The sequence below is a fragment of the Plectropomus leopardus genome, chromosome 7, assembly GCF_008729295.1.
Source record: "Plectropomus leopardus isolate mb chromosome 7, YSFRI_Pleo_2.0, whole genome shotgun sequence".
NCBI classification, from domain to species: Eukaryota; Metazoa; Chordata; class Actinopteri; order Perciformes; family Serranidae; genus Plectropomus; species Plectropomus leopardus.
In genome coordinates this window covers 11,903,282-12,156,060 of record NC_056469.1, presented here as the reverse complement: position 1 = coordinate 12,156,060, position 252,779 = coordinate 11,903,282, and the positions used below count along the sequence as shown (strand labels likewise).

The 252,779-nt window shown below is 39.1% G+C and overlaps 1 protein-coding gene across 1 annotated transcript; it reads right to left on the bottom strand.

The window, feature by feature from the left end:
- Nucleotides 1-11,162: 11,162 nt before the first annotated feature.
- LOC121945336 (CUB and sushi domain-containing protein 3-like) lies at nt 11,163-243,649 on the bottom strand. The gene is made up of 71 exons (XM_042489465.1): nt 243,584-243,649; nt 226,271-226,493; nt 206,968-207,080; nt 196,440-196,634; nt 185,164-185,410; nt 173,392-173,504; nt 172,715-172,717; nt 172,057-172,134; nt 170,443-170,530; nt 169,374-169,498; nt 168,806-168,927; nt 165,880-165,983; nt 164,956-165,068; nt 164,428-164,610; nt 163,400-163,726; nt 162,542-162,736; nt 162,042-162,180; nt 160,863-161,050; nt 155,806-155,994; nt 152,140-152,256; nt 147,140-147,355; nt 145,507-145,695; nt 144,668-144,837; nt 143,199-143,355; nt 141,044-141,235; nt 139,428-139,554; nt 138,018-138,220; nt 136,211-136,402; nt 134,494-134,632; nt 132,212-132,399; nt 131,639-131,833; nt 127,103-127,219; nt 110,469-110,582; nt 109,762-109,857; nt 109,201-109,404; nt 103,330-103,454; nt 103,040-103,136; nt 101,267-101,371; nt 93,637-93,755; nt 91,955-92,024; nt 89,505-89,621; nt 88,994-89,203; nt 87,884-88,072; nt 86,635-86,812; nt 81,518-81,663; nt 80,851-80,931; nt 79,850-79,963; nt 73,632-73,820; nt 72,480-72,638; nt 70,969-71,157; nt 67,250-67,435; nt 66,174-66,368; nt 65,270-65,443; nt 62,717-62,890; nt 61,871-62,044; nt 58,341-58,526; nt 56,912-57,085; nt 50,279-50,461; nt 46,941-47,117; nt 40,814-40,996; nt 34,451-34,624; nt 29,034-29,207; nt 28,189-28,262; nt 26,868-26,979; nt 19,643-19,822; nt 19,047-19,112; nt 16,689-16,847; nt 16,165-16,277; nt 15,277-15,364; nt 12,662-12,803; nt 11,163-11,480 (listed from the first exon to the last, which is right to left on the bottom strand). The coding sequence occupies exons 1-71, from the start codon at nt 243,600-243,602 to the stop codon at nt 11,321-11,323; spliced, it is 10,716 nt and encodes a 3,571-aa protein (XP_042345399.1). The 5' UTR covers nt 243,603-243,649; the 3' UTR covers nt 11,163-11,320.
- Between the last annotated feature and the right edge of the window lie 9,130 nt (nt 243,650-252,779).

Here is a 252,779-nt window from a genome sequence, read left to right as displayed (position 1 = left end):
GGTGCAGAGTCCGCATTACTGCAGACGCTGCACCGATCCGCCTGTCGATCTCCTGTTCCATCCTTCCCTCACTCGTGAACAAGACCCCGAGGTACTTAAACTCCTCCACTTGGGGCAGGACTTCATCCCCGATCCGGTAGGGGCACGCCACCCTTTTCCGGCTGAGAACCATGGTCTCGGATTTGGAGGCGCTGATTCTCATTCCAGCCGCTTCACACTCGGCTGCGAGTGTGGCTGAGGTTACCGAGGTGGTCAAAAAGCCCCTCGGTGGCAGGGCCCCGGGGGTGGACGAGGTCCGCCCGGAGTTCCTCAAGGCCCTGGATGTTGTGGGGCTGTCGTGGCTGACACGACTCTGCAACATTGCGTGGACATCGGGGGCAGTGCCCTTGGACTGGCAGACTGGGGTGGTGGTCCCTCTTTTCAAGAAGGGGGACCGGAGGGTGTGTTCCAACTACAGGGGGATCACACTCCTCAGCCTCCCTGGTAAGGTCTATTCGGGGGTACTAGAGAGGAGGGTCCGCCGGATAGTCGAACCCCGGATTCAGGAGGAGCAATGCGGCAACCTGGCCAAATGAGATATTTTGACGAGACTAAAAGTGTTTTTATATGTACGCAAAAGACAACCATACATATATTGTCATAACAAACGGCCAACAAGCTTTTCTTTGGTTGGATTTGAGTGCAGCATCCAGACAGGACAGAGTATAAGGATAAATAAATGGATGACAAAAGAAAACATTGGTCTGTAGCAGAGCAAAGGATGAAGGCCAGTGCAGCTACAAAACAACTTCTGCTTTTAGATATTCCTTTGTACCAACAGCTATGTGCCAACTGTGAGGGAACAAAAGGACGACACCTGCAGTGTCCGAGTGAAAAATACTGGACTGCATTTTAGATTTCTGCCCTTGGAAATATTATGTTTTTTTTCTGTATTACAATACACTACCTCCAGTTTTCTACAGAGAATAAAACTGCATGTGTTCACACATTTATATTCTAGTAATCTAAATGGCACCTTCTATTAATTACTATATTTTTCAAAGCATTTTTAACAATAACAATACTTTTGGTGTCACACTGTATATTTTGTATCGTTTTGAAACGTGCTGCGTTATGCAATGCTTTCTTTATCTCAGTATGTGTTTTGCAGTTATTTTGCACACAATTCTAGGATTTTTAACTAGAAAAAATACCTTCCTCCGTGTGCTATAGTTGCTGTTTTCATCCAACAGAAAAAAAGGCATTTAGATGGCAGCTGTTCAAAGCTGTACTATATTAAAATTCAGCAGCAGAAAGAAACTGTGGATTCTGATTATGACTTTGACTTTAAAATCATTTTCAAGTGACCTTCATTATATGGCTTCAATTGTGCGAATCGATAGTAAATGGTGCAAAACCAGACAATGGCAAAAAGCTCAGGAGTGACCTCTCACTCTTGGAAATTTTGTGTCCAGATGTCACACGCTTAGGAATCTGGAATAGACAATAATAGGACAAACGACAGTCGCAGCCAACCAAATTATTCTTCCCTTTATAAACCAGTGAGCTTTGATAATTTGGTTGTGCAAGTCTGTAGCAGAAGGAGACAAAAGTGAAAGCCAAGAGGAATCCAATGTCCTTGTGTAGGATTTAGAGGACTGCTACAAGTCAATAGATGGCACCTACAATGAAATTAGTTTGGGAGAAGATAACGCATGTTGTTACAGTGTTGGTCTGGTCCAAAGAGACTGTTCAACACAATTTAGCAAAAAGCCAAAGAGAATAATCAGCAGACTGTAGGGACAGTTTGGGTCATCCATCAAACAGTCGACGACATGTGACAAAACCTAACCGCCTCCATACTCCCCACTTCATGCATTATGTTGCACACAAGCACCATAATCCAGAGCCAGTACGCACAGTCAATAACTAGAGTGACTAGAATTACCACCTTGCGGTTGTATGCCTCCACACACCAGTCGAGTTGCACTTACACTTGCATTCATGTCTGTGAAAACATTGATGCTTCACACACACATTTTCCCCCCAGTAGCACAGAAGATCGATATCATCAGCATGTTGAATAATAACCAAAAAACATAATGATGTCACAGTGAAGTTGACCTTTGACCTTTTGTATGTATGATGCAATCACTTCATAATTTTATCCTATCAGCCATTTGTGTGAAATTGTGTTGTATTATATTACATTAGTGTAAGAATTCTTGAGTTAAGGCCAAAAACATGTTTTATGAAGTCACAGTGACCTTTGACCTTCGACCACCAAATTCTAATCAGTTACATCAAAGTTTTTCAATAAAAAAAAAACCCCAACAGTTGCTGGTTTGACACTTGACAAGTTTGATGCTTTTTGATGTCCTTCATGATAGTAAAATGAATATCTTTGGATTTTTGCTTGGACTGTTGCTTGGGTAAAACAACCTATTTGAAGACATCACTGTGGCTATATAAAATTACATGTTACATGTTTCGCTGTTATCTGATATTATATTGCTGAAAAGAATAATTGAGAATATAATGGGTATAATAACTGATAATGAAAATAGTCGTTAGTTGCAGCCCTGAAGTCTGTTTTACCGCATGAGTGATGTGGATTTATTTACTAACAAATAAAATCTGCCAAATTATATTTTTTTAAAAAAAGAAGATGGTTAGCTGATGTGCTGATCTTGAATACCAGGATGCAGCTGTGCCTTTGTGTTTTTGTGCTTTTGACCTAGCCTGAGCAGGGGGGCATTCAAAATACACATATCCAGTGATCCTTGACACCAAAATTGCACGTCACCCTTTAATAGCTACTCAAACACCACATTGTGCCTTTCCTCCCACTGAGACAAAGTGAAATTCACAGTTAGTCACCAGAACACTGAATGGAGCTAAATAAGGGAAAAAAAATGTATACTTAAATAAATGACCTGTGCTTGGACTTGCTACTTAGCTGACACAAATCCCTGCCATGCACAGCCACAAGTTCTCTCTGTGTGCTGTTTAATAGACGACTTAAGCTGTCCTCTTTCAAAAGGCGCTGCAGGCACCTCTATGGCACATTAACATCAGCAGAACACCATGCGATTATTCCTCGCAGGACAAATGTGCTCAATCATATGCTTAGATAGCATCATATGTGGCACACTTTCCCCTCCTCTTCAGTTTTATGCTGAAACGACTTCCACTTCCTGCAGAGCATGCATGATAACAAATCCAAAATGTCAACGTCCTATGATTTATAATGCAGTCCTTAACTGAGAGGTTGTACATCATGCCCACACATTCAATGACAAGATGAAATGTCACATATTAATTCATGCCTCATAACTGCAAATTTTTCCCGCCCTCCAAAATGTTGCAGTATAAATGGTCCGATCAGTGACCATTTTTTTTCAAAATGCGTCCTTGTATGCCAGGTCCTTTACGCAGATGGACTCTAAAGCGCATATTATCTGATATTCAAAGACAGGGGACCATTTGTTGTGTTCATCCATAACACAGACAAAAGAGACGGAAGAGTGAATCATGGTTCAGCACATCAAGTGAGTGATTCAGTTAATCTGGAAGGCTTTTTGATCACATTTGCTGTGATGTTCTTGGTGGTTTCGAAACACAAAGTGAAGGACTGTAAACACTGTACAAACGTAGCACTTTACACCACAATGAAGACAAGTTCCCTGTAATATTTTATGCAAAGTAAAAATCTTGGTCTTACAGTTGAGCTGCATTTCAATTTGACTGTTGCACACAAAGTCAGTGTGATGTGTTTTTGGCTTGTTTTTGCTGCTGTATTAACAGAATGTAAGTCAAAGAAAACAAAGGGAGTGCAGAAATGCTGTTCAGTAGTTTTGGTTCCCTGAATAAAATATTACATGTGCAGTTTCAATTATGAAGCCCGATTACTCACTCACAAGCCGGAGTGATCAAAAGCAAGCTGCTCTGTTCTGTTGTGGGGTTTCTTTTCTCTGGATTTTCCTCAGGGGGAGCGTAGGAGTTTTTTATGACTGCCATGATTGAGGCTTTGAGAGCTGATGAAATTACAATAATGCGCCGTGTGTTTTTAAAACCGCACTCATGTCCTTCGTAAGACTCATCCTCCATACAGCAGAGCACATTACCGGCTTCAATTTGATGTCTTAAGGCTTTGCCTTGTGGGGGAAATGATTTTCTGCAAGTGAAAAATGTCACATGTGACAGATGCGATTGGCTGGTCAAAAGCATTTTTTTTTCATAGAACAAAAAAAAAATCTGTTGTGTACAGCTTCTTATTTCACATCAAACTTCCTTCAGGAGCGTGTCACATGGCATTAGAACCTAATTTAGAAAATCTCCACAATTAATTGCTGAAGACAGGGGGGCTATTAAATTGGACACCCTGTGAGCAATTAGATCAAAGATGTCATGTGCTGAGAAGATCTTTAGTGTTCACACTGTGTTTGTACAATATATCAAGGTCATATGGACCTGGCTCTAGGCTGGGCTTTGTAATTTCCTCCTAGCTATTTCTTTCTTCTGATGGTTTTACATTGGGTTCTACACAGGAATCTTACATGTGTTATTATGTAATTGCGCCCTGAGCCATCAACCTCTTTATATTTTTATATTATTTATAGAAGGGTGTAATGTGCATGTATGATGATGTCAATATCACTCAAGATCACTATAAATGAATCTATAATTATAAATATATACATAGTTAGTGAGGTATGTTATTTTTGATTGAGGCTGATTCTGAAGTGCTCATGGCAAGTGTCAGAAATGATGTTGAGATGTAACAGTTGATGCACGCAGCCCATTCAAAGTTTTGCATTCAGAGCATTAATACAGCAGCAAAACACTATTTGAAATGTTGTAATTGAAGTTTCTCTGTGGTTTGCTGTGGTAGATGGTCCAGCTGCATGTTAGTATATGTGTGTATCCCACTGGGTGCTTCAGTACTCCAATGATCTATCTACCTGTCACTTATTTTGTTTCTAGCATGGCACTGTTTTTATTTACCTTAGTTAGCTGACGCTATGCTAGCTCTATGTTTATTGAGGTGGCAAAATGTGATGTTAAAATGGCACTTCAGATGACATTCAGTTGAGGTGCTTTTTGGCAATAAGCAGACACACAAATCTGTAAAGATGCAAATACTGTAACAACCGCTTGAGCAGCCCTTCAATGGGGCTTTGGCGATACTTTAGCTAGTAAAGCTGTTGTGTTGTTTAAGTGTGAAGTTTTCTTTACTATTTACTATTTCTTGGATTGGTACAGTAACTCTTGCTGTCTCTCCTGGTTGCCCAGCCCTTGGTTACCCCTGTGACAACAGAAATAAATACGTGACAAAACAATTGAAGAAAGTGAATCTTGAGTGAATCTTGAGTAAATAAGCGTATTTCCAAAACGGTCAAACTATTCCTTTAAGGGTCTGTTGGAAAACCTTTACTTTTTCATGAGGTTAGAAAGAAATCTAGCAACACATATGCATCTAAGAACAAATCAAAATCATTACCCTAATTAAATATATGATTTCCCAGTAGTAGGGAGATCTTGTTAAATTTTGGATCCCTTCATGATTTATGTTGAGAACTGTCTGACAATCACACACATAGGACTCACAAAAGCCTCTTTGTGCTCAGGGTCAACAACAGAGATCGCCCCCCACCCACGCACACACACCCACACCTCTGACCCCTCAGCTGCTGACATGATAGATAGTGCTGATCGTGCTTATTGACCTCAGTTTAACATCCTTCAGTTCACATCAACCAGAGACTTCCTCAATCTACTGCAGGATATTTCCCTATGCCCATGTGATTTAGCTGTGGGTTAAAAATTTATTTTGCTGAAATGGTTATGGAGGAATTTACATTATTCATCCACTTTAAGATTAAAAAGGGTATATTAAACTATATAACTCTTCTAGGTCTTGCTTTTGGAAACTGTTCCACAGAATATTAAATCCTGGTCTATTTTCCAAGACATGAATTTCATTGTTATGAGCGGTGAAAATGCTGCTACTTAGTGCACGAATCATTAGGAATTTGTGCTCTTAAAAGTCTGCCAGATCAAAATGGATTAAGTTCTGATTCCCTTAGTGAAATGTGCACAGATGAAAATGCTGAGCAAAATGAAAAAATAAGGATTCTTCTTTTTTTTTTTAAGCCTAAGACTATTAAGACATGACATTCAGACAGCTTTACCTGCATTGAAGTATGTCTGGTATTTCTTCGGGGTTTTTCCTTTCTGAATAGCTTTCCATCTGCATCAAGAACAGTCCACCACCCTGAGGACATCTGGCCAATGAGAGCAGAGTTGTAGAAAATGGCTCATTAGTGGAAGACTGAAATATGCAGCGAGAGAGAAGCTAGTTAGTCAACTGACAACCCAGCATATAAGAGCCAAAATATCCATGGAAGCACACACGACTCATTACGCTTTGACACGTGTGAGGAGGAAAAAAACCCCAACAACTTTACAACTTCTGCTTCTCAGAGTAAACACATTGTACAACACAGGATAAGGAGTGAAAAACTCCACCTGTTGGAGGATTCTATCAACAATACCCATTCAGGTCAATAAGACACCCTGCTGTTTTATGTTGGTGAGAATTATTGTTATGTACAGAAACGCAAGAGCTTCCATCTATCATGCAATGTGTCAATATTGCTGGCTGCCGATGCTGTGTGGTGTGATTTCATGGCACACATTCAGCCCTGTGATGAAAGTGGAGGAACGCCACGGGGTATCTGAACATCAGAGGCAGCCAGGAACATCCCTTCATTGTACCCGCACATGCACCTCTGCAAATTGATTTTCTACAGCAGGCACATGCCCACGCCAACAGACCACGAATGCCTCCACAAACAGGACAGTGAAATCAGCTTACTGCACTAACCTGCTCAGTCACCAGATCGCAATTGAGCATTTGTTGGATGACATGGTACAAACGGCGGCACTGCTTAACACCAGAGAGCTTTCTCAAGGGATTTTCCAACACAGAAACCAGAGCTCTGATGAAGCTATGTGTCGCTCCAAGAGCAAACAGGGGGTCAAATCACTGTTTAGAGGGTGTTACTATTAGTGCATTACACTGAGCAAACATCCATACTGAACAAACACTGTGAGCCTATTTGACATATTGGACTAGCACCAGCTTATATTACATCATCACCCAAAGGGTGATGAAGCTTCAGAGTAACTTCAATGGAAAATCCTTCTGGCAAATATTTCTAATCCATACACAAATCCCAGGCTTAGACTTTAAAGTATATGCTTAACCCTAGTCTGAAATCAAACCTGTTCCTGCCAGTCAAGAGCATGTTATTAGATTTTTTTATGGGGCCTCTTCATACTTTCTGTATTGAGCGTTCTGTGATCTTGGTCACGCTCCCATGCTGTTCGTCTCTACTTTGATTGCAGCAATTAGCTTCATCTTAGTCAGTTACAAAATGTCCTGACAAACTGTCACCTTGTCATGTAGACTCTGTAGAATGCATCCACATATTTCAATCCAGACTGTCACTCAGTTCTCTATGCAAGTATTTTTTCACTTTCTACAACAGCTGATTCTTCGATTTGTTGGAACATTAAACTTTAATAAAGATAACTTTGACAAACTTTTCTCAGACATACAGCTGTTCTCTGGAATTGTACAGCTTCAGTTACAAATGCATATATTGTAGATACCATGTCATGGTAAAAACTGTTATTTGTGCAAAAAAATAAAAGCCTATTTTTCCCTTAAATGCTCCAGTGGGCCTCAAGCAAGAAATGATAAACTAACAAATTTTCTATTATTTTTGTTTGTATCACGATTTGTTCTTATTTTGGTAGTACCCACTGATTACTGGGATTCACCAGGGTTTTCAAATTTTTTGCTGTTCTCTGAGGTAAGAGTCAATTTTATGAGTGGTCAAGAGCAGTCTTATCAAGATAACAGAAAAACATCTTGTTTTCACAGGCCACAAATTGTTGCCTTGTCCAAGAACAAGTAGGTTTTACATTTCAGGAACATTTTAAAAAATGCACGAAAATCATTATCATGTTTTAGAGTAACTGGATTATTAAATTCCAGGACTAAAAAAATAGACTATATTTGATGCATTGATCCAAATTACTGTAAATTTAGTTACTCTGCATCCCTCTGCTGACCAGTGCTGGAATGTAAATTAGGACATTTATTCAAGTTTTGTACCTAAATACAAATCTGAGGACGTTTTACATTATTTAGGTATTTTAGTCTCATGTCAATTTCCAGATTTACTCCACTACACTTCAGAGGGAAATATTCTACCTTTTAAACCACTAATATTATTAGATAACTATGTTATAGATTAAGACTTTTGTGGACAAACAATATAAAAGTATGCAAGACTATACAATACAATTTACAAAACTGCAATTCATGTCACATGCAAAGTAAAGTACATTCAAATGTCATTTTGTACCTTTTCTGTAGTAAATTAAAGCATTTTTTTTTTTTTACCACTGACAGTGACACAAAGAAGGTTAAATGACACTCGGAAAATGTTGAGATAGGGAAAACTCAGAGGAGCTAATGCTGCAGTTTGACTGCTCTTGAATGCAGGGAGATGAGAATGATGAGAAGTCAAATTATACAACCATTTCAACTTGAGATTCTGCTCACACCAGGTGTCAATGTTAACAAGGATTATTGGCCACAATGCAATGCGACTGGCATTGCCTTAGGACAGAGATGATACATGTGCTTATTTTGGCTAAACCAAGCAGTGGTCAGCAAATAGAAAATTCATAAAAACATGTGTAAAGGTGTAACGGAGAGAAGCAGCAGACTGAATGATAAAAGCTTACTGCAACATCTTTGTTTACACTGTGAATACTGTTGCTGAGTTTCATAACACCGGCATCTCTATTAATAAAAGAGAGTAGCAACATCGAACTTCATTATTTTATATTTTATATATAAATTAAGGATTTATACATTGCTGATAGAAAGAAAAAATACAAAACATTTTTTGATCTTACATGACATTTACATGTGAAATTTTACACAACATATTCAATAACTTACAAATGCTTTATTTGCATAAAAAATATATCTCTTTACAAAACTTTTGTAATATGTACATATTCATATACACAGGTTTCTGAATGGGATAACAATTTGTGTGGTACATTTAAAAGCATTCTACTCTACTCCAGAGTCTGATGTGAGACTGACTTGCCATATACTGTTTTTACCAGGTGCATTTCTTTCCTCATCCATAAGAAATATGAACTCGCAAAATATATTACATATCGATAACACAAGACATCTTGCCAAAGAATGCCATCAAGTATCAAAACTGTATAAATGTACAAAATGTAACAGCAATGACAGGAATCAACATAGTGGTACAAAGTACTATAGCAGCAATTGCTATACTGGTTCACTTTTTGCCAACATGCACAGGTATGAAACTATGAGCTGCTTTTCAAACACACCTCCTCTTAGATAAACCACCAGAGCTGACATCGCTCAGCCAAATCATTGCAAACTGTGCAGATAAATTACACTGATGTACAGTTTCACTAATGCAATAAATGTTATGTCTTCCTTAAAAACATATGCCCATACAGTATTCAAGGCACTGCAATGATGTAGATGATGTCAAATTCATTTTTCATTTTAAAACGTGGATGGACTTGGATGGACATACAATACTGATGGTGGCTCGTGTTAAAGTGTGCAAATTTTTTTCATGTATACTGTACATTTGTTGGCAGAAGCTGATGGTTCAGTAAGACATTGAAATAACCATTTGTATCAGTGGGTGTCAATAAAATAGGCCAAGGCCATGTATTTATCAAGTGTCTCAGAGTAGGAGTGCGGATCAAGTATTTACTGACTAAGGCACGGTTTCCCAAAAGAATTATGCAAACACAAACACTGCTTAGTTTATGAAAAGCCAGACATGGTGTGGAGGTTGCACTTGTTCTGTCTTGGAATTACTCTAAAGTAAGGCAGATGCATGTCAAACTTTTTCTTTTCAACATAAAACAAGTCGGCAAGATTCATTCGACCTTGGACTGACACATCTTTGCACTTTGATTTACCAACATCCAGGCTTAAATAAACTTCTGGGAAACCTGGCCAGCTGTAGGTACTGTGCACTGCAGGTAATCTCGACTTTGTCATTCTATAAAACCTGAAATATCTAATCAAGGAACTTCTACTTTGAGATTCTTGATATATACAGGCTCAAGGCTGGGGTTAATTCACACCAAATTTGGTTTATTTGGCACACTCAGAGCTGGAATATCCTAAACTAAAATTACCCAAACTAAATCAGTTTTCAGATCAGTTTCAATAACTTAAGATCTGGTTAAATAGATGGATGAATCCCACATGACCATTATACCGAAAGGTACACTTTGCCTAAACTAGACTCTCAGACTAGTCAGCAATTTAAACTCTCATACCTGATCATTTCTGTCAAAAACTAATTCATCGCACACAACTTGATAATAAACAGTAATATGGACTATATCTCTTGTGAAGAAAATGCACTCCATTGTTGTCACAGAACCTGCACTGTAACAATAAAAGCCCTAGCATTCCCAGTGGCACTCGAAAAATTGTACTGCACTTCAGTAATTAAATCCCTGGCCATATATTTCTTCAATAGGAGGTACCATCCAATTAAGAGGTATAATTGAGCATATAACTTTGAACAGACTACAGCACAGACACTATTCAAAGAGAGGCAGTTTCTTCTCCACTTCCTCATCTCCTCTCACACACCCCACTGCTCGGAAAATAGACTCTAAAGATTACATTGATCAACTCACAGTTGAGAGGCTCTTTACCTCTATACGAGAAAATAACTTTCATCAGGATGAATACAAGACTAAGACAAGAAAAATAAAAAAAAGGGTCTAGATGTGGGCTGTTTTCTTCAAAAGAAAAAGTTTAAATTTTTCATTTGGCATTGTGAAGTAACCCCTCTATATTTATACTACAGAGCATAAAATACTCTATTTTATCTATATGCCAGAGGCTCTTTTATTCATAAAGCCAACACTCACAGAGTGTAAAGAACACCCCTCTTCTCCGAACTACGGGAAGATCCGGAAAGGTGTGGGACCTCCCCTTCCTCTCTCTCAAATCTTTGATCTTTTGTATACGATCGATTGCAACTGACGTAAGCGTTGCTGAAAGTGTGCTTTATGTTTCTGAGCAATTCTGTGTCTTTGTTCTAAGTCATCAGAAACAGGGAAAAATATAAATATGTCGATATATATTCATGTTAAGCAAACAAGGAGAAGTGGTATTCCCCCTTATGTGTGTGTCTCTCCCTCCTGTTATTCTCATACTCAGCAGACATCAAACCATGGTGCAGATGGTGTTGAGATTGGGGTCAAAGCGGACAACTTTCCCCTCAGCGGCTTTTGTGTTTGTGTTGTACATTGGATTCTCAAACGTGGCCTGTCCATTGTTGTTCTCATGGACAGAACATCCTGTGTACTGCGCTTTATCTGTTTTCCTGGGGAAAAAAAGGAGGTTTCATATTAGTTGAGAGACAGTGGCCCAATTATCTCCCCTCCTTCCAATCCGATAAACATGTCTCCATTATCTTGGTGTGGACAGCTGCAGTAGGTAAATGAGGCTGAATTGTAATTATTGTTGAAAATATCAGTCAGAGGAGCCCTATGCCAGTTCACTGGTAACTAACATAATGAGTGCAAAATTTGCATGTCATAGTTCTGCAGAGGCTCTTCTCAGTCACTGTTCATACTTAAACCTACGAAAAGTAATGCGCTATAATTCGTACATAACCCATGTAATCCCTCTCTGCCTTTATTTTCTCATTTTCTTCTGAGCCGGAAGGATGTGATCTTGTGACCAACGGATTATACTACCGTATATATATAAGCAAAGCAGGCAGTCAGACAACATAGCAAAAAAATGGTTAAGTCAGAGTAGGGAGGAAGGTCAGGTGGTGGACATGTCAAACAAAAATGAAGGGCGCACATTCTACCAGGCGAGCCCCCAAATTATAACTTAAGGTGCATAACATGACAGGGCACAACCATAATTCTTTTCCTAAACCTAACCAATAGAGGCACTATTTTGTAAGATGTCATACAAACTTTTTGAATTACTTTTCCATAGATAGCACACAAATTGTTGCATGAGGATATGTTGTTCTACATTTATGTACTGTTCTGAGAGATAATATTTTAAATTAAGATAAAAATCCACCCATCTACACACTGTACACATTCATATAGCGCATATGTATATACAGGGCACAGAATATACTGCATATCATATTGAAGTTGCTCTCATTAAAAATGCCTGACGTTGCTGCTTTGTAATGCGGTTTGGACGGTAACACGTTGACTAATATTGCATCATGCTTTGAAGCCTCTCACAAAAAAGCTTCTGTATCCAGTGAGGAACCTTGCTGCAGTAAAACAGGCCGTGGAAGTGGGCCACAGTGTACTATCTACCTCATCTTGATGTATATTTCCTTTGGCTGCAACTCTTAAAACATCTACATGAATCTGGGTTCCTGAAACTTTTTCAACATCAGGTCTGTAGTGAGTAACTTTTAAACTCAACATGGGACACAGACTCATGAAAACTTACTACTTTCTTTCTCATGTGGAAACAAAACCAATACAGAATGCAATATAGAAGACACCAGGATACACTACATACCGCTGTTTGTAGAGATAAAATCCAAGGCCTGCAAAGATGAGGGCAAAGAAAGGCACAAGGATAGCGACAGCAACAGAGCTGCTGTTGGTGGAGGCGTTGGTTTCAGGGTCAGGGAGTGTAACATTCTCTCTCACACTCAAACCTGAAAGAAAAACATTACATTTAGCAAAAGAATGTGGTAAATGTAAAAGAAGAAGATCTAAAATATTCAGACAAAATGGTGCAAACAAAAACAATGAAGACAGAAAATGGAAAAATAGAAAAGTACGTATCATCTGTTGGTGACGATAATGATGATGGTGATGATAATGAAGTGGAGGATGATCACAATGATGACGAGTTGCAGATGCAGCAGCCAGTTGATAAAGACGCTAGCCATAATGATGACGCCGATAATGATCACTGCGACTGTGATAATCTTGTTGAAGACAATCATGAGATGAGATGACAACAGGAACGTTGAGCGCAAAGAAATGAGGGACGACAGTGTGGAAGGAAATGATCCACTCTGTGCTCTATGAGTGTGGCAAAAGGCAGCGGTGGAAGAACTGTGATCCTTTACTAAAGTAGAAGTAGAAATACCTGAGTCTAAAAATACTAAATAACAAGAGGTACTGAGATCCTTTACTTAAGTAGAAGTAGAAATACCATGGTCTAAAAATTCTCAACTACAAAGAGTACTGAGATCTTTTGCTAAGTAAAAGTAGAAATACCATAGTCTAAAAATACTCAATTACAAGACCTACTGAGATACTTTAAGTAAAGCTAGAAATACCATGGTCTAAAAATATCCAATTACAAGAAGTACTGAGATACTTTACGTAAATAAAAGTAGAAATACCAAAGTCCAAAAATACTAAATTACAAGAAGTACTGACATCCTTTTTTAAGTAAAAGTTGAAATACCATAGTCTAAAAATGCTCTGCTGCATATAAAAGTCTTGAATTCCTGTTACTTACAGTAAGCAAAACACCTAGGTATTAATAGCAAAATTAATTTAAAGTATCAAAGGTAAAACTACACATTTTGTACTCCTCTCAAAGGGTTATGTCATTATAAAATATTATTAAATTAATTTTATATAACTGGTGAATACATATCAAATAATGTAGTTTGTCATGTTGTGTTTGGAGCTAATTTTACATACTTCTGATACTATTGGGTAACAGTTGTATATCACTGCAAAAGTAACTAGTGAAGTCTCAATAAATTTATGTAAGTATAAAGTGATGTATTTCCCTCTGAAATGTACTTGAGTAAGTAGAAAGTAGCATAACATGGAAATACTCAAGTAAAGTACAAGTACCTGAAAGTTGTACTTTCCTACAGTATTTAAGTAAATACACTAAGTTACATTCCTCAACTGACGATAGACATGGTGACACACTATTCATGAAGGTACATGGTCAGTAGAAAGCAAATGTTATGTAGCTTTACTTTTCAAAAAGGAGGTGGCACAAATCTTTGAGTGAGCCGTTTAACCTAGACTTATTAAAACATACTTTTCCCATAGTAACAGTAGGTGTGACTAGAACGAAATCTAAGACATGTTCAGCATTTCAGTTTTAAGTTCATCACAATTATATAGATTGCAAAGTGGAACCGACTGTTATTTCACAAAACATGCTTTCAGGGTTTCTGTTATCCATTAATTCCCTAATTTTTTAACCAGAAAAATCTGTTGAAGTCTGTCATGTTTAAATTGCTCCGGCCACAGTGTCCGATGAAAATAATTCCCTCTGACCCATTTACCAAACTAAATGCAATGCAGGTGTTAGCTACAAAATCAGTTTATGTGCGTTGTTTTCTGTCGGAATGTCCTGACTAGATGCTAGCTATGCAGCGCTGCTGTTTTGAGCTAAACTTTTGTTGGATACCCTGCTTTTATTTCCTCTCCTCCTGTTGCACGCTTTGAATGCGCAACAATCATTGATTCATGGAATTTAAAGTTATTGAAACAATTCCTCCTGATTTAACAACAAAAACCTAAATAAGGTGGCAGCTAGTTGAAGGGAGATCATCGGGGACATGAACGTTTTTGGTATGTAATTGCTAATAATAACCCACTTGCTGTTGGCTATATTGTATGTCACATCCAGTAAATGTCACAACATAAAACATGTGTTTTCACTTTAAAAAAACAAATGTCGGAAGACAACAAGTACTTATTTTTTCAGTAGTTGTTCACCAGTATGACCTCAAGTGCATAGTTGATAGGCATGTAGCATGTGTTTTCATTGCATAATAATATTATAACTTTAAACACATTACATAAAAGTACTGTCAATTGTTTTCAAGCTCAGTAAACACAATCAGATTTGACTGGAAATTTACTGGAATTTGTCAAGGACATTGAAATCTTCCACAACAACTGGACCAGCACTGGAAACCCTGGCTTGTATACAAACATCTTAAACTCAGATTTATGTTGAGAACAGAGAAACTCTCTTAGTGCCAATTTCTGCCACTGAATTATTCATTTATAACAATCAAAACACATTTTTTGGGTGGAGTAGGGCTTCATATATCATTGCTTTCTCTATTTTTATTGTGAAAATGAAAGATGAAGAGTGAACAATGGCAATGTGACTCAGTGTTCTGAAAAGACACTTACCAAGTCTCTGTAGTCCAAATTGTCCATAGTCTTTACCCTGTATGAAGCCTTGGAACACATAGCTGCCACCCTCAGGCTCAGCTGATACCTAGAAGAAAAAAAAACCCACAAAGCTTAAAAACAAAAACATTGTATGTTTTCTTTTCACAGCATGAATATTATCAGATTTTTCTTGGCACCTAAGAGAGTGTCGCATTTATTCCACTAAACATCAAAAACTGCATACAGTATACTGTATTTAGTATGACAGTCAACACACTCTGTCATGCTACATTCAAAAATAAAGCCTTTGTTTCTCTGAACCTCTCTTTAGAAGCTGTGCAATATGCTATCAATAGCTCAGTGGTGTGCAGTCAACTGTCACACGTTGTTATTAAGTGGACCTTGAAGTTTATTTTAGAAGAGGAACTTCAATTCCACCAACGAAAATTGTTCTGCAGTCATTCCAGGTCCCTTAGATGTCAGGTGTGTGTCTGAGCTTATTCAGCAAATTGTCAATGCGGGAATGCTGAAGTGACTCATACTGAGCCACTGGTGCATCTGATGTACAGCCAATGTAAATATATGTAAACAAAAAACAGACAATAAGCCAGGAAATTACTATTCAGCTTGTTGTCAGTTTCTTCTCATGTATTGTGTTTTTTTTTCTTAGCTGGCAAGTTAAGTAGGATGAGAAAAAAATGAATAATGAGGAAACATTGGCTTGATTCAGTCCAAGAAAGGCTTGTTTTGGCTCCCGAGGAGTTGCAGCCCCATTGCCTGCAATATTATACTTGTCTGTCAGACTGAACAAACAAAATAAATGAAATAAAATAAAAGACAGTCACAGCTCTCAGTTATTTCCAAGACATCACTGGCCAGCTGCGTCAAATTCCTGTGTATACTCACAAATCCATCCATTGCCCAGGTCTCATCAGTAATCCTGCTCAAGGAGCTGTGGGCCAGCGCTCTCATCTGGTACAGCAAGAGCATTAACCGTGCCTCCTGGCGCTTGTACACTCCTACAAGGTAGAGGACAAGAGGCAGTACGAGGAATGATGTGTATAAAGAGATGAGGATATACAATTGTGAGGGAATCATAACAGAAGAAACAAGACGCAGGAAGGGGAATGAATTCAGAAACGAAGTAGAGAATAGAAGCAGTGAGAAAAGATGAGAACAGATGAGAAAACAGCAGGGGAGGGGGGGCGAGTGACTTTTGAGTGGGCAGTTAGTCAGTCAGTGCAGACTAATACATCCGTCTTTACAGCCAATAGTTAATTTCCACTCTCATGCATGAGATCATTTGGTGATTGACTGATTGACATGAGGCACCCTCAAAATAAATGGAAGTGACACACAGAGGTAGTGAGAGGAGGAGAGGCGAGGCAGAGGGGAGGAAGTAGGTGACAGATGATTTATAGATGACTCACCAGAGAGCAGAAACTCTATGCTACTGTCGGTTAAAGTTACATTGACTTTCCCAGTTGTGGCATTAAAGCTTGTGACTGTCAAAGTCATTGGCTGTTTCTGGCCTTTGTAATCGTAGGAGCCCTTCCACACAAAATCAGGAGCAAAGACGTCGTCAGGAACTTCGGAAAAAAAAAAGAAAAGTGCTTATTAAATAATACCATTAAAATAATAGCATAAATCAACTGTTATATACCATACAATTATATATGTAAAAGTTATCATTCTATATCATGTCTAACATGTCTTTTTCTTTTCTTTTTTTTCTGAAACATCAAATTAATACTATGATTTTAATATGAGCTAAATACTTGCACCCACGCTGTAAAATGGTAATTACACATGCATTGGAATCAACATATCAAACAGCTGATAACGGTCTTTTCATTCAGTTTGAATAATATCAAGTTCCTTATAAGCTTTGACAATCTCAGTTAATGATAATTAAATACATTCTGAAAGAGATAACTCTGGACTCACTCTGTGAACTCGGCAAAACTTTTTTAATAGTTTTGCACTGATTAAACTTTTTGTAGAACTTTTACAGCACAGTCATTATCTACCCATAATTATTTACTTGGGAATTATGAGTCAATTATCCTCGCAAAAAGGTGAGTGCTTGTAGTTAACAACAGGCACTAAAGCTAATAATAGCCAGAATAATTATCGCTGGCACAACAAGTTAGGGTTTAGGAGGTGGAGAGGGGATGTAGATGCCAGGTAACATTTTTTTGCAGCAACCAATGCTGCTAATAGCGTCTCACTTTGTATGACACAGATGAAGCAAAAGTAAATGTAATTCTATGGCATAAATACAGGCTGACTCTCTTTCACATTACAGTTCCACCTTTCTGGGAAAATCTGAATATTTTACCTGAGACACTAGCAAATTTCACTTTACATTGTTGGTCTAATTGAATGTTTCAACAAAATACAAAATTGTGTTGGAACAACCACCCCACATGCCAACACTGCCATTTGCAGCATGGCTGGTGTGGTTAAAAACAGCCCTTGGTAAATCAGGGTTTTTGTCCATTATCCACTGTGGTTGGTGGATTCCAAAATCTACCATCCATTTAATTCATCCCTTTTTTTGGCTGGTAAATGGAACAAACCTAGCAACCACTTGCAAATTTAACCAACATTTGACTAGTGGCTGCTTATTTCAAACCCTGGATACATTTTGGTAACTTATGGCAAAGATCAAACCTGCCCTAAAAAAAAAAATTCTGGAGGAAAATAAGGGTTATTTTTCTACGTATTTCTTTTTGCATTACTCATTTTGACCACAAGAGGCTGCATCACACCACCAGTGGACTTTTCATTTCTCTCTGCACTCTAAACACAACATGCATGTTTTATTATTCAAGTTCTGATATACGACCATTTTCATGTTACATAAAAGTTATGGTCGCAGTGGTCACTGTCACTTGTTATAGTACACTGTGTTTGTGTTTTCTCATGGTTTATCTTCAAAATGCAAAATGCGAAATCTAACATCAACAGAAGTAGTTACCAGCAGCCTCCAGCAGGGGGCACTGTCAAAAGTTTGATGCTAGACTGTATGGGCCAAGTCTAGCATCAAACTTCCCTGTGAAATATGAAGCAATCAAAAATGAGCTGACGGGCCTGAGTGGTGATTTAGATTTGGTCATTCAATAAACAGTGTCCATGCATGTTGTGTTTAGAGTGCAGAGAGAAATGAAAAGTCCCCTGGCGGGGTGCTTCAGCCTCTTGTGGTCAAAATGAGTATTACAAAGAGAAACACGTAGAAAAATAACGCTTATTTTCCTCCTGAACTTTTTTTTCTGCCCACCCCCCCCAAAAAATGTTTTTTTCTTGCCCCTCAGGTATCTTAAGCATGTGCATGCATATATTAGTTGTTACCTTGTTGCACCACTGCATCATTTTTAATAGTTATGAATAGACAAATTACGCTGTATGTACTACAAACTTATTGCACATGTTTATGCCCTGGTGTTAATTATAGATAAGTATATTTTTATACCAATGATCCACTCTTAGTCGCTTACAAAGTGCTGCATATGTGACTGCAAAAGAGCAATGACAGAACATGTTGTGGTCATAATACAAAAAATAAACATCAGGGTATATGCTATTTTTTTCCCCACACAGTATGGTAACTACTTTTCCTTACTGTAAGAAATGCTGACTTTGAGGTATGGTACTGAATACTTATGGCCTATGAAGATGCTTAAACCTAAATGATTTTGATGACGACTAACACAGATTTAGCCACTGAATGGGACTGCTGATCTCTGTGGTTACCAGTTAAACAGCTTTAGCAATTCAAAACTCACCATTTATTTTCGGGCTTGGTGTCCCTGACACGGGTTTGACAGTTTTCTCATGTGATTTGGAACCGACTGCAGAAGAACATAAATATGTATGTCACAAAGATGTAGTGATACACAGCGTGGCTTGACAACTAGAGGATGCTGAAAAAGTTAACACTGTTCAATTGTAACATACCGCCTACATTATACTCTTCTCACTTTGGTGAGATCTCTGGCAGCTCAGTTCATACAAACATTTACAAATCAATACACTGTTGAAACTTCAAGTTTAAAAAGAACCTTGAGATGCTTATTGCAATTAGCTGACAGTACAGCAACACAGTGGGTTTACAGAAAACACAGAAACCAAAATGTCTCATTATATTAGTGACTTATTTGACTAAACTATCAGTGAGCAGCAGAGTAAATGTCACTTTCGATAAATTTAGAAGCATATAAAACAAGTACAGTACAGTACAGTACAGTATACACTGCCATACTGTCCACCTCCATGCAAATGCACAACGTTTCCCTCAACCTTTTAAACTTTTACTGCATCCCCCCTCCTCCCTGCCATTTTCTCAATCATCTGCCCTTGAAGACCTCCACCAACCACGTACCTCTGCACACAGGCACCTTGCCAGTCCAGCTGCCGTCGGAGCGGCAGACGCGGTGCTCTGAACCCCCGGAGAGGAAATAACCTGGCTGACAGGTGTACACCAGGGTATAACCGTAGGAGGGCAGGTCTAGACCCACAACGTCAGCGTTGGCCGGGCTCCGCGGCTGCTTGCAAGAGTGAGCTGGAGAGCAACAGAGGGCAGATGTGTTAGTATACACAAAATGGAGCCAGATGCACGCACGCACGCACGCACACACACACACACACACACACACACACGCGCGCGCACACAGATAGGCACAGTTGGCCTTAGGCAGATTCTTTAGACTAAAGTCTTCATTCTGGGTGGCAAGATTCACACACACACACACACACACACACGCAAACACACACAAACACGCAAACGCACACACACGCACGCACGCACACACACACACACACACACACACACACACACACACACACATATATAGACACATGCACAGACAGGCACACAGATCAACAGGAAGATAATTAAGCACTAGCTGGGGAGAAAGAGACAGAAAGAGAGAGAAACAGATATGGAGGATTGTTAGAAAAGAGGATAAAAAATGAAGTACAGACATTTTACAATTGAATTGAGCTATTAGAAAACATATTGATATTTTAATTTGTCTGTGTTTCTTTTCTGATATGAATATGGACACTTGTGGCTCAGCGGCTACACTGTCTAATTTTAGGCTGATTAGCCTTCAAAATGTAGTGAGCTTAAATTAAGTCAAAACAATAACTGTTAATTGTTATGAGTCTCCCGCAAACTCTATCATTCAGCAAAAAAATGGAAAAAAAGAAAACATTTGGAGTTGTTTTTGTATTTCTTGAACTAATCAAAATTTTCAAGGGCGAGAACAAAACAGACTAAGGTGATTGGTGTCCTTGCAAAACAGTGCTGAAGTGAATGTTATTGTGAAACTTGCGAGAGTGTTTTTCATTACGGGGAAGTGAATATAGGTTGCAAGGTCACACACTTATGGAAACTGAGAGGAAAAAGAATGCTGAATGAAACAATGGGCTCAGACGTCCAGCCTAAGTTCGATGTCAGACTTATGTGAACCAAAAACTAAAAAACCACAAACCACTAAAATGTATCTAATACTTGTTTTTTAATACCACAATTCAGTTTTGACTTTCCTGACTGTGACTTTCTTAGCTTATTTAATAATTCTGTGTAGAAAAGCAGGACAATGCTGATTATGGATAGTGCTGAAAAGATTTGCTAATTCAGAAACTGGGTAATAAAACTGTGACTGCCGTGTTGCAAAAACGCCAGCTTCTTATAGACAATATTACATATTTTCATTCTCTCATGAGTGGGTTGAGTGTTCGTGGTTTAATTTTTCACATCAACAAACTCTAGAAAACAAAAAGTTATGCTAATCACATCACACCACCAAAACACTGAGGGGTTGAACATTCAGGCTCAACAATAACATGAAAATAGTGAAATAATTTTGCAACTTGTGAGCGAAAGAATATGTTGCCAGCTGTCGAATGGGAGACAGATGCAAGTGAGTCACAGTACCAAATTGGTCCTTCATGGCGTCTTAATGACATTAGTGGCTACTGGGTGTGAAAGGGATGCCAGGACGAAAGTTTCTGGGTTTTATGAAAGATGAGAAGACTGCAGGAAACTCCTTGTGCTGGATATTACTTTTGCTGGCGTTTAAGCAGGTAAAATTTTGTGTGTATGCAAGTCTGAGGACATACGTTTCTCACTGCTCTTGAAAATTAAAACAGGTGCATCAAGGTGAAAGTTATGTGCCGAAATCCAGGAGGATACTTCTCTTATTCATCATAAACTCAGCTGTAGAGGGGCTGTAACGATTTAGTATACATTAAGAAAGACTGATGAAGAAAGCACAAGGACACTGTGTAAGTCACCCGTTTGTGCCACCCAGAGCGTTCTCAACGAGCTGATAAATCTGCCTTGAGGAAATCTAATGCGGTATCTATTTGCACTGCAAGAAAGAAGAAAAAGTGCCTCATACTGTAAGTTGAAGATATAAAGTCTGGAGACCTAAATAAATAAAGACATTCATAATTAAATAAACACTCTTCTTACTGCCTGAGCACAAGTCTATGTAACCCATTTAAAATTACAAACTGTCAGCACATGTCCAGGGTGATTGTAGAGTTTGTAGACCATGAATTCGGAAGACACTTACAAGGCCGATGAATTGTTGTATCAAAGACACGTCACATCCCTCATCAAGTCCTGTTGACAGTGCCATGTTTATTTACACTTCAAACAACACAGCAAGCTTTACTCCCGAGATTACACGAGGCCTCAAAAGACATTTTTGCTTTTTCTGTCACACAACACCGTGTAATTTTCTTAGTTCAAAGTTGGTATCTCTGATAGGGACTAAGTGCATTAGTTAGAGACACAGACAGACAGAGACCGATAGAGTCTGACGCACAGAGACAGCCCTGCTGATGAATCTCTTCTCGAGCCAAGGAGGCTGGCCAGCTACAGACAGCAACAGCAGGACACGGTCAAGAGGACAAAGTGAACTTTTAAATTACAATGTTTTCTTATAGCTTCCTCTCCCCAGTATTGTTTGCATGTCTCATTGTACAAAGAGAGAAACTCCTAAAAATTATCACCAGCTGGTCAGAGGCTGGCATGTAGGTTTTAACATCAGATCAAAGTTCGGTCTGCTATAGCACCAGTGTCTGCTGAATATATTTTGAGAATATTGCTGGTTTGTCCTTCAGGTACACTTTCTGTACTTGTTTAATGGCAAGCTCAAATGTAAAAATGTCAATACTTTACGTATTGTTGTTTTTCAAGACATCAAAGTGGGACGGGAAGAAATAGGGGGATTTAGATTGTATACCTATAAGCAAAAAAATATTAATCCCATGAAAAGGTAATATGATTAAGATCCGGTGATGTTAAACTCTGACTTGTGTCCATTGCATCTATTACATCTATTGTGTTGATAATCCCTCCGAGTTTTTGCTTTCGCCAGCAGAACACGATTGGTTGGCTTCACTTTTAAATCCATTTAAGTGGCTTCACAGTAACAGAAGACCATTTAATCACAGAGAAAGGTATTTTAGAGGATTTATGACTGTTTTGACTGAGGGTCAACACAGCGTGTCGGACCCATACAAGAGCACTCATACTCAAATACATATACATAACTGCAGCTTTCCCCCCAATGTATTATGGGCAAGACAGCCCTCTGGGTCTGAATGTCCACCCTCAGGGCTGCATGCTTGAAAAATGAAGAAAAAGAATGTTTTACATCGATGGACTGAAAATGAATTCATAGTTTTATTTTATAGCTGAAATTCACAGTGACCTTTTGGTTTGTGTTTCCTCCACAGATGTAATAACTCCAATCTAAAATCAATTCACAACAACCAAAAAATAATAATACAGGTACATGAACGGGGGTTTCAATGATGCATTACAGCGCAGCTTTACAAATTTAGCACTTATGCCGCCAATGTCGAATACCAGAGTAACATAATGTTACATGATAAATAAGCAGACCTATACAATAAAGATAGTTACTTCATTGCATAAATGTGATATATGCATATGACAGACCATGGATCTTAAAATTAGCAAGGTCTTTTAATGACAGCTCTCTAAAAACAGAGCCTACAGGATGATGTGAATGTAAAAACATCTACTGATGTTTTTACCACTTGCTTGTTGGGATGAAACAGTTACCTGTTTCAAAATAAAACATTTCCAAAATTTCCAACTGATAGTATTGCCATTTTAAATTATGTTTGTTATTATTAAAAAGCATCTTTGATGACTCCACTTGAAAAACTCATAGGAAATACAGCATCAGCCAAAGTTTGAAAGTGTATACCAGACTCACGGCCACACATATGCTAGTTGAAGAGCTAAGGTGCTGCAAAGTTTGAGAGCAAGATAAGATATCTGTAGAATAAAAATCAAGAAATTAGGCAGGTTTAACTTAACATCACCTGTATTTATAAAATGACGGATTAAAGATTTTTTTTTAAAAGTATAGGGAGCTAAAATGTTGTGACCGTCACACATACATTTTTCTATTTTAATTCCAGAGGTATCAATGACAGGATGAGTGCAAAAGAGGAAAATCAATACATTTTCAAGCCACCATAGGCAACAGACCAGAGCCAGAGAGAAGCTCCTGAAAGGGTGCAACCTCAGCAGAGACAGACAAACCTGGCTAAGAAACTGCACCTGCTGAACAGAGTAAGTCTGGAAAGTTAAGTCTCAAAACATTATGTCTCTGAACAAAATCTGAAATGGCTGTCAGACTCCCATTTCAGCAGTTTCAGCAGTTCACTACATCATGGTTACACAAAAAAGGGTGTAAATGTTATTTTATGTTTACCACTTTGAGAGTTCAGTAAATGTGGCTTCTGGGATGTTCAGTACACAAATCCAAAAAGGTTAAAGAGAGGAACCGCCAAGTGGCCATTCACGGGTTCAATATATTACTTACAGTGTAAGAAGGACATTAACAGTGACCATATGTAATTACATATGAAGTATGCACCAGCATCTCAAATTTCAGCTCTTCATCTAAAATGTTTTATACGGTATGAATTTAAAGTCTAAAGTATAAAGTTAACTGACAAAGTAAATAATATAATAATAATCGTTGCATAAGTTGTAAAACGTAATCAACTAAATGTTATGTGTAGATAATTTCACTGTTTGTTTGTTTTATTAAATTGCCTGATGTTTATGCCTGATGATTGTGTTTATGTTAAACATATCAGTTTATGGATTATGTGGTATCTATGTACCCTATTTCAATCACTGAAATCATAATATTTAATCATAAGTTAAGTATGAACCATTGCCAATCTGGAGAAATAAATAAAGCAACTGACTCCTGACCTCAGCTTTTGCCTGTGCGTTGCTAAGCAGTAGTATGCCCAGATATTGCTGATAAAGTGCCTTATGTTGAGATAATTAAATATATTATGTACTGTTATGTATTACTTATATTATTATTTTTATTATTTTGTATTTTTTCTCATTATTTGCCCAGTCTCCCCTCTGTCTTTTGTTGCAACTTCATCAATTACAAACACACACATATACATACACGAACACGTGCCCTATAACACCACCCTTAGAAACAGCAAGTGGTTTGCATATTTGTAACAGCAAGACTATTGTCATACCTGATTTGATTATAATTTTTGTTTTGTTTGTCTTGTTTTGTCTATATTCCTGTTTCTGTATATCCCTATGTATGCATACTATCCTTTGCACCAATAAAATAAAAAAAGTAATAATAATAAATAAGATATTTTCAACAGCACTAGTAGAATTCTGTATTCCCATATTAATGAAAATAAGTATATTTTATTTATTAGGTTAACTTGAAAGTGACTTTAAGAACATTTAATTTCACAGATTAGACATTTATCTTCTTGTTTCCTACTGAATAATCATGTATATTGGTATTTAGAGGCCCAAAGACAAAGTGTGTGTCCCACAAGACCATGCCATCTCAACCGTTTCAAAAATTTTGACAGTCGAGCATTCAGCCCTTGAGAGGAAGAGACTGTCTATGATCCACTTTGTATCAGCCATTTATCTGCATGCAGATATTCCTCCTCACCTGACACAGCTGTCAAAACCTTTCCAGAGAGACGGTGTCAATTTCCTGGTTACAACAAAATTTGTAAGTGCCAGTTTGAGAAGTTTGCTGGAGCTTTAACCTGTAATTCTATTGACTTAAACTCACTCTGACTGCTCTTTTATTTTAAGGGACCCGTCACAGTGCTGGCAATAAATGCCATTAAGGAGCCAAGGGATGCGCGCCCTCCTGAATCATTCTTTAGTCAGCGGTATGATGGGGTCAGCAGTTTGAAGATATAGCTGGAGCAGGAAAGGCTGAGGAGCTGTCTGGTGACACAAGTCTAGAAGGGAGTGTGTCTTGGATTCTTTTCTGCTGTCAGCTGTTCAAATTAACTTTTCAGGAAATTTAAATTAGAAAACAAACACCATGAATGATAATAAGGCCATTAAAAAACTCACATTGTGAGTTTTTAATGGCTTTGTTCAATTGGAAAATATTGTATGTAACTTGAAATATTTGTAGTAAATGTTAACATTTATTGACAGAGTGCAGATTTTAATGTTGTAGTTGTATATATTATATTTATATGTATATATTATAGCTCATAACATAAAGCATTTTAAACCTTTATTACAAAAACTGCCTGTGTTTGGACATAATCTCATGCATACATCTTATTTGTTTTGATGAAGGGAGGTTATTTAGATACACTCTCATAATGCAATTTAACAGCAGCACGAACTGCAGCCTCCAAAATGACCACAGAGTCAAGTCAACATCTCTTTGTAACAGTTAACAAAGACTGAACATGATAATCTGATGACAATACAGTGACCTTATGAGACTACCTCAGTTTAAACTAGGTGTATCTAATGAACTGGCAACTGAGTAAAGAGACACCATGGACAGATTCAAGGAATCACAAGCCCTCTAAAACGTCCCCTCCTCCTACTAAAACACACACATACACACACAAACACACGCAGACACACCGCGCTGCAGAGTAGATCAGGCAGAGAATGAAGGGTAGGTATTACAATGTTTCTGCTCCCCTCAGCACAAATGTCTCCGGAAAATTCAAGTGGGTGTTACATCTTGGGGTAGTTATGAAATCAAGATTACAAAATATCATTTCAATCCCCTTATCAACACACAGCTCAAGTGTTTACACTGTAAGTTGCATAGTAAAATGCAGACTATAGTACGATTTGAACTGGCAATATTTCCATGAAAAATGCTGTGGCTGAAAGGGATTCCACTGAGATATTGGATTACATCACAACTCAGAAAAGCGCCTGGCTTGGCAAGGCAACTGGGCTAAACTGTACAGCCCTACTTTGGTGTTGGTCGACAGTTCATGTGGTTCAAACAAGAATGACAGTAATCACGATCAACACCTCAGTCTCAGAATGACTGGGAAGACAGGTTGATTGAAGCTGGAGCTGCAATCTACAGGGAGGTCAAAGGTTATGGCAGAATTGAACGAATCAACAGATGAGAAAAAGAAAAGAGTGCCTGAGTAGCCAGCAATGCAGATAAACAGTGACAGGGACCCAGAAGGGGAAGGGAAAAACAAAGACAGGCAGAGTGAAATAAAGATATTGCGAGTGAGCATGAGGAACAAGCACTCACGGATACAGCTAGGCTGGCTGCCGGTCCAGGTGAGATCTGGCAAACAGAGCCGGGTGGTGGAGCCCTGCAGTAGGTGTCCCTGTTGGCACTGGAAGTCAACTCTGCTGCCCACCTGGCCACAAACAGACAGCATGTAAAGTGGAGAGAGTCAATACACTGATGCAAATGCCAATAGGCTCCCAGCATCAGATCTAAAGAGCTTGGAAAAAATACAGCACACTAAAGTTTTTTCCTTTCTTAATGATTATCTGTAGTGTGTGGAGGCAGATGGAGACTATTCCTAGAGGCGATGGCCCATGTTTGTGTTCTCAATTGATGCACAGACATTAGAAAGTTAGCAAGCTGACTTTGTGGTAAAAATATAGAGACAAACTGTTTTCTGTTATCATAATAAATGACTTTTACTTTCAGCCACCATCCCAGTCGACTGTTAAAAGACAGCATCGACAGAACATTCTCATTCGGTGGTGTCAAGATTTTGGTAAAGTTGTTCAGTAATGCAGAAAAATGCAAGAGCACAGCCATTACAAGCAGTGATCCAAATAATAAGCTGCTTCTGCTTTCATTTGGGACAAATTTCATATCTGATATTCTGCTGAATGTTGTGGAGAAATTGTTTGCACTTAACTTGTAAGTGACACTCCAAGAGCAACATAGAGGAAATAAAATGAAATACACTGGCTGAAAGCATCTCAAGGGAGCTACTGAGCACACACCAATGGTCATGATATCAGTTTTTTTGACTATGATGCATTCTAGCATTGCCTGTTTTACACATACAGTCAAACTGCATAAAGTGTGCATTATTATAGATGTAGATATGCGCCATGCCTTTACAAATTCAAGTGGTAGAAAAATCTAGTTGGATTTCTTCAGTGCACCCACCTGGGATGGATACATACATGCATGACTATTTCATCCTTGCACCCACATAACATCATCCAAAGGAATAAATGATGATCCTACATGGAACATCCATTGGAAACTGATAACTTGAAGGAGGACTAAGCCCAGGTAACACAGTATAGCTGCAAGCTTTGAATGATACTTTGATTAGGTGCTTCTTGTTCATCTACCTCCACCTGGCTGCCTAAAATATTGATCACATGGGATTTGTAGTCAAGCTGAATTAAGTGTATAGTATCGTATCCATATGAAATCAAATGTGCTAGTCAAGTAGCCAACATATTTTTTAAGTACACAGCTTTTGCATAAACCTGTCTCCAACTAGACATTTATTTTTCTGGTATAAATTAAAAGAGTTATAGAACATACTAACACCATCTATTTATAAAATGTATCCAACTTCAGCTCATTTTACCTTAAAGCCTGTTGTGTAATTCATGAAGCCATGCTCAGGTGTCCCTGGATTTTCACAGGTGGTTCTCGTGGGCTCTGGAAAAAGAAATCATTGTCATGATGAGCGGGTAAATTGAAGGAGAGCAAATATGAAAATATGATAGAGAAGCAATCATTGATAATGATGAAGCAATTTCTCTCTGGTGTAGCATGTACCAGAGGACAATCACTGAAGTGGCGTGGTAACAAAAAAAGAATTACCCCGCCATCTATAGTCTCTTTAACTATGAATTCTTCGGCTTTTACAAGTCTTAGGAATATGGGCTTTTGAGATGTTTAATCATTGGTGAGACTAAATTCAAATTAAGACATGTCCATGTGGTGAAGCATTTCTTCAGCACTTAATAATTTCAGCAACACTGGGCTGCAAATATAAAGCATTGCCCCATAGATAACAATATAAATAATGTAATTTAGTCTCATGATTTAGTTTTACATTAGTGCCAGATGGCAACACACTTATTCTAGTTCACCTTCAAGTGCATTTGATATTTATGTTAACTGCTTCAAGAGGAACAACAGAGGATGATCATTTGGGATGGTGGGATGCTACCTGGCAGGCATCTAGTTCATTTAATTTTACTACATTTGTTATTGCACTGTGCAAATTAAATGCTTATCTCTTGCATGTAGGAAAGTCAAACCCTTGTATAACATAATTTAGTGATCAATAATTTAACAGCATGGCAAATTACACACACAAAAAAATAAATAAATTTGACTGTTTGAAACCAAAGAATTACACCCATCTGAAACCTTGTAAATTTGTGGATTAGCTAATTAACATACAGGGTAATAATTGAGTACCTATACATCGAGGCTGGGATCCACTCCAGGTGCCGTCCTCCTGGCACATACGTGTTGTTGATCCCACCAGCACATAGGGGGCAGTGCAGCTAAAGATCACCTCAGACTTGAAGATGAAACTGCGCCCTTCTCTCCGTCCTTTGGCAGGCATACCAGGGTCTCCACAGAACTTGGCTGTGGAGGCAGAAATGTGGAATATTGCTGATGTGATAAGCTGGCGGCCAACAAATCCAACACAGATGTTAAGCATTTTCCTGCAAGCATTCATCCAGCAGCATACCACACTGCACTGTTGCACCTTCCCTTCATTTCATGTCAATATTTATGCCCTATTCCTCTGCCCTATTTTTACTATTCAAACATTCATCTTTTTTAACCTCATTACACATAATGAATACTGCAGCAGCTAGTCAATTGAATGCAGCATTGCGTACACTATTTAGCATTTAATTCAGATATAATAAGCTGTGTGGGCTGTTGTTGCACCCATGCAAGATCAGACCATGATGCGGAGTGCCTACGGTGGTTTCCACTGCTGCTGTGAGCTTTGCTGTTTGATGAGCTTTTAATTATATCCGATTTATTTGACTACCTGACTGTAAAAATGATTGGCTTTCTATATGATTTTGGAGAGTCTCCATGGAATGACTTATTCAAATTGCATTGACATTATGCTTGTTGCACAATTTCCTTTGGCCATTTTTTATTGCATGTGGGCAGATGCATTGACATCCTTGTCTCAGGATGAATTGCTCTGTCGCGTTTTGTTTTTTGCTTCCAACAATCAACCTTTCTGTTGAGTGGTTACAGTGAGTATGTGAATATTCATCTTGGCAGCAAAGAGGGAGTGAGGGAGGTCATGGCACTCAATTTTAGATCAAAATAATTAGCAAGTGAAATATTAATTTCTCTGACAGGGCCTTGAGGTTAACACAACTAGAGCCATCTGCTGCCGCTGTTGCTCCCCAAGCCTCTGGTATGATATCGCCTTTTTAATGGGACTCTCACCACAGCCTCAGCAGATGAAGCCCGTTGGATTATCACTGCTGCTCCTTCAATTTATTGCTTATAGACATCTAATCAAATTGACTGGAATAATTTAGGTTGAGTGGGTTTGATGGGGAGAGAAGTCAGCCATTTTACAGTCCGCCGAAGTATCTTTCTCTCCATCCCTTACTGTATATGCACAACCATCAGTCCACTATAAGCACACTGATCAGTAAGTCACTTGTTAGCCGTAGGAGGTGAAGAAATTCTCAGTGTGTGAGAGAGCAGAGGCGAGGACGAGAGTCAAAGCATTCAGTCACGCAGCCAGAGCACTGTGGGATCAAGCCAATAATAAGGCGGGCTGCTTCTCCAGACCTGACATGTGCTGCTGCGTGGAGGTCTGGAGACAGAGATAAGTTCTCGCTTGCTCTCTTCCTAGAAGTCAGGAACCAACAGGGGCTTCTCACAGCCAATCCCTGACATAACAGATATCTAGTAAAAGAGGAGATTAGAATCCAGCTCATGCAGGAATGGCTGAATAAAGCCATTACTGCAAATATTGTTATCTCAGAAACAAATCCTTGTTTTCTGAGACATATCTTCTACTAGGAAATATGTTTGCTGCCATACTGCAGGTCCCACCTGAAAACCACACATTGTTAGTTTTAACACAGCATCACCCAATAGTTTGTTTGACAGTATTTGATATGTCAACAAGCAAATATGCAAATGATGTCAGCCTGGATGTGAAAAGGATTCTTGTCAGTTTTCAAATCACATTGTAAGACTTCGTATTCAGATGGTATTTTTTTTAGGGTTGACAGTACAGGCCAAACAGGTGACATGCACATCAGTTATAAGCTTCAAGCTGCAGGGAAATAATGTACTTTTTTATGGATATATAAGAGAAATGGCCGCAGGCCAAACCAAGCTCAGCATATTTAATGGGCCTGTGTGTGTGTGTGTGTGTGTGTGTGTGTGTGTGTGTGTGTGTGTGTGTGTGTGTGCAACGATGGATGAGTGAGAGAGACAGAAGGAGAGTGAGACTAGTCAAACTTTTCCTTTCTCTCTCTCTCTCTCTCAGAGCCTCTCCCCTTCCTTGATGAATTATCAATGCTTTGAAGTAATCAGTATGCAGAGGCCAGATTCAAAGTTGGGATCACAGTCGCATCCCTGCAGACACATGAACTAGCATTCTCAGACACTGAATTTTGCTGCTTGCTCTCTGTTTCCCCTATGTGCTGTGAGAGGGAACATGAATATGCATCTTAATCCTGTTTGGCTGCAAGTGCTTGCAGAAGTACAGGTTTTAAGAAATGCTCAGATGGATTTCCTTTTGCAGATGCATGGCATCTCCTGCAGTATTGCTGAGCTGTAATTCAACTAAAAGTGCTGAGTATGAATTGCAATCATATTTCTAAAGTTTACAGCAGTGCAAGCCTACTATAGGTCTAATAATCAGCATGACTGTGGCTTTAAAATGATAATGCACCAAAATAAATTTAAGAAACATATCAGGTCACATTTGCAGCAGATGTGTGCGATAAAGGAATATGATTTTTCCTCCTGCTCAGCTTATGATTTTATTGGTAAATGGGGAATATTCTCAGTCTAGGTAATGTACTGGCTTATCCTTCTTCCTAATAGTTGCAAAAACATTGCAGGCCTGTGTGCATTTGTTGCCATTTAATGATAAATGTATGTGTTTAACAAGTAAAACTGAGTATGTACAGTAATGGTCAGTACTGTGACTGCATCGTGAACACTGTTATTAATTTAGTATTTACCTATTAAGAATGACTTCCCAATTTATAGGCACAAGCGGCTGAGATTGCTGTAGATAGTGCTGTGCTGACATTTTAATGCATAGATAATGGCTTTTTCTACACCAAATATGATCAGCACTTTCTTCGCCGTTGTCCTCATTTTCCAGACTCATTTATTTGCCTTAGTAAACCTCCGTGATTTATCACAGACTTGCTTCCACTTCCAGTACTGTTGCAGGAGGCTTGCTATAACAACATGTTTAGGAGAGCCAGGTTCTTTACAGAAGCTGGTTATCGATCACACTGAATGATTCTATGGTGTATGGCTCTCAATTTGTGTCAATTTTGCACCAGCAACAGAACCTGCATTCTAGATTGTAAGTAATGGAGCTCTTAAATATAATTACGACATCAAAAACAATTCTATGTTGAGACACATTAAACTCTAACATTGCATCATGGAACATAAAGGTTACTCGCTTAGATAGCTGCAAGAGGTTGTTTTGGGTGTGCTGATGTGGAAAGATGATTGTAGTGTGTTGAGAGATGACACTGCTTATCATAATTGTAGTAGACAACAAGTAGACATGGTACATTTACCAAGTGGAACCCTTATCCATTTTATGTCCGGGTGACATCATTTCATCTATTACAACAGTTCAGGAAAAGAACACAGATATACTGGTACACCTTGATAAAACAGGCTGTAGGTCACTTAGTAGTGCTAAAGCACATATCTGGTCATAACAGACAAATTCAATCCTTTACAGTTAAGAGGGATATATATCAGACAGCAGTGTGCACATTGACTCAAGAATTACAATGAACGGCTGCAATGTGGCCATTTAGAAGAGCAAATGGCTGCAGAGTTACTGTGCTTCTAGTTGCATGGTCACAAACACTAGCAGTCTGTCAGCTGGATCTCCAATGCTAAATACCCAAATGGGACTGTGTCCGCCTGAATGAATACGGCCACAAGCACTAAATTCTGTCATTAGCATAAATTACAAAAGAATACAGAAGTGAGTGTAGTTTTGTTTAAGTAGGCTCAGGGGTCTCAGGCTGTTTTTTTTTGTCATCATCCACTATGACAAAAAAAACACTAAACCATCTCATTTCTCCCCAATTCATAAACTCTTATGTAATGTCAGCAATCAACACAGTGTAGTTACAGTCTGCACAATTAATGCATGCAGCCATACAACAGCGGAGATTTCCTGCGAAAGAAGGCTGCAATAATCAATTAACATAATGCAAAATGCAGCACTTCAGCAGTCAAAAGGACTACCTACATTCACCAGTTTAAGTGGAGATGTTTTTATTGCAGCATAGCTGTAAAAAAAAACAAAAAAAAACAATAACACATCTTCTAGCGCTTGGAGTGAGTGTTATGCATGAATATTTTTTAGTGGCATTTGTTTTTATTCCACTTAAAACCCAACTCACACTCAGAGAGAAAAACAAACACATGTAAGTCCTTTGCCCTTCTCGATATTTGATTTCTGACTAACAGATATAATGCAAGAATGACTCTGATGACAGATAGATGCTCTTGAGCAGTCATGCATCCCAGGGGTTATTATTATGCTTGCAAAGATGATTCTGAAAAGGTCTTAATGTAGTAAAGAGCATCACACACACAACTTGTGGTTCGTCATAGATCATCATCAACATTGTAGCTTTGACTCTAGGGCTGGAGGTCAATTCACTTTTCATTTGATCAAAATGTAAACTGGGAGTTTCCATTTCATGTATGAATGATGAAATATTAATTTGCCTTTTTTATGAACAGGTAGGACACAATATCCTTCTCATGCCTGGCCTTTTTCAGTATTTGATATTTGAATAAGAAAAATCTTTGTGCTAACACTAAGGGTGGTTTTTGGATCAAATATAACTCGCTGCTTATGAAAAAAGACCTTGATGTTGCAACTAGGCACAACACTAATAATCACTGTTCTGCATCTCTTCAAGACTGCCTTATTATATTTGTATCGTTATTCAGCTTTCCCACCTAGGCCCTGATGTTAAATTCCATGACTTATTCATAACTTTCATTAATTTCATTAACTTGAGATAACCTCTAAAGGAGCAAGCAGCAAAGTGATAGAAGAGACTTACCTCAGAGAACAAACATAATACTGATGCACTGACTGTATGAAACATGTTTTAAAACAGCATGCAGGTATATTGATGTTAAGAGACGTGTTATCCATTATTTTATCAATTCCCCCGAACACATTAGTTCAATGTTAGGACTTTGTCTGACTAGATTATTATACCCCTAAAAATTCCACGTTTTACACGAATTCCATGCACAGTGGGAATCCTGGTAATTTCACAGTCAAATAGGTGAGATAGGGCAGAATCTTTCATTTTTACTTCCAAATGATTTCATATGAATTCATGATCAATAGATGAGAAAGAGAGAAAGCAACAGGATGCCAGATTTTAATTATGAGTTCAACATTTCACATGCTTGATCATGTTTAAAAAGGGGCATCCAGAGACAAGGTCCAATTTAGCTCACTGTGCAAATAACCATGTTTCAGACAGCGACAGAAATGTCACTGCGACCATTTCAGTCGAGAGGTAAGGAGACTTCCTTTATAGACCTCTATAATCATCATAATAATTATCAAGGAAGACAAAATAGTGACTCACGCAAGCACTGAGGCAGGTCGCCGCTCCATGTCCCATTCCCTGTGCAGGTGAGCACAGCGGGGAAGGACAGCTCGTAGCCAGGTAGACAGCTGTAGCTCACGCTGGTACCCCACTCCAGGACTGAGCCCTCCAGGAGGCCGTTGGGTATAGGTGAGGGTGTAGCACATGTCACCACTGTGGGGAAAATGAGGACACAAACACATTCAAGACAAGTTCATCATAGTACAGTCGATGCACAAAATAGCTTCACTCAACTTTGAGTCAAGACCAGGATCTAAAGGACTGTTGGGCTGAAACCAAAATAAGACACACATGAGAGCAAGTCAGCACCTAATCGAGAAGAAGACAAAATTTCAAAGTTTAGAAATAACACACACACAAAAAGAAAGCCAGTTGAATATGGCTCTAGTCACATCTAAAATATTGCATCTCTATAATAAGTAGAAATAGTCAACTGACAGCACATAGAAGTTTCTAATGTAAAAGGGTGAATCTATAATTGCAGAAGACAAGCAGCAACCTCCAGGGCTGAAAAATGAAGCCAATGCCAACTGCCAGAAACTGCAGCTCCTCAAATGGCCACTTGAGGCTGGCTCCAAAAGTGAATCATTCAAAATAGACACTCGTGCAAAAATACGCAACTTAACAGCAGAAATAAACATGTTTACAGACTGGTTTTGGCATGACTGCTGCCATGTGGGGGGAGTTTGGTGTGGTGGCTGTCGTTATTTCAATTAATGCCCAAAGTTACAAATGTTTAAGTGGGGAGGGGCAGGGGCACAGTTTACAAGTAAGTGTAAGATCCACCCCACGCTGCTCTACACCTTGGGTCACCTCTGGCTCCAAAATCTGAGCTAGTGATGGCTAAAGTGCCAAACTCATGGAAGTCTAAAAAAACCAAAGGATGACGTCACTGTGGCTCTACAGACCTGGACACAAGCATGAAGGATTAAATAAAATATCTGTAAGAAACACTGTTGCTTTTTTCCCCATCTGTGTACAATTGAAACAAAACAGCTTGGGTGTAAATCAAAGGAACACACAATGTTCAAGCTTGGAGATAATTACTAGGATTTATGTGGATTTACAGGGATATGGCTATATCCTAGGTCTTTCCATTTCTAATCAAAATTTTGATAAATGGAGGTGGCGGTGATGGTGAGAGGGAGTAGTGGTGTAAAAATGTATTAACATTGTAATGAACCCACTTTCTATCCAATAAATTGTCATTCTTGCAGGTTTTATCTTCCTATTCATATAAAGACTGATCCAATGTCCCAGAGGGCTGAAGTGCTACTTCTTTATAAGACACAACAGGATTGAAGTTGGCTCTTAATGCAGTTTAAACATGAACATGTTTTGTCAAATATATTATTGCACTGCATGCTTCAAATTATAGTGCTATTCTACAGATATCAAAAGGCAATAGAGGTGGCACAAATTCACCATTTGAGCTAATGTGGATTATGACAGAGTGAAAAGTAGGTCTTTAGCCCAGAGAAATGGTCTGTGTTTGACTGTGACTGTGAGTGATTTTTCTGCCGTTTCTGTTTGGAGTATACTGAATAATTTCTGCAAGAAATGAGGGGACATCTTGTGTCTGTGTAAGCCATAAACTTTCTGTTCAACAAATGTAATAAATGAATGCATAATAAAGCTCAGAGTTTGTTCTGACACACTTGGAGATGAACCCGTGGGGACACAGATGGGATATGGGTTTTAGGGATGTGAATAAATTATAGCAGTTGTTTTATACCATTACTATCCTCCCTCAACACCCATCATTTCCCCAAGTCTCTCTTTCTTTTAGACGTACTCACGCATGCCGAAACACTTGAACAAAGTCAGGCAACATCCAAGACGCGCAACTGTCTGGAAAGATCAGATGTTTAGTTCAAAATCCAGTTACTTAAACTGTCATGTTAACACCATGGCCCTCAAGTTAAGGTTTAGTGTTTTGGCAGAACAACATCATAGTCATTTTGACTTACCAAATACATGACAAAAATACACAGACTCATGTGAAGGCTGAGTCTGTGGACATCTTGGCTCCAGGCAGGACCATGAATAGACAGACACACGCACGCACACACACGCACACGCACGCAAACACACAGCATTTGTGGGCATAATTAGAAAGACAAAGGCAGATCGGACTAGTTGCTACCTAGGACACAGACTTGATAGCAAGTGCTTCAAGTGTTTTATTTTCATTTTCAGAGCACCACTCCAAACTAGCACTGTTCCTACTGTACATGCTAAGAGCACAGTTACACACTATATTTAAGCCACGTGGCACTGTATACAAAAAGACATCGTGCTGATTTTAAGTACGAAACACTTCGGCAGGTGTTTTCACCTATTAGTACCTATAGGAGAGATCATTAGAATACGATAATAGTTGCTAAACTGTGTTGTATAGAGAGACACATAAACACGGATAACTCTTTCCCAGATCAAAAAATTAGGTGGGTTACACCAAATCAAATATCAAATCAAATCAATATATTCAAACATAGCTGATAAACTAATACACTATTGCTGATGACCAGAAAATGACATGGAACAGTTGTTTGTAGTCAAATTAAAATTGACTAAAAACATAATTCATATAGAGAATAATGCAACTAATTTGGATATTACATTTCAATATCAAATATAAAATAGCTGGCAAAATTAACACTAATACATTGATGCATGGTGGTTTCATTTTGTACAAAATAGATGTTAGTTCTATTTATTTTATTAACATGATTCAAAAAGCCTTTGGTCAGCTGTTTAAAGGTAGTTTTTAAACTATACCGTGGTAAAATTTGAAAATGAGTGTTTTTTTATGATAGTGTTAAAATAAAGGAAGCATATCATGATGGACAACTCTCTTACCTAAAAAGTTAAGATTGATTTTATTTTTCTGAACAACAACTTACAGTAAATGTAGGGCAAGCCACTGTGGGATATTCACACACTCTCTCCAAGGTGGAACCATCTTTTGTTCTTGGTTGGCAGCGGATGCAAACAGATTTCCATATGGACATGTTGCAGCCATATACAGTGTATATGCTTTAGATGTATACTATATTTGGAAAGATATTTAGGCCATGATAAATAGTGAATAAAAGTTAAAAGGAAAAAACACTCTGATGTTGCAATCTGTTTTTTAATGTTTTGTTTGGTCATATAATTTTCTTTCTCAAGTTCTCAAGGAGAAACAAGTTCACTTGAAATTGTTTCTCTTTGATGTTAATGAATTAGTAAAGAGCGCATTCAGTTTGGGATTTTCATGTTGTTGCTCTGGAGCCCTAGAAAAAAAGGCTCTTCATTCTGAAATACCTCTCTAAAATGCCCAGCTGGATGCTGTAAAGTAGAAAGTTGATTTGGATGTGTATGTGTGTCCCCCTGCAGTGTGTCTGTGTAAGAGAAAGAAAGAGAGGAAGACAGATGGAGCGAGTATGTGTGAGAGCACATGTGCAAGTAGGCAAATTACACTGATTAGAAGAGTAGGCCTACTAATCTCATAAGCACTGCATCAGAAATTACTTGAAATAAATGAAAAAATAAAAATAAAAAGGCATGGGTGGCAGGCAGAACCGAATGGGAAGCGGAGAGTGTCCCCATTTTCCTAAGTAGTTCTAAGCAGCATTAGTGCCTCTTAGCTGAACACGCCAAACCTGGGATTCAAACAGAATCCTTGCCGGGCGAGGCTTAGGATGTGTCATTGGTAGTGTGTGTTTGCACACCACACACAAATGGTGTGGCTAGCACTGACGCACACACTATGTTTAAAATTATGCACAGAGTCGGCACACGTGAAACCTCTTTGTCTGTTTTAGTTCCAGACTCGCTCTCTCTCTCTCTCTCTCCCCTTCTCTCTCTCTCTTCAACCCCCCACCCCCACCCCCTTCCTGGAATACAGCTCATATCCCTGCGGCACTTCATCCAAATCTATGACAAGATGACAGATGCCTCGCATCATGACAATTTCAAACAGCTCACCCCGCATGAACTGCTGCACCTTTAACTTGAACTCAATCATGCAAAAGAAAAAGGCAACTGATCTTATTGGAGGAGGCATTGTTTTCAGTTTCAGATACAAGAACAGAAAATTCAAAATTTGCTCAGTCCTTTTCTAAGACCTCTTGCTGCGTAGGCTGTCAGCGAAAGAGATGATAAAAAAGCTGTGATTACCAGCGAGCTGTTCTATTGCCTGTCCTAGATAGTCTTAGAAAGAGACCAAAGGAGAGGAAGCAAGCAAAGACAAGGAGGAAAAAAAAGCATGAAACATCTGCACTCTTTCTTAATAACCAATCCACACTGAGGAATCACAAAAATTAATATAAGGCACACAGTTAGCAATCAAACCCCTCTGTCTTGCCTTTCTTTTATTCATTTACCCCATGAGAGAAATAGGTACTATTGGCAAAGTGAGAGCAGCGGTGAGAGAGGAGGCAGGAAGGACGCCTTGACTTGCTGACTAATGCATACTGGTCAGTATGATCTGACAGCACACAGGCAGCGGCAGCAGTGGTGGGAACAAACGTGAAGGTGTGGAAGCATCTGTGTCTATGTATGCATAAGAGAGATGCTTGTGTAATTGAATGCCCCGTGTGATTGTGTGCATGCATGGTGGTGTGTGAGTGTGATGAGGATGGCTAAGCTCTAGGGTTTCGCTCCCTTCCACACCACCCCCATCAAGCATAGCGGCACAGGGGCTGAGTGCCTGAGCTGTTGCGGTAGCTGTCAAGGATTAGAGCTTGGAGGTTAGGAGCTTCACACATTTTTACACACACATGCGTGCACATACACATCCACGCCCCCCTTCTCTCTCTCTTCGTTTAAACTGCCTTGGGCAACAGTTGTGCGACCATCGATTCATCAAACAGCTTCAACGTAGCACAGAGCAAGGAGCGTAAATAATGAAACACACCCATGAAATATTACAAATCAATGTCAGTTTGGATGTTGTTAACTTCTAGGCAAGGTCCTACAGGGAGCCTGAGGAGGGCAAGAAGTGTGTGGCTTAAAACTACAGCTCCCTAAGAGTGGAGCTAAGAAGACGCAAAGGCTGACTATGTCTAGTCAATAACAGCATAAAGTACACTACATCTTTATACCATGTATCCAAAAACAAAAACAGCAATTACGTGACAAGAAAAGAGCAACAGGCATCATGCTTCTACATTCTCTCATAGTCATTCCCCTTGAATCTGTGTGAATTTGATTTCTTATAAATGTTTGCTTTTCTGTAACTTATCCTGCATAGTTTTCCCACCTGTTGTCATGTTTGTCTCTGTGCATGTCTGTCTCTCACACTCTGCCTCTTTTTCTCTCACAGTTCATGTGTCCTTTCTGATTTCTCAAGAGGCGAATACAACACCAGCTCTTTTCTCTGTAACTGAGAACCTGGGAACAGTTCCTTAGCAACAATAAGCCACCATTTGCCTTGTGGGCTCTTCCCTTTCCCGGTGTACTTTTGAACTGTTTGCTGCACAAGTTAATCTTCCCTGCAATACTTACTTTTGGATGTCGATGGCAGACATGCTAATCTATGCCTCCGCATAAGCATCATAAATCATGGACTGATGTAGTGCTGATGGGCGTACAACAACTAAGTCCTCTTAGTAGATTTTCTAACTTTGATGTTCATCACGCCCATAGAGTACGCACAAACTTTTAGAGAGAGGATGCCAGTGATTAACTGCTAGAGTACAATTAGAGGGATCCTTGTTGTGATGAAGAAGACTTGTTGGCCATCCATCATCAGTCGTCGGAGGAACTTTTAGCCTTGGCTCTGTGCCAACACAGGTGCAACTTTAGATGCAGGTGTGGGTGAAATCACTGTGCCCTACATGAAGGGCTCTAAAAATGCATCTTTTTCTCTTACTTCCCCTGTAAGCCAGCTGAGCGATACTGTCTTTTATCTGGGGACTCATTAAAATATAGTGCTACTTTTGAAATGTAGTGATGCAATGGACATCATTTACAAAAAACAGATTCAAAATTGCTTGTAGTGTTTTTTGGGTGTGTGTTATTTCAACTCCCCAGGGAAAATATATGCGCCTGCATACATGGGGGGGGGGTCTGTCTCACAGACACTTCATCTAATGTATTGTTGGTGTTTCCGTTATCAGCACATTGAACTGAATAATATGACACTATCTGACCACACAGGAAGTTCTGTGTCACCTTGCGTGCTAATCTCATTAGATCTCTGGGTGTAAGCATGTACTTTATATTGTACATGACAGTGTGCTAGCGTGCCAAGGTTGTTACAGCACGGTCTGATGGTTATCAAGGTTGACTGTCTAATGCAGCACGTGTTCGATGCAGTGTATGTGAGTGGGTGCATTTGCGGGTGGCACTTACCTTGGCATGCTGGCATGGTGCCACTCCAGGTGCCATTGTTAGTGCAGGTCCTTGTGACAGCATTGTCCCCTCCTATCATCACATACCCCGGCTGACACGTGAACGTCACGTTCTGGCCCACTGTGATGTCATCACCAAATCTGAGTCCATTTGCTGGAATACCAGGGTCGCCACAGGTGATCACTGTCATCAGTGGTCAAACATAAGGAATAGTGAATAGTGATTACAACATACTGAATGTGAAATATGCTGTATATTAAAAATAAAACATCAAATGTGTCTGATGTAACTGACCCACATATAAAGCATTCTGGAGAAAGAGTAAAGAGGGATTATCAAGTAAGCACAGGGGAGGAAATGCTTTCCCCCCCCCCCTAGATTTTCTATTTTTAGCTTCCCCTTGTTAAGTTGGTGGTTTCTTAATCTTGCATTTGTTCATTTGCGCCATCAAGGCATAACGTGGCCCTGGGCACTCGTTATCTTTGTTCATACAGTATGGACAAAAAGGGTGGGTGGTGATTAATAATTATCCTCTCAGCCACATATTTGGTTTAAAAGTTTTAAAGAGCTGTGCCAAATACAGTTGTGTGTAATGAAAACAGCTCATCAAATAGAGCAGTAAAGAATCTGAGGGACCCACACTCCTTTCCCAGCAGCTCATAATTATTACCCTGATGATTTGCTGAACAGAAGCATGTTGTACAGCATAATGAAGTTAAAGCTACATGAAACTCAACATTGTAAGTTTCTCATCAAAATTAATTCTATGGCTTTGATCGGTAACTGTTAACTTCCTTTTTCATTTTGGTTCAAACAGTTCTCAATGGTTAAATATAGTGCTCAATTGTTAAAGTTATACTACGCAGGATCTTCCAAAAAAACATCACCCCTCACGCCCCACCCCACACACACAAACACACATATACGGCAAACCTGGATTTGGTTTTCAGTTTCAATATCGCTTGTGATGCCGTTTAAAATAGTAGCTGACGATTCTTGCAAAGTATACCTTTAATGAACCATACAGTATTTCATGTAATCATACTTCTTGAGCTGTTGTATGACAGGTTATTGCATTGCAACCTTGTGTCGGTTGTGCATAATTTATCAAGGGAACCACAATAAATATTCTTCTACAATGGCTCCATGTTTCCATGCTGCATTTTGTCAACTCACATTGCCTCTGCATATGCCCATGCCGGGCATTACAAATAACTAAACAATGATTTTCAAGGCCTTTATTATGATGTTCAATTATGTGAAGCTAAGAAATATTGACAGACCTTGATGATACAGCAGCCATATTAGTCTACGACCAAACATTCAAGGCATCATCACTCACCATCTGCTGTGCTGCACTGCAGAAGTGTGAATTGTGTCTGTATCATAATCCTAATAGTATTAATCATGTTTTAGTTACGAGCTATAATGCACCACCATGATTATGATATCATTTTGAAATTTTGGTTGATTTTTGTCTTAATCTAGGAGAGCACCAAGAAAATAACAATATTGCTGGGGAGCTTCTCTCCCCCAGTCATTCTTGTTTAGTCTCTTCTTTTCATATGCCTATTCTTGGCTTCTTCTCATGGAATGATTTCTCCAAAGTAAACAGATGGCTGAGTGTTGGCCCACTACATTGTCAGGTCTTAACCTAGTGCTATCTTTGATGGAATTGTAAGTTGCCAGCCTCTATTAGATTGCCTTTTCATAGCTCTTGTTTAATCTTACAGGCCTAATTTGTGCCTACTTATTACAAAATCATTCCTGACTTGTTCACCTTAACGCAAGAAGCCAGTTTGATGCACATGGCTGTCCCTGCTAACGCCTCCTCCCTTCAATTAATTTCTGTTTGTTTATCTTCAGTTGCTGCCAAGGACCTCAACACTTGGACATATTTATCATCACTGGGTGAGACAAACTTTGTATCCCAACACGATATATCAAAGCGCTGCTTCTTGTGAGCACAGAAAGGAAGTGGAGTCTTCACTTTGCTACCAACTACAATTTTGAGTTGATGATAGAATGTTGCAGCTTGATTCAATAAATAATCCTAAAAGTTTTCTGAATTAGCACAAAACTAAAACACTGACAGGTAAGGCAGTGATTTGCCTTGATTGTGTGATGGATGGCACAGGTTATGTGGCTATTTGTTGTTTTATCTGTTTAATAATTCCATACTACATCCTCCTTTAGAGGTATCTGCACCATGCGTCCTGTGATGTATGTCCGATAATTAAATTGCAGTACAAAAGCCATTGATGTATTTGGTGTTTACTGCACAGTGTCTCATGAAGAGTCCATTATTTTTTATTTTCTTTAATAAATATGTACTGCTGCCTGCCTTTGATGGAAATTGTTTGTGTAGTGGATAAACTAACCTGTCAGCCTTCTCAAATTTTGACTCTGGGTCTTGTGGGTAGAGAGCTCCTTTTTTTGGGTCAGTTCACTCAAATCATACAAGAACATGTTTTCCCACTCACACCTAAAGTGGAATCTATCCATGCAGATACTAATTTACAAAAAAAACAGCCACATCCTTGTATAATCCCCATTTCCAGTTAAGGTCTGATACTTTACACAACCATCACTCCATCCCGACATCAGGTAACAATACGAGAACATAAATTGATCGTTGCTTTGCAAATTCATGTAAATGTAAAATGTTAGGCTACGTAATCACCTGAGAAATAATGTTTTAAAGTTTTTCTAAACAGTAAAGTCATTAAATATTTCAAATCAAGTGTTTCTGTTTTGTTTGTTTCTTTCTTTGTTTTTTATATCATGCATGAAAAAATAACTCACTCAAGTCAGGTCCCACCAATATAGTCTGCTGTTGCAGACTAAAATACCATAAATAGAAATAAAAACAAAATGGGAAAGATCTATGTGAGAATTAAATGAACCCTGAATTACTTAAAATTTTTAGGACTACCATATATTGGGCATACGAACCCATAAGTGTATGTATGTAAAGTATATGTGTATGCACATTTCTGGATGACTGTATATAGGTGCTTTGTTTGCTGCATTGTAATTTATCAGTTAACTTTGACTCAAAAATTACACTGAAACACATTATTTGAATCAGGGCTTGGTAATGTGGCTTATAAATAATATTTCAATATTTTAAGACTATATGGTATATATCTCCATAATTCCATATTTTCCTTAAATAGCCCAACTGCCTGATTTAATCCTTTGATGTGTATGATCAAACCTGCATCAAATCCAAATGTATAGGTAATATCCCTGATATTGTCTGAGTGACAGTGAGGTCATTTTGAAGTCAACTGGTCTTCGGAAATATATTCCTCATTATGAATTTTGATTAATTATTCACACAACTGGAATACTTAGCATTTTTTAAAGAATCATTTGTTGTTTTTATTATCTAATATGTATTCATGTTTTATTCTTATATTTATTTACTTATTTATTATTGACACACTGACTTGTTGAATTAATGTGTAAATGTATTCACATCACTTCACCCAAAAGGTGCTTTTATTTTGCAGTGAGTTCTTAGATAGTCTTTCTGTAATGCCTAGTGTTTATTTAGTTTGTCCGTCTTTTTCAAAGTGGAGGTTGGCTTGACAGTGTTCTGCACTGGGTAACTGATGGAACAGATTAGGGGTACTGTTCCCTTCAGCAGCAGTCGTTATGTAGCATATTTTGCAGAGGTAGCAGTTTGTTCCACGTCTGGCCTCCTTCAGAACCTCCTTGAACCACCTTCAGATGATAGACCAGCGAGATCTTTCTCCATTCTGATTTGACATAAACTGGATATATTTAAACTTAACCTGGTGCGCATGGTTGGTTGGTTTGAGGTGTCTGTATGGGTGTGAGAGTGAGAGCTAGTCTCCTGCACAAAAACACAGCCTGCTTTTAATGCGTATGTAAATTATTAAATGTGTAAGGAATATCTGAATAGGATGATACAGTCATCTGCCACATCCCCATAAAATCAGAATTTAGTATATTAAATACATATTTGATACATCGCCCATCCCTCTTTTGAATAAAGCATGATATGTCTCTCCAAACATAAGCCGGAAGAAGCTGGCATGAATTGAACAACTGATATTAATTTGAACTGGTATCAACAAGAAACATCTCACGAGGAAGTGGAAAAGTGCCCTCAGAAGATAGACGGAGAGATACAGAAAAAAAGTATGTGTGTACATAAATGTAAATGTTTACGTGTGCCTGTCTATCTGACGGAAGGAAAAAACCCAGTCAGTCAGCACAATGCAGAAGAGCTGCAGGCTGTTGACTTCAACAGCTCAACTCTACCGCTTTTTCATTTTGTTTTGCATTTACTTGCTTGGAGAAGTCAAGTTAAGGCAGAAAATCAGAGGAGTTCACATGCACTGCAGGGACCTGCTCCCATTATAACCTGCATTTACATGCATTTGGTCAAAAATCAGATATCTGTGTGAAATGTCGTAGTGACCTAAGGTGCTGCATCATAAAAGAGCTTTTTCCTTATTTGTCATAGCACTGCAGCACTTACAGCTCAACCAGAGGACAGGATATGTCGGGTAGAAACAGACGCCGACTTATTTCATTTTCAGTTTTAGTCAGACTTGGATTTTAGTTATTGTTGATTCAAGGGCACACCACTATGATTTAGAATACTACTGTCTTCACTTAAATGATGTTCAAGAATCAGATTACAGCAGAAATTCGATTCTTAATTGCACTAATAGGCATTTTGCTCTGATGTCTTCATTTTATCATATCTTCCAACCCTACATCCCCATTTCCCACATCCACAAGGACTGTTTTGGCATTTGAAAGAGGAGAGAGGGGGAAGAAATGGAAAGGAGAACAGTGCTAAAAACTAAAAAAGTAGATATACATTAACAGGATCGCAGCATGTTACAAGGCAAATAGTCTTCCTGAATAATCAGTGTTTACTGTTTATTTTATAAAGTGCTCAACGGCTTTACTTCACAGTTCACTGAGCAAGTCTCTTCCCCAGCGCACTTTGAGCTAATTCGCCAATTCCTTAACCCTATAAATTTCATATATCAAACATCAAGAGTGTTAAGGAAAAATTAAAAGAAGAACTTTTCTCTCTCCCCTTGAGAATGTTGTGTGACTTTGATCTGGTAACCTACTTGATCAATTCCCCATGAACCGTGAAAATGATTGCCTTCTTAATGAAGGCACACTGAGCCAATCTTGGCGTCTTGTTGATGTTGATGGCGTTTTGATGTCCCTGAACTGACCACTAAACTGTAATGTGAAGTGATAGCATACAGGAGGATAACAATAATGAGCAGACTTAACAGTGGGAAAAAGATGCAAAGAAAGCTTTTCAGCCTTTCTGCGTGTTTGATCATTATTTTTCAATCCAATTTTCAATCTTTCTTTCATACTCCCTCTTTCCCTATGTATATTTCTCCAGAGACTCATTTCATTCCAAAATTGAAAATTATGCCCAAACCATTTATCTTTTCTTGTGATTCAATAACAAGCAAAAAGAATGAGGAAGACGGAATATGGTGATTTTCAGAGAGAAGAACAATGTGTAATTTTGTTTGATAGTCACCCTGGTGCAAATTGAATATAGATTGGCATACTTCTTAATTACTGCAAGGCTCATTTGCTGAGATCCAGACAATAAAAAACTGCCTGACAGCTCTGATGCTTTGCAGGGAGAGAGGGCTCAAAGAGATTTATGTGCTATTTGAAATCTTATACCCCATATTAGCATTGTTGTTGATCATTCAGAGCGCCTCCTTTCGGCAGAAATAGAGAGCGAAACCATCTTCAGTGCTGTCTATCCTTATTCTTTTTAGAAGAGGTTATACACTTTACACTATGAATTACATGTTTTAGTTCAAGAACACAGAGCACAAGAGCAGTGGCCAATTCAGTCTAATAGACAAATATTGTGAGTGTCATTCGTTGACGTGCAGTTGGTCAGCAGTGTTGCACCATGGTCTACTCTGCCTTGTCATATCTTTGGTTATTTTTCCTTTCATTTTCTGAAAGCTACGATAACTAATTCTGTGACTCCAAATGTAGGTGCAAGTGTGACTGAGTTAAATGTGATCAACCGAGAAACACTAAATTGTGCTCTGTTGCATTTCTGGTATTCCATGCATAAACTCACTTGTGCAGTTTGGAGCCGTTCCAGACCATGTGCCATTTGCCAGGCACTGGCGTGTGGGTGAGCCAGTGAGGAAATAGCCCTCCATACAAGAATACACAATGGAGTGGGAGAAGGTTGTGCCATCCACACGGGAAATACGGCCATGAGCAGGTGTGGCTGGGTTCCCACACTGTACAGCTGCAATACAGGGAAGAAAAGTAAGAAGGTGAAGGTCAGAGATGTAAAATAGTAATGGGTTTTCTATTTTCCATATCAGTGATTTACAATTCGAGGGCTTAGACCTCCCAAGGTGGCTGCAAGATGACTTCTGAAGGTCTCAAGGTGATTAAAGGGCTGTGAAAAATATACTTCTTCCATATTGTGTCAATACTAATATTTATTTATTAAATAATGGCTGTTTTGCTTTTGACCTGATATGATATTTGTGGTTTCTTGACTCAGTCCGATTAGCACTCAGGTGGAACATTCTGAAAAGGGCAGATAGAAATCGTTGGCTTGGGTCAGTGTTCCCCATTATGTGTTTGTGCCTCATGTCAGGGGATAGGAGGAGGCATTGTTTTTCTTTTTGAGAAGCTGTGAAACAAACCAGTAAAGAACCACTAATCCATACAGCAGCACGGCTTTAGTAAGAGAGGCTAATGAGCAGAGTTGGTGCAGTGGTACACAAATCCCCATCACACTATTAATGAGTCATCAGTATATAAAGTGCAGTTTGTGTATTGTTAAGTCTCATAGTACATCCATGGTAATGACATTTAGTGCTGTCTAAAAACCAGAGGAGGATCGTGGGAGTAATGTGAAATTTTGCAGCTGTGGTCTAATAATAACTGAAGTTTTAGTTATTGCATTTTACTAAATATTCAACAGATGTAGTACTTATTTGAAATATGAAATGTCACTCCTGACAATTTAAAGCGCAAATTGAACTCAGACAGGAGGCTCAATTTCATGCACAGTGTTACTTTAGAGTGTACAATCACTGGGGAGGAAAAAATAGACTTTCTGAAGCAAACTGAACCGTTGGGCTTTTCACACTAAGGTATCCTTTACAGCATTTCCAGAATACACCAACCAAAATGTATCCCTGAAGAGGAGAAGGGACAGAGTTTGTTTCATGTGTTTTTCTTCTGCTCCAAATCATGTCTAATTACAAAACTGCTTTGCTCTCTCAATCACCTAATAGCCTGGAAAATCTGAAATAGTGATTCTTTGAGGAGACAGACGTGTTGTAGGTGCTGTGGTGATTTCTCAATTACCACACGTGCAGGCACACACATGCTTATACACACAAAATCATCGAAGTGCATAGACATCACTCATGCACATACACAAATACACCATGTGCCACTGTGCTTGCGTTACTATACTGTAAATTCAACACACTCCAAAAATAAAACAGGGGCGGATCGACCACGAGGTAGGGTGGCAGCTAAATGTGATTATTAAGAAATAATCACACACATATATATATATGTATATATATATATATATATATGCATTTCTTCCACCTCTTCAAGTCATCATGCCATCCTCTTGCCACTCCATAAATATTTTTCGAGATCTGCCTCAGAAATAAAGTATGGCTGTCCTCTTTGGTTCCTCTCTTAAAAATTCAATACAAACATGATGACAAACACACAAACAGACCTTGATGGTTTTGTGAGATGGATATTAAGCTGAATATCCACAGTGACCGTTTTCCAGAGACTGTAAAGGGTTGTGGATAACGGATAGATGGGCTTTAACAGTAGACAGGGCTTTAGATCACAGACAGACAGCACTGAAACTCATTCAGGCTCCAGTGAGTTCCTGTCCCCTCCCTCCTGAGGTGGAGGGATGGCTAAAACAATCTTTAAATCAGGAGTTCAGTGGGGAGATGGAGAGATAAAAAGGTAGTTGAAGAGAGATGTGGGGTAAAAGGAGGGGAGGAAGGGCAAGGCTGAGCAATAAAGAGAGAGAGCGACAGAGGAAGGACAGATGGAGGAGTGGACAGGGACGGAGAGACAGCCAGACAACGAGATTAAGACAGAAAGAAATCAGGAGAGAAGAAAGAGAAAAAGGCTGATAACAGGGGAAACAAAGGATAGACACAGAGAGAAGAGGGAGACAGAAAGTAAAAGAGAAACAAGAGAGTTGAAATAAAAGGCTGATGTACAGAGAGTAGTTCAGAGAGCCTGTGCATTGGTCTATCATATTAAAATGACACTAGTGCTGTGCCAACCTGGCGGACAGTGAGTGAAAGAGAACAGAAGCAGTCAAACATTTGCCTCAATATCCGGTTGACCCCTGGGGGTAATTTATGCAAGATGTAGAGCTGCCGTTCTGTGAACTAATATCTTCAAAATCCACAATGATTCATTTATCACAATCCAAAAAGAACTTGGCTTTAGGTGTCTAGAATTAATGAATTTTTTGGTTGCAATCTGGAAGCTAGTCACAGCACCATGTGCTGGCAAGAAATATCAGACTGCAGCAGAGAGATACTTATCCATCTGGTGCAGTGCTGTGTTTGTGAGCTTTTGCAATCATTTGTGTGTGTAGGTGTGGATGCACATGAGCACCTATCTGTGCACTCCATGCACATTCATGCTTGCATGCTGCCCATGTGTTGCATACAGTGTTTGTCTGTGTATGCCATGGCTGGTTTCTGTCCCAAATCGTTCGATACCGCAGCTGATGCAGATTTTGGTACATACAGTGACCAAAGCAATACTTTTTTGATAACCTATTTTGAGGAGTATATTGAAGTTAAACTAAATAAGACAACTCATCAAATTCACCAGTGTGCAATTTTAAAGGGGCATTCCAGCGATATGAAAATTTAGGTGACTTATAAGAGAGCGATTAAAAAAAAAAATCATCAAAATTGGTAGAGGGCCAGAAGTATCCTATCCTTATCTCTCATGTATATAATACCCTTCTTAGAACCTAGATCCAACCTTCTCATTATACAACTTACTAGCATCTTTTGTTTCCGGCGTCTCGTGTTTCTACCAAAGTAGTTGTACAAGCACTTTGCCTAAATAATATCTAAAAAAAAATAGAAATTATGGTTTAAAACAGTAAATATCTGACCAAAGAATAAACAAAACTAGGAATCTGACCAACTTTTCCATGTCAGCTTTTGTAATTTGACAGTTTTTTTATATTCTGCACTTTTGAGACAGTCCATAAAACCCTGGTGTAACCATGCATCTCTTTGTGTAACTGTAAGAGTTTCACTGTGTATGTGGGTCTGTGTGTAAAAAAAGGTATGTGTGTATTATGTAACTTCTATGCACTCCTCTCCCACTTCTTCATATGTAAAATCACAAAGATATTTGAAATATTCGCCTTACGTTTGCAGAATGGCTGTCTTCCTGACCAGGTCCCATTGGGGAAGCAGATCCTCTCTGCCGATCCGTACAGTGTATGTCCCACCGCGCAGGTGAAGCGCACCTTACTGCGCACTTTGAAGTTTCCTGCCTCCCTGCTGGCATGGGCAGGTGTGCCAGGATCCCCACAGGTACCTGCCGAGTCGCCTGCAATGAGAGATAACCAGACAAGGAGCAATGAAAACAAGAAACTGAAGATGCCTTTCACTTTAACTGTCTGTGTGTTTACAGACAAGCCTTTTTAAGTCTGTATGTCAGTGAATTACAACGCGGTGTTCCTGTCTGTCAAGCAGAGGGACAATACAGAGAGGACTTAGACTCAAACTGTAGATCTTTTGAGTCCTCCAGGAAGTAGCTATAAAAACACACAATGCACCAATGAGCAGTTGTCACTGCGCCAACAACCGGCAGGACCAATACCTTTCACTGCTTTGACACCAGGAGCTTTCTGTCCATAAAAACAGCGGGGCCAGCATTAAAAGGCAACCAGCTGTGGTTATGAGAAATGATGAATACAGTTTGACCTCTGGAGCTAAATGCGTTTTCATTATCCTGAATTATCTCTCCTGTCTTTTCTTCTGTGGAGGAACATACAGTACTTTGAGTGTCTTGCACTGCCTGTCTTGCACATCTATAAATTAAGTCATATAAAAAGATGCTTTGTCTCTTGTTAATTCTATTCTCATGTCCCCACTAGGGCTGTCAATGATGGGTGAATAAAATGGGACATGTTCTCTATCTGAGCCATAGGAAATGATAGAGAGATGACAGCTATGGAGTCAGGAGTCTTGGGGTAGGGTGGTTCTTAGTTTTGTATTACTGGGGATGTCCTCAGAGAAAAAGAAAAAAAAAACACATAAAACCACTGCTGCTTCTGTTTGCTCACAGAAAAAAAACAGCTGAGGGAAAAAAAAGAAAAAAATGTTTGGCATCAGAAGAAAGTGAGATATAGATGGGCAGACACAGCAGAGATGCAGATATTCAGATAGACAGACAGACAGACAGTTCAGCACTTGTTGTCTTTTTTGTGAAGGATCTGTGCTTTATTGGCTTTGAGATCCTGTTCTTTGAGCTGCACACACACCCTGTGCATCATTTGTTGGCTGTTGCTCTCTGTCTACAGAGCAGCAAACAGCTGCAGCAATACTGGACTTGTTGACAAAGCCTTACTGCACAAACACCAAGCTCATATCTTCTACACGCATCCCACTGCTCACATGTGCACAAACTGGATTTGTCAGGTCAGGGGCTCACAGCTGGAGATGATTAGTTTGTGTGTGGCTCTGGTTAGCAATGAGTGTGTGTGCAAATATGTGTACCCTTGCTTACCTTCGTACTGGATATACCTGTGTGTGTGTGTGTGTGTTTGAGAGAGACAGAGAGAGAGAGAGAGAGAGAGAGAGAGAGAGAGAGAGAAAAGAGATGGTGCATTTGAGTGTTTATGCGCTTCCCTGTTTGTCTGTGCATAGACTTGCATACACTCGTTTTTGCAAATACATGTAAAGTATGTATAATTATTGTTGCCCTTGTGTGTGTATGACCACTTGTTGTGTGCATTTATTTGTGTGTATGTCTCGCAGCAGCTGTCGGTACTTCATTAGTCTCCTTCGGCTAGGTGAGGCAGCCCGGCTCGGCATGCACTGTGACAGCTATAATCTCTCTAATTGGGATGGTGGTGGATTTGGTTTGAATCTGAGTTAATGTCCGTTCACCAGGCTCTCTTTGTGAGGAAATAATAAGGCCTTCAACTCAGCCGTGCAACAGACGAGGACAAAAGGGGAATGGCTTCGCAAGCAGTTTTAAGCCCCCTCTTACTAATTAACAAAGGAGGACACATGAGAGGAAGGATAGATGCATGAATGGATACACGGATGAGAACTGTTGCTGATGCTGGGCTGGACTTCTGAGGAATTCATAGCCCAAATTATGTTGTTGCTATTGGTGATGAACACTCTCTGAGAATACAAATGTGCCATTTAAATAATTTCTAGTACTGCAGATAAAGCTCTCTATAGACTACGCAGCAACCTTTCTGCAAATAAAGTTTGAGATCATTAACACACAGAAACATTTAGACATACATTAACACTTTCAAGATAGCTCATTTATTGTGCTAACACTGCAGTACTAATTGCATCACCTCAAAAGGTTTTGCTAATGTGCCTGTGAAAACTAGGTGTTAAAATGTACACTCACACTAATTTAAAACTCTCCAGGCATTTGCTTCATCACAACTTTGGTTTCTGTAAGCGACAACTCAGCTCCAGCTGTGTTGTGGTTCTAATTTCTGTCACACAGCTGTAACAGATGTTTACTGCCATGGATCTGAATGAACAAGTGATCTACAAAGGTGCCGTATTTCCATTATAAATCGCTCATTTTATAGGTAATTAGAAGCACTGATGCAGTATAATCCTGTGTGACAATGTGATGACAATGGTTTTACACTTTAATCCCATCATCTATAACCAACTCCAATATCAAAATAATTTTAGTCCTAGCTGTCACATAAATATAAAAGTACTGATTGGGCCTCAGGTCACAAAATAAGATCAAAACAAAGCTGCATTTAATCCCATAATTGTGTCAAAAAAAATCTAACTCCATGTATTTTCCTAGTATCTGTTATGGGAGTGCTGTTGCATCACTATAAAATACACTGAAGCTGCATTTTTGTGATCTGATTACATGTAATAAAACGTTGTATTATGTGCTATAGCTCACCTCAGCACATCCTTTTCTTTAGCTTGGTAAGTCACAGTGTCATTTATTATGATTAAATCCTCTGGTCACTGACCCAAGACTCCTATTCTGGTGCACAAATTCCTCCGCAGGGGTTTACTCTCTAAACAGCCATCGCTGTTTGACAATTTAAATACTTGGCAACAGATTCATGTTGGCTTTACTTGTCTCACTTTTCAAGTGATGAGTTGATGCAGATTAGGTTTTGGACAAGTTAAATTACAGGCACTGCATCTTGTTTGATAATATATATATATTTTTGCCCAGATTAAAGTAGAGTTTATTGGTTGGGTTTCTTCAGACAAACAAAGGCAGTACAGCTCACGATACACAGCTCAGAGTGAGTGATGAAATGAAATATAAGACAAAATTGAAAATCATCACTTTCTGAGAGGCTCGTTTGTCAAAACAGCAGGGTTCTGATCAAATCATCTCAATAATAGATGGCAAATTGCTATTAAAGACTAGGCTGAAAAAGAAAAAAATACCTTGCAGCGCTCATTCTTTCGACCACAGGCATTAAAATGACATGCTTTATTGGATTCTATGGCTATAATTTCAGGTCTAAAAACAGCTATTAGGCTAGCAAATAATTATAAAGACGCAAACAATGAAAAATACTCAATTTGCAGAGCTAGGAACAACATGCACTTAGTAGAGTGCAGAACTAAGCCAGGTAGCTGCCGGGGTTGATCACACCACTCTAGACAATTCTTGGAATTTTAGCAGATGCGCCACAGGAAGTTTCAGAGGCATACCAGAAACGAATGAAAATACACGTCTCATCTATTTTTGACACAGCATATTGCACAGAACAGATCATGTTTTACTGCTAACAGGGTCTTTGTTTAAAATATAGATACAAAATAATTAAATAATAAAATAATTAAAATAGACAAAAAAAAAAGAGAAACTATTTAACTACATAGCCTATTTACTTACTCATAGTATAAGCACAAACATCAAGGAAAGAATGACCAAAAACAACAAAATCTGCAAGTCAAAACAGAACTGGGTTGCACATTGATGTCCTGACAGTTATGATGGTGGTGAAGATAACAAAAATGGGGATTTATTTGTCTTGTATCATGCCTAACTTTGGTGGATCATAACATATCAGGCATGGAATTAATCTGCACATGCTACGGTTCAGACCAAACATTTCTATGAGTATCCATTTTTGAGCCTCAACAAGGCCAAAATGTCTCCTGCAACAGACTAGAAGGCTTTTTTTATTTTATTTTATTTTTTTTTAGCGAAGACGATTTCTAGTAACCTTAAAACAGGTTTTTCAACAATGGTGAATCACTGCATACATGAAAGGTCCTTGAGAATACAGTCATAAATGTGTGCACAAAATATGAGACTGATTCAATAGTTCAGTAGCAATCATCTGCAAACAGACAGATAGATACACTTCATGCCAGACAGAAATGAAACAAACAAACAAACAAACAAACAAAAAAAAATGTTATGAAAACTCTTGAGTGGGAAACAGATCTGAGCCTCTGCAACCATCTGTATCTTCTTACCATCTTAAACTTCACTACTGCCTTACTACCTTCCAACTGTTTCAATACAAAACCACTGAAGGTGAGTAGAGAGCTTTTACCCCCATTTAAAGAAGAAGAAAAAAAACAGTCATACAAGTCTGCTTACAAACATTACTTCTGGGTCAGTGAGTTGAACAAACCAAGTGAACATTCAGTAAAGAGAATCCACTTAAATGGTCAGGAATGCTTAAGTGTGATGGGAGGGAAGAGCAAAGAGGTGATTAAGGGGGGAAGTTTGTAGTTCTGTGGACATACACTATAAGACACACTTTCTCTCAGGTTTTCAGAAACTGTCAATAAAAGAGTCTACAGCTAAATGCACTAAACACAGTTAAACTTTACTTTGCTAAAGTCTGCATTTAGGTTATTTCAGAGGTGATATCTCTAACTCGATTGATTGTTTATGCATGAAGCAAAATTTGCTTCTACACACTCTTTGGCTGAGGTGTGAAGTCATAACTCTCTGTCACTGAATCGAAGAGGATTGATGGGTAAAGGTTATCTGGTACTGATCCGCCATCAATGTACTTTTTCAAACATTCATCAGCCAAATGCAGATCCATCAGAGAAACCACAAGAGAGCCTGTTCTGAAAAGTGAAAATGCTGAAAATGCTTTTAGGGGGAATTTGTGAAAAATAATGGTCAAATATTTTGGCACATAGGTACAATTTAAAAAATCCTGTGAGAGCTCCACAGGGCTCTAGTTTGAGGGCAGTAAATTGGCTCAGTCTGCTGATAACAATCATGTGCATGTTTGCTCTGAACTTCACACAGGCTCTAACCAAATATCTCATTAATGCCAAGACTCCCTGGTACTACACTATTGTGCTGTGGTTATCTCCATCTTACCATGCAGATAGTTTTAATTTAATTTGCTGAGGTTTTCAGATATATTTTCAAAAACATTTCTGGCACTAATACAGTTCTGGCTGGCTCTAATACAGTAGAGTTAGATTGTTTTTTTGTGTGATGCTTACAGCATTGAAAGATGATATATTCAGAGGCTGTATATGACTTTCTGAGCATATATATGATTCAGAGTCTGAGAAAGGATTGTCTGCACACATGGTTCTCAATATGGAGGTGGCTGAGCCACCTAGCAGCTAAATATGCTGACAACCAATCACAATGACAATCATAATCATTGACCTTCTCTATTATATTGCAGCTGATCTCATCCTCTGCTTGGAGGGTAAGGGGCTCCCAATTCATTCTTTTTCCCATTTTGTGGACATTTCTGACAACCGTTCTTCTTCTTTGAGTTAGCCACTAATTGCCATCAGCTGCTTTCTAAATCTTCTGCGGTGTGGTCACCCACATAATACGTACTCAAAACGTCGTATCTCCCCAACCACGGTCACGTCTTTCCGGCATGACACATGCTTCCACTTTTACACAGACCTCATTTCAGGGCTGTTACTACCTCAGTGGCGAGACCACTCTGTCCTGCCTTTCTGCAATCCCACCGCATATACAAAGCAATAGTGGCGTGATGTTGCCGCCTTGAATAGCTTTGTATGAGCAGTGGCGATTAGCTAGCCAGTGAAATAAAAACACAGGACTTACATGCCACCAAACCATCTGCTACAATAAAAACTACCGAGAAGCTCAGATTACAACATATACAGAGGGATCTTGCTCTACTCAGGACTACTTTACTCCACTGTATCTTTACATAGCAAATAGTGTTTACTGCTGCATTAATCTTCTGACTGTCATATACAAAACCTTTGAACAATTTAGCAGGAATGTGTGTTTTCCTGATTAGTCATATAGTCCAAAGACATTGCTGTCAATTGTTTTCATTGGAACTACTTACTACCAAAGAAAAAGTCCTTATGGAAACTGTTGACAGGGTTTTCTGTGGAGTACTAGAGGTATTGTTTCTAGAAAAAACGATCCTGCTGCTGAATTTTTTTAAAGTCAATTTTTAATGCTATGAGCACCACAAACAGAATTCCATTAAACTCTACTGTATTGGGGTGATAGCAGTAATCATGGACACAGATATCTCAAAGCCTGGGCAAAAGAACTAAAACATTTTGTGTGGCCTGATATCACCAGAGGTAAGTGAAAAAAAATGTTTTAATATGTTTGGGTAAAAACAACTCTTGCCATCCATTTTGAGATGTTCTCAGTGGGAAACACAGACTAAGTTAAAATGAGAGGATACTCTACAAATTAAACAACTACCAATCTGTAATATGACAACGATTGAGTGAAAGATAGACTTTGGTTTCGTAGTGTAAATGTGCACAGGAATGATCGTGTATGTGCATGACTACATTCGTGTTGTTGTACCTGAGCAGTGGGGCAGTGGACCACTCCAGTGTCCGTTCAGTTGACAGGTGAGTGATGAGTCTCCGATGAGCTGGCGGTCTCCAGAGCAAGAATAGCGCACTGTGGAGCCAAAGGTAAACTTCTCCCCACTCATCACTCCGTGGGGAGGTGAGCCTGGGTGGCTGCAGTCCACCTCTGCATGACAGAGAGTGAGGAGAGGACATCAGATCATCAGTGGATGGGCAAAGGGATGGACGCATTAGTGTTGCATGCTTCAGCAAAATCACATCTCACACTGATACTGGCGAGACATTGTTTTCTACTGTTTTCTACTAAATGGTTTGGTGAAACAGTAGCACGCATAACATCACATGGCTCACTGCTTCTTCAAGTAACTCTTCCAAAACAAACCAGCAGCATGTTGATCTAAACTGCTGTGAACTTTAAATCTATAGCATTTAAAGATAAAACTGGTCAACAAGACTACTGTCCCTTATAACTTTAAACAATAATCAATTTTTCCACTCAGATCAACATTGTTATAATGATTTCACACACTAAAAAAAAGATCTTTTGATGTAAAATGGCATAGATACTTCATAAAATGTTCACTGGATTATTTTTCTTCACACTTTCCTTGCTACTTTATTATTTGTTTGACCTTTACATATGTCTGTGGGTGCTGTCATTTAATCAGCTTAGTCTCATAGCGCAGAGTAAGTTTCTGTAATTTCGCAAAGCTAATTTCTTAACAAAGAGTCAGTGACGCCTGGAGACGTGAATAAACATTTGAGACAGACACTCCTGTGTATCTCTTTAATTACAGCTCCGTTTGATAAAATAAGCGTTGTGTGTCATCTCTCTTCCATGAAATGAAGTGCTTTCTGAGCCTGTGTGCAAAATGTGGAGGTTTACTTTAGGTAATTTCACTAGAAATAGGTCATTACTGTTGGCGGCCTCACACAGAAGTAGAGTGCCCGATGAGCCAGGTGTTTGGGAGTAACATTACAACCTCAGACAACCCCTACAGTTCAGAGATGGTTGTTGTTAGAATTGGAGCACTTGGTTTGAGGGAACATTAGCAATAGCCTGAACAACTGGCCCTATGACAGTTTTCCCATTTCTCAATTAGGCACAGCGCAACATAACCATAAGCCACTGGGGCATCGAACATTACACAGATGCTCTCAGCCACAGCATTTAGCAACTTGTACCATTTAAACTCTAAAAGCAAATGAGGACACAAACAAGGTTGTGGACACTCAATCGAGAGTGAAACTTCTCTTAATTTTTTATTTGCGTCTCTTGTTAAGTGTATCAATTAATTAACTTTTGTACGAATGCACTAGTTGCATAGAAAGGCTGATTCACTGAAGAGGAGACAGGGAATAGACAGATAAACACTGTTAATGATTACATGATGACATAGTATTTATAGTAGATACTGTACCAATGCATTCTGGTAGAGGTTTGTCCCAGTGGCCCACTGGCTGGCAGGTGAGCACCGATGAGCCGAAGAGGTAATATCCTGGATTACAGTCGTAGAAGACTACGCTGCCAAATGTAAAGTTACCGTGCTCGATCTTACTCTCCCGGATGGAATTGGCAGGAATACCCGGATCTGTGCAGTTCACCACTAAATTAAATATAGACAGAAAAAAAGGTAAAGTTACAGCATCATGAATCATTCAATTAGTTTAATCATAATGGGAGAATACAGACAGCAGTTTAATCAGCGTTTATTGCTACAAGGATATTTCAGGCTAGACAGAAGTTTTAGCTGTAATTTCAGGCAATTTACTGTTGAAAAGCAGTCACATGATTACTTGTTGAAAGAAAGAACTGTGTTCCTGTAGCTTTGAGTGGAGTCTAATAATATCTATTTATAGATTTGGTATATCATCTTATTGCTCTTATTTCTCTAGTGTGCTGTTATACTGAAGTAATAGTTAGCAGCACTGTTCCTTGCAACTTTTCATGCACATCATTTTATTGTAGTTTTTATAGATAATGTAAATTCATTATTGATGTACAGCACAGGATAGAAATGTTTACTTAAACCAAAGTGAATATTTCCTGTCAGAGTTTCCACACCCATCTTAAGAAAACTGTGTGTACGATCATCTCTGTCCATAAGGTTGCTATGGCACTAGATGTTCATCAGTGCAAATAATACTACGCATAGCAGAGGATAAAATTATCAACTGATCTATAGCACCATACATATGTTGTAGTATTAGTGCTGTAAAGGTTTCATTACATTTGGATGTTATATGAGTTTCTATAATTGCCTTTGACCAATTATCTACTGAAGTCACGTATACTGTATGTGACAAGTTAACAGCATCTGGACAAGTTATATTCTGTCATAAATAGTTTTACTACAACTTGAAAGAAAGTAAAAAAACAATGTCTGAAAACATTTCAGGAGCCATTATATAACTGTTTGTGTAGACTATAAAATTGCAGAAATCCCCCTTAGCATTATATGTGATAAATATGTTAAAGTGCCAGATGGACAAGACTATAATGTATGGTCATTCAAAGAAGAATGTATGTTTATTAAGAATTGCTATTTATTTGTATGTAGAAGAAAAAAAATTAAATTTGCTATGAACTGTTGGGAACTCCGGTTGATTTCTTATTTTGTGTTTGTCTTTATGCCTGTTTAAAGAATGACAATTTGGTTTCTCCTCCTTACTTGATTGTTCATCAATGAGATGAGCTATTTTGTTTGCTGTGTTTATTTTGTTATAGTAGGTTTAAGTGTGTATGACAATATATGTTTGGACACCAGGAAGAATAGCCAGTGCTTATGTTGGTGCTAATGGGCATTAGAATAAAACAAAGACAATACATACACACATATATTTACATATAGTACCAGTCATGTGACAATCTGCTTAATTAACTCGACACAGCATCGTTGCTCAGGATCTGACTTTTCTCTCCCAGAAGCTGCTCAGTCTCCTTAGTTTGGAGCCTCATTTGCATTAATGCTCTTTGTCAGCATGTTCACTTGTGAGTTAATAATAGAAGTGTTGATATGACCTGATCAGTGGCTTTTTCTGTTTATTCTACAAACAGAGGAGACAAGTAAGTCCTGGCTATATTTAAGCATTGTCAATAATAATTTCACCTGACGCTTCCTCCTGAAAACAAAAGGCAAGTTTAAAAGAACCAAAGGCACATCTATTGTCACAAATCCACAAGCATCCATTAAAGCAGCAGTTGAAAACCACACTGCTGACAAGGTGGTTTAGACAGCTGAAAGTAGACGGGGGTGAAATTAAGTTCAGCACAACATCAAATTAAATCAATAATGCAAATGTGTGAAAAAGCTGGCTTACTGTGAGAAAAATTTTAGCGGGAACAAACAGACATATTTTGACAAAGGGAGTCATGACAGTTTAATATGGTTTTACTTTTTTGATCTTTTACCAGGTTTGTCTCTACGGTGCTATTCACAATAATGAAAACTGTGTCTCTTCACATCTGACTGCCAACAAAACTCATGCCAAGAGGAGACACATTTTTAAATGGGCAAAGTCTGGCAAATCTAGCCTTGGCCGACTAGATCCAGAGGTAGCAGACCAATTAAAGCCACAATGGATATAATACATTTCTATAGTTGTCTTTTAATGATTGATCTGCTACCTCATTTTAAAGGACAGTTTAGCGAGTTAAGATCATCTATATGTACCTATATGTACCTATATGTACCTATATGTACCACACTGCAACAAAGGTAGGCATTTTCAAAGACAAATATGAAAATGCTCCTTTTTTGAAAGAGCTTCCATCATTCTGTGCAATACATCTCTGTCTGTTACCTTGATGATCTTAACTCGCTAAACTGTCCTTTAAAATGAGGTAGCAGATCAATCATTAAAAGACAACTATAGAAAGGGGGGGGGGGGGGGGGGGGCAAATAGTAGAAAATATTTCCAGAGAAAAATTCTATCAAACTGTCAAAATTATTTTGGGCAAACAAGTAAACATTTCTCTGGTGTGGTCACAGACAAAAGTGTCTGGATTGCTGCTGAGTGTAAACACACCACTAATGAGCCTAACCTGAGCAAACAAAAATTGGACACAACTAAAACACAGCCGCCATCTGACACTCCCAGTAAGATGTCTCCCACTAAACGTACTCTGAGCTTCAAAGTAATCGCTCCCTGCAGCAAGACTCATGGTAAAAACTGGCTGTAAAATGTAGACAACAATTCCCCGTTTACTCTCCCCTTTCTATACATTTTGCTGTAAGCTCGTTACTGCTGTTTCCCTGCTTTTGCTCTGAGGCAAGGGCTCCAGATGTTGCTGCCTAATGCTTTACTCTCAAACAGACTTGTCTCATTCAAGTCAAGTGATATGTGGACACTACCTCTATCTATTTTGCTTCTGTGTCCATGCCTGTGCTTGCTGGCGGCCACTGGCTGCTGATTCCTGAATGATCACAATACATTTGTTGGCTGCTGAATTCTTGCGGTCATCCTAGCCTCTGATTCCTGAACCATCACAAAGCACTTGCAAAAGCCATTTCATTCAGTTCCAACACTTTGGCTGGATCCTACCTCTGCTCGGTGGCAGCTACCTGCTCCGCTGATGGCTAGCCTGATTCATGGGGGCAGAATTAAATACAATGTAGAAGTGGCTTCTGTTATCAAACATTAGAACACCTTTAGTTGGAGTTATACACTAAGAGCTACCCTCTTCAGAAATGAAAGCATTGCAGATGGGTAATGAGATGCATGTAAATATGATGGATCTGTTGGGTCCAAATTCTTATAATTCTCACTTTTCATTCCTGTCTGCCTTGCCTCTTTAGGAAATGTCTGTGCTTTGAGCCTCAGCTGAACATGCTGGCAGAGACAAGCAGCTTTTTAGTTCAACTGTCAACATACATCTGCATCCTTGTGATACTTTAAGTCAGTCCAGCTGCCAATCATTTATCCATTCAGCTCTGTAGCAGGACCTTACCTCTGCATGTCGGTGGCTGCCGGCTCCACTGGCGGTTGGCCTGGCACTGGGCTGTGGAGGGTCCTTCCAGGGTGTAGCCTTTGTTGCAGGAGAAGCGCACCACATCATTGTAGTTGAAGCCATCCCCTGTGGTGCGGCCATAGATAGGACTGCCGGGGTGGCCACATGTGACAGCTGAAGTTGACACGCATCACCCAGGGACATGTCAGACAGGTGGAGGAAGAGAGGAGGCAGGAAGATAAAAGGCAGCATAGGATGGATACCCAGAAAGGTGAAGGGGAGGAGGGTGAGAAAGAGTGTGTGGAAAGAGAGAATAAAAGAGAGAAAAAATTCAATAACAATGATCGATAGGTGACGTACAGTGACACCTATCATAGGAATATCATTATCATATAATTAACCTCAAAGGACAATGGGGTAATTAGGAATCAAGACATGATCTCGATTGGGAAAGGGTAAACAGCACATTTCTCATTGCATCAATAGGTGAACAGGAGATAGAGAATCTCATTATGAGGATATGTATCAACTATTGACTTCAGTGCTTCTAAAGCTAAAGAAGCAGGAAGCTCTGGGGATTGCAGGATTTTTTTTTTTTTTACAGTAATTTACATTTTTCAGAATGCTAAAAATATTTTTATTGATTGATTCATCAGTTAATCAAATCATAATGTTGTTGACAGATTTACATATTCAAGACTTCCTTTAGTAAATATGGAATTAAAATGCAGGAATGAAAAACACAACAGTATCTGCTCTGAACAGCAGTGTCTATGGTGAGAAACTCAGACATAACACGTACACCATGTTCCTTCTTGCAGTACGAAGTGGTGTTAAAGTACTTACAGATACAAACTGGGAGCTGTCCAGACCAGTTGTGGTCCTGCTGGCAAATCCGCACTGAAGAGCCAATGAGCCTGAATCCGGGGTTACACTGGTAAACCACTGTGTCTCTATAACCAAAGTTTTCCCCGATCACCTGCCCATTTACGATCTGCTCTGGAACGCCACAGTGACCAGCTGTAGAAAAGACATATGGTATTGTAAACATGTTTTACTGTTTCTTTTTGGTAAATGTTTATCTTTCTTTCGCAACAAGACTGTGATTCTTTTTTTAGTAACGGAGTAAGACAGTACATCCTAAAAAACTTGTAATGTGTGATAGTAAAGAAATACTTTACCCCCAAAACAATCATTTGTATTTCAGTTACTCACTCAGTTACCTTGAATTTGTAAAGAAAACTTTGTTTTTCTTGCATGCCTGCCAGTTAACAAAGAATCCAAAAATAGAGAAGTTTTTTGACGAATTAAAGGCAGCTGTCCACGTATAACAGTAAAATTATAACAAAACATCTGGTTACAAACTGACACAACTTGTGCAGTTTCATCCAAGTCTAATTTATTCAGTCGTACACTCAGTGCTTCCAAAGTACATGCATTTTCACTGAAAACCTTCCTATTTAAAACATTTCCGTATATGAGTAGTGTGCCTGAGCAAGTGCGTGCATTTGAACTCTGTGCACTCCATTGGGCAAAATTTGAAAGCACGCTCTTGCCAAGGCGCACAACTCGTCCATGCGTGAGACTGTTTATGTGGACGTGTTTTACATACAACTGAATAAATAAGGCTTAGTTTATACTGAAAGAGCTGTGTGAGACTTAGTAAACTGATGTTTTGATATCATTTTGCAGTTGTGAAATGCGGTCTCCTTTCAATCTAATACATCAAGAACTCCCTATGTTTTTAGATTCTTTGTTCACCGTGGAGGCATGTGAAAAAAATAGTTTTCTTCACAAATTCAGCAAAGCATGGTGTGAATAATTGATGGACAAATAATCATTTTGTGGGTGAAGTTTTCCTTCAATAACGCTCTGCTGTCCAAATAATATTCAGTTATATCTAGTGTGGAGGTCCATTTTTTGCACTAGATGCACTTTGCATAACAAATCACCAGCCAATCATTTATGTGGTGCAACACTTGGGTTAAGCTTTCTGGTGTTTGAGAATAATAGCCTGCAGTGACGTCCACTGAACAAATGGGTGATAGTTGCAGGGTAAAAACACAATTTTGATTGTGTTATCACATTGGAATAACTTTACATTTTGAAAACTGTATTATAAAATGAAATGAGTGAACTGGTGATTTAAAAGGTCTTGGAATTATAACACTGGCAAACAAAATTAGTTAGTGTGTTAACACATTGGATTAAGACAGCATTTTTTCAGCTCATTATCTCAGAATTATTATTCCTTAATTCATAATGGCTTCGGCTTCTCTTATAGTGATAATTCAGCTTTTTTTCATTTACAGTAGATAGAGGGGCGCATGTGAAACTCCTCAAAATCTGTGCAATACGCTCATGCACGTAATCGTATTACTTTCAGCTACAATAAATCCCTTTCAGAGAGGAGGGATCTTGCTGAGATTTCCACTGCCACTTAAAACCTGGGAAATTGCCACTGACTGTGAGTCTGATTTCCCTAATTCACTCGTGCACCCAGAAACTCAGTCGAGCATTTTATTATCACACTTCAGTTGAGAGCAGCCAGATTCTATGAAGATAGTGCTGAAGTAGGCAACTACAGTGAGAGGTCCCAGGCTATGTTAACCCTGACAGTCATATTACTAAACAAGAGAGAGGTGCCCTTCTTTTAATGAACTGAACCAATCTTGATCCGAGCTTGGGAGTGCTGTTGCCACAGGGCTGATAAACGGACTACAGCATCTGCCAGATAAACCGTCACAGTCTGCTGCTGTGTGGGTTTAAATGCGGCTCAAGTAATTACGTATGTCTCATTTTCTTCCACAGTACCGAGCTGAGATGAGCTGTGGTAAGCTATGCTGTAGCATATTTTCTTGTTTATATATCTTAACAACAGCTGAAATCGTGCTGGTACAGCTTGGCAAGTGTCTCATAGTTTCAGGCCAGCTGTAGCTCTCTAGCTGCTCTCTCACATTTAACATCTCAGAAACACCACATCACACTGACTTGGAGGCTTCACTGTATAGCACCATGCTCCAATCAACTAGGGTAGTTGCCAAAAGTGATTGCACATTTGCAAAACAATTTCTACCTCATGATCTCTACAATGTGTGAAACAGTCTGACATGTGCCAGCCCAGAGGAAAATATAAAGCGGCCACGTTGAGCACCAGCATAATGTCAGAACCAGACGACAAAAAACTGTACATCTTTCTAAATGTTTATAGTAATTGACCATACACACTTGGCAACAGAACCAATTAAAGCCACCCTCTGCTTCCCCATCTGGATCTATTCTGGGCATGTTGGCCCAACCAAAAAAAGCATATCCTGTCTGAACAGATTGCCAGCAGTGTTTGACCCATGTCAAGGCTGTCCTTTGTAAAGTTAAAGAGGACATTTAGACCCTGCTTACCCAGGCAATGAGTTTCCGCCCCACTCCAAAGGCCGGACAGGAGACACTCTCTTACTGTGGATCCAGTTAAAACATAGCCAAGGTTACAGCTGAAAATGGCTGATGCTCCAAAGGTAGTTTGGGTCCCAATTTTCTTCCCATTAGGAGGAGTAGGCAGATCCCCGCAGGAAATGACTGCAACAAGATGAAGAAGATTGTAAAAAAAAAAGAGGAAGGAGATGGAGAAGGCATGGAATAAAAGAATGAGACACCGAGAGAAAGAGTGAGATGGGAAGAAAGAAGAGACAGAAGTTGGCTTACATCTTCAGAGTCAATGGGAGAGCACAGTCATTTACACCCATCTTACCGACCTTAATGCGATAAAAAAGTGACCTGTACTATTTCATGCGGAGGATAATGATAGTGTTTGCCTTTGTACCAACATCTTTCATCATGCTGGCTGGCATCTCCTTTTGCCATTACACAGGCTATTCAGCTCTTTTGCTCCTCAAAAAGTAGCTCCCATGGCAGCATAGAAAAGCCTTTATTTCCCATTCCTGCAATAAACAATATCTAACCTAGACTGAGGTGGTAATAGGTAAAAAGTACAAAAGTGCATCATCGAACTGCTGATTAAGTGAGCAGTGAATACGGTATTCATTCTTTAAGTCATGCAATGTAACAATCTTTGAATCTAGAAGTGCCCAAGGCAAGGCAGGACATAGATATTTCATTTATGCCAGATAAAAATGTTCAATTAATTTCTTTTCTATCTTCCAGAGTGTTTGTGAGACAGTATGCAACATACGTGCATGCTCATGTTTTATTTTTCCTAATAATGCCATGACAAAATGAAGATAAAGGAGATTTTAGTTCTTGGAGCATGGACTTTTCAGTTCAAGTGTTAATTTTATGCATCACTCACTTCTACAACGAGGCCTTTCGTTTCTCCAGCTCCACACCCCATTGGACAGGCACTGAATGTGGGCGGGGCCAACTCTGTAGTATCCAGGGCTGCAGGTGAAGATTATTTTAGTTCCATACTCATAGTGCGAACCGTTGACGATCCTCCATTTCCCGTGGTCCAGAGAGAAAGAGCTTAGACTAGGGCACATTATGACTGTGCCAAGAAATAAAGAAAAAAACAAGAGGGGATTCGGTGGGGAGTGGACATTGTTAGTTTTGGTTTATCCAAATGGACTGGCTTCAGTTTCAATTTTTTCTCTTATCGCTTGTACACACACTGCTAAGTCAAAAACCATAAACATATGTAACAAGCCTGCTGTGTAGAATAAATAAAAATAGCTGCAAAGGAAAATTTCAATCAGACGAATAGACTAATCCATGTAAAATGTAAACAGCAACTTTTCTTCAGTTACCATATACAAACATACTTCCACAAAAAAGCTGTTGATGAATTATCACTCTCTAAAATCAAATGAGTTTCAAAACAAACACTTTTCCCCCTTTTGCTGTGAGACACATATGCAGCAGGGAATAAACACTGGTCTCAACAGTAAACAATGTTGTCAATCACTCATTACATTGACTTGCAAACTTGGAGGAGTTGCACTGGCATGTAAAACACTTACCCGAGCGCCAGCTACAGATTTCCTTACAACTATTTTTCTGCCTTTTATCCATGTGTCTTATCACTACCCAACATGTTAGTTGCTTATGTGATGAAACCACAACTCAGTTCTGTTGGGACTGCAGTCCACATTCCATGACACCTCCCACTACAGTACAGCGTTTTGTTAAAAATGTTTGATATTCCACAACTTCTCCAGAGGATTTTTCAAACTCTGACTTTTTCTGTCTCTGGCACAACTGTCAAAATTCCAAAATCAGTGCCGTCTTCCACAACTCTTTTCTGTCCTCATCTCTCAACTTTCAAAGCTCAACTGCGCAACGGGTTCTTGTGGTTACCCCGTCTCTCTAAATCACTCTCCCTCCTCCTCTGCATTCCCCTGCCTCCTCCCACCAACATCGTCAACTCACCGATGCAACGGGGTATCTTGTTGTGGTTGCTCCAGGTGCCGTCTGGCTGGCAGACTGTGGTCGTCAGCTCTTTGGAGGAGAGCCGGTAGCCGCTGTTGCAGAAGTAGGTCACCCGTGTGCCGACGGAGTAATCAGCAGCAAGCACACCTCCGTTCACTGGCGCACTGGGCACACCGCATGACACAGCTGCAGGCAGCAAGAGGACGGTTGTCAACACATGTGTTTATGCACAGTACAAGATACATACTAGAGAGATTTGCAGAGAGACACCTGGTAAACACAGGCAAGGTAGGCAGACACATATTCACTTAACAGTCCCATTTTTGAGCGCAAGTGTTAAATACACATGTATATGTGCTTCCACCAGTGTTGGGAGTGCAAATGCACTGTGGTACACAAGCAATGTCAAGTGTTTTTTCAATTTAGGCAAGAAGGTATGTGTTACTTTGTTATTTTCCTTTCAAATGGGTCCAATTTAGTTAGTAAAAAAATTCAAAACGGGATAATTTGTCAACATTGTCATTGAACGCCCCAGTAGAACTATGACAACAGATCTCACTAATGGCAGACACTTTGATATGTCACAGCAGGGAAAGCACAGGTATAATTAATAACATTAATCATGACTGTATTCAGTTTAGTTGAACCAGTGCCACATCTTTTACATTGTGCATGCTAGCTGACTGAAATGGCTTACTGAAGCACTGAATAGAGCTAAGCCACAATAAACGAAATATGGTGCACCTATGCTTTTCCGGCGATGACAAGTCCAAAAGTCTCTTACAGGGTCACTGCAATAGTGCAACATTTCCGGAATTACAAAACAACATGCATATTATTGCAATCAACATTTTAGGTAAACCAAAGTATTTACATCCATCCAATGCGTTTATAATATGATAATGAGAGAGGCTAGAACGCCTGTGTCGTGTCAACATTTAACCAAGTCATATGCTTAAACTGTATATATTATAGGCACCTGAATCCATAAAACAGCTCTTGACATCTCTCTAGCGAGAGAGAAATCCATGAAAGTATTATATATAGGACTGGCCCCTTGAGGAATAATGTATCCAGTCACCTCAGATTGGAAGTAGTCCAACACACTGCAGAGAGGGATGTTATCTCAGAGTCCTCATAAATCTTCTAAGGTTTTAAAATGTTTTCATAAAAGAAAGTTACCCTACTGACTTTACAAGTAGCTATTCAACCAAGTCAATGAAATTCCAAGATACATAAGGGATGATATTTTATCCCTTTTTTTGTCATTTTTCAGTGGGTAATAGGATTGTCACACTATATCAGTACTGATGATAATCAACTATCATCACCACATGTGCAATATTATCGTATCTCGTGTATGCTCAACTTTATATGCATATACAGACATGTATAAAGCCTTCTATCCATATTCTGCACTAAATTCATCCGTAAATGTTCACATTTTCTGAGAGTTTACGGATATGGATGGAACAGATCAGTACCATAGGAGATTGCGAGGGCAGCATAGTGTAGGTCAAGCGAGACAAGACCATAGAAAAAAAGACAGAAAACACAAACACCCCTCGCACACAAACACAATCACATACAAAAAAACAGGTGACATATTTGACAGATCTTCCCAAAATATTATTATTAGAATTATTCGGTCATAATTGTATAATTTTCTTTTTGTTGTTGTTATTTCTGCTGTTGTTTGTTATGTCTCCTTGTTTTTCTTTGTATGTCCTTGATGTTGATGATTTTTCCCAATTCATACCATGGTTGCACCGGTAAATACACCACTATTTTACACTTTCAGTTTTGTCTTTTTGCATAAATAAAAATACATAATAGATTAAAGTAGTAGTATTATAATAATAATAACAATAACAATAACAATAATAAATCAATAAAAAATAATCAATAGCGGAACCAACAAATCAATAATAAAGTGAAAAAATTCATTGTGACATGTCCAAATGTCACAATCTATTTAATGCCCTAAAAGACCATCGCCGACAACATCGCTGCCTCCATTTAAAGGTCCATTATTACGACCTCCTTCACCGTTGGCTCGTTTTTTGTTGTGTAAAACTCTTACTCTGCCCTATAGTACCATCTATTGGCTGTATCTGTGCCATTATAAAGGACGCCTGGAAGTATGAGGGCAGTGATGTTTGCAATGTTTGGGATGGACACGTCTATTTTCATACATAAAGGGGGTATAAATGAGCCTTAAAAGAGATAAAAAGCACAATAAATAGAGTTGAGTAGCTTTGACGGAAATTTTTTTTTTCTTATTTTACATTTTCTAAAGATATTGCGATATTATTATTGCGATTTCTTTTGGCCATAAAACATGTGTACTGAAAATCTGATATCAAGCCAGCCCCACTTAAAAACACTAATGAGTTACTAATTACGAAGACCAACTGATTAAGGCCACTCGCACATGTTAATGGTTTAAACTCTTTCTGTGAAGCACTCACACATAGAAAAACTCCCACACAGCTCTGCGCCCTTGCCCCTAAACAGAGTGAATCTGGGTTACTGTGGCCTCAGAGCTTAAACCAGACAGAAAGCTCAAGCTAGTAGGTTTCAAGGTGTTTATCATCAGAGCCAAGTCAGAGGGAGTGAGTCGAGCGGGGAAACCAACATCTGCAGGGCCAGACTAAATGGGAACAGTTATGCAAACACACATATGATAAAATGAAGCAGCAATGGTAGATGCACACTGTGAGAAACATCAAAGGTAGGAATCTGCCAACATGGCCTGGAGCCATTATGTTGCCCCTCACCACCACATGAGAGAATCAATCAACATTCATTTGCGAGTACTGCTAAGTCACAATCTAACAGATGTTAATCACAAGCACTAAGCACTTTTCTACACTGCAGATGGAAAGTAACAGCGTTAAAAAGGCGGATTCTTTATCAAAGCTTAAAAAGAATAGTGAGCCTTATAGTAGATCGTTGCCCTTTCTCTGAAGTGCATGACCAACACTGATGTATTAATATACTGTCCATTCTCAACATATCATACAATATTGATTTGAAAGAATGAAGGATTGAACATAATGTAATGTAATCTTCACCATCTAGCAGATAGCAGATGGACAGCATCTGTATGGATATATTAGCTAATTTGTAGCCACGGTTGGCTTTATGTGCTTTGGAAAAGCTATGTGCAATTACCAAACTGACGGAATTAATTACAGGTGTGAAGTGTTTTTAAATCATTTTTAAGTACATGACATACATATTTTGATTTCACTGCATCATGATAAAATGCAACTGAGCTCACCATCTGTTGCTGTTTGCTGCTCTGTGAGTGTGTGCGTGTCTGTGGAAGTGCATGCAATCATGCGCACGTAAAATCACACATTTCATGTGTGCGCATCAAAGAACCCAATTAGTTGAGTGAGACCCAACAGCAGCAGACACTGCATGCTAATGGCGAGTTAGCCAAAGTAATTTGAAGAAGTGGAAATTGACAGAAGAAGGGAGGATTGATTTCTGTTTCCTTTCCACCTGACAGGGTGCTGGCTCTCAATCAGGCTGGATACAGTTCAACTGCTAACAACACAGGAATAGCAGCTTGGGCTGAGACACTCGGGTGCCTTAAAGGGCTGACTGTCTGCCTGCTGAGTATAGGGGTGAAGAGGCAGTGACCAGAAGAACAGGGAAAAGGTAGGCTGAAGTTGGGAATAAAAGGCTGCCATGGCCAATGTGCTCACCTTGACATGCAGGAACTGGTGCGTCCCAGGCGTAGTAGCCATAGGTGGTCTTCTTGCACACAGCTGTGCCCTTTCCGATCAGTTTGTACCCCCTGTCGCAGGCCCAGCGCACCATACTGTTAAGATGACCCCCGGTCTGGCTTACTACAAAGCCGTGCTGTGGGGAATCTGGGGTACTGCAGTACATTGCTACAAGAGATGGAGGAATAAAGGGAACAGGGGAGAGGAGCGGGATGAATGGCACGGCAAGGGAGAGGAGAAAGAAACAGGAGAAGGTGAGAATGAAGTCAAGGAAAGGGAATAAAGAACAGATAAGCAGATGTTAACAGGAAATAAAGAGACATAAAGCAGAGGAAAGGGGAAAAGGATGAGAGGCAATAACAAAGCTCCTGTAGAAAAAGACTCAGGTGAACATTTTAGTCACAGTAAGGCTCCATTTTAAATGCAGAAAGATAATGAGGGAAAATGCCTGAGGAGTGTCACATCTATTTAGCACTCGGGCTGTGTGCCACATGGCAAAGGAAGTCTTCAAAATCACATTATTACTATTCCTCTCCTGGCCGATGGCACACACATATTCAATTTGATTTAACACATGCAATACTGGTGCATCCCCAAGTTATTTGTTCCGTAGCCTTTCTTTCCCTCATCTTACAGCCCATCGCATGCAAAAAAGGTAAATTTCATTTCCAGAATACAAGCACAGCATAGCCGATGGGACAGAAAATCCAAGGGAGGGCTGTGTGCTTCAGAAATGTTGTCAAACATTCCTTCAAATCAGCATGACTGGGAGATAGCCGGGATTTAAGACGAAAAGACACACACTGGGGTTTAAGTCAGTTCCTGTTCAAGTCAATCAAGTCAAGGAGGAGCTTTCTTTACAAAATTCATCACACCGGCTTGCTTTCATAGTAACACTCTCGTGTATTAAATATAATGGAGAGACACAACATGAAAAATGAATGTCTTTTGTGCTTTTTTCATTATTATTGATGCATTTCAAATGGAAGAAGATTTCCTATGCTGCTCTTGCTTAGCACCACTTGCTTTATTAAAGAGCCAATTAAGAATTTAAAACCTTTTTAAATTAAGGAGTGCAAAACAGCATGGAAGCCTTCCAGTGACTTTCTTCCTGCTTCGTGGTTTTTGTGTGTGAAAACATCTCCCATTGTGAGACATTATCATTTCTGAGAAAGTTGAAAGTATTTTTGTAAATTAACTGATATTACGAACTCAATAAATAATACCCCGAAGCAATCACAGCACACTGTGATAAAAATCATGGGGTCACATTGCATCCACAATAATATGCAGTAGCTGCAGCAGAGAAGTTCAATGAATATTTGCCCCTACGCCGTGTTATCACTCGTTCAATTGAAGTGTCTCCGCACGATGCCTACAATATAACTGCCTGAGTGGTAAACCCATGACTTTTATCACTTTTTCTGTAGTTTAGAGACAAAAAATAGCACTAATAAAGAAGAGAATATGATTATAAACTGGATACATACTTTGATACTCACCCACGTATCTGATGTGGTAACCCCGTCTGTTGGTGCCGTGATCAGAGGACCAGCGCAGCAGGAGCTGGTGGCCTGTGGTGGTCAGGCTGAAGGGTGTTTCAATGTCACCGCTAAGTGATGCTAGGCTCTGACTGTAGATGTTGGGACCTGAACACAGATAAGACAGAAACACACAAACAAAGTTTCCCAGAAAAAAGATCCATGTCAAAAATAAGCATTACTGTTGACAGACATGAACATGCATCTTCATTTAAAAAAACAAACAAACATTAATTTCAAGGACTTTTCAAGGGCTTTTAAGGCCCAGTTCCCTCATTTTCAAGGACCCTTCACATCATAGATTTAGACACAGGTCGGGTTAATTACTTGTGCAACACTGAGAAGTGTTAAAATGAGAGGTAGCATTAGCCGAAGCAGCAAATTTTGAAGATGCTTAAAAGATGTGACTACGGGGCTTTCAAAATCTTTAGTGACATATTACATTGTATATAGTCATATATTTTAAGTCAGCTTTTGTTTGTGCAACACCAGCTAATTAGCTAGCTATTGCTTCATCAAGAGGAATTAGCCTAATATCAGAGCAAGTCTTAAGCTTCCTCCTAATTTATATGGTAACATTTAAGAAATTCGTAAAAGGACAGATCAGTTGGTTGCTGACATATTTTTAAGATGATGTGAATCATTGTTTGCCAGTACAGATCAAGGCCAAGTTTAGTCAAAATTAAAGGAACTTTAATTTCTATTCTTACACAAAAGTTGTCAATTCATATCTTTTCTCAGAAACTTTCAAGGCCTTGATGTTCCCCTTGAATTCACAAAAATTTCAAGGAGGAACCATGGGAACCCTGATGGCCTATTATGGCATTATTGATAGTGTTGCATTTATTTTACTGAACATGTGACTGGAACCCATAATCAGACTTTCATCTCTTAGATGCCACATTCACAACATGAATGAACATGAAGTAGTGGTGCAAAGAAAAAAAGGAATAAAGAAGTATGAATGTTTTACTGAGAAGCACTAAAATTCATAACACAAAAAAGAACACATCAATAATTTCAGTTAAGTAACATTTTTTGTTTCTTGCTTACTAAATTTTTATCAAAGAACAAAAACACCAAAACTCCAGTGCAACCTACCATCAAATATTTCCAAGATGTCAAACTCCTTCTCTGTCTGAAAGAGTTCAAAGTGCAGAGTCATGTTGTAGCCCTTCTCCACATTGATAAGCCAGGAGCACATCTGAAGATTGGGGTAGTTATCAGGATAGCCCGGACTCAGGATCACCCCAGTTGAGTCAAAACGCACCTCATGGGCTGGACATTGGACTGGGAGAAGAGAAACATAAGGTCGAGTTAGCATTAAGACAGTAAATAGAAAGAGGAGTAATAACAGAGAAAAAGAAAGAGGAGAAGAAGTGGCAGCGGTTAGATGAGGTAAGAGGTGAAAGTAGGAGATTAAAACCCAGTAGAAGCAGAAAACAGGAGAAACGGAGGTACAGGAGAGGGTATGGAAGGCACAATTAGAGATAAGGCAAGATGAGGTGAGGAAGGGAAAGACAGGAATGCTCTGCTGTGACAGAAGAAATTACATTGAAAAAATAACTAGTCCTGAAACAATTATATTTTAGCAAGACTGATATTGCACCTAAGGGCTGAGCTGGTGAGTCTGCTGTTGTTACCAGCCTCCCCGATATCAATCTATCAAATAATAATACTCAGTAAGTGAGACAGCTAACTTTGTATGGAAAAATGCTCAGTGTGTGTGTGTGTGTGTGTGTGTGTGTGTGTGTGTGTGTGTGTGTGTGTGTGTGTGAGGCCCCAAGCATTCCCTTCATTTCCTGTAGGCTGGCAAGTCTGAAATAATGACAGTTCTGTTTCTTTCCTTCCCTTTTCTGTTGCTAACAGAAGTTTCTCTTCTGGGCCACTAGTGAAGAAACATGACGCATATAAAAGGTTAATGCGAACAACTGTTCCAGATAAAAAGGTCACTGCAAACAATCGGACATATATCAAGAAAAAAAGACAGAGGGAAAGAATTGTAACACAAAGCAGTATGAATATTCCCGCCAGCGAGCCACCACAGAAGTTTCAGCTCAAACAGCCAAATGGCTCAAAGATAACAGGCAGATATAATCTCCAAAAAGTCAAAAGTCGGTGATTTTCTAAATAACAAAGCATTTTGCAAATCACACAATACACCAAAGGCCCTATTTGGGAACCGAGGTCAAGACAGTGTCTCATTACATTATCTCGGCAACAAAGAAAATGCTTGAATCAAAGAAAAAAAAAAAAACATGTAAATAATACAACAAAACCATAGAAGGGTTTGTACATGACAGAATCAATATTTACAGGAGCACTGTACAGTATTCATTAGGGAGGCAACAACTCCCTACCTGATCTGTTCAGAAAATACGTTTACACAGCTATTTAATATAAAACAGTAATACTTCTTCACTACCGTGGCTGGGCAGTTTGTGAGAGATATGATCAATACAGTTCCTGTGCATACTGAATAAAGAATTTTTGCTGCATATTCATGTTTTACAGGCCACACAGGTAAAACACACAAAGGACCAAGATGGAATCTCAAGTCATGCCACCCAAAACAAATGACAGACACTGATGGCACGGGTGCATACCGCACAGTGGTGAGTGGCAGTGAGTCAGGTCAGTAAGTCAGTCTGTGATTTCAGTTTTTTTATTGTTTCTTAAATGCCACGTCCTGATTTAATTTTATGTTTATTTAAAAACTAACATGTATCCAAAAATACTCATAACCTGAATCCATCTGATTTTTAGCTAGAGATAGATAGAGAGAAGATAGATTGGCCTAATCACTGTGAAGGACCTGTCCATAACAGTGAGATGAACATGTATGCTAATACTTTTGTACTATTAAAACATATTGGCCATTTAGCTGTTTTATTATTTAGGCGTACTGACATTCTTGTGAGCCACAATGAATCATTGTGGGGGTCCCTGCTCTGTCTCTCTCAGCAAAGGGGTCCTTGGCCTGAAAAATTCTGAAGACCCCTGCACTAAGTTATTCAAAAACTTTGCTTTCTAAAGTTCAAACTTTTCCATAAAGAAGTCTGAGTGCTTTTTTACGCAGTCAAGAGACTTGATTTTGCATTTGAGATGAATGAGAAGGTCTGTAGCGCTGAATTTTAGCAAGAGAGTTGGTACTCTCACTAGCGATATGATGGAGTTCAGAAAGGGGTCTTCAGCTGGTGCAGTTACATCAATTCACATGGCTGCTCCCTCAGTTCTGTCTTCAGCAGGAGCCTCTGCTTCTACTGATGCCGATGGGAGGATAAAGCCAGCACAAATTCAGCTTAAAGGAAATATGCAAAATGTGCCAGTAATTGCGACTAACAATTGCTGATTTTAATTTTCCATAATTTTCAGACATAACATTACACTGGGGTTAGCAACTCAAAAACTGTTCATACGCTTTACAGATTCCCTGCAGCACTTTACCATATTGGATGGCTTTAAGACGTACATGAAATTGACTCACTCGATAAGATCTAACGCACACAGAACCATCTATCTGGCAAGAGTTTGTTATTGAAATAATTGAGCCCCCAATACTTGTTAAATAAGCCAACGTTGCCAGGCAACAAACACAAGTCTATCCAGTAAGCACAGTCGTGGCTTAAAATGCTTTGCCTCAAACTTTCAGTGCAGGGATTAAAAAAATGAATCATGAGAGGCTTAAAACTGTTTCAGACACCTCAATACCGCTGCTTTATGAGATGGGTTTTTAGAGGGCCATGATAAGGATAGGACGCTACCCTAAAAGCACACTGAAGCTTACAGTGTATTCATATGGTGATTTGGCTATTATACAAATGTAGACCTCTGTACCTTAGTGTCAAAAATGCAAGGTAGCAGAAGTGCTGGCACAAATACTATGATATTATCAATACCATAGCTTAAATATAAGGATGATAAATATAATAAATTACAAAAAAAAAATCTTTAAAAAAAACACACATTTTAACGACAACTGTTTACTGTTTACAACTGTTTTTTTGTTGGTATTTTATAGTTTAATTTAATCTTGTAAATACAGTCAGCATTAAGCAGCAGTGAATTAGTGTATGAACCAACCACTCTTAAGCAAATATAAAATGAGGTAACTACAGAACAACTGATATCATGCACTGTCTTTCAAGACCAATACATATAGTATTGCACTGTTATTTGCAGTGCCAAAATGATGTGTTTAAGAAGAACTGGCACTGGCATTTGTTCAATCTTGCAAACATGGCAAGACGTGTCTCTCTCTAATTCTCTGTGCAAACCACCAATTGTTTACTCTTTTACTCAGCACACTGTGTGCATGGAATGACAATGCCATGGCAAAGACTGTTGCATATTGCTGGCTACAGATTCATCATACAATAAAGCTTACATAAGTGCAGAGAAGATAAATTGAGAGCAGAAATTGGTTTTCATTAGATTTTCTGACATGAAAATCAATGGGAACGTGAAGACCAATATGACAACATTTAATGGGTTACCCTCAACCTCAATGTGGCAGATGGTTTACCAAGCAAACACAGCAGTCAACTCAATTGTGGCTCTATCCTTGATCAAAGCTACTGCATAACCTTCCTCATAGGCTTTCATAAAGACAGAGCCTGGGGAAATATCTTAAAAACCAGGGGTATTTGGTACGGGGGTGAAATTGCATAGCCATGCAAGGACATTTCAGTGTTATCTTATAAGCATAAAATGACAATTAACGGAAGGGTTGACAGCAAACAAAAGCAGAATCAGGAAACACAGGAGAATTCTTTTTCCTGCCCTGTCTGCAAGCTGCCGACAGGAAATGGCCCTTTTACAAGCTTACTGTAGCAGTATCTTGGATGTGAATAGCAGGTCAACTCAAATTAAGTTCAATTTTACATGTCCCAAGGAGAGCAATTAGTTTCGTGCTAGAGGTGGCACAAGGACGTAACATATCCAACACAAGAAAATGTAATGAATTCTTGAGTACAATAATGAGGTGATCCGTGAAAATGTCAAACAACGAATTACTAACCCAGACTTTCTAAAATAGTACTAACTATGCCAATTTAATGCTCAAGGCAGGTTTTAAGGAGCTGCACTATCAAGATATATATGATTCCTAATCATCTGACACATTTGGTTGCACACTTTAAATATGCCTATCACTCTGCTACTTTTTAGTGCGGATTTTAACAAGTGCAACCTCTTTATTATATTATATATTAAATTATATTACATCATATCTTTTATCATAAGCCTCATATGTTTTTATATAAAATATTTAATCTGCTTTGTTATCCATATCCAGTATAACTTGACTGAGGGGACCCGTTGTCTTGGCAGTGCACAACACAATTTACCGTGATGTATGAGAGACTGTGCTGTCCAACATCAAAATAGTTTAAAACATCTCAAACTGTGGCATTGATCGATGTACCTTGCAGGGGAAACCAACCGAAAAGCAATGTTGTGTTCTCCCAGAATAGTCCAAACACGCTTTGCCCATCTGGATTCAGCAGTTTAATTTAGTCGCTCAAATAAAAGCCTGTGAAATTATTTCAAGTACAGTATGTGAGTTTTAGCTGATAGGAGCTAGTTGGTCTTGGCAGAGCTCTGTGTAACAGTAACACATGAGAAGGTGAGCTGGCAAGACCAACATAACAAAAGGGCTTGAAATATCTCCCAGCACTCTCAAGTGAATGACTGCCCTCACTTGGCACGAAAGAAACAGATCAAATTATTCCAAACTAGTCCAGTTGTTGCTGATCTGCTCAGTTGGTCACTTTCAAACAATCAATGAAATAAAGCAACAGAAAACACTGCAATTCCACTGATGTCAGGCTTAATATGACTGTACATCTGTAAACCAGACAGGTACGATGCAGTCTGCAAGTACGCAATGGAGCTGTTCTCCTCTTTGTTTCCCATCTCTCTTTATTCGGCAATGTCTAACAAGCTAATAAAATGCTGCAGGACTTTATACCCTCTCATGCTTAAATAAATTTTTAATTTTAAGAAAATGCTCAGTGCAGCACAAGTAAAGATAGGCCCTGTTGTTTCCAGAACTCCCACACGCACCTACATCAATGCAAATTTGATCAAATTACCGCGGTTTTGCTCTCTTTGACCTTTGCGCATACACTAATAGAGCTATTCATTGGCAGAGCAACATGTAGCCTTTATGAATAAAGTATAAGAATGTGAGTAGTTTCCACAGCTTGGATCACCAGTCAGGTCAAGCAAATTAAGCTTTGCCATTACTATTTGTTGCTTTACTTGTGGCACTTTTCATACACTAAAATGGAATCAGCCAAATTCTTACTTGTAAGAGCAAAACAATGTCAGCTGCAAAAATGCTACAGGGGAAGAACCAAGATATCAAGTCAGACATCAAATAATAACAGCCAGGGATGAGCAAATAGGTTCCAAATCACTAGTCCTATTCTAAGATGCTTTATGAATGCAGGCTCTGGGTCTGTCTTGTAGCTGTCATGCCTTGATCAAGTCCAATGCGATTACATACTCATAGTTTCTAGAAATAAAAAGACAGAAATGCTCATCAACTCAAGACTACACAAAGGACTTCAGGGCCCTTCAAAAGATGCCTATCCACAGGGAATAGGAGGTTTCAGAGTGCTCTGTTGTCTGCGGCAGAGATGTATTGGCACGACAGGCAGGCTGATGGCATTTGTTTTTTGGTCTAAACAAAATCTCTGATGCAGACAACACAGACATTTCTTCTTTTGCTTCATGTTTGAAAATCCATCTTCTGAAAAAACATGTCCTGGAAGACATTTTACATCAGTCAAACCCGTGGGGCCATTTGAGCAGGGATTAAGGGGTAAAATATAAGCTCCCATCTTTCGATGGTAAAACACAGCTAGGACCGGCCTACATCTACCTTGTTACATTGCAAAAAAACACTTGTCGATGAAACCTGCTGATCTGTAATCTGTTTCACACTGATTCTTCACAGTCAAGTGCTGGTTCCAGGGGAGCACAGGTCTGTGATCTTGGGTCAGTACTATTCCTACTCTGTGAGTCTTGACAAATTAGAATAGAGATGCTGTTTGCCACCAGGAGCCTGCTGGAAGGGGCCCTGCTGACAGTCTGTTAAATGATGCATCAACAGTGGGTGCTGCTGACTGCAACCAACCTTGGCAGAGCAGTCAAAGAACACACAAAGCCGTGCATGGATACACATACACATAAATGCGGGAGCATGTGCACACACAAACGTTTGAATACACATTGAGCGGAATATTATACACACAACATTCATAAAACAATACAAAAACATGCAATAGACTCACACACTGAATAAAACCAACCTTGACAGACCGGTGTGGGGCCATCCATCTGCAGCCTCTCTCCAAGTCGACAGGTCAGGATCTCACTGCCCACCAAGGTGAATCCCGGCAGGCACGAGTACCGAATTATGTCCCCTGTGAGGTCATTTAAACCCACAATCACACAAACACACACACACATGCCCAGTCAGGAGTGGATATGAAAAACATATCCATCCATTCATTCGCCCACCCAACCACAACCACAAACACACACATCCCCACAGAGCTGTTGGTAAAAGCCTCCTCAGTACCAGCACTTGAAACAGTAATCAACAACACATTTTCTAATGAAGATTGACATCCCCTTAGCTAACTGGAGTACTGAAAGGCACTTCATTATATTACAGCCGCAAAATTGTACACAAACTCACACACACACACACACACGCACACACACACTTACGTATGAAATCTAAATTAAACTCAATTTCAAAGACAAAGTAAGACAGCCACCAGCCATATGATTTCCATTTCTGATTCACTTCTGAACACTGAAAATACAAACAGTTTTTGTGGAAAGCTAATTAGCCCTTCCCTCAAACTAATATTTAACTGCAGGGATAATTGAAAAAACTCAAAGGGAAGTTAAGAAATAGAAAAAAGGGAGAGTGAAGGGCAAGAAAGAGCACCTTGTAAATAAAATGATATGGTGAGAATTGCAAAAAACAGTGGTGGTATTATAGAAAAATGTCTATGTCCAAATGAATTGCCAATTTGTTTCAAATTGTTTAAATATTCACAAAAAAAGGTATAAAAACAAAGGCAGAACACATCCAAACAGTCGTTTTAATGAAAAATAAGGGACTCAGGTTAAAGGGGTATGAATGAATTAATTAATGGCTAAAACAATTTGATACGTCTATTCCTATTTTTTTCCTTTATCCAGGGCTGTCCAAGCAAATTACCTTGCATCTGGTGCAAATTTATTTTATTACGCATTGTCCACGGCCAGTAAACAAGCAAAATAAAATAAGACAAACCTATTTCAAACTCGTCATCATCGGTTAGGACTGTGGCGTTGGCGACAGGAGGGGGTGGCTGACATGTTCTCAGCTGGTAAGCTGTTGGAGAGAGGACAAATGCTGAAATCTGCAACAGTGTATGTGTGCACTCAAGTGAGAAAGAGATGGGGAGAGAGAGAGAGGGTAAGAGAAAGGGAGAGAGAGGGAAAGAGAGCGTGTGTGTGTGTATGTATTTTCTATTCAAGTGCAGCACAATCTTTACTCTCTCATCATGCTGAAACTTGATTAGATCATAAATTGCCACCTATCACTATTCATGATCATCAAAAACCAATCACTTATTTAGCTGAGATTTTATTATTAATCAACTTCTTTTGGAAGGGGCGTTTTTAATAGTGCAGGCGAAAAAATAGGCATAAGAAGGCATTCATCATTTATCATTACACAGAACTGGAAGCAATACCATGTAGCAAAATGAGAAATGCCAAATAATGACTCATAAAGGGGCGAAAATTAAATGCGTTCTAATACAGAAACGCAGGGACAATATTCCTCTGTTTTTTTGTGATCTTCATTACTACAGCAGGGACCCAGTAATGTGGAGATGTGAACATCAAATGAATAGGGGTCATTACAGCAGTGTGGAACAAGGTCTTTACTTAGCTGGTATCAAAGGGGAGGTTACCGTAATAATGCAGCACAAAGAAGCCGCTGGTGCTGAAGTCGCTGTGGAATTTGATGAGGATCTGATTGGCGGTGGTGGACACGCCCTCCTGTACGGAGTTGCCGCTGAACTGACCGATTTGAGGGGAGGCCTGGTCAGGTCCATCCCTGACACAGAAATACAGAGAAGTGGAGGGAGTGGAAGTTGTGATGGAGAGAGGGAAAGAGAGAGATTAAAAAAGTGAAGGGAGGAGGAGATGAGAGAGAGAGAAAAAGAGAGAGAGAGAGAGAGAGAGAGAGAGAGAGAGAGAGAGAGAGAGAGAGAGAGAGAGCAAATGATTTATGAATAAACACCAGTAATAACTTGCAGGGATCAAAGAGCAGGTCTAGTTATCCCCGAGCAGTCTTGTAGACCTAGCAGTCATTCTGACGACCTGAGAAAAAGTTTCACATTAATCAACAGTGTCAAAGTAGAGGTTGAGTATATGTTAACAGATGAGGCAGTAAAGTACTGAAACTTTTGCCTCCTCCAGTCATGTTGCATATTGATGGGGAATAAAGTTTTTGGGGAGAAAAAATAAATGATTCAGAATTCTGAAAAAAAAAAACAAATATAAAAAAAATTGCAAAACCTCTTTTTCTTTGCAAAATATTCCGTTAAATTTAGTTGAGACTGTTGATATTCTATATGTGAATTTTATCTACAGAATGAGGGTGTATGGTTATCATGAGGTTTAAGTCCCTGTGACCCTGAAGAATAGACGTGTTTTGAAAATGTATGGATGTAATCCTAAAGCCCTTGACTGAATAACATGCTGCATAAGGAGCCGTAGCCCTGGGAATGAAAAAATTAATTGAATCATAATGACCCTTTTGATTTTCTCTCTTTATGGGGACTAGGTTATCTGTGAAGGGTGGATATGTCCATGGGAGTGTAAACCCATATCTACATTACTGTAGCTACAGCGCATGGCAGCTCATCTCCAGTTCAATGACATGTCTACATTCAAAATTCAACCCTGATTTACACTAAATGTCATCAACATGTGGCAAAGATGTGACAATAATATGTTTCAAGTGATGGAAACTACTCTACCAGCTCCTTAAGGCGCCTATAAATTACAAAACAGATGGAAAGATTAGTGGCTAGGGCAGTAACAGTCACTGAAAGAGTTATTGGCATGATGCCACTGGTGGATGAGATTCACCCTGAGATGCTTTAGGCCCTGAATGTTGTCAGCCTGTCGTGTCTGTCGCATCTCTTGGACAGCATCCACCATTGACAGTTGGGGCTACAGCCCCAAGTGAAGAAGCTTAACTATCTGTGGGCCTTGTTCCCGAATGAGGGTACAATGTAGTGTGAAACTGACAAGTGGCATAGTACTGAAATGTCATGTTGAAAATGAAGCTAAATCTGAAGGTGAAGTTCCCAATTTACAGATTCAAAGAGCTTAAATGTGCTGTCTGTGCAGGTTGAGGTCATAGAGGGAGAAGCCAGATATTTGGGAGGAGCTCAAAGTAGACCTGCTGCTCAACTGCTCCTCCTGAACACAGCCAGCTGAGGTAGTTCAGACACCTAATTAGGATGCCTCTGGGACAGCTCCCCACAGCGCTACATCAGGCACGTCCGACTGGGAGGAGACCCCAGGGGCAGAGCCGAAATGTGCTTATATATTCCAGCAGGCTCGCGTGGACTTTAGGATCCCCCAGGTGGAGCTGGAGAGAAGTGGCTGAAAATAGATGGACAAATAGATGTAGGGATGGCCAAAATATACCATGAGATGACTGAGATTTGGCAACATCAAGTAGGGCTGGGTTATAAAACGCACTTAATAGGGAATTGTGGTAAAATGTATATAACGATGATAAACTCTGGACAATTTAACTCAATAGATCTAACAGTGTATCACAAATCAGAGATAAACGTGAAAACAGTCAGTTGGTCTGCTGTTGAACAAGCAAAACACAAACTTATATGACGTCTTTGGCCACTCTGACTGCAGTAACTTGCTACCTCCTCTTTAGCCACACTCGGCTTGTTTACACAGCCATGGAGCTCACAGTGCTGATAGTAAACTTGCTCCAAAGCTAACGAAATTGTTGCCCAAAAAAACACAATGTCAATTATATGAAAGTAGTTTGGATGCCATTGGTTGGCGCCAACCAATGGCATATAAAGCATGTTAGCAAAGTTATTTACATTTAGATATCATCCAATGTATGAAATATATTATTTCATCATTAAATATATTCAAAACCAATCCATGTTGGCCCGGTTCAATGTTTTTACTCTTTTATTTTTATGTTAATAAACTGTGTTCTAAAGTATCACTTATAAACCTAGAGGTTTCTTTTGGCCTCTGTCATTATCAAGGTACTCTTCAAACTGGCAGCACTATCAAAGTATCTATTGTGATTAATACTGAGATAGATAAATATGAAAAAAAATATCTTGATCACATTTTTGCACAGCCCCAACCTCTAGAGATTTGCTATACTGTTTCTGCTTATGTACCTAAACTTATCATCATATTTTGCTCCGTTGGGTGATTGCGAGCAATGATGCAATTCAATGAGCAGGACTGCCTTATGGCTATACAGGATTTTTGCATCTATAAGACGATGTGCCTTGATTTGTTAGCTATATCATTTGCCAAATTAGCCAAAAACAGACATTCCCACCTGATTATTTTACTTTACATATAAAGCATTTCTAATTGAAATTTTCCGCTTCTTTCTATAGTATGACATGTATCCCTATTGCAATGTCAAAGTACACTCACCATGAACATTTCTCCATATCCCCCTACCCAAAGCTGTGGCTTTTGGGTGATAATAGATCTTATCATTTGCAGTGAAGTCATTTATGAGGCATGCATTAGCTGCTGACAGCACAGAACACAGAAGCACCTCTGCTAATGAGAGCAGGAGAGAACTTTCAAACCCTTGTAAAAAATATTCCTGTGATTTGTATTCTGAAATGCGCAGCCTAAAAAAGTTGGATAACAATATTTGGATGGAGCATGTGGGGACAAACCACATGCTACTTTTCTCCAAGGATAAAAGAAAGATTCATGCAAGAAGACAGTACTTTTCTATTATATATATTTATAAATGCCATTTCTGTACAAGAGAAAAGTATTTCATTACTGGCATTTTCGGGTAGCTCCAGGCCTATTCAAGTAAATGATGTGCACTAAATGCTTTTTTGTACGTGTGTGTACCTTTAATATCTTATATATTAAAGAAGTCTTATTACAGTTTCATTTCATAGTGATCAGCAAAATGGGAGACGGCAGTCAGGCAGAGAAATGAAATGCTACCATCAGGGAACAGATTGTTTATGCGCTATTTCATTTGAAAACAGTGGTGCCAGTAGCTCCCTATACTGTGAATGGTAGCCCCAGATGCTGGAAGGCATTTCCCTCCTCTATCACCCATGAGGACAGCTCCATGGCTGCCTGAGGCTTACCATACTACAGAGAGGCTACTGAAAGGTAGAGAGAGAAGCAGAGATGGGAAGAGAGGGGGGGGGGGGGGAGAGAGAGAGAGAGAGAGAGAGAGCGAGCGAGCGAGCTGCAGGACAGATAACTGGCAGGTAGTGTAAAGTAGTTAACTGCCTCACAATTACCTGACAGAAGTTAAAAGTTTCTTCTTACTAACTAACATCCAAGGTAACTCAGAGCTGATGTGTTCACACTTGTGCACATTTCTGTCTTTTTACATAACACTCACTGGGGAAGAGGGACACAGAGTGCCTCAGACTTTACTTCAGTTTCTCTTATTTCATCACGTACCAGAATCTATTTTGTTTCAGCAAGGGGCTGTAAGGAAAAAAAAAAGTTGTCAGGAAAAGAAAAATGAATCCACAGATGTCCCGACAAAGGTCAACATATTTGGATGGCTGTTGGCTCATCTAATACTAGTGTCACATCAAAAGCTGTGAACAAAACTTGTCCAACTGGCCCATGGCCTTCACATTTCATAAACTGTTAAATCCATTGTGTGCAGCTTTTGAGTTTGCTTTTGCAATGGGTAAGGGAAATGCTCACCCCAATATGTTTTACTATTCTGAAAATCTTATATACTCTTCTGTTTTATCTTGAGTGAAAAAAAACAAACTTCAGTTGTCAAACCTTTTGGGAGCTGCTCTATTAGCAATGCACTCTATGTGGTACAAACTTAGCAGAAACTTTAACAAGGGTATATTTGTGGCTCACTTTTGGCTTTCACATCTTTGTGGGTGAATTCAGTCCATTATTGAAAATACATATTTTACCTGTAGTGCTATTTGTCAGTCTAAATTGTTTTGGTGTATGATGCAGTGTTGGAGATATCCGCAGAAATGTCCTGAATATACTGGAACTACATAGCACTCGGCTTGTGGTGCGCAAAGTGCAAAAAGAAACATTTCAATAAACTTAAAAGCAATGTCTCTTTCCAAAATCATGACCCGATAGATAGATAGATAATCCACAGACCTCTATGTAAGCAGGTCCATGTAGGAACTATGTTTTTTTCTGAACAACACCCAGCAAATACATCACAATGCAGTGGGAAGCAGGCATCTTCTGATGAGCAAGAGGCTTGTGCTGGTGATGGTGCCAGATGTACACATTAATGGCGTCCTCCTTGGCTGAGCTGAACTGAACTGTTGGCTAGTGCAGAAAGTACAGTTGGTGGGTGTAGCTCAGTAGAAAGAAAATAGTTCCTACATGAAACTGCTCATAACTAAGTGATATGATTCTTGGAAAGAAATATTGCAGTTGAGTTTTTCAAATATGTTTTTGGGTGCTTTGAGCACCACAAGCTGAGTGCCATCTAGTTTTATTATATTTGGGAACAGGCAGTTTTCTCTTGCCAATATCTCCAACATTCAGCAACTCACACTAAAACAATGTAGACTGATGAAATTGTACTACAGGTAAGAGGAAGAGGAAAAAAAATCTATTTTTGATTTGGAGCCGAACTGTCCCTTCAAATAAATATCACTATTAATTGAGAAAGACTGTCTCCCAATAATTGTTGACAGAACTTTGTATACAGCTCTGCATACGAAAGAAAGTGTGTGTTTGATGTGTGTGCCATCGGAGGATGATTGATGAATAATGTCATACTGAGAGAGAAATGACAACTTACCACACAGTGATGTAGTCATAGATTGGCTCTGTATTGATGACAGAGAAGTTGATGTAGATGCCATACCCAGGAGGCACTCTGACAGTCCACATGCAATCTTGGAAGTGTGGGTACTCGGCTGGGTGTCCAGGAGAATAAATTGTGCCATTCATGGATGTTACATTCCCACCACACAGAGCTGGAGGGAGGGGAAAAAAATCAGAGAGGTTGGATAAAAATAAAAAGCCACTCTTTGATTTACCTTAAGTCATAAAACTTGCTTTTATGACTGTATCGCCACTAACTGTTGATAAAACAAACCATAACTGCATGTTATTGGGTTATCACTGAGATACTGAGGGGGGAGGAATGCACCTGTTAGATACAACTGCAGGGGATGCTTACTGGGTGCCGTGAACTTGATGACACTAAGTAGTTCAGACACTAAAACTCCCCCGTCATACTCCTTCAGAGAAAATGTGTTAAAAATTGACTTTGAACTGGGAGTCAAAGCCAAAATGCTGCCCTCAGGATCCAAAGCGGACTGTAAACCTCAACAAGAACAATACTTGGTCTATGGAGCGAAACAAAACTATTTACCACTTTCTCAGACAAATACCAAACTCTGTTGTTGACTTGAAACATATGTAAATACTTCACTTAACTGATGAGAAGCAAGCCATAATTTATCATACCTGAGAAACATCTGACGAGTCTCCTTGAAATTTACAGCAGAGACAGGAGTAATCAGCTTTGTAATAAAGACTTGAAAATGCTCCACATATCATTGTAACGGGCTGTGTCAGTTTATAGTTCAGTAAAGTGGTGCTACATTGGTGGTAAAAGTGAGTCTGATGCTTTAATGTGCTGGAATAAAGGACGAGACTACAAGCAGACTGAAGAACCTTCATTCTTCTATTCAAAATAACTTCAAAGATCTTATTTTTAGTGGGTAATGGCGATGGAAAAGCATCACCGTCTTTACTTTAGTCGGCATCTCAGAAAGTAGCATGCATGACTTTCTCAAGGATTTTCTGCACACATTTATTTAAATATTTCCCCACTGAGTTCTGGGAAATAAAAGGCATTACAGGACTGGTGGGTATAATGTGTTAGTACTGTAAATGCAGCCCATTAGGGAGAATATTTTAGGTCTTGGTAGTGCAAGAGCAAAGGGATTTCAATGCTGCTTTTTGGAATTTTTTTCTGCATATTAACAACACCGGCTTGAAAACACCTGTTGTGTTCATTAGAGGCAGTGGCCAGTCACCTTCGCAGCGAGGTATAGGGTGATTCCAGTTTCTGCTGACTCCATGCAGACATGTAAGAGAGGGCTCTCCGAGCAGAGTGTAACCCGGAAGGCACTCAAAGGAAATGGTCATCCCCACACTGTATTCCTGACCGATCACTATGCCGTTACGAAATGGTCGTGGGTCCGGACATCTCTGTAGCTCATATGCTGGGAAAAAACAAACCCACACACAGTACAAGTGGTTTATAAAACACTGACTCCTGGAAGCAAATAATAAAACACTGCTGCCATAATGCTATATAATAGAGGTCGACCAATTTATTGGCGAGGGGCTGAAGAGGGAAGGGTTGTGTTAAATCAAGCAAAAAGGAGCTGATTGGTGGGTACAGGTCCAGAGAAAGCAGGTCCCTTCTGCTGCGTGACCGTGTCCAAATGTATTTTTCTTATTTAGAAGTATTTAAATTTATTTTGTGGCTGAATGGCAACAGTGGGTCCAGCACTGGAGCACTAAAGCGAAAGTCTATGAGTCCGTGACTGAGTGAACACCATTGAGTGTTTCAAATTAAAAGCCCTCTAACATTTCACACACGGTCCAGCCATATAATAGGGTTTTGGCCTAGTCTTGGTTAGGTTTTATAAATCAATAAGACCTCAAAGAACCAAAGCCTGGCTAGTGAGCTGCCTGGAGCAGCTTCTCTTACATCAAATGCAAGTCTGGTGTTTTTCAAATCATGAAAAGGTAAGATTTTGAAAATAAAAGGTTTTGTCCAAAAAATATTAAAAATCAAAGTGCTGTTGTATTATTCTTTTCCACATGAGCTCTAGCACATGAATACCCTGCTGACATAGCCAACTCTATTACTATTCAAGGATATGTGCTTTTGAATGTCTCAGCGCAGGTCAGCATTGATTTCTTTTGCTTTATTCTTTAACCTTTTGTAATCTTACAACCTCAGTCAAAGTGTCTCCTTTGCATGACAAATCTTTTTTCCTGGTCTGTATCCAACCTGACCGATGGTCTTTAAGTGCTCTATTAGCAAACTCTTCAACCCCCCCTCACCTTTTCAGCTGCTGCAATGATAACAACCCATTTTAACTTAATTATAAAGACCAATCTTTGCTCCTCACCCTGGTAGACAATGTGGAAGCCAGGCTTGTTCTGGGAGTAGTCGCTGTGGAAGAAGAGAGTTGTCTCGTGGGTGGTGCTGAACAGAGAGTTGGGCACCACGGGGCCACTAAACCGATCAATCACTGTTCCTGTCTCCAGGTTCCCAGAGCGCACCTCCAGATAGTCATGAACAGGCTCTGTGGAGAAGTTCAGAAACTGCAGATGGATCCCTAAAAAGCAGGAAGAAAGGGTTGGCATAAGAGAAAAACTCGAGAAGATATGGATAAAGTAAAAGTGTGTGAATGTGTATGTTCTTTTAAAGTACTGTAGCAGTAGGGGGTTACTTTAAATTTAATGTTAAAAGCATGCATAAAAACTGACAGCTTCTCTTTCAATTCAACAAAAAGTGAAGTGGAGAGGGGTTAACAGAACAACGCAGAAGAAAGCCGCAGAGTAGACATTAGAACTAGCAGATCAAAAAAAGAAAAAGAGAGAGGAGAGGAAAGGGAAGGCAGAGGAGGGATGACAGACCGAAGCCAATAGGGAGTTGAACTCTCCAGCTGCAGTCCAGGCTGCTCTGGTAATTCCCTGGGAAGCCTGGGCTGAGGATGACGCCGCTGAAGTCTGTCATAGAGCCGCCACACTGAGCTGAGGGAGACCAACCAAGGAGAAAGAACATGTCACTTCTCCGCAGAACGGCTCAATGGGAAAACAAAGAAAAACAATGACTAGAGGGGGTGAGTGTGGTGGGAGGGCAAAGAGCATTGTGTCTTTGTGTTTGTGTGGGTTTCAGTACATGCACAATTATTGTGTATGTGTACAAAGAAGAAGGAAAAGTAGCAGTATTGGTAATGTCTATGTTTGCTTTATGTGCTTATAAGCATGTGTGTTATATACTTGTGTTTGGAAGCAGATTGTAAAAGAGGGTAACTTGCGTGGGCGAAATAGAAAATGAAGTGCTGGGAGTGTGCTTTATGAGCTTATGAGCTTGAGCTTGAGCTTGATTGTGGCAGGAAGAGGAGGAGGGGTGGGGGAGAGTGAGGGGGCGCTGCTGCTTATGTCTCTCGTGTTTGAGAATGTTTGTAATTTTTGCATGTACATCTCTGTTTGACTGTGTAGATTATGCTCTTTAAGGACATCCGCGGAAAGATAACAGACTCAGGCACATTCCTTGTTTGGTTGTGCTTTAAATTAAAAGAAATGAGGGAGTCAATTTTCAATACAGCACCACAGTTTTTCTCAGTGGTGGCTGTGATTACTACAACCCTACTCCGCAACACCCTACCTCTCTTCTTTGATTGTGTGTTAGAAAACACATCAGCTTTCTGTGAAGGTTACACTCAAGCCCTCTCCTGTGGCGCACACCAAGCGTGGTGTAAAAAAAAAAAAAAAATCAATTCTTAGATGCATCGTGATGCTGTCTGGAAAGATTCTGTCTTGATGGGGAAAAGTCAATAATCAGAAATTTAAAGCCCAAGTCTCAACATTACGATCTTCTGTAACAATTTTGTAAGACTGGGCTGTAAATTCCTTTCACCTGAGCCAATTGAATGGTGAAACGTAACAGATGTGAACATGTTTGCTTATGTTGAAACTGCAGACTATTGTATGAATAAAATATAAATGGATGTCAGTCCACTTCTTTAATTTTAATTAATATGGATCATTATAACTATGCTATGTTTTAGGCATCGATAATTGCTTTTTAATTGCAACGTGGCCCTTTGAATCGGAGTAGAATCACAAGGTGCCTTCAAATTTCCACTCCTAACACATACCCTCGTCTTACACTACACAAACACCCAGGTGGAAGGCCATCAGAGCCAACAGAGGCTCCAATGTAAACTTGCAGTTAAATCATTCCTCTTTTCTTATTCCAAACCTAACAGGCCTATTTATGTGGCAAATGGTTAGAAACACAAGGGGTACTGCTGCCATTTCTTTGGAGACTATCAACCAAGGCCAGAATGAGGATAAAACTATCCTGGGAATTAATTGTGCTGCTGGTGGGGGAAACCTGCTTGACCTGTTTGTGTATGAAATGAAAGAGAAGATGAGAGGAGAGGCACTTAAGAGGATGTTATACTGTTTGTGCAGGGGCATGCAACCACTTTGATGTGAGTTTATCAGCTACAGAGAGGATACAGATCCTGGGGTGTTGGGGTGAGCGTATGTACTGTAAACGAGCGAGGAGTTGAGCTAACGAGCGAACACGCGTCCAAGAACAGGCCTGTCAACAGTAAAGCCGGGATTTATGTCTGCAGTGAACTGTGAAAACTACAGGGACGTAACATTTACATGAAGAGTGCAGTGAGTGTGTGTTCGCGTTTGCAAGCGTCTCACACACACACACACACACACACACACACACCCTTACAGTGCACACAAACACGTGCACTGTAAGGGTATGTGTGTATGTGTGTGTGAGTGTGTTTGTGTACGTGTGTAATTGGGGGCAGCATAACAGTGAGGTGTCAAAAGGGAAAGTGGTGCGCTTCATTAGTAATCTCTGGAATCTGTCACTGTGGCAATCAACTTCAGAGGAAGTGTCGGGGGAGAGTAGAGACTCTCATCAGGGCTATCAGAAATCAAACAACACCCTGAGATGGTGCAAAGCCTTATTGATTTTCAACTGAAGGGGAAAGCAGAAAATTCATAATCCCCACCCCTCAAGCCCTCCACGCCCACCCATCATCCCCTCCCCTGATCTTACAATGAAATTGTTGCTTTCCCTAATACAATAACAAGTCCTCTGTGAGGCCATTGATCTATTGTTTGGCTGTGTATGAGTAAAGTATTGCTATGGGAGGAATAATAAAAGATAAACTGTGAAAAAGTCAGCGAGAAAAGGGGAATGGCAAAAGACAAAAGAAAGACTGAATCTGTGTTTGATGCAACAAATATTGTTTTGTCGTCTGTAATATCAACTCCTTGAAACCTTGTACGCTGGCAATGTCAGACTGTATAAAATAATACATTACCTAAACACAGAGGTACGGGGTAATTCCACCTTCTGACGGGGCCAGGCATGCAGGTAATATATGCATTACCCTGTTCAGGAAAACAAACAAAAACAATATATTCACCACCTTCAAAATAGGATGCAATAAAAAAGGAACACCTAGAAATCAACAAACAGACAAGTGCTTGCAGCAGATTTTTATCTCTGCCCTGTGGATCTTTGGAATTGGTTAACAGTCAGATTTTTGGGATTTCTCAAAACCCTCTTCTCAAGGTCTTGTGTGTGAATATTTGATGGTATCAAAAGTAGGAGAGGGACCTCTTGCTGCTTGTTGGGCAGCAAGAGTACTACCTGGGGGCTGACTACAGAGAGATGTTAAAGACTGAGAGAACAAGAAAAGACAAACATCCTAGTTTCCAGACTTGTTTACCGTTTAGATACAAAAATAATCATTCTGTGATGGATATTACAGGTTAATCTTCTGTAAAATATTCATAGCACTGGTGTTGTTTTTATCCTCTAAAAATTTGGTGCAGTCGATAACTTTCCTGCAAACAAGATGCTTGTAAAATGCATTTATACATGTACAATCTTCAGCCAGCAAATACACTTATGATGAGATGTTATCATGGATTGCAATAAAAACACAATCCTAATAACTTGACCGAGGTGAATTTCAATTATCGAGATAATTATGAATATATCCTGCAGCACACATAGAGACTGACGGGTTACAAACAATAACAGACTCAACAAAAACAGATTACATATGCATCAACCTCAAAAAAAACAAAAAGATATCAAATAAACACTGTTATATTTCATATTATAACATATGATGACATTCAACTAGTTATAAAGTTTAGCTTTATATGACTGTTTGTTTTTTACTTAAAAAAGATGTGTGTGCTATCTGTAATGGAATAAAAAGGCAAAGTGACTCCAGTATGTTTTAGTGCCATTTTGAGAGTAAATTATCAGGATAACATCGTAACTAGGATAACTGCGACATTAAATTTTCATATTGTCACATTTCAACTGACATTTACTAAAGCATAGGTGTGTATGCACAGTTGTACTACACACATACACCTGAACTCAAAAGACTCGGCCATTCTTGTGTTCTTGTTTCTACAATGGCCTCTGGTCTATTTCTGGTGTTCAGACACTCAGCCTGAAGATGTGTGTAAGACGTTGCCGGTTGGTCCAGAGAGAATGTGAAAAGAAGTGAATGCCCGGGCCCAGGAAGAAAAATCGGTGTGGGATTAGTGAGGCGACTGTTAACACAATCCATCGCCCGTGGCGTTGGAGGGTTCTACAGCTCAAAACGCCACAACTACAGTATCTGCTTGAGGAGGATTGGAAGAGTCTAAAGCTGCTTTGTAACAGACACACAAACACACATTCACACACAAGCTGAGAGGCACGCAAGCAAAGTACACACAATAAAGATGCAAGCTTAAATATGTGGACAGTTACTCTACACTTGTGAATCCACACATTTATTTCCTGCACACACTCTTCTGCTAACACACACACATAAATGTCATAGTAAAAGTACTTAGTAACGCTGCCTTGACAGACTCATCCTTTGGGGTATTCCCTTGAAATTGTCACTCCAGGCAGGTAGATATGATTCACTTATCATAACCATAAGAGAGCTGGATATCTGCTTCACCCACCCTGTGTGCTCTTACCCACCTGTAACGAGAAGCCCTGATCGCACTGGAAGGACACCATGTCACCCACAGTGTAGCGGTCCCCCACTTTCTGGCCGTTACTAGGAGGCAGCGGCTCTGGGCAAGAATCCAAACCTATTGCTTAGGACAGAGTCACAACACACAAGTGTGGACAGCAATCATTCTTCTGCACAATGTGAGTACAAACAAACCATTGTACCATTGCTAGACACATTTAATATTGTTTCATTGTTGAACATCCATTGTACAATTAATGGCAACATTTACATTTATTCACCCGATACCTATAGAGAAAAGGGAGTCATTTAATTAAAACCAAAGGTTTAAACATGTAATTACACAGTGCCTCATTTTAATGTGCTTGTAATTGCATAATAATTGACTAAGTGTTTTTTCTCTCTCTTTCCCCTCATCATAACGTTTAGAAACTGGGACACGTTACAAAGCTATTCTACTGGTGGCTGTAATCGCAAAATCCTTCTGACTGTGATCAGAAGCAATCACTGTGAAATTACAAAGCAATCCCTGAAGTATAACTTGACAGAGGCATTGAGCTCCATTGGAACAAAGTGAAAACAGTGTCACTCGCCAGGTACTGAGAGGCCGAATATTGTGTTTTAATGGCTTAAAAGCAACGGTGATGCCAGCTATGGGTTCTATTTATGGAAGGAATCTAAGGTAAATTAAAGCTACAGTCACTTTAAGGGACAGAAATTTTAGTCAATTTTCAGTTTCATTTGTACTAGAGGTGACTTCACAAATTAACAAAAATCACCTGCAGCCTGAGAAGCACACATCTCACTATTGTTTAATTATTGATACTCATTACACGCTATAATAAAAAATAGCATTGGACAAAAATGCTTCTTTTGTAAGTTTTTATCTGACATAAGTCATCTGTCAATAGGTTGTTTAAATCTTGTATTAAAATTGGCTGCTGTGCTGCTGCAGCAGTAATACATAAGAACTGACAGAAAGGGGACCTTTGTAATAACTCTGAAAAGCACATACACAGTATTCTCCTTGACGCATAATTAGTAAGCAGGCCGTAGGGTGAGAGGTAGTGGGAAGGAGGATATACAAACCCAGCAACAAAAAAAAAGACCAATGCATCTCAACCTATGTGTAGGTGCGGATGACACATACACACACCACTCAAAGGAGAAAATACACACGAATGTACAAACACTCACACACAAGCCCACTCAAAGAAATAACAGGTCCAAGCAAGTAGGTGGGTGGATGGATGTAAACATGCCAGCAGAAATGGCCACAAAAGAATCTGAACAATTTATAGGAAACTCTTCAGAGCACTGGATAGCGGGAATGGCCACTCCAGCAAGTGTCTAGTGTAAGTTAAAGAGGATATTTGGGTGGGAAGAGACAATAACCCAAGAGGCGCAGAGCAGGAAGCAATATGACAGACATTCACAGATACATCTACTGAGGAAGAGCTACTGTACACGGGGAGTGGGTGGATTTTTTGAAGTTCTGTCAGATGTGGGTTTAAATGAAAGTATTACTTTGACAACGTCCAATGACTTTGAAATTGAGATTTGATGACGCAATTGATGAAAGCAGTGTTTGCTGCTATAGCAAAAGGCTGCCATAAGGTTAGTTTGACATCAAAGCATAATGCTACTATAAACTGGCCTGTTTCATCGTGTGTCCTAACTGTAGGCAACAATCAGTCTTTTTTTCATTGTAGTGTTTTGTAAAACAGTTTCCTAAAGCAGTGCATTCTTACTTCAATAGTGGATCAAAGAATGAAAATAAATGAATATTGGACTGGTAAAATATCATAATACAGGCTGCTCTGAAAACTGCTCGCATTACAAACAGGAACAGAATGAATGTTTAAATGTTTATCCATAAATTCATGTCTCACAGAAGTCAACTTAATCATATAGAAACCTTCATAGATTGTCCGCAAGGGTTCAAACAAATCTGAATTCAGTGAAAGGCTTTCTTGATAAGCATATATTTAAACCTGCATCTATCAGTTATATCAAACAGGCAAAGTAAAGCTTCTTTTTAGGCAGCCAGAGGCAGTGTGCCAGATAATAACTGGGCACACAGGCCTTTGTGCTCTGGTCAGGTTAAGAGTGGGTGCCCACTAACAGACGGCACTGGTTCCCATCGAGCTCCAGATGGTTTCCAGTCAAGTTGTCAGAATACACATTTTGGCAAGGACTGTTGTAACCCTGCTGTGAGAAGGTCGACACCTACTGTTCCCAAGTGCGCAAGCGTGTCTGTTATTATCAAACTAGCTTCATATTTTCAATAGGATACCTTTGTATTTGTACTTGGCCAATGAAATTTCAGTAGTGCGTGTCACAGATTAATAGTTTAGTGTAGCTGAGAGTTTTACCTACTACTGTTTTCAGTTTATTAAAGGAATTTACAAGCATGTATCTATTTTAATAATTGCAGCAAGTGTTTGGTATTCAGAAAAGTAGGAGAAAGTTGGTTGCAAAAAATATATATATATACCAAAAGACTGAAAGCTACTTGGCAGATGCAGAAGAAAAACATGCAGGTCACACAACAGAGAAGTTTACTGAGTGGAAAAAAAGTTCTCTTTGTGAGGATACACACAAATGCAACAGCAAACTGAAGGTTCAAGTTTACAAAGCACAGAACTGAGGATATATACAGTCAACAGCACAGGCAACTGAGAGCTAAACATAAGGCAGAGACACTTTAGGTGGGTGGTGGCATGCGCAGTAGGGAGGAGTGAAGGAGAGCAGAGCATTTAAGGTACATCAAATACATGTTTTTGAATGAGTCATTTTACCCTTTGTGTCTTGCACAGTTAAAGTGAGGCCTGTTAACAACCCGGTTGGTTTATCTTACAAGTATCTACAGCTCTGGTCCTTACAAGTAAAATACACTATTTCGCTTGCTTGTACCCCTTCCCTACATGTTGCTGTAATGATCCAAACATTTGAGCAACAATGTTTGGTTGCGTCCCAACCAACAACTAATGGGAGAAGAGGCTAAATTATTGCCCCTGTTAAGTACTGATATGATGCTTTTTTAAGCTATTCTGTCGCAGAGTTAACCCTTGATCCTTGTGAAGTCAGAAAGGTCAATGACCGGATTTGATTGAATTCAATCTGAGTAAAAGTTACTTTGTTGTTTTATTTGATCTCTTTTTACTTTTTTTAAAAATGTATTGGTTGTGAGGATGTTGTAATTCTATATGTTTTTGTATATTTCTATAAAAACCTCACAGGAGTATGTCTGTCTCTAGGAGGAAAGATCCCTCCTCAGTTACTCTTTCTCAAGTTTCTTCCATTTATTTCCTGTTAACTGTTTTTTGGGGGGAATTTTTTCCTTATCTGATTCCAGGGTCTAAGTACAGAGGGCGCTGTGTGCTGTTTAGATTGTAAAAATTGTATAATAACTCTGTGACTTAAGTCAATGTTATATATACATAGTCCAAGAACTTTTTTCATATAGCCCAATATTACATATCATAAATTCGCCTCCAGGGGCTTTACAATCTAATCAGCACACGGCAACCTTTGTACTTAGACCCTGGATTCAGATAAGGAAAAAACTTTGAATGCAACTATTCACATCACATCAAATAAATCTTACTTTTGGAACAAGCAAATGAGCAATACATCTGTATTTGAAGGAAATGGAAGACTTTGAGAGGCTGATTAATATAAGTAGTACATGGCAATTTTGGATTTTGTTATCTCTATCAATTATCCAAATATGAAATGTGATGATTATCAACACAGACATTACATTATTATTATCTTCCTCTGAAGGCTAATTATCATCAGTCATCATCATCATCTTTTTCATCATCATCATCATTTACCAGCAAAATAACTACACCCTTGCTACCATCGAAATAAAGTGACAGTATCAAATCAGGATCATAATCAGTATTCTTGATCTTACCGTCATGACATTTGTATATTGGTCATAATACCAAACTGACACAGAACTAATATTTCATGAAACTGGGCACAAAAGTTGTTTGTGGGGTGCAAGTGCACGTAAGCAAACAAATAATATTTTGAGACTTTGATAACCGAAGGCAAAAAGAAATGCTGTCGGGGTGCAGTACAACTTGTGCTGCAGCACAAAAAAAGAGGCCGGAGCAGGATAAATACACTAATCGTAGGAATTTTAGCATTTGCAGATACAGTCAGCATGTGCCCCAATGATCAATCACATCAGCTCATTTCATTACTTTTAAAAGTAGTGGGTTAGGACGAGAGATATCTCTGAATTAAGTATGTATCATGAAGGTGCCTGCTGTGCACCTCACTTACAGTATGGTGTTTAGTGTGTACGGAAATTCATTGGCTGAGGCTGTTTCTGGGTTTTTTAACCCATTAATAGATCAAAAGGTTGAATTTTACAAATACTATATTCTATTAACCTAATTATTTAGGCTACTCTTTCAAAGCAATGTGACGAAAGACAAAGTGTACTCAATGTGAACGCCGTCATCTATCATTTAAGCCATCTGCATGTAAACTTTACACACCCATCCAAGAACTGTCGCAATAACTACAATTGGAAAGTAAAAAAAAGCCAACAAAGTATCACTAAAAAAAACATAAATATATTTGTGTTTGTGCATTTGTGAAGAATTTGTCTAAGCCCCAACCACAATGAAACTCGGACGGAGAGCAGATGAAACAACAGAAGCAGCAGCATGAGAAATTACAGTAAAACATGTCTCAGCATACTTTCTTTTTGTTCATTCAGCTCAGGCACTGCATCCAAGCCTTATAATGGTCAGGAAAACCCTGCTGGCATTATGCTGGTTTAAATGATGATGGTGACATTCTTATGTAAACAAATACATATAAACATGAGGCCAATACTGTACGATACATGGACATGACCTTCATAGTTTCTGCTAACCTCCACAAGTCAATAACTTAATTACTGTGACAGGCCTAAGAATGACATTTCCAACAGCTCTCAAAGACATCCTGTTAATGGAGAACTCGGCTTGTGCCAGGAACCTAAAAAATTACAACAGCAGCGAGGGCAAATAAGGAGACTTACATCCAGATGAAAGTGACTCTTCGGGTGGCTTTGCACTAACATGAAATTCAAGGCCTAAGACCAGCGTAGTACTGACACATGAGAGAGAAACCTTAGCATAGTTCTTTTACATTTAATATCAGAGTAAATTCCTGCAGCACAGCTTACAGTATGATTCACTACTTGAGAAGCAAGTGTAGTGAGAATATGTGAAACCTGATTTCAAGTTTGATTGCATTAATCAAGTATGACTATACACCAGGGGACATCTGCTCTTGATCTCTAATAAGTGTGTAAAGTTCACCCGTGACACATATGATAATAATTTACTTGAAAAGTGTAAAAGTGTAGGTAATTATAAAGAAGATGATCTGTAGTATGCTTAGCTTTTACAGAAAACTGCAATTACCATATGCAGTGCTGTGATGTCATGTGAGTGGTTTGACTGGAATTAGATATGTAGAAAAAATGCACTGACAGATTTTGGGGCTGATTCAGAGGATGAATTTCTTTCCAAGTTGTCCAGAATCGATTCATTTCGTTTTAACAGTCACTCCATGTAGCTCATGTGGAAATAATATAGGCCTCTGCAGACTGCAGCAATTGGAGCCCAGGGTGGGACTTTATTTAGGATGCAAACCGCCATTTTGCCTGTGAGAAGATGCCAGTTTTGTTTTCAACTATAGCATACTGTCTGCTGTAGGAGAGCTGGTTAAACGCTTGGCTCTTAAGAAGTTGTAGTGACGGGTGGTATACAAGATTTCTATAACTGGTCTCAATGGACTGCAACAATCACCCAAAGGAAACATTTTAAAACAGATGGTTGACTGGCTGGGTGTGTGCCAATCCCTCTTGCCTTTTTCTTCCCACTGTACTGCGCATTCAGAGCATTAATTTGTAGCTAAAAACTGGAGTGTGAAAAAAATAAATGGGTGGTTCAAGCCAACTACAGGCTGGAAATAAGATACAAACATACAACCAACTGGAGGACCAAAGAGAGGATTTCTGTCATATGGCCAAATAGATCTGAATATGAACTCAGCTATAAGCAGCAGGCTAGAACATCGCACAATGGAAAATAACAGACAACAAAAACAGAAATTCTTAATAAGTAGTTTCATGGAGAAGCAACATGACTCGATCACACGTACATAAATGTTTGCTAATAGGCAGACAGAAGAACCATATGGCAGGGAGTCTCACAAACGGAAAACGAGAAAGGAGTCTGACTGGGGCTGAGGTTTACGCAAAGCGTCAGGGAATGCACTTTACAAGGGCAGCAGTGGCAAAGTGTAAGACAGACATAGAGGAAGGAGCTGACTGTGAGACATGGTTCTGAAGTGATTCTCAGCAGTAGGTAGCGGCGGTGGGGGAGGGGGTTAGTGCAGAGAGGAAAGAGCCCACAGAGAGACACAGCAACGGAGTGCTTCCAGGAAAGAGGAGGGTGTTATGGAAGCGAAGCGCCGACTGTGAGAGACATGACTGTGAAGTCGTTCTCAGCAGTGGTATGATGCTCGTGGACTGACACGACTGACAGCGAGGACAGACTCAGTGACAGCTATGTTTTTTCATGCTTCTTTTGTTTTGCAACACATTTGTGGGAACTGACTGTTAGTTTGCATGGGAACTGATTTTACTCAAAACCGTGTTATTCTTTAGTCATGTGTGAGACCTCAAAATTGGTTATGTTAGCAGGGCTCTCATCACGCACTTTCTTTCCTGCCTTTGTGCCAATTTATCCTCCCATTTTATCTTGACATTATGTCTTCTCCACTCTTTCCCTGCGGTTGCACTTTTTCATTGCCCTCAGTGTACTTCCTTGAAAATGAGTGACAATTGGGTCTCCCATAGCCAGACATTTTAGCAAGAAAATTGCCTTGATGTGCAGGTGAGCAGTAAGCAACAAGATAGAAGGAAGACAGATTTGAGGAGTAGACCGAAAAAGGACCAACTTAAAATTCATCTAACCTCAGAGAGACAAATAATGAAAAGGAAAATTACCCTGACATTCAAAGAGACAAAGGAAAGTGTCTGAGATGTAAATAACAGAGGGGAAATTGGTCACAAAGGACTGTATTATTAAATATCTGCAGAGGAGTTCCATGCATCACCTGCACATCAGCACCCCTATTTTCATTTACACATTTTTTGAATGGGAGGACTTAGTAAATCAGTCGCTCCACCGGGGCCAGCTACACTCCTTAAATTTTAGTGCACGGTAAATGTTCAGTATGCTCCTTTGCAAATATGCCCCTAAGTGAATAGCCCACTGAGAGATGAGTAAATTTAGTCCCGAAATGAAAAAAGATATGGGTCCAGTAGCTTGTAGCAATGGAGGGACTTAATAAAGACCACTGGGGAATACAATGCCAGAGAAGCAGATACAAAGGCTGAAAATTTGAAGATACAGAGGATAAAGAAACTTTGCCCACTCACTAACCTTACTCTTTTTCTTTCTATGTCCAACTGTGCCACCCAGCCCAGCTGTCTCTCTCATTCCTTATACCACTGTGCAGCAGCTGGGAGCTGGTGGCAGATGGACACATGGAAACAAACTGACAGCAGACAAAGTGACAGGCAGGCAGACAAGCCGTCTCTCCTCATACCTGTGTACTCCAAGTGAAAGCCAGCGGCGGACACACTGATGTCAGACTGGAAGGTCAAGTACAGGTTGTTGGACGTGCTGTTCAGCAGTTGGGGAATTGTTGTACCTGTGTTATTTGATATACAGAAGACAGTTAAGACCATGTCTAGTCCATATTCCGGATTTAACACCAAAAAAAATCAACATGGACATATATTGCACTTCAGTTATCTGCAGTACACATATTAATATATATTCAGGAATAATTCTGCTGTAATTGTGTTAAATACTTCTCTGGATTTATTTTAGCCAGAGCCAATCTGTAATATGGGTGTGGACTCTGTGGCTTTCAGCAGCAGCCATTTCACCTCCGTAACCTCGCTAGATTGGAGTTGCTGAGTGTGTCAGCAGGTACAAATGAAATGATGGTGAAAAGTCCCACCACAGCACAATAAATATCAGTCAATTATTCAAATCAAGAAATAAAATAACAGAGTAGAGTCTATTTAGAGAAAAAAATATAAACGGTAGGTAGGATGTAAATTGTGCCATTCTTAGTCAGAAAACATACTACATTTTGGATAATGTACTGACTTTGCTCTGACCTCTCCCAGATCAAAACACTTATCAGAACCCACCGTTTTAACTGCTTTTAATGTGTAACTAATGTCATATAATTTTATTGTTGTGTGTATTTTATTATTTGTCTTTATGTATTCTACTTTATGATCTTTTGAAAAGTTCCCCATAAATAAAATGTATTATTATTATTATTATTTGCAACATACTATGTAAGGGCCTTTTGGGTCAACCAGAAAAAAAAGCATTACAATAGTCCATGATATGCAGTGAAATATATATTATAAGTACACTCTCCAAATTTGTGAGGATACAGTAACATGATATAGACCCCAACTACATTCTAATTACTAATGTCTCTACTTTAATATTTTTCATCAGCAATGTTGTTTAACTACAAAGATCAAACATGTTGTGTCTTTTTCACATCTTATGGTGTTCAACACTTTTCATGGACCTTCAGTCACACCAACAAAATGAAACCAAGAACATAATCTGTAATCAAACTCTGATTTTGCACTGCAGAATATTCAGTATGTGTGGCACCACTGAGGTCTGGAATCACATTCGCTATTCCAGGCGTACGTCTTCGGCAATTTGCAGGGAGACTTTTACATATATTCATAATCACCTTCATCAATTTAGCCCTAGATAAAATTGATTGCTAGCCATTTAAAATGGCTTAGCCTTTTCAAACCGCATGCTGTCCTGCACAGTGAGAGCTGTGCTGTGAAGCCATTACAATATGTAAAGAGTTTTGTTCCAAAATGAGATATCCACCACTTGAGGAATTTGACACCTAGTCTCATAAACCTGATAGCTGATATAGAAGCAGAAGTCATTATGCCACACCAGTCCCTCTGATACCAGGATCCAGCATCTAAAATGATGTGATGGCCTGTTTCTAGTAGGTTACCATGTGGCAAGAGCACCATTTTCATTAGTCTGAGCCCTAAGGCAACACTACATTTGTAAAAGACTGAAAAGGGAGTTTCATTATGAAGACCTCTAATGCAGAGACAGGAATATTTTGTGAAGGAGGATGAACATTTTTTCCTTTTTTGACTTCTTTAACAGGTTTTTAGACAGCATTCTCAAAGGACAAGCCAAATGTCATCAGCTCCATCACAACATCTGTCTGCTGCTGGCACCCTGTGACATCTGATTAAAATTCAAGAGGGAGCTGACAACTGAAATCCAGTTGTATCTGTTTTACCTGAGTAGCTACCGAGCCTTGGAGCATTGCCATCAACCCCGTCAAAAAAATCCAGCGAGTCCCAGTTATGCTCTGTGGCGAAGGTCACAACTTGAATCTGTAAGAGAGCAATACCTTAATAAAAATGCTGAGGAAGGATGAAAAATGCGAAAAATACAAAACATAGAAAAAAAAATTAAGAAGCTGGGTGTTAAATAATTCAACCATGTATAAAAATGAATCCACCCAAAACATGTTGAAATCTCTCATTAAACATTATTCTATTAAGATCTGCATCTGTGCCCTCTCACTTGGATGCCGGCTCCCTCGGGGACAGAGATTTTCCAGGCACAGTTCAGATAGTTGGCGTACGGCTCTGGGTAACCAGGAGAGAGGATAGTGCCTCTGCGGTCAGTTAACACTCCGCCGCAGGGAACTAGACAAAGGAGAACAGAATGAGTAACAGAGAGAAAAAAAAAGACAGAGAGAGTCAGTCACGACAACGTTAAGGTCTACACACGCACACCTGCCGAGCCAGGAGTGGGCAGGGGTCAGAGTCACGCATTTAAAAGCATAATTTTACCTGCTAATACATGGACTTTAAATGAGCATTACAGTATAAACTGACTTTAAATGATGTACTTCTATGGACTCCAAGGAAAGTGGGATATGATTTAAAAGAGCTTTATTTTACATCCTTGTCCACCTGATATTATAGTCCTTTAATACGTCAGTGGAGTTTTGCATGGCAGCACACTCGCCTCTTGCTATAAGCAGACATAAACTGTTCGACCCTGATGTTATTTCATCTCTCACAGGCCACACAAATCTCATCTTTCAATTGTGAAAGCTATTCCTCTCAAAGCGCACCTTGTTTCTAACCAGTGCCACAAGTAACATATTTATCAAGCCTCTCTGCTCTCAGATGAATGTTGAATTGGAGTCACTGGCCAGGTTGAGCTGACATTTTCCGCCACTGTGATATATATGAGCATGGGTAGAAATCAAAATGAAAAAAAAAGGTCCATTATAGTTATAATTTCTTTATTGCTTTTCAGACGGTGCCAATTGGCCTCATATCCGGCCAGCTACCTTCTACACAGTGTTTGGCTCCACTTTTTGTCCATTAAGGATTGTGGTAACCCAGCCCTGCACACTAGAATCCTCTGGATTATTACACACAAACCAAAAAAAACACAAATGCATTTCCTCTCTATTGAAATGTAGTTTGCTTGCTAATACCAAAACAAGCAACCAATTAGCCTGATGAAATTTTGCTTTTTTCACTGTTGCTTTGTTTTTCTGAGACATGTTGTTCTTCTGTCAACAGCTGAAATAATGTGTTTGCCTCAAACTATCCCATGTATTCTTATATTAATGTCAGATACTGTATATTACAAAAAAAAAAGGATGTTTGGAAGTCTATATCCAAGCCTAGGGACTTAATTTTAACAACTTTTTTATTCATTTCCTTTCTACTACTGATGTGGAAACAAGTGTTTGTTGGATAGGAGAAACCCAGGTACCTAACATTTGTTTTTCACAGTTTTCAAGCTGGACTATGAGCGAAGCTGTCACTCAGGGTGAATGACGTTATTCAGGTGTGCATCAGATTAGCACAATATGTTCTCACAATGAAGAACCTTTTGTCAAGGACAAGGGTTTACCCTGTACAGTTCAAGGTGATCACTGTTTGTGATATCCAACAGCCACTGGAGGGTTAGAAAATATGCTACTTATCACAAAGAGAAAAAAAGCCGCTGTCAGAAAAAGGTGAAAAAACTCACTTCAGCTATCAGCTTGCTATGATTTCAAGCTCATCAATATTTTACAGGTGATATCTACCCTCCTACACATGCTTGGAGAGTCGTGCCAAAGTGACTACAGCACTCGTTTCCTTTCAAACCGAGTGACACATTCGACAGAAAATTGCTTCTATACTGTACCTCACAGCAATCTCACTTTCATATAATCGCCGCCAGTGATGTCGTCTTCAGCTAACACGTGTCACATGAAGAGCATTCAGCATTGATTACCTCTTGTCAAGACTGAAGGAGAACAGGTTGTGTAATTGTTTTGAATTCTGCTGTTCAAATGAAACATGAAGGTCAATGCCTATAAAATCTGGAGTCCTGTAGTCAGAAGGTGATAACCTACAGACACTGGTTTAAGGCTCCTTGAAGGTATGAAGTGCCTGTACACTAAATGACATAGTGAGTGATGCAGAGTCCAGACTATCATTACCAGTAACCTTGTTTTCTATTTAATCATCTCCTGCTGGCCGGCTGTCCAAAATCTCTATTATAGAAAATTAAATTAGATTTTTATTAGTTGCAACATTCAATACCTGAATAGAGGGTTGAAAAAATAAATAAAACCATTTCAGGAATAACCAAATATGGGCCTGATCGGTTTTGCTTTGGTTTATAGAACTTAGACTCTCTTTACGTTTCTGACAACAAGCAACAGAGCATTGCTGGAGAAAGATCCAGTATTTCAGTATAATTTAACAACTCCTTTGAGTCCCCTGAGCTGTCAGTTAATGTAATTGGTCGAGCAAGATTAGAAATCATGACACTCGTAAAAGCATGAATGCTCCACACCCATCTCAATCTGTGGCAGGCTCATATGTCAGAGTTACTGCAGGTAGACAAGCGTGGGGACTTCACACATTATGAGACACCATTTAACACAATCTGATATGCAGGGAATTTGTGGCAACTTTTAATTAGTGTTTTGATCAAGATATCAAAAACCTATCTGCATATATTGTGTGAGCAAGATTACTTGCATTACTTACAGTATATATCGACAATATATTCCTTTATGACTTGTTTGTTTTTAGGATACATAAAGCTTTCAAATGTTATATTCATGTTACATTAAAGTCACATGTAAATGATGTTGTCAAATACTGTCTTTTGTCAATCATCTTCAACTTATTTTCATCCAACCAACAACAACCATATCCTCTATTGTCTCTGTTATCTCCCCTTTCTCCTCATTATATGCTACAGAGTTTAACTCCTCACCCTATATTCAAACTTAAAGCTTTCTTTGAATAAAAAGAACCGAAATAGACGCCCCTGCCATTTTTTAAGGTTGCTTTGCTTCGAGCAAGACAGTGAAAACATCTATGACAAACTAAGCTCTCCAAGAACTGTGCACGGCAGTTGGCAGTCAGCAATTGGAATCCAAGGTGGAGAAAATGTTGCTGCTCCGGCTCTAAGGGCAAAATTGTGATTTTTAGGGGGCTAAAAGCAATAACCAATATTATCAAGTTGGTCAAAGTCATTATGGATAGTATGCAAAATAGAACACTATCATAGTGTAATGACCAAAAATTATATATTACATGCAAATAGCTTTTTGTGCATGCTCTTTAAATTTTGGAGGGGTGGCATTTTTATTTTTTATTTTAAATTCAGTATGTTTTTCTAGAATTATTAATGCTTATTTTCTTGATAAAAAAATTAAAAGACAGGCTATACCAGTTAGTCAAACTGGCAGCGATTTCCACTTGCATTACAAAAACTTAAGTAAACTCACAAAAGTATCACGACCTCAAGGATAGCTCATCCTGCTCCAGAGAAGCACTCTGGCCTGGCCTTACCGCACACCCACAGACTGAGACACTTTAATTGGTCTTGGGAGGCTATTTCAAAACAAGAATCCAGTGTTTAAAAACAAGCTCAGTGCGACACTGTTTACTTGTTGACACCTTTGAAAAAGTGTTTAAACCAACAGTGAATTCCATCATGTGGGCATGCTGAGTATGAATCATGGCAATCTGTGAGCTTATGTAATATTGGGCAGTCGTGATTTTCTACAATCAGTCATGATTTAGTTCGTGTGTGAGATTCAGCTGCCTTACTCTCAGCTGTGCATGGAACAAATGGTGCTCATTTAGCAATATTTAACCTTAATTTAATTCTAGCTTGTAAAAGACCCTTGTTCATTTACATAAACTACTGGTGACATAAGAAGATGTTTAAAGGAACTCTATTTACAGATTGTGTATTTTGAGAGATCATCTGCTTTATTTTAATTCATTATGGCTCACTGTAAAGGACTTTGAGCCAAACTCCACCAGGAAAGAAACAAAAACATCTATTTATTCATGTCAACTATTCGCCATAAAATTTAACAGAGGCCACCCAAACATTATGCATCCATTCAGGCGAGGCTAATTAAATCACAGTAGAACGTTGTGCTAGCACAACTCAGCAGCAAAGCCTTAATTCATCAGCTTTTGTATCTGTGAAATTGAAAGCAAGCCAAGTGTTGCCTGACGAGCCAGGTCAATCACAGCTGGACAAGGAGTGCATCTTCAAAAACACAGGTACCTCACAGGAGAACGGTGTCAAATGCCGTCATATCCCATAAAGAGGGCTTGAGTAATTGAGCATAGTGTTTTTGTTGAAGCTTTCATGAAACTATATCCATTATTCTGGACGAGTACACTGCCGCTGGGGGAGATGCGGCAGCCAGATTCAATCTCCAGATAAAAATCACTGTGTTTAAAATGGAATTGCGCGTGCCACTGCTATTCCCTTACCACTTGGCAGTAAACTTGGATGAACCCTGGCTTGAAATCTTCCGTACTCACCGGCTGGGACTATTTGCTGGCTGGCACAAGGCCTGACTTCAATAGATTTCCCACTACTTCATCTGCAGTTCTTTATCTTCCCAAGGTAGACATGTGGGTGGCTTTGCTAGACTGAGTGCATGTCCCTCTGCATGTGCTTGGGTTAACAGCATGTGCAGACAAAGCATGTGAATCTGTTCATGTGTATGAATGTGGGATGTGTTCATGTCTATGCATATTTATGCAGGTACATTTATCTGTGCATGACTCAGTGTATGCTAGCCAAAGAGCCATGTAGAGAGAGATGCTAGTCCCTTCAGTAGATGGTCCACATGTAGCAAAGACCTATAAATGCTGCTGTACTTAAAGGGCTACTGGATCAGTTCCTTGTATTTTTTGTTCATGTCAAAAAAAACATTCAAATTTCTGAATACCATCTACCTGTCATTTTCACTTAACATCATTTTTTATGTGGATATCACCTGGCAATTTTTAAGAACCATTTTCATCATCCAGCAGAATATCTTAGATAAATGTTGCACACTCTATGCCAGATAGCATACGATGACTAGCACTCAGGAAGTTTATTCATTCATTAACTTTGTTAGTTTTTTTTAGTAGTGTCAAAGTTTGTCTGAAACCAGCTCTGCAAATTAAAAAGATGGATAACGCATTCTATAAAGACCTTATGTACAACATGTTATTTACTTTGCTTAAAATGGACGATGCACAGAATGAATTAAAGACATTTTACGCCAAAACCTACACTACATCCATTATTGTGACAGAAATAGTAGGTCACCACCAACAACCCCATCCACATTATCATTTGATACACCGGTATTATAAAACTGCTGACTATAGCCACTTTAACCTTGTCAAATATATAAAGTATCAAGTATTATGCTTAGCTTCACAAAGCTAAGCTTTATTGCAGGGTACTGTATTGCACACTTAAATCTCTTGTCATTGGATTCTATGGTGTACCTAATAAACTAGTAACTCAGTGTATAAATATATAAAATAAACCATTATGATGCCTACATAATGCATCAAGAGAGTAAACCTTTGTTTTGTATTTTAATGCCTTACGACATCTATATATCATTTTAATGTTTTGTCCACCTCTATCAACACACAGTTTACTTTGAGTTAGAAACATCATATATTCTGTTGTACTGATTTGCATTAGATAATAAACTGTTAATTCAGTGTATAAAGCACATTAGAAATGCAGGCTGTGTCGAAAAAGTTACCTCAAACTGGGTGTTGGTGTTGAACATATTTACTTTATGCTATTTATTTTCCCATTTGTCTGGTGAGGCACAGGAACTGAAATCCCTTGTCTGGGGAGAAAATTTATGTGACACTTTGTTGTTTTGTTTGTCCTTGCCTCTTTCTTCCTGTCTGAACTATCAAGACCAGAGATAGGTGGCTGCTTTGCAATGGGTGACAGACATTAGGATAAGTAATGACTAGGAAAAACAGACACCAGCCGTTTTTGTGCACCTGCTCCATCTTTTTGGATCTGCGTGTGTGTGTGTTTGTGTGCATGCAGGGGGTGAGGCAAGGGCAGGAGGATAAGGGCGCTTACCAACACATGTGGGCACAGTGCCGTTCCACTGGGCCAGGGCATTGGGCACGGCCTCACACCTGATGGCGTTGGAGCCGTGCAGCGTGTAGCCTGGATTGCACTCAAACAGTACCGCCATACCGATGCCAAAGTCGTTCCCTATCCGCTTCCCAAACCGAGGCTCAGGGACCGAGCTACACTGAGTGGCGCTTGTCCGGGGGACAGCTAGGGATAAGAGGGGAGGAAGCGAGCATGAGAGGGAGAAAGACAAAGACAAAGAGTGGTGGGTGGGTGTGGTAGAGAGAAACACAACAGGGAGAAGGAGAGATGGCAAGACAAAGAAGGCAGAGAGGAATGGTGAAGCCCTTGTGAATCTCCTCGCACGTCATTAGTCACTCTTGTCTGCTGTGCCAGGATAGGCTGTCTGACTCCACATCATCCTGCTCTGCTCATTCATGCCCAGACACAGCTAACTGGCTAAAGTTTTTTTTTTTTTTTTTTTAAAGCAAACAAACACACTAAATGCACCAAATGAGTTTCCGCATCAAAATTCAGGTAACATGTCAGAAAAAGCTGCCTTACCTTGGTAAACAAAGTGAAATCCTTTGGCTGTTTCCGTTCCATTTGTGGTAAACTTGAGCGTTATCTTGTTTCCTGAACTCAAAGGGAGGGTCTCGCCTAAATTGCAAAATCAAGGAGACATTATCAAATCTTTTAGATGCTGTTAACACATGTCCATAGATGACATACAAACAAAGCAGTTGACAAAATTGAACATTATCTCTGCATGACCTTATTAATCTGGGCAAAGAAGTAAAACTATTGATTTGGTTCTGAATAGCATGTTGATGTGATTTGATTTGACAGTGTATCTTCAATGTTTTTGCTGGAAATGGCAGATCTGACTAATTTGTCATTTGTATTTTTTTACATGGTGCTGCTTTAGTGTGACAGCAATTTACAACAGCTCTTTTTTTTATTCTAATTGGGATCTCAGGAGTTTATTCGATTGTAGTCATAACATATTATGTAAAATCAGTGTTTCATTATATCATCATAACAAAAATGTACAAAGAGAGGAAAAATCTTTATCTGTGGCAGCAAGGATTTGAGATTTTTAATTTGTCGGGGAAAAATATATTTTTTTAAATAAATTAAATTGATAGATAGATGTGCTTTCTTGCCTGCACTGCCAAATTCTGTGCCTGACAGAATTACTCATAACTTTGAGCGAGAAGCGTAAAAACCATGAGACGATACACTCATGGGTTCTAGTGTTATGTTTTTACCTGAGTGTGATCCATATATGGAGGAAAGAAGGGCTGAATCTGTAGAGGACCCATCATAGATCTCGACCACGTCACTGGTCAGAGTCTGGAAAATCACAAACTGGCCAAACAGCACTGCAGAGGAAGAAGCAGAAACAGAGGAAAAATACAAGTACATCAAATCATGATGGTGGCAAACAAATGTCAACATTCAGCCCATTCACTGGGGCTTTTAATGTGGGAGGCAATTATCAGGTAAGCTGGTGAAAGCTGAAATTATTATCTTTTCAATCTTTTAAGAGTCTGGCTGCTGCTGTGACAAAGCTGACACCTTGAACCAGTAACACAGAAGTTAATGTTGTTTTGACTGGAATACTTCCTTTTACTTGAAGGGTCATGTATCCAATCTAATTTGCATGTGTCTCTCCCTAGATGGGCACCCTTGACAAATTCCTACCAAACCAATTAGTCACAATTCTCAAGCTTTTAATAAAATATGATCGGCAGAACTTGTGCACTATCTATTGAAATCTTTTTGAGATAATTTTGTTGCAAATGCAAAATTCAGCACATTGGCACCCTTTACAGTGTTGCAGTAGTTTTATTGTTTTAAAGCACATTTACCAAAAGCATAATATATGTTTGGTTTATTTATACTTGACAAAATATAATAGCAACCATAACAACCATAACAAAAATAGAAAGTCAGTCATGTATTATGACTTGCATGTGCTGCCGTGACTGCTGCTGCTGTTTGTGTGCGAGTCAGTCAGAGAATCTGAGATACAGAGACAGTCAGATGAGGTGCGCTTCATTTATTTTTCCATCTTTGTCGAAAATTGTTGTCCCCCCATATGTCAGTATCTCCGATTAATGTCATTGTGTCTTATGCTTTGGGAATGAGGAAACAGAACAATTCTACAAATGTTTGAGAAGAACCAGAAAAAAAACAACATGAACGTCGCAGATGTGCTCCATGATCTCATTCAGAATTTGTTTTTATTTCTCAGTGTCTGTCAAACCAGTACTTTGTAAAGTATGAATTAGAACTTTTTAAATTTTCTTTTTCCTGCAATATAACTAAGAATCATTAGCAATGTTAAATGAAATGCTGTTTGTACAGACTAGTTTAAACTGAACGAGCGTTTAGGCTGATTGGTTTTACTGTTATTATTGTTTTGAATTTGTAAAACCCAAAAGTAAAGATATTTCAACAATATGTTGTTTACACATATTACAATATGTTTGCCATTTTGCTGTATTAAGGTGGATATTAACCATTCACTTAATGCGTGCGCACACACACACACACACACACACATCTAGACGACGAGTCCTAAAATTCCAATTCATTTCACTCCAAAGTAAAGAAACAACACAAATGTGCAGTAAAATATTAACAGCTGCAATGAAATCTGTGACTTTTGGTGCAATGTGCTTTCAGGACAGTAGCTTTTTATAGGTCACCAAATCCTCAAGCAGGGCAGTATTTGCTCCCCGAATGTAAACCTTTATGTGACATTTTCTCAACAACCAATAATAATAAGGCTCTGAATTTTGTATCTCTCTTTGGTGTGCCATGACATTCAACATGTGGAGAATAACCTCCACATAAAACAGACTGTGACACTTCATGTTAAACTAGTATCAAATTGGACTTCCCTTTTTTCAATCAAAAATAACTAGTATTATTTTAAATTTATTGTAACACTTAATCATCAAAAGGAAAAAAATAGGTCTTTGGGGAAATAATAAGAAATGCCGCAGGAGAGGCGGGTCAGTGTTTGATTGACAGCAGCTGGTAGGCTGAGCCCCAGCAGGAGAACTTAAGGAAACATAAAGAAACTTGTAGCTTGTATGTCAGGGGCAGGCAGTGTGTTGTTAGTGGTAGTGAAGAGTACAGACCACACCAGCATCCGAGGTGACATTTTGCAGGATGCTGTTTAATGTGCTGCAGCTGAGCAGCTAATTAGCTATCTAGTCTGTAAACTGACATTAGCAGTTCACATTTTCTCTGTGAATGTTTGTCTGGTGGCTCACTCAACAAACTAAGGTACAGTAGAAGACAAACATCTGAACCTTATCTCAGTCAGTGTCACCATCTGCCTACGATGGAACTGTATTATGCAAATATGGTCTTAAATTAACTAATATGATTGTCCATACGGAAACAAGTTCTCCATTTTCATAAATGGAAAACCAACAGTGTCTATAACAAAAAACTAGAGGGCACCAACAAAAAAAATATAAAAAATACACGTCTCCCTCTTGGTTTCAAAATAGGGGATTTGCAGAGCAGATAAGCAAAAGCAACTTAATTCCAGTTGTACCTTTAACAATGAGACCTCTCTGCAGGTTACTGGAAAAGGCACTCGAGCTGGACAATGTCTTAGTAGAGACTGACCTTTAATTTAATTAAAAAGCCTGTACTTAATGACATGTCATTTGAGAACATTATTGTTTATCCCAAAAGTAATTATTAAATCCTCAGTAAAAAGCAGGGAAGGAAACTGGTGAGAACTTATGATAATGAACAGAGAATTATCTCAATAATGTCCTGCATGAATATTTCCAATTAATCATTCTTGATTATATCAATGTGTACACACCTTTGAAAATGATCAGATCTTTCTCCACCCAAATGAAAAGACGTGGTCGGTTGGATCGCTAATTCTGTGATGCCATTTGTGTTGGTGTCTTTGCACTTGTGCATGCTAGTGCGCATGTATGTGTGTCCATTACCAACGGTAACATGGATACAGTCTCAATCTCGCCCTTGTTGCACAGGCATCTGGTGAAAGCTACATATCTTCACACACTTCTCTTCTATTTCTCTCCCTTCCCTCACTGAACCTGATGAAGATAAGCGAATACCACATTACGGCAATAAGTTTATTTTTTGTGCATACCATGGAGCTGAGCTTATTAGCAACATCGCCATGTTTTTCTCAAATGCCAGCTTATATCTGTTGACAATCAGGCAACAACACCACAGTGTTGGTGGTTAACTGAGGTGATGCACATGACAGGCTCTTGCTGCAGTTTAGGCAAACCCCGTCACGTTCACTAAGGTAAGTGGCATGTAACACTGTGCCACTCCTGTCATATGGAAAAGCATTCACACCGTGCCTGCATAATGGGCTCAGGGCACGAGTTGCTTGTGTTCAACTATTAGCCAGGTATTACTACCACAATGAAGTCTGATTTATAAGGAGGAGCAGGTTATGAAAGTAAATTAAACACTACTGATATTTAACCTTTCAAGGAAAATGAATTCCCAACTGTCTCCCTCAGTTTCAGTGATCCAGTGAGTGGGCTAGTTTGAAAAGAGTTCATTTAAAAGAATAATAGTTTGTAATTAACACCACCATGGCTCTAGTACAGAATAGAGAATATTTGCATGAAATACCATCCTGTTTTTGAAAAGTGGGTGTAACCTGAGAAATAGAATTCCTCTATAGCAAGATCTCTGCTAATACCAAAGTATGTGTAGCCTGATCGAGCATTAATCTTGAAGAGCAATTGTATGGACAGAACAAATACAAAGTCTGTTCATTACAAAAAAAAATGAATTAAAAAAATAAGAGTAAACCTCTACTAAAACTGAGATAAACTATGCAGGATTGTCAGTTACTGCCTGTAAACATGTTTATTGGCAAACTGAAAGTGAAAACCACCCCCAGATTGACTCTTGCTTGGTGTTTTGCCTGGCAATATTTGCATTTTTTCAGCACTGTGCCTCCTGGATGGCTGCTGCTTGACCTGACCTGCGTGCTGTGGGGGCACACGTCCATAAACGTCCCAAACACAGAAAATAAGAAAAAGACAGAGGGCAGAATCTCTGCAGAAAATACACGGCACACACTTCTAGTGGGTTGCAAGTGATGATTGAAAGGGATTACTTCTGTGTGAATTCATACATTGTAAAGACATCTTTTTTTTGTAGGAAAATCCTACATAGTAAACCTTTCAACCAGGAGATTTTTCACACCTATGTATTGTATTTTAGCGCCCTCAGCTAAATTCTAACCAATTAACTGACATTGTAGAAGTTGTAGTCAACACATCAGAGTTAAATTTATCATTAAATCAAAGTAACAACTTGAGCTAAAGTAGCTGCTGTAAACGGTACACAGACAGGCAACTTCACTATAATTGGGTCACGTTGTGAGGAACAGACATCAAATGGCTGAAACTGCTAAATGAAAAAAAAGGCTGTTTTCGCCCAGTAATAGCACTAGCCAATGTGTTTGCTACATCCACATGCCTCAAGGCAAGATACACACAAGACCCACCTGAAAAGGTGTAAAAAACACCGGATACAGAGGCAATTGCTAAAGGTAAAAAATGGCAGCATATGTTTGTCCTTCTGGCTATGAATTATGGAGCAGCTTCCTGTCGTCTTCACTTTGTAGCTGTTCGGATCTCCTCTGGCATGTAGCCCCTCAGTACAGCACAGTAAAACTGTTATACCTGCCACATAACTAAGATGGACACTGCAGGATAGAGAATGAGAGGTAGAGTAAGAAACAAAACTGAGAGACTAAACGCCCCCTAACAGCCACTGGAGGCAATGCTGCGATTGTGGTTTTGAACTGACCGCAAAGTGAGCGACCAAATAACAGTGCTGAATACATGGAGCGAGAAAGGAGGAGAAAATGTGAGGGTAAGTGTAACAGTTTCTATGTTTTTATAATAAGGATGCCTTACTTCTCACTCTGTGACATGGATAAGATCGAACACACATAGACAGAGACCAATGGCAGCCAGAAAACTCAGACAAAGCAAAAACCAAACTGCAAATGCACACATGTATACACACAGAAAGGTGTACTCACACAGAGCAGCACAGGAGGACCTGTTTCTTTATCTGTTGAGTAGCGAGAACGCCTATGGCTGAACCTGCATCTGAATAAGAGATGATTTTCCCCTTAGGGACAGCTCACTGCTGTGGTATTAGCATACCAACACCGTGCTATGTTGAGTAGGCCGCTCTGCCCTGCCTCGTGAACACACACACACACACACACACAAACATGAGCACGTGCATACACACTCTCACAAGTACAGTGTCGCTCATTTCTTCCTCTAATCCAAAGCCAGCCATGCATGACTCCAATCTGCTCCTTTGCTGTAATCACGTCCAGATATTAAGTCAATAAATCATTGTAAACTTGTTACCTAATTTATGCAGGACTATGATGAATCTTTTGTCCTCTGGGCCTAGTCATGGGAGTGTAACTTAATGCACTTGAACAATGGACAACATTTTCATGCCTGCATCTTCACCTTGAATTATACCAAAGCAGTTAAGTCGCTTTAATCGCATACCTCTTTGGGTATTAGACCACGAGTTTAGTGCATTCCTAAATGTAATACCACTCTGCCTGCTGGGCTTTAATAATGGAAAAAAATGCAAAGTTACAGGTTGATCCTTCTCTCATGTAATGGGAATCTAATTCTCCTTCTGTTTGAAAGCAGTAATTTTGAAAAAAGTGACAAGAGACCATTATGGTTTCTTCTGTCCTTGGTAGTGTCTGACTGATATTAATGGTTTTCTGGGGCTGTTTTAATTAATCTTATGATTAAAGCAATCAAGTCTGGGTGCTGGCTGAGAGTCACTTACAGAAAAACAAAGGGGTTGTAAGAAGCACGCCATCACATAGAGTAAACACTTTTAAATTCTCTTTATAAGATACACCTAGCTAGAGTTGCGTAAGATATTTCTGCGTCAAAACAGACTTAATGCTTGGAGACATGGATTCAACAGAGTGATGGTTCCCACTTTTGGTTCATTCTGACTCAATTCACTCAGCTCCTGCAGATTTTTGCCTGTGCATTCACACTGTGAAAACTCCTTTGCCACCATATCTCAAAGGTTCCCTATTAGGCTGAGATCTGGAGAAAATGCAGGGAAGTGAAGAAAATTAAGATCACTGTCATGTTCCTGGAACTATTTTAGGATGATGGATGTTTTGTGACAAGGCTTGTTTTCAAGTTTCCATTTGTAAAAGTGTAGACTGTGGCAATGAGTGGATGCACCTGGACAGTAACAATGTCTAAGTGCGTTGTGGTGTCTGAACGGTGGTCATAAGGTATTATTATAGAAAGTAATGTGTGCCAGGGAAACATCTCCACGTAATTACACAACAGCTAGCAAAATGATTTCACCATTTAGAGAATTTGGTCCAATTCAGTTTATTTACCTCAGGTTTTTAACCCCGTCTTGTAATGCTGTAAAATAAAAAATAACAGGTGTACATTTAGTGTGTGTTTAATAAAGTGTTTAACCATGGTGGATACATTCTTACCAATTACATATGACATGTCAATTTGTGCTAAATATTCAATACACACACCAATTAGACTTGGCTTACACTTTTCTGTGCTCAATAGTTTTGTGGTCCTATATGCCAAATTCATCTAACACATTGCTTAGTGTCACAGCAAAGCAGGATCACTGGAATTCATGTGTGCAAACCTGTAATTAGATACAGCGCATCTTTCTTGTGCAAAATTATAAATAATCATTGGGTAAAAATGTTGTTATATACAATTCCTTCTCTCCAAAGGTATAACATCAGCCCACCTTGAAATGTGGATTTTTTCAATTTGACCAATATTGGCAATATTTGAATGCTAAGACATATCAGGCAATGTCTTAAAGACTCCCTCCAGTTAAAATTAAGCTTTTAATCTTGTTAACATGTCCATATGGTGTTTTTATGCGCTAAAAGACATACTATGAGCTACATAAGCAGTCAACGCATTGACTGAGCATTTCACCTTGGAACTGCAGTGCATCAGTCTAATGAACAGTGAATGCTAACTTCTAGGGTTTGTTATATCATTAACCTAAGGAACCAATCTCATAAGACTAGAGCAAAGCGTGGAGAGGAGGAGACGCATCCCACAAGCTAAGTTTCACTTTCACTTCGACTTGTAAGAGCCAGTGATAGCAAACAAGGTTTCTCTTACTCTAGCAATACATTATCAGCTGTTTGATAACCAATTAGGGCGATGGCTTATATTATTCCTTACTGTTTACATGCAGAGGTTTGTTTAATGAAACAAGTCGAAGGTGAGCAGGTACGCATGTTCAAGCTGCAGACGAGCAGCTCAGGGGTGGGACTAATGTGCATATTTATACTACATAAAACAAAAATGTACATCTAAGCCAATTTAAGGCATAAAGGGATTAAATGTGTAATTTTGATAAAATGAGATGAGTTTTTAGGGGTTTAGTCAACATCCAGAAAGAAACTTTAAAGGCTGGGGAAATCAAAGAGGGGAATAAAATGTAAGGGCTCCTCTACAAAGAGATAACAAGAGCAGAAGAGGCTGGAAAATAGACAACATATCTGACTGGCTTAATGCTACTGCCCCTGCACTATAAACATTGGCTGCACTTTTCAGTTTTCATCTGGCTTTTTTATCATCTCGGCTTTTGGGATGGAGTCCTTTCCCTGTCAGAAACAAGGGCATGTGCTGCAGATAGGATCATTACAATACAGCAGGGAAGAGAAATGTCATAATCTTAGAAAGGCTCTTTCAGTACGTGTCTCTCACCCCTCTGCTATTTGATCTTCTCTTCACAAAATGAATGAGCATAGCCCACTGGATCACTTGTGCTGTGTGTAGTTGATGGATTATCAGAAATCTCATGTATGCCAGCCAGGAAAAAAAATCCACAATGCAAGGTTAGGGTGTATTTTCTTGCTTATATGTACAGTGGTTGCAAAAGGAAATTCAATTTGGTTATACTTTTTTTAAGAGGAGTTACCGAGCAGAGAGGTTTCAGTTGAAAAATGTTGATGTCACGTTCAAATGCTCACCAGTAGCTATGATCTGTGTCCCTCTAAGCAGCAACAGAGATGCTTTGAGTGGCATGTGCAATTGTTAGAGGTCCTTTTTGAAATGCACAAGTCTGTAATGCCTGTGGTAGTAATCTTTTTTTTTCTCTGTTGCTATTTAACCTGAACAAACCAATCTGGTCCTGGATTGCCTCTGGGGTATGTTTATCTGTAGCATTACTTGTAGTCACACGTCTGGGAGCTCAAAGAATATCACTGTTGCTTCAAAACAAGACAGATTTATATTTTTTTTTTCGGAATGACTTTAGACTAGGTGGCGAAATTAGTTTAAAAAGAACACTGCATAAAAACAAGTGGATGAGAAAGGGTTTTAAAAAAATCTCACGGCAATAAATGAACATTCTGATTTTATTAGAAAAGAAGAATGTGCAGCAAAAGTAATGGAGAGAGAAACTCTATTCTGCAGTCTATGTCTTTAAAAACAGATCTGGAAAATATACTGTATATCTGCCTCAGATGTAAATATTAATAATTAACTACCTACCCAACTGGCTAACCACTCACCCATGCTAGATGACTGCCAGCTTGTAATACATGACTCATCAGCAAAAACTGGTATTAAATAACACTTTTCTCCAAGTCCACATGGGAAATTAGACCTCAATATGTGAGTTTAATCCCACTCACATTAAGCAAAAATAGAAAAGGACCCTTGGTCAGATTCCATATACAGTGCATCACTGCAATCCATCTGAAACTACAGACTCATGCTACAGACCGTCTGGTTTTTCAGAGCATCTGTTTCCTTATGATATTGTGTATGATTCACAACAACAAACAAACAAACAGGGTTAGGCATTCTTCCTCTGGTTTAGATTGAGATGACCACTTTGTGTCATAACTGAGTCCTGCACATTTTGTTCCAAAACTATTTGGTTTATGATTTTTCTGTGTTTCACTTGTTCAAATGAGACAGATCAACATCCTGGACTGTTACCAGCTGAGGCTATAGCTAACAAACTAAAAAAAACAATACTTACACAACAACAGAACAGTTTATCTGAAAACATTGTCATGTGACGTGATTCAAGGAAAATATGTTATGTCCTGCTGGAGGCAAAACTTGGGATTGAATAATCAAGGTTACATTAAGTGGTTACACACATTATTGGTCATATGGCTAGAATTCAACAAAACCTTGCCAGCATATCAATTATCTGGTGATAAACCAGTTTTGGTGTAGTATATATCTAAAATGGAGAATAAAAGTGAGATAAGAGGCTGTGGTTCTCAGGTATCATGTAGAAGCTAATCAGTGAACCCTGACTGCCTCTGCAGGGCCCCTCTTTCCCTCTGCTCTCACCTCTGTCTGAATAAAGAAAGTCTTTTAAGGGATTTTGTCTAACAGACAAAAGGAGGTACACCCTCCAACTTCAATTATCCAAAGTAAAAAAAAAAGGGAAAAAAACTGCTTATGGCACCCTTTGGTGCTTTTATGCATTTGCCAACTTAGCCACCTCGGCCAAGATGTGATGGAGATCCCTGAATCTTCTGTATATCCATTTTATTCAGCATTTTACCCAAATGATTTCCCTAATGTCTCTGTCTTATTTTCAAAAATTCAGCCACACCTCACCTGCCCACAGCCTTGTTGAGTATCCAGTCCATGACACTTGCTTCGCATCACCGGATTACTCTTGTTATCATATTATGTTAAAAATGAAGTGAAAAAAGTGACAGTCTGGGATATCTGAAGTGGGGCTCTACAAGATACTTATACAGTATATAGTCAGTGTGTTAGAGATGGAAGACAGGACTCGCACCCCAAAACTCAGCATTGACCACTGAGAGTCTATTCGTAAAAGCTGACCAGTGGCATAATACAATGCATGGCATAGCTGGGCTTCTGTGTAGGAATATGGAAGTTATACGGTTGAGAAAATGTAGGGCCAAAGAGAGGGCTTTGAGACAGTAAGGTAAGGTGGTGCAAACACTTAAAATACAGCGTCCACAGATTGATTGATGTGGCTAAAATAAGTTTTAATGTGAACCCCCCTCCACAACAATGTAATGCTGGGCTTTGAGGTCTGAGTGCCATCTGTTTATACTATGTAGTACACTGATGACAGATATGTATCTCATCCTAAATTGTCACTTTAAGAAAAAAAAGAAGAAATTGTAAATGTTATCAGGTCTATCTTTTCTTTTGTTGTTGTTTTTTTACAGCTGTTTTAAGTCAAAATGTCTGCTGTGAAAAGGGGGTTGAGCTCTGCCTATCACATAAAAACAGAGGATTTTAAAAACTTCCTTTTCACATTTTTAAATGGCAAATTCAAATTTCACTGAGAACAGGTGGCTTGAGATTTAGTCTTTGTGATAACTGACCACAAATGGTGTGTTACAGCAGACATTTTTACACTAACATCCTGGTTTTCTATTTGCTTAACTTTTATAACAATGTTCTTTGCAAACACTACAATGTGTTTTCAAACATTAAATAGGTGGAAAAGGGAAGTTCCCACCGTTAGCCACTCAGGTAAACTATCCCAATGCTGTAAAGAGCAATTGCTCAAGACACGCACTAATGTAACAGCAACGTAATGCAAGCCCATTTTTGCCTACAGCCACTGCATTAGCTACATGAGCCTTTAGGCAAAATATGCACAAAGCCCACATAAGGTGTTAAAGACATTCACAGCACAGTCAGCAGCAAAAGGTAAGGAAAATGGCAGCATATGTTTGTCCTTCTGGCAATGAATTATGGAAGAGCTACCTGTCGTCTTTGCTTTGTGGCAGCACAGGCCTTCTGAGATTCTGGGCTGTGACAGCATACACACGCCTCATTTACAGAAACCAGAGGGACTGTATGACAGCACAGACACATATATTTTTAATGACCCATTATCACAGAGAAATTGCATCAGCCCTTTTGGCAGAGAGTATGTGGCTACACCTTGGCACAAGCTGCATCCAGTCCATTAGGCTTCTATCTTGGGTAAAAACTCCCCTCTGTGGTTTGAAAGCTATAAGTACTGGTCACCTCGAGAACATAGAGAGAGGGGGAAAAGTACAAGGATATACAACTGGCTTCTTTTACTTCCACTTTTAGCTTCTCTTTTACTTTTTTATTTGCTCTAGTCTTTATCACCGCCTTTAACTTGTTGACTTTTAAAACGGCGTACAGTACTCTTCAGGGGCGTAACTGACAAACTGGCACAAGCCATTGCACTCACACAATGGGCTCCCAGAATCTCATCAACTTGAAAACCGCAGGTTGTCAAATCCAGTCAATGCAGTCAATTCAAGTGAGCTCTTGACACACTTAAATTTGAGGCTCGCTCTAATTACACATCTGCAGACATATGTACCTATGGAGCTCTTTGGCAAAATCACATTCTACATGCAGGTTGACCAGAGCAGAGTTCACAGTTCACGTTGAGGGTAATGTATATACTGTAAGCTGATGTAGACAGACAAGGCAATGGTTTTTGTGTGGGATGTAGCACGTCGTGTACTAAGGTGGCCCCAGGCATAATCTTACTCTCCAGTGAACATCACTGATGAGTCAACAATCAGCCCCCGGGGTCAACGATTTTATGATCGCTCTCAGCAGCACTCTTCTTTCTCTCTCCCCGTCTCGCTCATTATAACTCTCTCACTCATTATCACTATCCATCTAACTTGTTCTCTCTGAGCTTTTCACATTCAACCAAGATCTATGGGCCTCTTTCTCATAGTTAGACTCACTCCCTTTACCTCTTGCAGTCTCCTCAGTCTCTCTCTCACACTCATTCTCTGTCCATCTTGTTACAGCCCAGATTTATTACTGCAATCTGTCAGTGCTCCTGTCTCGCCTCCTGACACATTCTGCGGCAACCAATATGCATATGTTGTTGTAAGTATTATATGGACACAAACACTTGGTGCTATAAAAAGCCTTGGGAGATACTCAGTGGTGACCGAGTGTTGTGTGTCTGAAATCAAACTCACCAATGACACATTATGAGCATCTTTCCAGTGAGACAACAGCCTGGGATGAAACTTTTTCAAAGTTAACCACTATTAAAAACATGGTGTTAGAATGGTTATTCAATCTGCAACATAAGGTCTAGAACTATAAGTATACATTGCAGTACTATTGCAGACTGCTGCAGGAAGAGCATTAGGAGTTAGCCTAAATCTTCACCTTCAGTCATGTAAATGGCTTCTGACAATCGCCTCAATTTTAATGAGATTTTCTGATCCACAGTTGACTTTCAAAGGTTATCTACAAAGCTAATGATATTTGGAGTGAATGTAGTTACATCTCACTGGGGATATTTCAAGCACGATCCAGTTCAAAACAAAATAAAGCACATATTACCTTGCAAAAGGAAAAAATATACATATACAAGAAATACCATGGAGGGTCTTGCTAATTGGAAGAATTTGGCTTGACTCTGAAGCCATCAAACATTCACAAAGAAGGCTGCAACGAACAAACAAACCTCCAGGCAACATAATATCTAAACAAACTTATGCTGAAAAAAAAAATAAATCAATCTACCTTGAAGCACGGTTTGGCATTTTTGTCAAAGATGAAATGTGTCTGCATATACACACAATTGGGTTTAATCTTGTCAAAACTGTCAGTCTCCCTGTTTCTAAGCAATAAAATACCATGCAATGGTGGAAGTATAGGACAAAAAACTTGCATGCTAGCCACCGAATTTGGTGTAAACAAGAGTGACTTTGTGTGGAGCAGTGTATGTTTGTATGTTTACAAGCAGTGCCCAAGGCAAAGGTTGAGTGCTATGAATAATTCATCTATTTAAAAAAAAAACAGCAGAGTTATTGTTTGAAATATGACTACAACCATTCATTCTAACAGAATAATTAAACATTAAAGGGCAAGACAGATGTGCATGGTACTTTAATGACATCTGAATGGTGCAAAGTAAAATAAGATATGCACACAGCATAAATACGAGTGCTGAGGTACCAAGAAATGATGGCTCACAAATGAATGTAGGGCCGTTTTACTGACTATACTCACAGTGTGCTTTTCACACTGGTGTCGACCGCAGGCTCTTTATTTATCATCATTTTATGATCATCAACTGGAATACAACGCATAAATACCGGTGTGAACATGTATGCACAGCATGAGAGCAGAAAGCAGGTATCCAATTTGTGAATATAAGTCAGGTAGGACCAGCAAGTCCTACACAGAAATAGAAATTTATATAATTGAGGTGACGCTTCGGGTAGAATTGAACTAGATTACACTGTGGCGCATGATGATGTTGTGGATGGATATTTATTATATGAATACATTATGTTAGTATATGAGGTGCAAAATGTGGCATGGCAAAATGCAGTCCAAATGAAAACTCAGACACAGGGAGGTATGCACTTTTCCACAGGGTTTGTTCAATCAGTCTTACAGAAACCATGACAGCTTGGGTAGAATACAGTAAATCTATACAAATGGTGCTATAATACCACCGAACAAAATATCTGCCAACATCCAACGCATGTATAAACATACAAAACTTTCAGCTGTCACACTCCTTTGCACTGACAACCTGTCAGAGAATCTTTAAACACACAGAGTAAACCTGTGCTTTTAGGAAAACTCAAGATGACAAAACAAAAGAAGGAATAGCTGATTATGTCAACGGTGTCAGTCAAATATGTATGCAAAGATCTTGTAGTCAGAAAAGTCACAAGTAATTCAGGACTTCCAGGGCTCAACAGTGGCAGCTGCCCAGTTGCTCCAGGCAACAACATCTAAAAAACTTTCAACCACTGGATTGAATTTTGTTATCCCTGCTGGCAATCACTTTCTACTGATATACAAAAACAAACAAGTACAACTATTAAAGAATGCTGAATTCCTCCTGTTGGCGTAGAGGGAAAATGAGAATGCTGCTGTCACATTTATTTATTCCTGTAGACAGTGTACTGTCACTACTTCACCACTCAGCCAGGTGCATATGCAATAAGAGAGCCAAATGTGAGAGGAAAAAAAACATTAATCGCTGCCTGACTCTGTCACAAATGGCAGAGCTGAAATTAACAGATTTTTCCTTTTCACAATCTGTATTAATATCACCTGCGAGATAACTGTCAAGATCTGGAAACATGGCAATACTGTACATGGTAATATGAAAGCAAGTTATCCTTAAGAAACTTTCTTACCAGTTTTCATTATTAACTCATTTATGAGGAACACTTCTCAGCCCGCGGCCTGCCTGGTTTTCTGCATATCAGATCAAATATAGCTGTGATATGTCTGATTAAGTACAGATCTAATCACGCTTACGGGAGGTAATTTCCCTTATTGCAGTTTACCTCATTATACATGAGACCTTGTAAATATGCAATTAAAAAAAAACATCTGTCTATCAATGGTATTTTCTTTTTACAATATAAGCAATGCTAAGCCATTTGTTTTTAGTGACATCAATTTTATGATGATCAACAATTCAAATATAGCTTTCAATCTGGCAACACACAACCGAAGGCTGGTTGCCACCCTGGCAACCATAACTCAGACGTGATGTCAGGCACTTTACTGGCAATGACTTTATGAAAATATTCCAATAATAATCATTAAGAACACATGATTATTTGTTTAGAAGTGTACTGCTTCCAACTTAAAACTTGCTCAGTAATCTGATAAGGAGAACACAGTATGCTGGCAACCTAATTCAAAAATTCAGAAACATTTTACAGTAAATGCATTTATACCAAGGACTGTCCTTGTAGCTACACCTTGACAGCAAAAGACATACATCCGATTAATATTGCAGCCCCCCAAACCCAGGTGTAAAATCCTCAGGTCATGGGCCAGAGTCATATTGATATTGAGTGATATTTCCTACTGACCTTTCCGTGCCAGTTCAACCAGGCTGACATAATGTCTCAAAGGCTTATAGTACACTATCGGTCATATTAGGGACAGACTAGGACACACGTCTGATACTGCACCCTAGGCGCTTACAAATTTCAATCACCTGTATACTAGACACTGAAATGTGATTTCTGCTATCGCACTGCCTATAGGCTACACTCAGCTGCCAAGCTGCTGCACAGAAAACAGAATTTATCTCTGCACTGTTTTAACTGGAGGTTAAAACATTAAAATGCTGTACTCTACATACTATACCTTACTTGTCCTCATTTTTAATTGGATTTAACTTGCATGATAAAGCAAAATAAGTCAATTACAAAGTCATAACAAATGGTGTTAGGGAGATACTGCCACTGTAATATGCTGTACAATATAACAAGTCAAGGATAGTTTCCTCACAGCATATACACACTGTATGTAATTAGGCTCAGTTCTGTCAAATGTCATTACAGCAAAAAATATGTCGAGAGCTTGTTTATGACCATTAGCTATACAATGTTCTGCAGCGGCAATATCTGTTGTGACTTTAGCTTTTATATCAAAGATTCAAATATTACTAGTGAAATGAGGGGTGCATGCTTTGGATAATGTAGGATCTCTTGTTACATCATAGCTACAGTTGTTGTCACAACATTTTCAATTTGCTCTACCCAAGCTGTGAATCCCAGTTGCTTTGTTAGGCTACTACTCAGAATATATTTCCCTCAAGCCACATCACAACAGTCTTGTTCATAATCAGTGGGACTTCAATAGCCTCTGCACCTGCACTCCCTGGAATAAATTTGCAGGCTCAGGTGGGAATGTTGCTTGGCGACTTGCACACTCCGTTAAGCTTTTACAGGCAGTTTAAGCAAAGGCTGCATTTATAGGCAATATTTATAAAGATAAAATTTAAAAAAAAAAAAAAAAAACCTGTGGGCTCCCGAACTCCATGAGTAGTGGGAGATGGCAACAGAGGATGTAAACTGTCGGGCTGGATCATCACACAGGGGATTAATCTGTGTTTCATAAGCATGGGGCTTTACAGAATAAAAACCTCTGCCTACGATTTCTGCAGCTCTTTATGACTAACATGGAATACTGAGCAGAGGAGCATCAAGGTCTTTCGGAGATCTTTGCTGAATTATGTAAATAAAGAGGCGCTTGGATAAACCTGTGAATTTGTTTGCTCCATCTATTGCCTAGAGCCCTCCGCTGCTTGACCTTCGTCTCCATTACCTACTGTACAGCGCATTTTTCATGTCAACACAATCAATTTTTGTTTGCCCTAATCCTATTCTGCTTTTACACCTCTTGCCAAAGCCCAAACACATCCTTTCTTTAGGTTGTGTTTCAAGTCAGTGGGAAAAGGCTGGCAGCAGTCTCCAAACACGTTGTTGATATGGAATTCTAAAATGCTTTATTGATAATATTGACTAAATGTGATTTCATTAGACACACACCACTGTGAGGAGGGGCAGTGACCTTCACTGCCTATTCACAGTGTAACCGCTGGCTTGATCCTCCGTCAATTCAGTCATCAGATATGAAGCAAGTATGTCAATTGAATATTAATCAAGCGGCAGACAGGAATTTAACCTGAGTGTCAACGTCTGTAACCATCAAACATACTGATCCAAACTTACAAAGAACTGCATGCCTGAAACAAAATAAGCCCTACAGAGAAATGAATTATACAAGCCTGAACATTTTGTTTGGTAGTACTGTATGACCTCCGACCAGCTTTGAGAGTAAGCCTTCATTTCTTCATAGACTATTCTCTATCTTCATCATTAACAGAAAACTTGCAGGAAACACAGACAATTATCTCCCTTGGCCTCCTCCTCTCACTTCATCTTTGAAGTAAAAATATTTCTGGAAACCGACAACATACTGCTATAAACAGCGGTTAGATATGTAACACATTTCTACAACCCTGTGAAAATAATGCTTAAAATGCTTACCAAAGTCCCCCGGGACGAAGATGTCATAGACACAGCTCTGGCCTCTGGTGTAATTATGTGGATAGTTTGGGGATAGCACAGTTCCCTCTGAACCAGTGAAGTGACCTCCGCAGGGAGCTGTGGGGACAGGAAGGGAAACAAGAGAAAACACATTTAACAAACGTGAAACAACCAGCTTACCATACCTGGGGAAATGAGGCAATACAGAACAATCAGCAAAATCCATTTTAACTGGCACAGGTGCACAAGTAAGCGGTTCATATCACAAAATGAGATGAAAAGTCATCTTTGAACTTAAAGCTGCTGACAAACATAATTTTGGCCAGAAAACGCATATAATGTGACACTTGAGAGACACTTTGGGGACATTTTCAAAAGAAAAGTGAGCTGTAAACGGAAAGAAAAGGAAGTTGGAGTTGTGTTCACAGGGTTAAAAACGTAAACTAGAAACAACCAGCGAGGGAGAGTACTTTCTCCCTTCAAAATATGTGAAAACATCATCAATCAACAAAACACACAATCACAAAAGTTCCACACGCCTTGACTTTAATCAGCCCGTATCGCCCAACAGCATGTTTTTAAGAAACTTTGGCTCAACTCTCCAGCTGAAACAGGCTTTCAGTCAGCAGACTGTGTACATAACAAGTCCAGTTGCTCTTGTTTTGAAGTTGCTGTATAAGTATTTATGCTGCACAAAGGTATGAGGACTTCATCCACAAGAGGGGAAACAACACCTGTCTTTGAAAACTATTAGCTCCAAAGAAAATTCATACCCTCACACCCTTGATTACATTTACTTGCACCATCATCATAGTGTAGGCGACTAGGTTCATCAATATAAGCTGTGGTCTGTCCTGCACCTGCGTTGCATCTCAGAGTTCTATCTTAAGCTGTTAATGATGTTCCTAATTTGCCAAGAGGCCCTCTAACGCAGTTGCCTCAGACCTCACGGACCAAGCCATCAGGTGGGGGAGCCTCGACTGTAAACAAACACACACTCATTTGTCGGAGGGATGCTGTCACCAGCTGCTCTGAGCCCCCCGTGGCCCACACAATGCACATGTCACTGCTGCTTCATTGAGAAGCACAGGAGAAGATGAACAAAAGCGAACAGAGGGGCTAATGTGGAAAGATGGATCAGCAATTTATCCGCATTTGGTTGTTGGAGTAGCAAGAGGCATGTAATCAAACATATGTGATGACGGCAAGTGGGACTATGATTCAGGCTGATTTGTCAGACAGAGTGGGAGCCATAGTGTCGAGGTGGGTGAGGATAGTGAGAAGGCTGCTGGTGGGAAGGAGGGCACGCTGTACTGTCAATCCACAGCAGGTGAGAGCAGCACTACGGAAAGGAAGGGATTCTCAAGATATGCTTTAATGGTTTCACTCTGACAGGAGAAGTGGGCACACTGCAAAACCTGCAAAATCATTTTGTGCTCTGTACAAGAGAGATAGGTAGGAATGACCTAAATGCCCACAAAAAGAGGTGAGCTAGTACTAAAAACCTACAAATATAATGATATTTAGAATAAGGATGCCATTTAAGATGTCCATGTATTAAGTTTCATTTCAAGAGAGCTCAGATTATCTTCAAAATCCAAACTGACAATTTTTTTCATACATGTATATATGCAGACCTTTTATAAATTCTTGCAAACAGAGAGGCAGCTGCAAATAAAGAGGTTTGCAATGTTTCTCATTTTGAACTGGCTACATTTGAAGGATATTGACCCAGCCCTGCAATCCACTTCATTTAGTCAGACATGGGAGCTAATGGAACCTAATCTAATCTAATCTGCTAAACGTATTGGGAGAGATGCTAAAATCTGGACAGAAAGTGGATTCAATGAAATGTGAAAAATGATAGACAAATTGTAATTGATCCTGCCTACGGTTCGCACTAACTACTGCTGATGCCTTGAATTTGATCCCGTTAATTTGGTTATAAAAAAAAAAAAAAGCATGGCAAAGAAATCCATTGAGTACTCAAACATACAGTATTTCTGGCATATCTGTACTGCAATACCTTGTTATTTATCCGCTTGTATGTCAGCCTTTAAATGTATTGGTCTGGCCTGGCCTATTCAGCGACAAACAATACAATAGGAAGCGGTCTTGTCAGTAATTACCGACTTTTTAAAGTAAACTGTGTGTTTTGCTTCTTTGGGAAATACTATCAACTTCAGTTAATTGCTAAATAATGTGAAGGGACAGGAGCTGGCCATATGTTGGGGCAGCTGAAGCCATTAGATTTAGCCTTTAGACTTAAGTCATCAGTTCAAATTTAGTCTCAGAGTGAGAATACTAAATGGAGAGATGCTGATGGACCCTTTAGTAAAGCACATAACCCCAGGGCTATTCGGGAAGTTACACAGGTGCCAACTGTAAAAGTAATGAATAGCTCCCTGGTGTGAGGGTGGGTGCCCCTGTTCCCCACTGCTGAAAATGAGAGCTGCATTCTAATTCAACCTTGGCAGATCTGATACTTTGAGGAGTATTAAAAAAGGTGTCATGCTACTGGAGGGAGGAACGCTGGGTAGTTATCTCGAAGTCCTCACATCTTTTCTCACTTCTCTCCCTCACACTGTGATACTGATGAGCTCTAGTAAATATGTCAAACTGTACATTTGGCTGAATATTAAACAATTAATATTTGCTATACTATATTCTTTGCAGCAAACTGTGAAATTATAAAACTATAAAATTCCAAAAAACATATGATGGACTATTTTTCAACAACCCTATGTGAGGTTGCTACAGCTTCTGTTACTTCAAACATAAACTGACTCTGCAGATCAGGTAGAGTAACAAACATTGTGGTTTTATACTTCCAATTAAAGTTAATAAAAGACTTAGTGGTTAAGTCTTTTATTCTACTTTACCACAAAGGTTGACTCACTTATAGTGAAATCGGTGCCTTATATATCATAAATGTGTTTACATAGCTTTTCGTTATTACGTTGTTTAGATTAACTACAGGTTTTATGTTTGAGGTCAGTTTGTTGTTAAGTTTATGTGTTGATCATTGTTAATCTGAAATATTATGAGCATGGGTAGATATACACAGATTGTAGATGCTGTTGCTATCTGTGTTTATTGTGCTCTGAAGGAAAATAGTTTACTAAGATTAGATTGATAGGGTTCAGCTGTGGGAAACCATATTTGACAGCAGGGTGAGTGCTGGGGATAATTGCTAGTGGTATGAAAACTGATAAAAATGAATTGACAGAATAGTTTTTTCCTTTTGAAAAAGGCAGGACATTTTAGTTTTTATAAGGCCCTTTTGTCATCTTGTTAAAAGTACAGCACTGGGAAACTTGATATCAAGCTTCTTAAATATGTATAAGTTATAATAATTTTTTAATTTTTTTCTTATTTTCTGTTATGTATATATTGTATATACATATATACACACACACACGTATATATAGATTTACAGATACATAGATGCATAGACAGACAGACAGACAGATAGATTGATAGATAGGCAGATAGATAGATACATAGACAGATCTATACATAGGACAAGTTTTGTAAAAGTATTCCCTGTGAGCAAAACCTCAGGTTTCAGCTCTGAATAGTCTCTTTCTAAATGTTTTTTCTACTTTCGAGACAAGCTGACATCAGCTTGTGACAGATTTCGTGAAATGGTAATGTGCTTCAGGCAACCTACTGCAAGTGTTTACATACACAGTGTAAGTGCAGTACACCGCTCAATGAAGTTATGTGCTAATGTCAGGGAAACATGTCTTGTTTGGTGATGTTGTTAATTTCTCCAGGATTTCAGATCATATTCCTGTCCAGTTGTGAAGATTTCAGTTTAGAAGATTCTACTGGTGATTTTTCATGGTAGAACCTGCAACCAAGAGCTTAGATGCAGAAGTCCTGGAAAACCCTGGACAATCAGAGACTGGACTTTTTCAGGCAGGGGGGTGGGGGTGGTTAAGAGACAGGTGCAAAAACAGACCCCTTCTCAGATAGGAAGAAGGCCGTTGACAGGTATTCCAGTGCAGACAGTATGAGGAAAAAGGGTCAGTAATGGAGATTGGTTCTGTCCTAGTGGTGACTCTTTTAGTATAAAGCCAAAATGCAAAAATAAACCTGAAAATGAGCATTATAGGTCCCCTAATTTACTCTTTGGGGTTGTCACAGCAAAATAAAACAAACTAAAATGGACTCTTTCCTTTTCTTTTTGTTATGACTCCACCAAGCTAGAGCCTCCAAATTGTATTAACACATCAGATAATGATGTTTCTAGTATAACGTTCTGATATAGTAGGTCCTCCATACCCTTCCTTTAATATATTTACACCTATAAAAATAAGTATTGAATGATCTGCAAAGATTTATGTGCTCTGCGTTGGTAACACAGAAATCCTCTGAGTCTTGCATTCTGTGTGACAACTGTAGACGACACTTCAAGTCATTTTTACACAGCACAGTTGGCGTCACACAGTATCAAATATTGACCAAACAGCTGGAGTGCAGTTCTCTGCTACCCAGGTCTTCTGTTAATGTAGCAGTGTTGCCTCTCACCTTGACAGCTTGGTTTGGTTCTGTCCCATTCTGGTCTCTTGCTGTTGCCCATGACACATGTCAGAGTGGAGTAGCCCTGCAGCAGGTAACCAGCCTCACAATGAAATGTCACCATAGATCCCAGCTTGTAGTCGGTACCCATTCTGGAGCCATTCATCACATTCCCAGGATCAAAACACGCCTCCCGCAGTTTTGCTGCCAATCAAAACAACAAAGCTTTCAGAACTTTGACGTGTCTAAAAGTGTCTAAAATGAGAATTGTGTCTAAAAGTGTCTAAAATGAGAATTGTTTCTAATTAATACATAGAAATAATTATACAGGCTACAAAGATGTGTATGTGACACTACATAACATGTTACAATGTAACATGATAAACATGATGGAAATGAATAAAGCTGAATTAAAGGATATTCTTAGCTGCATTAACATTAGAAAAAGTAGTCATGTTCAGTTGCAAATTTAAAAAACATTATTTTCTGAGTTATTTATCCAACTAAATCTCCTGCTGTAACGCATACACGTATTCTGTGAAAACGCATATAGAGTCCCACTTGCATAGGCCTTCAGAGTACCTTTGTATTCCAAATGAAAGCCGGTGTAGCTCACAGAGCCATCGCTGCGAAATGCCAAGTACATGAAGTTGGAAGTGCTCTCAATCTTCTCAGGAAGTTTACTGTCTTGGAAACTGCCAATCAGATGAGCGCTGCTGTCTGGCCCATCGTAGATATACAAGAAATCATAGTTGGGCTCAATACTGAAGCTGTGACAAGTGAAGGAAACACACAAATGAGGGATAAAACAGTTATTATTATGCCAAGTCTTAACCACCATATTTGTGCAGATTGCATGTGAGTTTTAGAATGCATTAGGGTTTCAAAATGAGAGTGTGCACCACAGTGCTAGAAGTGAGTCATGCCAAGCGATTTGTTTTTGCATCTCCAGACAAAGAGATAAAAAAAGCTATCTCCCCCAAGAGGTGAGAAGAGATTAAATTGTTGTGACACTGCGCTGGCACAAAATCTTCCCAGACGGCAATGGCGATGCAGTGTGAAAAGATCGTTTCATATTGTAGCGCTGTATATCAAATCACATGCCGCAGTGAGAGAGAGAGGAGCATTTGTTTTCAAAATAATGAGTGCGGTTTATGACAAAAATGTAAATAGCTTGGAGATAATTGCATTTGAGTTGGATCAAGGCAACTCCAATTTAAAATCATAACTCCATCCTTTCATTTGGCATTCCCAAGGGAGAAAGCAGCATTGTGCCAACTCTATTACATGTTTGTTTTGAAGGACAAAGTTGAAAAAGAAACATGGTCTCCTTCACCTCCAGAAGTGGCAAAGTGGGTGGGAGTGAAGAGAGAGCCAACGTACATATGCTCCTTCTCCAGCCCCTCATGAAACGACTATAAAAATAATACTCAACAGTCGAGAGCAACACAGTCCATGAAAAGTGCCCTCAGGCCCATCTGTGAGTTTCCTCTGCCAGGATTGCTGCTACATATTTAGATTGCAATTAATAATGTAAAGCTTATGGTCTGAGTATCATTCAGTCTAGGAAATGAGTTACTCTCATCTCACAGTTCTGCCTGCAATATACAGTACTCATCCAGAAATCTTGTTTGACCACATTTCAGCAAGAGTCGGCAACACCTGCCTTCTAGGTATTTGTAGTGGCACTGCTGATTTCCCCCTATCTCCCAACACACCTGGACTCAAACCCAGGTCCTCTGCTTTACACACATGGCCAACTTTGCTCAATACTGTGATGTTATAGCTGGTTCCACTGCAGAAAACAAGCAATTCCAAGGCACAGCCTGAGCCGCAGTGCATCCACTAAGAACTGACTCCATTCTGTTGAAGGTAGGTTACAAACATACTACAGGTTTAGGGAAAGCTTCATCTTGTAAGCTACTGGACCATGTCCTTAAAGGACAACACTGTTCTTTTTCTTACTGTCTCTAGTAGTAGTAGCCATTGTTCATATATTGCAAGACACCTTAAATTTCAGGATTATCTCTTTGAAGGAATACTTCAATCCCCCAAATGACCACTTGTATATCAGTGACTCATCGTGTCTAACCCTGAATTGTGAAGAAAACATTTTTTCCTCACATGCCTCCACAGTGAACGAGTTATCCAAAAATTCATGATGAATTCAAGTAAAGGGGAATTGTGTTTAACAACAGCAAAACTATATGAAAACATTTGATTAAAAAAGTCTCACACAACTTGTGCAGTATAATCCAAGTCTCATTTATCCAGTCATAGCCTATCCTTTCCATTAGTCAAGCTTTCTTCAAAGCCAGGCTCCACTGACAAAAACATCAATTTTAACTCGCTGAACAAGAAAACTGCTCATCCATGATTGGCAGTTTGTTTGTGTTACTGTGTGACTTTGGTGAATCTAAACTAACTCTTTAAAACCCCAAAGTCTGTCTGTATTGGACGGGGAAGTACTAAGCAAGCAACTGGATAAATGAGACTTTAGGCTGAGACTTAACACTAAACAGATATCTTGGGATAGTTTTCCTCTTATTAAACTCAGACAGTTATTATTGTATCAACTATTTCCTCTGTTTTTGTATTCTTCGTTCACCAAGGTGCATGCGAGAAAAAAGTTTCCTTCACAAATTTAAAGTATACAAATGAATCATTTTGGAGGAAGTCTCTCAATAAAGTGCAGACATTCCTAAAATGCAAATAATGCAACTAATGCAAAATCTGGCAGTTTTACATTTAATCTGGCCATTTAGATACCCACTGTCTCCACAATCCTATTTAGTGTTGTTTTGTTTTATGTTTAAACTAGAAAACAACTACCCTAACACAGACATCGTAGCAGCACATATTACCTGATGAAAGCCAAGGAGATGACATAGTCAGAGTGGACAGCGATTAGCCAGTCGCAGTCTTTGCTGTGTGGGTAGGGGTGTGGGTAGTTGGGAGAGAGGATGAAGCCTGAAGATCCAGTCACATTACCACCACAAGGAGCTAGAGAGAAAAAAAAAAGGAAGAAGGGATAAATGAGAAAGATGCACACAGTGCTCACAAAGAAAGTCTTTAAATCTGTCTGACCTGATACACACGTCTGGCTGAGCTGAATGCAGTTCGAAACAGGTAAGCAATGAGCACCTTTAGGTCATTAAATATAATTGACTCAGATTTGATGACCTTTGTCGACCTCCATCAGCAACAACCATCAGGTGCTGCAATGACATCGGGCCAAAATCCACAGCATGAGAAAGACTATGCCATTATTCCTCACATTATGATTACAAGAATGATTTTTCGGACACTTGTCTTGCCAAGGCATTGGATTTTTCTGTTACATTTTCGAAGTAGTTTCTGGTGTAGCCTGTTGGGTGTTTTATTCAGTGTTCAACAGGTCAGCACTGCACACAAAAAAGTAAAGTTTGTCTTTCTGTATAGTTGTATATAAAGAGTAAGAATAAAATATGATAAAATATAAAAAAATAAACCTTCCAACCATAAATTATTCAAGCACAAATGGATCTCAAATGATCTCAGTTCTGTCTTTTATTAAGACTTCTGTAACTCTTTCAGCAATCCAAGCGCCTCAACTGTAAACATGTAACTTAACTTTAGTCATTTTTACTCCTTGTCATCTAATCATCTAGGTCATATTTTCTGCCGTTTATTACACTTAGATATCATCGGGAGTCCAAGAGGAGGCAGATATTAAACAAACAAGATATTAAGACAACTTAAAAATCAATTAATGCATATGGACATTTCTGCTTTGGGATTTAGTTGGATGGATTGTGTTCATATGATTTTTAGGGACATTTTAAGAGCCTCAACAGGATACTTTCTGTGCTTGAATCTTAAAGTCTCACAAAAGGCTTTACTTGTCATTCTATGACTATTTTTTTCTTGTGATTTACTTGATGAATAAACTGCCAGCTGTCACTATGAAGAGGTCTTAGTAACACACTGATGAGTATGTTGCTCTCTATTGGTGTGGTAATACTTAAGTTGTAGAAAGACAGCTGACATGTACAATAAATTTTCACTCATACAGACTTGCTGCTGGTGTCATTACATTACGCTGAGTCGTGTGATCTTGTAATTGCATAGCGAGACCTGCAAGTGCCTAGCTCTTTCCTGGCCAGGGAAAAAAAATAACTCAGTTAGACCTGTTGGCAGCAACATCTAAGTTACTTAGTGTAATTATTTCTAATTACATTGTTAGGTAATTAGCTGTTAAGCTCTAATAAGACAATGTGTTGGGAGACCGTAGAGTCTTTGACTGGCTACAGAAGTGGATTTGTCCACATAAGAGTTGGCAATGACTCAAATATATCTGAAGAGTCTTGTTTATCCTGCACATATTCTTAAGACATCAGTGAGGAAGAATTATAGTCTCAGCTACAGCCAGTTAATAGTAAAACTCCCTTGCACCCTTTCCTTTCACCATCTCTCTTTCACTCTGATCCCCTATACTTCCCTCCTTCTCTCCCTCTCTCTTTCAATCTATATGCCTCTCTCTGTCTCCCCCACACATCCCCTCCTTCTCTCTCTAACTCACACTATCTCCCTCTCCCTTACCAATGCAGCTTGGAGGGCTGGGTTGCCAGTAGTATCTATTTTCCACTTGGATGCAGGTGATTCTGCTCTCCCCCTGCAATTCATATCCCGGATCACAAGAGAAGGTCACGGAGTCACCGGGCTCCCGCCCTTCCCCGTTGCGACTGCCATTCATGGGAATACCTGGATCTCTGCAAGCTGTTGCAAGCGAACCTGAAGGGCAAACACACACACATACACATGAAACATACAGACATAAACGCACATGTGCATGCAAAGTACAGGGAATCAATGTGTGCACTGAACACACAAACACACACAAGGAGTATCATATCATAGGGGAGACAGCTGTCAAGCTGAAACTGTAGCTCAAACAGAGTTAGACCACAGAGCAGATTACTGACTGATATCAGTCAAAATCCTGCTGTGTTTTCCTAATCTGTTTTCCTAAACCACAGCTGTGGAGCCCAGAGCAACAAGAATGATCTGGTAAAATCTGATGGATTCTTCAAATATGCCCATGATGACAGACTTTATTGAGAGACTTAACACAGTTAAGTTTATTGCAGTTTGGTATTGTTGCTTTTTTTCTGGGAAAACATGAAGTAACAACTACAAAAGTAAAAATATGTTGAAACATAGAATTAAAATGTGGAATTAAAAAGTAATGATGATCAAACTTTATGATGTGATTGATAGATGATAGATGTCATTGATTATCTGTTTTTAAAATTTTGGTGAGTAATTTTAACATCTGTAAAACAAGTGACCATTACAGTTCATAATGTAATAAAGAGACACTTCTACATAGCCAATGCTAATATAACTTTATCGTCAGAATTATGATTTTAAGAATTGATTCAACTTCAAAAAAGCTCTCTTCTAATTGCACTGCTATTTTAAACCTAAAAATACACTAATATCCGAAAAAATATCCCGGGTGCCAATAACAAGATAGTGTCACTCATTAAAAAAGGTCTGCAGAAGTTCATTTACACACTAACAGCTAATAGGTTCTGAAAACCAATAGCCTTCGGCAAACCGGGTATTTTAGTGCAGTATACATGTCCAGAATCGATTCCAGCTTCAAACCTGTGCAGTGAATCCCATGCAATTGATTTTTACATTATGCTGCTGCCATTCCTGTGTACTAAAGAAAAGAAATACAAACCCATCATACACAGCTTATCTGGAACTGCTGTACTCATCAGCAGAGCACGTTGACTGCATTAGCAGACTGCCAGCAGTGAAGTGTGAAATACCTGGGACTGTCACTGCTCATTAAGACATGGTTAAGGATAGCATAAAAGAGTGAGAGATCCACATGGGATGAGTAAATATTCATTTAAAAGCTGTGCCACACTTCAGTTTGATAACTTGACATGATTTGGGGACATACTGATTAGAAATCAACATAAAAAAAAAAATTAAACTTATGGTTGAATATATATACATATATCTTTGTTTTTCTGGAACTAAAGGGGGAATTAAATCAATAACAAAAAAAAATGAGCATAAAAAACATCGGTATCAACATTGGCTATCGGGAAAATTATTGTTCTGAACATCAGTATTGGCCCACAATTTCACAATCAGTGCAACCTTATTCAGCATATAATAAGACAGTTAGAAAAGTTTGAATTACATTACATTTCAAAAGGAAAAAGTCAAGAATAATGACAGATTCTCAAGTCCTGTACATTTACACACATTTCAACTGAGAGAAATATCTGATATTTATCATCTCCTCAGAGAGACTCTCACTCATCCCCAGACAAATTACAGTAAACATCTACAGTACATCAACTACTCGGAAGGAAATACTCACTGGAGAAGTCAATGGCAAAGCCAGACTTTGTGATATAAAAGTCGGTCTCGAACTGTATGGTGACGATGTTCAGAGTGGAGTGGATCCCCTCAGGCAGCAGTGAGCCGCTAACCTCCTTCAGACACATCTCATTCTCAGGAGGCCCGTCCCACACCTTCAGGATGTCGTGGGATGCTTCTGTGTCGAATGCAAGAAACTGGAGACTGGGAGAGGTGAACACAAGAGGCTGTTACTTTAGCTTTAGTTTAATTCAGTCAGTTTAAGTCACATCTTTGCATTTAACATATGATCAGACTTTTCAGCTTAAGATTCAGCTTATATGGCTCGTTATTCACTCGTGTTTCTTTGAATTAATGATGCTTGCGCTTACTTGCACAATTTTACATTTAAAAAATAACCTAAACAAATGTTCTGAAGGAGCTGAGCAAAAATGGGTGCTGAATTTAGCTAGATTAAATCGAGTTCAAAGGAGAGATCCATCTAGAAAATGTGTCCCGACGCTTTTGGGAATTTCACTTGAGATTTGGCATCATCAATCAATTTCTGCCAACGACATACAAGAGCACAGCCTTATCTGCAATCTCATCAAGAGATGGCCTGAAGCAGCTCTTCTGACAAAGAATGTGTGGCTGACTTTATGAAATCATACCATGTTTACTTCGACCTCTAAGCCCAAATGGGTTTTATTTCACAGTAATACTAGGAGCTCTCAACCAAAAAAAGAAGAAAAAAAAAAGCTTCCATGTCCCAGGAAAATTCCCCTAGGTGCTGTCACAGTGTCTACAAAGTCCCTCTCCCAATCATTGTTAATGGAGCTGCTGCAGGCCGTTTCTCTCGATGACACCTAGCTTTGGAGGAGAATTGTTCATGTTTAAAATCTTTACTGAACTTTACAACATCTCATGAAAACATTTTTAGGATGTTCTTATCTTTCTTTAAATCTTTTAGTCAGGTCAAGTTAGGATGACTTCATTTAATTAAAGATGTCTTTAAACTGACTCCCATAAGTTTACTTCCAGGCAATTTCCTTGTGTATAAACTGAGGTTTAATGAATCAAATTCTTTTTTGTATTATAACTCAAATCCACTGAATTTCCTACACTGCCTTTGCTAATTTAAACCTATTGCTAATTTGTTAGTTTCTTTAGAAGACTTATAATTTAAGGCCCAATTACGTTTTTTTTCCCTCACCACCACATTTCATGAGTAATGATACTCAATGCAATTTGCATATCTTGAAAAATGAATGCACATCTTAATTAAAATATTCTAAATTATCATGATATTCTAAACAAGTTATAAATGGCTTAGTTATGCAAAGACAATAGCATACAAGGTTTCGTTTACAGTAGATATTCAGTATATCTATTAAATGTGTATGTATGATATGACCATGTTAATAACAGTTACCTGACAATGTTGCCAGAGTTGACCTCAATTGTCCAGGTGCACCTCAGGTTGTTGTCGTAGGGGAAGGGATATCCAGGAGAGAGGATGCGTCCTGTAGACTCACCCTTGAAACTCCCACCACACTCAGCTGCATGCACACACACACACACAAATGAACACAAAACACATTAAAACCTCCAAAAAAGAAAACTCACATAAGAGGAAATTGAGACACTTTAGCAAACCCTCATATGCTGAAACAAAAATATAGGAAAAAAATGCTGTCAGTCCAAGCCCACTGAAGCTCAGAGTCTACAACAAGGACTAATGAGCAACAGTTTAAACTGTGCTGAAAATGAACCATTTTCTTTCTCTATCAGGTAATGGGACTGAAACAAGGACACTCTTTCTGGACAGAGACAGTCACAGATGCAAAACTTGTTTTGTATCTAAGTATGCCTCCTAATGATGCCATTAATTAACTTTAAAAAGACTGTGTCCAGAGAATATATAGGCTGGGCTACGCACTGCGGGGAGGACACTGCTACAAATGTTAATGACAGAAGGAATATCTCATCATCCAATCTTTGCCATCTCTCCCCTGATTATCATCTTGCTATCTATATCACAGAACAAACAGCACTTAATTAATAGGAAAATTGCATTACATTGCCACTGTGATAGGCTATAACACTGGGCAAATGTAAAAGTCCTTGACAGAAGCCAAGATGTGGCCCCGGAGAAATGGCTGAAAATCCCATCTCACATTCAGCTCGCAGATACAAAGCTCACTTTTCATATTGACCACTCAGTGATCCAGCACTGTTAAGCAGTTAATCAATAGACTGATTTAGTTTTTTTGTGATGGTATTGAACATGCCACAGTGCCAGAACGAGGTTCTTTCACCGAAAAAGGAACAAATACATGTTTCATTGAAAAAGGCAGTGGGACACGGTGGCATTTAAAGTGCAATTCTGCCCACGTCAGGAATTTATAAATCATTTTTTACCCTAATTCATCACTTCTAGACATCAAGAAACAGACAGTGCCTCACAACACCTTCAAGACTCCAGCAGCATGCAGGTAATAGCTTTATCATTTCTCTGTCTCTCTGTCTCAGCATGTTCTGAATATAGAGGTACAGCCTAAACGGTACATCATGTCCATGACTCAATCTGATATAAATACTCTGATAATTAGCCTAGAAAAATGCTGATCAATGGCTTGTGGATTTAAGCATTTGATTAGCACAGCCACAAATTAAAAAGAGTCAGAGCATCACAGTAAAAGTTCAATTGCAATTCAGATTTCTTCACTAGTGTTCTTAATGACTCCATACTTTTAACTTTCTGCATCAAGAACACACAGAGAGATCAATGATTCAAAATAAAACATCAGAGCTGTTTATATTATCTTACAAAATGACAAGCAGTGCATTTTCCTTCAACACAGTTCAATTAAGTAGAAATCATGTTGGGATAAATCCTTAGGATTAACACCTAGCTGAGCAATGTTGACAGAGTGCCTGGTCTGAATAATAATATAATCTACTACAGCAGGGGAGAGATAGAAAGACATGGACACAGAGAAAAATTTAAGACAAAGACAGCATATAGACAGCAGCAGAAAGGATTACCTATACATGATGGCAGGTGGTTGTCCCATGCCCTTCTCTCTCCTGTCATGCACTTGAGTATACCACTGCCATGCAGAGTGTAACCTTGGTCGCAGCCGAAAGTGATGGCACTTCCAGCAAAGTGACCCTGGTCACTGACTTTGAAGCCGAACTGCGGCACACCTGGATCATCACAGTGGGATAGCTCAAAGCCTGGGCAAGTAAGATTGAGAGGCACAGGAGAAGGAGAAGAATGTGAGTTGAAGAAGAACATAAAATAAAGACCATGACCACATATAAACACAGAACTGCTTGTCTGCATTTAAAATCAAGTCCACTGGAGAGCAGTCATTCCCTGAACCACTACAATATTCCCATATATCTGTATTGTAGGGGTATTGATTGAGCTTTAAGAATTAATTTCCAGATGAGGGCTAGGCTTACATTGTCCCATTATATTGCTTGGCAGTAAAAGATTCCTTTTGGAGCACAATTAGATGTTCACAATTAAATGTTCAATTGAGTGTGGGTATTTACCACGATTGACAGCCCATGCACTCCAAACCCTTTTGGGTAAGACAGAAGAAATAAAATAAACAAGCCACAAACAAGAAAATGTCGCTATAACTCTTTAACTCACCATGTCTGAACTCGACCATGGCCGTTATACGTATTCCTCTCTTTCAGGTACTAAATGTAAGTGTTCTGCTATGCAGCAACAGTGGCCGCACATAAACCCAGCAGTGCTGATTTATGGTCTCTTCTCATCGCGAGGTCCATGCCCATGCCAGATGTTATGGTAGTATTACAAGTGTCATGCCCAGTATAAATCTCCAGCAGTTACTGCTCACATTTAGAAAATTACCTCTGCACTTTTGGTGGAAGAGTCATGAAAACATGATCAGGTTTCATGTTCAGATGAGATTTAAGCTGCCCATATCCCACCTTCTCCTTGCCCTTGTGCTGTTCATGCATCAGTCAAACCTCTCCAAGTTGAAAAGGGTTATTAATTCTGGCTGAAAAGACCGAGTGAGGACTGCATTTTGAGATGGGTAAGAGGGGCTAGTTTACAATTTGCCATTTACCTTTCACACGTCCTTGGAAAAATTTAAAGGAAATCTAATTATATGATACTTAATTATGGTTAATTCTGTAACTCAAAAGGCACATCGTAATTAGACCATCATTTCCTCTAAAGTAATTGTAGTTACACGTCGATTCTATGACATCCTTGATTCCTGTACATTTATTATTATTTTTGCTTGCCTGCAGTGTTGCCATACTGCACTCTATTGTAAATCTGTGATTTCTGTGAACTATTGAATAACTGTGATAATTACACCAAATGTGCCAGGCGCAGAATGCAGAGAAATTTCTAGTGTCGGCCTAGTAACTGCAAGTTAGCTAAAAACTTTTTTGCTTTTATACTTTAAGTCAAAACAACACTTGGCCTGTTGCCATCCTCACTAACTATGTTGAATTCTACCTTAGAAAACCCACTGGTAGACGAAAAGAATTCAGAGAGCTCAATTGCAGGTGAAACACAAAAACACTTTAAATTGGACTGCAAAATGCAGTGTCACCAAAACATTCTCTCGTCACAGTAATAAATTAGAAACAGTTAGCAACAATACACAGTCAGCAAGCCAATTAAGGGGAGAAACAAAACCCATCTATTACTGGCCCACTTACAGCAGTGACCCAAACTTTCAATACACACACACACACACACATTCACACACACTGTATGCAGAGGCACACAGTGTATACAGTGCACATGCACACTGCTAATGCACACACAAACACACTGATTTCAAACAATACCAACAATAATTCACCTGTTTTAACAAGGTACAGTAAGGCAGGCATAGCCGCTAATTGCAGGGGTGGAGAGCAAAGGAAAAGAGGGAAAGAAATTCACATAGAGAGCGAGGCAAGGGAGAGAAAGGGTGGGAAGAAAAAAGCTAATCTTCCTGCAGGAGTGGCGCGGAAACATCATGCTGTGTTTAATGGATACCCTGACAGTGAAAGACACAGTGAAGCAGGGTGAGGGTCAATTAAAATTTTCTTTAAAATTCTGCTACTTGAAATGCCTGGCCCTCGAAGTGAGGCTAAATTCACTCATTTGGAAAAGCTTTAGGGCCCTTCTCCCCAAGGGAAATGAAATGTGACTTACTGTGGTATATGAGCCGGAACCCCACTGCTGTCGCCTCCTGGTCAGAGTAAAACTCAAGCCAGAGATAGTTGGAGGTGCTGGTAAGAGACAGACCTTGCATCGACGTGCCTGTGTATGTGCCAAGAAGTGGGGCTGCACCATCTTTACCATCAAACACCTGATCAGAGACAGGGAAGAGAACATGAAAGAGAATTTTATAGATTATGGAGGATTAAACACCCACAATAAAGTAAAATGATCATATTAAGAATTAAATATTAAAAGTGAGGAAAGAGAGTCACAATTAAAAAGAAGCTTTTAGTACTGTAGATCCTCTTTTTATATGGCACATCTATTGCAAAACCAATGTCTTAAATGAGATGTGAGAATTAGACTATAACTCTTCCCATTGATTTGATACTGTGCATCTGTAGAGCTAACAAGGCAGAAGGTGGGGTTCATGGAGTCAAACTAAAATTAGCCTGCTTTGAAGGTCTGGAGGAGTATTGTCCTTTCTCCATTATGTTATTAATTACATCAGCCTTTGAGTGAACACCAATTATCATCCATATATTATATTAGAACTAAAATCCAATGAGAGTTTAAATGCAGTGCATTCTCTGAGCAAAGACTAAGGTACTTACATTGTTTTCTATGTTGTGTGGATTTGTTGCTAAAAAATAATTGCCTTTTTTAAAATCTTTATTTATTTTTTGTTGTTTGTTTTTTTTTTTGGTCGCAGACCTTTTTTTGATCCACACGTCTAATGAAAATTATTTGTTGAAGAAGCACCCTTTTAAATTCCTGCGAATTTCCAGCAGTATACCTAATCTTTTCTGATTGACATCTGTGAAATAACAAGGAATGGAATTCAAGGCTCTGGGCTCTTCCTTTGAAATACTTCTGGGGCCCTCTCTGGTTTGTTTCTCCCTTTCTTCAAGTCAATTTAGCTCTCTAAGCATGTCTTTTCACATTTCAGATGTTCACAAAATGACTAAGTAAAAGAGATTACGGTCTACACGACTCCATTACTAGAAACACTGATAGTAGGCTACAATGCTCTGTTAATTGGAGCATTAGACAAGACATCTGCATCCCAAAAAGAGTGCATTCCAGCTGTGAAGTGGGGACTACATAGTCATTTGCATCACATTTGTGGTGCTTACTGAAACTGTTAAAATGCCCTTGAGCAAAGAAATGAATCCCTTCCTTCCCGAAGGGTTGATGATGCTGCTGCTGTCTGACCTTTGCTCTGACTTCCAAGGCAAAACATTTCTGCATTCTGCCTGGGGCTTTTTGCCTAATCCCTTTACTTGTTTCCCAGTTTGTTTATAATTAAAAGAGCACTAGGACCTGCATTATATACGTGAACAAAAATTAGACAACAACACAAACTGAACTGTTTCACTTCAGCAAACCAAAAGCCTGTGTTTATTTGTTGGTTATCTATTTTCTGTCAACAAAAAGCAGCAACTGCAGTGTGTCTTTACCTTGAGGATGTCACCTTGTGAAAGCTGAAATGTGCTGGCAGTGATGTTGATGCCTTTGCCTGTTTGGGCATGAATGCTGTACACACATTCGTGGTTGTTGTCATAGTTCATTGGATAGTTTGGTGACAAAAGAACTCCCTCGTTGTTGGAGACTGTCGATCCACACTCCGCTGCAAGAAAAAACAAACAGACAATAATTATTAATTTATTTGTTTTTCTTTAAAACAAGAGAATGCCTACTTCAAAACTCATTACCAATTAAAAGAAGTCACAGCAAGCTCTGCATAAATATTTTTTCTATTTGTTTCCCAGCACTTTTGTCATGTAAAATTCATGTCACCCTTGCAGTTCTTTCCTAACACTGGGCTAAACTGGTGTGCCAGAGGCAGGGTTATGCATAAACATGTGAGGCACTTTATCACAGTGTGTGATGGTGCAAGTTTACATGACACAATGCCTCTGCTATGACACCACTAGCTCTTTGGAGTCAGCTCTTAAAATTTGCAAGTAATGTAATTGAGCTTCTCTGGGGGACAACAGTGCAGTTGCATTGTCCCTGAACACCTCCCCTTAACGTGTCCTTGGAGCACCCTTCAGTGGAAGAGAGATCTCCAAGGATAGTCTTAACCTCGCATCAGTATTAATTACATGCTTTTAATTGTGGTCTACTTAAGTAAATCTAATTCCACTGAGTTCTTGAATGTCTAATAAAAAGTTCATATCTGTGCCAAGTACGTTTAAACTCAAAAGGCACATCTTACATTGGCTAACAGTGCAAATTCTGCAATACAAATACACAAACAGGAAAGGAAACGGAATAAAAGCAGCTGACCACGTACCCACACACCTTGGCAGAGGGGCACTCCACATGCGGCGGCCACCTCCCAAGCACACAATCTCCTTCGCCCCCTGTAGACGATATCCTGTGTTGCAGTAGAACGCCAGTGAGTCACCGATGCCAAACCTGGAGCCCGTGTGCCAGCCAAACTGAGGCGTTCCAGGGTCCTGACAGGGTTCAAGATCATACTCTGCAAGCAAGATAGCCAGAAGAAATCAATTGCAACAAATACAAATGCTGTCTCCCCTACAAAAATGTTGTTTTAATACTCCATTATTATGATTTCTTACTTATACTTGTCTCTGATAATAATCTCAAAGGGAAAAAAATAGTTCTCTTGCTCCCTTCAGTGAAACTCTGAGTGCATGTTCAGCCAAAGTAAGCAATATCATAGCTCTTGGGGATTAACGGTCTTGCCCAAGGACACCTCATCAGGTTCGGATACATGCCAAAAAAATTGAAGTCCAGATGTCTAGATGAAGGATGGGCTCTCTAAGAACTAGACCACCCTGCGTGCAATATTATCATACATAAGCTGTTGGTGGCCTTATCTTTTGAGATGTAGATGCAACTCAGGCTGCATAAGAAGAATGAGGCCTTCCTCCCGGCAGCATTCTTCTCACTGGGCTGTATTTGGCAGTATGCAGAACTATGTACAACTATTGATTTCAGCACAGCAAACCGTTAGAGAAGCATCCCACTGTAGGATGTGGCCTGACAGCATTGGCCAATTTTCATCAAAGGTCATAAAAGGTTAAAAAATGAATTCTAATCAGGAAATCTATAGATGCTAATTACAGAGCACGCAAGGACATACGCACGCACACTCACAAACTAAATTTCATGAATATTCATGGCTGCATAAGTTATGCTTCACTTCAGCGAACAGCAGGCAAACATTTAGCCAGAATGCTCATGATGCAGACCCTCTCTCTCTTTCTCTCTCTATCTTTTCTACTTTATCTCTCTCACTTTGTTCCTCTCTCCCTCACTCTCCCTCCACCCTCTCCATCAACCGTGCTCACTCAGCATCACCATCTGTCTCATCTCTTTTCTCTCTCCCTCTCCCACCCCAAGCCTCCCATCTCCAACTCTCTCTCTACTGCTCCATTCCTTGGTCTCTGCATGGGGGGCCCATTATTTCTGTACACCCCCCACCTTTTCCCCTCCATCTCCTAAATCCCGAGGAAACTGACCCACATGGCATGCTTTGATGATCATTCCCATCACGGTCAGACATCCTCTACCTGCGTGACCTCCTTGTCTCTTAATTATCCTCCTCTGATCGGCACAGCCTGAGGCATGGTCTACCTTAAGCCCGCTCCCATTCTGACCGACAAATCACTCCTCACGTTACTTTATGCACGCTTTAGAGGGGCTTAACACTTTTGATCTCATCTCTGAACCAGCCGTCTCTCTCTGTCTGTCTGTCTGTCTGTCACGGTGTCTTTCACTTCTGCTTTATACCCCCTCTACTTAACAACTCCACCCACCACATTTCCAGCCTCCTCACTCCTCCACATATTTCATCTTCCTTCCTCTTTCAAAGCTTTCCCTAGCCATCCCTTCTACACACATACCAATACTCCCCCCTTCTTGCCTCCTACAGACAGAACCCTCATATGCCGTCATACCTGAGAAGGAGATGTTGAATCCCTGCAGCGATATAGAGAAGTCAGAAATGAAGCGTAGCTGGGCCTTGAAGTTCCCATACAGGCCTGCATTAACTGGCGAAGGCCTCTCTGAGCCGGTGAGTCGAGCCAGTGGCTGGGCAAAGCTGCCATTTTCTGTTATCAGAAGGTAGTCATGATGGTCCTCCAGGTGGAAAGAGTGAAAAGTGAATTGGACACCTTGGAGGAGAAAATAAGAAAGGCAGGCGTTAGAGAATTTCTGGAAAATAGTAAGAATCACTGATAGGGATATAGAAAAAGCTTTGAATAGAATATGGATGCATAAATTTGACATTTTCATGTTTCCATACTGACCCACAAGGTTAAGAAGTGGAATTGCTGCTGACATTGTAGGCACGAGCGTAAACGTTAAATGCAAAAACGTCAAAGCGAATGTGACTATTAATCAATTTATATTCTAGCAATAATTTTAAATGCCATTACCATCATTTAAAATCATTTGTATAAATGTGTGATTAGCTTGCTGAAACATCCATCTACACAATTTATCTTTCATTTATTGAATAATAAATGCTTTAAACCTTACAGCAGCACTAGCAATGAGAATACTAAAATGAATCTTATTTAAATTATCATACTTAAATGAAAAGTAAAAGATTACATTTAAAAAAAACAAACAAAAATGATTAAAAGCAATTTTAGAATGCAAAGTGAACAGAAAAATTCAAATGAAAACTTGAAAGTGAAAGTGATTTTCACAGATTAAAACTATGTAACTGAAGATTCATGGCCTTTCAAAGAGTACATTACCATTGGTATTTCTCCTACTTTCCCCATCTTGTGAAACTTTGAAACTACAGGACAAAACATCTCTAACTCGCCTGGCAATCCACTGATTCAGATTCACATGAGAAAAGACAACATGATCCATAATAGAAATTCTGTAGAGCAGCAAAGAAAATTGGGCATTTAAGATTGGTCAAAATTATAATGTTATAGCAACAAACTAGTATTTAACTTTTGGGTTCAATTTAGGTCTGTGCACCCTGCTTCTATTTTCACACTCTAACTCAGACCCAGTAACATCTTTGTTCCAGTCATGATGGCCAGTTGGCTGCTTTTCAGTACAATAAGCACTGCCATTTGAATGCCATCTGTTGAATCTGTACAAATATGACTCTATAATGTCCTCCACAATGTTTGGCTCACTTGATAAAGAAAGTCCCAAATGGCCATGAAATAAATAACAAAATGAAATGATTGATTGTGCTCTGTAAAATGGCAATTATATCACAGAGAGTCAAGCCAAATGATCAATTAATCAAGAGCCATCCCTGCGAGGGGGACATCCCAATATTTTAATATAGTTGGTACGGGATGTTGGTAATTACTGAGTGGAAGAGTTGCATAGCTTCTCTCCCTAAAGATGAATTTGTCTTCCAGTCAGCAGCCACAGGATAAAAAATACACAAGGAAAATCTGAGCCATGACAAAAGATTCATAATCTGTTTTCACTTGTAAAGCAAGAGCTGATGGGAAGCATCACCTGTTTCAGGTTGTGCTCATGAAATTCTGAAGAATTTAATAATTCAAATCATGTAAAGACATAGATACAGTGAAGCACAATGGTTATAGTATGGTATAGATAGTATAGTTCTGGGTAACACCCTAACTGTATGCTTAGATAATAGTGCAGGTACCAGTACGTTTTAAACCTTTTCCACTTGATATTGTGATCCCTGGACTTCATGTCTCTGGTTTTGTGAAGCTACACTCTGTATATTGTGATAACCTGCCTCTCTAAATCATATTCAGTAACTACATGGCCCTGATCAAAATAAAAATTGATGTGCAATAGCTTATTTTAATCATTTACTATTTATAATTAATCAAATGTGTTTACCATGCTTCGGGGTTTCATGTGAGGGCTATGTAAAAGTCCTTAGCTTCCCAATTTGCAGTCTTATGTGTGTATATGAGGTTTGATCGCTACTTGCTGCACACTACATTTGCGTTTTGAATAAACATTAGACCCCGAGTCAAATTTGATTATAATTAGTCGTTTATCTGGAAATTGTTTTAAATTGTTATCAGTTTTATGTTGTTGGTGCAATTGAGTTTTATGTCTCCACTTACTGCTGTAACATTAAAGGCCCAATGTAAGAAATGAAAAGGATATCACGTATTTGAGGTTATTGTTATAATCACTAAAAACAGTGCAGTTAAAACTACTTTTCAGATGTTGGTGTGTTATTTAAGGGAAGGATTAGGTGATGTCATCGGATTCTCCACTTCTTTATTGCATGCCAGTCTCGTCTTAGAAACTGCATACTCAGATATAACAATCCACTTGCCATCATGAGCGTAGTCGGTTAAGCATGCTTGTAAATGTATAATCTTATCTTACATGGCAAGAAAAATAACTGATGAGAGAAATTAAGATTGGCAAATTTTGCTTTGAATCAGGGGATTCATGATAGGATCGGAAATACTTTATTGATCCTTGGAGCGAAATTGGGTAATACTGCAGTTGCTATGACATACATATTGGGATATTAAAAGACAAAAATAAAATAAGATTTAAAATATTTGCATTATGCTGCAATATACAGTATAACCCAATAAAGGGAGAACAAATGGAAAATTAAGAAATTATCTAAAATATATCATATATTCTAAATTGTATGTATTTATATATATACTAACACGTGTGTGTGTGTGTGTGTGTGTGTGTGTGTGTACAAATATTTGCATCATACTGCAATATATATCCACAGTATAAATTCAAGTTAATGTGCTGAGAAATGGGATGCTTTAGTGTGTTAAATATAAATGCAACATTAGTATAAATAAGAATTCAACAAGAATATTAGCTTAAGTATAAATGCAGTAAAAATTCCAGAGTCTTGCACAGTTGAGTTATTGCACAGATTATTGCACTATTAAGTCAGTGTTGCATTGAAAACATAGATAGTAAATAAATTATGGGGTTATTGCTGCTAAAGGGTGAAAAAGTAGAAGGGCAGAGTGTCAGAGTGTCTGACAATCTTAAGGAGTTGAAAAGTTTGATGGTCACAGGCAGGAGTGATTTCCTGTGGCTCTCTGTGGTGTGTCTTGAAGAAATGAGTCTTACACTCAATGTACCTCCTGTGCTTGACCAGCACATCATGGAGTGGGTGGGAGAAAGGTCTTGTTAGGTCTTGTGAGACTTCAACTATCAGAAGGTGATTCTTGAGAGGAAATAGAAGTGCCAGTTTTTGACAATAACATCAATTGGTAATGTACAAAGAGTTCAATAAGGCATTTCAATGGGCCTTTAGTGGTATAAAAAGAAATATTATAGTAAAAAATAAGGATAACACAGCTGAGTGCTAGGGTACTGAGATAAGCCAAGTGCGCTTTTTAAATGATAATGAATAAACGTCTCAGAAAACTGGTTAGTGATCACACAGCTGACAGTGAGTGCTGTGCTAATGGAATTAAATTAATTTCATAAGGAATAATATGTGAATAAAACTGAAATGCCAGATTTTTTCTACCAGGTGAACCACTGAAATGTCAAAGCTGTTCATTAAATGAGCAAAATGAAAAACTGATGAAAAGCAATATCCTCCTAATAGAGTAAAATGCTATACAACTGAGGGACATATAAAGCAGTGTATTCTAAAACATTGTCTCAAATAAGCACAATAAGGGGAATAACTGCTGATAAAGATGAACCGCAAATTGAACTTAATTCTACATTACCAGAGGAGACTTTTGGAGAAAAAAAAAAAAAAAGATGTCACAGTTAAATCTCCAATGAGTGAACACCTCAGAGTGTAATATTATCCCTACGCATGTTCTGGACACTTTCCAAAGATGAAAAAAGACAGTGCATTTAAATTAACTTTGCTCAAGTCTCTTCTCACTTTATAATAATAAATCCCTGTAATGTTCTTGGAATCTGTTGAGGGGGTGAAATTTTAATTTATCGTGTTATAATTTGGCCATAGTGAGGACTATTGAATGTCAGTGTGGGAAGGAATATAAAAATGAATGTGCTGCTGTATGAGGTCTAAAATATGAATAATTCATGCAGGTACAAAATGAAAATATTTTTTAAAATTCACATATCTTTATTTTAAAGGGACAGGTCACTCCAGAATTGAAAATACATACTTAGCTTTTACCTGTAGTGCTATTCGCTATTTATTAATCTAGATTGTTTTGGTATGAGTTGCAGAGTGTTTGAGATATCTGCCCTTGAGTTGTCTGCTTTCTCTTGAATATAATGGTACTAGATGGCTCAAAACGCACAAAAAACAAACAAACAAAAAAACCCCACAAAACTCAGTAGTGATTTCTCCCAGAAATCATGAGCTGGTTGGTCAAGACAATATACAGACCTTGTTGTGAGCAGTTTTGTGTAGGAGCTATTTCCTTTTTACAGAACTACACCCACTTACTGTATCACCAGGCACAAGTAAGCGTGTATTAAATGCTAGCTCATCTAGCACCACTGAGCTAGCCAAAGTTACAGCTCAGCCGAGGAGGACGCCATTAATGTTTACATCTTATGCTGTCATGAACCTCTCTTCCATGATCTGATGTACCTTTTCATCTGCACACTAATACTACTGATGGATGTAGTTCAGTAGAAGTAAGAAAAAGAATGTCTTCAGTAACTGGGTCATGATTTCTGTAAAGGGACATTGCTGTTGTGTTTTTTGCATGTAATTTTAAATGCATTTTTTGACAATTTCCACATTACAGACTGAGTGCCATGTTGTTCCATTATATAGAAGAGAAGGCAGACATCTCTATGGCCGATATCTTCAAACCTCTGCAACTCACATAAAACAATCCAACAATCAATTTTTTTTTGTTTAATTTTGGGTGAACTGGCCCAATAAGTGTTCCTAAACTATATAAGGCTTAAGACTAATATAAACAAACTATGTATTTTAGTATGCATTGTATGAGAATACTGTATTTTTTAAAATTAGTGGGTTTTTTCGTACCTTTTCCATGGCTGACTTCAACGGTCCATGTACAGTTTAGGGAATTTGGATACAGCTCGGGGAAGCCAGGTGACAAGATGATCCCACCAGGTCCTCTGATATCCCCACCGCATGATGCTGAATAGAAAGGGAAGATAATGAAAGATAACTGTTGGTGGAAAAAAAAAGAAAATTGTAAATGAACCAATAAATCCTTCACCTGAAGACAGAGGAGCAATTTAAATGAATAATGCATTTGAGTCATATCACATCCTGTCCTGCTATTTTTATGAGTACCTGTAATTCTGCCAACACAATGTTTTTTTTTTCTCCCTCTCGCTCCAAACCTGCCCTACTGCCAGGACAATAAATTATTCATAATTCAGTTATCCATCCATATTTTCTCCTCTCCTATGGTATCTTAAACTGAAAGACATTGTCAGAAAACACAATAATCCATTAAATTTACTTACAAATCACCAGAACTGACACAAGCATATTCAGCGGATTAGAGAATCAGGCTTTATTTTGATTGTGACTTAAAAGTGCTTTTGAATTTCTTCCAAATAGAAACAATCAGCCCAGCGCATCCAACTACGTTTCAGTCAGGTTTTGGGGGATAATCCAGTAGGAACACACCGTGCAGAGTAGTTACAGTTGAGGTGATAGGAAGTGTTGTCTTAAGCAGGAACACTCATTGTCACCTCGATAATATGGCTCTCATGCATGTTGACTATTGACTTTTCTGTCATAAAGCTTCTTATCTCATCAAAGGAAGTTAATGAGATAAATCTCCACCCTCATTGGCTGCTGTGGACCGGGAGGTTAATGCTAGATCCGTTTGAAGGTTAACTGTTCTAATTGGATATTGTTCAAACCTACAAACCATTTTCTTATGCTGTCATGGTGCTTCAAATAAAAGGTCATTTCACAAAAAGGGCACTGCTTTTTAAATATAGCATTTATGACATTTGACAAGCTTTGTTTTCCTCTTTCTTTTGTCTTTAATGTTTGTGTATTTGTGTGTGTTCTTCGGACATTACGGCCAAATGCTTCGATGCCTTCTTCAAAACCGCCAACGTTGACAAATATTAGAAGTAGATCTCTTGTGCATGTACATATTTTCAAAGTAATGAATGTCAGATGATGTTTTGAGGATCACTGAGATGCCTGAGGCTCCACAGCTGCACACACCCACCCCCCTCTTATCCTCTCTCCTTCCACCCTTGGGCCCTCCAGCAAGCACAACACATCAAGGCCCAAATCCTTACCCACCAACAAAATTATATCAAATATTTTATTAATGAGCCAAAATTACATAAAGTCATTAAAAGTGGATGAGTACGCTTGGCAAACGATCTACTTTAGAGGCTCTATAGGCAGAGAGCCAAGACATTTGGCACCAGTCTGGCACACACCTAGGCAAGAAAATGCTCCAAGATATAAAATAATTTTTCAGTACAACCACTGGGCTGAAGCTGCGTAACATGGCACAGTATTATATGCCTGGTATGGCACTCCCTGCCAACCCTTGCATGTATTTTACTCATTATATTCTTTCAACTGAGTGATCTGTGACTAACAGACATCATTTACGGTTTGTGCGCTGCAACAATAATCGCCACAATCGTCCTTCAGTGTGCTTCTAAACAGCACAAAGAGCAAAACTGCACAAACACAGCCGTGAGAGGGAGATTATGTGAGATATCTAAACTATCAGGAACATGCTGAACTTCATGCTTTGAAGCTGAGCATAATCTGTCTTCAGTATTACATGATTCATAGCACCCCAAGTAAGTTCTTCACACAAGGACTGGGTTTATTTGTTGAATAAAAAGCATTTTGACAAGAGCCTGTTTGGTTAGTCAGACCTGCTGTAGGCTACCCATCGTCACTTATGCTTGTGTCGTTACCTCTTGCCAACAAGGCCATGCATTATTTTATCCTTGTTTTTTCATTTTGAGGATTGAGAATAAATAAAGCAATGGAAGCAGCTGCTGTATGAACCCGGTTACCTTCACTGAAAACTGATTTAAAAACCTCTTGCCAGTCACTCGCGGCAGCATCCCATAAGTATTCATGGCTAAGAGACTCTGCCAGACTTTACACCCATGAGCCAAAACATTAAAGCCACTGGGGGTTAAGTGAATAACATTGATCAGTTTGTTACAATGCAATGGGGTCTCCTTGGATCGGAACTAGCTCTGACTTGTCGAGGTGTGGACACAGGACCTCTTGGGGCGCTCTGTGGTGTCTCTCCCCAAGGTGCTGGCGGCAGATCCTTTAAATTCTGTGGTCGTGAGGTGGGGTACCAGCACATCTAATAGATGCTCGATCAGATTTGGATGTGGGATCTGTTCCTCCTGAGCAGCTTTTGTGGTGTAGCATGGTGCATTGTCCCGGGGATTTATTATTCTGGCTGAACAGTATACATACTGTATGTGCAACAAGGCTCTTAATGTGTATTTTCTAAAAATAATATTAATATTCTCACCAGCTGATGTGGTGCTGTATAAATTAATTTAGTACTTAAAGTCATAACCAAGTCAATTATTAAGTATCTCTTAAATGACTATTAACAGACATGTTTAGATGGCTTCAGTGACAAGAAGAGTGGTCCTCAAATTTTATAGTCATTCAGCTCTAATGCGTTTCAGGATCATATATTATATTATAATGTAATCCAAAATCCTTTTACAAAAGAATATATACGAATATACTATTGCACAATATACACAATAAAAATAGTGTATTATAAAAGAACTTACAAATATGATTAGCATTCAGTCAAATAAAATTGTGCTGTCATGTAACTCATGGATGAGACTGAAGCCTGAGCTAGAATGTACTGCAAAAAACTTAAAATCTCCCTAGTCAAAAAATTGTGTTTTCTTATGTCTCTGCCCCCTAAAACGTCTCACCCTGACTGAACTGACTTGTATCATAAAAAAATTGTCACAAGAGAGGTGTTTTTACTTTTCATTACTGAGGAAGGGGATGTCTGCATTTCACAAAAATCTGAGATTCAAATGTATTCCAGGCAAACTAGATTAGGTACGTCACAAAAATTTGATTGCTGTCTAATACGGAAAACACGTGTTGATGAGGGAACAGGCTTCAACACAACAGCAGCAAAGAAACTTGAAACCGACAGCACAGAGCGGACTGTCAGTACAGGGAGCAGAGTCTGCATTAGCATAGTAAAGGTTTTAACAGCAAACAAGATAAAGTCTGCAGTTTTTAAATGTATAAACTGAACCCTGGAGTTTCCTTCCACTATCTACCAAAAACTCAATTTCAGCAGATATGTCTGTTGCACGACCACGCTGTGTCGACCACTGCCAGTTAGCCCACAAGCTAACACACGACATAGATGACCATGTAAGGCTGAATCTCTCTAATGTTCCTGCTTACTCAAGTGCCAGCCATCTTGATGCACACTGTTCTTTTGCTTGGGCAACCAAATGCAAGCAGCATTAGAGAAAGCAGACAGTGAAGCCTACCACAAGCAGCAGTGGTGGCAAGCGGAGGCCAAATTTAGAATTTATTAAGAGAAAGAGTAGATCTGCCTCCAGTACCTTGTCAGAGTTTTTTTTATGTTTAAACAAAATACAGCATTAGTGTAAGTATTTCTATATACTTCAAAACATATCTGGAGGAGGCACTTTTAACACTCTGTATACGTACCATCACAAGTGGGCAGTGGGTGGCTCCAGAAGTGGTTCTTCTCACAAACCAGTGGCTCCTCGTGGCTAAGCCTGTATCCTGGGTCACATTGGAAGGACACGGTGGAACCGATGGACAGGTCATGGCTTGACCGTGCACCATTCACTGGAATACCAGGATCCATGCAGGAGTATGTGTCCAATGTGACCACTAAAGAAGTGAAAAACAAACAGTTCTTGAATATGTTTTTGCAATAATTCTAGTAATCATCAATTCAATTCTAATTGTTGTCATTCATTTTTATTACGAGTCCCCTTTGTTTTTGTGTTAACCCATCATCTGCAGTCTGTTACTGTGATGATAACTACCAACCCACACATCTTCATTGTGTTGTGGCGTGTGAATTCTGAGTAATTATAAAGTATAGGAGAAGTTCTGCTCTTGCTTATTCAAAGTATGAGTGTTGAGCTACAGAGGTATATTGAGGTCATGCAGCATTCATGAAACATGAAATGACAATGCTATTTTTGCCATCAGTAAAATTTCTAGGCCACATTCATACAGAAAAAGTGCTGACAGAACCTTTGATGTTATTACAATCATCACAACAAAGCTAGGTCTCGGGTCGCATACATAATAGAGAAAGCAAGTTTTCCAAAGTAAGATATATATACTTTGACTTTTATTTACTTTTCAATGTAAAAATGAACACTCGCTCATGCTGACTCAAAAGTGGGAAGAATATATTACACGACATACTAAGGGGACTGCACAGAAAAGGTGACATATTTCAGAGAATAGCAAAGGCTGTTTTATAACAACACAGTTGAGACTTTGAAGAAAATGCACAATTGCATTGACTGCTGCGATGTTTGACAGTTTCTGTCAAAGCAACCTTGATAAGGTTGTTGGTTCTTTTGTTGTTAAAGAAAACATGGTTTCGTATTCATACCATTCTTTTTTTTCTGCTACATGTAAGCAAGTCAACCACTGAGATAAGGTCAAAAGTAGATGTTTTTTAGGTGGAAAGAACTACGGGGTATGGTGAGAGAGAATTGGGGGTATGACCATGGTAAACCTGTACAAATGTACTTCCCCCAGTTCTATGCATGTTTTGGACCTTCACCTTTGGCTTTCATAAAAAAAAATTTTTGTACACTAGTTTTGCTCCTAGAGTGAGCTGGTTGGTTAATAGTCCCAACTCTCTCTAATCTTTAGTGATGCAAGCTGCAAAGAGATGTCCCGGTTTTTCCTGTGATTTCCAGGACTGTCATTTGGATATCTTCCAAGAAGGGTTGCTTTTGATGTACTAAAAATATGCTTATTTTGGGCATTGACTGGCAACAGTTATGTTAGCAGTTATCAGGTCACCCATGGGTAGGCTATTCTAGGCCAGGATTACCAGAATCTGTATTTTTTATCTCTTAGTTCTTTAGCCATTTTGCAAAAATGAATTTATACATGAAAGCATAAAGCTCTTTTGTCTGTCTATTGGTCATTGTGGGCTTGGTCAACTTATCAATACGGTATCGATATGGTAATGTGAGACTAGATATCTTCTTAAAGTCTGGATATTGTCACATCGTAAGTGTTGCTTTTTCCTTGTTTTAAAGGCTGCATTACAGTAAGGTGAAGCAATTTACTGAATTCACCAGACTGTTGTAGCTGTTTTATTATTTCCATTTACCCACTTAGTCATTATATTGCAATTACTGATAATTATCTCATAAAATCACCAATACTCCACCCTACAATGTCCTTGCAATATCAATATTGAGGTGTCTGATAAAAAAATATTGTGATATTTGATTTTTTCCATATCACCGAGCCCTACTTCCACATCTCCAGAGCATCCATCTATAATTCAATTTAGATACATCAGTAAAAGATCTAACCTGATCAAGAAAATTCTTGAGCAATTTGAATTAAACAGTGATTGACCATTCATATATTTTTTGTCTCAGAAATATAAGTTAAGAATGAAGCGCCAATTCAGAACAAAGCTGCAACTATCATGTTTTGTTCTCTCTCAGAGGTGTCCTGGTGTGAGTCCAGTGTTTGGTGCTGCAGTAGTTTCAGGTGATTGACCAAGTCAAAGGACTCAGACATGTCAGCAAATAGTACCCAGTTCATTGTGGGATGTCTGGCATCAGTGACTGTGAGCCCAGCATGAAGTACATTTGAAAAGGTACAGCACACAATGTGAAATTTATGTAAAACTGCACCCACTGCAGAATCAAACAGCACGGGATACACACACTCTCAGCAGGTCAAACAAATATTGTCTGTAAAGGTCCAGTACCCCATTGTAATGAATTGTGGTCTTACTACATTGTCAGCAGCAGTTACTTTTGGCCATGTGGAACAGCATGATCAACAAGAAATGACACCATTAACAGTATAACACAGTGATACTATATGGTTTGCGAGCTATATATTGCAGTCATCAACATTAATAACCTGTATAACAGTCCAGCCAAAGTGATTATTCATGTGTGATAAAAGGGCTCTTCCTTTGTACTGCCAGGCCCCTGTAGAAAACTTGTCTTGCTCTCCTTGAGTAATATGTGATATTTTTAGTGAGGAAACACATGGATTTTGCCCGTATATGTTAGAGTAGTATCGCAGTCATGGATCACTGCTGGTGCTAGCCTCTAGGGCACAGAGTATTAGTGGAAAACAATAATACAAAAACAATAATTTAAAAAAAGGACAATTGTCAAGAGTGGAATTAGAGAAAGCACATATTGAATATGTGGGCCTACAATGATAACATTAAATGCTATTATTTATTACTAAATAGATCTCAGTTATCCATTACATACAACAGGAATGATGCAGTATCTCTGTGCCTCAGTTTATTCACAGCATAATTCACAACAGCCCTACTTTGTAAGACCAATTTTACAAATGAACTAGGCTGGGTTTCCCCAAAGTATTTCCGCAATAAGATATGTCCTAAATTGCAATGGAAGAAGCTAATATGATCTTACTGTTATTGCTTTTCAATAGCCTCATCAACAAAAGAAAAATGCACTTGAGAGTGAAACATAATAAGACAAAGGCACTTGTGGTCTGCTCTCAGTCAATAATACAGACATAATAACAAACTCTGTCTTATGAATCTCATCTGAGTGACAAGGGTAATGGTGCTAGTGCATACAGTCGTGAAAATAGATCACACTAAGTCCACAGTATTTTTCTATTTGATTTTTCAAAGACTACCACTCCATGCATAATGATGTGGAGAAAAAAAGCATTAAAAACATAAACTCCCCTTAGAGCAGAAGATTTTACCCAGTTATTCACAGTTCTCGACTATTTACCTCCGAGAGCTAATAGTTCTCTTACTTCACCTAGATTTTCTTAGGCAGTCTGTGCACTTAAAGACAGCCCACCTCCTCAAGCTTCCACCTTAACAGGGGATGTATATGCTCATGTTGAGGTTCATACTTGTAATTTGGGTTTGTACTAGAACATGTTTACCTGCTTGCTCAAATGCTCAAAAAAACATTTCATTTCCCTCATAATGTCTGTGCTGGAACACCTGTATTTTCCCTCTGTCTGAGATGCATTGTTTCAGCATCCATATTTTAAAGCCCTCCCCGAAAAGCCCAGTCTGCTCTGATTGGGCAGCGCTTCCAAGTCTGGGATAATGGCTGTGACGGAGTACAGTGGTACTTTCTATTGTGAAAAATCAACAATAAAGGCTCCCGAATCAAAATCTTCACAACCCGACATGTTCCAACAGGAACGTGATCTGAAATCAGGGGGAGAAATTAACATCTGCAACCAAGCTTACATTGGTTGGTACATTCCTCTGACGTTAGCATGTAGCTACATGTAGCAGTGTACGCTTCGTAATGTAAACACTTGCAAAAGCAATGTCTGGAGCAGATGACTATTTAAAGAAATCTATTTTGACCAGACTGCCAACTGAAATCCATTTTTTAGCATATGCAGATTGTTTTAAGAGAGTCTGGACAGAAGCCATACCCCCACCCCCACATAAAACACAATTTCTATCAGATTTCTTCAGATTTCTATGGACGGTCAACTTGGATCTCAAAGTGTCTTTTGCATCACTTGCAATACCACACACAATGACAAAGACAATCCAGAGTGATGGAAGTGCTGAGCAGAATCCATGCTGCTACTAGCAGAGCACTACAGGAGACAACATGGAGAAAAAATGTCTGGAAAAACGCAGCTGAAGGAGTTCTTCACTGTGACTTGATAGCGTGTTCATTTGGAGAGTAAAAATAATGGGCTGCCATTTCTCATGTGATGATCTTATCGACTGCAGATAACGGTTGCAGACAGTCTGTCTTAAGTATCTGATTTGAGAAACAAGTTTGATTTGCCTACAATCTGAATGTCGCCTTGGTTTCAGTATTTGTTTATATTTACAGTTTACAGCACAATGTGTTTCAACAAGCTACATTGATTCAGATGCTCAGCCTACTTTGTCCTGAAGTCTGATTTTGATTTCACCCAGGAGCCATTTGCTTACCTCCCACACAAGGGCCTTGCAAACAATTGAGTTTTTAAACAAATGCTCAACCTGAAGTAACTGTGACGTATCCTTAAGAATTAACATTAGTGGTAACATCTGATTTACAATACAGCGCTGACCATGGTCTCCCTCTGAAATGTTTTAAATTCGACAGTCTTACCCTTGAATTTTTATCCCTGTACCTGAACTGAAAAAAATTTGTTCCACCTTGACAACTGAAACTCATTGAGCTGAGCTGGTATAATGGTGCTTTTACATGTATTCCCTCTGAAACACATCCTCTGCACAGTTTGGTCTTGACAAATAGTTTCAGGAACTTTATAAGTGTTAGATAAAAAGCACACCAATTAAAGTTTCTAGGACCATTAACCACTGCATTCTTGGACTTTGTTCTCTTTTGTCCTCTCCATTTGTTGACATATCTAATTCATAGTCAATTAAATATTCCTATGAGAAATAGCAAGAACATCTTTGTCCTGTCCCAAAAATATTTTGCATGCATAACTCATAGAGTTTAAATTAAGTTTTGCAGTGCAGGCAGTGAATAGTAGCATGCTCTTACCTTCATAGAATATCTTGAAGCCACTGTTTGATCGACTGTTATCGGTGGTGAAAAGCAGATACAGAAAGTTACTGCTACTGAACAGGAACTGAGGGACCTGGGTTCCATTAAACGAGCCAATCAGAGGAGACAGCAGGTTTGGACCATCATGCACTTCCAGGAAGTCGTAACTGAGCTCAGTTTGAAACCTTGAAAGTACAGAGAGCAGAGAGATGGAGTTGCACAGTTATTTGTATTCAAAGCAATACTCCTTTTTGACAGATCAGACAGTTGAAGCCATTAAGCCTGTTGTGTCCTCAGAGAAAACATTCTTATTTCCAGGAGATAAATGAGAAGAAATGGCTTGCACAACAAGTTTTCCAATTATTGCAATAGCATAAGGTCAATGAGCTTTTTTGAAAATCTGATACGTTATAGATCCATTGTCACCCTCAAGTCTCTACATCATCAAACAAGTGACATCAGCAGTTCCTAAATCACTATCAATACTGTGGACAAAAAATACCTTCAGATAATTTCAGCAAGAGGAATGCCGCCACATCTCTCTGCATTATAAATGGAAAGAGCTTTTAGAAAAAAGAAGTGGCACAAGCTAAACATAGGGAAACTTTAACTCATTTAAAGTGGAGAGGGGCAAAATATTTGCGATCATTTCACCAAAAAATCGAAGGAAAAGTAGTCCTTTGTTTCTTTCCAAAGGAGCAAGTCAGCACTAAGAAAGTGTTGATTATGAGATATGAACATTTTATGGTTTCACTCCTTAATGGTAGGAAATAAAGATCTAACAGCAACACTTGCAGCTCTCTAAGGAAGTGAGCAGGAGTCAGTAAGCGAAATAAAGAATTACTCGAGGCTTTCAACATTTTTGGAAACTAGGTCCAGGACTGCGTTCCACCTCCTTTGACTTTGTATTTCTAACTCGGAGGCTTCCACAGCTGGGGGTTCGCCTTTTGTGTTTGTGCACATGTGCAGTGTGTACGTAAATTCATATGTTTTGTGTGTGTATAAACCCAGGGCTGGATTCAGTAACATACTGTATAGTGGTACTCATATGCAATCTAGTATGTGGAAATATGTACGTAAGGCAGCGTATGCTTTCTCAGTTTTTGTCCATGCCTGTGTTAGTGTGTGTACATCTTTGTATCCACGGATGAGTTGTTGCAGCACTGTCATACAAACCTGTCAAAACTGATCTTGATGGAGCTTCCCAGCTCGGCCTCAATGACCCACTCACAACTCAGGGAGTCTTTGTAGTAGCCTGGCCAACCCGGGGAGAGGATGACACCAGACGGCCCAGAGTAGTGGCCCCCACAAGGAGCTGGAGGAGCATGGAGGTGTGATGGTCGAAGGGTTGGGGAGGATAATAAAATTAAATTCATAAAGAAGAGAGGAGGAGAGAGGAAAGGAGGGGGAGAGGAGAGGAGAGGAGAGGAAAGATGGTACCACTCAGTCAGTAATCGTTTTGTACCAGCATGAAAAACACTAAAAGGAAAAAATATAGGATGAATCACCAAAAGAGTGGAGTTACACAAATACCTTTGGGTAAACTACATGTTCCAAATAACCCACTCACTTTGTTTTTTATTAAGGTTCCCGATGTTCTTTATTTCTCTTCCTAACTCAATAGTTGACACATCTGTCCACCAACTACAATATTATTAGCTATTCCGTTTCAGTACCTTCACATTTGGGAATGAGTCCGCTCCACATCCCCTTTCCTTCCTCCAGATGGCATGTGATGGTGTCAGCTCCCTGTGTCTTGATGAAGCCCTCCTCACAAACCACTGAGATGGAGCTACCCAGTTGGAAACTGTCCCCAAAGCGCCTGGCATTCAGCGGTATGCCAGGGTCAGGGCACTCATTACGTCCGAAAGCTTGTAATGAGAAGAAAGAGAACAAGATCTAGTGACAAACGCTCTTGTGTGAATGAGAAATGGGGTCTTTGAGGAGTCGGGAGATAAGGAAAATGGATGTAGCTGTCCGTAGGAGAGAAAAAAAAGCTAGCAGAGGTCTGTTCTGTACACCTGAGGGTGACAATAGCCTCTGTCTTTAGAGCTTGTTTTGCCTTCGCCAGGAGAGAAAGAATTACAATGGTGCTGTATTAGGCAATGAGGCACATGAGTTAGGAACTGTTTGCACTATCCTAAATGCTGCTTTTTGTTTTGTTAAGGCACTTTAGCTTCACTTGGGGTGCAACGTAGTAGCATTTCTCTTTAAAGTGTACGCATTGATTTTAAAAAGGACAAAAGGACAAGACTATGCTTTGGGACTGAGAACATGCACATTCAAACAAATTACTGTTACTCCTGAACTTTATTTCATTCCGTTGATATTCATAAGATATAAGATGCAATTTGCTTGCATTTAACTCTAGATAACCCTTGTATCTTTGGTTAGTTGTTTATATGTTTTAAAAAGTGTACACATTTAAAAGTTCATAGTCAGTCCTGAGAAATTCACCCACTAATCCCTAAACATAAAGAAATAAACGATGTATGAACTAATCTGTTTTATAAATTGATAAGACAGTTCCTTACTGCTATACGTGATGTTGAACCCTCGCCCCGACATCGAGTGATCAGCCTGAAACTCCAGCTGCAGAACGTTGCTGTTGGATGTCAGGTGTGAAGGAACTTCGGCCCCTGAGAAGCGTCCTAATATTGTGGCTCCTGACTGGTCCCCGTCTTTGATAGTGAGGAAGTCATACGGAGGCTCCAGGTCGAAGTCATTGAAGGCCAGGTGGATTCTGGAGCCAGGCTCAGAGATAATAAGCCACACGCAATTGAGGTTGTTTCCATAGCCCTCTGGGTAGTCAGGAGACAACACCGTCCCCATGGGAGCAGTGAAGTTGGAGAAACATGGGACTGTGTGATGGAGACAATTAAATAAATCAGTAATGATGGAAAATAACTAAAATATCTCAGGCACAGCAAATTGTTTTACAACAGCTCTCACTGGTCACATGAAAATGTGCACTGGATTGTGCCATTAAGCGGCCAGGCACAAAGATCAGTACGGAACAATGTCAGTGCTGTATAACTAGCTCAGCAATCAAGAGACAGCAACTCTCCCATGGGTGCTGAGTAGTTGGAGAAACATGAAACTCTAAGGGGGACAGAACAGACGAGTAGTGTAAAAAGATACAGACAGACAAAAGTATAGGCGCAGAGGAATACTGCACATTGTCCCAATGGAACAGGAGGCTAGATTTTTGTTATGGATATGGGTTAGGTACAGTGAAACTCAAAGGAGTGGTTTAGCTTGTCTTGAGAAAGGACACTGTAGAGTCTAATTTAGGTTTCCCATCTCCTGAGTATATGTATAGTGTAACAGTGTGTACCCTACTTTCTTCTTTTTCAAATCTACCCCAAACGACTCGGCAACCATATCCTATCATTTAACCATTTTATGTTATGTATATTGCTGTTTACACACAATGCCCTGCATGGTCATTTAACAACACTATAATTAATCCTCCAATAGCTTAGTGTCATTGTGAACTTTCCAGGCGCATAAGTAATTGCTTCATTTGCTGTCACGAAAAAAAGGCACGCATTGGACTCACATATGCAAATGGGAATATTAGCCGACCACTGATTGTTGTTCTGGCAGGTTATCATCCTCTCCCCGATCAGCTCGAATCCAAACTGGCATTCGAAGCGCAGGACATCTCCATTTAGGAAGCCACTACCCTCCTGGTAACCGTACAGAGGTGTACCAGGGTCACCACAACTCTCTTTGTCAATTTCTGTAGGTGAGGGGAGGAGAGGAGGGGGGAGGGATGGGAAGAGGAAAAGAGGGGAAAGTAGAGGATTAAGTTCAGCCAAGTACTTTGAGGAACTTTTTTTCCTTAACATTATCTATAAAGGTCCAGGTGAAGAGTCTGAGAGTCTGGTTAGGGAAGTTTTTTTTTCTTTTCGTTTTTTTTCTTAGGAGGGGGTAGAGAAGCGAGTGACAGACAGGGAGACGGACAGATACAGGGACAGAAAGGCAGACAGGAAAATGGACTCGTGGTGTTACTGAACGAGACAGTCGCAGACACAGACGTGGATAGAGACAGTGAGAGATGATATCAGCGCTAATGTCTCTGTACCTTTATAGTTGATCTTGAAGCCGATGGAGCCCACACTCTCATCAGACTGAAGATGAAGCCACATCTGATGGGACATGCTGACAATCAGGTCTGGGACAAAGCTCCCTGTCAGCCTGCAGATAGAACAACATAAACTGTCACTATGGTATCAAACCCCACTTCTCCAACATCATCTCATCACATAGAGTTAGTCCAAAAATGTCATGAGTCTTGTAAAATGTAGTGAGAAAAAAATGGACTTTATGTAGTGTTGCAATAAATTTGTTTCAAAAGTTGAAGCCTTCATTTAAATTCCCAGTGAAACAGAACTTTGAGCAACTTTTGCTTCTGTACTGTGACGTATTTCTCAGGGAAACAGAATATTTGAGTGGTGTACAATTACAAGAGGGATTTAAATCAAATTCCTTTACATTTAATTGGGCTGCTAAAAAGTCAGCGAGCTCAGAGTCTAGCCCGATTTGAAGCTGCAGTGGAGTCCACTGCTGAGCTGAGCTGTTGGCTCCACACACTACAACTCACAAATGGTGAAGTACAGGTTTTTATGACCGGTGGCCAGCGAGTCACCCAAAGTCTCATTTGATTGGATGAACTTTTGCAATAACTCCTCAGTGCCAGAGGAGTCATCGAAAACACTCGAAATAATTTTGCCTGGTTATACAGAATGAGAAAATACGGGTATTAATATATATATATATATACACATATTTGGCATATTACAAGATATTAATGAACAATAACCACAGAATTCAAACTGCAAAAATGTATTTTTCATTTCACGGGGACTTTAAATGGCTCTCTGCATATCGTGGCTTTAAAACATCATTGAAACAAATGAAGATCTAGACAGCTCTGCAGCATATCTGAATGCCTGAGCAATTTTATAGTACAATATTTATCCAATGATGTATTTTATGTGGTACTTACACTTGTATTATTGTTTTAGAATTGCCTACTTCCCCTCCATCTCCGATAGTTAGCGAATCATACCCAATTTCTAGGTCGAACTCTTCAAAGTTGATCTGAATAACCTGTAATGAAAAATAAGTCACATTTATCATATGTCCTTTGATAAGCTTTATCATGCAGCATGACAGCAATGAACATTAATAATATTGAGAAACATTTCTATTGAGGCATTTTTATTTTAAATCTGTCAATACAGAGTGCAGATAATTTGAGACAATGTTAAACAATTTATCTGTCAGCAACGTTTTACAGAACACCAGCACAACTTGGAGTCTGAAAGCCCGAGCATCTGCCCCTGGAGGCCATCCTGTTAACACCCAGCTGTGCCCAAGTGATTCAAACCAACAGCTCTATACAGGCCGACATCCTGAGAGTTGATAACATTCGTGGTATTTATTTATATAAGCCAAACCCTCTCAATGATGAGCAATAACTCCAAATGATTCTCAAGTTTTATTACCAAATAACCCACCATCTCATTTATATGAAATTCATGACATGGTTGCTCATTTCCATAACTTGCCTTCAGAGAGTGTTTCTGGAGAAAGCGAAACTGGAAGAGGCAAAGAAAAGCCTAAGCAATGTCTTCTATATTTTTGGAAGTTAAAATACAGCATGTTTGAGTAATGCTGTAAAAACCTCCAACGTCCTCCTATCTCATAGTTCAGATAGCAGCATAAGATAGCCTACACTTTGGTAGTTGTATGAATTATGCAGAAATTACCCTTTTAACTCAAATCAACAATGTCATCAAGAGAAAATGGAAGACTCAACTCACATCAAATTTGTGACTGTTTATAGAATAAGGCTTTGACAAATGTTGCATGTCAACTCCAACCCCACAAAGGACACCTCGATTATCCTTCAAAGCAATATAAAAAGTGACAGCAGCATCTCTTCACATTATTTTAGAGCGCAAATCAAATACTTAAAACCAATGATGGCAGGCAAATTTAGGAGTCCAAAATTTTTAATTGCCTGTCCGCATTCACCCTTGAAATATCTTTGTCAGCTGTCACTGGTCTTGATCTTTTTTCCCTGAATAAATGTGCATAACATCTCAAAAGATGGCATATTTACTAATCAAAGTGGCAACAGCAGCTTACACTAACAATAATCTTGTAAAAATGTATCTAATGTAGAGACACTACACAATAAATGCCATATTATTTAAAAATACACTTTGCCGACATGGATTAGTGATGAAAGAATAGACGTTTTAATTGACACGAGTGTCACATCTGCTAATGACAAACATATGACGGCTGCTTGCTCATCCTTAACATCCCTTTCTCTGGCCATTGGGAGGACAATGCCTGCACAATATCCATGTATAACAGCCTCATTAAAATGCACGCATAAGCATAATTACTATAATAACACTAATGGACCAAGTTTCAGTGCCAAGTCAATGACGTGTTTGCCTTGCAGAGGGCACGGAGGCACAAAGCTATGGCACTTGCCAGTCCGTGTGAGTTCTGAGTGACGGTTAGTTGGTTAGTTTTTGTTTATTAGCAGGATAGCACTTAGATGACACCCCTAACTGGAATACCAATAGAGAGCTGATTAAGAGCAGATATGGGAGAGTGGTAATGGCCATTAGGAAAACAGCTTTGACCTCTTCACTTTGGGGAAAAGCTGATCTCATTCAATCATTATTTCTCTCCATTTCTGTTACCCAAAATGAATGAAGCAAATAGCTCAATTACCTTCAGGCTAGTCTAGTGAGAACTGAAATCTATAATCCACTGCTGTTATGTACATTAATGAGGGACAGTGACAATGAACTTAAGTCAAAATACATGCATATTCTATGTAACCTTTTCCCACCTTGGGAAGCCCTTGGAAAATAGATGCATACATAAATAAATATATCCAGGCAAGGAAAGCCCAGACAAATGCTCTACACCATAGGGAGGAGAGAGTTTTCTAATATAAAAAAGTGAGGGTTTACTCTGTAAAAAAAAAAAGCCTTTTTGTGTTTATCATATAACTAACGAGGGACTGTTACACTTGTTTACGAAAAACACAAACAGGGCATTACACCATATTACTTATACTCTGTATATCTATAAACTCTGTCTGAGATATCTTCAGCTAATTAATCATGAAAATAAAAGCCATTATTTTGTCTTTAAGTATACCATATGTACAGTGCTAAGAGACTGCCCTGAGTGGGATTGTAGGTAATGATGGCAAACACTTTATTTCTCATGTCAGATTATTATTTTCACCACCCTCAAAAGCACTATGGCCCTCATCATGCCTCCCCTCTGTTTCTATGATATCATAATATCTATAATATTGTTATCTTGAAAGGAACTGTAAAGCAGATGTTAATAGGTATGGCACTGAACATAAATTGTATAATGTATTTTTAACAGACTTGTATGTAGTATGAAAAAAAAAGGGAAGATGAGAAAAATAATTCCGGATCCAAGCCCCTGCTATTTGTAGGTCGTCAGATGACAACAGTTGCAGTTTTTTTTTCACCTGACTTGGTCCAAAAATAAAAATGTCTACAAATTGGAGCTGGACAATATGTAGGAAATCAAATGTCACAATATTTTTTAAAACAAATACGTCACTATCTATATTGTGACAATATTGTGGGGTTGACTTTCATAAAATATTTAACAAATGTGATTTTTGTTCGATTATCATCAGTAATGTGGATATAATGACTAACAGCTAGAAGTCTGATAAGTTCAGAAAATTACATCATTTTACTGTGATATAGCCTGAAAAACTAGAACACAACACTAAAATATTACAATATCCAAAATTTAAGACAATATCGTCTCATGTCACAATATCAGTATGTTCTCGATATGTTGCCCACCCCTACTATAAACTCAAAAAACACCCGACTCTATTGTGCTACCTTATTTGGGTCGCTAGCTGTGATGATCCACACACACTGGGAGTTACTCTCATACTGGATAGGGAAGTTAGGAGATGTAAAAGTGCCAGAAGGTCCTTGTAGATTTGACCCACACGTTTTCACTGCAACAATACAAAGATGAACATGAAGACACAGGCGGAAACATATTTCAAAAGACAGAATCAAAATCTTGATCACTCAAAAAAAAAAGTATACAAAGTATAAATCATCACTAGTGCTACAACTGTTAAATACACAATAAATATGCTCAGAAGGCAGAGTAATAACTCTTCCATTGTATTATGACAGAAAGGTAATATATTGTTTGCACAAGTAGAGAGAAGGTCTATTAGCTGCATTTCCATTAATCAAATTCTAAAGGTGCTCCAGGTATTATGAAACATGGAAAAACAGGCAGAGCAGTTTGAAATGGAAAAGCAGGGTGCTGCAGCAGAGACTCTCATACATAATTAACAAAAATGAACTTTCCTCTATCTGCATAGAGCCTATATCCAGAGGCACTGCCTTAATCAAACTGTTTTATTAGCTCTTCAGAAGCCTCGCTCACCCTTGCAGACGGGTCTGTGGTCGCTCCAAGCAGCGAAGACTTCTGCTACGCGCTGGCAGGTAATCGTTTTGGAACCCTGCAGCACATGGTCTTCATCACAGGTAAATTGAGCAGTTGCTCCGATGCTGAGAAGATAACAAAACACCATTAACGCCTGAAAAAGCAATCAATTCCTCAAAAATGATTCTTGATGAAATATCACATTCATTATTTATTTCATGTCATTCATTACAAGTTTACATCGCACTGCGCATCAGAATGTTAAACACAGTGGAGAAATTAGTGAATTTATCAATTCATTTTTAATTGTCCTCATTCTCCATACTTCTAATGCAAATGTCCCAGTTAAATAAGAAACAGTGATGACCTTTAATGCAGAGAGACTTTTTTCCACACCTCAACACCTAACATCTTAATCATGCTCATATATTAATGCTATTTATTAGAGATTAGGGCTCACAGAGTCTAGTGGAGAGTGTCTTTAGACACAGAGGGATTATACTTGCAAAAACAAAGAAACATGCACTCAGCTTTGCCGGACCCTGAGAGTGGACTTTACTGTGGCAGGCAACTAAATCCCAGCATCCAAATGCCTCTTTTTTTAGAACTACAAAAGGTTTCTAAAGCTGCATGAGTTCACTGTGTTGCATTCTGTACACTTTGTAAGATGAAATGTAACCAAAAGTCTGCTACACGTCAGAGCAAATAGTCTGAAAGTGGATATGTATGTTTTTTGCCTCTGCCGGAAGCCGAATGGTTATGCTTCATGAAAAAGAAGACAGAAGACACTGCACAATCTTAGCAAAATTTTCCATGACTCTGGTAAATAGATCAAACATTTTAAATATAATAAAACAGTTTCATATTGGACGTAGGTTTCCATGACAAGATTAAAACTGGATTTAAATGCCCTAAGATTTTGTTGACTTAATAGAATGTGACAGCAATATTTAAAATATGCGGCATGCCATAATACTGAAATTGGATGGAGAGCTTCCTGTCCCAGTCCTCAACTCTCTTCTACACAAATCTGTGCGTTGTCACTTCAGCTGCTAAAGCACCAACTCACCTGAAGTCAGAGCCGATTCGTTTGCCATTCTCCGGCTCCCCTGGGTCAGGGCAGTAATTAGACACCTGTTTGATTCCTCCTTCATTCACTGAAAGAGAAAGAGAAGGACCAAGAACGCTGTGAGAGAGATACTTCAATTGTCAAAGCTCTGTACTTTCAGAAAACACCCACTGCAGCGAAAAGCACTTCAATAGCAGATAACTCTGTCTGTTTAAAAGTTCAGTGGTTATGTTTGGTAACAGAATTTGGTTCCAGGAATTATGTAGTTAGACAAATCGACCTCATCTCTCAATGTCAGTGACTTTCAACTGCCAGTTATTTGGCAGCGCTGTTGTGAATACACACTCATGTTTTGTGATATCAGAGTGAGTGCCAAGGGTAAATGCAACTCTCTTACCTGAGCTAGACAAAATAGAGGGAAATATATCTGGGCCCAACAGGGACTAAGAGGATTAAATAACCTTCAACTATCAATTGCAGAAGCTACAATAATCACTCAGAGAGACTTTCCATACACAATAACTGTTTAAGTACACTAGATAAAGCCTTGCAGATACGCTTTCAAATAGAGTACTGCCTTATGCTTTTACAGCCTTTTCTATGGTAGGAATTGCCTTGGAAGTAGGAAAACAGCTCAGTACTTTCTGTGTTCTGACTTAACAAGCTCATCTCCCCCCTCGCATTATGATCTGTACATCAAAGACTGCATGCACTGGAAATGAATTTCATGAAATATGTACTATCATAATTATCATTAAAGTTTCTTGTAATATTTGCAATAAGACATCAACCCCGCATGCACAAAGATCCTTGCGTTTTAACGTGAGAAGCTCTGCCGGCGTGTTTCTTTTCTTTGACTTCTTTCAGGAAGTTCATTAGCTTTGAAGTTAATTGTTGCGGGTTATAATACAGTTATGGGCTCAATTATATGCAATGAATCCACAAGGCATATGAAGCATCTCTTCACAGTCTTTTAAATGATATAGAGTATTGTCTCACGCAAAAGATTACAGCCCTCTGCATTATTCATGTCTCCATGCAATGCTGAATCTATGACACATAAGGTAATAAAGATTACAACCTGTTATCATTGAAGTGTTTAGCACACTGTGGAGTTTGAGGGAATTGTGTTCCAGATTTATGTTAATGACGGATCTCCGCAAGCAATTAGAATGCATTCACTTCGTCTGAAGTGCACACAAATCATCTGACAAGTGAGTGGTCACTCAACCTTGACTACTGCTGTGTAGATCACAGAGTGCATGAACATAAGTCAAACTGATGTACTGCTTAAATAATACAGAGTGAGACATAGGGGGTTTTGGCCGACTGTAACTGATCAAATTTAGCATTTTGCTGTAATATACATAACTAGGCCTGATCTAGCTGAGTGTCAGGACAGGAAGTCTGGGACAGACGGGGAAATAGGTCATCAGAAAGAAAGAGAGACTGCACTTCTGCAAAATCTAGTACTGTAGCTTAATTCCTTCACCGAATGATGCAGCAAAAAAAAAAAGAGACAAGAAAAAAAAACAAAGACCCAGAACGCAAGCCCTACATAAACAAAAAATCCAAACAATGAAAACAGTTGCATAAGAAAAATAAAAGACTTACTCAAAGACAGTTTGTTAGTGTTGTCCTTTCCTGGTAATAATTTTACCCCTCTGGATTTAAGCTCTCCAGAGCTTTTCACTGGTCGAGAGCAATAGAAAGAGTTCATTAGATGATAGAAGTTACAGTATTAGATGTGAGAAGATACAGTACAAGTGTTTCTTTCTCTGGATAATACTTGGTCCTATGAAGAACATCAAAATGTAACTGCTCCTGCTGTGCATCCTTTTTCAAAAGAAGAAGAGTCCAGTGGCTCTGATGCATTCCTAAGGGTTACCCTGGCAATTCTACAACACCAATTAGTTTGTCATGTTTTTTTTTTTTTGTTCACATAACTTAAACATATTATAAGGAGATGAAAACTGATTGGTCAAAGCAGATTTAATGGTTATAGCTTGTAAGGGAGAAATACTGAGCAGAATCAACGAGAAGCCCAACGACTGCAAAGCTACATCTTAAGATAGTCTCATTAAACACAACACGGGCCAGATTGCACACAAAAGCCAGGTGATGCAAGCGGCTGTCATAATTTTGAAGTATCAACAGAATAGCCAAAAGCAATGAATGATGTGTCAAGCAAAAACATGGCTATTTGAATTTGAAAACACTGAGACAATGCCTCTCCTCTGAACTGCACTGAAGGTCAGCTGGTTCAATCAACCTGCTATCAACACAATGAGAATGTAAATCTATTTAGTGACCAGATAAGGACTGTTATATGCTCAAAAGCACACTACATAACAAACCCCTCAGTGCCTGTTTGTACTTTAAAAATATCTGCCCCTCACATTATAAATAAAGGACGCACATAGAAATGGCTTTACCAAAGCACAACAATGCACTGCAATAGATGAGAAATGTGATTTTTCATGCAATTGATTTTATGTCCTCATTTACAGTGAGTTGCCACACATGCACGTTACTTTAAGTTTTTTTATAGAGCGTTTATGGTGAAGTAGCAGGTTTTATATCTGGCTTGGAGCCAGGCTTTAAGCCTGTATGGTATAGTTTATGCAGCACATACTGTGACTTTAAAGTCATGCCAGGGAACAATGTCAGGGTAATGGATTATTGAGCTGCCAGAGTAAGGGGAAAGTATATACAGTATTTATCTCTCAAGTTTTTTTGATTAGCAAGGCCCTTTGAAGTCAATGGTTTGAAGCAGAAAAAGCCTTCATGCCCTCTACAGAGGGGGTATTAATCAAACTGTTTAATATTCAGTTAACAAAGATCAAAAACATGTTTTGTAATTACAGTGTGTTTTTCTTACTATGATCCCTTTTCACTCAAGTAGGGGGCCCTCTATTAAGATGTGCAAATGAAGTAATCATGTCTTACCTTGATACTGAGCCCTGAAGCCTTTGTGACGGTGGTTGCTCTCTGTCACAAAATGCAGCCGTAACCAATTTTTGTTGCTGATGATGGGTGCTGGAATATTCATTCCAGTTATCCTGAGTGTAAAGAGTTACAAATAAAAGAGAAGACATGTTATCTGTTTTAAATTTAATTCAACTACATAACTTTCTTGTCACTAACATCCTTGTGTCACCATAATCACCTAAAAAAAGGGGGGAGGGGGGTAATTGTGTAAAAAAGGAGACACCACGTAAACCTTGGACAAAATTATCCAGATTTTACAAGAAATAGTGGAAATAATTTATCAGTGTCTATAGTACAGTAAGTCAGACCTAAAGAGATAATGGTGCCATTAAAGTGACAACCTGTCTAAAAACCTACAGAAAAAAAACACCTTACTTTGACTCTGCAGGGTTTTGTTTTGGTTTGTGCTCTTTTATGCACAAATGTGTATGCAGGAGAAAGAAACAACAGGACGAAAAGTGTGAGAAAAAGTGGGTTTTATATACGATCATACATTTATTTGGGCAGTTGTCTTTGTCAAAACATCCCTGCTTGAATTAAGGCTGTGCATGTTCTGACTACATCTGTCCTACTGTCTGTGCTGGTGGTTTGGATCAGAAGTTTTACTCAGCGCATGGCTGCAGCATCAGGGACCCTCTATAATTGTGGAGATTTAAAGCTGCCAGGGGCCTTCTCATTTGTCTGGCTGACCAGCTCTGGCTCTCTTCTATTGCTTTGCAATCCCTGCACCACACCCTGTCGTACCACAGTCAATAGCACACAATGCCATTCTACTGTAGCTATTAAACAGAGGCTTGGGACAGGCTGAAAGAGAGCATGGTGCAGTTGAGCACTGTATTCCCAAATTGGCTCAGCGGATGAAAACACAATGTGTTAACTTGTTATTTCGTCTGTCTGTATGTGCCCACACTCCTCCATGTCTATTTTATCGTGTGTGTAAAGGTGTGTGTAGTCGTGTTTAAGGTTTGTTTCTCTATGTAATTTTTTTTGGCATTTACTGCAGAGCCACCAAAGGGGCAGACTGACAAAATCAAAAGGAGAGAAATGAAAGTGGCAGTGAGAAAAAGAGAAAGAGACAGAAAGAGAGTGATGATCAAAAAACAAAGGGGAGTGGATGACTTTTTCCTTTGGTGGGTACTAAAGACGTAAGAAGTACATTAGTAAGCCTACTTGACATTTGAGTTCTCCTTATTGTGATTACAGAAACAGTTCCTACTGTTAAAATTATAGCTATATTACTTCAGAGAGAAAAGTACATCTGTTGGACAGATTATAGGCTGTTGCATGTTTTATATTTAATTGATGGGCAAACTAAATGCAATTTCTAAATACTGACATTTTTAATCCGAATTATCTATCACATGGGGAGATGATGGTAGCTCCTAGAGAAAAGTTAAAAGGTAATTGATTTTCACACAAAAGTTAACCTTTTCTCTCATTGATAAAATGCTAATGACACCAATATACGGGCAGAATGAAAAAGAGCAGCCTTCATGTAGCTCAACTATTTTGAAGAAACTGCCTCCATGTTTCCTGTAGTGGAAGCTGCAAATTATCACAAGATTTCTGCTAGAAGTCTAAAAGAAAATGGATAGAGACAATAAAGCTGTACCCAACCACAAGTTGCATGGATGCTCCAGGCAGAACAGGAGTGATGTTACAAATTTAAGACCAGTGGAGCTGAATGTACTGTTGGCACCACAGCAAAGTATGGCAGAGGAAGTGAAACAATATCTGCCATTAACAGTAAATAAAGGCTTAATGACACCTTACAGAGCACTTGATCCAATGGGTACATTTGTATCTATGTGCAGCAAACCATTCTATTAATTTATACAATAATAGTCTGCAGAAAAAGAAAACTGCCACATAAAGAAATTCAAGTGCAAAGTAAAAAGTGCTGTGTGCAGTGTGTTGTGAGATTGTTTCAGGAACACCTAGTTTTGCACACAGGAAGTACACTCCCTTCAGATGCTGTGCTCCCAGCGAGAGTAGATGCCCAAATAAACACAAATTTGCTTAAAAGCAGGAGGCAGAGAGGGAGACTTACAGTGTTAGGGCTGTAAGAGAATATTGATATTTTGTATCTTGATATGAAGTTTTGTGATACTGTGTCAATGCTCAAGAACACTCAAATTTTATTGAATAGTTTACTTCAAGAGATTTGTGGCAGTGGTTTATTTTGTTTATTTGTTTAACCCCAGACCACTCAATTTCTCAGTGTTGTAATCTATATCCAGTTATTTGACTCATTCACTCTAGCATAACAACATATTGCTAACATAACACAAAGATCTTAGTCACAGAGGGCACGTTGTTTACATTAAATACTTTCCTTACATTAGACTAGAGAAAAATAAAATAAAAAATAATAATAACAATAGAATGCCCCAGGGATGATGCTTTTCTATAGGCTAACCCAGAAGCTAACATTTTCCTGGTTCCCCTGTCAATTTTTTCTCATGCTTTCTTTGACAAAATTTGATGATCAAAATTTTAACAGCAAAAGGTTGTGCCAAATCATTCAGGGCTTCTTCACTTCTACATCTGCAGAAGTGTCTGATTCTGGTCAATGTAACTGTCAAGAAAACAAATAAATTACTTGTGGGAAGTGGGCTGCCTAGTGTTCTTAATACAGATAAGAACAAGTGAGTGCTGTCTACTGTTTTCTTATTGTATCTCCTCCAGTGCATACTGAGTGACAAAAGATGAGAAAGTCCAATTGGAAAAATGGATTCCTCACATAATGCACTGCCATTCTATCTCTGCAGACTCACTCAGGCTGTCTATTTGTTCCTTCATAGATATGCAATATGGCTTCTCAGAGATTACTTCTTGGCATGAGTGCAGTGTTTTTATGTGCGTGGTTTCATCCAAGTTTTAGCATGCTTCATATCATTGATTTGGACTAATGGTAGATTTTGACATAGGTTTGCAAGGCACATTAGTAAGTTCTCATAAAGTTCTCTGTGTAAAATGGGCCTGATTTGATTGGATGAGAGGTTGAAGGGGGCATGGCAATCTCATCAAAATACCAACGTAACAAGTCCCAATGTGCAGGTACTGTGGCCAAAAATGGCTTTTTGGCCAGAGTGAAGTTGAAATTTCTGGTGTCTCTACTTAGTTTTACAGAGAGCTGAGTTACTGTATACCCGAGTGCAGCCCCAATAATGAGTGATCAATTCAAATTTTTCAGAAAAGATAGGGACAGGTTTTCCTTCCACACATATATTCTATAAAATCTTGACAAGAGAGAATAATTGCAAGAATATTTATGTTGTTGCTCTTTATCCCTCCTCAAGTTGCCATTCAGGAGATGTATTTATACAGTTTGGTGTCTGTCTGCCAGTAGATTGACTCTTGAGAACAGTGAGCCAGTCACAAAATACTCTGTAGCTCCTTACAATAACTGCCCTTGTGGAATACCTAGGTCGATTGTTGATTCGCATTCCTCTTATAAAAATGTAGCCTCTTTTTAACACAGCCTGTTCAAGGCAGGACTGTTGGGCCATTAGCCTTGCTGTTCTGTAAGGTACAGACATGGAATGGGGGAGCATTGTTGCTTCGTCACTAACAGGCATTGGCGGTAGTCACAGAACCAAATCGACGTCTGTATAAAAGGGACAGCCAGGATGGCAAGACTACACGCAGACAACACTCGGGGCAGCATCATGCCGCCGTTGCGTGGTTCCGTGTAAACAGTAAAGCGGTGTAATGGCAGCTCCTCTTTACAGCAGTACTGCAGAGTCTGTATTTAAAAAGGACGATTGCATTCTTTGCAGTTTGACTGCAGTAGAGAATAGCTTTTGGAGACATTTTGATGGGTTATATTTTGCCTTGGAAGATCAATAATAAATCCCAGGAAGACGAAATTGAACCTAATACACATGGTAATTTAACCAAAGTTGGTAATTTAGCTGCAGGGCACCTCTTGCTCTCAACCTGCTTTGAATATTGTAATCTGCCTCTGACAACCATTTAGCCACTCTGTTGGAATAGGATTGTTCATATTCAGTGAACCAAACAAATATTGCCAGACTGCTTGGTGAAACATCAATTTATTCTAAAGTCTCAGCTTTCTTGGTATGTTTACAACATGTAGAGTCAACGTTACAGTAGATGTTCGGAAAAATCTGCAAAGAAACTGGAAGCCGGTAAGGTAGAAAATAAGGAATATGGAGCGAAAAAGTCAGACAAACATCAGCACATGTTCTGATGTAATATTATAGTACATTAGCAAATAAAGTGTACTTAATATCCACAGCACCATTCAGGTTTAGGTTCTGTGTCCATATTTGAAATAATGAGTGACGTGTAATCTACAGCTTGTTGTGTTTGCCCTTTGTGAACAGGGCTGTACAATCATATTAAAGGTCAGAAGAATAACAAAGAACTGTTTTTCCTTGGTCAAGCCAGACTCCACCATTGGCTTTTGCCGAAGGAAAGTCAGAGTTTTTTTTGTCTATTTTTACAATGATTGATGTGTAGCCTCAAATAAACCTTCCCCAGCATGACGACAACAGGATCAATAAACTCATTTGCAGAGATCTGATAGAAATCCTCAATTGATAAAAGGATAAAAACTGCAAAGAGGTGTCAGCAAAACATATTTCTTGCCCTATAGTCTTGAATTTTGTGTACTTTCAACTAACACAAATTGTTTTTTTAGTACAAGTCATCATCTATCAGCTACTTTCAGGAAATTGGCTGGCAAAATTGGGGAATTCAATATGTTACTACGTTTTCCGATTTTGAACATAAATAATAACATACTTTCAGTAATTACATACATGTGGAATATATGTGGTGATCTCATTAAATTTTAACTACCTTGAGAATTATTCTGAAATTTTTATTCTCCAGTACTGAAGTATTCCTCTTTCAGTGACCAAAGTTTCTTAATTTGTAATTACTCTTCTGCATCTATATTTTTAGTAGTGTTTATCATTTGATAACAGTCTGTAATAGCACAGGTTGAGAGAGGATAACAAGTTAAGCTGGGTCACACGTTAAGGCTATTTGCCTGAAAAAGGCTAAGAGGAGATATTAAATCTGTCTGACTTTGAGATTCTAGGCTGTCAATCATCGTTAAGCAGCTCTAAACCTCAAGGGTAAATTGACAGTTTGCTTGTCTCCGCCTGCAGCTGGTGCTGTATGTTAGGATGCTTGAAAGTTTAGCTGTCCAATGGCCTTGTACACAGTCAGAGACACTCATAAAAAGAGGGGGAGCGAGAGCTATGAATTTTATAGGCATGCGAGAATTGCTCGCTCTGAATTGTGTTTGTTTGCTTGTCTGTTTGTTTACCTGGCCGAGTTGAAGCCCTCTCTCTAAAATTCTGGCCTCACTGCACTCAAGCTCACTGAGTCCCACTTGGATTGTAGGGCTTAAAATGAGAACGCGGCCTGACAGCCTCTGACATTTAGTGACATACAATAACATCATCTTGGAGTTTCAAAGCATTCAATGGATGCATGGTGACCGCTAACAGCACACATAGGTAACAACCCACACAAATAAGGGCGCTGCCTGTTTAACTTCTTTGCCTGCTAAACAAACAGTATGTGTCGTTTTAATCCTCTCCCTGGACACTGGACTGCAAGAAAGAAAAAAAAAGTAGCTAAAGATGTCGATTTAGTCTTTGGGGTTGTGCTCCATGGAAAATACCTGGTAAATATACCTAACATCTTTCTTAACTGCTGGGACCCTCATATAAGGTAATGGATAGAAAATTACGAAAAATCCTGCTGTAATAATAAAGGTAATAAAGGATTACCTGAATGTGCATTTTTTGTTAGACAACTTTGATTCTGAAAGATAAGAGAGACAATTTTTACATTTCTATGTAATTTCCGAGTTCACAGTTGTGATTTATTTTGGTTTAATGTAACCCATTCATGTGGGTGGGAATCACCAGTGGCCCAATGATACAATGTCATCACGATTTTAAATTTGCGATACTTTCTCCAACTGCTAATTATGCCCAAAGAAAAACGTTACGAACATCTGCTTAATCTGATAAACAAAGATAAAGTTTTCGGTCTTATCATGTCACTTCAATCATTGTTAAAGAAATTGGTTTCATCATTCAAGTAGGTTACCAAAAGTTAATTTGCATTTGCAATATTAATAATTTATATAATAAAAAACATCGGGCACCCAGTGGCTCAGTTGGAAGAGCAGGCTCCCCATGTACAGAGGCTACGTCCTTGCTGCAGCAGCCGCGGGTTCAATTCCAGCCTCAACCCTTTGCTGCATGTCATTCTCCCTCTCTCTCCCCCTTTCACAAATAAGCTGTCCTGCATGACTAAATAGAAAAAAAGCCCCAAAAAAATCACCTTTAAAAAAAAACAAAACAAAAAAAAAATATTAACATTTTCAACATACTACAAGAAACTTGCTAATGGAAACTAATCATTACTACTACAGTCAGTTTAAAAAAAAAATGCATTGCTTTTAACTGACTTGCAATTATAAATGCTTGCTTTTATTTTGAAGTTGCAAGAAAATAACGTGCCATGTGCACCTTGTTTTTATTCCCGAGGTTTAATGTGAACCTGAGATGATGGTTGCATAAGTCTGTTTGCTTTCCTCAGTGTTCAAGCTGCAGTGCACTGGCTAGTAAATTATTTGAAAGACTCTTTATTCGAAGCTTCAAACACACGAAAACTGCCTCTCCAACATGTGAATACATGTGGATTAATAAATAATATAAATAGCAAGAAGATGTATATAAGTAATTAACCAATTGGAACCACTTTTCTTTATTTGTGAAAGGTAGGAGACACTTGACAACACAAAGCATTTACCACTGGGGCTCTGAGAGGCATCTCGGTTGGTGAAAGAGTTCATTTTAGAGCTTTACCTAAGAGAAGAGGGTTACCTGATGGTCTGTCAAAACACATCAGTGTCATCCATATCAGCCCCCTGTCAAACTCTCTTGAGCTACGTCAACATACAATACTTAGCAGTCATCACCACACTCAGAGCACCTCTCCTCTTGACTCCTTCTGTCTCTCACTGACACAGTGTCTGCCTCTCTCTCTCTCTCTCTCTCCTCCTGACTGCGGATGACAACTCTCAGGGACAACAAAGCTTGTAGCTCAGTGATTGATTAGAGCTTCTTTCAGCCAATTATAATTAATGCCCGGCAGGATCACATAAACCTGGCAAATGCTCCCATTCACTCAGGACGTGTAAGAGATGGATAACCTTCGCCTCAAGGTTGGAGGTCAAACGCATTTCATATTTCCTTGTTTCAGTTGGGAATGACTTCTACATTAAGCCTTTACAGAAAGCCATAACCCAAAGTGTCTGAAGGCTGCTTTTTAAACAAAACTCTGTTGAAGATTTGTAATTCATGGGCACTTTAATTTGAATTATGAAATGGGAAATCATGTGCCCTCTCTGTGAATTGGTTTAATTCAATCAGGACCACAAGGCATATTTAAAACATTTTCTGCACACAACTGCCCATGGAAATTCATTAAAGGTACATTTGTATGCCAGTCAGCTGTTTTTTTTCCTTCAGTTTTGAATACATGCGGCTGATTTTAAAGTGCTGCTCTTATAAAATATTACATGGTCATGCTCAGCCATACACAATGAACCTTTGTTCTTTTGCACGCTTCAAGATCACAGCGAGCAAACCTCGTTATCACAACAACTACAAGAAAATCCTTAGGCAATACAGCCTTGTATAACCAAGCCCCCACCTCTCTCATATAGTAGCCTAATTTAAAACATGTTTATTCTCTGTATGAGGGTACATAACCTTTTGTTTTTGTTGTGCATAAATATATAGTAGTCCAGCCTCTAAAGCTGAATTTCCATTCAAAACAACTGGTTCTGATCCACACATCTTGGAAGATTCCCGTGTCCCGCACAAAAGAGAGAAATTCTAGTAAAATCTTTTTCTTTAAACATGACTCAAATGCATAATAATAACTGTTATTTTAAAGTAAATACACACATAGATATTATGCTAGCCTATTTTTGTCGGGGCAACACATAAACACAAATAATCTACTTTAGCTTAACGTATCCTAACTGAATGCCACAGCGACAAAATCAGTGTGTTTGCACCATTTTCTGTTGAAATGTTGTAACTGGCTACGAGCCACAGAGCATGCTGCTCAGCGTGTTGTTTTGAGCTGTTTTATTGGATGTCCTGTTTCTATTTATTCGTGTCACTGATTTTCAAAACTCTGCAACTAATGAAGAACGGCTGATTTATGAAGTAGAAATAAGGCATTATTTATACAATAACTGCTCATATATTTATAAAATCCTTATTTACCTACTTGCTGTTGGCTGTGTTGAATGTTATTTACAGTAAATGTAACAATGTTAAACGTGTGACTTTTGTTAAGAAAGTACAAACAAAGGAAAATACTAATCTTTTCATTGGCTACGTCTCCAGGCTGATCTGGAGTACAGAAATTTACATAAGTGACAGGTTCAGTGTGGACAGAGAGCAATGCTCACTTGCTGTCAGTACATGGCGTTAAACCTACATATTTTCAGAGTGAATTATTGTCACTGGACATAATGACTGGAGACATTATATATATGACATGCTTTGAAAGACTTTCCCAGTCCAACATTGGTAACTGGCAGATAACGGAGATAATGTTTATATTTTATTCCAATAACATACTCCAGTAACATATTACCTTTTTCAAACATACAGCTCTTAACACCTAGCCTATAGCACCTAGCCTATAGCGACCCCCATCCATCAGAGTGATGGAGGATCTCTCTTTGCATTTCTTACATTTTCTCTATCCATTTACATTTTCAGGGAAGTTGTTTCATATATTCAGAGTTTGGTGGGCTTGGAAGTGCAAATGTGGCCCTGTAAAGCCCATTGAAACATGTACTACAAATATAATTTCACTACTTACCTTATTGGATCTTTAACATCAATCAAGTCAATCAAAACTGACTTCATACTGACAAAACGCAATAAAAAAACGTGATTAAAAGTGCTGGCATTTCTTATTATTTAAAACTTACTTTCTGGCCTACATTCATTTTGGCAGTGATGTGCACTAGAAGGATACAGGCCATGATTCAACCGTTTTACTATAGCACTAAAAATCCTTTTCTTGAGAGAATTTAGCACGTTATTTCTTTCCAACTGATACATGACTCAGCACCCCTTACAGGAACCAGACCTGCATTCTCAATTCACCTAAAAGGGAGTTCTCTCCAAAATCAAAAATACATATCATCTTACTTGTAGTGGCATTGATCAGTCTAGCTTGTTGTGGTGTGAGTTGCTGTTGGAGATATCAGCCATAGAAATATTTGCCCTCTGACATATATAATGAAACTAGATGGCTCACTTTCTTTTGTGTGGTTAAATGGTTGGCAGGTGTAGCTCAGTAGAAAAGAAAATAGTACATACACTGAACAACAAGGTCTGTGTATTATCTGAACATTTTCAAATATAACACAAAAAAGCAAACAAAATGTAGAAATAAAAAGTGTCCATGCAGAACATCCTTCTTTTTTCAAATCCAGACATTCAATAGAGGGGTAAGGCATTTACAGTGGTCACATCCAAGAAGTGAAAGACCACTCCAATGTACCACTGTTTGTTTTTGCATCTGTGAGGATGCATGGTGACAAGTTGATCCATAAGATCTACTACTCCCATCTGCTGATTCACAGAAAATGGTCTGTGGATGTTCAATCCTAGAAATGTCTTATTTTTTCTGCTTTTGTCTATTCACAATTTCATTTATCAGGACTTCAGGAAATAGATGCATAAAGAAATCTATTGGTTTCGTTTGCTCAACATTCGATTTCCATTTTCCTAAAGAAGGAAGCAAGTCTCCCTCAAATTGGTTGTCTTTGGTTTTCCAGACATTTCTGCTCTTTTTCTGTCCCTGAGCTCTAGCAAGTGGAACATCCTCAGCATCCTCAGCTCTCCTAGCATCTTCAGCTCCCTCATCATCCTCACCTCCACTGTCACTACTGCTAGCATTTGCTCGGTCTTTGCCTGGCTGCCATTCATCATCACTGCCACTAGCATCATCCTCACTTGACTCAGATAGTATTTGCTCCACTATGCTGTAGGCTTGTGTATTGCGCTCTGTACTTGAGCTCTACAAAATAGAAAGACACTGAGTGACACCAACATAATGGCAGGAATCTGCACATAACAATGTTTTTGTTGCAAATACTGCAAGTTTCAGTCTAATAACATAAATCAATTACTTTATAGAAAGTTACTGCAGATCAAGTATTTTGAAGTACAACAAAGTTGCAGTAACAGCATAAATTCTAATAAAAATATAGCCAGCAATGCATGGCGTCCAATTCAGTGGACAGATGATGAATCATAATTTCCTCCCAAAATAAAACCAATACTTGTAATTTTCAACAATAATATTGCTCTTTAGTTGTTACTTGATGTACAGTTTCTTTTTTTACCTTCAATGATCATATAGTATAGAAGGATTTGAGAGATCTTCCTAAACTACATGGGATTTCTGACCCTCTGTCGGCCATCTTGGATTATAGAGAATTAAGGTACACTAACAAAAGTTGGCCAGTGGGTGGCAGTGTGTGGGATGACTTACAAACGTCCACTTGAGTGGCTGATGTGCAACTATAACACAAAAACCCATGCATATTCTACAAAACAACTTTTAAATAGCTGTCCACTGGAGTGGCCGCTATGCATGAAAGGGTTAAGTAACCATGGGTTTCATTTATAAACATTGCATACATACAAAATGAGGCCTGCAAAAGTTGTGATCTAGAAAAACAAACCTGACCAGAGAATGTGCGCACCTGTGCGGAAACTCTGACCCATGTGTGCGCACACTTTGGAGGCAGGGGAAACAGGCGACACAGATGGTGAGGTGGTGAACTGAGGCCAGATAGTTGAACTTTAATGTGAGAGGCATCATTATATGTATAATGGTGCCTCTTACATTCAATTCTGCTTCGATTCCATTTCATTTGTGATAGTGAGCCATAACTTTTCCATACGCGCTTTTCAGTTGCACTGAAATTTGCTTATTTTATCAACGATATCACACAATAACATTGCGCACAAGGGACACACTGGAGACATCAGCCCCAGCAATGTCTTCACACATACTCAGCCTTCTCTGGTCACCTATTGTAAAACTTCCTTCCTCTGCACAAATGGATTAGTGAAGTCTGGAAATAAAGCAAGTGACAGCTTTCACACAATCATTAAATCCAAATCCTCAGTATGATTCCTGATCCCATACAGTCTAAGATTGGGATAACAAAATTTAAATAAATAAATAAACTCTGTTCATCTATCAAACTTTCATCTTGAAATGTTAGATGGCAGGATATGAGGCGGACTTTCTTGTGGACAACTTCAAGTTGATTTGGGATTTGAAAAAGAAAATTTCAGACTTGCAGGTGCAAGCACAGCTCTATAAATCTGAATATTTTAAGAGATTAAGAGACATTGTTATTGAGCGTGTATGTTTTCTGCACCACAAGGCGATTGCCATCAAGTTCCATTTTATTCACGAGAAGGCAGACATCTCTAAAGTCTTTCCAACACTCAGCAACTCACACCAAAGACTGATAAATAGAACTACAGGTAAGGGAATTTTTTTTGTATTATTTTGGGGTGAACTTTCACCTTATCAATACAACACACACATCCAAACACATCCACAGAAACACCCCCACATAAACATCTTAATCTAACAACTGAAGGCTCAACTCACCAGATGGTTGCTGGTTCAGATCCCTCTACTTCCAGATAATCTGACTTCTCCTCCATCTGAAATTCAGTGAAAACCAGGGAGATGGTGTCCCCCGGATCTGCCAGGATGGTCCACTTACACTCCCCACTGCTGCCCAGGCCTCCAGCACCTCCACCTCCGCCAGCGCCAGGGGACTCTCCACTGGGGAAATCGAAGCTGGAGATGAGCCCGCTAGAGCCCCTCAGGGTGCCACCGCACGTGTCCTCCGCTGTCAGTCACCAAAGATAGAAGCAGGGTGGGGAGGGAGAACAGACATGTGGTCTCTGGGTTATTTCAGAGCTATTACTCAAAGTTCAACATGGGGAAAAAAGTGGCTTGAGGCATAAAACATCTGTACCTGTCCCCTCAGATAAATGCAAACCAGAGAAAGACCAGTCTGGAGGCTGATGTTAGAGCTGCGCAGGCCGTTTGAACACAATTTTGTTTCTCACACATCCACAGGTTGTCAAGTGCACAATTAATTCTAGTAGTTATGAGACTGCTGGCAACATGAAACATAAGACAAAGGGCTGCTTGGGTTTTCTCCACAATGACAAGAATCTTGAAGCATTCAGACAAGTGACAATGGCCAGAGCTATTTACCAATTAATTGTGCGCTAATTCTGTCACTTTCCGTCAGTGCAGTTTGTGGGAGTAAAAGTCCTCACTATTCGCCATCTCTTTTGTGCTTTTCTCTCTTTCCGCCAATTCTTGTCTCCCCCCTCCATCTTAGAGTCAGTAATTCATCATTGTGTCCTCTTAGGCCCCACATGTTTCAGGAAACAAACAAATGGTGATAAACAGGGCATGTAATGCTCTGAAATTGTATATTTTTTTCTCCAATGTGGGGAGCATGGCACGTCAGTTGAATGTTAATGGACTCTACCATAACAGTGGCTTGCTCTCTTTCACTCCATGTCCCTTTTCGCTTCTCTCCCCCACCCTTTCTCATATCTCTCCATCTCTCTCTCTCTCTCTCTACATTCCTCTCCTCTGTGCATGCCCTCTCAGATCTTTCTACTATTACTCACTACCCTTCCCTCTACCCCTATATCCGTTTTTTCTCCCCAAAGAATTCTAATGATGGCGGGGCTTTCACAGTTTTCACATCATTTAAGACTAATATGTGACACTCAGCTGTGCCAGCTGAAACCTTTGATGGCTCAGCGCTCCACTCAGGGCTGTCAGAGCTGCCAGCCTTGGAACATTCCTGTATGCTGCATTACACGATTGGTCAAGGAACAAGGAAGCGGGTGTCTGAAATTCAAAAGAAGATAAAGGGAAAAGGGGAGAAGACGGGGGAGCAGGAGCTGCTAGTTAGCTTGATCCATGTCCTTTGACACATTAGCTAAAGCATAGCAATTGATCAAAGTCTTCATAAAAAAGGGCAGAGATGGCATTGATACCGTTTGAGACAATGATGTACACACATATATGATTTATATCAAGGGCCGTCTCATTTGAAGACTACACCAAGGGCAGGCTTTCATTTGTTGAATGCCTGCAGCCTTGTGACAACAAAAGCATGTGGAGTCATGATTTGTTTCTAGTTTCAATCATTACTATCCCTACCTCCACCTCATAACACTGATCCTGAGTGACAAATTGTATATTCCCTCAATGCTTTTAAAATGACACTCCAAAGAGTGCCCAGCAGATTTGTAGAGTAATTGGCTATAGGCTGAAATTAAACTGATATTAAAGTGCTGCGAGTCTGACCAAAGGAGACATATCACTTTTTAACCTTGATGACAGACAGGGGCAGCGTAAAGAGTCTTTATGGCCATCAAAGAGAGCAACAAAGAAGTGGTGGAGAAGCGTTAGCTAATGAGAGGGGGGCGTCAGTGTAGGAGAGGAGACAAAAAAATAAGTGGAGAGGAAAGAGATGGATAAAGGGCAGATCAAGAATGAGACAGGAAAACAGAGTAAAGGATACAAGGTTACAAGGTTAATTCATTGTTATTTTTCAACATGGGGCTGCACAACCAAATCCAGTTGTAGTCTCTTCATACTACACAGAAAAATAAAAAACAAACAGTACTACATTTCTGTAGTGCTTTTTTGCAATTTGCATCAGAGTAATGTTATCTGTGCAGATAATATGGCCTGCATCCAAACAAAGATTCGACATCAGTGAAACATCTTCCATCTTTGACTGTGTTTTAGTACCAAGCATCGTTGATATAAACTGTCCACTTCCCTTCATACCACCAGCGCTCTATCAGCAATCAATGGTCCGCCCATCAAGTGCAACAGCCTAAATCTGCGATGTTATGATGAAGCAAGGTCTTTGCAAATATGAAGACATGTGAGTCTCCAATCTGCAGTTGTTGTGCTTGCCTGAGTCTTATTTTTAATCCATTACACTTGAAAAAAAAAAAAAAACATCTGCTCGATTTTCATTCGAAAGTCAAGTGAATATTTTCTTTAGTTGAATCTTCAAACACTGTGGATATGACCTTTGCACTCCTGACAAATAGCTGTTTTCAGAGAGAGCTCATTCTTCAATACATACAGTACTCATGGGCTGAATAGGGAAACACAGCATGTTTTGTTGGCAATGGCAGCAAAAGAGAAAACAGAATGTTTCCCCTGCTCTGAGCAGCTGTATAATGATACAAGTCAAATTTGCTGTAAAATTGCGGTGATTGGAAAAAATTACAAGATCGTGCAGAATTCATAGAGATCGGCTGAATTTATGTTGATTGTTAAGATCATAGTGTAAGTGTAAATTCCTGGAAGGACTTTTTATTTGGTCCACCAGAGCTAGCTATAACTACTGGCGTCTTATGCAAAAACCCTGCAATAAATATGAGGGAAATCAGGTTCAAAAGTGACTGACCATCTGAACATCTTCCAATGTTTTATTAATGAGTCCATCAATGTCAGACACTGATTTATTTGATCCAGCTAGACAGGTTTCTTAAAGCTAATGTCTGGTCTGGTCAATACTAGTATAGCTTTAGTAGTATCTTTTCTGTCAGAAAAAAAAAAATCTCTCTTAAAAGACAAACCCGCGATTTTCTTAATCTATAACTGAATCATCATCAAAGTAAAACAGATCCTGCTTTCCATATAATATAATATTAGTTTTGCTGCTTTTGAGGTTGTAACTGTAAATATGAGTGCTTCTCCTGTGGAAATATCCTGCAGATCAGATAATGGAGGATTTGGTTCTGATTTCCAGAGTCTATTACATCCTACATTTTGTTTTGGGGGCTTTTTCTGAAATCCCTCATTATTTAACGGGGATATAATGATCCATCAATCTGCATCGATATATCGATTAAATGAACAATGATCACAACATCGTAACATCGATGCAAAGTGTAAACATCGATCCATATCATACTCCTTTAGATGCGCCCTTATTTTAAAATTCTGTGTCACCATCGAACAGCATCAGGCAGATGATGGGGAGCAGCAAAGAGAAAGATGATGAGGATAACACTGTTTACTCTGGAATAAATCATCAGTGGGGAAATGTTTTGTTTCCGGAGAAACTCTGTGATGGTATTTGGATTAAGAATAAGGTTATCTTCCATATCTACTATTCAGGGTGGCAGCTTCTCCTGTATCGGCACATATCGATCGCAGGCCCCTAAATCAAATACAATTGTAATTCTATTGTGGTAGTCTTTGTGGTATCTGCAAATATTGTATCATTGTCCAAAGTGTCGATGTGATCGTGTCGTGATGAAACCAGTGATTTACATCCCTATTAATTACTACATAGTGTGTTAAATGATGTGTCTGTCACAGAGTTGTGGTCTAGCAATGTTTCCACTGCATGCAACAGTGAATATGTGAACAATTTTGGGCACAGAATATTATATGTATAATGAATACAAGCAGTAATAAATGTGGCCACCAGTAACCACATACAAAAATCATTAACATTTAAGGATACAAAAGAAGTCTAACAGATTCAAGATTCAAAGAGTCAAAAAGGCTTTGAATCGATAAACTGGTGGGCTGAAAATTATTAGCACTACACAAAAAGCATGTAAGTCAGACAAGGTCATTTAATAACATTTTGACATAGGATCCAAATTAAGTAAACTCTGTTACCAAAAAGTAGATGCACTATTCTTGCTAGAAACATCAAGGTAGAGCTCAATAACTCATCTTGCTAATTGGGAGGTAAGTATTTTTATAAATGCACTCAGAGCACTGTAGCATTGATTTCCAATAAAGTGGCACATAACATAAGTAAGTGTGAAACCTGACAAAACTGACAGCATTATGATACCTTATCTCAAACAATGACTTGTGGATGTCTTGTGGATGTTATTGTACTTTATTGATCCCTGGGGGGAATTGGCTAATTTCACTCAAACACTAATGCATGTTACCTTTGAAAGTATCCAAGGTCTGATAGATGGGAAATCAATTACAGTCTGAAGCAACAGAATTTTCAACAGCTGACTATGAATACAAAAAAATGTGTTACAACCACTAGAAAAATACTGTAACAAAGAACAGATGCCATACATCCCAAGGTCTTTTGAGTTTACATGTTGTCTCTTTTTTTCCAGTGCTCTGGGTGTGTTGGAGGCTTTAACTGGATTATATACTGTATGTATATGCAGTATAAACATGAACCACATTTTCATATTGTTAAGTGTGAAAGGAATACAGCTAGCACAATTAAACAAGAATCTACAGGGCATCTGCTATGGCCTAGGGGTATTGTACGATGAAACTTGATATATACATCAATCAAATATCAACACACAGCAGTAAGACACGGAAATGTAGATAAGAGTAAATTAAGTTAGGCCTTGAGGTGCGTGCAGAGAGGGAGCAATAACCACAGGCTCCCATCTAGCACTGTTTAAATTCTAGGTTTTGACTGGAAGGCACAGAGGACACAATGTTGCCACTGTGGCAAATGATACTACTGACATTATCATAGAAAAAAAAGGACCCAATGAAAAGGCATTCCCACAAACTGTAAACAAAAAATGAAAGCCCTTTTTGTTCCTCAGATCTTTGTGCACCAGAATAGGATGCAGGAGCAAATAAAAAATAGCTCCTTTATAGTTTTCTCTAAAGTGGTTTCCATGATAACAGGCTTGCTCTCTGATCATCGTTGAACACTATTCAGCTCAGGTGGTGGCAGCAAAATGCCATGTGCAAAAGTGTCAATGACAGATACAATGGTAGTATGTAGTGGTAACTCCCCATTGTGTGCAAGGAATGTTAAAGAGACATTTTGGTAAAACAAAAAAAATTTAAATTAAAATCTGCAAGTCATCCTCTGGTTTGTGTGCTATGGATTAATCGCCTATATTTCAGCACAGGGCCTCCTCAAAGGCATGACATAGATTTTCACAACCACGTTCAATGATAATAACCTCACTTATAACTCATTAATGTGTCTACTGTTGTAGCCCATTAAAATGCACAGGAAAATTGGGTAGATGCTTGGGAGTAATTCATTATTGTGCGGAATTACTAGGACTGGTTTCTCAGCCGTTTCTTTGAGAAGCATCCATGCATGGTGTTGTAAATCATGAACCAGCAAACTGCTGTCTGAGGCTCAAAAAATGCTTTGCAGCTTGAGAATTTTAAATGGCTTCAACTGGATAATACTTTACAGGTTCCATATATTCACATGCAGCATTTCATCGGGATGCATGGCAGCATTTGAGGTACAGTAAGCCAACAAGATTTAGTGACATAAAAGAGGCACTGAATGCTGGGCAATGTGTTCCTTAGCAAATCATTAGAGCATGCTCTGGATTTAAAGAAGACGAAGGATCTGTCTCTTTTGAAAACGGTGGCAGCGTAAAAATAAAAAAAAAAATTAAAAAAAGATGGTGGTGAGGATTAGGACTGCTTTAGCTGAGCTCATTTACATCCCCAGCATCAGCAATCTAATGCTACTTGAGGAGGGATTAAGCCTCTCTCCCCTTGACTTTGATCAGATATACAACACTTGTCTTTCTACTTAGAAATATTCACCCCCAAGGAAAAAAAGGAAGGAACATGTATAATTTTCTACATTACCTTAGATTTTTCCTTTGTAATAATCCATGTGTTAATGCACAGGCAGTTGCTATGCCTACAGTAAGTCCCACATTTGCTCAGCTGCAAGTCATGTTTAACACTGATGGGGTTAAGAAGTAGAAAAGTGATCTGTAACGGGTGCACAGATGCAATCCATATAGCATCATGCATATTGCTTGGGGTTATTTTTTTATAGTGGCCATATCTCCGTAATGTCAGATTTAAATGAATAATGAGAGGAGACGACGGCAGTGATTTAATGAACAATATGGCACCACAGCACTAATTAGAACTTTACATATGGATCTAGGTTTTGATCATTTTTCTTTTATTTAAAAACAATGATCCTCACATCATGTTATTCTTTTTAACATCAATGAATAGTAGATATAGAAGATAATCTTATTCTTAATCCAAATGCTATTACACTGGTTGCCTGTTAACATTGTGATGGATTTAAAGTAAGAACAAAGTACAGCAGTATCTTGGTGAACATAACTGTGGATGACAACTGAGCTTTCACTTGGACTAAGAAATCCTCACATGGGCGAGTCAAATTTTCATATTTAAATTCTAAATTTGACCAGCAGTGATCTGAAAAGCCACTGCAGACAGATCTGTGTGTTTAGTCGAATCGCATTACCAGACATGGACATTTTTTAAAGGAGCAACGGTTTTGTGGCCTAATTCTTTTATTCTGTTGGACAGTGGCTGGCAGCAAGAATGACAGAGCATCAATAGACAATATTCTCATGTTACCATGCAGTCCCTCTTTGCTGTCTCGCTGCCTGGTTTAATGAATGTCCAGAGACAATTTAGATGGAAGGAATTGAAATGGGCTCCTGGGAGGGGCGGTAGCAACGCACGATTAGAACAGCCACCTCTATGTTCTTCTGTCTACCTTTCAAGCTCTACTGTCGCCTTTCAAAGAGACAGTAATGCAGGATAAACTCACATTTATGGTTAATCTAAATGGGATAACACCTGGCATTACGACAGCTTGACAATAACTACAGTATAGTGTTATGGGATTCCTGTAACCCTGGCTCAAAGCTATCTAAGCTATAAATTCTGCTATTCTCAGTAACAGCAATAAATAAACATGTTGATTGTGTGCGAGTTGTTTAATAAGGAGTCAAACTAAGTAAGAGAAATACTAAATTACACTCCTTTCTCCATACTGACTTCCATATTGTGCCTTCTGGGTAAAAACTGCAGTGACCACTTTTAATTAAATGAAAGTCGACAACTCTGTCCAGCAAATATACTTATATCTGATGATTCCACAGTTTAGTAATGAGGTTTAATATTGGTCAAATTTGGGTTGTACAGCTTCATTATCCTGCTTTAAACACAGCGTTTGATTTGGAAATTGGTATTATATGCCTCCCTGCACTTCTGTTTTTTCTGGTCTGTCCTGTTCTCTTTCTCTTACACACAGAAACATTTGACAAAACACAGTGGACTTTGGAAGCTGGATGAGGATGGAGAAGGGGACTGGGAGAAAGATGAAAGATAGAGAGAAAGTGACAAAAGGAGGTGACTGGTTGAGAGACTGAGGTGTTGGGAGACAGTGGGGGGTGAACGGCGGATTGGGGAGAGATTTTGTGTTGCTGTGTGTTTAGTGTGAAACAATTGGTGATGAGCAAAAAGGGCAGGATCTCTGAGGAAATAAGATCAAAGGACCATCTGCCCACATACAGGAGCCGGGCTGGATTTAGTCGGGAGAGAGAGAGCAAGAGAGAGTGGCTCAAGCAGTGCCCAGGCCTGAAAAGGAGTGATGTTCCTGGCCCGTGGCAATAGAGGCTAACACCATCCTTAAAAGGAAAGGAACCCTCCATATGCAGCGTTTTGTTTCCTCCAAGCTTGCCATTTCTCAAACATATGCTGAGCCATTTCCTTTTTGCTGTGCCTTGCACTGCAGAATGAGTTGGCATGAGCAAATTTGCTCTGCTGGCTTTGGGATTTCTTAGGATTGTATATTAGGACGGAAGGGGGAGATCTTTGACTCTCTTTAGTATATTCTCTCTTCAATTTGGATGATTTTGCATGTTTTAAGGCCATGGCACACCAAGTCCTTATTTTTCGTCTGAAATTGTTGCATGTTTAAAAATAAATATCTTGATGGAGGACCGTCCTATTATTTATATTTAGGTTTAGTGGAATGGGTAGGTTTGTAATTTGTTTTCATGCTGTGTTTTTTCTTGTACATGCTCTGTATAGTTGTATACCTGTTATACTGTGTGTGAAGTTGTTGAATTTAAAAAAATAATAAAAATATTCCTGATTAAAAAAAAACAATAAAATAAATAAATATCTTAAGTTGTGTCAGTCACATTCACATGGCAACTCTGAAACTTTCCTCCATCATTAAAGTTTTTCAAACTGCTTCCTTTGTCTGCCATTTTTTTGCATCCCTCTGTATGTGTCCCTACCTGTAATAGGCTGCCAGCCACTGTTAAGGATCAATGGGGTGACGGAAATTGTTGGTCTTCTTTTTAATGTGTGATTCGACTATTGCCAGCAGTGTATCAACCAAATAGACCGGGAAAAGATAGGGACGATTCTGCAGCCCCTTTATCAGCAGGAAAAACTCTCCTTCCCCTGGAAGCCTTCTCGGGATTGGATGTACACCATATTTTTTTTTTCTCCTTTAAAGAAGTGAGATGACCAATGATCCTCACTGCTTGAAAACTCCATTTGGCCTTGTATTGCAAATTTTCACAACAAATAAAACAATAAAACACAGACTCAGTGTGAAAGGTTTCTGTGCATTATGATTTTGACCAGATGATGGATTTAAAAACATATACAACAAACATGGACTTGGTGATCAAAGGCCTTCAGATCTATTTGTCCCTCAGCACAAAAATAGACCAATTTATTTAATGAAGCAAGCAGCCATTTCCTGCTTTTCATCTCAATAAAGGAAACTGTAGGATCAGCCAATCACTTTTGATTGACTAAATCCTTGAAAGGCCATTTCTTCACACTGATTACACTTTTTTTAGTATACAGCAAAAACAGAGCACAAGAGAAAGAAGAAAGGAAAGAAATTAATTATTAGTTCATGGAAATGGCTTTTAATACTTCCTAAGAGCTTTTGTTGTATGATAGCCGAGTTTTCCTTGTAGTATACCTTGTGAAGAGGTGGCTAAAAATGAGACTACAGCAGACTACTTCCTGGTGGTTTGGGGTAAAAGGGAGGCTGACACAGCAAAAGCAAAAGAAAGGAGAAGGTGTTGACTCCCTAGAATGTGTGCATCACACTTTTGAGGTTCACCCGGACTGCAATAAATACCTACATGTCTTCCCCTGAACAGTTCTCTAGTGTTAAACTAAAGCAGCAAAAAAAAAAAGTTGTTAAAATGTCCAAATGGAGGTTTAGGCAAGCTTCTACAACACAACACTGATTAAATATAACTCCCAGTGACTGCTTTTAAAAACTTTCAGTCTACTGTACATCGCTTAAGAGAGTGAGGGAGTACTTGCAGCGGCTATACTGCCTTTCCCAATTTTGAATCCACCATGCTAGATGATAATGCTCAGTTCTGGGTACAGACACTGTACTGTTGCAATTCTGATGAATTACTGACCACCATGACATTTCTTGAAGTCCTTTCTCACTGTGCACACATCATCACAAATTGCAAGGGGCTCTTGCCAGAAAAATACCTTTCCACATACGTTGTCAATTATTTGCGTCAGCGTGATGACAGGTCTCATCTAAGCCAAGCAAGGTATATAAAGCATAAAGAGCACTAGTCAGTCATTCATCAACTGACTGTCAGAAAGAAACCATCATTATGCTATAGCATAGTCTTCACTCGCTCTGTTCCTGATGGTTGAGCAAAAGAGCTTGCTAAGACAAATTACCTATGCACAGCATCTTTAAGGGTTCAAATCCCGGGCAATACCGTATTTTTAAATGCGCTAGGAAGTTTCTGAGCAGAAAATGAAGCAAAAAGCATTATATAGCTCTCCGAGTGTCAGAAAAGAAAATCTATTTCACCTCAAGCAATACAACTTTTGAAATATTTTAATACTGTAAACTGAACTTGGCTCTTGCTGTATGCTCATTCTGCCGATCTTCATAACACACAATCTACAGACTTGTAAAATGTTTCATCACCTAAAGAATTTTCACTTGTGGTTTTTTGTGATTTACATAATCAATTGATATAAATTATTTTCCTCTTACATTTGCTTGTAACAACAGTCGGCACAATATTTTATTTTGGGGTCACTTGTCCTGAGGTACACTAAAAAAATGGAATGATGAAAGAATTTCCACCATTTATAAACACTATTTGCCATTTTGGTGTGTCAGCAGTTTCAGCAAATTCAACCTGCCAGCCAAGAGAAAAGCTAAACAGTAGATATTGCAGTTTCAAAGGTTCTCAGTCTGACTGAATAATGTGGCATTTTCATCTCAAGTCCTCCATACTGTAGCCTCAGAACTGCTGTCTTTCTCTGCTGTACCTACTGTATAAGTTCAAGCTGCTGCTGGTCCATCTCATAGACAATGGCTCTGGAGTTTCTGGGTAACCGCAACAGTTGTGTTTAATTGTCAATGCCCAACACAACAGCCTTGGTGTGCTTTTAATTGCTTGCTTTGTAGCTTAGCTCACAGAGAGGTGACAGCAGGAACAAACAGGTCATCAAATTAAAAAAAAAAACCATCCAATCAGAAAAAACTTTGCACACTCCAAAGAAGATGTGCACAAATCTCATACACCTCTTGAGTCAGCCATTAAAGTACAGCCCAAGCGGGGATGCAAAAATCTAGTAGATGTACCACTCCTGTGAACAGCATTAATGTATTTAAGCTACTTGCTCTACAGGAATAAATATTTAATTAACCTTTTGAGCCGCAGAGGCTCTAATTAACTTCTTCGACATGATTAGAAAAAATCATTCCATCCCATCAGATTGAAAATAAAATTACAGATCTAATGTAGACTTATGCCAGACTTTACTACACTGTGGCACAGACCAGTCACCCAATCACACACCATCAAACTGTCAATCATGTCAAAGCAATTAACTTCATGCACATCATGGATATCAAGCAAGAGGTCAAGACAAACCAATCACATACTCATTTTAAATGTCTTAGGGGAATCCTCAAATGTGTAGATAACATCATGTCATATACAGCTGGGAGAAATAGATGACGGCAGGAGGAATGACACGCAGCTAAAATGAGTAGTAACTCATTTACAATAATAAAACATCCTCACCTCTGCAGATTGGCACAGGGAAGTCCCACACTGACACACCGGCTGCGTTAGTCACACAGGTGAGGAGAGAATGTCCGTCCAGGACGTAGCCAGTGACACACCGATAGCGGATCTTGTCACCTATGTTGAACTGAGTTCCATTCAGTATTCCTTTGGGTGGAACCCCTGGGTTTCCACATGAGCTGCTTCTCAGCTCTGGAAAAGGGAAAGAAAGGGATTATGATTAAATATAATCAATGTGTTGATGTATAAAATCTGTAGCAGTGTTTTATTCTTTTATAGTTCTGGCAACCTAAAAGATGTCCATGTTATAATTGACATTGTTAGTCATCTTGACTTAAGTGTGAAGAGCCTTGCATACATTGTTAATAGCTTGGAAATGTCAGCGCAAGTCTGACATTTATGCCATTACTACTTTGATGCTTAGTTATGTCTGACAATCTGAAATTAACTTGCAAAGATGTTTAAAATGCACTGCCAAGAGAGTGGTTAAGTACTGCACTAGTGTGTTACCCATCTCTTTACATCAAGAGTTCACCAAATAACATAAATCTGTGGCTGAAAGGTGCAATAAACGGCAAAGAAAAACAAGTACATCAGCTCAATGCACAAGAAAAGAAAAAGAAAGGTAGTAAAAAGAAGATTGCAAGAGGACATGAGAAGAAACTACTGCAGCGGAGTACAGTCATTTTCCTGTACACTACGGAATAGCTGCATTGCTTAATAGTAGGAACAGGAATCAAATTATTACCAGAAATCCAAGGGACTTGTGAGCTGAATGTGTGCTAGACTTTCATATTTTGAAGAGCTACTATTATCTGATATCCACTGCAGTGCCTAGTGATAGGCCAAAAAAATAATTTACTATGAATACTGGGTTTCCATAGGAATGCTCACACACCTTTTGGCTCACTTCACTGTGTACTGATAACTGCCCTGTCAAATGTCCTTTTATATATTACTTATATTTCTTACTGACTGGGTTTCATTCGTGTTCCCCAGCAAATCCTATTTTTGCGGAATGCATTTTACTTAACTCTGGGAAAATAGTAACAATATGATGAGATCTGCAAGGGGCATGTACTTCAATGGAGGGACATGAGTATTTTTTCAACTTTAAGTCCACTCCTACATAACCTCATTGCACCCTCTGTCCTCTTCTTGCTTATGACGGCATCTGCTGTGCATCCATCATTTACTGCTAATCATAGACAAAAACAGATTAAGGTAAAGAACTGTATGTGACAGAACAACCATAATGATAAGAATGATATTGCTTGTAGAAAATTGCATTCATATTATTTAAATCACTTGGCAGACGTGTTTTTGAAGATGGCATATTGAAGTTATACATCTTCCGCAAGAAAGCAATTCCCATGAAATTACTATCACTATCATCTTGGGCTCATGTGCTGACAGAGCCAAAGTTCTTATGATCAATGTATTCCTTTGCAAACTACTGAAAGCAAATTTTGATAAAGATCTACTCCGAGTTGTGATAAACAGGCCTAGAGGGCTTTTTCGATCCTGCATTCTTTTGGTTGAACACAGTCTTTCATTGCATTTCTCTCCTCCATTAGACCACCACAACTCAATCTCTGTCTAAAGTCCCCTGCTCATGTTCAGCCTGCAAAAAATGTATCAGTGGGGATTTTTTTTTTCAAGCCACAGTATAGGACATAACACATCATTGGCTTCTTTTTGCCTCAGCAGTTCCATGTTGTTGTTTAATCTTCAGCTTGAGGGCAGAATTATGTCTGACCTGAGTTTGTGTTACTAAACTTTTAAAAACCTGTGTGAGTAGGACTGCAGACTAATGATCTGGGGTTCTTTAGGCTTTTGGAACCTGCAGTCAACCTGAACAAGGTTTGGCTTGTAAAACCAATTATTTATACAGCAGAAAAGGTATTTCTAAAGATGCTAGATTGGGTTTTAAAACAGTATTCGCCCTTGCTTTGTATGTTATTGTTTTAATGATGCCCTATACTTATGTCTCCATCATGTTGTCACAATACTGAAATTTCTGATTTCGATATGATGCTTGATGTTTGATACCAATTTCAAAAATTGGCATTGAGGGCAAATAAGTTCATTCTTCAATATATCAAGGCTATAACATGAGGACTTGTTTTTTACTGGTTAGCAGCAGAGAACAGCAGAATGACTGTAATTAACATTAACAGTAAGAGAGTGAGAGAGCGCAGCTGGTACCACTATATCGATACTGCCGAAAAGGAGTATTGAAACTGATATAGAGCCAATACCTATCAATGGATATTTTTGACAACTCTTAATTACATTATAAAACAAATTTGTAATTGTGTTTTCAAATGTGAAACAATGTAAATTCCTCCTCCACCAGTATCAAGCTTATCACCCAAACCTAAATTAAAAACTAAAAATAACTACAAAACATTTAAGGCTAGTGCACTTTAATAATGAGAGACCTCTGCTTCATTATTCATTCACTAGTAAATATTTCATGTAAGCTATATCTGTCAAGAGTAATCATCATCTTCAGTGTAAATATATATATATATATTATAATTGTTATTATTATTAAACATCTGATTTACTCAAGTTTCAACTTTTAATGCCTTGTATTTTAATTTCAATATTATATTATATACAGTGCATCTTAAAAGACACACTGAAATTGGCTTTGTGATAAAGAACACCACCTAAATGAATTTGTATGCAATGATCAATACTACAGAATTAGTCTGATCAGATCCAGAGTAGTCTTGTTGATAGGAATATAAAACTTCCTTTCCGCCCTACAGCTTGTGACTGATCATGCAGTGAAGTTGGATTATTATTTTTGATACATGCCATCTGTTTGTGGCTAATTATTCCAACTGGCAAGCCAGAGAACAGGACGCCACGTTACTCCTACATAAACTATGTTAGATGGATCTATGGATAGATGGATAGATAGACAGACAGAGTGAGATAAGGAGGAGTACATTTCACACCCCGATCCTGAAGCTGATTTCACTGACAGACACATCTGTGAAACTGCACTTTCTAATGATAATTTCTAGGAATCATTTTTGAAATCCAATTACTAATCCACTTTACACTGCAGATGCTCACATACACATCCCTCATACGTATGATCTCTAATGAATGCAATATAAATCCTTAGCATCTACTGCCGGCTGTTTATGTTTATGAGCAAAATTAAATACCAACAGACTGTGACGGGAATAAAGCAGGAGGAAAGGGGACCTCAGAGCATGTGTGATTTATTTTTTAATCAAATCCAGAAAGTGTTGACTAATTGGTAAAGTACTGACACCCAAAGTAGACCTGATACTACAGTGAACATTAGCCTGACCATCCAAACCTTCACGAAGAGTAGCTACTATATCTCTATGCACAAATACAGCATATATATAAAAACAGAACAACAAACAAAATCTCAATACACCCTACAGACACAGTGGCTTTTTGGGTTGGTCAACCTTTTACAGAGAGAGCCAACTGAAACATTTGGAGCTGAGATTCTCATTTGCGTTCTCACATTTTAATACCAGCTATTTTTAGACAAAAGCTCCTGCAAATTAATCTGTCTGAAGAAGAGTAAAATATGTGTAATGGGTGTATTATCTATTTATATATGATCAATGCTGTTCTTTTATTTCAAGCTGCATCACCTTCTCCCACAAGTAACTCAAAAGTTCAGTGTAAATAGAAAAATTGAATTTTATAATTGACAGCCAATCTGAGTTGTGTGAGGTGATGGTTTGGTAAGAGGTGTAAGCTGAGGGAGAATCAGGCTATATGTAGTGCAACACTAATGATGCCTGACCAATGCAAAGATAAGAAGTGAGAAGTAGAGTTGGCAGGATTGACATCTGACCAGTGCAGAGGTCAAGGTTGAGAGGGAGCAACCCTGTCTCACTGGTCCAATGTGAAGTATATATATATGCAAATTCTCCTCCTTTAATATGAATATTAATATAAGGAGAAAGACAATAACTGCATGCTTCAAAGAATGTCTGCATCCCTGCATTGCAGAGCATGCAGGTCCCTGGCAACAAACAGCAAACACAGTATGTCTTCATGGGAGTTAAGGAGAGCCTGTGAAATTTGAATGTATTTGTTTTAAATATAAACATTTATGGAGAAAGTGTGACTTAGCACATTAAGGGAAGCTAAATATCTTAAGACTCACTACAAAAACCCTCTACAGTTTTATACAGAGAACGTCAGATTCAAATGCAGGATACTGCTGATCTGAAAACACTAGAATAAAAAAAAAAATCTAAATAAGACAGAAAAATCAACTGTTTAATGCAGTGGTGCTGTGTGCAACCTTATGTTATTCAGCACGCTCCATGATGAAAAACTGTTCCCCAAAAAGCCTTCCATTACGCCAATGGCATTTGACCGGACATTTACCATTCAAGGCTGGTGCTGATCACTTGAGAATACCAGAGGCACACTGTGCTCAAGATATTTAACACTCATCAGCCAGCTGAAAATAAAAACTTGAGCCTGGCTACAGGCACCAGGCACCAAGCATTGTGTGGATGACACAATTGTGGCAATACTGTTGAAAGAAAAATAAGGTTAGGTGTATGCAGATGTATCTCATACACTACTGTACAGTTCTGGTATGAGCTTGCCATGGGACAACGTGTGGGTTGAATGCAGCTGATCTACCACTCTGTTATGATCTACCACTCTCTGTTCTCATGTATTTGATGTATCCATACTTTTGGCTGGCAAAATAATCAGTGTCAGTGTTTAGTCATTTTAATTTTGGCCTATTTAAGGTGCAATCTGCACTAACACAGTATACTGTTGAAAAAAATCATCCGATACTAAATGTTATATGGCTGGGCATGAAATTAGAGAAAATAAATTAAGACATTACACTACAGATATGCACATGTTATAACTTAAAGGGGAATATTTTATCAGTTTGGCCAAATTACTGGTCTGCTGTAACAAACCACACAAACTTTGTCTAGAAACCACACAGAAATATTAGTACTCATCACTAAAAGCTATGTAAATATCAGGAATTATGCTATACGGCTGCCTTAAGAGGTTGCACTGAAAGCTATGCAGATGTGTGATGAGGAATGCCAATATACTACTAAAGAAAATTTGATGTTTTGATGATGATGAAGTAGGACAGCATCATCTCAGGAACTGTGATTACTGGCTGGGTTGTGCTAGAAAAGAACTAGTTCATACAACATGTTTTCCAAACATGTTGGAGGGCAAAAGTGTTTAGAGCTGTTCTAAACAGATAAACTTGAAGGCAGGGTGAGAAGCCAGCCATCATGGAGAGGTGCACGTCTCTCTCCTGGAAAGCATTCTTTGTGTTGGTTGTACACATGAACAGTGCTGGAAATAGATGTGTAAAGAATAAAAAACAAATGGCACAAACCCTGGCTACTTTCTCACCTCAGCACACATGGCTAACCATTGCATGAAGCATTGTGGTTTCAAAAAATTTAAGAATTTGTCAGTGGCAGCCCCTTCAATTCTGACATTAGAAATGGGGGAAGGAGGTCTTAAAGCTATTCGACCATCTGACAAGCACTTCTGATAGACTGTACTAGCACCTTAACACATCAGTTGAGTTAACATCTGTACCCTGTAAAAAATATCTGCATTATACAACTACATGTTTAAGCCTTTTAAATGAAAATGTTATGAAGCCACATATTGCAAGCTTTTCTCTCTAAAGGTTGACTATCCAAATTGTCAATATCATTATATAAAAAGAGGAGGGAACCTTTGCAATATGTAACAATTATGTTTGCCACTGTTTTCAATGTCACAGGAAACCCCAGATTGAAAATGAACATGTTAAGTTTGAAACCCTGCGATTGAAAAGAGAGCAATAAACCATGTGTACAGTTTATGTTTATGTATTTACTGCCACAGCACAACAACACGGTCTAGTATGACTCTTCAGTGTGAAACATTTAAATTTCAAAATTAGCAACTACTGGTACCATCTCTTCCTTTTTGAGAATTTGCAATAATATGTCAACATATATTCGTCAAAATGTCTCCACATAGTTCATTCCCAATTTATTCTTTGCATGAGACATGCTTCTGCTCACAAGTGTCTTGACTAACCTGCTGTGACTTGGATGCAACTAAAATCAAAAACTCATAAGTTTGTGGACTGTTGAGTGTTACAAATCATACTATGTGTACCCATGTGAACCCCAAACAGAGTTCTAATTTCAGCTGCCAGATGTTACTGGGACCTCGGACAGATTGCACTCAGCCAAATAAAAATGTGATGACATATAAATTATTTTACAGGACAACACCACATTTTTCAAGAGCGTAGTATCTGTCTTTAATTATTTCCCATGAATTTTGCAAGGGTAAGATGCATTTTAGGCTCAAGCTTAAAAACAAAAAGATCCTACTATAATGGCTGAGGGTAGGATGCACATTTCCGTCTTCTGTCCCTTGTGTGTTTCTGTACTTTTCCTCAGGTTACAGTAATATCCACAATAATAATAATTGTGTAGCAGGGTGTCCAGATTTGTGGTGAATGCACGTGTACATGGTGTACAATATCTGATTTATTCACTGGTTATTATACATTCAAACTGTCTTACAGTATAATACCTATATGACATGTATTGCTATATTTAGTACTTTCTTAAGGTTTTTGAGAGAACTATATAGAGAAACAAAAGTGCAAGCAAAAGTAAATGTTTGGAGAAACTCACCCCAGGTCACTAATTAATAAGTAATAGATGCATCCCAGCTGTAATTATACCAGCACTGACTCACTGGCCTTTGGTGTATGGAAAGTCATAACTAATGTGTCAAACAGACATGGCTCTTGCATTAATTCACAGGATGTGTTGCAAGCATTTGGAGCACTTGGTTTGGATAAGGCCTCTTACTGTCGGCAAAATAAAACTCTGTGCCTCAGCTACAGCTACAATAGCTGCATATCTGAATGTGATGCTGAGAAGAAAATAAAGACACACTTTGAATAATAGCCTACACCTAACCTTGAATCAGGATTTCTACTTTTAGGAAGGTTTGAAGAGCCCCCTAAAGAAATCAAGTGTTTTAGATACAACGTTAGCCCTGAGCTAACAGAGTGTTGCTGTCTGGAGGACCCTAAATAAATTGTTGATATAACAGAACCTTGGGAAAACAGCTGCTCCTCAACACCGGGGGCTTATGGTGGAGCAAACCTCATGAAAACCTGTACTTCAAAACTTCACTTCAAGGAGGGAAAATGAACGCATGCAATGCCAATACAATGCTGATGGAGTGCTTTAAATCTCACAAGGCACCACTCAATCTGCAGAATAAAGCTCGGGTGGAAACAGTGCACATGATATTAAACGTCAGAATACAGGGCAACATTATCATTTGTGATGCCAGAGAAAACCAAATACAAACAACATTGATATGATGATAAGGAGGGTTTCTAACCCAGAAGAATCTCTCTGGCCCATTTGTAAACTAAAAAGATGGAAAACTGCCCTGTGTTTTAAATCTTTGCCAAAATATGTTAATAGGACAGAGAGCGCCAAATTATAAAATATAACCAAAGACCTGGTAAACCAGCATTGCACAATTAAAGTAAAAGGAACACAGTAATGGGATTTTGCCATTATAACAAAAAACTCCTATTATTTTACCTACAGCTGCATTCACAAACAGTGGGAGTGAGAGTGGCTTGTACTATGCCTTATCACAGTGGTAACGAGTGAGTTATGTGAACTAGTAAATGAGGTAGTTGGGTGCGAGGTTTCTCTGGGGCTGAGCTATTTATTTCGCCTGTATATCTAATGACTCTGTAGCCCTTTGAAGAAGATGGAAGTTTGACGGAGTGGCAGTGTTTGTGAGCACACAAGCAGCACACTTTCCCCTCAGGAGGTGCCTGAAGACTGCCTGTCTGGCTTCCTAGCTGGCTGCTTCACTGGCTGCTGAGCTGGATTTTCACGCAGGCAGGGAAAAGAGTATTGACTGAACCCATGTTGGATCACAGGGCAAAGCAGCTGGTAAACAACACATGCTCATACATGCATGCACACCCCCACACACACAGACAGACTTTTCCAACTCAGTGGACAATCTGCATGGGCACAGAGGGACAAATGAAATGATTTGGGGATAAAAGATGAAATTATGTTTTATGGGTCAGCTGTCTTTCAAAGACTTTTCCAAATAAAGGGCAGGTTGAAATGGCATTGAGGCAGGTTTCAGATAGGCACGACAATGTTTTCTCTGCAAATACACAACCTTCAATAAAGGGCAAGCAGATAGCATTACTCCCAGCTCAGGACGTGTGTACTGCACGGCTGCAGCCTCTCTTTATCCCTGAGAAAGCTGCAAGCACCAATGGCTATTGTTTGGCTGTGTTGTAGAAAAGCCCCAATATCTCTATTCCTTAATAAAGGCAGCTTGACCCTTTCAGGCCACCCCTAAGTGTTAAGGTTGCAGGATCACATTGACAGAGTAGTGAGTGCACAGGAGAGTAGGCATTAATCGGTAATAAAATTCACAGAAATTTGAAGGTGGTTTGCATCCCAATATACTTGACAAAAGATTGACAGGCCGTTGAGGAATTAGATTCCATCTGGTCGTGTCCTTCACTGTGTCCTTTGTATGCAAGCAGATTCAAACTCAAACTTAATTGCAGCCATGATTCAGTCATATCTGAGAGTCTACAAGCACTGCACACTTTCAGTCATAAGAATGAGCAACACATACATATTCACGTGTAAGGTGAACCTAACCATATCAGCATAACAAGGAAAAAAGGTATGCAGTGACAGTAAATGCAAATTAATACATTATGGATGAGTACATTGAATTTTTGTATTTTATATGTGCCAGTCACAAGGGTCTCTGAATGAAAATAATGAAAATTTATGATGATAGGCAAGCCGTTGGGCTTTCAATTCAGATGGCAGAGATAGTGACGATGACAATAAGTAAGTTTCTTATTAATATTCCATAGTGAATTGCACCATTATATCTACTATAGCACCATCATTTCACATACATAAAGGGCTCTACATTCATATTTTATGTCATCATTGCATACAAAACTAAATATAACTGGAATACACTGTTTTAAAATTGATAGCACCATCATACCACGGATTTCTAGGGAGAGGCCTGTATAAGTTTGAGTAAGTAATACCATACCACTTAGATTGTTGTTTAAATATTTATGCTGTGTGCTGTGTACTCTCTGGTAACACCAGGCTATTAAAGAATGAATGATAGTCATAAGAAACTGAGCTGAACATGTTATGGTCTAAGTATTACCATACCAGAGCTTTGCCTTAAATCTCTAGTCTGTATGTTTTGACACATCTAGCCACGAAATAAATTGTGCTGATTTCACATCCCCTATTACACTCATTGGAAAATATCCTTAACTGTCCTTATTACTCTTCAGTATTACGTAATGGGAAATAGCTTTGCCTCATGTGTAACAAAATGTGATTAACATCCAAATCAGCATGAAATTCTGTTGAAGATTACAAAGGCAAAAGGTGGAGGCAGAGGAATGAGATCTAATTCAACCAAGACAGTCACTGGAGACAGTGAGAGATAGAAGGAGACAGAAGAGGGAGAAAAACGGAGCAGGAAGACGGAGAGCAGAAATGGGCAGATGGAGAGGGGAGAGGTCCTGGACTGGCCAGGTCTGGGGCAGGTGGGGAGATGAGGAGGGGGTAAAGGGGGATGGAAAAGGACATCATGAAAGGGTGGGGGATTGCGGCTAGTGGATGGGTTAAGCCTGTTTGTGGAGGAAAAGGTAAGGGAACAAGACAGAGACCAAAGACACAGCCGAAGGATACTGGGAATAGAAGGGGAGAGGAGCAGAAAAGCCAAAGGAGCACTACTGGAAAAAAAAGTAGACGGAAAGGGAGAAGAACAGAAAGGTAGGAAAGGAGTTGAGATGATGAAACTAGGAAGAAAAAAAAGGATGCTTATAAAAAAAACACAAAATATGATGAAGGAACAGAGAAAGAAAGAAGTAGAGCCAGATGAACGATGAAGTTCACATGAAAGAGCAGAGGGGAAAAAAGGAGGGGTGAGCGAGATGGTCACAGAAGGATAGTTCATATTTAGACAGCTCCCCGCTGCACTCAGCTCTGCTACAACACAGATAACTCGGTACATCCATTAGTTCAACTAATTCCCATCGCCATCTGCCATGCAATTTCAGATGCACCTCTGGAGTTGCAGAAAAGGTTCAGGACTTTGGGGGGAGGGATGTTGATTTGGAAAATATGAGATTAATTTGCTTAATTGAGGTACCTAATGTTTCCATAACTCAACAGTGGGAGTCCTACAGGAAATCATGTGAGGTTGGTGTGAATATATGTCCCTCTCTTAAGGATAAATTGTGTTTCTTCTTCTGGCTGATGGATTTTTCTTCTAAATGAAGACCAAGTTACGAAGAGCTGCCCTGTAGTCTCCGACATAAATTCCACAATTCTTTCACATTTCATTCAAATAGTCAAAAACAAAGAGCAGAAAACTATGCTTTTCTTACCTTCATAAGCTACCTTAAATCCATGAGCGCTTACTGCAAAGTCACTGGTAAGCCTCAGTGAAAAAATGGAGCCAGAACTGGTAACAGGTGGAGGGATGGTAAATCCTGTTAACCTGCAGAGGGGGGAAGGGAAAGACACATTAGCACTGAACATATGATTTAATTCATATCAATAACATTTCTATGCTAAAAAAAAATGACATTGTGCGGTTGTAGTTTGAGCTTAACTAATGCAAGACAACTGTTTTAATTAAATCTATATGATAACAGTCCAACAAAACGTGTCAGAAATTCAAAGAAGTATTGTGGTCATATCATTTGTGTTTTTAAGGTATCACATGATAAAATGTTCCAGAGCAATCAACCTGAATGACATCAACTACCATTTAGTTTATTCCCGAGATTGTAATTATTCCACACAGACAACACTATTAAAAAGTTGTGAAGCAGAAACTAAAACACTACCCAGGTTTGTTAACCTTTGTCAATTTTGTATTTATATTAGAAAGGCCACCAGGTGAGGAGGCTGGCCATAAATTTATAAATTCCTGTTGAGAGATGTGTGCACTAAAATGCAACAATCCACAAAAACTGCACACCAAAGTAACTATCACCAAAAATGATGACTGTTCAAAGACCTCAAACCTCACACCACTGGTAAGTTTGTGAGCTGTAGCATTTTGTGTCTAATAAAACAGAACTGCTCTGAGAATTGTGATGCAATTTGTCTACCAGTAATATACTTGGTAGTATACAATCAAAACCCAAGCGAGAACCTTCTCCATTGTTGGATGGTGTTTGAGGGCTGGCAGCTGCATTGTAACAGACTGCTTCATTACTGCATTTCAAATTAGGTGCAGATCCAAACAAATCCATTTACTTTCACGACGTCGTAAACAAGATGTGTTGCTGACCATTTCTCAGCGGCAGTTGCTGATGTTCTATCGACCTTCCACTGCTGTAAGGCAAGCTGTGTGGCATGGACAGAACTTGAGAGTGAAACAAAATGTCTCCTTCTCCATTGCTGTCTCGTTTCCTTTTGTTATTTTCCATTGCTAGATTCGGGGTCGTTTGTGTGACTGAACCTCTACTTGACAATAAGCCAGGTGAATAATGTCTGTAGTGGGCCAAGTGTGGAAAAACTGAACCTCCCCAAGTGACAGCAAAGAAGAGGGTGCTGTATTTACAGCTTCAATAGAGTTTCCAATTACAGCACTGTGAACTGTGCTGGTCCTTGCAGTAAATAATTACCCTCTGTCGCAGGTACTGCACAGCATGCCAAGATACAGCTAAAAGTCAATTGCCACATGATGCAATTTTGAATACATTTATGGAGGAAACAGAAATTAAAATGTGACCTTGTTAGAGGCTTAATCACTCACAAGAGAACTGTTCTGAATATGCATGCCATCATGGTTAAATTAAAAGTGGAAGCAAGGTTGTGCATCGCAAGAGAAGTCTTTGTTGGAATGCTAAAACAGCAGGCAAAGGAGAAAAAGATAGCACATTAAAATTATTTTTGTCACTTTTTGAGTTTACCGGTACTGTTTCAATGACATTAAACAGGCCACAGTCGAGATATCATAAGGAATATCATTCATTTCACAGGCCCCTAACTAGTCTGATATGTAGAGCTGCAATCAATCGATAAGTCGTCAGCTATCAAGTTGTTGGCCAACCAATTCAATTATCGATTCACTGGTTTGAGTAATTTTTTAAGAACATAAAAAGGGTACATTCTCTGATTCCATCTTATTAAATGTGAATATTTTCTGTTGTCTTTCCTTCTCTATGAAAGTACATTGAATATCTTCCAGTCGTGGCCCTATCTATATATCTATATATCTATCTCTCTATATACATATATATACTGGGCAAAGGTAGAAATGTGTTCATCAGTAGAAATCTGGCATTGTTGTTTCACCTGCAGGAGCTATAAGCCTTGCAAGTTAATGGGATGTGGGCAGACATGAAAGAGTGTAAAGTTAATACAAAAACCTGTAACATTTAAAATTAATGTGGGAGGGAGACTGAAAGATTCAGTTTGAGTTTTAGTTTAACTGTTTTGATTTGTTTGTTTTTAATCACTTGAATGTGAGGCAGTTGGTTTTGTTTGTATGAAAGGTCAAAATAAAATAAGATAATTTGGTGTGATAAAGTAAAATATAGTTAAACCATTTCTAAACTGAATTTAAAGAGCTACTGTATTGTGATACACATTGTCACTATAAGTAATTTATAGAAAATTTTGGTCATAACACCAACCCCTACCCCAGACCCTATCTCCTATCCCCCTACTTCTGCCCCCTTGCTTATTGTCAAATTTAGAGTTCATTTGATCCCAACAACAACAACAACAAATGTGTAAAAGTTTGTGCCTGCATTTTGCTCAGTTGTGATTCTATCACAATGAAAAAATCTGTCCACAGACGGACAGATATATAAACGCCTGTCAAAGTACTCATTACAGCAGTAGTTCCCACTACATACGGTGTCCTCTGGATCACAATTGCCTTGATGACGCACAAACACAAACTCAAAGTAAAAATAATACCAGTCACAGCAACGTCGCAGCTGGTAAAAAAAAAAAAAAAAAAAAAGGCATTTTCAAAACTCTTGTTGCTAAAGTGCTACAGCAAACAAATATCTACAATTGTGAACAATCATGTCTTTTTTATGTCTTTTGACTACTAGTAGTAACTATCTGGAAACTTAGCATGTAACTAACAAGCCTTCAATCTCTCTCTCAGCACCGTTCCAACAGGAGTGCAGCGGTCCGCAGTGCCATTTTCATGTCAGAGTTATATATTTTCAATAAAACACAGTTTGACATCAACCCAGGTAGTCTTTAATATTAGTCCTCGTTACCTCAGGTCTGGGGAAGGGAACCATGGGGGAACTAATTATTGGCTGAGCACAACAACAAAAAATACAGAGCGGCTCCACAATACGAAGTGTTTGCACAAAGGTCGATGCCTCCCTCCAACACGTGTGCAATGCACACAATAACACTAAAAAGCCTTGACCTGCAGAAGTTTCTAAAGAGGGGACAAATGGAACAAATGAACACTGCATTTGTTGAGCCAACTGTATACTTTGTGTTGCAGCATTGACTATAAAGACAGGGTAAAGAGAGGAAGGGAAAAAATGTGTTGCAACACGTGATAGAGAGAGACAAAAAAGAGGAGAAAAAAAGGATGCAGTGTTATAGAAACATATACAGGGCAATGTGAAGAATTAGTCCTGATGAGCTAAAGCCAGGGTATTTTCTTTAGTCTCCTACAACCACCAGGATATCTGAAATAAAGACATTTTCTCATGACCACAAGCAAGGTGGATAAAATGCCTTAGAAAAAGATTAGGCACGCCAAAAGGAACCTCAGACCCACGTTCCAAGTCTCAACAGGCTAAATCCTCTCTTAGATTGCACTGTTGTCATCATGGCACAAAATAGCAGGGGAATGAGGATGTCATGGGGTTAGTGTACACGAGGGAACGACATCTTTTCTAAGGCTGTCAGTGAGAAGGATTAGGAGGTGACAGTTAAGGCAGAGTTGGTGAAAATTCTGCACTCCTAGACTCATTTCTGATTCAAACAGGTCATGTCTCAATTTGTATGGGTCACAATAATGCAGGAATGCATTAAACCTGAAAAAGAAAACTCAAATGAGCAAAATTTTATGCACTGACATGAAAAAATGCAACTGCCTAAGAAAGACTTGTTGTGGTTTAATCTAAAAAAGAGTAGCCTCACATTTTGACAACATTTTCTCAATAAGTCTTTGGAAAATCTCATGTTTTGTTTTCAAATGCAAAGAAGCACATCGTGACCTAAGCCGATGTTTAACATATAAGCAGACAAAGAGATCTCCATCTTCTGGCTTTCAGTGCCACCTGTTGCTTTGGCAACGGGAGCATCAGGTGAATGGTTGGAAAATGTCATTAACAAATAAACACCATGGGGCTTGCAGTCTCCTCAGATACAAGGAGCTTATGAGTGGGATAGCAGACATAAGTCTGCAACTAAATCACACTTCCATTTTCTACAAAGAAGACATCCTAAAAACCGGATTATACCCTAATCTGATTTTGGGAGGTAGGCCAGACTCACCAGGGAACTTTTATTTTTCTCTTAATTTGAGATGGTAAAAGTAAAACAGGATGGACCCTCATGTTTGACAGAGGTTTGTCTTAGCAACTTTTTACTTTGTTATTAAAACATTTGACAATCTGACACATGCATTTGATCTACAGTTTATTCTAGCTGATGGTACGAGCCCTTGCTGTTTTACTGGAAAATTGTATGAATTGACAAGAAAGGTCATCTTTATCCACACCATTCATAGACCTGTTATATTCCACTTTTTTTAAAGAGTGGTAGAGAATTTGCACATAAAAAATAGGGGGTTTAAAGGACTACTGTTTTATATCCAATGAAGTCATATGCAAGCAAAGTAGGATCACAAATAAAAAGGATCAGTAAATCTTACTGTATGTTAGGGTAAAAAGGAAAGTGTTTGGATTAAAATAAACAACGATTTCATGACAAATAAATTCCAACTGCAGAGAAAACAGTGTCATCCACTTAACAGTAGATAATGCAGTCCCGTTCAGAGCCAATCAGTAACATGTGGTTACATACTAGTTTTGTGTCCTGCGATGGTGATGGAAGATGGTAAATCAGAGGTCATGCAAAGTCAGGACCAAATTATTTGCATGAAAATGCTTTGATGAATTTGATCAAAGCCTGTTTGAAAACAAAAACAACATTTGTGAAGTCTTCACAGTGGCACAGCATACAGCACATATGACTTCAGGTAAGAGTGAGATGGGAACTTTTCACTTTTTCATTAAGGGAATGGCAATAGTTTTCCTTTTACTTGGATTTTTAAACCTAATTTTAATGCCTATATTAATATAATTCTAACTCAGTTGCTTCATTTTGGTTCAAGCAGAGGTGGAAATAAGTTAGCACTGTTATTGTTGTAATCTTTGAGCAATGTGACATTATATCCATTTCAAGAAAAACAAAGCTAAAGGGAAAAAAACAGGAAATGGCAGACAGTCAGAGGACACAGACCATTAGTTACTGTCTGTAGGTACTCAAATCTAGCAAGCACAAACCCCAGTGGCGGGGTCTGATCCAAGACTGCCACAACTCCAGTAAAACTCCGGTTACTGCAGTTACACAGGTTCAACCCAACCAGCTGTGACCCCCAGCACTGGTGTTTGAGCTGGCTGCAACCGCTGAGGGTCCATCCAAAGAGCTAGCTACCTAATTCTTGTCTCAAGACTGGTTGTGCCTTGTTGTTGGAAATATGCGTCATGATACACTGGATATATGATAGAAGTGTGTGACTCAGCCTTTTTTCATTGGCCTAATTTTATAAAAATAAAAAACAATTGCAATTCTTAAAAATCGCAATACATATCAAATCTTCTCTCAGATGTCCTGATAGTATCAAATCAGGAGAAAAGTATATCATTGTAGCTCTATGGAGAGGCTTATTTACAAAAAAATATAAAAACAAATTGAACTTTGTGCAGCTCGTGAATAGAAACTGCGAAGTGCTAAAAGGACATAAACCGGTTCTGCTGCATCTGTATTGTACTATACCGGGTCAAACCAAAATGTCACTGCAGGTCTAGAGACACCAGGTGTCTGAACAGCTCTAATGGCGCCCTCCCTGTTTATGGATCAAAGCAACACCAGTAGCAGAAGAATGACTATGTGTGCCTGGGAACAGTGTGCCAATGATTGCCTGGACAGATGCAGCCTTTCCTTCCACCTGAACGCACTACATCAGCCCTGAAGGTAGCTGTCAGACATTCCCGCCATCTGATTAGTGTGTCACGGTAGTGGCATGCCATATAGACAGAGAGGAGAGAGAGAGGGGAATGATGTACCTCTATTTGTCTGACTCACTGTCTCTCTACCTCCATCTGTCTATCCCTCTGTGTTGCACTAGCGCTTTCTGTCACCCAAGCACTCTCTCTCACTTTCTCTGTTTCTCGTTGCATGAGGATGCGCGTATTCACTGTTACTTTTCCTTTTCCTGTCTTGCTGGTTCACCATTTATGTCGCTTTGCCTCGTTGTATCCCTTTGTTCCCCTCTGCCCACCTCTCCATGTTGCTACACTGTTTTTAACCTCGATGTCTCCTGGGAAAAAAGAAGAAAGAACAAAAACAGACGGGGGGGGGGGGCTTAAGTGTTCTGACTGATCTTACCTAGTAAGCAACAATTAAAGTGAACCACTTGCCTTCAGTTTATTGGTAGAACAAAGCAAAATAAGGCATTGCTTACTTACTATGGTGAATTATGGCCTTCTTGCTAGCCGTCTCCTCAAAACAACGGAAAAAAACAGCAGGGGATGATTAATAGACTTATTTTGCAGTGACATGTTCTAACCCATTACAGCAGCCTCAGACAGTGACATTTTGTTTTAATAACTGCTGTAATAAAGGTCAAATCATCCCATCAATTAATTCATACTTGGCTTATCTCTGTCTAATAAGAGTGAAGACTGAAAAAATGTGATTTGTTGAATTGCAAAGGGAAATTCGGTGTGAAAAATGCCAAGTGAATGGTCAGAAAGTTTTTATCCTTCTCTCTGTGTGTCCAGTGCACCATTCTAGTTTTGCACATAAATCACATTGATATTTTCTACAGTATCATGAATCTGAAAATAATTCTCCTGATATAAAGAGGCAGGGTGTCACATGCAAAAACAAAACTGAGATAAATATGAGCCATCAATTAAACTAAAAATACTGTAATTAGGCTAGTTCACAGGTGTGCAGACAAAAAGGTAATTAATCCTCTTCTTCTGCGTGTATGCCATCTGTACAGTCGTTCTGGTAAATTTATGAGAAGAGGAGTAGACAGACTAAACAGAGACATGATTTAAGTTAAAAAGGTTGGAGGTGACAAAGCAGAGGCACATAAATAAAGCACTGCACAGCCATTAATAGTGCTTTTACTTCATGAAAACTTCAAGCTATTTTCAGTTATCTAAAAAGCGATTTTTATCAAGCACAAGAGTCATAATGAGTCAAAATTTAGTTATTTTATCCATCACAAATGTTGATTTGCAAGTGACTGAAGATTCAGGGTATAATGGTATATGTATCGGCCACAAACCGCTCAGTACAGGACGTTTAGTTTGGTATGCCACATCCTCAGTTTGGTAAGCCTTATGACCCATGCAAATACTGTCAAAATAGGCTATTTATGTCTATTAATCTTACACACAGAACAGAAATTACAAGTTACCTGGAAAATTTAGGCAGTTGTTGTCAATATTGCCAATTGGCTCAAGTTAGCCCAGTTAGCTGAGCTCAGTGGACAACAATTTGGTCTGTGCCGACATTATTCATCCGAAGTCAGGTACATCTGTGCATATGCTTCAAGGGAAACTTTAAGTAAATGACAATAAATTATTTTCTGCATTATTTTTGTTTCCCCCGCTGTATCGAAAAAGTACTGAACTGTGATCCTAAAACTGTGGTACATACCAAACCATTCATTTTGTGGATAGTTACCGCATTGAGAAACTTCTTTCCAAAGGATCTGATTCGATGTTAACCAGCTGCATAATTTTTCTGCACTGTACACTTTCTGCACTGTGTTAGAATAAATATTATAAACCTAACAACTTGCCACTAGTGGCACCACTTCTTCCATGATTTGTACTGCTCAGCCTCCACAATTTTATCACAGGGCATAACAAGACAGTAGCAATAGGCTATGTAAAGACACAGGTCAACAATCACTGATTTACATCCTACCACCTTAAACTCCTAAAGTGCCGCCTGAAGTGAATCAGAGGGTTTTGAACGGTTAAATATGTCAGTTAAATGTCAGGCTAAGTCGTGATAACCTTTCTGTTATTTCTGTATTACATTAGAATGCACTGCTATGATTCATACCACTCCACTGTGAAAAATTAGGGCGGATTGTACACTGTCACAAGTGCTTTCTTGCAAAAACTAGTATGTACAGGACAATGTGCTGACTAATAAAATGCACAAGAATACACAATAACTTTGCAGGTATTTTCAGTTTATGCAAAAAAAAAAAACACTTTGTGGCAAAAATGCTGAACAAACCTGATATGTTTTGGATAACAAGCTTTTAGTTGTGAGGTACACAAGATCAAATTTTAAACATCAAAATCAAATGTACAGACTATAATTGACTTAAATTCTGTTGACTTGATTTGCTTCAGTGGGAATTTGTAGCTTGCTGATCCATTAACTATGACTCAAATCAAAGGTGAGTCCCATAATATGGCTCTAAATGCACCTGAAGTGGTCCTGTATGAAAAGTTTCATAGGATGTTTTAAATTCGAACTGATCAAGAATAAGGCTGGATTACACTGTTTTTAAGAAGTATTCTGTGATAAAAATCTCCATTTGGAAACTTAGCTCTGTATGTTTCTGAAGAAGAACAGAAAACGGGTGTAATTAAAACAAAAGATAAACAATAACTTTGTTTTTCCTGCATTTCATTTCACATTCATCTCAATATATGCGGCTATATGCCTGGCTGGCTGAAAACATTTTGTGTATTGCCAGATAAATGATCAAGTAAGGTTTTTGAATATGATCCTCTCTTCTTTATACATAAATATTAGATAATGCACCAGTTGGTCAGAGGTCAGTGGCAACTACAAGTATTGGTATCCTAAAATTAAAGACAATGCTTTTTTTTTAGGTTGCACTTTAGTTGGAGGTAAAGCTTTGACTTTGACAGTACAACACTAAACAGGTTCAGTTGCAAGCTAAGTCTCAGTTTCACTAACTTTTTGTTACAGCTGCCGTCAAGCTCCAAACCAACATCACTACTTTGCTCTTATTGTAGTCACCCAAAACATAACAAATCATCACAACTCCATATCTAATGTACAGAGAACCAGTCCAACAGAGGGTAAAGTCTCACTCACTGGGTGCATGTAATCCTCTGTAATACATCCACCATTGCCTGACATCTACATTCAGTTTCGTTTCAGGAAGTCCCCGTCCCTATGACCAACAGTCCACCTTCTGGTATTCAAGCCATAAAATACTGACAGAAAACTTCAGATTGAGCAAAAAGTAGATTCTACAGAATGTCTGAAAGATATTCAAAGGTAATGTACAATATAAATTAACATCTAAATCTAGATTTTCTGACTAGTTTGCCAACTGGTAAGGCATCCCTGCCAACCTGGACCCTCACCAGTATGCTTTCAGAACCAACAGAGGATGCCATATCTACTGCTCTTCACTCAGTCTTCACTCACCTGGAGAATATGAACAGCTACATCAGGATGATGTTTGTTGACTCACCATGCAGGTTAAAAAAACACAGAAAAGGCTCTACTTCGTATGGAAACTTAGAAAGGCTAAATTCCACAGTAAGATCCTGGTTAACTTCTATAGAGGAGCAATAGAAAGCATACTGACTGGAAACATTACAGCCCAGGACAAGAAGGCTCTACAGCGGATGATTAAAACTGCCCAGAACATCACTGGTTCCCATCTACAGAGCATCAGTGACCTCGGTGACGTGAGGTGTCTGCACAGAGCCCAAAGGATACTGAAAGACAGCAGCACCCCAGCCACAGTCTGTTCACCCTGCTGCCATCTGGAAAAAGATACAAAAGTATCCGCTGCCGAACCACCAGACTACAGAGCAGCTTCTTAAATCAGGCTGTGAGACTCCTCAACTCCTCCTTCGACGCCAAAAGATGTAGCAGGATTTAGGGACTGATTTCAAATTAATTTTCTTTCTTAAACTATGTTTAAGTAAAAGATTACAAATAAATTTACCTTCTACCTTCTTCTATCATGTAAGGCATGAGTTTAATAACCCATGTACAAAATGATCCTCAACAAGAAGAGAACTGAGGTTAGCACTCAGTTCTCTGTAGTATGACGATCTTTTCTATCTCTTTGTCGACGGACTATCTGGTCTCTTATCTTCACGAAAGAGTATTATGCAAACTCCTAGTAAAGCAACAATGAAATAAAGCACTGACTGTCATTTAAACGACATAGAAAAACCCAATCTTTACACCTTCTTCTACAGTGCAAAACTTTTTTTTGGTGCATGGTTACAGTGTTGAGCATTGGGTTAAGTTAAGGGCCTTGACAGAAGGATTACTTATTCACAAGCTGCAGCAAGAAAACACGGCCTTATAGCCACAGAACAAATCTAACAAATCAAAAACTGATCCTTTATCAACATAGCATTCAATATGTCCCATCACGGTAATTGTATAATGTCAGTAGCAAAAACATCATCTTAATTAGGTCATTATTTGTGCAGAGCAACACACTAACTCAACTCCTTTCCCCTACCATCTTCAGCATATCATTTCAGCACAATAATGAGTGCTTCAACCAGCCACGCTCAGGCACGAGGGATTGTACGTAATGTGAGCGCAGCACCAAGTGAGAGGGATGGGGAAAAAAAACTTCACAGAGCAAAGAGAATACATAGATCAATGGGGAGACACACTAATCAGGTCCATCACGGGGATGTCGATTCTTTTTCATGTTAAAAATTCATTGTCGCTTTTGTCGTGTTCCCTTCTGAATTTCTGCCTTAATTAATTAAAAGCATTAATAAATTCAGGGCCTCTTTAATCTCTATCAAGGCTTCTATTTATAATTACCCCGGGAGGGGAAAGAAAAGCAGGAAAAAAATAGTTGCCTGTCATTGTGTTCACCTTCTTATTTACTTCAGCTGATGATACACCTGAGCAAAAAAACACATCAACATACATTCAGAGAAGGGTGGGAAAAACAAGGAACAACAGGAAAAAAAGCTTCAGGTGTTGCCATATGGAAATGAGCATCTTTCAGATCAAGTTGCTGGAAAAGAGTGTGGGAAAGTTTGTGCTGCATCTTTGTTGACAAAGTTTAACAAAAGGTAAGAAAACACAAGGTAAGGAGGCTTGTTTTTTCCTTTTCCATGATTTTTGTTTTGGAGAGAATTAATTGTGTAAGAGCTGACGTTCTACTAGCGTACATTTTAGGGCCTCGAGGCACAGCAAAGACTGTGTCATGGAATTATCATTTTCTGGCACCACATAACATAGTCCCACATTGTGGGGAAATCCACCACTTGGAAAAAACAAAAGTGTGACTAAAACACAAAGAACAACGTTGCTATTTAGAGGTTTGGGTCGGATCAGCAAAAACCCATCAGAATTTGAGCCATTTGCTTTTGTCTCGTAGCAAGAATTAGTTGTGCTTTTCCTCCTCCTCTCTGAATGGAAGGATTAGTTCCATGTGAATTCAGAAAGTCTCAGCAAAATACTCTGGTTTCTTGTTTTGGAAATTGTTAACCCTACATTGGACGCAGCCAAAACAGCATTTGCTTTTCAAAGCTTTTAAATTGAAAAGACATTGTCACTCAGTGTCCACTTAATTAGGTACACCTGTTTAATCTAATGCAGTCCAACACAGCTTCCCTCCTATGACATCTATTTTTATGATGCCTATAGCATTCAGTTTTTGTTGGCTGTCAGAGGTGTTAATTAAATAACATGTTCTAGCATTTAAGTCATAGTTAGTGATGTTGATTTACTGAACTGTATTTATCAAGAGGTACTTCTAATATTCTGCCCATCCTTATGTACGTAAAAGAAAAGGACAAACAGAATCTAGGGATGTCAGCTTTGGTTAACTTTGTTTTCATTAGCCACACAGAACTGGTAACTAAGCGGTTTATCAGTGAGAAAAGAAAAAAAGAACACAAAATGACTAAAATACAAGAGGCCTTTCCTCTTAGTTGCTGTATTGACTCAGTGTGTGCTTTAGCACTGCATTTTTAAGTGCTTTCCATTTAGAGTTGGTAAAGTTTTAATGTTTTGTAATGTAAATATTTTGTCTTTTCTCTTATTTTCTATTGGCCTTGCTGATAGACAACAGCTGCCACATGCCGTTTGGACTCAGTGGTGGCTGGCTTCAAATTATTGGCACTATTTATTAGCTATAATTTGAATTTTCATAATATTAATAATAAAAATGTCCCATTATCGGCCAATAATTTATCTACCCCATATTATATCGTCCATCCATACTCAAAACTGTAAGTAACAGCTAACCATCTTGCTAAAAAATAAAAAATTGTAGCTATTGCGGCTTATGTTATTGTGACCTGCTTGATAGCACAGTGACTAAATGTCATGTTATTTTAGATGCATCGACTGAAAACTGATGTTTCAAAAAGGTCTGACTTATGTTTTCGTGTCCTATTTACCCACCCACCCTGGTAAAATGCCTTAAATAATTTGGTCTGTGGTTAACACAAGCTAAAGATACTGAGACATTTTGTTCTGCAACATAAAATATGTCCGCTTAAACTCGATTTTGGAACTTTTAAGGTTTTACTCGTCTTAAAAAAGGTGCTAACAAGTGGCTCAAGTGTTTGTCGGGGACGTTAGACGTCATCACACCGGACACAGAAACTCATTAAACCCACTTGTCCGCTTCCTAGTGGTTTCTATCTACATGACATTAAGCATGCACTTTAACATTTACATACATTAATTTCTCTGCAGTCCGATTATAAACATTAGTAGATAAGCATCCTAAACAAAACAATCATACATCCTCATCAAGACCACTGACTCTGCTCAGCCACCTCCCTGACATTAGCTTTGTTGTGTATTCACTGGCTGTATAATACAGCAGCCTCTACCACAGACGCTTGAGCCAACATGTCAATAAACAAACACCTCAGTGTACACGAGGAAGGAAGTCACTGTGAACTGAAAAAAATGCAGACTCAAAGTATTTACAATTCGATTTTAACCAGATTCTTTATCACACTGCATACTAATGATCAAAATATTCTAAACTCACACGCAGCAGTGCACACCTCAAAACCACAGGTTTTTCTCTACCTATCTTCATCATCACTGACCACAAGCATTGCGAGGACAAAGCAGGACTAAGATGCAGGAAAAAAGTGAAACAGGAGATAATGAGCAGGGTGCTATTGAAGTTAACATTTTCTGTGAAACCTTTCTGCTGAATAGAACCATGTTTATTATAAAATACCCATAGGATTAGTTCATAGTCATTACATTAGTGCTGTAGTGCAGGTTTATATTAGTTAAATGGAAACCAGGTTAAAAGATGAAGGTGCGTTTGAGTAGTGAAGTACAGCCTGCACACGAAATCATCATTCTAATTGCCACTGAATGTCAAATTACAATGTTTCATTGGGTCAAATTAAGAGCATGTACTCAGCAGGTCAATATTTGCAAACTAAATCACCTGGTATGGATCATCTGATATTTAGTTTAGTTTAGTTCAGTTTATTTCAGTCATTTTGCAACTTATATTCCTCAAATAGACACAAGAAAAAAAAATAAACAATATACTTTTGAAGCAGTGACATACCAAATCAAGTTTTTCTGACCAAAAAAGTGTAGGCTAAAGCTGTAGCATATTGCACACTTGCATATATTTGGCTTATACTGTTCTCTTTACATTTATACAATGCAAATGCACGTCATGTACTTAAAATAGGAATTCTATTATCTTACGTTCTCATTAAAATTACATACTATATTCATAATCATTAGGCACGAGTAAAAACTGCCAATCTCGTACTAGATAAATATACAGTAGATATAAATACAGGTTTGGGCAATAATATTAGCATGTCCATAATATTGTTAAGCATCTTCCACTGGACTCATATCACAATGAAATGATCATACCATGTCATAATTTAACATAATTCTTTTTTCAAACTAACAATTCCATGTAATAAAAAACTGACAAAGTTTGTCAGTGAAGGTTATGTCCTACATGGTTGGTCAGAGGTAGTTTGATGACACTATACACCATCTTGAGTCTCTGTTACATGACTTTCCTTCCTTTTGCCAAATTATGGTAAATCAGACAAATTTCGCTATTAATACCTTAATGTGCACTTCAAACATCATCCAGCCCTGGTGTGTCACATTTCAATATTTAAACTAAATAATTAAAAATGATTTCCAACATTCCAGCTGGATCTTATATAATATTCTTCCATGTACGGAAAATGTCTAATTAATTCTAGATTCAATAAGGTAACTTGGGGTGTAGTCATTTGATGTTCTATTAAGATGTGAGGAAAGCTTCCGTGTGCAGACTTTACTTCAGCCCTGAGCCTTGAGCAGCACGCCTCACATGCTGTGACAGTGGGTCAGTTTTGTAAAGTGAACTGGTCTAATAAATAACTGCAAGTGTCTATTTCAGTTTGGGAAAACATCACACCCACAACACACCAAATTAAGGTAAGCAATGGCCATCTCTTGTATTACTGCTATTACTATAAGAGAGATTGGTCAGTAATAATGCAAAAGTTTAAAACTGACATTATACTACAAAAGCTGGAAACTAACACATGCACGATAGAAATATTTATTTAAAAAAAAAAGAAAAAAGAAAAAAAAAACAGGCCCAGCATCTGAAAGCATGTTTAAGCACAGTTTGAAATCCACTATTAAAAATTGTTTCTAACCCTCTCAAACCCACCTCCTTCAATTTACCACCACAACTGCACAAATCAAAAATTAAATTAATCTCAAATCAAGTTCTGTCAAATCTCAAGATTTAAAAGACATATTATTCTGGATATCTTCAAAAATGTATTTAGGCCATTATACCATTGACAACATGAAAATGCCTGTGGATTAGCCAGTAACAGATTTTGTACCACCACAGAGCTAACTGTCTTTTATAGTGTTGATTTTGAAACAGTCAACTCCACTTCATGAAAAGTAAAAGTGCACATTTAGTTTTAGAAATGTATGGCTGTTGAGTAAAGAAACAAGACAAGGAAAACTTCACCTGAAAGACTACATCAGACAGGGAACCATAAAAAGTCCTGGCTGCTTACCTTAAACTCAAAGCCCTGGATTAGGCAATCAGACAACCAAAGAAAATTAGATGATCTTAGTACTTCTAATAGTATTCCTGCATATTTCTGTCAAAAAACTCACACTAGAACAGCCACAGTTACTAACATCTACAGTATTTACACATCTGCACTTGGTCACAAGCTTTTTTTCCCCCATTTGAATAGCTGGCCGATTGAATTACAGCTATTCAAACAGGGAAAAAAAACTTGTTACCTTGCCTTTGAGTCTAAGTGAACAATATATGGTCATTTCAACCATTATCAGTAAACCGAGGCAGCCCCACCGAGATAAATACAGTAGCAACACACTTCTGCTCAAATACTGACTACGACCATCTTGTATAAAAAGGCAACAAATACAGAGAGTAGAAACAATGTCTGTAAAGCTTTTCCATTTGCAACCCCAAATAAAATATCCATGCAATGAATAGCATGTTTGTTGTGCGTTGGTTTAGTTTTTCAACTACACTGTTATTGTAAGACGTTTGTTATTTCGCCAACTCCATCGTAGTAGATGCATTACCACACTGACAAGTCTTAAAAACAACAGAGGTTTTCACTGGAGGTATTATAACGTGTCATATCAGGAGAAGCACCCCATAACAATAATCATGGCTCTGGTCATTTGGACCCTACTGCGTCATGCAGATAGCCAGAATTCAAAATAGCACTAAGGTAATCCATGGCTAATACACTTGTGCTTTTTAGCTCAGTATGCAGCCTTAAACGTGTTTGAAAGTGTAGCTCTTTTGCGGATTACGTTGCAGACACGCGATAATGCTAATCTTTTTTGCAATGTTGGTATTCATATTCCTGGTTAACAATATAATTAATCATTTGTCTATTATAATGAAGACCTGGTGCCAGGCTTTTTACATTGCACGTAAAGTTTAGCAATAGCCGCTACTGAATGGTCCATAAGCTAACGTTAGACCTAGCTAACTTTCACGACAGTGGGCTACTAACGTTACTGTAAACAAATTTTCTAAAACATGTAAAGGAAGACGACAGGTCGAAATAAATTAATGTTAATAATATTAAAGAAACAAGCCACTTACAGAAGTTATTATTAGCACAGGTGAGAGGAAAGTTTTCTCTCCACCGTCTTTTCCCAAGATGTGTTAGCTCTCCGATTACAGGTTGCGTTCAGTATTTGTTGGAGTGTGGGAGATTTGGGCTGCATTCAGGTTCAATGGGAAATTTTTAAAGGAATGTTTTATTCTGCCATGGACTACGGGGACCTAAAGGATGTTTTCAAACATTTGTCAGCTATCAATCTGGTTATAACCCAACCCCCTACCTAGTAAACCACAGCTCTGCAATTTATTCTCAGAAGCAATATGTAGCTATATGTTATTTATGTTCCTCATTTTTGTGTTCTGCATATGTGTATGTCACTTATTGTTGTACTTTTGTATTTGCTAAATCTTTTGTTCGTATTTCTTTGCAGGTCTATATAACTCAGCAGTGTTTTCCATTAATAACAGAGACTATGGCGGCCGCCATAGTGTCAGTGGAGCTGGACTGTTAATTAAGAGCCATATTAAAACACCATTGGGTTAATTAAAGCGTAGCAACGGCAGGGACGCGCAGCAGAACGCAAGGCGCATTAAAAGTGAAATTAAACCGTTCATTCTCTTACAAAAATCTGCAAATACCTCCTCTCATCTATCGATCTGATCAGCTGTGGACGTATCAACAGATCAATTATCCACCTCTCAAGTGACATTCAGCTGCCAAGGAGATAAAAAAGAACAACGTCTGTTGCGCTGCATTCAGGGACCCGCAAAAACGTCAGATATTAGAGTGACACCACAGGCGCAGTTATATAGTTATATATACAGTATATATTCTGAACACCTTTTCACGGATTTAGGATGAGCTGATTTTTAAAATTGCACTACAGTTTAATTATGTTGCTGAATTTTAACAGCAGTCTTGTCACTGAAGCAAAACTTCTGGCACTGTGACAACACTAGTTATACTTAACAGCCGATTAATTTATCTGAGCATATGAAGCAACATCAACAGCATGTGTGATCACATAACTTGTTGATGTTGTGCCATTTTACTGCCATTAAATTCAAATTACCGACATTAAAATGCCCTCTGTTTATAACCCACAGGTTTGAGCCGATGTGTTGTGGTAATGCTGAATATTTTGGTATGGATTCACTTCTGTTTGTGCAACAATGATTTCACTAGTACAGAGAAAAAGCTTAGACTGCAAATTCCTTACCATGCATCTGGAGAGAACAAAATACGGATTCAAAGTCACAGCAATGTCAGGAATGGCTCGATAATTGCTCAAACATAAGGCATTATATTTTGAGGCTTTTTTAAACATTTTTGCGGCAAGAGCAATATATGTGAGATCATCAAGTGATGTGGAGTCAACCAGCATGGTGACAAACCTTTCATAAGCCTGACCTTGAAAACAGCATTATGCAACATAATCTTTTAAGTATCTAAAGTGATTCAGCTGCTAAAGTATCAACAATGAATCAGCTCTTGAATTATTCCACTTCATTGCCACTCTTTGCTATACATCCTCCATTGTATTAGCATGTGACCTCAGTCCACTTTCACTGTAGTCGAGCCACACAAATGAGCCAGGAGGATTCATTTTGGCACAGTCTTTTTGAGTGTTTCACGGAGAAATGCTGGACCCCACACTCACCTTTGATGGAGCATGCTTGTAAGTACAAGTGGATAATCAGACACTAAGATGTCCTTTCAAAAAAAAAAAAAAAGAAGCTTTTGACAGGTTTGAAAGCTGATGTGTGTATCAGCTCAGACGTGAGATAATCTTCTCATAGTACCCAGCACACTTATCAGCAAAGAGTGGGTTTATTTTGAGCAATTTGGTTTGACAAGGAAAAAGGGAAACCTTTGTGCCGTTTTCTTTGGAAATCCAAACAAAAAATGATTCTTTCAAGAGGGTTTCATTTGAGAAAGCAAGAGATAGAACTTCCCAAGAATGCAGTAGTCCAGATTCTGTTTAAGTCAGACACTATTAATGTCCTTATTTTTTATGGCCAAGCAACAAAGCATTTGTCACTGTAATGACTGACTTTCAGGCCACATGGTTAAACCACTTGACAAGGTTTGAGGGTTTGATTGAGATCATGTTGGTGATTTGAGGACTTTTAATAAAAAGCATCAGAATTATATCTGGATTAAAATCTGTTATATTCCACAATAAACTCCAAGAATGATGTTCGCTGAGAAAATGTCTGTAACTTAACCTTAGCCTTCAGTTTTATTTCGGTATCTGCACTGTGTACTTTGATCAGTTTCAGGTCCATCCCTAACGATATCTTACATGCGGGTTCGGTACAATGGGCTTATACTGCAAAAATCATGGAATTTCCTCTCGCCATGGGTATCAATTTTTCGTTATCAAATTCAATTATCGAACAGCACGCAGCTGCATAGAGTGAATTCACTGTCCCGTAAAAAATCAAACACAGCAAGAGCCAAATCATTCTGCTAGAGACAGATACTGAGGAGAGGGAGAAATGTAAAAACAAACATAGACGAATCTTCCCACTCCACTTGAATTTGAGGCTTTTGTGAGAATGCAGAGAGCACACTGAGTAAACAGCTATTTGTCTGTTCAGTGACAAAAGTAAACAAGTGAAAGTCTTTGTGTTTGATTTCCATGTTTTTTCTCTCTCTCTCTCTGTCTACCTCTGTGTCCTCCAGTGAAGCATTTGAATAAAGAATGGCTACTGAGCTGACCCATGGATCACTGAAGCCAGCACAGCGTGCTCATTCAGAAATAAATGCCTGGGATTCTTTTTAGAGCTGTCGGGTTGATGGGTTTCTCAGCTCTGGGAATCCAAACCCAACTACAGTGTGTTTCATGGAAGAAGTAGTTTGGGGCTTTTTTGTACTGTGGTGTTTGAACAAAATCATGTAGTATTTTTCCTTTTGCTGCTTAAAAAATACACACACACACACACACACACATATTGTATATATATATATTTATACATGCACAACTCTCCAGAGTATCAAATATTGCAATCATACTTAGAAATAAATATGTTACATTGAAAATGTGTGTGAGTTTAATGTCCAAAAAGCATCTTCTGAAGCCAAAACACAAAATGAGCTTTGTGACACTCTGCAAACAAACCCATGTCAAAAAAAGAGTGGAAACAGTGCAATCCACACACACACACACACACACACACACACACACACACACTACTGCTGACTTGCCTGAAAAGAACAAACAGTCTTTGTCATGTGTACATTATAGATGAACCCTCGATCAGAAGTGATCATTGAAGGCTCCCGTCCTTTTTACTTCCTGTCCCTGCCTGCCAGCCTTTAAAAACAGCCTTCAAGGTGCGTGACTCCGGGGCCACTTCCTTACCTTGTCCTGAAGTTAGCTGGGTGTGGGTGCCCGTCATACAAAGATAAAAAGTCATATTCCTCCTCCACTGCGAATGATTGAAAAACTATATGAATCCTGCTCCCCTCCTCAGCAACAATCACCCAGGTACAGTTTGCTCCATTTGGATATCCATATGGAAACCCGGGGCTTTCTATCGTCCCATTCCTCCCTTTTAAAGTGCCTCCGCAAGTATGGATAAAACCTGTAAAGAGAAGAAAACACACAGACATTATCAGATGCACAGTGAGTGAGTATGACTCAGTTGAAGAAACAAGAAAAAAAGGAATAAATTGTACAGAAAATGTACTTAATTTTGCCTGCTGCATACATCCAAGCAGCAATAAATAAACAGAATGGCTTTAAAACTTTCCAACAGGCTTGTACAGATGCTATTCCAAGTAACATTTTTATTGTAACAACTGTGTGCACCCTGTAAAGTCCAGGTGCAATATTTCTTCAACTGAGAACAAATTGTTTGTAAAATCCACATTGTTCTCAGCTGGCAGAAGCTGTGAGGGAAATCTGGCAACCGGCTGAACAAGAGCCAAGTTTTGTGTTTCCATTTATGCTTTCACTTCAAATTAAAAAAAGGGAATAGGCTGCAACAACTACTGCTTTCATTATAGAGGAGAAATGCATAATTGAGGACTACAGTGATGTTTTTCAATGTTATATCGAACAAAAAGCTAGTGATGTATCATTACTGCCCACTTCTTCCCAGTGGGTCAGAGAGCCCCAGAGACAAGCGAAAAGCAAGGTCTTCCAATTTGGTGCCACAAGCCCTTAACACTCTGTTTCACAGCCCACACAACATATATCTTTGCACCTTGCTGCACTGGCTTGCTAAAAAATCAATACCCATGACATATGAGGTTAAGCATTATACTATCATTCTCAAACTGCAATGATCTGATTGCTTGGGTAACCTTTAATGTAAATGAGCAAATGTGCCACAGCAGAGTTACTCAAACACAAACATAATGTGTCTCACTCATGCAGACGTTTACAATAGGCTACCGCTTTTTCTAACACAATCACACCTATTCATCCACACCCAGGATACTCCCACACTTCCACAAACGATGTCTGAACACACCTCCATACACACTGTATCACACCAGGAAAAAAAACGGGAAAAAATGTGCCATTTTATTTGAGGCTATCTTGCATGTTGTCTAATGAAATGCAAACTTAATTAAGATGCATGGTTTACGCACCCACAATTTACTCCTAGTGTAATTAGTTTTTCACACTAGGTAGGTAAAGGATGTTTTGCATAGTGTTGGCCATACACACGCACTGCAGTATGTGGAGCAAAGCAAAACACACAGATCACTTGGCGGCCATGTAACTGAAATAGCCTGTAACTAGAAAAAAACAGGGGCAATTTTTCCTTATAATGTGCACGCTTCTTATAAATTGATGTTAGCAAACAAAATGTTAAACTCTGAAACAAACTGACAATTAATTTCCTTCTTGTCAAGCTGTTTCATTATATTTGGACAAAGCCTCCCAGCTGTTTATATTTCATAAAAAAACAACTCTGTTATCACAAATATGATAATTCTCTGGAACATTTTTCCTATAATCTTTACATCTTGTAATACCTTCAGGATATTATCCTCACAGGGGTCCCGACCCACAGTCTCTGGCAGTACAGTGTATCTCCACCTATTGTCCAGATAACTGACCTACCCCCAGGACCAGTACACTCCTCCCATGTCCAGTGATCAAGTGGCCTGACCTTCTTAGATACAGTTATGGATCGGGTATACATCACACTTATACAGGTTTATGATGTTGTGTCTGGTGATGAGCTGCTGCTCCAAATACAGTGAGGGAAAATTCTCGCCAAGGTTTGCTGCATGCCTAAGTTGCAATTATCCCCACCAGCATTGAGCAAACAAGGTGATCATGGCAAATTTGTAGCATTGATGTGCCGCCTACAGGTTCAGCATGATCCAACCTGTGACACGGTGCATTATTGCTGCTTTCAAGTGCTTTCAGGAATATCATATTTACCAGCTCTCTTCACGACTTTCTTCACTGATCCAACAAAGTTGTCAGTAAAACTCTAAGTGTGGATAAGTAATTGCCATGTGACAGCTGTATTATTTGTTGCTTGGTGGTCTGTATATAAGGGTTTGTCATGTGTTTCTATTTTTACTAAGCTTATCCCTCAAGTTGTCACACATTCTTGAATTTAATGACCTGAAATAAAGCCTCCCTGTAAGATGTCAGCTCCTTTTTGACGTTATTTTTACAAAGCTACCACCAACATTCATTCCTAGCATGTACATTTTCCATATGTTTCCAGATAAAAGCAATTGATAGTCTGATAGTATGGAAGACACTTTAAAGGAAAGTTGGAGATAATGAAAAGCAATATTGTATCGTATCGTATCGTATCGTATCGTATCGTATCGTATCGTATCGTATCGTATCGTATCGTATCGTAACGTACTTGAAGACATGACAGAATGATCCACACCCTCTCTGGCTAGTTACAATGGCCTTCAAAATGAAGTTTAAGGAAGACCTGTCCATTGCTTAAAGTGAGCCCTCCTACAGTTGTTGCTGTGGTCACAAAAACATTTTTATTCACTTCAGTAGAAGCAAGAGGAGCAGACCATCATGAGGGCAGATATGCATAACACACAATTTGAATACTAGTGTATGGCTTCAGTCTATTGTTTATCTTGGAAAGTCACCTCTTCCATTTTTATGAGCCAAATTATGATTACATTTGCATACATTACACACATTTTCCAAAACAAAATTTTATTTGGCCATGGCCATAGGATGATGCAACTGCACTGTGCATCCAGCAATAAAGGTGGCAGAAACAAAGATGCACTGAGTTAACTTTTACAAGGAGTGCTATTCAGCCAGAAACAGTTGCCTAATGTTTTCTGTGTCTCTGGAGGGAGCTTTCTAAAGTCTAAAAAAAGATGCCGATAATGTCATCAGGCTTATCTCAGTTTGAGGTCTAATTGGAGGTTTGGAGTTTGAAAGAAGTGAGCATTTAGGAGGCAGGAGGGGCCTAATAAAAAATGCTGTTCAGAGGTATTATGGGACATGTAGGATCTAGTGTTTGAGAACTTGACCCAGCAGGCCACCATTGTTAGACAATGACATTTAGTTGAATTTATGTTGTGATGTCAGATGACCAAATTTAATATCAGGACAACATCCAATGTCAACATCAATTTGAAAAAGAAAACTGACGACAGATGATGTTGATATTTTGTTGGTTTCAAACTGTCTTGTTAGGTAACCAAAATCCAACATCTTCCAGAGATCTCATGCCAACCACAAATTGTATAAATAATGACGTAGCTTCTGTAGTGTCAGCCATAGGTTTGTGGACTGTCATTTTGAAGCCCCGAATTCGGCATATGGGCATTCGGCATGTTAGTTTTCTGGAGCCAGCGGTGATCTGTTGGGGGAGAGGCTGGAGCTGTGGAGAAGAGAGGGATCTGACTGTAAGCTGAGGACACTACTGACAGACAACCTGTCACTCAAGTGGCCCGCCCTTAATTATGTGCAACTTCGAGCCTTAATAAAATGTAAAAGGGTGAATCATGAATTTTGAAATAAGCTACAGAAACCAAAACCTTTTTTGCACCAGGCTGTGAACATGCTTTAAAGTTAGTTAGTTTAACGAGAAGGTCTGTGGAAATTTACTCTGTTTTGGTGCTGGCCTCAAGTGGCCATTTGATGGACTGCAATTTCCACATTGGCTTCATTTCTGAGCCTCGGATGTTGCTGCTTGACGCCAACGTTGTCTTGACAAAGAATAACGACATTTAGTCGTGTGGTATGGAGACCAAAACTCAACATTAAAAATGTTAACCTCTGAATATGCAATCTTTCTTAATTTTTTTTAAAATGTAATTTTATTTAATTTCATTATTTTTGCCTTTTTGTTTGTTTTTATTAGTTTTTATTCTCAGGTTTCCTTTATTCTCTAGCTGGGCTATGTTTTGCATCTTGTATATTAGGTCTAAGGGTGTATATTACACTGTTTCATATATTGTTTTATGTATTGGCATGTTTTTCTATATTCAAAACCCAATAAAATATTTCATTATTAAAATGTTAACCTCCATACAAAATGGAATTATAAAGTTTGCCCAACATATGAGTCCAATGTTTTTCTGAAGCCATTATAATGTCCAGGTGGGATGCTAACAATTAAAAGTCTTGATATCTCTTCGCCCCCCTTTACTCTGATTTAGCGCTTTTTTTTGAAAATAAAAATCTTTCTCTTATGAGTCCCCTAATTTTATGGAAATGTTGACACTAAATGGTTGAGTTATCCCTTTAAGTGTTACAATAAAATTATTAGTGCTAACACTTTTCTTTATCCAATGTAATTTTAAGTGAGACAGTTAAAACAGCCAAGAAAAAATTATATGAAACCTGAGACATGCAGTTTTAATCACTGCTTCATAACCACTAGCACAAGTATAACAGACCGGAGTTGCAGTGAGCTTACCACACAATTTTGTAACTGCATAACTGCGGCTAACCATCGCAGGATAACATGAACCTGAAGCTGGTTGAGGATATCAGCAGAGTACATGGAGAAGCCTTTAAACCTTGTTTGGGATTTAGTAGCAAATACACCCACACAATTTTAGAAGGCAAACATCTACTATTACTGCTTTTATTTGAGGCTTGTATCATCTAGAGTTTAGTAAGGACAGCACCCATAGAGCTCCATTAGACCCTGAAATATTTCAGGGTTTGCCAAGCATTAGATGATTAATGTTCAGAGCAATGCTGTTGGTGTGAACTGCTTAGCTATGTTTGTGTGGTTGATTGTTCTGATGTCCTGAAGCTGACAGAACAGATGCTCATTGCCGAGATATCTATGTCCCTCTCTCCGCCTCTCTCTCGCTCCCTCTTTCTCCTTCTCAGATCTATGTATTCCTTTCATCCCTCAGTATTGCTGCAACTCTCACCTCTTCCTTTCTCACCTCTCTTCATCTCACTCAACATGTTCATTCACTGTCTCTCCCACCCCTTATCTAAGGCCCCCCTTGTTTTTTCTTTTTTTTTCCTATAAGCTATCCATTATAAATTAGAATCCCCCTTTTCAATGTAGTGAATCATAGGAGCTTGTAATATGTTAAGCACTGACATCTCCATAAAGCCACATCTAAAAAAAGAACATTGTTGTAAACATTTATCCTGTTACTTCAAAGGAACATGGAGGGAAACGACAGCATGTGCTTCCTCGTACAGGACAGAGAACATGCATTAAATCCATTTAACCACTTACACCTACAGTATGTCTTATTTGAATTCCACTGTCACCACTTAGTCGCCCGTCCCAACCTCCTTCATCACTTCAATTGTAAAACGCAATCCCTGGCGTTTTCTCTCCGACCCCGTGTTAGCGCCACGCTGCAACACCAACCATAAATTGTGATGAGAAACCAAATTAACAACATGCTGTGATTGCGCAGTGGGGAAAATGCGGTTCAGAAATATGAATCAGTATCATAATGCACAAGTCCGTGAAAAAAAACTGGGTCTCAGCAGGCAGCCAGGCTGGCTGACAGACAGCTCAAGAACGGTCCCAGCTGTTCATCAAATAGTTACATTTACCCCTGGCCTTTTTGGAAATGCACACAAATACCACATTTTCACAGCACCGCACCTTTGATGCTTATAACTGATTGTTAAGCTTGCTGAGCAAAACACAGACAGTAAAATGACAGTTGTCTCCCACCCTGATGAGAAGGTGTCTGTCTCTTTGTCAGTCTGAATTGAATGTGTGTGTTTGGTTGCAAGTACATGCATATTTATATGTGTTGTTGGCCTTGCAGAGCTTCTCACTAATGCAAAGGATGAAACAAGACTGTGATTCTCTCCTCTTTGCTCAGTGAATACAGGGATTTTGAGAAGAATGAACCAGGTAATGAACCACAGTTCTGTACCCAGTGTGAAAGGAGAATAAGATTGATTTTGTAAACACAATACATTATGCATCAAAGAGGGTATCGATGGGATTCATTGCAGGCTAAATGCGTTATTTAAGTTTTGCTGTAAGCATGGAATAAAACGAGAGACAATATTTGGACTTTCCAGTACATAAGCTAGTGTATGAAGGGATATGTGCCCCTTAAAGAAGTAAACAGCCAATGTCCTTCACCATTAATGCCGATTTGTCTTTGTGCCATAACGAGAAATGATTATGTGCAGCAGGGAGAGGAGAGACGGAGTCATTTACTGCCATCCCAATTATTATGAGTGACAAACAGACCATTGGGTAATGGATGATTGCTGATGGGTATGAAAGATTGCTCATCCCAATCCACTATTTTTGAACATACTGTGATTAAATAGGCTTGAAAAATAAACATGCACAGTTTGACCTGCTCCTTTCAGGTAGCTGCTTCAGGATCTTACTGGGCAGATTTTTCTCTGGCAGACACTTCTCTTCCGCCGTCCGTGAATCTGTTGAATTCTGATGAAAGACTGCAGCACTTAGTTTGGCAAGTTTTATTGTTTTCCGTTCCCCACATCTTGTCCTTAAACTGTATTGGATTTATCTGCCATCTATTGAGCTGTATTTGTCTTTTATCGACTGTCTATTGTCCCCAGTTTATGTGGCAGCCTGCATGTCCACAACAATTTCTCCAATGAAACAATAAAGTTTATCTAATCTAACAAAACCCTGAGGCTTAGTGCAATCAGAGTAATATTGAAATGGAAGTTTTTATGCCCTGATTAATGGCTTTCAATGTACTGGCAATAAAAGGAATGTTGTAGCGCCCCCCTTTGGCACCACTCAGTTTAAATTTAATGGAGCAACAATGCATATTTTTCCCAAAGTGGCATTTAGGTTGTCAACTAAAGATTCTTTGCAAAGTTGATGGGTTACTAGTGGACAGGGACCATCTGGAAAGCAACACCATTGATGCATCACATATCAAAGACAGATTGTTCTTGAGTCAGTAACATTTTTAAACATTGTGATGTGTAGACAAGCAACACAGCAAGAGGACATCAGCTGCAGGGCTCTTTGTAAAGGACATTTGGTGATGTCTATTGGACACTGTAAATGGATCAAACAAAGTCTGTAGTGTAAGAATAAAGGATGCAACATCCTCAGACTCTGTCATTATATTGCAGTCATTTACAGTCTTTACATCCGGGAACATCGTCTTGCTCAAGGAAACTTAAACAAGTGAACAGGAAGAGCCCGCAATTGAGCCGCCATATGACTAATTGCCAACATGTTCTACCACCTGAGGTAGTGCTTTGTTAACCAGTGTCTGCTTGAGTCAAGCACGGAGCCTCGAGACCAAAGAAAGCAGAGGTGGACTTGTTCCTTCAGCCTAAGAGCTCTGACGCACTCATAAGATGTTTATGTCTCAAGGCCAATGACACTTCTTTTTAAAAAGCTAAGCATTTCACTAAGTGCTTTCCTACTGCACCATGGTAAAATTCAAGTTATTATATATTAGCACTTCCTGTGTTCAAGCTTCATTTGGGATTCTTTGGGGCTTTTTAAACCAGAGCCTGCTACCTAAGCATACCTGTTCATTTGTTTTTAACAATAGTGTTATGTAGAGACATGTAGAAAGTCTTGGAAGTTAACGTGGACTTGCAGTAAGCGACTAGAAATTTTTTCACATCGCTGGCCAGATGGGCTCACTGAAAATCTTGTGCTGTTTATGTATAAAGGCTAGTTTAAAACTAAGTCAATATAGAGAGTTAAGGAGTTACATACTGTTATACTTTGGCTTTTTATTTTATAGCTTATATTAATAAATATTTGATGTGTGTGGAATTATACTGGTACAGTTAACAGTTGAGCTCCTCAACAATCCTGTTTTAGCATGTTAAGTATGTGTAAGGCAATTTACTGTTCTTCAAATAAGCCTGGAACAAAACCTGGGAGCAAGTCAAGTTTGAGGGAGACTCGCTGAAACCCATAGAACCCATTTTCATTCAGATATCTTGAGGTGAAAGTTTAAGGGACCCCTTAGAAAATGGCAATTTAAGTTGTTCCCTCGCCTAAATTTAGCTTAAATTTGAATTGTTATTTATCCCCCTTACTAGTGAGCTGTCCTAACATGGTTGGTACCAGTGGCTGCCTTAAGTTTTCTTATTCCCCAAGTTAACACTTCCTTGCTTAAAAAATGAGCATGCCACAGCCTCTACAGGCCTAGACACACCCAAAGACATCAGAGAACTTGTGGTGACAAAAGCCAACTGCTGCGTTGCCTCACATCACCTGTGTCTAAGCCAAAAAGTTGCACATAAACACACCGTAAAAGGTACAACTGGTGGCCAATGAGCACATACATTCTGCATCTGCATGAGAGGAGATATTTACTTTGTGCCAGTGAATAATAAAGAAAAACAATTTTACCTTAGATGACAAGTTAATTTTAATTGGACACCCTCTTGACTTGTCATTTGTTTGTTATCCTTCTATTATCCTTCCTATCTGTTTCTATTCTTTATGCACTGAGACAAAAACTCTAAATCACAGTGGTTTCATTCAGCGATGGGCTCTGCCATCTCTGACACCGATTCAACATGCTGGGCCAACAGTGAGGGACACAGCACAGAGACTAGGGCGACAAATGGTCACCTGGGCCCCTTTGGCCACACTTTAGGAGCACCACTGCATAAGCCCTTTTCTCTGAGTTATGTAGATACAGCAGACATGCTGCAATGCACTGAATACGAGAGCCAGTAATACGAAGAAGCATTAATACTTCTGTCTACATTTTATGTGTGTTTCACTAATACTGACTGCATAAGGATACAAGGGTCAGAGTATCAATTATTCCAAAGTTGCAAAACAATTACCTAAATGCATGACCTAAATGTAAATACTCACAATGTGCATTAATATTCAAAGCAATTCTGTCAAAATCAATATCTGATCACATGAATAACTAAGAAATACTGAAATGCACATTGTCAGACTCTTAAAAAAGAAATGAGCCTTGCTTTGGACCACCAGTCGATCTATGCATGAAAAGAGTTTTGCCTTCACCCTTCATACATCACAGTATCTTTCTTCAAACAAATCCTAAGCCCAATATCCACAAGCCTACTGAGCTATGCGCTTTCAAGCTTCTCTTCTTGATTTATTTTTGGCATGTATTATTTTCTCTCTCTGCTTGATACTCCATTTTCCTCGCGATTGACTGTAGTGTATGCTTAGTCAAGGACACCTCTTCTTCCGCATGGCATTTCATCATTGTTCACGATGATGGCCTATCACAGACAGAGGGGGAAGGCAACAGCACCACTCCTAGCAATCAAAGTCAAAGTACAAAAAAACCAGCATTGATTTGCACCTGACCTTAAAGGTGAGTCAGACAATATAGAGATATCCATCAGCGGGGCCTGGTTACAGAGCACTGAGCAGAAAGATGGAGCCCTTACCAAGCAAAACAAAGGTCAACAAACATCCTGGTGGCTGAGTATCCATACCCCTTACAATATGCACCAAAGAAAGACACACAGAAGTGCTATACATAGACACTCCCTTGGGTATTGATTTTATAAAGTCCAGAAAAAGAAGAGGAAATTAAAATTATAGATTGTGTCGAACACAGAGCATAAACATCGATCAGAGGAAATGCGCAAAGTAGTAAAAAATAAAAACTTTTGTTGCCTGTCTGCTGTCATCCCTTCATCATGAATCTTCAGGGTTTGCCCCGCATCAAATCAGAGCTGCTGCAGCACTTAGAGTTATATTTAGAGGTAATTTTGTTTTTAGAAAACTAAGCACTTTTCTCTTAGATCCATGACAAGCTGTACTCCGAGCCACAGACATAAAATATGGAGGGAAGAGAAAAATAATTTTTCATCAGCACAACCAGGAATACAACAATGATGACTGCAAGGGCCTAGACAGCAACCTTAGTAGACAGAAATCTTAAATTGATGTCCCCAAAGAGAAGGGTTTTATCTGCATGGCTGTGCTGCACCTTCACAATTCATACTGATAGAATGTGCATAATCGCAGCCCCTCACTATGCTTGTCTGCATGCTTGATGAAAGGGAAATGGGCTCCATACAACAGAAACAGAAAAGAGGCTTTCTAGAGAATGACTATTACCTCATGAGTGTGTCACTGCAATTTGGAAAAGGGCTCTGAAATATTCCATTTGGTGGTTTTAAATTGCCAACCACTGAGGTGAGAAATACTAAAATCAAATACACTGCCACACTGAAACACAGCTGGCACGTGCAAAAATACACACCGCAAACACACACGCCATTGCGCAAGGAAATAACAGAAGTTTTGTGTCTGAATAGCCAAGTGTAATAACTGTTTCCGAGCGCCTGCGTTCGACTGGTGCTTTAGCCACTTCCCAGAAGATACAGTATTTTATGGCTAGACACCAATACCTCCTCAAAGTGCTACTGAGCCATATTGCACCTGATGCCAGGCCACCACTGTGAGAGCTGCTGTACAACACAAAACTGTGAGCCAACAACACATCTAAGAGGACGCCTGTCTCTCTAGCCTCCAATCTTCCAAACAAACAATAACATCAACACTTCACTTTCCCCAACGAAAAAAGGGAAAGGAGAACAGAACAAGAATCTGTCTTTTTCTATCTAAAGACAAACACACAGGCTGGAAAAATAGTCGGCTGTTTTTCACTTTCCAAGTAAACATCTTCTTCCACTTAACAGCCTGTTCACACAGTGAGGACATGATTTTTAGATGCAAAGCTACCTCACGGATCTCGCTTGAAACTCAATCACAAACTTGCCTTATCAACATTAAGCTGGCTGCAGATTCTCCAGATATTGTAAAACCTTCACCTGCATGTACACAGACATGTTGATCTTGCACCTACAGGCAGAGAAAATAACAGCCTCAGCACCACCTGGAGATTATGAGTGTTACAGCTGCATTTTTCTTTTTAGAGCTTTTGTTTGTGTTGTATGTGCATGTGTTTGGGGAGTTTCCCATCAATAATTGCACAACCTGTAAGATCACATAAATGAATTGATAAAAATTCAACATTACTTTGTCACACTAACCTGCAACATCAATTAAATACATATTACAAATACATATTAACATTAGTGTTTACAGGCTTCAGAAAAATCAGCCAAAGAGTTTTGCATTAAAAATAACAAATGACAGGCAACTAATAGAAAAAAAAAGATATGTAAATTATTTTAGTAATACTCAAATTAGGGCCACAACTAACGATGATATTCATTATCAATTGATCTACCAATAATTTTCTTGATTAACTAATTGTTTTGTCGACAAAATGTCAAGTAGTGTAGTAGCAGTGTGAAAATGCCTGTTATAATTTCCCACAACCCGAGATAATGTCCCCAAATGTCTCTTTGTTTCATTCAACCAACAGTCCATAACTAAAAGATATTCACTTTGCTATCAGGCATGGCAACACTTTAAATCTCCACATCTGTGGAGCTGGAATCAGCAAATGTTTAAACAATTATTTGATTATCAAAGTAGTTGTGGCTTTCCAATTGATCTGACTAATCGATCAATGGACTAATAATTGCAGTTCTAACTGAAGTTTAAGTCGACCGAAATTGCTAGTTATCTTCTGGCCTTTGCATCATCCCCTTGTTTTTCTTTTTTTTTTATTTACAAAATATCATTTAGATAAGACCCTCTTCCTTGCCTGCAGAAAATTGGAAGACAGAGGACACACAAGGACACTCCAAGCTGTGTGAACTGTCGTCCTAGGATTCAGTAGAAAATGGTTGTGTGATAAAAGAAAAAATACATTTTGCATGTTTAAGCATCAAATACAAGTAAACACACACACACACACACACACACACACACACACACAGAGCAGGTATTAAGAAGACAACAAAAAGACTGCAGATGTAACACTCATTGCCTGTAGGTGGCACAATAAAAAAGCCATTTCTTAACTATCTTTTGTTGTTACTGCTACTGTCATTGCTTTTAGATTTCACAGGTTGAACTGGAACTGCAGGTCTAAAACTGCCACCGCTGCAGTTTAATGATATTGGCTGGGCCTCGGTTCAGCTTCTTCGTATCAGTGACACTGTGTGTCCTTGATAGTGCTCTTATGACCAAGAACAGACCTGGTTTTAAACTGAGAAATGGACAAAGATGGATGAACGAGTGCTTTAATAAATGCAGCCACAGGTCAGGGCTATAGGCCGGTGTTCAGAGCATGGAGCCCTGAAATCAGATTATTACTAAATCTTTTTTTTATATTAGCAGCAGAAGCTTGAATGTGTTTTGTCGCATATTGAAAATACATTTCATATCACACTTCTGTTACTTTAATCCTTACAGAAGTTGATAGAAAACAGTCAAAAAAGTCAAGTCGATTGTTAAATGAACATCAACGGGGCATTTATGAAGAAATCAATAATTTCTAAAGCTGCTGATCTGAGAGCATCTGTGCTCTACCTGTCCAAGTCTATTTTCTAACTAGATGGAATTTGCGTTGTGCAGCACTGCCTCCTTAATATTAATTGCTAAACTGTGTAGTTGAGAGTCTAAACATGTATCTGTTAAGCTATCCACACCTATCATTTTAATTGCTGCGAGGCACCCTGTGGAATCAACATCCTGTGAGCAGTCTACCTCTTCAATTACCTTCACATCCCCCCACTTTGTTTCCCTGGCCATGTTTCGCCCCTGCCTGCTCTGCTGTCACATTTCAAATATCCAGTCAACAGCCACAGACATAAACAAGAGCAGCAGTGGTCACTGCCGAGGAAGATTCATGAAGTTACGCGGGTCACAGGTTATGAAGTGAATCATTACAGTATACACAAACAGAGTATACTGTAAAATTTTTTACAAGATTAATGGAAAAAATATCCAAAGGTAGACTGTAAAATCGGACAAGTTTATCTCACTTAAAATAATCTTGGAAACCGATTGTCTTGAAACAGGAAAGTAAATACAACTAATTATATTCATTTATGTTTACTTTATATCTAAGTGTTAAGTTTACTTGAAATTTAGCTGTATTTCTTAATTTTGTGAAGTTGTGGCAGCTTAAAAATTACAAGTGAAATTACCTTGTTCTAAGTGTTAGCAACTTGAGTAAACCAGATTTTTCATAACTTGATCGTGAGACAATTTTGTCAATGATGCAGTTAGAAGATCTGCAAGTTCTTTTTTTAACATATTGACAAATATGACTTAATAATGACTTAATAATTTGCAGTATACAGATATATAGCACAGTAAACTTTGTTTACTGAGGTTGCTGAAACTTTGAAAGATTGATTTGATTTAACTTATCATTTTAAAGTTGCAGGCACTTTACATAATTGAATAAATTACTAAATTTATAAATTAAACTAAATTTTAAGTACACTTAACAGTTTGATGTAAAGTAAATATAAATTAAGATTAAATTAAGATTAAGAATTACATACATTTTCATTTTCAAGGCAATTGGTTTCCTAGATTTTTTTGAGTAAAATAAACATGTCAGATTTTACAGATTATGGATATTATTGTGCTTCAATGAACACATGGGATACACATATGAGATTTTTATGTACAGCAGTGTAGTTAACTGGTTTATGAGTATCATCTCTCATAAATAATATAATAAGAACTTTTAGCAATCAGTTATTGCATAAATAGCTACAATGAAACTGCTAAATTCTTACCCGTCAGGTTTTTCTAGATTTTAACCACGGCATGGATAAGGCTAAATGATTGCATACTTTTATCTGGGAGTGTGCCTCCACACAGTTAACGGAGCTTAATCCCTTCTGAAACCTGCACCTGAGGTGGAGAAGACAGTCCACCTTGAATGTGCAGCCTTGACTCTGGAAGCAGCCGCTCCTCAGCCTATTACATTTAATCTCAACAAACGGTGAGCTATTTTTCCTCCTGAAGACAAGATATTGCCAATCTCTCTCCCCCCAAGAGCACTGCTTATATTAAAACTGATACCTGAGAAGAACGGACTTAATCAGAACCAGCAAACTATATCCTACCTGTCAGCAACATCTAAGAGCCTGGCCCAGGCCTGGAGCCATGGGCGGGAGGCCAGTGGGTGAGCTGAGTATTACTTTGGTACACCACTAGGGCTATCCAGTGAGATGTCAGCACTAAAAGAGGCATTAGGAATCCAGGGAGTAAAATTGTTACTGTTCCAAGTTCCTGTATCCTAGAAAATTACATATTGTTCCCTTCAGCTCCAGTTGAACCCTGCAGGTGATGCTTCTGGAGACCGTCCACCTTTTCCCTCATACTTCTGCTCTACTTCTTCTCCTGCTGTGGAGATCAAGAACCTGTGGGGCAGTGGGATAATGCCCCAAATTCCCTGTAGATAGTGTATAATTACACAGACAAATTGTAATCCTGATTAGCCCCAGCAGCCTTTCCAGCCTGTTTACATAATCACATTGAGAGAAAGTCTTCATCAAGGGCTCAGTGGCCAGATTACTGTCTGTGCAGAGCCCACCTGATTACCAGCAATTAGTGACTGCCTGGTATAGAGTTTATAAAACAACTACATTTGAACAAAACATGGAAGCTATGAGATTTGACAAATAAAGTGTGATCACAAGAAACAGAAGTGGCGGGACACAACAGATGGACAATTTTCAACAATCTGTTCATTATCATTAATCGTTCGCTGTCATTTGACAAGCTAATGTCAGTGCGAGAAACAGGCCAGTGCCTGTGTGTACTGTTTGTCCTCTCCTGTGGTGTCCCTCCAACTTCCCATGACGATCATGTCCCCTGATACTCGAACTGTCCTGAATAAAGAAGTCCCAAAAGACAGAAACTGGATATTTGGATAAATTATAATCTGAAAATAAAGATAAAAATATAAAGCAACATAACATTCATATTTTAATAATCCTAATCAATATAAAGGGCAGATCCAGGAAGCTGTGGCCCAAATTTCAATCTGTATCTTATTCACTTATAGTTTAAAAACAACCTTGCTCTCTCTCATGAATATTATCCCCCGCTTACACAAGCATGTGTCAGGAGAATGGGGCACTCTCGACTCTGTGACTCTTTCATTATTGTGAACTTGATTGATCGTCGTCCGGTCGATGGATGCAGTGTGACTGTCATGAGAGAGAAAAAAGGGCAAACGCAGCTGTTGTAGAAGATACAGCAAATTGCTCACTATCAGTGCAAAGGAATTCATTTTGTATGTAACCCAGGTCTTTTGCTCTATTTAAAAAAAACACTAAGTCCCTGTGATTTAGCTTTCTAAATCTGTGACTGTGTCAAGTAGTTTTATAAGTTCCCCTAGGATTAGGTGACACAGTTGCAGTGGATGTCCTCGGTTGTTTGGTGGTGGACTGCCGCATGAGAACATGATTACCGTGAAGTTTTTGGGTTTTTTTTAATTACAAAACTATGTTGCTAAATTTCGCTGCATCATATGTACAGAGTGCCAAGAATCAGACAGGTGACTGAGATAATTTTGTGGACTGAGAATCAGAACTGTGCACCACCCACACACACGGATCCTGGCTCAAAAATAATCTAATATGAAAAAGCACCTCTAGCAAAGCGGTGTAGAACAAACTTTGCTAGATAGAGGTTTTTTTTTTACAGCATCATTATCTTAGCAGGAGAAGTGAGTCACAGGCCAGATCTAGTAGATATCTTTTTACTTCTGCAAACATTGTGTCACCTGTCGGAGCCAGGGAACAACAGCTGTTCCATGGTTCTCTCTCGCCTCAGTCTGTGCCACTATTTCCTTTGCTCTTTTCCAAAAGAAGACCCAGGCCTCTTCCTCCTCCTCCTCTTTTCCACCCTCCCCTCCCCGATCCCTGGCTGGCTGGCTGGCTCCCTAATAAGTAACAGAACTAGGAGGATTGGCAGTGGCCTCGAGGTTTGACATTGCCACAATGTGGGTGGTGATGAAACAGCACTGTGCCCGACTCCGCTCGACTCGACTTGGCTCATTCTTGGTGGGCGCTGCTACTCTGCATGCTGCACATTTCATCCACCCCCGATAGACAGACATGAGAATTACTCACAGGGTGAACAATCTGCATGTAAATTGATATCTGTAAGTGCCCATACTCAGACAGCCATACATGCATTCAACAGATAAACAGCCATGCACTCATACACACAGCGTCCCTGAAAACACACACGCACACAGAACAAAAACATTCAGGGGGTTGGAATTGGATTTGCCTTTTTCTTTGGCTTTAATTTAAGTTGGAAATGAGAATTTCACATAGTGAGTGTAACATTAAATATATGATCACAGGCAGAGAGGAACACACATACACACACACTTGTGTTCAGCTTTATAATCAACATGTAACTGACATTGCAAGGAAGCAACAAATTGCTTTTCATTTGTTTGCTCTAAATGCTGTTTTAACGCCAGTGGACAATAGAGAGCAACATGGTAATTGCAGGGTGGTAAATGAGCAACAATTGCTTGACTGATTTGAATAGAAGCTGTATGTAAATAGCATGAATCACATAACTGTGGTAAACAAGGGGAGGAAAAACACACAGATGAGTACAAAGTCTGTTTTTTTTTTTTGCATCATATAGTCAAAAAGAAAGAATTTTCAAAACTGTATCAGAAAAGTGGAATTTCAGCTGTGCTGAAATTGTCATCAGTCTGGATAAATGGAGCTGATGCATATGAGAAATAAAATGGAATCAGCGGTTACCTCACCAGCTAGAGCGAGTATTCAAATGGGCAGACCCTGAGAAAGAGCCACTAGAATACTAACAAGCCCACCTTACACCTGCCTGCACTGGCAAGTCCGATAAACACCAGTCGACAAATTGGTTCCACTCTACTAATTGCCTCGGCCCCCTAAATGGTTCCAGTAACATTTCTGGGGAGGAATTGGCCTGACGCAAATCCCCACATAAATACTTGAAAACTCGACCCAGAAAAGAGAAAAGGCGGACGGCTGCAGCCTAAATAAATAAGAATCTTTTTACATCCTATAGGAAATCTGCAGTGCATGCACTTGCGCCTCAACAATTCACTAGTTAGCCTACTAAGCAAAGCAGCTCACGTAGGCTATTAGAAGAGGGGTAGGCTACCGCAAGAATATCTATTGAGCTACTCAAAGCCTGCATTGAGCGCCAACCCGGTGAAATGCGTCCCTTAAAACTCTATCCAGTAAACCGTGGTAGCCTATTTTGCGCACGTCTGTAACGTTAAAGCTTTTGATTTCTCTCACGCACGCGCACGCACACACACACACACACACACACACACACACAAACACACACTCACACACACCACCAGAAAATACAGAGCTGCTTGCTGCAGTGGCTCGTACCTTTCACACAAGTGAACATCAGTGAAAAGATGAGATTCCAAAAAACAATTCCCGTCCTAATCCTCATCGTTTTGGCTTGAACAAAGTCCCCTCGGCCACATTTAACGCATCTCCTGTTGAAAACGTCCCGTAGTTCAATAGATCCGTCGTAGTATCCGTCTCTGTAAATCCCCTTCATGTCCACAACTAACACATGTAACCTATGAAGCCTATGTTTGCTTTCTGTTGGGTTGATTCCCCTTTTCCTTTCTCAGAGGAGAAACAGGCAGAGCCGCCCGCCGCGCTATGTCAGCTGATAGGAGAGAAGTGAGCAAGACTGAATTTTAGGATAGGACCACAGCAACCTGGACGAGGGCTCAACCATCTCTGCTGAGAGGGGCATCAAGTGTGCGCATCTCTGGCGGTGCGCTCTCGCATCTGCTGTTCAACATCTTTCCGTTTTAATCCCGATAAAGCGGGCTGTGGACGGAGAAGAGTCTAGCCTACAGTTTGAATGCTGCCTTTATCGATCGGCAATTGAACCACGCAGAGTGTGAGAGAAAAGGTGGTGGGGAGGGTGGTGGTGGTGTAGAGAAGAGAGAGAGAGACGGAGGGGGGGGGGGGGGGGGGGGGGGGGGGTCCTGTGTAAGTATGATTTGGTTGATGTGTGGCTAACAAATCATGAAGTGCGAACAGTGAGGTGTGGGTGGCCAGGGAGGAGGAGGCACGTCTTTATGGGAAGAATGTAAATCCTGGGAAAGAAATGAACTCTGTTAATGACAGCATGTGGTTTATGTGTGTGTGAGACTGGGGGGGGGGGGGGGGGGGGGTGTTAGGTGAGACTCAGACAGGCAGCATCCCGTCCCGAAAGCTGATGAAAGAAATTCGCCTGGTAGGCAATCCCACCATAACTCTGATTTTCATTTTGGAGATCGAGCGGAGCTGTTATTGGGAGTGATGGGACTGGGCAATTTGCAATGCAAAGATGGGATGATGACGGCGCAAAGCGCAGCTCAGCTGCAGTGGGGCTCTTCTGCCATCTAGCTTCGGAAGAGTCACCGACCTCTACTTTGAAACGGGGAGGAGAAGGGGAGCAGTGAAGTGAGAGGCCGTGATTGCACATAGACTGAACATCATTCGGTCTATAACACATTCAAATGGGGTTTCCTCAAGAGTGTGAGAAGAATGTGTATGGCTTCCTTTTTTTCATCATCATTATCTCCACATTCTTATTTAATCTAAATTAAAGTTCCTACTTTGTGAGAGCAGCAGCTTTGAAAGGAGCCTGGATATCAGGTGAGGCTTAAATCAATTATGTGCATAGCTTCTGGTTTGAATATTGCCCACTTAATAATTGTCGCTGCAATGACCTCCATAGAAATCAATATCCTGTGCCCTACTATTGGCAAGATTTATTAGCGTAAAGTCAGCAGGGTGAGTTCATTAGGAAACCTAATAAATGAACCCGGAGCCTCTCCTGGGGAAGCCAAACAGGGCGCCTCTCAGTAACTTACAGTGTGAGAGCTGTCCAGGGTGCTGAAACTAGAGCCTTTAAACCAGAGCTTCTGTCGTCCCTCTCCCACACATAATGAGCCTCAGACAGGGTTCCTACAGCTAAAGACAAGAGACAAGACAAGAGTTTTTATCACTTTGTTAATACCACTCAAAATGAAATTTTAAACCAATTTTATAACAACTAATTGAAGAGAACAAAATGAACCAACATCAATTACGCAGGGTTAAGGACAAAGTGCCCCTAATGCTTATTGTAACATAAAACATGAGGGTTTTTCTTTTGTAGAACAGAACTGGGAAATATACAGCGTTTGTTGGCAGAGTGCCAAGTTTGAAAAAGTTTTTGCACAAATTACACTGAGCCCCATATGCATTGCCTTATACTGGTTTCAGACATACTGCGGAATCTTGGTTAAAAAGCCATTTTTCATTGAATTTGCAAACCTGCATGTCTTTGTGCTATCCTGATCTGCATGACTTTAATGGGAGGGGCATTCAATATTAAATTTTTTAAAAATGATGTTATCAATTTATTTATTTTTTGACAGTTTACGCACTATGTCAGGAAAAAAAACCCTCATAAAATCCTACTTCGCATGTCTGAGCATTTTGAGACTTTCAATAGACTGATTTGAGACACTTAAATACCAATTCAATTCAAGCCTCTTAAGGCTTTTTAAGAGGAAGAAGAACTTGTATTTGTCTTCAATAGAACAAGCATACAGTGAAACTGCAAACTCCCTGTGGTGCAAAATTTCATAAATAAATAATTTAAAAATCATCGCTAAGCTGCAGGAACCCTGCTCAGAACATATACAATCAATGTAGTCATACTTGTACATTTCAAACATTTAATTGACAGATTGGATAAGAAAACAGGTGCAAAAAAAATCCTTTGCCCTTTACCTAAAAACTCCACTCCAAAGTGCAAGTCTGTTGTCCGGATTATCATCATTTTGCATGTTTCTGTTCTGTGTCCAAGGTTAGTTGGCTAGACAGGGTGAACCTCCCTCCCCTACCCCTGCTCTCCCATGGGAGGATAAATGGGAGAAAACAGCTTGATTCTGCTCTAATCTCGCCTAATTATAAGGCAGCAGAGGGCAATGGGATTGTTGTCCTTTAGCCAAATATTCAGAAAACATAATTCAACTCTGCAGGCCAAAGACTGATAAATATCTCATTTATATTTGTAACGTCTTGAGATTTATTTGTGAGTTTTTTTGGGGGGCTGTAAATAGCTGTAACACTTTATGGGCTTTGTATTTTGTGAGTTACGTTTCATTCTGTATTTATTGTGTCTTTGCCAGCTCAAAGCAATGTATTGTGGCACTATGTAAGCGTCCCATTTTACATGTTTCCGTGGACAGCTTGATATTAATCTATCTCATTCTATCCTCACAAACTGAATTGCTACCTTGTGAGCGATAGATTTGTAAGCTCGCTGTATTTCTCCGTAGAGTTGTTTATCTGAATGGTTTATGCAGCAGGGGCAAACCACTGCGTATCTGCCGGTGTGAAGTGGAAGGTCCCTTATTCCCTCCTGGCATCAGAATTCTTCAGGTGTCTACAGGCCCAGTGGAGGCTGCTGGGAATGGATTGAGGCACCAGGCAGCTTGTCTTTACCACTGTAATCGACAGGTGGGCCCTGGAGAGTGGGCTTCACTCGTATTGATGCCTCTCGCCAGCTCTCGCTTGCTGCTTGATGAGCAATCACGCTGCCTCTTCCCTGATCCCCCTGTTGTTTTTCTATGCATCTCCGCACATGCGTGTGTGTCCATGTCAATATAACAGTCCATGCATGCCAGACTGAACCTATACACTTTCGCATACATGTGTTTTAAGCACGGTTGAGCTTTCTCTGCATGGAGGATTGCATTTGTTCTCTTAAGCTCATCCCGAAAGGGACTTGATGTGTTGAATGTACATTTATGTGTTGGCCACTGCATCAGAAAGAACAGAACCAGTCTGCTAACTGGCCAGATTATCAGACAGCCAACTGAACAGCCAGTCAGACTGCTACAGTGACTGCACCAGCTCTGTGTTTCCCCTCAGGGACTCAGGCTGTTGTACTTGTGAATCTGGGCAGCATGTTCTGATTAGCAGTGGCCATGTATGAGAGGTAACACCTGGGAGGGTTTTCATGTCACACATGGGCCAAAGGTCTCCTGTCTTCCCAGAGGGGACCCTGCGGGAGCCTTGGACAGTCTGGGAATGTGTGCATGCATACAGTATATGTGTATGTTACGCACGAGTGCTAGCAAATGTGTGAATAAAAGTGTCAGACTATTTGTGTATATGTAACACGTGTGGCCTTCAGGGGTGTACACTAAAATGTGCCTGTTTGCATGTGGGACTGCCGCACGCCTCAGAATACATCTAAGTTGAAATCTTCACGCCTGGGTTGTGTTTTGGTTGTGTGTTTGTCTGTTTGCAGGGGCGAAGTGCAGCTGGTAGGGGGTTGATAGAGTAAGCACTGGGGTCGGATTAGCTGGCTTGACTTCCCCAGAGGAATGTGTCTGGATCTGGCCTCTCTCACACACTGCCGCTAATCCACTGCTGGGTTCTGCTGCTCCATTGCTCTGGGTCTGCTACCTCTAGCACCCAAGGGCCGCTAGGAAGTTGTGTGCAGGTGAGAAAGGCAGAGGGGGAGATCTCTGTGACCGTGACGGCAGAGAGGGGTGGGGATAGGCTAATGTGTGATGAAGGGTATTTGGGGCATAAAAAAGATGAAGTACAAACAAATGTCCACTTGAGTGTTTTTCTTCATGCTTGTTTGTACATGTGAGCACTTTTTAATAAATTCAGCCGCCGTGCTCATGTGGGTAATCTTTGTTCCACTCCAGTACTCGGAGATGATGGCCTGTCAGTGAATAAATTTAGAGTTGGGGTTTGAAATGGAGGCGTGCATTTCTCTTTACACAGAATGGAACACGGATCTTACAATTACACAAAAGCACACCTTCACACCTCATCCTGTGGCAGGTTACGTTGTGGCATACTGACAAAAACACGCATTGACAGTTTCACTGGCATGCCTGTTGAGATCATCGTCAGCGCGATGCTAGCGCTTTAGCTCAGGGCAACACTCTGAGCTGTAAGTCATAGGGAAATGGCTCAGTCTGAATAAATATGGATAAAAAGTGACATCGACAACATCAAAACCATTTTTAGTCCAAGAAAAGCTTCATAAAATATGAACCACACAATATTTTGTCTTTCCCCTACATGACCTATTGCTTTTACAGGAACACGTACACTTTCTCGGTTTCATCTCACTCTCCTCTTTCCCAGGCCACATCACCTTTGCCTTATTATTACGTGTTCACCACACTCAGCCTTCTGTCTCTCATTAGGTTCTATATGGCTTTCTATGTGATCCCCACTGACTGCGCCTGCTTGTGCGCTTTGTTCTCACATCTGACATTAAACATTCGTAAACCTTTTATCTCCTCAGGGAAAGTCTGAAATATCAGAGAAGGAGGGGAAGGGGATAACAAGGAGTTGAGAAGCAAAAAGGGTTAAAGGTATTGATCGAGGGCAAACATAAAGGTGAGAGATAGGAAAACAGATGTGAGTGAGAGAAAGGCAGGGAAGGACAAACAGGAAAAAGGAGGGCAGAGTGAGGATGAATAGAGGTGGTTGGCAGTGAAAAAAAGAGACATAGGAGAGGAGCAAGGGTAAAGCATAATTATAGCCAAGTAAAAAAAAAAAAAAAAAACATATCAGAAGCACAGAAGCCAGAGCAACAAGGAAAACTGTAACAAATAGTAAATAACTAGATACCAAACAAAAATGTTGATGAAAGAGATTCCAGGCAACACAGGCTATATTTAGTATATATCGGCTGGGAAGCTTGGAAGTGTTTTAGTATTTTTTTTGCATTTAATATGGAAAATATTTCACTGAATGCTTCACAAACAACAAACTGACTGTATGCTTACACTTAAGGTCAAACGATTTAAATGGGATAATTAACCAAATGGAAAGTTTTTCAGTTACAACAATAATTGGAGGGGAAAAAAAAAGCTGTTGCTTGCCAAAGTGACTCCACTGCAGCATAGCCAACTTCAAAGATGGTCTCATCATATACTGAAATGTAGAATGAACAGTTTGGTGATACACAGACTTAATCATATGAATAAAAGATCAAAGGGAAAAATTGCTGATTGAGAGAGAGGAGGAGAGAATAAGCAAACGCTAGCTTTTTGATTCACTCCACAGAGGCAAAAAAATGAGTTAAACACCTTTTTTTAAAAAAAAAAAATGTATTTGAATGTAAGTGTGGAGCAAAGACTTGTCAATGTGCTTGTGGCATTAAAAATGTGGCGGGGTTATTGAGTGAGAGGTTTTTTGACAGTCTAAAACATAATCTGGTATTCGTGACAGCCGAGGCTAATCACACTGTGAAATACCAGATTTACCTACACTGAATAAAGTGTTGCTTTGCTTAAATAGCACCTTTACAACAGTGCTACACGCTCAGCCTTTTGGGGCAGTAAAGATGGGCAATTTCTACATCAAATGTCATCATTAAATCGTTGTTTTAATGCATTTGTTTCTTTTTACCCATATTACTAAGTTTCCAACCCCGCTGAGGAGAAAATTACCCATCTGAATTCCCACAAAATAGCATCTGTGTCTCTTCAGCACAACAACCACATTCTGTTACAGCGTACTTTCAAAATGACTGGAATAGCTGCATTATTTTTACAAGTTGTCGGTATCTCGCTGCCAAGCAGGAGAAATCAATCACTTCACACCATCGTCGTACAGTATGTAGAACATGATGTGCTGTGTGCTTGAGCATGCAGGATCCATGTTTAAAGAGAGGCAGATTACTGGTTTTATATTTTAGAGCTAGCTTTACTTTTTGCAGAGCATGGTGCAAGGCTAAGGCAAATCAAGTACCCAGCTAAGCAGCTTAGCAAGTCCTATAACACTTAGTGTTGCTCCCAAGGTGAAATGCATATGTTTGTCGGAGCAGCTCACTGCATCCCATGTAGGTCAATGACATACCTGAGGCTCAGGCTGCAACCACTTCCTGTTTCAAGTGATGGTTCAAGGGTATTCTGGTGGTGCTTTATATACTATCTACTCACTGTAATGCTCTCGGGCTTATTCCATTCCTTGCCTGTCATTGCTTTTGTCTCACCCATCTGCACTGTCACTCAGCTACTGTGCAATCTCAAGCAGGGATGAAAATAATCAATGGCTCAGTTAAATTATACCATAAAAAATGTATTTGCCTTCAGCAAGAAACATGGCGCGATATTGCATCAGCTTATTTTGAACATTAATAACTCTGCTTCCCATATTTTTTCATTAGATTAAATTAAAAGTGTACATATCCATGAGTAGCAAATTTATATACCATGAAATGAAGGCAAAGTGGTCAAGAAGTAGGTTAATCTGGTTGTCGAGCAAGTTAGGATTTTTATGATAAAGGTCTCAAGAAACTAAACATCTATGCTTTCTGGGCATGTACACACAGTGCTGGGGGCTTTTTTATGTACAGTATGACTTTGAACCCTTGGCACTCCAGGGCTTTTGCAAAAATGAGCTTGGGCTATGCACAATGCTTCTTGTAATTATTAGTACATAGGCAACTTCAATTTGTATAGAATAGTTTGAAAAGGTAGGTAAAAGAAAGAAATAATAAAATGAAAAATAAACAAACTGAGGTCTGAGGGAAAAGGGGACAAATCTGTTTATCTATTGAAAATGAAGCCCAGTTTTTCCAGAGGCTACTGCAAGAGCTGAGCAGAGCTGAACATGGGTAGGTTGGTGTGTTAGATGAGTCACCACTTATACTTAAACAACGGCATTAATGTGATCACAAATTGAATCAACTTCTCACATCTCTGATAGAGGAGAGCAAATAAAGGCTAGGGTAGAAGAGCCGCAGGTCAGGGCTTTTTATTTATGCTGCGGCAGATGTTGGGTAAAGATAAAGATCTTAATAATGCACTGAAATGAAATAAGATACATGTGAGACTTCAGTATAATACACAATATGAATTCATTAACTAATTCTGGAGGTGATTTGCTGCATGAAGCAGTTTCTAATGTGATGTGATCATATTCACATTCTAATGAAATGATCTTCAGATAAATGTTTGCTCAGGTGGGGCTTTCAGATGTCTCAGAGCAGATGTATGATGATTTGATCAGAGGTGCGGGATCACTCTCAGTGACCTTGCATCGGATACATGCATATACATATTTTACTGAACACAGATCTGTTGAGGCAAGCTGTGTCTTGTTTTTTCTGCAGATTACGTTGGTGTTAGTTAGGTAAATTTAGAAACTAAGACTGGGACATTTTTGCAAAGATACAAATCATCTGTGCTTGAAATCCAACAGGTGGCAGCTGAACATGTTCTGGTGAAATTGCCAAAAGAGACTAAAAGAGATATTTGTGCATCTATTTTTTTCTTTTCTGTTGTAAAGACAAGTCTCCCATCCTACCTCCAATTTATCTTATTTATCCTCATACTTGCCACTACCCTTTGGCAGCTTGTGCCAAAAAATGGGCCATCCTCCTGAAATTGCTTTACATTCATGTTTTTGTGTTAGTTTCCATGGATGCCCAACAACCTTAATTATACACAGCAATTACTGCCTGAGGTAAATGCATATTTATTTTGCAGTACTAGCATAAAATGTGAAAAGCAGATCCATTTGCCCTGTTCTCTGCATGTGGCTGTAAACATAAACACCTGTTTGTGTGCTGTGTTACTTGGGAAATAGCGATTCAAAGACATCGTTTGGGGTTTGAAGCCTTACATTTGCATTCCACGTTTGTATTTCAATTACATTTTAACCCAGGGTGATTTACAGTGAAGATAACAGGGTAATAAGCCTCAATTCCCAGATCCGCGTAAGAGCAAGCAACCAAACTTGAGGAGCACAAAGGTTGGGCTCTTTTTAGTTCTTACAATACCCACAAGACCATGAAATGATACTGTTGGCTTAGAATGGAAGGAAATAAATAGAATAAGTGCCGGACAGAGAGACAGAGGGTTGAACGGATATTTTGAGAGAGCAATTAGAGTCAGTAGAGGAGAGAGGATATGATTCAGGGAGGAAGGTGAGAACAGTTTTCAGCCGGCAGTGCAGAGACATCACTCTTTTCCCCTCTGATGGGAAATTTGTAAAATCTCCTTTTGTCTAAGGACATTATTTGGGCTCCCTGATCTAAGATTACGCTCGCTGCACTGAATCACAATCACAATCGATTGAAGGTATAACAGGTATGCTGCTGGGATTGTTTTTGGCTGTGGTTTGAGTGCACATTGATTGTGGAGTGTGATTGAATTCCATTTTAATGCAATTTAACCGGATGCTGTGAAATGTGTGCATTTTCCTTTTGGCTTTGCCTAAATACCAAATTGCAGCAATCAAGACCTGATCTCTACGCTCCCACTGTGATTGCCCTTTAAAAGCCCAATTAGACGTGCTGTCTTTGATGAATAAATACCTGTGGGGAGCTGCATGATGTATTTGTTATATATCCTGTATATATTACTGATTTTATCTTTATCGTTTTGGAAGTGTAGGAAAAGTTCTTGATGACAGCATCATCCAGCCTTACTTCTTTTCTTCTTTCTTCAGTTACATATGAATAGCTAATTTACTGTCAAGAACTAAGCAGGAAAACTAACATAATATATATTAAAGGAAGTAAATGTCACATTTATAA

What these genes read in the sequence shown, in the direction of transcription:
- LOC121945336 (XM_042489465.1), bottom strand. An exon ending in CTTCAAGATCAACTATAAAG is followed by an intron (nt 164,611 to 164,955) that starts GTACAGAGACAT and finishes CCTCACCTACAG; the next exon opens with AAATTGACAAAGAGAGTTGT. An exon ending in TATGACTACATCACTGTGTG is followed by an intron (nt 81,664 to 86,634) that starts GTAAGTTGTCAT and finishes TTTCTGTGTCAG; the next exon opens with GGATGGACCTGACCAGGCCT.